General features: G+C 40.6%; 9 protein-coding genes across 16 annotated transcripts; 3 read left to right on the forward strand and 6 right to left on the reverse strand.

Moving 5' to 3' along the window:
* Positions 1–18,980: 18,980 nt before the first annotated feature.
* Positions 18,981–139,542, forward strand: caska (calcium/calmodulin-dependent serine protein kinase a; the record flags this gene model as incomplete). The annotated part of the gene is made up of 27 exons (XM_079254304.1): positions 18,981–19,024; positions 36,093–36,205; positions 52,489–52,594; positions 54,673–54,750; positions 54,822–54,894; positions 85,113–85,215; positions 87,521–87,696; positions 90,600–90,722; positions 91,374–91,457; positions 93,064–93,163; positions 93,487–93,608; positions 102,835–102,912; positions 104,760–104,807; positions 109,291–109,371; positions 116,875–117,063; positions 117,175–117,253; positions 118,075–118,160; positions 120,908–120,976; positions 125,750–125,818; positions 126,473–126,508; positions 129,107–129,303; positions 130,872–130,987; positions 134,551–134,631; positions 134,705–134,785; positions 134,863–135,065; positions 135,218–135,301; positions 138,498–139,542. The coding sequence occupies 27 exons, from the start codon at positions 18,981–18,983 to the stop codon at positions 138,672–138,674; spliced, it is 2,796 nt and encodes a 931-aa protein (XP_079110430.1). The 3' UTR covers positions 138,675–139,542.
* Positions 61,695–74,933, reverse strand: gpr82 (G protein-coupled receptor 82; the record flags this gene model as incomplete). Its single annotated transcript, XM_079254256.1, has 5 exons — positions 61,695–61,996; positions 68,963–69,023; positions 70,771–70,968; positions 72,011–72,142; positions 74,115–74,933. The coding sequence occupies 5 exons, from the start codon at positions 74,931–74,933 to the stop codon at positions 61,695–61,697; spliced, it is 1,512 nt and encodes a 503-aa protein (XP_079110382.1).
* Positions 81,902–83,097, reverse strand: gpr34b (G protein-coupled receptor 34b; the record flags this gene model as incomplete). Its single annotated transcript, XM_079254257.1, has 2 exons — positions 81,902–82,361; positions 82,571–83,097. The coding sequence occupies 2 exons, from the start codon at positions 83,095–83,097 to the stop codon at positions 81,902–81,904; spliced, it is 987 nt and encodes a 328-aa protein (XP_079110383.1).
* Positions 139,543–160,624: 21,082 nt separating the features above from the next.
* On the reverse strand, positions 160,625–171,814 carry nyx (nyctalopin; the record flags this gene model as incomplete). The annotated part of the gene is made up of 4 exons (XM_079254305.1): positions 171,763–171,814; positions 168,804–169,090; positions 167,280–167,584; positions 160,625–161,453 (listed from the first exon to the last, which is right to left on the reverse strand). Exons 1-4 carry the CDS (start codon positions 171,782–171,784, stop codon positions 160,625–160,627), a joined length of 1,443 nt encoding a protein of 480 aa, XP_079110431.1. The 5' UTR covers positions 171,785–171,814.
* Positions 171,815–177,557: 5,743 nt separating this feature from the next.
* ddx3xa (DEAD-box helicase 3 X-linked a) lies at positions 177,558–192,497 on the reverse strand. Of its 8 annotated transcripts, none has more exons than XM_079254369.1 (22): positions 192,185–192,497; positions 190,951–191,002; positions 190,424–190,471; positions 189,030–189,086; positions 188,628–188,720; positions 188,435–188,506; positions 186,478–186,585; positions 185,942–186,077; positions 185,191–185,295; positions 184,995–185,094; positions 184,774–184,909; positions 184,593–184,690; positions 184,410–184,508; positions 184,160–184,320; positions 183,928–184,072; positions 182,943–183,087; positions 182,615–182,665; positions 181,492–181,673; positions 180,659–180,776; positions 180,409–180,562; positions 178,940–179,061; positions 177,558–177,943 (listed from the first exon to the last, which is right to left on the reverse strand). In XM_079254369.1, the coding sequence occupies exons 1-22, from the start codon at positions 192,227–192,229 to the stop codon at positions 177,858–177,860; spliced, it is 2,313 nt and encodes a 770-aa protein (XP_079110495.1). In that variant the 5' UTR covers positions 192,230–192,497; the 3' UTR covers positions 177,558–177,857. The 8 variants fall into 8 exon arrangements, with proteins under 8 accessions (XP_079110495.1, XP_079110494.1, XP_079110496.1 ...); XM_079254368.1 differs by having other exon boundaries at positions 189,030–189,089; XM_079254370.1 differs by lacking the exon at positions 182,615–182,665 and having other exon boundaries at positions 189,030–189,089.
* Positions 192,498–197,353: 4,856 nt separating this feature from the next.
* nup35 (nucleoporin 35) lies at positions 197,354–203,727 on the reverse strand. Its single transcript, XM_079254547.1, has 9 exons — positions 203,526–203,727; positions 200,986–201,153; positions 200,752–200,891; positions 200,379–200,436; positions 200,196–200,304; positions 200,046–200,115; positions 197,813–197,941; positions 197,610–197,738; positions 197,354–197,502 (listed from the first exon to the last, which is right to left on the reverse strand). The coding sequence occupies exons 1-9, from the start codon at positions 203,536–203,538 to the stop codon at positions 197,425–197,427; spliced, it is 894 nt and encodes a 297-aa protein (XP_079110673.1). The 5' UTR covers positions 203,539–203,727; the 3' UTR covers positions 197,354–197,424.
* Positions 203,728–205,866: 2,139 nt separating this feature from the next.
* Positions 205,867–220,548, forward strand: dnajc10 (DnaJ (Hsp40) homolog, subfamily C, member 10). Its single transcript, XM_079253901.1, has 25 exons — positions 205,867–205,986; positions 207,398–207,637; positions 207,710–207,872; positions 207,961–208,011; positions 208,960–209,042; positions 209,224–209,355; positions 211,229–211,322; positions 211,450–211,527; positions 211,746–211,789; positions 212,996–213,061; positions 213,281–213,346; positions 213,420–213,509; positions 213,602–213,712; positions 213,880–213,994; positions 214,101–214,228; positions 216,356–216,472; positions 216,554–216,655; positions 216,764–216,824; positions 217,703–217,797; positions 217,929–218,062; positions 218,286–218,339; positions 219,135–219,282; positions 219,376–219,498; positions 220,002–220,109; positions 220,189–220,548. Exons 2-25 carry the CDS (start codon positions 207,434–207,436, stop codon positions 220,198–220,200), a joined length of 2,379 nt encoding a protein of 792 aa, XP_079110027.1. The 5' UTR covers positions 205,867–205,986; positions 207,398–207,433; the 3' UTR covers positions 220,201–220,548.
* Positions 220,549–230,688: 10,140 nt separating this feature from the next.
* On the reverse strand, positions 230,689–249,456 carry frzb (frizzled related protein). Its single transcript, XM_079253990.1, has 8 exons — positions 249,142–249,456; positions 242,268–242,516; positions 238,558–238,593; positions 235,918–235,977; positions 234,783–234,848; positions 234,083–234,287; positions 233,821–233,884; positions 230,689–233,633 (listed from the first exon to the last, which is right to left on the reverse strand). Exons 1-8 carry the CDS (start codon positions 249,386–249,388, stop codon positions 233,574–233,576), a joined length of 987 nt encoding a protein of 328 aa, XP_079110116.1. The 5' UTR covers positions 249,389–249,456; the 3' UTR covers positions 230,689–233,573.
* A 10,601-nt stretch (positions 249,457–260,057) lies between these two features.
* dusp19a (dual specificity phosphatase 19a) lies at positions 260,058–271,609 on the forward strand (the record flags this gene model as incomplete). The annotated part of the gene is made up of 4 exons (XM_079254391.1): positions 260,058–260,283; positions 262,608–262,654; positions 265,813–265,965; positions 271,403–271,609. Exons 1-4 carry the CDS (start codon positions 260,061–260,063, stop codon positions 271,607–271,609), a joined length of 630 nt encoding a protein of 209 aa, XP_079110517.1. The 5' UTR covers positions 260,058–260,060.
* Positions 271,610–275,317: the final 3,708 nt, after the last annotated feature.

Genomic DNA, 275,317 nt, shown 5'->3' on the forward strand with positions numbered 1-275,317 from the left:
AAGGGAGTCAATCCTCCTTGTTTTTTTCTTTTGTTTATGAGACGTCAGGTCTCTTGGCTGGCTGTAAACACCTCGGATAAGCTGGAATTATTGTCTGGGGAAAGGGAAGTCTGGGTTTCTCCGCGTCATCTGCCACCCTTGCGACCAGATCTCGGATCAGTGGCAGAAGGTGGACGGATAAATGTAAGTTTATCTTTCATATGAATGGAAATCAGGATGTTATTTTGTCTCATTTATCGCTGGATCCTGAATCAAACTGAATTGTATCATATGGTAGCAGAAATTAGGGCTGGACAATAGAAAATTTCCATGGTTTCATTTGAGGCTCTATCGTTTCCGCCATGATAAGGCACTTTGATGCAGTATTTTACGTCAAGATCCACTTTATGGCACGCTCCAATCTATAAACAAACATGGAGGAAAACGGTAGCAGACGTGTTTCAGAGCAGATAATTCACTAAAAGATGAGCACCCAGCCCAAACCAATAAGCCTGTTCCTAAAAGAGGGAAATTTCTGTCTCATGGATGCGTTTTGAAAATAAAAAGACCGACGTGGAACCGACAACAGACTATCTCACAGTCCCAACAACGGACTCCAACACAACTAACTCATTTTATCACCTGCACATGAATCAGGATAAAGAATACAGAATAAAGAAAAGAGTCAACGTGTAAAATCAGCAAAAGCAGCGTAAAGTGGAGGCGAAAGCTCATAATAAACTCCAGGCACAAACGCTGCAGCAGGTATTTACCTGTGGAACGTCATACGGCCATAGTTCCCCCAGATGGAAGGAGATCACTGCTGCTGTTGCCTAGCAACATCTGATACATATCTGATGACTGACACAACATTACACAAACTATTTTATTTCGTTATGGGGATATAAAATGAGTAATTTCGGGATGTGAGGTTTTGGTCATATCGCCCAGCCCTAGCAGGAATTATATCAGCAAACACTGAATCGTTGTCCACTGGATCAACATTGATCATGATTAAACCTGTGATTTAGACCTCTACAGGTCTTCCCATCAGCCAGTTATTAGAACTTGACTGATTCCACGTCCAACCAGTACGTTCCAGGTGACTTCGTGCTGGTTTTTAAACCATCTAAACCACCGTTTAGTGTCATTTTCATTTTCACAGATAAAACACCGGTATAGAAGCTGTGTTGAATTTCTGCAGCTGCAGAAACGGTTGCAGAAGCGTGAATGGACAAGTTTTTCAGGCAGGGTGAGTCATTGCATCAAACATAATGACGGAGACGGCTGTCAGTGTGTTTACTCACCCGGAACACACTCGTCTTTGTGAAATGTGTTTTCTGTGCATTTTCTACCTTCTATGCCTTCAAGGTCTTCCTCAGCCTGAGGGCTTCTAGTCGTAGTTTTAGTGGCTTCAACATAAAACAGACTGGAAGAAGTATAGAGGGTAAGTATAGAGATGCTTTTGCATCCGCGCTGAGAGACGGCGTCTCTCGGTTTAAATACGGTTTAAAGTCCAGATTACAGGATGATATTATTATGTGACATCTGTTAGTTTTACCATTTTTTTTCCATCCCAAAGGGAGTTTTCTCTCTGCAACACTTGCAGTCTTCAAGTTTTGACTGTGACAAAATGAACACAACGTTTCTACGACATAAATCAGTCGCTGTTGATTTATTTTCATTTCGCATCGGCCACGTTCCATTCTTCCTTCCTCCTCTCCTCTTTTTCTAAATCTGTAGCCGTTCTGTTGGTATCTGCTCCTGCTTTGATGAAGCATTTCCTCTTTCTGAGAGGAATAACAAACGCTGGTGGGCGGAAATTACGTTCAGTTTTCCTCCACTTTTCACTCTCGTCTGCTCTCACGCTTCCATTTTATGTCTCCTTGCTTTCTCTTTATAGATGGTGCAGCGAATTAGGTTCAGGACAGCAGTTATCGCCCACAGCAGTGACTACTGACCAGTGAAATGATCCTCATGGCCCAATGATTCATGCACACACACACACACACACATATATAGAGAAATCCCTTGCAGCTCAGTGGAAGTTTGGGAGCGGTGTTACGTAAGCAGGCTTATAGCCGAAGTGTGTGTGAAATTTGAGGAGACAGAGAGGAAAGCTTCTTCCTGGGGACTGGGAGGGTGTTCTGGATGTGGGATAGATGTTCCACATGTGCTCAATTATTCATATAATGGCTGATTTGTGCATGTGTGTTTGCATGTGCTTGCATGCATCTTTGCGTGGCCGGTCTTAGCTCGGCAGGTCATTAACTTTTATAGACTGCGGCCTGAGCGCAGAGGAAATGGCCGAGCCAAATATGCTGACCGCCGTGCAGATCCAGTCCACAGAGGCCGCACAACACGCACACCAACACACACACACCAGTTCGCGCTCCCCTCCACCCGCCTCGACGGGACTGTTGGCCCTGAGAAATAATAACGTACTCGTCACTGGAGAGAGACGGATTTACAGATGCTTTGTTGGTAAATATCCGGCAGCTTTTCTGTAGCGCTTATCTCACCCCCTCATTATCTGAATGCACTGCAGTATTAATCAAAAGTTGGATTGATTTCATTGATTTCTCCTCTGCAGTTTGAGCTGCGTTTTGGAGCTGGCTCGATACGTAAGAGGATGCTGGGGATTTGCTGTCGGTTTCCGCCTCTTATTTCCGAGGGTCTCGGTGCTTTGTGGTCAGCTGAGTGCGTCCAAGTGGTGGACTCCCAGCTGGGATATGTTCAGGTTTGGTGTAATCACAAAGAAATAAAGTTAAGGGGTGAAACTGATATTTTTTTAAGGGATTTCTGAGCAACTGAGTCCTTCTCTCTGACAGCAGTTTTCCCTTCTCTTTGCTTTATATGCAACACGAATCCACAATCAACTCCAGGAGCTTTACAACTAGACCGAATGGAAAAGGCAGATAATCAGCCCCCCTGTTTATGATTTCACAGCATTTAGTTAATGAGGAAGCCTTCCCCTGCATCAGCAGAGTTGATTAGAAAATGAGATCTGTGGGTTTGCTCTTAGAAGGGATGCATTTAACAGTTTTAGGTCCAATTACATATAAATATCATTAGTTTTAATTGTTAATTACCAGACAGATGAGACTGCAAAGTCCTGGATTCATCCTGTGTTTGTGATTTGTTTGTTTTGCTCCTATTAAGAGCTCACTGTTTATATTTAAGGTGTTTCTTCGTTTTGCAGATTCATAGATAAATACTGAAAAATAAAGTCTACATAATGTTAAATAAAAATGATTCCAGCATCAAGTAAGTGTCAAATAAAAGTAAAAAGTCATGTCAACCCATATTTTACTCCTAATAGAACAGAAACGACATGTCAGATGATGAAACCGAGACATTTTACCATTTTGTGGAAAGTATCAGGTCATTTTGTATTTGATCGCAGCAACGCAGCTGTAAAAAACTAGTTCCAGAGTGACGTTTAACATTGTGTTGCATGAAGCGAGGAGACACGCTGCTGGAGTTTCAGGACAGGAATGTTGTCCCATTCTGGACTGATGCAGGAGTCTCGCTGCGGAACAGTCCTGGACTTTCGTTGCTCCAGATGTTTAGTATTGGTGAAAGGTCTGGACTGCCGGCAGACCAGTTCTCCAATGAAGCCATGCTGTTGTCATGGATACGGGATGTAGTTTAGGATTGTCTTGCTGAAATCTGCAAGGTCTGTAGCTTAGCAACGTTGCATTTTAGGCAGAGAACAGACTCACTTTTTAACCTTTTAACCACGGTGAGTGTACTATGTGCTCATTTACTACGCAAGTTAGCAGTGGAGTCCAGCAGGGGGCGCATCAGACAACTCAGACCGGAGGAAGTCGCAGAATTTCTAGGGTGTAAATAGAGAAAGTTGGTTTTAATTTGAAATGATAGAAGGGAATAATAGTGGCGTTGTAGATGGCGTGTAAGGCCCCTTAAACAAAACCTTTTGTCATTTTTATGATTGTCAAATCTCTTTCCTTAAAACTGGTCCCGACACTGCCCCTAGTGGCTCGTATCATATTGCAGCTGTCAATGTATAATGTTAATGTCTAAAGACAGGCACTCAGGCCTTGACCACAAGTAGCAAATATCTCACGAAACGAAGATATTTTTCTCTGATTTGGCTCATCATTCACACAAAAATGCAGATTTATGCAATAAAAACTAGTTCTTTTAAAAACCTCCCACTAAGATTTGCCAACACTCCCTTTGCACGTCTGCATGCGGACATATATAACTGGGGTTTTAGGTTTTTAAACGTCACTGTTTGCGACAGAAAACACTGTGATGTCACGTGTGCGACCTTTGTTTCCAACAGCATGGACGTCATCAAAACTGTGTTGCAGTTATCCATTGTCCAGATGCTGTGTGTGTGTTTTTACACCGTCAGTACTACTCCACGTAGACGACCAACTGCGATTAAGGACAGTTATTTTCCACCACCTAACCAGAACACGTTAGAGGCATGTTTTGTGTTATATGGAAGTGACGTCGTGAGACAGAAGGTTATTCTGATTGGATAAGATTAGGGGGCTCTACCGCCACCTGAATGTTTGATATGTTCATGAATGTCCCTAACAGCATGGTTATGCAGAATGGTGTGAATGGATTTGTTTTTGTTTTTTAGTCTAAACACTTGTAAATGCAAAATAAGTGAGGCAGACATGATAATCACACATAGCGTGATTAAAACTGGATGTTAAAAGTTAATGTCCAAGTTGTGTGCTACAAATAAACCTACATGTTGGGCTATATCTGTCTGGTTTTCAGTCCATCCGCGCTGTTTATAATCCTATCATCTAAAATTAGCACTATTACTGCATCAGTGAAGTAATCTTCTGTCACCCACAGGCAGGAAAGATAACCTTTATTTCAGTAAAGCTGGAATTTGTCCATGTTTGTTGAAGCAACTTGCACCAATAAACGTAAAACGTTGCTGAACATGAACTTTATCAGACTATAAAAGCCACATTGTTTCTTTTTTTTTCTTTTTTTTTTTTATTGTATATTTCTGATATTTTCCCAAAAATTTTCTACTTGGTTTAAAAAATAAAAGGTGCATCTGTGGGAGACGGCAACCATCGCACCATACTCCTCTGTTAAGTCGAGTTAATTCCGTGGCGGCGGCAGCTAACCCCTGACCGCCACTTTCTCTGCTGCAGTCGAAGCTCCACGCTGCAGATCTGTCAGCTTCTGTGTCTGTGATGGATTTAGATCCCGCTCCGAAGCTTACGTCATGTTGTGCCGACTGTAAATACCTGTTTAGTGTCCTCTCTCTGAACTGTAATCCATTACAGCGCTGAAAGGAGCTCCCAAACACCTGCCGGCCTGAAACTGTCAGATTCTGTCTCTGGTTTTAAGGAAAGCAGAACACAAGTCTACAGATAGACTGCGGGCTAGTTTGCAACCCATAATCAGGGAGAGGGATTGGTTTAGACATCCTGACTGTGAGTGAGAACAAACTCTCTCCCTAACATGCAGAAGTCGGCCTGCAGACCGACAAAACCCTTTATGGATGTTTGATCATAGCAGGCTGCTTCTCTCGAGGACCTTAAATGCTTTCTTAATGGGCCCCCTCTGAACTAGCAGCGGCCCCGAAGCTTATCAATGATTTAGCAGAGGGATGATGACAGAGAACTAATGGTCCATCAGACCCATTAATGATGCAGCAGATATACACGTACACAGTGGGATCATGACATCAGGCAGCACTTGGGACGTTTTGGATAATATGTCCTTTTTTCTTTTAAATTAGTAAAACATTGCATTTTCTGTCATTTTTCTAGAACGACTTATGGAAAAACTGAGGTGCACAGAATCTATAGAAATTATGTTTGTTGTATTCGTCTAGATGGAGATGCTTTGAGGTGAAACTGGATTAAAAACTGGGGATTTTTATGTCCAGGAGGGATTTTGAAATGCAATGCTGTTTAAGCCTTGTACAAAAATTAACTTAGCTCCTCTTCTACGTTTAAGTTTCTGGCAAGGACCATGAGGTAAATAAAGGCCAGTGTAGCTCGTCTTTATCCAGATATTTCTCACGTTGGTTCTGAATTTATACTCACCGGCCACTTTATCAGGTATAGCATTTAAATTACTTGTCAATACGAACATCTAATCAGCCAGTCACATTCTGCAACTCTGCACGTTTAGTGACATAGATGTGGTAAGGATGACTTGCTGAAGTTCAAATTGGTCAGAGGAAAATGGACAGACTGGTTATAGATGATAGAATGACAACAGAAAGCCCAGTAAGCACTGGTTCCAACCAAGACATGCAGAATAAAACACGTCCAGCCTGGAAGCAGATGGTCTCCAGCAGCAGTAGACCACACCGGGTTCCCTCCTGTCAGTAAGAACAGGAAACTGAGGCTATAATTCACACAGACTCACCAGAACTGGACAATAGAAGATGAAGAAACGTTGCTGGTCTGATGAGTCTCCAGTTCAGCTCCACATTCACATGGTAGGATCAGACTAGATCATGATGAGGTGGAACGGGAGATTCTCATGCTGATGAGGTGGAACGGGAGATTCTCATGCTGATGAGGTGGAACGGGAGATTCTCATGCTGATGAGGTGGAACGGGAGATTCTCATGGTGATGTGCAGCGGCTGCGTGATGTTCTCATATGTAACCATACATGATTTCTTGTGTAGAAGCCAAAACAAACTTCATTCCAGGAGCTTCACAGCCACAACCCTTGGTTTGGTTTGATTTTTCTCTTCGTTTCCTCTTGCAGATAAAAAGTCGTTTTCTACGAGATTTCGCTGTGTTAGGAACAAAAGGTGGAGTTTAGACTAAACAGCAGCAGCCCTGTTTACTTAAAGGCAACAAATCAGCCAGTTAATCCAGAAAGTCTCTCCTCTTGCTGCCTGCAGGCTGGATGGAAACAGCAACAAATCTCACACTTGGCTCCCGACCGAAGAGACTCAGAGGATTCGACAGGAGAGTTTTCTTTCCCCTGATTTGTTTTTTGTGTTTTGTTTTGTTTTATAGGATTGTTTTTCTCCCACATCCTCACTGTCTCCTCTGTGTCTATTTCTGTTGTTTAGCTGTCAATTCTCCTGCTTCCCTCACATTGGCTTTTTCTGATGTTTGTCTGAGATGTTCACGCTCATTTCAACAGATTACCTGAACATCTGGTTGCTGCAGATGTGCTGCAGTTTGCTTCTTTTTGTACAAAATGGAAATTATAGTGATTTTTAGAGAAAGTAGTATTAATTTTAATTTCAGCAAAAAACATTTTCTGTTCTTTTTGTCTGGAAAATTCACTCAGAAATCCACAAGTTGGTTTGAATTATGCAGATTAATCAGGGGATGATTGAACGAATCGCTTCTCAGATCTATCTAGTGGTCGTGTTGGTTCACGGTCAGGAATCAGGTGGAGACGGGATGGAGAGAGGGTATCTTCGCTCCTAACAACCTGGCAACTCGCTGCTCATTCATTCATCCATGCTACGTGGGAAGAAGCGAGAAAGAAGCCCTCAACTGCTCAGAGCTGTCGGTCTTCATGCCTTTCCTCCTCATCAACAGTAGCTGTCCTCAACACACTCCAGATTTACCAGAAAAACAGAAGGATCAGGGCTTTCCTTTCAGTTTTTCACTTTCTCCATCCTTTCTACAGTCTGGCAGCCATCAGAAATGGCCTAATCGTGCATTTATCGTGTTTTCTCATCAAGATTTTCTTAACTGATTAAACCTGATTCTTCTAGGAAATAATGACAGACAGTCAGAGCAGCAGATAGACGGGTTAGTTGGTTTGTACATGAGCTGTTCTGTCAGAAAACTAGTATAAAACTAAAGACTTCTTGCTACCCGGCGAGGCTTCTGGATACTGGACATCAGGATAACAGAATCCATCTTTCCTGGTTTCAAGCCATTAATTTTTAGCTCAAGTTTTTCCATTTAAAAAAGACCAAAGAGAAAAAAACAGCAATTAAGGAGAAAATCTTTTAATTTTAACAAAGAAAATTTTTACATAACGATGTGAGTTTGTACTTCACGTCTGATCACAAGATCAGTTGCTTTTACTTCTTTAGAATGAAATTAGCACAGTTTGCAATCAGCAGATAAAATTTATTCTAAAGCTTATGTTTTATTTTTGGTTTTGTTTTTTGCCCAGTACGAGCAGATCTGTTGGTTTTTATTTTTTTTCCTCAAAGACCAAGTGTAATACATGCTTTATTCCCACTTTCTGACGGCGCTATGCAGCTAGTTTATTCAAACGAAGTCCCAGATGATAATATCCCATAAAAAATCAGATTTGTTTGAGATCTGGATTGAAACGTTGCTACTTTTCAAAGTTAACTTTTGCAGATTTCATTAAACAGAACAGATAAATTCAAGAAACCAGTTTAGAGCCTGACAAATCCCAGTCTAGATTAACGACACTGATTAATTTATAGTGTAAAATTAAAGAAATGTTCTTTTTCATGTGTGTAACTGTGCGTTTATCAGGATTTAATGGCAATATGACCGTAAGGCCTGACAGTAAATCCATATCAGAATGACTAAAAAGGAAAAGAATCAAGGGTTTGACTTGAAAGTCCAGAACTCAGCCTGGTTTAAGTGGTCTGGTGGGACCATCAGGGACCTCTACAGACCTGAAGAAGACCTGATGTAAATACTTGTAATTGTTGCGAAGTCAATTTTCCTTTTTCTTCACAAGCAGATGCTTCGTTTTACTCTGAAAGACTTTCTTTATGTTCATTCTGGCAGAAAAACTTCTCTCAGGTCACATAAAATCGGAGTTTGCAGAATCTGTAAGAAGCAGCCTGCGGTCTTCATGATGCAGGTTGTTGGAAGATGGTGTGTCTGGTGTGCAGGAAGCAGCTTGTGATCATGTCAAGCCTCTGTTTGCAACATATGCTGCAGAAATGTTTGTAAACTGTGAGGAAAACCCAACCCAAAGTAAAGTATTTCAGAGCTCCTGATTTTTTAATCTATAAGTTGTTTTTTTTTTAAGAAAAAACAGTTTTTTTGTGATTTTTCTTTTCACTATGAGACATTTCTTCTTCTCAAACAGGACTAAAACTCACTTCGTCCCACTCAGTTTTCTGTTATTACCAGTAAAACATTGACAGTTTATGACAAGCTCATCTGAGCTAATGATGCTTTCACAAGACTGAAACTACCCACAAGTCCTCCTGCTTCGTATCACGTTCTGGATTTCCCAGAGAAAGAGCTTCATCCTGTTTAACCCTCACATGACCAGAGTGTTGTCAGAAAGTTCCCCTCCACCTCTTTCCACCCTTTTTTTCTTCTTCATCTTCCGTTTTCTCCGCTCTGGTTCCCAGCATGAGGCACTCCTGGCCATTTTCCAATCAGCCAATCAGCTTCAGGCTCAGTCAGGAAAAGCCAAGATCTTCTCACTGTGGTCTGGATTTTTTATTTTTATTTTTTTTAGCTTTTTTTTTTTTCTGGCTGCCGTGTCGTGCCACACAAATCTGCTTTGCCAAGAGGAGCTTTAGGGATATAAGGCTCCTCTTTATACTAAACAAATGTTTTTTATGTATATAATTTTTTTTATGTATAAATTTTATTGATGAATTTACATGTAAAGTTGGATGTGATGGGGGGGAACCAAAGAAAGGAGAGTAAACAGAAGAGAGTGACAACTGGAAAAAACAACTTTTTCCATCTCAGGTACCTCACGATTCAATTCGATTATGATTCAGGATGCTGCGATTTGATTATTAAACAATTGTGCATCTTTTTTCCAAGAGACAAAGTTGCAGTCCCCCTCTCAGCCTCTAGGGGCTCCCTAAGGGAATCGGTCCCCATAGACTCCCATATTAAAGGCCAACTTTACGGAGAAAATAAACATGTTTACAGCTTCCTACAAATAATAACAATAAAAAACATTTGAGGTTCGACAGGTCATGTTTTCCTTTCAATTGTGACGCGGCGGGGATTTATAACTCATCCGTTTAGACATTTTTAATCTTGATACAGCTCACCTTAGCTTAGCCCACTTAGCTCCATTAGCTGGCTAGCTGTGGTTAGCTCGGTTAGCTCTTAGCTATAGGTAGTTCAGAAAAAAGAGACAACAAGCTGTGTTTATTGTAAGAAACAATAAACACAGCAGGCAATCATAAGGAGCACCTGCAGGAAGACAAACTGAACAACAAGGAGTATTTATGAATGAAATTAAATGAAAAATATTTTACTATTCGTATGATAATTATTAGTACAATACATTTTTATTATACTTTTATTATTACTTTATTCTTTATTTATTATTATTATTATTTATCATTTATATGTCCATGTGAACTTTTTAGTGCCACTGTTAGGTGATCGTACAAATAAAATCAGATGACATGCCCTGCGCTAGTAGACAGCCCACCACAGGACAGACCACACACCCACCAGAAAGCAGGCAGAAAGCTTCCCTGCTGTGGCTGGAATCTTAGCAAAACACAAAAACAGGACAAATAGAGGGAAGCAGATAACGTCCTGACTCATTTCTTGCCTCCTCAGTGTTTCTGTTGATGAAACACCGCTTCACTGAATCACTGTTTTGTGTATTCCTAAGAGAAGAGTCTGAAAATGTCTCAACACAAAGATGCTAGAGTGGAAGAACGCCCACTCTCCTCTGTGTTGGTTGACACGGCAGTGATTCAGGCAGACTTCTAATGTACGTTTTCATCCCCTCCCTTCCCCCCCGTTTTATCTGCATCCTCTGTGATCCCACATTAACACATCAGAGCTGAGTTTCATACACTTCTCCGTCTCAACCCACCCAAGGACCTGGGGATTAATGATTGGCGCCCAGAGATGACTGTGACAACAGTGGTTTGAAACCTGCATACAGACCCTGGAGGCTTTGCAAATGTGGGATTTTTACATTATTATCCTGTTGACATTCATTAGAGGAGCTTTTATTTCTACCTTTATTTATTTTAAACGCTTTTTTAGCTAATTTGAGGAACCCAGCAGTTCAGCTCCTGCACCTGATGCTGCAGTACTTCACCCCAGAGCGGCAGCTTCTCAGTTAATTAACAGGAGTGGAGTAAAATCTTAATGAAATGGGAGGATTGGCATGTTACTGAGAGCTGAATTGGAATTGCAGATAAATGATCCCTTTGAGAGGAAAAAGAAAGGGGAGAGTAGGCGAAGAAGAGTTACAGCATGAGGGAAGTGATTTTCACTCCTTTTGTTTTGCTGCTCTGATGTTTTTTTTTTCTTTCTGTTAAAATGAAAACTCGCTGGCACAAGTTGGATTTGTTTTCATCTCTCCTCGCTTGTGCACAGTTTGTCATGTTATTTGTTGAATCAGCCTGGGAGCGAATCCTCCCAACATGGTCCCTTAACAGCTTATATGTTCCTGTGTTTTCTGCCTTTTCTGTGCATCTCAGTGGATCTGTGGATTTATATTTTAGAGGAGTGACATGTCTTTTTCTCTGAACCAACAGCTGTCAGCCAAGCAAACAGCTCTGTTCGCCAGATATGAAGAGAAGAACATGACATGGCAATTTTTATTGAGGTTTAAGAATAGAAATGTACATCACAGCCCAGAATAAGCTGATTAAGAAATGATAGCCTGTATTAGAAAGGTGAGAGGATGCTGATGAGAGGGAGGCTAATGGCAGAGAAATTATGCTTTTTCTCACTGTCTAAACGGGCAGAAAGCTGCAAAGATGTTCTCACCATTGGTAAAGTCTATCCTCTGATGGACATGCAGCCAGTCTAAAGACCTCAGAACTGGACTGATGTGGTCCACTTTCTTGGTCTTAGTGAGGACTCGAGCAGCAGAGTTCTGATAGATTATTTGAGGAAGACCCATGAAGACACTTTTACATTACATATAAGGTGGAAAACCTTTTGTAAGGTTTTAAATTCTACTTTCACAAGGTGTAAAAATGCATCTAAATGGTTCCAGAGGTTCTCTGAGGATTATGGGGAACTTTGCAAGGGACTGTAAACTTTTATGGCTTCTTACTGTTCGGGTTTGCATTGTTGATGACATTAAAAGTTGTGCCACAAAGTTTGATAAACCCCAGCGGTGACTGTCGGCTAGGGCTGGGCGACAAGACCAAAATCTTATATCCCGATATCGCTCATTTTACATCCCCATAACGATATACATAACAACATAAACCTGTATAATGTGTCAGTCATCAGTTATGTGTCAGATGTTGCTAGGCAACAGCAGCAGGGATCTCCTTCCATCTGGGGGAACTATGGCCGTATGACGTTCCACAGGTAAATACCTGCTGCAGCGTTTGGTCTGGAGTTTATTATGAGCTTTCGTCTCCACTTGACGCTGCTTTTGCTGCTTTTACACGTTGACTCTCTTCTTTATTCTGTATTCTTTATCCTGATTCCTGCGCAGGTGATAAAATGAGTTGTGTTGGAGTCCGTTGTTGGGACTGTGAGCTAGTCTGTTGTCGGTTCCACGTCGGTCTTTTTATATCTAAACTGCATTCGTGTAGAGCTGCAACTATTGAGTGCATTTATGGAATCAGGTACTCTGTCGATTATTTCTACGAATAATCAAGTCCTCGAACGATTGTATTTTTTTTAATATAATTTGTAAAACAAATACTAGAAACTCCACAAAAGTACATTTGTTTTTGTGAAGCTGTTGCATGTGTTGTTACTACCTAATGCATGAGGAAATTGTTTTAAAATGTGATACTTTGGTGCAACCAATGTGTTTGTGCACGTGCTCAATGTGTGGAGAAAAAATTCTCAATCGATCGCAAATTTCTGCCTTTTAAAAGATTTAAAAGATGAGACAGAAATTTCCCCTCTTTTAGGAACAAGCTCCTCAGGTTGGGTTGGCTGCTCATCTTTTAGTGAATTATCTGCTCTGAAACACGTCTGCTACCGTCTTCCTACATGTATGTTTATATATTACAGCGTGCATGCTGTAAAGCGCATCATGACGTAAAATACTGCAGTTAAGCACCTTATTGTGGCGTAAATGAGAGCCTCATATAATACAATAGATATTTTCTATTGTCCAGAGGATATATATCATCATATCGCCCAGCCCTACTGTCAGCTGTAAGGTTTTATTTGTGTTCATTTCATACATATATGTCTATAATCTAACACAGGGGTGCCCAAGTCCGGTCCTGGAGATCTAGCATCCTGCTGTTTTTAGGTGCAACCCTTCTCCAACACACCTGAATCAAATAAGTGTCTGGTTAGCAGGCCTCTGCAGAGCTGGATGACATGCAGAGAAGGAATTCAGCTATTTGACTCAGCTGTGCTGGACAGGTGTTGCATCTAAAGGTTGCAGGATGGTAGATCCCGAGGACTGGACTTGGGCACCCCTGATCTAACATGTTTCTGACTTAACTGAAACTCAAACAGTTTAATAAAACAAATATGCAAATGTGGCAGCGTTGCAACGGATAAACACTCCTAGCTTCAGGAGTTCGCTTCAGCAGCGTCAACGTGACACTAATCACAACTTTCTTCATTTGGAAGTGTTTCTATACTCCAACAAGTTGCCTTAAACTGTGCTCCTAAAAAGGCTGAAATATTAAAGTGATCCTTTGATGCACGGGGCTCTGCTTCTTGTTTCAGATGCATTTTATGTGTCTAAGCCCAGTGGCCTACTACTCCTACCACTGAGAGAGTACATCAAAGTATATCTTACACTTTGGCTGGCTCCTCTGCGAGGGGGGTTTTAGGGAAAGCCTGTCAACAGTGCTGCAGTGGTGTGTATGTGTGTGTATTTGTGGACTGTCAGTGAGCCTTGCAGGTGCTGGCATGTCCAGGCTTCTGCTTAATCCTCATGGGAGCGTAAATAAGCTTCCTCGCTCTGCCTCCTTACATAACCGCTGTGCCTGAGAGGAGGGAGAGAGGGCGGTATGAATACAGACATGGCCGGATGCAGAGAGGATGGCTGATGAGAAAATAAAAGTGGTGCAATTAACTGTTAAAGGAAGGTGTGGATGTATGGAGGCATTTTCTGCATCACCACCTTCCCTTCTTTTATTCCCTCTCTGGTGTTGCTGATTGAAAACATTTAAATACCTGTCTCTGCCTTCCACATATAGTCACACTTCTTCTGGCTGTACTTTAGCTGAAGCTCTCCAGGTTATCGTTGGGAAACGACGTGGAATCCGTTAGTAGCGTAGATATCCACACACAGGTCTCACTTGCTGAGATATCAGTGAGTGTTTTTGCTTCCTGAGCATACCGAGCCGGGCTGTTTATTAAGCTGCGTTGCTGCTGGGGTTTATATAAGAGCAGAGTCGCCTCCAGACAGATTCTACTACATGAGGATTTCTGTCCTGGTCAGTTGATGAGAAGGGTTTTTATTCTGCCGGTTTTTATTGTATTTTTCTTCTTCTTGGTCAGTGCGCATTCTGGAAAAACCTCGTCCGTAGCAAGCAGTTGGAACTGTGTGGTGTTGTTCGGCTGGTTTGGTTTGCTTGAGTAAAGTGCCAAGTGAAACCAAAACCTCATGTTGGTTCATTATTTTTTCTGGATTTTCCTGCCCAGTTAAACCCGGATCATCCTGGAGCAAATGCACCATAAAGACCCATTAAAGCTCCCTTACGTACGTAGACGTGGACGTCTACGTTTTTACATGTCACCGCTCTCATATGTCCACGGGTCTTTACGTTGCCATAGTTGTCAGTTCAGCCGCGGTTGGTAGCAGTAATTTACCGCTGCAAGACCGCTTACAACCTTCGCAAACACCAGAAGAAGTAAAGGAATGTTTATTGCTGTGATTTTTAGGGTACTTTTAAATCTGCATTTCTGTAGCTGCATTTCCATTACATTTTTTTTTTTTTTTTTTGCAAAATAAAAGCAATATTTCTAAGTTTTGACAAACAACAATTGTAATTTGCAGGTGTTTCCATTGAACAGTGGTTAGCTCATTAGCCTTGTCGTGGCTTATGCAAGGTAGCCACGTAGCATTATTTTAGTGTATTCAAAGCTTCTCTCCCTCATTTTCTTTTCTAAAACTTTGAAATTTGCTTTGTTTTGCCATATTTATGAACTGGTCACAACTCCCTTTGTCATGTCCAGGGACACGTAAATATGAAAAATAATAAAATATTTTAAGTTTCGACAAACAAAAATTGCAATTTGAGGGTGTTTCCATTGAACAGTGTTTAGCGTGTTAGCCTGAAGTCTCGTAAAATCTTGTTACTCTCAAAAGACTTACGAAAATTGCGGTTTATGCAAAGTATGCACGTAGCGTTTTTTGGGTTTTATTTTACTTCCTGCGGAGAATTTGCAACGAATTTTCAAAGCTTATCTCCCTCTTTCTTTTTTTTTCTGAAACTCTGAAATTCACTGTTTGTTCCACACTGCGCCATCTTTACCAGAAATGAACTGGACATGACACCCCCTGTCACATCTGGGGGGGTAATTGTGAAAAAAGTGTTTCCATGACACTTTTCCAACATATCGCTATATTGAAACGTTTGAACAACCACCTCATGAGAGTGTAAAACCTTTTTAGGTACATTTGATTTTTTTGAAAAAAATGTAGATGTTTCCATTAGAATTTTTTTTATTGCAATATTTAGATTTTGTACAATTCTAGGTGTAATGGAAACGCACTTTGTGTTGCTTCTTCCTGTTCCTCTTTTTCTTTGGTTTGTTCATTTCACCTGTTAGGTGTCAGCTGTTCAATTCAACACTTCCCTCACAGTTTCTTGTGGTATTGCTCTGTGTTCTGTGTCAAGTGACAAATAGCTACATCCCATAAAAAAATTAACCAAATTAGGTGCGTAACCGACACAGGAGCATAAATGTAGATCTTTTTTTAGAGCCAGATGAGTCAGAAATGTTTTGACAACCGCAGTTTTCTGTTAGTGTGACGTGACCCAATGGTTCACCTCTCACGCTGAAGGTCAGAACCACACAAATGCTTCATTCTGTTTGAATAATGTATTTCCCTCCCTGCCTGAGGGGGCGCCGCAATCAGAATTACCGAAAGAGACGATGAAACGACCAAGAAAACATGAAAACTCACTGATCAGTTGGTAAATGCAGAGCGACTGTTTCACTCACTTAAGTTGTAGTCTGCTTCCTGCATTTGGTTCACTTAAAGCGGTCAGAGACCTACGTTTTTACGTGAATTCACATCTGTTTTTGGCGAATCATTACAAACTAGAAGGAACGTCTGCAGAAACCGAGATTAAAGATCAGACTGAGAGATAAGACTTAATTAAACCCACTTAATGTGTTTTTCAGCTGCTCATGGAGGCTAAAACATAATAATCAACTAAAAGTACTGATACAGCACTGCAGCATAAATATTCCCTGATTGATATGTTGAACTTTTACACCCCTACCACGTGATCAGACAGTCTCCCATGAAAGAAGTAGGTCACATAGTGAAATACAAAATTCAGAGGAAAACAGGATTTGGGGAAATCAAATCAAATCCATCACAGGACCAACGCAGATGGATGGGCACGGACTTAGTCCTGGGAAGAGTTTAGAAACACCAATTAACCAAACGTATATGTTTGTGGACTGTAGAAAGCTTGAGCACCTGGAGAGAACTCAGACATGCGTGGAGAGAACATGCAAACCTTATGAGTTATAACAACCAAAAAACAAGCACTACAACGTTATAATTTCCCTTCTGGGATAAATAAGTTGTTTTTGTGTTAATTTTCATCATTTTGTGCATAAAAATATAATTAATCTGTGACAGATTTTGGGGTGATGGGGGTGAAGCAGTTCCAGCTGATATTAATCTGTTTTGCCACACCAGACTCATCCAAGCATAAAGACTATATGTCCTTAAATATAAGCCAAGTAAACAAAGTCCAAACCCTTTCCATCTCTAAACTCTGGAGTCTATAACTGTGCAGACTTCTTATGGAAACGCTACCAGTGGCTCTCGGGACTGTTGGGACCACATTAGACCACCATGTTTAAAGTAGCAGTGTGTCCGACGTTCAGCCCAGGATCCATCTGGTTCACAGGATGGATTTGGTAAACTCATAATTTATCCATGTGAATGTTTAAATTGTAATATAAAACATTTACAAAGAGAAAACTTCTTTTATATCATGAGGAGAGTCAGTTCAGGTGGTCAGGATTGCAACACACGTGAAAATCTACATGCATGTATATTTAAAACCTTCCCAAGTGACTCTGATTATAAAATTCCAGTTTTGAGATACTAGTGATTAAATGTTTGTTGTGATAAGATTGATTGTTTATTGTAAAAGAGATAATTAAGCAAAATATTGTTGAAACAGCAGTGAAGAGATTTGGAGTTTTGTGTTTTATGAATAGCTTGAGTTAAATGTAAGCGTCTTGATTTTTTAAACTTGATCTTAAACACAAGGAAAGTTTAGAATTTTAGTTATTTTTCTGTTAATTTAATGGGCTGAATTTCCCCTCTATGTAGCCCCTGAGCTAGAACGAGTTTGACGTCGACGATGAATATGTTCCTGAATCTGAATCTTCACGTCGAGCTGGAAGGATTCGGTTGTAAAATAAAACTTGTCATATAAGCTGTTATCTGTACGGGATATGATCAGCTGGCAAAGAAACCATCTGAGCTCTAGGTTTGATGGTTTCATTATGTTGAACAACATGCTCAGTTTTAAGTGCAGCTTTGTCATGAACACCTTCTGATGAAGAGTTGGAGCTCCCTTTAAAAGCTCGGGTCGTCCCTGATTGTGCTTTTTTATCCTCCAACTTTCTTTTTCCTTTTGCATCTTTTTAACTCTGGTTCAGACTAAGAGGTTTCCTTTTTATTGTTTGCTGCTGCTTTGTTCACTTCCTAAACTGCAAACTCATGAATTTTCATTGCACACCGCCCGTCTTCTCTGCATGTGCAGGACTATATTTGTTTTAGATGTAGAATTGTGTCCAGAGTTTGTCACGTCTTTGTTTGTTTCATCGGAGAGGAAAAGCTCGGGCGCCTGTTGAGTGCAGACTGATTGAGGTTTCACTGTCAGCAGTTGAATCAATTTGTGTCTTCTACATGAGCAAGAAAAGGACGAATGAGGCTCAGAAAGTCAGAGATGTCCAAGAGCTGTCAATTAGAAGCTGTTTGGCAATTCCTCCAGCATCAAAGCCGACTGCTCCGGCTTCTTCAGAGAGCGAGGATGGCGAGATCATTTAGCTGTCCAGTCAGCCTGTTATCCCACACAGTCATCCAGCGCCAGATCTCAGTGCTTGTTAACCAGATTGCCAAGAAATCTGCGTGCAGATCTGTATTAATTTCACCTGGCGTTAGATTTGTCTGTTAGCCGACTGCTTTCAGGCAGATTTCCATCCTCAGAGACTATTTCTGCAAAGCTTGTTCATGGACGCTTCATGCGCATCACAATTAGAAATCAAGTGAAAATTATTATCTCATCGTTAATTCAAGCTCCGAAGCAAATTCAGTGTTTTATTAGATTTAATGATCTCCCAGTGACCTGTGTTTGTGTAAAACCAGAAGGAGGTTTTAAAATAGCTCATTATTTACCGGAACTGGGACAGATCCGATCCGATAACGGCATCTTGCTCCGATACAGACTTGATTTATAGATCTGATATCCTACTGAATTACTGCCTCAGATTTTTTTTATCAATGTCCCATATTTACAGATAAGTATTATGCAGGTTTAAATGTGCTTTAACATATACCTGCACACGTGCACTGGGGAATGAGCCATCTTTGCTAATTGAACATGTCACTACGGGGGATTATTTTAATGCATCGAGATGCGGATGTGGACGATTCTGCATCGCTTCGGCAACAAAACATAGTGGATTAAAATGCAGGCCATCCTCGGTTTATGAACAAGTTACGTTCCTACCGCTGCAATGTAACCCAAAATTTCTTGTAAATTGGATTTTTATCCGTAAATACCCCACACTGCCCCCTTGATCACTAAATACGCATATGTCATATTAACAAAAAAACTGTATGTGCAATTAAAATACGCACTGATGCGTCGTCTCAGCCTCCGTGTCACGGATTGCAAGACATTATATGAACCCTTGTAACTTCGAAATTTGGTGTTTTTTTTAATTAAAATTTATTTAATGAGTGTTGTAAAGTCGAAATGACGCAAATCGAGAACCGCGTAACCCAAGGACCGCCTCTAATGTAATGTATATATTCTGCTGCTTCTTGCTTCTCGCGATCTAGCTGCTGCAACAGATCGTCAGATACTTAATGGTGCACTCCAGTTTTCCGCCGTCTGAATTTTGGGAGATTTTGGCCGATAATGACAGTTATCTCAAAATTCCGAGCTGGGAACGTGTTATTTGCAGAGGATCCCCAAGACTCCGAACTTAAAGATGACTTAAAGTACATTGTTGTCTTTATAATTTCTTATAATATATTTTGTGTCCATTAAGTTTCTAGGTTGAGAACAGCAATGAGTTATCGATGTTTACGATGTTGCCGTTGGATCAGTAAGTGTGTTTTATTCACCATAATCACCTAAGAAGGCTGATGCTAATTTAACTGGTTGTTTTGGAGGCGTCAATTTTTTCCTGGTAATGATCCCACCTACTCTCAGGCACTTGAAATTCCGAGACAACTGGAATATACCATAAGTTTCCCAAGAGTCTGTCAAGGAAAATTCTGGAAAAGTCTTCCAGCTGTAAACTGGTCTCGTTTACATAATTTAAAAAAAAAAAAAAAAAGGAATAAAAGTGACATCCGTTTTTAAAGAGATAAAAAAAAAAAAGACCATGTAGACACATAATTCTAAATGAAAAGGATCATTCCAAATTAAACCTAATCCTGAAGAGGCTGGGTAATTCCCATTTAAAATCCGAATTAATCCCTGTACCATGTTTATTCCACAAAAATAGTTCTTATTATGTGGTTTTCCATAAAGAAGCAGAAAATGGTGTTTAATTCCAATAGATGTAAGTGTGACAATTTCACTCCCTGACCAATCAGAACCCCTTCACAACCTTCAGATCTAAAGTGGAATTAAGTAAAGGTTGTTTTTTTTTGGTTTTTTTTTAAAAAACGTGTTTTCCATGTAAACCTCAATTCAGAATGACTATTTCCATGTGAACACAATGAGGAATACTTTGGCTTATAATTATTTAACACAGAATTATGAACAGAATTAAAACACATCATGTAACCGTAGCCAATGCGATTCACGTACAGAAGGTGAAGGAAGGCGTGGAAATCCCCATCATGGGTAGTTTGGCTCATAGCTGCAGCTTAGTTTAGCATGACAAGCTAATTTAACACTGCAGTGTTAGCAGCACCTATTAGTGCACGTTAACCTGTGGAGCATTTTAAACACGTGCAGCTAGTACAGCTAGTGGCGACAAGAGGTGAACGCCAAACTCTGCCATCTAGTGGATATGTTGAGTCGCTGCAGCATGAGCTTTCTGCAGTGTTCTAGTGTTGAATCCTCATCAGACATAGTAGCAGCACCGTTTTTTATCACCTAAATGCATCTTTAAGTTTACTAGCATGCTCTACATTTGGTTTCCATGGCGACAGAAACGATTGGTTTCAGAGAGTCTTTTCTACTTGGAAATTTTAGTGACGTCTCGGAGGCGGAACTCAGTGATTGGGCATCTTCTCTGGGTTGTGCATGTTAAAAGAAAGCCACGCCCACCTTCACTGCTCATTATAACCACTCATAGCAGTTGACCAATCAGACGCAGCCCTCAGGCAGAGGGCGGAGCTTTCTCTGTTGGCTTGTTTCTAGCAGAGGCTGATCTGAGAGGATCAATACAACATGATAAAGAGGTTTGTGAAAAATGCTGGATTATTTCTTGCCCTTCTGGACTTGCATATTAAAATAAATTAGACTGAAATGTGCAGAATAGAGTCATATTAAAACCGAGGAGTAGATTTACCTCAAAGGGAGCATGCATGAGGCTCAAGACGTGCTTTCCGTATAAAGACGGCTCATTCTGCAGCTGAACTGAGCTGAAACTCAGAAGGTTGTAACCTCAAACAATAATCAGGATTAATCTGGAGTTGTCCCCCACAGCAACCACCGCGAGACCGCATGTCAGCATGTGTTGGTTGTGTTTCTTCCACTCTGTGGAATCCCACTTCCTCTGCTCCTCCTTCTCACTTACCTCTCTGGCTTCCTTTTCTCGTCAGGCTCCCTGCGAGGTGTAAACATTAATGATCATTTAGTGACAGTTCTCTGTAATGACTCCCCCAGGCTGAAGGTTCATTATCCGTCTTGATAACATTAAGGCTGATTCAGACCTGAGCTCTGTCTCACTGAGCGGCACAATTACATTCACATTATATTTAATCTTCGTTGGAATATTTTTTCCCCCTGAAAAGATACTATTCTCAGTTGTTTTGTATTTACACTGAACAGAGCTGACATGCTGGAAATGGCATCCCGTTAAAGTAATTAAAAGAGCGTGGCGTCATCTTTAGGTGTGAAGCGGCTTATTCGACCTCCCTGACTGACGTGCATATGTGCTGCTCTTTGAGTTACACTGTGTGTTAGAAGGCCAGTGGCATCTACAGAATGAGACGCGGGGTGATTGATGCCCTGCGAAGCCGTGAAGGAGTTCGGCCTGCAAATCACCTTTTACTACAGCAACACACACACAGTGGTGCAGATGGATACCACGCGATACGGGACACCCCATCTTTTTCATGCTGCTGTAAATTCTTAGTGCTCATCCTGACGTGGAATGCGGAAAATGTTTTCAGCTTTTCACATCTCCTCCTCCTGCGGTGCTGCTCATTGTGTCAGCAGAGTAAGCATCCAGAGGTTGGCAGCACCTCCTACCTGAGCGGCTGGCTGCCCTGCAGAGAGTAAAGGTCATGATCGCGTGTTCATTATGTGCTTATTGCTACGAAATGTGAGAGTAAAGTCACGCATTTATGTTCTTTATTTGCCTTCTCACATGACGTACCTGTGCACACACCTTAGCTCAGTGCTTCAGCTGCATTCAGCTCACACTCATAAACACTAATTACCTCATTTGACCCCATTTAGTTAGACAGGATTAGTCAAAATGTCGGTACAACAAAGCCGGTTATGAACTCGGTAGATAAAAAGGGTGGCGTTTGTAGCATCTGACCAATGGAAGACATGGATAAATCAGGCAGAGCAGCTACTTTACAGAGGAGCACATGATTATTCTTCAGAAATATAGAGTTTAACACGTCATCCAGGCATAATGCAACAATCAGGAAGGACTGCTGGCAGAATACAGCCTATAGTGCAGATTATAGATAATAATTCATCGTCCAATATTAACAGAAACTTTGTTACAGCTGATTCAGACATAGTTTCCCCACATCCCCCCACTCACCTCTGTTATGTGAGATGCAGCCCCACTGGAGCTAAACGAATGAAGAACAAGTATATAAACATGGTAAAAACAGTCAGTGATGAGGGTTTATTTCTTCAGCAATTGCATCTATCTATCTCATAGACTGTATGTAAAAAGATGGACGGAACCTCCGCGACGTCACCCGTAGGTTTCTGAAGAGTTGAATTAAAGCTCGGTGGGCGGTTCCTACCATCGCCTGAGAGGGGGGCTGTGAGCGTCATGGTGGATGATTTACATCGAGCGACCTTCGAGCTTTCTGTAGGTAAGAGGTAACTGAGCTAACACAGAGCTAACCAGCTAACGAAGGTAAGCGGGCTAAAGCTAAGTTATGTTGTTAACCTGCTAAAAACCACGGTTGTTCTACGTTGTTATTTGAAGCGGGAGATTGGTACCTGTCAATCAAAAGGACACGCCCCTAAATATGCAGAATTTCGAGATTAAGTTACTTTTAAACGGGCGAGTTAGAAAAAAATTCACTCCCCCCACAGTTGTCATGAAGGTAAACTTGACCTATTAAACCTAAATTGTTTTTTGAACTAGGCTGTAGACATGTTTATTTCTGTTGTGAATTTGATCTTTTTAACATGAAACTCTTTAGGGATTCGTTGTGTTTTGGAGCCCCTAGCAGATGAAGGGGGAACTGCTTTTTTTTTTTTTGCACTTCTGCCTGGGCTTCACTTTTAACTGCCGGAGGTTGCCGCTCGATCTATCTCCAGAGACACACTCACACACACTCTTTCTCTCTCTCTCATGATTCATGCACCAACATCGACAGATGGGCGGCCATTTTCCACAAAAACTGATTGATGAGGAGGCGGTGCTTTCATATTCAACCTCTTATCCAGACCATAACCTGCTACAGAGTGTGTTAGCCGTTTAGTCTACATTATGGTGATTTACCCCGGTGAGAGGTGAACCTGCTTCAAAAGATGGAAAACCCAAAGTTAACCACAATGTTACCTTGATAAGAGCTTCGTTTTACAGGCCTTGAGTGTTTAGGGAAGCTGAAGATGCTAAGGAAGGGGAATTGAATTGAATTAAACTTTATTATCTCACCAGGGGAAATTTGTAGTTGGCACATAGTGCAGATTCAGCTGCAGACACCATACATTAACACATTAGTATACACAAGACATCGAGGTGGGAAGAAAAGAGAGCTTTAAGCGGTTGTACTTGCATTTGCTCGCTCTATAGTGCCTCCCTAAAGGCAGCAGGTTGTACTACGAGAATGGATTGTGAGAAGGGTCAGCCGAGATTTTCGAGGCTTCACTGACCACAACCTCCTCATATAAAAGCTGAAAAGGTTGCGAGTCTGATTTCTCCCCTAGCTTTAGTGCTATTGCTACCATTCTGTGTAGCTTGGTCTTACTCTGGACTATATCTTACAATGCTCGCAAAGACTGCACTGTAAAATATGGCCCTGATCTCTGCGCGCACCAAACAGACGTAGTCTTCTGAGAAGGTGCCGTCTTTGGGCTCAGGCTGTTAGACACCATCAAGACCAAGTATTTACATGAAGACACTTGTTCTATGAGCGTGTTGTTGATGGTTACAGGGTCACAGATCATTTATATTGTTTGTATTTAACAACAGATAATGATCATTACACCAAGCTTTAAAAGTGTCTTATCTCCCTGAAGTACATGTCGGGGTCAGCTTTTGCGTTTAACAGGTAGAGAATGAAGGTGTCATCAGAGATTTTGATTATATGATTGCAGGGGTTGGTGCTCCTGCACTCATTTGTGTACAGTGTAATAAGAATTGGAGAGCTAACAGCCCTGTGGGACACCTGTATTCCTCTGTTTGGGAGTGGAGAGTGAACCATTTACCAGGACTTGTTGACAACTAGCTAAGCTAAGCACTTTAGGCAGCACTTTTTTTTTTTTTTCTTTTCAGAGACATCTTCAAAATGTTAACAAAGCCTCTAGACATACCTGCCTAAGTGAGACTTGACCCCTACATAGTACCTGCAAGTCCTCATTCTGAGCACCACTGTTATCTATTGATCACAAATAAGTGATTACATCATAAAAACAACACGCTGTGACCTTGAGAAACCCCGTTTGTGTAATTACTAAGTAATGATGAGATCATTTATCTTAATGAAAAGGAAAAAAACTGCCTGGACTGTAATGAGATGAGCGCATATTTTTGAGCAACATTGCTGAAGTCGTCCTCCATGTTTGTCAGATAAGTGGTGTCTCATGCAGTTAATAAATCCATGTGCAGGGAGCTACAGCAGATTTATTTAACCATGTGCCACTGAGGTTTCTGGCTCTAAGTGAGAATAAACTTTCCAATTCCTCTTCCTGTCCATGATTCTCCTTCTTTTTTATTTTCCTTTCACTCTCCTCTTCGCCTCCCTCTTCCTGTTATTTCAACAAGGACGGCTGAAATCATCAGAAGGGCTCGTGTGCAGCAGCTGACTGCTATTCAGAGCTTGAATGGCTGCTGCTGCGTGCAGCTGAGGCCCATTCAAAGGCAAAATGCCTCCTTCGTCTACAGATTTAAGTTCTAACACACCCAGTTCCGCTTCTTCAGCCGTCAGCACCACAAAACCCCTCCACTACGCTCTAATAAGGATCTATTTTTCTCTTTCTGATGGATTTCTGACCGTTTTTTTTCTACTTTGGCAGTTTGGTGCATCCACTGTACACATGCGACACATTATTTTTATAATTAACATAGTTCTTATTGAATTGTCACCTCTAAACCCCACACTAACCCACTCAACCTTGTTACGCCCTCCACCAGAAGCTTCATCTGCAGCAGTAGGAGTCGCAACTTTATGTGCAATGAACCCTCTTATTTAATATTTAACGAGAAAATATGTCTGCGGCAGAGCGGGTTTGCAAACGCGGCTGTGTTTTAATGCAACGTTATAAAAATATTTTGTACTTTCTCACCTCCACCTTTCATCAAAACAATCGTTTTACCTGCATCAGTAAAGGTGCGGAAGCAGCAACGTTCTGCTCCATGTTAACCACGCCCACCTCAAATAACTGACCAATGACACAATACTTCACAGTCCCAAGAGAAAAAAAGTTTTCCCAGCCTGAGGTGTCGAACTGTCTTTAACCAGGTTTTGCGAGAACAAAATGGCGTCAACTTTTTGTCAGGGCCTCGTGCACAAGACAATTGTTCTTGTTTCTCATGGAATACGTAGCAGGCTTCACGCTGAATGGTGATTTATTTCTTTAGATTTTTTATGCACTGTTTTTACGTTTTGGGTCACATCGATCATCCTTTAGTGCTTTGCACGGACTGGACGTAGTTTTGAGCTGCCCTCGCTGACGTCTGAAGTTTCAGCTGTTGAAGCCATCAGTACGTGCATTTCCATTACAACTAGAATTGTGCAAAAACTAAATATCGCTATAAAATAGAATGTTAATGGAAACGCCTACATTTAGAAAAAAAAGTCTTAAATATTGCATATAAGGTTTTTACGCTCTCATGAGGTGGATTTTCAGACGTTTCAATATAGAAACATATCGCAAAAGTGTAATAAAGCACTTTTTTCATGTTTACGTGTGCCCAGATGTGACGTGGGCGCGTCATGACCAGTTCATTTCCGGGAAAGATGGGGCGCTGCGGAACAAACAGCGAGTTTTAGAAAAGAAAATATGGGAGAAAAGCTTTGAAAATCCGCAGTAAGTAGAAAATCCCCCAAAAAAACGCTACGTGCCTACTTTGTATAAACCGCAATTTTCATAAAATCTTGGGAGAGGAACGAGATTTTACAAGACTTGAGGCTAATGCGCTAAACACTGTTCAATGCAAACACCATCAAATCACAATTGTTGTTTGTCGAAACTTATTAAAATTTCGCTTTTATTTAGCGAAAAACTGTAATGGAAACGCAGCAAGAGTCTGCTTTCCTTTAATTGGCAGACACTAGCTGTTTCAGCTGGGCCCTGACTCAGATCGGAAGTTTATTTGGAGTAGTGTTTTACTCTCATTCAGGATTTACTGCGGAACAAAGACGCCAACCATGAAAAATCAGGGGATCTCTGTTCGCTTGCAGGTGAACCGTGCTGCGCTTCACTTGTCAAACTCTGGTACTAGAAGGTTTAGTGTTTGCTCCAAGACCAGATTAAAGGTTGTGGTCAAGTTCTGCTCAAAGATCAATACATTTCAGTCAGTCTGAAGGCAAATGGATCGTGCAGTGCGCCACAGAGAAGTGACGTAGCGCGACATGTTTGATAGCTTCCTGCGTCTCTTGCTGGACAGATTCTGGTGAAAACTGTTACCTTTGAACACCAAAGTAGAAACAGAAGCACCAGAAGTGCGTCAGCTTGGCGTTCATTGGTTACTTGCGGTATAAACAGGCTGAAGGTGAAGGATTTCTGATTTTTGTTTACATTTTTACATCTTTTTTGATTAGTCCATTGTCATTCAGAGAAACGCCACCTGAAGTTGTTGGACCTGCGTGAGGTTGTCCAGGCAGAAAGTAGAGAATTGATAATATGAGCACATTTATAATGAACTGGATTAAAATAGAGTTAAATGGATTCACTTTGGTGTATAAATTTAGCATCATACTAAAACTGAATTGAACTTTTCATCCCTCTTGGTTTCCTTTCGGTGTTTTCGTTGACTTTCCCATTGCAGCCCTGAGTATGGGTTTTTTCCACTTCAGCCTCCATCTCCCCTCCGTCTGCTCTCTTCTCCATCTGTTTGTCGCCGCTCCTGTCTTGTCTTTGTAAAGAGCTCAGCCTCGAGGGAGGCTTGACATTTGCAGTGAAAAAGGTTCACAGGTGAAGCGAGTGGACCGTAGTGTGGAGGACAGAAGAGAACCTGCATGAGTTTCTTTTGACCCGACGTACCTGTTCCAGCGAAGGTTAGGTTGAAACGTCTGGAGATACAACAGACACAAGTTTTTAACTTGCATTTAAAACTACTGCAACAGCATGGATTGTGCTTATTGACTTTTTTTTGTTTTAATTCATAAAACTGGTTTCTATTTTCAGACTTGCAGAATCAATAAGTACTTGTAGATTTCATTTGTCATTACAAATATGAAAATACAAGTGTCAGACCTCTTGTCCCTGTCCTAGCTCCACAGAACACATTCCTGCTTGCAGTAAGGGTACATTCACATCAATCTTTTTTTATTTGCATCCTCGTCCGTTTCCTCAGAAAGTCCGCTTCGTTTGGGGAAATTTGAACGCACCAAACAAATTCTGATTCGGAAGAAAGAAGCGGACTCGGTCCACCAACAAGCAGAAGTCTCAGTGTGGGTAAATCCATAGCGATGGCGTTTAGGGTCCTCTGCCTTGTCTGGTGTTCATACTGCGTCCGTTGTTGCAGTGTATTTCTGCGGTATACTTGCATAAGACACAATAAAAACCCAAAAAAGCCATAGTTTTCTTCTTCACGTGGGTCTTGTCCTCTCTTCTGCTAAATACTAGTGCAGCGCCTCCTCTGGTGGGAATGGGGACATATTATTCTACTGGTTTGGCTGGTTTGATCAAAGTGTAGCATGAACATGATCTCAATTGGCATGGATACACCCTCCTACAACTGAGCCGAGTTCCCAATCGGACCGAGTCTTCGACTGTCCTGATGAAAAAGCACTTTAAGTTACAAAGATTTCTCATGTGACTCTGAGTGCTGACATCTTGCATTTCTATCTGGTGATCTTCCACTGGAAGAGGCTGATTCCCTCCATGAAGCTGCCGGAAAACCAAGCAAAGCTTTTCTTCCTTCTGCTGCTCCTTTCTTTGCAGGAACAACGTTGACACTAAACATCAAGATGTAAAGTTTAATGCCACCAGTTTAATGATGAGTCCCTGGAGTCGTCTCTGGAGAAGTGAATGGTTGTTGGGAGTCCGTGTGGAATTTCTCACCCACATTCAGAAACAGGCTGTAAAGTCAACACCGGATGGTGAAATGGAGATATCTGAACCTTTCTGCAGCCTCCTGAAGTCAGAGAGTGCTTTTTTGTGCACGTGTCACGGTGATGTCAAATGCAGCAGGAAGAACCATAAAAGCATTTTTCATGACTTTGTGTGAATAATTCGTCATTATGACGCTGAAATGCTGGAAGATAGAGGTGTGAAAGAGCGGAGATGAAAATGATGGATGATGAGACAGTATTATCCACATCGTCTGGGGTCAAAAGGCCACATGTTGATGCGTCGGTGCGTACGGGAATGAAAGTGTGAGTTTGGACTGTGTGAAGTCCTACCTTACGCTTTTGGCTGTAAGCGGCTTTAGCTTGATCACCATCTGTTCAACCGGGTTGTGTTTGTGTACATAGACTCGCACTCATTACCCGCCGCTGCACACACACTTTCAGCAGCACTGCTGGTTAGGATGTGGCCTGCTGCAGCCAGACACGGCGATCTGCTTAGCTGTGAAAGTGTGTGTGTGTTGTGGGGGCTTTCACACCACCGTGAAGGCTGTGCTGAGTATAATTTGCTGTGGGACCTGTAGTTCACAGAAGGTTGCAGGTAGAATTGAATGTGTTTGCTTGAGAGTTATTGTGTCTCCGTCTCCGGTGAAGCCGGCTAACTGCTGCGTTTCCCAGCCCACCCACAGGACGTTGGCGAAAAGACCCGTTTCCCGCCGTGAAAATGGCTTCATCGGTCATTTATGATGGGATTGTTGGGGAATTGAGACATGATGGCAATGTGTTCTCTTTCAATGTGTGCAGGGAAAGACTACATGAGTCCAGTGTTGGGTAATCACCAGGTGGGCGTCTCCAAAAAAGGAAGTTATAAGGGGCATTTGTAAATTACAGACTGAATTAGGAACTTCTGTATATGAATGCAGCAAAAATGGAGCTCTGAGGTCTTCAACAGGTGGAGAAACAGTCTTCTGTAGGACTGACGAACTTAATAGACCCTGAGCTGTCAAAGCTGCCACTTATTTGGTGAAATTCTCTTTTTATTCCACATCTGAGCGTAAAGTTAGCATTGTTTTTTACTTCTGGATGCGTTGGTTTGGCTGGATAAGTTCATTAAAGCTGAAAAGGGCAATAAAACCGATACTTTGGTTCCATTGTGTTTCATGTTATCCATGTTGTCCTTTCCAGTAGGGCTGTGACGATATGCTTTTGTTCGATTCGATTCCGATATTTTTGGGTGTCGATTTGATTTTAATTGCGATTCTCACAATTCTTCAATATTACCGATTTTTGTAGATTAAAAACAAAACAAAATGTATAAAACTTTGTTTTTTGCTCGTCATTTTTCTTGATTTTAATTAGGAAAAAAATCATGCTAGAATGCCCATGAAGACAAGTAAAAAGATCAATTAAAAACAATAAAAATGACAAAAGAATTTAAATGGATTACTTTTATCGTTTTGAACATTTTTTTCATTTTTATTTTAGAATCGATTTTAAAATTGTGAAGCAAAAAATCCTTACCTAAAAAAACTCACCTATTTTAAAAAACTACAAAAGCACTTGCACAGCGCAGACTGACACCAAGCAGCCGATTTCCACCCACACAGTGATTTCCAGCCTGTTTTACTTCATTTTTTAAAAAATGGATCCGCTATCAGATTCCAGATCCATGATAATGAATCCACAGTGTCATAGCATTGTGGTGTTTGTTGCACTGACAAAAAGTTGTTCCTGTTCAGAATGCTAGTATCCAAAATGGAGCCGGGATCCACAACTATCTTTGATATCTTGGAAAACCTTTTGGGAACTTCTGGACTTTCTCACCATTTACTGTGGAGTTATATGCAAATATTCAGGTTGTAACGATACGCTTTGATTCCAATTTTTTTGGGTGCCGATTTGATTTTTTTTTTTTTTTTTTTTTTTAAACAAAGTTTTATTCATATTTCAAGCTTTACAATATATACAATCTTTACATATTCGCAATGTAGAAAGCTACATATTTTTTTAGCAAACAAAACACAAAAAATAATCGTAAACAATCGTCTCTGCAAGCTGGTACCTCAAATCAGTGTACTGTTACAAGGAAGGAAATGTCTAAATTTTTTTTCTATCTGCCTATAATTATTTTAATTTTGTAACGATACACTTTGATTCCAATTTTTTGGGTGCCGATTCGATTTAAATTGAAATTCTCGCAATTCTTTGATATTGCTGTTTTTGAAGAGACTTAAAAAATGTGTTTTGCTCATCAATTTTCTTAATTTCTTAATTTAAATGAGGAAAAAACACAGTAATCAGACAATCATCCTGCTGCTACAATGCCCAATAATACAAGTAAAAAGAACAATAAAAATACTAAAAATGACATGTATAAATTTTATTTTTATTTGGAAAAAAAAGTTTTTGTTTTTGTTTTTGTTTTTTTTACAGGAAATTGAATTAAAAATTGTAAAGCAAAAGAATTCCGATATTTGATTTTTTCGAACCCCAAGCATTTATACTGAAAATGGTGGAATCATGGAATCTTAGACCAAGACCCGTTCTAAGAAAAGAAATACCTAAAATTCCGTCTAGTTGTTTTCACGTAAAGTTGCTCAACCTCAGTTTTTCACACGTTTTGTTCAGCAGGAGGCTGTACAGAAGAAGATCTGGAAGAGAACAATGTTTATTTTTGTTATTTGTTCTAGATAAAGTATGGATAGTCGCTGGATAGTCATGGCTTGTTGAGCAGACGGCTCGAATACAAGGCCTCTTTCTCCAACCCCTTGTCAAACAGCTGTCCAATAGACCTAAACTTTATATTCCCACCACATGATTAGACACATTCCTCTGGAAAACTATAAGATTGTGTAATAAAACGTGGAGATGAAACGTATTTCGAAGGGCCTTTTATTGTGACAACAACACTGTCATTTCTTTCATTAACCGTAGTTGAATGGAATGTTTTGACTTTGTTTGGCTAAAATTACATGACTAAACTAGTAAACAATGTTGTCATTGAAGGTTGCAAACTTGTGATTATGCTTTATCACTATATTGAAAGTCATGAGATGCAAATCCTTCCAATTTATCTAAATTCTGCAGTCGTTTGGCAGATGCTTTTATACAAAGCGGCCTACACGTGAGAAGTGATCAATTAAACATAGAAATTGACCTAACATGTATGTATTGTGGGTAGAAGGAATCTGGAGAACTGAAGGGAGCCCACAAATACGTGCAAACTCGAACCAGCTACCTTATGGCTGTGAGGCTGCAGTGTTTACCACCACACCACCGTGCCATCCAAAGCATTAAGCCTGATCCGAAGCATCATCTCATCAATGATGTGTAAAAACCAGCATAAACCCAGACGTCATGTTCCCTTTATTTATCAATCAGTAGTGTCCGAAGTGGGTCCTGCAGGTTTTCCCATGTATCCTCTGACTTCCAATAAATGGATCCAACAGTTCTGCACAATGACTGATTTATTTGAGTCAGATGTGTTGGAGCAGGGATACATGGAAAACCTGCAGGACTGTGGCCATCCAGGACCAGAGTTGGACACCCCTGTTTTAGGTATTTGCTTCCCTTTGACGATTGTATCCTGAAAATGTGGACCAATCAGAGCTTCGGGCTGCTCTTGGATGTGTTGGCGCTTCAATGTTGCTTGTTTTATAGTTGTTTTCAGACCGCTGCTAGCCATGCTGCTAAAACCCGAGAAACACAAACATTATTTTCATCCTCCATGACAGATTTCCATAATGATGAAAATGGCCGGCCTGCAGGACATCAGGAAGTAAAAATGCTTCTCTTGCCATTAATTGTGTTTTTCGTGCTTTCCTGTTCGTGTTGTTTCTGTCAGTGGATGGTTGGATAAACTCCTGGAATAAGCAGCTATAGGACGAAGATGGATGGGATTATGTGCACGTTGCTGCTACACTTAGCCTGCATGTCTATTTTTATACACAATCAAGTGCTTCATTTATCACTTAATGCACACTCACACTCTTTCTGGTACACATGTACCGACACACATTAATCCAGAGTGTGTACAGGGGTCATTTTGCGTTTTTTACCCTTGGTGTTGTGGATTCAGCTGCAGCCGAAGCTTTATGTAGGAGATGTATTTCTGTACTTTGACCCTGACCTGCTGACTTGTTAATTATAACGCACAGCCGTGAACATACTTGAGCTTATCCCTTTGACTTAATGGGATGATGCTCTCACTCTGCAGAGGGGTTGGTTCATTATGAGAAGTGTCCAAAGTCAGCAGTGAGACTGGATCATAGACTGTATATAAAAAGATGGGCGGAGCCTCTGTGACGTCACCCGTAGGTTTCTGAAGAGCTGAATTGAAGCTTGGTGGGCGGTTCCTACCATCGCCATCTTGGCAGCATCATGCGCATAATCTCGCCCGGAAAATACAAATATGGGCAAAGAGGTGGAGCTGAGAGGGGGGCTGTGAGCGTCATGGTGGATGATTGACATCGAGCGAACTCCAAGCTTTCTGTAGCTAAGAGCTAACCAAGCTAACCTGGAGATAACAGGAGCTAACCAGCTAACGTAGGTAAGCAGGCTAAAGCTAAGTCATGTTGTTAACCAGCTAAAAACCGCGGTTGTTCTACGTTCTTCTGACTTGAAGCGGGAGATCAGGTACCTGTCAATCAAAAGGACACGCCCCTAAATATACCAAATTTAGAGATTAAATTCACTCCCCCCACAGTTGTCATGAAGGTAAACCTGACCTATTAAACTGAAAATGGATTTTTGAACCAGGCTGTAAACATGTTCATTTCTGCTGTAAACATGTTTATTTCTGCTGTGAAGTTGGTCTTTTTTTTTTTTTTTTTTTTTTCTTTTTTTTTTTGTCTTGTCCAGCATTTAGGCAAGCAGAATGATGGTCTGGATGCTGTGTTCTGCTGAGCAAATTTTCTCTGCCAAGGGAAGCTTTATAGATATAATGATCCCCTTGACTTTCTGATTTTTTATTTTATTTCTATGTTTATTTTGTATTGTTGTTTGAATTGTAGAGTTTGTACTGCTGGACCAGAGAGGACAGACAAAAGACAGAAAGAGAAAGGAGAAGAAACACCTCATAATAAAAGGGAAAGAGATAAAGGGAGATAAAGGGAGAGAAAAAAAACAACTAAAAAATAACCCAAAAACAAAAAGAAAGAAAACAACCTACAGATGTATACATATACACACATACATACACACACATACGTATACACACACATACACACGCATACATACACATACATATACACACACGTATACACACATAAAATATATATATATACACATATATATACATATGTACACATATACATATACACATACATACATATACACACACACCTCTATGCACACACATACACACACACCTCTATGCACACACATACACACACATACATACGTACAAACATATACGCACTTGCCAGTATTAACACATATACATACACATACAAGCCAACTTTAGATCATAGTAACTAAACTATGAATCTAAAAAGTTAAATATAAATGAGAAACAAACAGAAATGAGAAAACTAGCTGCTGTTAGTGAATAAAACTGCGTGACGACTCGGTGACTGTGTCACATGCAGAACATGCAGAGTGGAACGTGTTCCGGAAAAGGTGATCATGCCAGTGTGACCCTTCCCACACAAAGGCAAGAGGCACGCCAGGAGTACCCCCGAGACCAGGGCCATCGGCAGCCATCCCCAGGCGCAGACCCCAACCGCCCCACCCCGGAGCCAGCCATGCACCGACCCAGGAGGAGGCAGAGGGGGGTCCCAGCCAGAGTCCCCCGCAGTCAGGGGGAACAGGCCCCAGCAGGCCCGGACCAGCGAGGACCGGCCCCGCCGGGCACTGGCCACCCAGGGCAGACAGAGCGCGGGCCCCACGGCCCCAAGAGCCCAGAAGCAACCCCCCACCCCCGCAGGCAGAGGGCCCAGCCCCCACCGACGGAGGGCCGGGATCCCCAGACCGCCACCGAGCGGCAGCCAGGCCGCACCCCAGTGCACCAGCAGCGCTCCCCGAGCACCAAGACCCTCCACGCACCCACGCACACAAACACACACACACATACGCACACACGCACACACATGTGCACACACACACACACACGCGCACACACACACACACACACACACACACACACACACACACATGCACCCACCCACCTACCCCCACCCACACCCACACGCATCCACACTTCCTCCTTAAACACACCCTATACACCCATTCTCTTACACACGCTCAAACTCACACTCTCCTACCCCCGTTCTTTATACACACACACCCCCTCACACACACATCCCTGCTCCCTCTATAATCACCCATTCTTCCATACACGCATACCCCACTCTACACACACACACCTCCCTACACCCCTCTATCCACATTCACAGTCCTCATTGTACACCCACCCCATCACTTCCCTTTACCACCAACATAACCCCACATACGCACCCCCACCCATCTGCATACACCCCCCCTTCCTCCTATCCCAGCGGCCATCCACTTTCCTAAATTCTTTCACCCTGATCCCCCCACCCCCCCTCTACCCTAACATTCAGTCACCACTTCATCCATTGGCTCATGCACGCCCTCACCTTTCTTTCCCAACGTGTCCCCTGTGAGATACCCCCAGGGGAGCAGGGGATAGGAGGGCCCCGATCAGGGCCCCACAACTACCCCCCACCACTCCACACATGCAGCCGATCCAGCACCACCCAGGGCCAGCAGTTGGTCTTTTTAACATGGGAGTCAATGGGGGTTCGCTCTGTTTTGGAGCCCTTAGTGGATGAAGGGGGAACTGCAATTCTTAGCACTTCTACATAGGCTTCACAGTTAGCCGCTGGAGGTTGCCGCTTGGACTGGATGCAGCCCTGGTTTCTCTGCATGTGTTGATCAGCTGCAGCCCATGCTCCTGTAACTTGGGACGCCAGACCGGAGTGCTCTATGTATTCCATACAGAGTGACTCAGTCTGGAGTTCCTCCCCTTCATGGAGACTCACATCGGTCTGAAACAAACCGGCCTCTCTGATTGGTTGATCTGAGGAGACTCTTGCCTCTTGCCGTGCGTCACCACGTATTCTTTAAAACATTCAAGAATGCACATAGACGTAGCGGGAGTTTTTTTTTTGTTTTTTTTTTTGTTTTTTTTTTTATTAAATTAAAAAATCAACAGCGAGTTGCCAATCACGCCATGTAGCCGCAGGTTTTTACAGAAAAAACAACACAGGTCATTTATGTCTTCTGTTCTGCATGTCATGCCTATTTTCTTCTGTTGTGTTCGCTCTACTGAACACTTCCGTACATGGTCGGCTGACGCTTTCCTGATGTCAGATCCACCATTTTTCTGATTGGTTTACTCCACGCTTGTTTGTCCCGACCTGGAAATCCGTTGATGTGAGCGAGTCCCCAAACTCTACGCTGGTACCGCGAGAGAGTCTGGCTTACCAGGCTAATGCTCCTGTTGGGTCGGGAACAAGCGTGAACTGCACTCAGCATCTCTGCTTTTCTATTTCCAAAACCTGCTTGCTCAGCATTTTATCGTTTTTTATGTGTAAAGTAATAAAAGGAGGGAACGAGGAATTTTGAATTGATCTACCTCAGTTTGGAGGAAATTCAATGCTGCATTGGACTTATTTTCATTTTTTAAACCCTTTTCACTGGTATTTTGAACAGGCAGTGAATGTTACACATTTATACCCTTTTTTAAAAATATTTTGCGACATTTATAAATAAGGAAAAAAAAACATTTTATCGTATTTTAATGTCCTTGTTTAAGTCATTTCCCACTTCAATCTGCAGCAAATGATAGCAAGTCTTTAAACGGCCACAGTTCCTTAATGTACTCTCAGAAAACAGGAAATAATTTCAGAAATTGAAATAAAGTATAAGGAAAAAACTGGTTATCTCTGTTTCCTGTCTGACACATGTAATTTCAGGTCTTCCTGCTTTTTTGATGGTTTCTACTGAAGCCTTTCGATGCTTTTATATAAAACAAACATCTTTGCCCTCTTGTTTTTGTCAGGGGTCCTTTCAGCGTGGTGAGGAGATGCATCAACAGAGAGACAGGGCAGCAGTTTGCTGTCAAAATCGTGGACGTGGCCCAGTTCACGTCCAGTCCTGGACTCAGCACAGAAGGTAAGGAGTCCCCTTCTGTTGTCTGAAGAAGAAACAAAAACAACCTCTTTTCCTTGCCCATTCCTCTCTGTAGAAAATGAATTTATTCCTGGTAAAAATTTACAATTTACCTTTTTTCAACAACTATAAGAGATTTAAACATATTTAAATTTAATATTTAATATTTAATATAACATATTTAATTTAAATTTAATTTAAATTGGATTTATAAGGGATCAATTTATCGTTGATTTTACTGATGTTTTAATTGAGCATTTGACAGCAATGATCTACTGGATGGATTCCACACGTACACAAATACATACCTGCATACTGAGGTGTCAATCCCAAGTTTGATCACAATGTGATGTCATATTGATGTTGTGTTTTCTGAAATTGTAATATGATAATATTTTAATTCAGGAGTCAGTAATCAGTATGAAATCATCACATGCCGAGTTTATTAAATCACTTCCATGCAGATCGACTTACAAAAAGCAGCTGGAATATTAAAATATGTTTACAGTAACTTTCCAGTAAGGAAGAGAGCTTTGTAGTTTTGTCTAAAATTGAAATTTACCACTGAAACGTTGGCGGTACGCAACACTCTGTAGCTGTTTTTATCTTTATGAAATATACAAATACTATTGAAGTAATTCAGCTGATGTTTTTTCTTTATTTACGCAACAACAGATACATTTATAACAATGGTTTAACATACCATGCAGGAGAGAGTGAAAAGAGGAAACTGGTGTTAGAAAGCCAAATTACCACAAACAAACCAATGTTTTTGTTTACTTCATATCACAAACACTCTCAGTTTATAAATGTTTTTCGTATTTTCCGGACTAAAAGTCACACTTTTGGTTATAGGTTAGCTGTTTCTGCGACTTTTACTCCGGAGTGACTTATACATGAAAATATATATATAATTTCACAGACAGCTACAAGAGGGCACTCTAGACTTACGCACCGATATCTCCTACTTCTAAACAATTAAGAATTTATCAGCTTAGTTTGGAGTAAGAGAGAAACTTGTTAGATACTGGCGTAAAGCGGAGGCTTCTTTTACTGTGATGAAGAAAACAACAAAGCTAATTGCGGGCTCAAAGCTCGATGGCCACAGTTAGAGGAACGAGTTCGCCAGTGGGTGCTTCAACGACGTGCTGCGGAGAGAGGCTTGTCAATGGTGGAGTTACGTCTCAATGCGGAGTTGGCAGAGTTATTCAAAAGTGACACAGAGGACGGAGAATTCTAGGATTTAGTGATGTGGAGTGAGACTACGTGTTATTAATTACAGTAAAAGTACACTTGTTTTGTTCTTTAGGCTATAGTTGCAACTGTTTGTTACATAAACACTGGACACCTTTTCTGTTCATGTTTATGTTTTTGTGTAGCTGAATAAGCTTCATAGTTAAATGCTAGGTGCATAATTTACATCTATTCAGCCTGTTCTCTATTCCTTCATTAATGTTATAACTTGCCTTCTAAGATTATTTAATGTCTGTTTTTGGTCAAAATAAATTACCCGCAAAAAATGCAACTTATACTCCAGTTCGACTTGTGTTTTTTCCTGCCTAATTATGTATATTTGGCCTAGTGCGACTTTTTCCTCCGGAGCGACTTATAGTCCGGAAAATACAATAAATAAAATTATTAGAAGTTTTTTTTAAAACAGCCAATTATAGATACACTCATTAAAGCTGTGGTAGGTAATGTTGGGGAGCTAGCCAGATGTGAAAGTGGCGCCCTGTCTTGGCTCCTCCCCCTCTGGTTTTGCTCCAAGGCTTTTTTTTATGCCCAGTGACAATTTTCTCTGTCTCTGCTGCTTTGGGAAACAAACCAAGCCAGGTCAGGAAATCCTTCCTGCATTTTCTCAGCCTTGTTTACCTTCCGAGTTTCTTCTTCACTACTTTGTATTTTCATCCCAACACGCTGTTAATATGCAGGGTGTGGCTATCAGGTATGCGCTGCTGGAGGGGGAGGAGGGGAGCCGGGAGAAGAAACTACGAAATATAAGAAATTAACAACTTCAATTTAGTCCGAATGTTTGGATTGGTCAGAGTTTTTACAGATTTACAGTAAACTGAGGGTCTAACTATGTTTCTTGTTCATGATGACAGAATGTATAGATTACTATCAGGATGAAGAACCGCTTCACCCAGAGGAACATGTCTCTGAGCAACGTTACCTAGGATAGCTTTAATGATAGAGCAAGAAAGTTCCAGAAGGAAGAGCCTTTAAATCTGAGCGTGTTTTGACTGGAACCACCGTTCATTTAACCAGTCTGGTCTTTTCCAGACCTTTCTACGCAGGTGTAGTGGATTGCTGATGCTGAAGGCTGCTGAGTGTCGTCCAGACAAAACACGCTGATGTCTTATCAGAAGAAGGCAAAAGGAGTGATGCGGGAGAGATTAATTTACAGATATCTAACAGGAGGAGTCAGGAGTGATAAGGCAGAAACTGTGAAGAGAGGCTGGGAGGAATGCAGGTGGAGCAAGGCGACGTGTCCAGTCTGTTAAGAAGGTTGACCTCAACTCATGCGAAACACATTTAAAAGCAATAAATGCATTTAGGTCACTGTTTTTACAGCATATGTCCAGTAAATCGGCAGGCTAAATGAGATTTATTAGCAGAGGTTTATCATCAGTATCAGCTTGTTTTAATTTTTTTTTTTTTTTTAATAATTATTATTCATAACAAAATAATTATTATTTATAATAGAATAATAATTACAATTTTACAATTGAAAATAAAATTATTATTTTTTTTAAATAAATTTTATTTAGCCTTTTTTTTTTTATTCTTGCACATGAACACAGTAAGCAGTGGACTGCTCCTTTAACAGGCATCCGTAGCAACCAAACAGCCAGTAACTTGATGGTTTTCATTGTAATAATGTCAACAAGGTAAAACGCTGATAATGTTATTGGCTGGTTACTACGATGTAGGCCTAGTAGGAGGAAAAAAAACTGTGCAAATTTTGGATTTTTCACAGAATATTTATTCAGAATATTATTTAATTTGATATGTAAATCGGTGTGTGAAGGAATTATCTGATTTTATTGATTTTATAACTGACGTGTGTTTGCTCGGTAGATGACTTGGTGGAATCCAGGCAAAGAATGGAGGTCATGTGACCTGCACGCAACACACCCACACTGTCTTGTTTTCTTCCAGAACCACATGTAGAAATGTTGCACACAGATAGGGTGATATTTTCCTCATGCAGCGACCACGTGTCACCACTAAATGATGATATCAGCTTACACATAACCAGCGTTCTTCCTGAATCGTGATACTTTCTACTAAGTGATTTATCTACCACATCCTCTTCACAGTAGATTCTCTTTTATGTTTTTATCTTATTTGTAGGGTTAAACAAATCTACTTTTGTTCTTTTGCTTATTAATAGCCGATACAGGCGGTCGTTAGTTTACGAACGAGTTCTGTTCCTATTCCGTGGATTAATCCGAAATTCTGTGCAAGTCAGATTTTTACCCTTTATTACCGCCTAAATCACTAAACTATCTAAATACACTTATTATACAGGATCTTCTGGAGACGCTGATGCTGAAGGCACAAACACAGACCATCCAAACTGTGGCGCGACACGAGACAAAGTGGCCGACTCAGGACGACCACACTTTTTTTTTACATACATATCCAATATTTAATGAGTGTCGTCAAGTCAAAACGAGCTAAGTGGAGAACCGCGTAAACCCGAGGATCACCTGTACTGACCCGATCTATATCCATATTCAGAATGGGTCATCCTGCAGCCGTCCTCTTAAGGGTAAGGCTGGAAAACTGACCGGATTTTCAGAAATAAACAGGATAAAGTAGTTTTTGGTTGATTCACTTCATTGATGTGACCAAACGTATTCATTCCCAGAATAAGGCTCTTTCACTGATATATTACGTTTTTAAAAATAGAGTTAAAAAAAACGTCCAATCAGACAAAATAAAGTTCTAATATTTGATGATTGGAAGGACTCTGCATCTGATTTGCTTATTTTATTTAACTGTACTAAAACTGCCAAAAACAAGGAAAAACAAATCAAGAAATGGTCCTATTTATGTATTATTATTTGCACTTGTCAAAGTATTTTTACATGCTGGAAATGTAATGACCAGCCAATAAAGTAATAAACCAGAATACATTACATTATTGGTTTATTACATTTATTGCTGTAAATTAAAATGCCATGAATAATTATCCTCAGTATCAGTGCTTCAGTAGATTTCTTTAAAATTCAGCAGTTTTGATACTGTTATCCTCATCATTTTCTCCATCAGAGTGATGAAGGTGCGGCTCTATCTGTTTTCTGGTTTATTTCACTCCATCCTCAGTCTCAGCTCATTGTTTCCTGTCGCCACTGAAACCTCTTTATTTTACATCGTGTTTCTTCCTTTCAAGCAGGAAAAAAAACAGCTGAATACTTCTGGCTCAGCAGCAGACAACTCTGACACAATCAGAGAGCAGCTGGTGGACATAGTGGAGAGTTTAGCAGCCAGAAACCAGATCATTCCCTCAGGAGCTGTTGTAAAAGGGAAAAAAGTCTTTTTTAAATTTATTTTCATTTTAACACTTTGTCTCAAATCCGATTTTTTTTATTTCCAGTTACAACAGAATAAAACAACAGAAATACCCTTGACTCCCACGGAGAAATGTCCTTTTTTGCCTTAAAAGAATTAAAGTCACATAAAGAGTTTTGTATTAATTCAGCGATTGATAAGAACAGATAAAAACCCTTCTTTTAGCTCAGACTTGGCCAAACTACTACCACCTAACATCTGAAAACTGGGTTAGCGTGATTGGATCTTTTGATTTTGTGGGAAACAACAGCAAAGAAAATTAAACCAAAATGGAAAAACCTGCCAAACCTCTCAAGATAATTTGTACATAGAAGCTGCTTGCATTGAACCTTACATGTGCATATTATGCATGCATGACATTTCCAGGTTTAGGGCATTTATGTGTGCCTGATACTGACATTAAGAGGTGGAGAATCGGAGACATCTTGCTGAGAGACCATGCTGACATGCTGCGAACTGAAGATAAAGTTCCTCAGAGGGGCTTTAGCTGCCACATCGGTCCTCTTTACCTTCTCTAACTCTCCCTCACTGATCGCTGCTTCATAATCCAGCAGGACGGACACGTAAGAGCATCTCTTCAGTTTCCTGAAGCCTCCATTCAGCAGTCAAAACCGGCAGTGTTCCCCCCACAAAAAAACAGAGACGGTCCTCACTCTGCAGAGCGAGACTTTGAATGTCCACGGAAATCTGTAGGTCCTGTTTCTTCATGGTGGGAGGTCTGAGTGAACCAGAAAACGCTGCTTAATTTGAGCCGGAGTGGCTTTGTCTGCCTTTGTGATCTAACAAGAAATAAGAGGTTGTACAGAAAGCAGTAAGGGTCATTATACTAAAACTTTTACATGCCTGAGTTGGCTTTTGGCTGGGAGGCTGTATCTCAGGAGGAAGAGCAGTCGTCTATCACCTGACTGTGTCCCTGGATAAGACTATGAACCCTGCATTGCCTCCCGATGTGCCTATCAGGGTATCAGTGTGAACAGGTGACTGACATGAAGTGTAAAGCGCTTTGAGTGGTTGGCATGACTTGAAAAGCATTATAAGTACAAGTAGTAAATAAAGGTCTGTTTCTGCTCATTACGTATGTAAACGTGGTTGTCAGTTTCAGATGTTGTCCTATGTCTCTGCTAGGGCTGCAACTAACGATTATTTTTAATAGTCGACTAATCTGTAAATAATTGTTTCGATAAGTCACGATTATTTCTGTCTCGCCCACCATCTGTGCTTGCAGTTGACGCAGCTCTTTTTACAGCCTCCAGTATGTTTTACCCCACTCTCTTCATCTGCATTATAGGAATGTCCCCCTGATTCCCAGTCAGTCACAACGTAATGTCCTTTAGTAAGTTAAAAGAACGACTCCTGAACCAGTTGGATATTAAATTTAAGCTTAACAGCTTACTACTAATTTATTTTGAAACATTCAAACTTGGCTATAGTGTCATATCCAAGCTGTACAGAATTTGCCTCAAAGGAAAACAAAATAAATAAAATATTTTAACATTTTATTTTTGTAGAATTGCATTGAAATGATTGTTTACATCTTGAAAAAGCCTGTTTTGTAGGTAAACAAGGGCCAGAATCCTTTAAAACATTCCTGAATCTAAACTGTGATCCGGATCACCACCAAAATTAAGTCACATCTTCCTTTTCACATTTCCAAAAACTTCTGAAGATTTCATGAAAATCTATCCATAACTTTCTGAGTTATCTTGAACACAAACAGATAAACGGCGGTAAAAACAGAAGCTCTTTGGCAGAGGTAACGACAGCACATCGCTACTCGCTAATGCTAACTTTGCCATCCGGGACGCTGGAAACCATGACTCCGGGGTGCTTTCCTTCCAGATGCTCATGCATGACTGTCGTGCTGCCGTGGTTACGCCAACTCTGCGTAGCAGACGACACATTTCACCTGTTTGACACTTTTAGTGTGAAATATCCCCAAACTTTGGAAACAGGTTGCGCCGCCGTCAGTTTCTTCTTCGTTGTTTAAACAAAGATGCCGCACAAAATGACAATACTACCCACTGCGCTTCATGTGGTGCTTTGCCTCATTTGCTTGGTGTTTAGAGCTCTTATACTGTCTGAAAAGCCGTGGTTGGTAAATGGCGTTAAGTTGCCTGGAGCAGCGTTTTATTAGCAAAGCCGTTACAAACGTTTGTAACACGACACGTCGACTATGAAATTTTACGTCGATGAATTTTCATTGTCGACAAACCGTTGCAGCCTTAGTCTCCACCATCATACATCCATGTGCTGCCACAGTTAAGTCAGTTCATCCACTACACATATTTGCAGCATTTTGGGTTGCCGACCCCTGCTCCAAGGGCACATTCACATCAGCCTTTTGATTGGAATCCGAGTCTGGGGAATCCGACTTTGGGGAAATGTGAATGCACCAAACAAATTTTGATTCGGACCAGAGAAGTGAACTCGGTCTGCCTACAAAAGCGGACCAAATACAGGAAGCAGACTACAAAAAGTCACTTCTTGCATATGGCGTAGCATTGCATTGTGGGTAAATCCATAGCGATGGCCTTAAGGGTCCTCTGCCTCGTCTGTTATTCATACTGTGTCCATTGTTGCAGTGTATTTCTGCAGTATACTTGCATAAAACACAATAAAAACCCAGAACGATAGTTTCGTCTCCATGTTTAACTCGCAGGTGGAGGAAACAGTTTTCTTCTTCACGCGGGTCTTGTCCTCTCTTCTGCTAAATACTAGTGCAGTGCCTCCTCTGGTGGGAATGGGGATATATCAGTCTAATATTATTCTAACTTTAGCTATTATTCTAGTTGACTAAAGTGCAGCGTGAACACGATCTCTGTCCGCATGGATACACCTCCCTACAACTGATCCAAGTCCCCAATCGGACCAAGTCTAGCGGACTGTCCTGATGTAAATGTACCCTAATTTAACAATAAACTTTATCCGTGGGTTTAAGGGGCGGGCTGTGCGTGCCACGTGTCTGATGCATCGAGAACAAGCTGCACATGTCCTCAGTCACGTTAAATGACGTCATTTTGTTCTCGCAGCCTCGAGAACAAGAAAGAAGTTGTGAAGTCCGAATGTTGTGTAACTTGGTTTGCATCTCCTGCTTTGATTTGCAGATATTTTTCCAACATAATTATTCTGGAAAGTTCCTGCTTTAAGGCATCTTTGTGCTGACCTCTCTGGCTGGGTTCTTGTTCTTTTTTTACCCCAAACTCAAAGTCATATACCAAGAATATCAAGATAAGAACTAATGGAAGTGGAAAAGAGTCAACTCTTCGCCTCTGACTGCCTGGAGATTCTTCTCGATTGATGTGTTTGTTCTACAAACTGACCTGGAGCTGAAGTTTGCTTTCAAACTGGAAAAAATGAGGAGAAATGATGACCAGCTAATCAAAATGAAGCAAAGCATCAACGCTGTTCTGTTTGTGCGACGTATTCGTCATCCTGAAAGCTCCAGCTGAGAGCTCAACGCGATGAGCTGCATCTGATGCAGAGACGTCGCCCAAAGCATGACCAGTAACGCTGCTTTTGTTGTCGGAGCATCGGCATTCAGAAGAGAAACATAAACGCATCTCTTAAAAGATAACGTCTGTCTGATCATCAAGCAAACCTGATGACTTTAAATGTCAACTTGGCTCAAAGTAAAGATGCAAAAGTTATGTAACAAGTGCAGAAAGTTGGAGCATGTTCCCCGTTTCATCCGTTTTTAGGGATTTAGAGGATTTTTCTGATCTAAGCTGAAGTGCAGAAACCATTTTTACTCTCCTTTATCCCCAAAAGAACCACCTAACAACCCTTGAAACCTTGAAAACTTTGTCTCAGAAGTGCTGGAAATCTTTCATCTGGGTGCATTCATGCACTCGTCCCGTTGCTGAACGCTCGGCTTTCACCCCAGTCATTTCAGTCCAGTCAGCGCCCCCCCCCCCCCGGCTCTGAATCCATCAAACTACGCTTCTCTCCAGACGCCAGCCGGCTCTTCTCACCGTTGATTTGTTTTTATTTTCCTCGTTTTGATGTCGGTGGAAATCAGAGCAGTTTCACTTCAGTGGATAGCGGCAACACCAGCAAGACACACACACACACACACACACACACACACACACACCACAGGAAGTAGGTCAAATGGTTCATGTCTTGGCAATGGATTGGTCAGCAGAGGTCTTATGCAAACACACACACACACACACACACACACCAGCTTATTGCTCTTCAGTCTGTCCGGAGGTCTGTCTGATGAATAGGTCAGCTCTCTGAGGGGAAGAGACAGAAAGCCGGACGGAAAACGAACAAAATTCATCATGTGCCATCGCCGACTCACCTCCCTCCACCTCCCTTCACCTCCTCTTCCTTCTCTCTCATCATTCCCACCGTCTTTCTCCACATCTCTCCACCCTTTAATACCTTTTTCATCCTTCATCTTCCTCCTGTATCGGCTTTATTCTCTCTGTTTTCTGTCGTAACGCTGATGCGGTCTCACACAACACACACCTACGGCTGCGTTAGTCGGGCTCTCGGGCCCTGCAGGAGTAACAGGATCACTGTAGAGTTTACATCTGCTCATCACCTCCTCAATCTGTTTTTCTACTGTCTTTTAGTTCCTTCCACTTCTAACCATCTTGCTGACTCTTGTTTTTCCTTTAAACAATCCACTAAAACCTAATTCCAAACGTCTTCGTGCTTCTGTGCTAAATGGAACTTATGCTAAATCCTGACATGAGCTCCCAGCGGGGAGGCTACAGTGTGATGCAAAAGTGTTGAGCCAGCCCTTATTTCTTCCAGGCTTTTTTAAGTGGTCCTGATAGATGGTTCTGCAGGGTTTTTGAAGTTTACTTTTGGCTGCTGTTTCACTCTTTATGTCCAGCTCTTCTGCCTGGACATTTTCAGAGGAATGTTCCTCACAAGCTGCTGGATGAAAACTCAGCTTGGTGTGCAGAAACTGGACAAGCTGAAGACAAGAGAAGAAATGTCAGGACTTTATCTGAAGCACATAAGCAGGATGTAACAGTAATGAAATGCTTGTATGTTTTCATGTATCTGTCTTTGCTAAAACTTCTGTTAAAACAAGCGAGAGGAGATGATGTGTGTGTGCAGATTTCACATGAAGAAGCACTGAAAAATGAAGTATCTTCGAGCTTCGCTCCCCACCCTGACGTCTTTATTAATACACAACTAGCGGGCACCAAAGGAGCCGAGAACATGCTGTTGCTTTCGTTTAATGTCACAGCATGACGTCACAGCTGGTGCTAACCCCGACGCAGCGTGTGCAATAAACACCTTTCAGTGTATTCTTTTTTTAATGAATAAAAAAGATTGTTTTCCTGCTGAACATTAGATCCGCGCAGGGCTCCAGATGAGCTGTTCCAATAATAGAGCTGCTGCTTCCAGCTTTGTCGGTTTGCAGCAGCTCATGATGATGTTGGAAGGAAAAGAGAGAAAATGATCCTAAAAACACGGCGGGTGTTGCAGCACAAACACTTCTGATAAAACAAACCCACGTATCGTAATGTGGAACAATTTTGCATGTAGTTTGTGCATTATTTACTTTAATTTGAGATGTTTTGAATACATTTCAGTGGGCAGAAACGGTGAGAAATTCCTCATCTGACATCTTCTACCACATCTTTAATCACTAAAGTATTCAGAATGAACAGAGAAGTTAAGATGAACTGATAAAGAAATAAGAAATAGCCTAAAGATGTTATCACTGGATCAAATAAAATGCACCAAAGGTATGTTGCTGGCCTGATTTCACAGCTTAAAGCTGGTTGATGAAGATGTTACTGCAACGTAAATCCGCTTGGCATACGAGCCAAAAGATTATTGTTTGGGAGGTAGAAATGTATGCAACACAAGCAAGAGGGCATTATGAAGATTTTAGAGATAAGTCTGTAAATTATACTTGAAGTACAGCCGTAGCACTACAAATCATTCCCACAACGTAAAACATTTGTGATATTCTTTGGTGTGTTTGAGTTGCGACCTTTCATTCGCTTTCACCTTTTAATTTAGCAACTAGTTGTTTCCATCAGATTACAGAAGAAACAAACTGCCGCTGATGGACAGCTTGGTGTAGCAGCGTCGCATGGTGTAATAATCCCTTCAGTTTCATCCTTTTTCCTTCTTTAAAAGTTACGTTTTGTCATCAGTTCTCTGTTGATTAAACTTCAGCTCCATGATCAATAGGTTCCTTCTGGTTTTGATCGCTCCAACAAACGCATACACAAAAAGGCAATTTAAAAGCAATGAAAACGACTGGCCTGCGGCGCTCTGGGTCTCAGGGAGGATGCTTTGGTAATTTGCTTCTCGTTTGATAATGTATCACTCCAGCAGGAGTTACAGTGACGGCCACAAGCAGGAAGCTCACCACATGACATTAAAAAGCGGCGGGCTACAATCCCCCCCCCCCCCCCCCCCCCCCCCCCCCGGGAAACTGTTTATCTCGGCTTTAGCTGCATTAGCATCGTATCGTAGAGCTAACCCTCACGCTTGTCCTCGGAGAATTCGCTTAATGTTAGCGCTGAGGCTCGCAGCGGCACATGTGGCTCAATTAAATGTCACCACATACGAGGCAAAGCAACACAAAGTGTTCCCCAGCATCCACAGCAGTGGATTTGTGTGTGTGTGTGTGTGTGTGTGTGTGGCGGGGGGGGGGATGTTTGCTACCTCATTACATCTTTGCAGTAATACCAACTTAGCGCCAACAGCCCCTCCATGCACATAAATCACCTCCAGGAGCTGCAGCCAGAGAAATGCCTGCCTGCTAATGTGGAATATTCCTTCTTTATTCTGCATATTGAGCCGGCATTGTGCAGCTGTGATGCCATTTCTGTTGGTGAGACAGTTAATACAGCTAAGTGCACTTGGCGATACATTTTGAGTAAATTGAATGAGGCTGTTATCACGCAGAAAGGTTTTGTGTATGATGCGAACGTCTCCAGTCGGATTCAGCCTTAAGAAGCTCTCTGAGCCGCTGCCAAGCCTGAATGAATAGATGAAAGGATTGAGAGATTGAATGGAGGGATGACAGGCAGATAGGTCGGAAAGATGTTCACAATGAAGGCAGATCCCCGCCATTTGTCAATCAATGTTAAAACCTGCAACAGCGGGAGCAAGTTGTGACCTTTTCGGCTGATATCAGCAAATACCACATCCTGCCGGATGCAGCAACACGTTTCTTTTAGAGTCGATCTGATGAATGCTGGTCGGGCTGCCATGCATGAGGCTTTATAATTGAGCTGTCATTCATTACTCGAATTAGTCGGTTATGAATTAATTAAAAAGAAATCGCTCTAAAGTGAAACTCTTTTCCTTGTCTTATGCTCTGCTTCATGTCTTCCTGTTTTAATTTAAACACTGATATTAAAGTAAATTCTGTATGTGTGTGTAAAACTTGTTATAAAGTACACCAACATTCATTATTCACGTTCCTGGAGCTGAAACTGCCCCGCAGCATCCAGCACAGTGACTCCGCCGTACTTTATAGTATTGCATCAACACACCAGCAGCTTTATAACAAACTTTTGTCATCATGTCTGAAAAGAAAAAGGAGAAAAATCCCAAGATGCTGCTGCTGGTGGTTGGAAGGAAATGGAGACAAAGTGTACGGTCATATGTAGCAAATAAACACCCGGATGGTAAAAATGTTCTAGAGACAAAACAGATTATTCTGTAGGAAAGAGAAGACGGTCAGCGTTGATAAACAGCTGGATCTAACTTCCAGCAGCGACATCCAAGCTTCACTAAGAAGCTTTTTACCATCAACAACAGAATGTAAAGTTCTCCCAGGTCTCCCAGTAAGAAACTCCTCCGTTCATTCATTTCCAGTAGACTGGATTTACTGGAATGGTCTTTTAACAGGATTTCATTAAAAAAAAAAAAAAAAGAGCATTATCTGCAGCTCATCCAGGTGCTGCTGCTGAAGCTTTAACAAGGACTAAGAGATCTGAACAGATCACTAGAAGAAACTTCCTGTAGCCCTGAATGTTACATTTTTGCAAAAAGCTCCAACAATAAATGTCAGTTATAGTTATTAAAGCCAATAATAGGTACATTATAGGATCTATTATAGGTATATTATTATGTCTAATAGGTCAATTATAGTACATTAAAGGGTCTATGTCTGTTATGTCTTACAGGTCTATTACAGGAGTTATAGGTTTATTATGTACATCATAGGGTCTATTTTATGTCTATTACAAGTCTATAGGTCTATTACAGTTCAGTTATATGTCTATTATAGGTCTATTATAGGCAAGTTATAGGTTTATTATGTACATTATAGGGTCTATTTTATGTCTATTACAAGTCTATAGGTCTATTACAGGTCAGTTATGTCTATTATAGGTCTATTACAGGTAAGTTATAGGTCTATTACAGGTCAGTTATGTCTATTATAGGTCTATTACAGGCAAGTTATAGGTTTATTATGTACATTATAGGGTCTATTTTATGTCTATTACAAGTCTATTATAGGTCTATAACAGGTCAGTTATAGGTCTCATAGTACATTATAGGGGCTATTTTGTGTCTATTACAAGTCTATTATAGGTCTATTACAGGTATGTTATAGGTCTATTATAGTACATTATCGGGTCTACTTTATGTCTACTACAAGTCTATTATAGAGGTCAGTTATAGGTTTATTATAGGTCAGTTATAGATCTATTACAGGTCATTCATAGGTCTATTACTGATCTGTGACATGTCAGTTATAGGTCTATTACAGGTATTTTACACATCTCTTATAGGTCCATTACAGGTAAGGTACAGGTCTATTATACATCTATTACCTGTAAGTTATAGGTCTATAACAGGTCTGTTAAGTCTATTACATGTCTATTACTAGTCTATTATAGGTTTATTACAATTCTGTTATAGGTTTATTACAGCTCTTATCGTTTATTATATGTCTGTTACAGGTCTTTTACAGGCATCTTTATACTGTAGATATAAGCTTCAGTATAAACAGCTGTTAACAATTCCAGCCTTTATTCCCAGCGAGAAACCGTTGGATGTTTTCTCTGACAATAAAGCCACAGCTCGCCTTTCTTGGGACTCTGCTCGCAGCTAGAGGAGCTGTAATTCAATTCAATTCAACTTTATTTATATAATGTCAAATCACAGCAATGCCATCTCAAGACGCTTTACAGACAGGAAAAAAACATAGCACTTATTGTAGCATTTATTGTTGAAGCGTGTAGCAAAAGTGGAACTTTCAGACCTATAGAACGTTTCCTCCAGCGAACGTTTTCTATCCCCATCTCACGCAGACTCACAATGCCTTTGTGTTGTATATAGTTTTATCATTAGTTTTACTTTTGTTATGGCTGTAGACGTGCAGGGATCAGATGGATGTTTGCTTTTACAGCAGGGCTGCTGCACCCCAAAACCATAAGAGGAATTAAAATAAAAACAAATAAGGTACAATGACTAACTAAATGAATACTCGCTCCTCGTCGGATGTTTTCTATGAAGCCTGATATTTATTTCTGTGGAACTTTGTGGGTAGAGTTCAGGTTGGACTGATAATAATGGGATGCAGTTGTCGCAGATGATTGGTTTTGCTGCAGTGCTCGGCTTTACTGTAGCTGTTCAGTCTGGCTCAATTTGATCCTCTGGTGCACTCCACCTCTGAAGATTCCTTAAGCCACCTCTCACTTTATTCAGCCCATTTTACATGACAGATCAATTTTCTATCCGAGACAGGGACAGATTATTGATTTGGCTCCGCTGCCCCCCCCACCCCCCCCCCCCTTCTCTCCGTATACAACTGTCATCACAAATCTGTTTCTATCAGAAAATCTCCAGCTATTTTCCCTATTTTTGTCCTTTAAAAATGAACATTTTCCCTGCTTTCTGTCTCCAGAGACACAGTTTTGTTTGTTTTTTTATTTATTTTTTCCCTTGTCTGTGATTTCTCCCCAGTGATTCCAGTAAACAACCAGCCCTCATTGTGTTTTTCAGCATCAGTACCCCCCTCCATCAACCCTCCTTCTCATTAGGAACCAATTAAAGTGGTCGATATGCGTCGTTTGACTGTAGTAAAAGGGTTGATATAAACTGCACCTGAAGCAAAGGAGAGCTGGGACTTGTTTCCAATTTGCATATGAGACACCCCTCGTGCTGCGCTGTGCATTTTCCGTTTATAATTCCAGACAGACCCTGAGGTGGGCAGGATTGTCTGAGACGCCTCGGTGGAAAGCTGGGAAGTCGACACACCTGACGGTTCAGACAAAGACCACCAGCAGCGCTTCCTGAGCCACCGCTTTCTGACTGGTTTAAAAACAAGTCTCATTACATAAATAATTAAACTGGTTTGATGACTGTTGCTTCTCAACATGAAGCGGCTGGAAGTTTTTCCCACATTGTGTCTGGAAAACAATGCAGATGTAAATGGTCCTACTGCAGCTTGATGCAGGGTTTCCATGAGTGGCCACCCTGAACCGATGTTAGTTTACTGGTTTTAAGACGAGGAAATGACGATACCTGCATTAAAGTGAACCCTATAAAGCCCAACATGACGCATACGTACAGTTTCTGAAACAATTTGCATCGCTTTATGGTAAAAACTGCTCAGTACCCTCTTGTGCACAATCACATACTTGTCTTCTGCCCTTAAGAGATACCAAGAAGCAGAAGATAACACTGTAATGACCCTGACACATGCTAATAAACAATAAACATTCCCTGTTTTTAGTGTACAAATAAAGACTTTATATGGGGAAAAAAAGGACTTTTCACACCATAATTTAATGGGGAAAAAAATAAAAGGAAAATGTGAAATGCCAAGAAAACAAAATGTTTGCTTTTTCATGGGTCGCCTCCTCCAAAGCTCCAAAACCAAAATGAAGTTTTCTTCTAAAAGAGTGTAAAAAGTAACTAATAAGTTAAAGTAAAACATGTTGTAATTTCAGTGCAATATCCTGCAGGATAATTATTATAATTATTTATTTTAAATTATTTGCAAATTTTCACTTTTAAAATCATATTAATTTTTAAATTATTAGTGTGTGTGTGTATGTACAAATGTATGTAGGGGGTTACGTATGTGTATATACATGTATGCATTTATCTCTTTTGTTTTCTCTGTTTTCATCTCTGTTCTCTTTCTGTCTCTATTCTGTCCTTTCCGGTCTGGTCCAGCAGCATGAACTCGATAATACAAACAATTAACCAAAACAAATAAAAATAAAATAAGAAACCAGAAATACAAGAGGATCATTATATCTATAAAAGCTCCTCATGGCAAAATAAATTTGCTCAGCAGAACACAGCATCTAAAACATCAGTCTGCTTGCTTAAATGCTGGACAAGGCAATTAAAAAAAAAAAAAAAAGATAATTATTATTTTGCATATTAAGTAATTAATTAATTTTTATTATTTAGGGAAAATCCGTCATGCCACAACCTGATTCATCTCAGCACAAAACTAGGAAATTAATCAGTTTATTGTTCAGTTTTATGTTTTTCTTGATGCTGCTCCTTGCAGGCCAGATGACACACACTTATCAGAATTAGTTTTAACCCCTTAAGGCCCAAGAAACTTTTTTACATCCATTTTTTTGTTTTCACCGCTTTTTTGTTCCTCTTTAAAAGCATAAAAACAAAGGATTATGTTTTGATTTGTACTTTTAGAGGAAAATGTCCACATATGTGGCCGCTAAGCCCCAAAACGGCGGAAATACTAACATGCTGTTCTCCTTTCTGTGTGTTTACAGACCTGAAGCGGGAGGCCAGTATCTGCCACATGCTGAAGCACCCCCACATCGTAGAGCTGCTGGAGACCTACAGCTCAGAAGGGATGCTCTACATGGTGTTTGAATTGTAAGTCCCGCTAGGTCTCATCAAACGAACGCATGAGGGGGAGGGACGCGTCGTACCTGCAGGTGGATGTTGCAGCGTCTCCAGGACGACAGGTGGAGGGAGTTGTGGTTGGAGAGGACGGCAGCAGGACAGAGAGAGCGAGGCTTGCAGCAGCTTTATGTAATCACTGCTCATATGAAGAAGCTTGTTAGCTGAGGATGAGGACGGGGGTGGGGTGAGTGCGCCGAGAGCGCAGCGCCGCGTATACGAAGGCGGAAAAGATGAGATTAAGATTTCACACTTGCTGCTACCTCCAGCCTTTCTAAAAGCTGCGCCTCTCCCGAATCTCCTCCCGGCCCGCTCCGTATCTTCATCTCTCCTCTTCTTCCAGAACTAATTCCTTTATCGTGTAATTCCGTTATCGCTGAACAGGCGAGCGCTCGGGCAGCGCGCGGCTCCATCACACGGCTCGCCGCAGAGAGAAAAAACTTTCAAGGAAAATGCAAGTGAGCCCCATTTTAAAGGGATTGTCACGCTCACGGAGCTTTTTGAGCACACGTTTGGTGCACGCTCAGCTCTGCACACAGAAGATCAAAATGTTCCCGAAGTGCTGCGGCTATTTCCGACCAGATCGCTGAGCCAACGTGGCAGATGAGCGCAGATGGCTCCAGATGTCAGCTCTTAGTCCGCTGCTGAAATATGAGTGATCAGATGGCAACTGTCCATGTTGTTTTCCCTCCCAGCAGCTTATTGATCTCTTCCCTGTGTACTGAGACACTTGGACACCAATGGCGGCGGTCTGGTCTTAACTGGGCCGGGAAGCTGTCACTGTAATAGCCGTCTATTTAATGTACAGCTCCTGTGGTGGAAATGATTGGAACAGACATGTTAGTTCCAGGAGAGATTGAAAGGAATTCCTCGCTGAGTGAAATCTGTGCAGCATTAACTCACATCAGTCCTCACACGTCCTACACCAAAATGATGAGAAGAAACTCTCCTAAACGATTCTGCAAGTCATCGCCATCCACACAACAAACTCCAAACTTATGGCGTGTAACAACAACAGTTTGCTTTAGCGCTTCTGCTAATTTTAAGCAAACCCCACAAATAAAAGGTCTGTCGCATCGCTTTGCAATGAAAACTGAAAGCTAGCAGCAAGGAGTAGCGAAAGACACATGGCAGAACCATGAAATATGTCCTAACGTTGCTGTTTTCTGGTTTAGACTTGTGTTCCAGTCTGAAAAAAAGTTTAGAAAGTGTTGACTGTACCATGTACAAGCTTCGAGTTTCCTTTTTTTCTGTAAATTTATGAGTTTCTATGATGGATTTGAACCTGAGGCAGGGATCACCAACCCTGTACCTCTTTGGCCAGTTGTCCTGCAGGTTTTAGATGTTTCCCTGCTGCAACACACCCGACACACATCATTAAGAGGCTTGTGCAGAAAGACAGCACACTGTTTGAGAAACATTTGATTTGAGTCGTTTGTGTTACTTCAGAAAAAAAAAACCTTTAAAACCTGAGAGAGACTCGTCCAAGCGGTCCATAGTTGGTCTTTCCTGAAGTAAAAAGGTTGTCTTGATATTTATTTTCCTGTGAAATACACTCTAGAAACACTTTTCCATTAGATTTATTGGGAAAGTGTTTTAATTCAGATTGTGAAAGAGTGGTTTAGGGAACAGGAATCATTGTTTTCACACATGGACTGATACTGAAACGTTTGATTACATACCGTTCTGATGGTTTGGTGAAAAGGGGGCAGATAATCTAAGAATTTACTTCTGCTGCTCCTTATTTCATTCAAATTTAACTTCATTCAAATTTTAAAATATGTTTTGATTTATTGAATGGAATTAATAAATAAATAAATGTTTAAAAAAAAACAAAAAACCGCTGGTGCCTCTGGAGATCCATGTGTTTCTACTCCAACCCCACAGAGGCCGGTTATAATTACAGCTTCTACGCTGACCTGAACCTCCACCTCACCTCCAACAACCAACCCCAGAAAGGCTTTAATAAGATCGACCTTTTCTTTTCACCAGTATTCCTGCCGTGCCCTTTACGCCACACTGAGTGTGTGTGTCTTTCCTGTCTTTGTTAGTATGGACGGAGCAGACCTGTGTTTTGAGATTGTGAAGAGGGCGGATGCTGGCTTCGTCTACAGCGAGGCAGTCGCCAGGTGAGCCTTGGCTTTTCTTCTCTGTTTATGATTTTGTGTTGAAGGTAAAATAAATGTTTTTTCTGCTTTAGTCACTACATGCGACAGATCCTGGAGGCGCTGCGCTACTGCCACGACAACAACGTCATCCACCGAGATGTCAAGGTATCTAACTTTATTCGTTTTCACTTCTTCGTGCGTCTTCACTAACCTGAAGCTACAGTGCGAGAGGAGCACAGAAACTACACAGACACACACTTATAAAGAGTAGACTCTTAACCATCTGCAGATAAAGGTGTAACAGCTGCTGAACACACACCTTACTGTGTTCTACAGGTATAAGTATAAATATATGGTTTAAGTCTTAAAATTAGGTAAATGCAAGTTGGCGTGTTGCACGTCATAGTTTACAAAATGTCCCATAAAAGTGGACATTTAATCAGTTCTGCAGGTTTTTAAGGCAGAAAGGCATCGGCAGGGATCTTCTGTTGTTAAACCATCAGGCTGGGACTTCATAAAGTCCTTTTCAAACTTTCTCGAGTTCATCATCCAACAGAGAGGAAGTTTTTCTGACAAAGAGAAAATGTGAAGTCTTCCGGGACTGGACGTCCCAGCAGGTTCAGGCGCGAGTTAGACTGGCCAACGCTCAGAGGAACTGTAAAAGAGCTTCGTCTCAGGCTCTCCAGGCCTCATTTAGCATGTTGGATATTGAAATTCGTGGCAGCACAATTAGAAAAAGACATTCACATCGGCCTTTTTGAGCCAAATTTGAGTCCGTTTGCTCGGAAAGGCCGCTTTGTTTGGGGAAATGTGAACGCGGCAAACGAATTCTGATTCAGATCAAAGAAGCGGACTCGGTCCGCCTACAAACGCAGGTCTTGGTCCGTTTCAAGTGGACCAAATACATGAAACAGACTACAAAAAAGGTCACTTACTGCATTTAGCTTAGCATTGCATTGTGGGTAAATCCATAGCGATGGCGTTAAGGGTCCTCGGCCTTGTCTGGTGTTCATACTGCGTCCATTGTTGCAGCGGATTTCTGCAGTATACCTGCATAAGACACAACAAAAACCCAAAACAGCCATAGTTACGTGCTCTATATTTAACTCACAACAGAGTTTTCTTCTTCACACGGGTCTTGTCCTCTTTTTTTGCTAAATACTAGTGCAGCGCCACCTCTGGTGGGAATGGGAATATATTCTAACGGTTTGGCTGGTTTGACCAAAGTGCAGCGTGAAAACGATCTCGGTCCGCATGGGTTACACCCCCCTACAACTGTGCCGAGTCCCCAGTCGGACCGAGTCTAGCGGACTGTCCTGATGTGAACGCATCCTAAGATGCTTCTCTTGCATGTTTGCTCAGAATGCACAATAAAATCCCAGCATATCAGCACAAACCAACTACCGCGTGCGGTGGTGGAAGGGTGATTATCTGGGCTTGTTCTGCAGCCACAAAACCTGGACACCTTCAGTCAGTAGTGGAGCATGAACTCCTCTGGGTACTGCAGTATTCGAGAGTCACGTGCTCATGTTTTGCTGATATGAGCAGAATAATGATCTCAAACACAGCAAAGAAATCTGAAGTCCAGACCTGAACCCGCTGAAACGCTGTGGTGCAGAAACCAACAAGCCAAAACGACACTCTACTAAAATTCCTCCAGAAAAATTAGCCTCTGCAGCTGCTCAATCCCACATCGCTGCTGTCTTGTGGTTCAGTTTTTCTTTAATAAATAATGACAGCTGTTATTTGTCATGTTAGACGCAGTTAAGGACCAGATTTTTAATGCTTTCTGGGATTTTGTGCTGAACAATAAACGACACAAATAACAATGTACTGCAAAGTGTCGCTGTTCATCAGAAGTGGAAAAGCTCTTTAACAAACTGATAAATAAACTCTGATGTATTGGGCTGCTTTGTTGCCTGCAAGAAAAACCAAAGAGAGTCTTTGGCTTCACTTTAAGTTGAATGTAGAAACCAGAGTTTGTAAAATTCCTGTCAGCATCTGCGGCTGAACCACAGCTGGTATCATCCTTCCTGTAGGACCCCCCTTCATGTCGGTCTGAGAGGAGACAGAAAAATGAAGGTGTTTATCAGACATCAGCAGACACACCTCCTTAGTATGACCCTGCTCTCCGTCAGACTCGCTGATGGATATGAAGACATGACAGAAAGAGGGTGACATAATGAAGCCATGAGAGTAGCCTGTTGCCTTGGAAACAGAAGATTGACAGCTGGACGGTAGTTACACTAATGTCGACATCTCTGGTTTTCCTGATGTGCGAGTTTGTCAGTTTGTGTTGCGATTGTCTGTCAGGCTGTGGTGTTTTTAATATAAGTAAAAGATTTCTAATTCTATATGATAAACTAGAAAAGCCCTTGGAGAGCACAAACCTATTATTTAATTCAGAATTATTCATTCCGAATTAAAAAGCACCTCGTAACCGTACCCAATGTTATAGAATCCTTTAAAAAGTTCCTGGATCCAAACGGTGATCCGGATCACCACCAAAATTACAACAGTTCTTCCTTTTCACATTTCCAACAAGTGCCAAAAATTGAATAAAAATCTGTCCATAACTTTTTGGGTCATCTTGAACACAAACAGGCAAAAACATAACCAACTAATAACATGACCAATAAAAAACAAAAGGCACAAAAAGCAGCATCTGCACAAAAAAACGTAAACATATTTCCATCACGGCGTAGATCTCAGTTTGCCCTGTTGTCCCGATTCGACCCAGTTGTTCTGTATTTTTGCACGGTCCCTTTAAGAGCTGCAGTTGACAGTAACAGGAAGCGGTCGCACAGGAAGTTGTATTGATCAGGAAGTAAGTGCTTGACACATGGAAGAAGTATGTTCCGTGTAGCAACCATTAGCATCTTCATGCATCTCGCATCCTTTGATAGCATCGTAGATTCACCCTTCCTTGAAACGTCATTAAACGTGTTTACAGCCTGGTTCAAAAAAATTTTTCTAACTCGCCTGTTTAAAAGTAATTTAATCGCAAAACTCGGCATATTTAGGGGCGTGTCCTTTTGATTGACAGGTACCCAATCTCCTGCTTCAAGTAAGAAGAACGTAGAACAACCGCGGTTTTTAGCCAGTTAACAACGTGACTTAGCTTTAGCCCGCTTACCTCCGTTAGCTGGTTAGCTCCTGTTATCTTGGGGTTAGCTCGGTTAGCTCTTAGCTACAGAAAGCTCGGGATGTCAATCATCCACCATGATGCTCACAGTCCCCCTCTCAGCTCCACCTCTTTGCCCATATTTGTATTTTCTGGGCAAGACGACACGCATGCCCCTGCCAAGATGGCGATGGTAGGAACCCCCCACCAAGCTTCAATTCAACTTTTCCTGTTTGTCTGCCATGTTTGTTTACGCTAAAGCCACACTTGACTGTTTGAGATTTGGGAAATTGTGTGTAAACAACCTGATAATCTGCTGAAGAATACTCCGAAGTGCACACCACACACTGTAAGATCAGAAGGTATATCATGTATGGTCTGTCTTTTGATATAATCAGGTGTGTGTTCTCTGAGATTATACAGAAAATAAACATTTAATGTTCATCTGACAGAGATGATAGAATGGAGAGGTCCCCCGCATCTCAGGCGGAGTGAGGGCAGGGATCATGGATGTATTTGGGAAATGAGAATCAAGGCAAGGTTGAGTCATTCTCCTCAAACTGTGGTGTTTATTGATGTGATTTGGTGGATTTACAGTCATTTAAAAGAATCTGACATCTAATCACTTTAAAGCATGTCGTCGTTGTAGGTGGTTGTGACACGGTGTCACAACCTGAAGCAGAGGAAGGAGATGCTCTTCTCCTTCTTCCTGCTGGTTCATCCAATTTTAGACTGATGCACAAGTCAAGTCGAATCTCTCAGAAAGAGGAAGAACCTATACAGTAAGTAAAATAAAGTAGCACTCACTGATAGTTTTAGATGGTAAATGAAGCCACCAGTAGTTGATGTGGAGTGGAAGCGAGTGTGATATCAGAATAGTTAATTTGTTTCTTTTGGTGGTTCCTGTATATGATCCAGCTGGGAGATAAGATCAGATGGAACATTGTTGATTCCTGTGAAATGGCACGATAAACACTGAATAACTGTTATCTGGGGTGCTGATGGATGGATGGATGGAAAGATGGATGGAAAGATGGATAAATGGAAGGAACAATAGAAGGATGGATGGAAAGGATAGATGGAAGGAAGGATGAATGGAATGATGGAAAGAAGAATGGATTAATGATGGATGAAAGGAAGAATGGATGGATGGAAGGAAGGAAGGAAGAATGGAAGGATGGATGGATAAATGGAAGGATTGGATGGATGAATGGAAGAAAGGATGGATGGAAGGAAGGAAGGAAGAATGGAAGGATGGATGGATAAATGGAAGGAAGGAAGAATGGAATGATGGAAAGAAGAATGGATTAATGATGGAAGGAAGGAAGAATGGATGGATGGAAAGAAGAATGGATTAATGATGGAAGGAAGGAAGAATGGATGGATGGAAGGAAAAAATGGAAGGATGGATGGATGAATGGAAGAAAGAATGAATGGAAGGAAGGAAGAATGGAAGGATGGATGGTTGGACTGATGGATGGATGGATGGATGGATAAATGGAAGGAAGAAGGGAAGGATGGATGGAAAGAAGGACATATGGAAGGGATAATGGAAGGATGGGTGGATGGACTGATGGATGGATGGAATGATGGAAGAAAGAATGGATTAATGGATTGATGAAAGGAAGAATGGATAAGTGGAAGGAAGGATGGAGGGAGGGATGGATGGATGGATGGAAGGAAGAATGAATGGATGGATAAATGGAAGGAAGAATGGAAGGATGGATGGATGGACGGAGCATTGGATGAATGGATGGATGGATGAATGGAAGGATGGATGGATGGACGGAGCATTGGATGGAAGGAAGAATGGATGGATGGATAAATGGAAGGATGGATGGATGGATAAATGGAAGGATGGATGGATGGACGGAGCATTGGATGGATGGATGGATGAAGGGAAGGATGGATGGATGGATGGATGAATGGAAGGATGGAAGTCTTAGCAGACGAAGTAGCAGAGAGACAAATAGAGACGAACTGAAGGTCAAACGGTTTTCAAAATGTGGACTTTTTAATAAGTGACAAAGTTTAAAAGAAGTTGTTATGAAATACATATTTTTTTTACCAATAATGACGCAAGTAGACATGTGGACATCTGGGGTTTATTTTAAAAATAAACAACTTATATGATTCTGTCCACACTTTTAACCCTTTGAAGCATTGTGTCCACTGTAGTGGACGCCTATTTAAAGGCTGTTTTCTAGTCTATGCATCAGTGAGGATAGTTTTTTTGCTACTTGAGTGGACATTAGGAGAGTTGCGAACACACTGCCACTCCCTGCAGAATAAACTACTTTAGTATAAAATGTCATATACACACATACATGTAATTACCATGTTTATGTCAGTGATAAACAGGACAAGAAAATACTCATCTGTTTTTGTAGAATATTATTGTTGAATAAATATGACTATATATTATTTTATAAATAACTCTACAGAATACATAAAATAAACTAAATAAAAAGTCAATTAATGTTTAAGACAAAGAAAAGTGTCTGTATATGTCTGTAAAAGTAAAATATTGCATTTAAAATGAATGTGGCATTGTTTTTAAATAATTCATGCACCAGAGGGTTAAAGGTGGTGGTCCTATGCAGTCACTGCCCACTTTGACAGCCACCTATCCAACTTGCTTGTTAACAAAATAATCTAATCAGCCAATCACGTGGCAGCAACTCAGTGCACGTAGACATGAGGAAGACGACCTGCTGACAATCAAACTGAACATCTGAACAAGGAAAAAAGGAGATTTAAGTGGCTTTGAATGTGACGTGTTGTTTTTCTGAGTATTTACTGGGATTTTAACCCACAACCACTGTTTCCAAGAAGAAGGTCTGAAGAAGAGAAAATATCCAGCTGGCAGCAGCTGTCTGGACCAGAATGTCTTGCTGGTGTCAGAGGAAAATGGTCAGACTGGTTGGAGACGATAGAATGACAAGAGGAAGTCCAGTAAGCGCTGGTTCCAACCAAGATAAACAGAATAAAACGTGTCTAACCTGGAAGCAGATGGTTTCCAGCAGCAGAAGACCAGACCGGGTTCCCTCCTGTCAGTAAGAACAGGAAACTGAGGCTACAATTCACACAGACTCACCAGAACTGGACAATAGAAGATGGAGAAACGTTGCTGGTCTGATGAGTCTCCAGTTCAGCTCCACATTCACATGGTAGGATCAGAATCTGCTGGAAACATCATGACAACATGGATCCATCCTGCCGTCAGGATCTGAGTCCTGCTGCTGACCATGTCCATCCCTTTCTGAGCACAGTGTAGCATCTTCTGATGGAAACTTCCAGCAGGATGATGCACCATGTCACAAAGCTCACATCATCTCCACCATGACGATGAGTTCACTGTCCTCAACGGCTCCACAGTCACCAGATCTGGGATGTTTTAGACTCTGTGTGAACTATGTGACGCTTCACGCCAGTATGGATTAGTCAGATGATTTGACCTTCTGGAGTCTTTGCTGCTTCACATTTCACCAGTTCAAGTTCATCTGAATGAACAATTTGACTTGTGTTTTGTTGGTATGAAAGTGTGTATAAAGTGTGTTTGTGTGATCAGTCGGGGTCAGATGCTTTGACATTGGCTCAGGTTGATGTTCTGCACTGTTATCGCTGTTTAACAGTGACGGTGAGAGCTGCTGTCTCCAGCTTATCAGATGTACCGCCTGAGATGTGCGTCCTTTACAGGACACACACGGGGGACGACGCACAAAGCAACACGTACACATGCAGCGCATTTACAAAGCCGTCCTTGTTGAATATGGATCAGCATGCCAGAGCCACGTCTTCCCAAGCATGAAAGTCACTGAAATCATTTAAATCCTGATGTTCAGAAAATCGCCACATTTATCTTCCTACTCCGTTTGCCACAGACCTCCCCGGTGACGGCAGCACCGGCGCGTTCGCATGTTTGTTTTCTGAGGATCTCCCCGCTTGTCTTTGACCCCGTCGTTGCCGCACACAGCGTGCATACAAACGCAGCGCAAACAGACATAATTTGTTTATCTGTCTTAGTCGTAGATGTACACTGTGAAGGTGAACTTTCCAGTGTTTCGCGCTGCAGCCACAGCGTTTTGGAGTCAAAGTCGAGGTGAATGTTGAATCCCGACTCCGCCGAGCCATCCGAGGAATCTAAAAACCACAGCGGAGCTTTGATGGAAACATAAATCACGCTGGCGCAGACCCGCTCCTCACTTATCCGCAGTGCTGTGTCTTTTATCTGCAGCTATACTCAGGTGAGGGAATCTTCTGCCAGATGAGACAGAAAAACTGAATATCTGACAACATACAACGGCAACTCTGCAAAACCGTTCTCTCACAGCGCTTCCTCTCCTCGTGTTCAGCTGAGGTTAACCTGAAGTTCAGGCGACACGCAACACGCCTCTCAAATGGGATTGTAATCAGCATAAAGAGGAAAGTATGTGAGAATCTCTGAACCACGTTTCAGGTCTAAAACAGCTGCTGGTTTGGTGAAACATTTCTGTGAAATTCAGGAAGTGTAAGTGAGAAGATAACACCACATGTGCAACAAATCAGTGCTGCTGTTTGTTTTATTCTCTACAATATACAATAGTTTCTGTTCCCTCCAGCTTACTTTGTGTAGTTGCCAGCACACTGCAGCTCCTCAGATGATTTTATTTGTTGAAAACAACCAGAAAGCTCTGCAGACTTTTGCAGGTAATAACTCAGAGGAATGTTACGTAGAGCTGCATGACCCACTTGTCAATAATCTACATTAATAAACCAGACAGAGGCTGTCTTTTACCCCACCTTTAAAAAGACAGGCGGAGAATTAAGGCAGTGTTCTGGTTCGGGGTGTCCTGCTGCAGGATCAAGTCAGCTGGTTGCATAAAGAATATTTTTGTGGATCGGGTGGACTGGCTCTCATGAATCCTGCATCACTACAGGGGTTTTTTATGGTCTAGCTGCCGTGCTGTACCGAACAAATGTGCTTCTCTAAAGGTGAGCTTCATGGACATAAAGGGAATGAAGCTTTGTGGAAGTAAAACGCCCCTTAGTTTTTTTCATTTATTAGTGGCGGTAAAAAGAGAAGGTTGGTTGGTTTCCTTGTAGAGGCTATTATGAATTGGCTTTCATTATGTTTTTTTCTGTCCGTAAAGCGTCTTGAGATGGCATTGCCGTGATTTGACGCTATATAAATAAAGCTGAATTGAATTGAATTGAAGGAAAAGCCTGAATAACAGGCATGAAAACGTAAATCAGTGGTTAAATCTGCAGGACAGCAGTGACTGTATAAGCCTGCATGTTAGTGAATGAATATGTGTGTTTGTAAAATATCAGTGAGTTGTGCTTAATGCCAAGTATCAGAAGTAGATATGAGTGCCCCGGGATTCTGGATCAGTAAGTTATCACACGTCACCCTGTTTTGTCCTTGAGTGATACACAGGTCGGGTTTTTTCCCACCTGTAGGTCTCTGCATGTATAAAACACTCTTCCCGCCTCATTAATCCCACACAAACAAAGCTATTTTCACAACCCGCTTCTTCCCTCACTGCTCATAAAAACACTCTAAACAAGACTGATTTCATTTAGCCTGAAAAATGTGCATGAGAGCAGACTGGAACCGAAAGCAAATGACGCAAAATCGCAGGTTACAGACGTTGCACTTGCGTATTTAATGACCCGCCCAGTCTGCCCAGCAGTTAAAGTGAAAATATCTTGATCCCAGCCGCGAGGAGCCCGCAGGGGCAACTGGTTATGGTCGGCCCGTGCAACACTAGTGTCCTTTATCATGCCAGTAGCTGAGGGGAAACAAAGAAAGGACAAACTCTGAACAAAGTTCAAACAGTAGTTTAACTCTCAGCCGGGTTCTGCCGGAGGTTTTCTTCCTGTTTAAAAGGGAGTTTTTTCCTTCCCACTGTCACCTCATGCAGCTCAGGATGGGGGACTGGATCAAAGTCAAGCTTCAGTGCAAACAGTTGGTTTCTATTAGCTCGGCTATGTATGAATTGGTTTGAACTGATGTGTATGTAAAGTGCCCTGAGACAACATTGTTGTGAAGTGGCGCTATAAAATTAAAGCTGAAAAAAAAAAGAAACTCATCTGGTTCGGCGCCAATCGAAAGCGACAGCGTCAACATTTTGCGAAATATCTCAGGAACCACATAAAGAAACTGCTATCACAAGCGCACTCTTTGGGTGATCTATTGTGAGCTCGGGACAATTCTAGCCTTATGAGAAGGTTTTCAATCCAACCGTTAAGTGTGGCGTTTCCGAGAACTTCGCATGTGAATTCCACTGCGCTCCGTTCATGATTCATTACATTTTGTGATTAAAAATGTGTCAATTATGTCAGCGGACCTCCATATTGAAACTAGATATAAACATTGATGATTTTCTGTTGGTCTTTTGACCAATCTGATGCTTAGATTTCTTCTTTGGTTTTTATGACAGTGACATCCAATCAGAGCAGCAGAAGATCAGCGTGAGTTTAAATAGTTATCTTCCAGAGTTGAAAACAAAGTAATAATAAAGTTTTTCAAAAAATTACACAAAAACCAGGCAGGTCCAGCAGTTCGTCCCCTGGAAGTGTGAGATGTGTGATGAAGCCTCTGTTTTGTTCCAGACAGAAACTGTTTCCAAGAGTGACTCAAGAAGTGAGAGGAAAAGCTGATGGAAAAGTAATTGTAAATAGTTTTAGTTGTGTTTATGTCAGAATGTTGGGATATTTTTCTCCTGATAGCCAAAGTCTGATGAAACACATTTATAAATGAAAAAGCTCCACATTGTTGATCTGTGTCTTTTTTAAATGAAATTCTGTGACATTCAATTTCTATTTTGTTTTTCTTTTGTTTTTATACTCATATAACTATTAATCCATCCATCTGGCATCATTTTAGAATACATATCATGATTGCTCAGGTTCGGTGAAAAAAGATGTTCATTACTTGACTGTGTGTGAAAGGGTGGAGATTATACATGCATTAATAGACAGAGAGGTCAGGCGGAGCTTTAAGGGTTAACTGCTTGATAGATAGATAGATAGATAGATAGATATTTCTTTATTTCAGAGAAAATAACACAATTTAATCAACAGGTTAAAAAAGTAACAATTATTATAGAGTCCGAAAAGGAGCAGGATGAAGCAAAGCTTATGTATTCCTGCCCCCCTTTACAGTTATCTTTTCTTCCTTGCAGTTGTTAAAATAATTTCTTAGTAGTTTCTTAGTTTTCTCTTCTTTTTTTTTTAATGGAAAAGAAATAACTAAATGCAAAAAATAATAAATATAGACATATACACATACATACTCATGTACACATCTGCATTTATACACACATGCATACACATATACATACCCACACACACTCACAGAGACCAAGCAATGATATGTATACCTTTTTAGGTGGTCATAATTGTTTGTAAAAACTTAGAAAAATCGCGTTTACCTTGTGAAAAAATCGAATGGAAAAGCAGCTTCTTCCTCTGGTAACGTCCTCTCATACTTTTGTTGTTGACTTAGACATGGTTCGGATTAAAAAATAAAAATGGCTGTTAAATTAGCAACGACGAATGTGTGTAATAAACGTCAGCGTGTCATCAGGGTTAGAAAGGCATAGTTTTTAGGTTGGAAAGTCGTGTTTTGTTGCATGTTGTATAGCATTTGTTGACCGCCAGTGTAAGCCTGTAATTTGCCTTTTATTGCTAACCTTTTCATATTTCTGTGTACGATTGAGGACCTTTCGGTCCCACAAAATAGACCTATATCGTCTTTTCTGCCTGAATCAGATATGTTTCTAGTAACTACAGTGGATTTCTGAGCAGAAGTTTGTGCCTTTATTTTGCATCAGTCGAGGTGAAAGTCCACTGCAAGCGGGAATGTTTAGTGTGTCTGCTGCAGAACAAATGCCAAATTCTACGTATGAATAGCTACAAGTGTGATAGATGGATAGAAGATGCCTTTCCTTGTTGAATACTTGAATGTCAGCTGTTTGACAAGTGAAATGGCTTGAGTCCACTCGGGCCTGTGTGTGATGTGCACGGAGGACCATCCACAGCATCATTAGCGCCATTTGTGTGATGATGGGTGGTTGCATGTCGCCGCTAATGGCTTCTGTAATGGTATCCAGTGAGCCTCCAGGTGTCGACCATTAACTTGTCACTGAAGTTTCAGACAAATATGCACGACACATTTTCTGCTGGTTTTCCTGTCTCATATTGTTTCCATGAATTTGCAGGGTGTGTGTGTGTGTGTGTGTGTGTGTGTGTTCAGCATCGCTTTTGTCTTTCTGAAGCTGTCAGGACAGATCAGCACGATCGGTGAGTCCTTGAATAGATAAAAGCGCTGCCTTCCTCCTGCTGAGTCGAGATGGAAAGCTGTTACATAGTCGGCCTGAAGAAGGTCGGAGCAGAACAGAAACAAAAGCGCCCTCACTGAAATAAACACAAAAAAAAAAACACTAGAAAAAAAAGCGCATTTTCAAGGTTTATCGTTTGTTTTGTGTGTTTTTAGCTTATTATATACACCATATGGTAAAAAACACCGTTACATTTAGTTCGAGCAGGGTTCCCAAAGTCATTCCTCGAGAGCTGCTGTCCTGCAGGTATTTCATGTATCCCTGCTCCAACACACATGCATCACATTAAATGGATCCAACAGCTTATAAAGTCCTTCACATTGACTCATTTATTTGAGAAGGTGTGTTGGAGCAGGGAAACGTGGTGGAAACCTGCTAGATTGTGGCCCTTGAGGGCCGGTACTAGACGTTAAGTAAAGGACGGCGATGTATCAGTCTCTAGCGTACAGATGCGGAGCTCAGTCTGTTTCTACGACAGCCACAATCCAGCAGGTTTTCCATGTATCCCTGCTTCAACACATTTGACTGAAATGCCATGGATCTAGCAGTTATCTTCTGCACAATCAAGCACAGGCATGTCCAGCTCCGGTCCTCAAGGGCAAAAAAAATCCCGCAGGTTTTCCATGTATCCCTGCTCCAACACACCCGACCCAAACTAATCACTCATTGTACAGAAGTTCATTGGTTGTTGGGTCCATTTAATGGAAGCCAAGTCTGTGGGAACTGGGATACATTGAAAACTTCCAGGACAGCGGTCCTTGAAGACTGACTCTGGGCACCACTAATGTAGCAAAACAGGACAGGTAGGGGTGTGACGATATGCTTTTGTCCCGATTCGATTCCGATTTTTTTGGGTGCCGATTCAATTTAAATTGCGATTCTCACAATTTTTTGAAATTGCTGATTTTTGTAGATTAAAAAAAAAAAAAAAAAAAGTAAACTTTTTTTTGCTCGTCATATTTCTTTATTTCTGTTAGGAAAAAAACCAACACAGTAGCCAGACCATCATTCTGCTGCTATAATACACAAGGAGACAAGTAAAAACATCAATAAAAACAACAAAAATGACAAAAATTTCATAATGGATTATTATTTGAAAAAAAAAAAATTAAAAAAAAAAAAAAAATCTATTTTTAAAATGTGAAGCAAAATATCCCGATTTTTGATTGTTCCATTTGATTTTCCCACCCCTAATGACAGGTGTATTGTGTTGTAGCAGGGAAACGTGTGAAAACCTGCTGGATTGCAGCTCTGGTAGGACACAGATTGAATAGCCCTGACGTAGAACATAAATGAGCCTCAACACTTCCTAAAACTGAGCTTGTTGTCGATGGATCCGTGAGAATTGAACACTAATGAAACAGAAACTGTGCTAACTGTGCGTCACACCTTCTGGATGTGTCAGCACGGATGTGCCTCTGTCAGCTGGTGGTGTGCTCCAATAAGCAAAAGCAACTCATCCTTTGTTTGTGTTTGTACGATAACAGTAGACAACTACTGGAACTAATGTCGTCTCTGGGGAGATTTCTGTCTATCTCACCAAGAAATGCAAGATTGCACCCAGACAGACAGAGTTTGTAGATACACAAAACACACAGAGGTGCGAGGGACGGACTCCGGCACAGGCTGCCGGCAGCTGTAATGAAGCTGAACGGTTGGAGAAATGATGCAACAGTCACGATCATACAGCTTCAATAAGCCGTTGCTGGTTGTGTTAAACTGGGGGGAACAGGTTTGACTGAAGTCATTTCCTTCTTCCTGCTGATACACTGCACAGATGCTAAACACACACCGAAAAGGTGCCCAACAGGTTGAAACAATCAATAAAAACAACACAAAGCAGTGCCATGTTGATGTCTGACGTCTGGTTTTGTTGCACCAGCATCTGGAAGCGACACCATTAAAGGTCTTTCATCCCATCGACTCATCAATGTTCAGTTCAACGACTTTTCTGATTTTTCATGAATGGAAATGATTGAAATAGTTTCGTATCAAACGCGGCAGAATTTGTGATATCAGAAAATTTTGACATGAAAATGAAATATTTTCTAATGATAAAACTTGTTCTTTAACCATCAGTATCACATAGAAAAGACACTTTCCTGTCTTTTCGTAACCATACGGATGTATGCGTTAAATTTTAACGCATTATTGTTTCTTGTGCGTACTAATTTCCTCTAAAGCTGAAGAGGCTTCTGCTCCACACTCAGCTTCATCTTTACAAATCAGCCACATTGCGAGGGCATCTATTGTTCTCAGCTGCATTCAGGCCACCGCACAGATGTTCTATTAGATTTAGGTCTGGACTCTGGTCTCTCCAAAACCAATATTTTATTCCAAATCTTTCTTTTGTCGATTCAGATGTATGTTTTCGGTCATTGTTGTGCTGAAAGATGAAATTCTTAATATTCAACTTTCTATGAGAAGTCTGGTCCCTGTTGCAGAAACTATGATACTGCTGCCACCATGCTTCGCCATGGTTATAGCGATCTCTTGGCAAGACAAAATGTTGTTTTATTTTAGATTTATGGCCAAAAAACATCATGTTTTTTCTTTACCATTGTTTTTTGTTTATGTTTGAGGTAACTGTAGCTTGGCAGGGTTGTTTATCTTTCTTAGGAAGACGTCTATCTTGCACCCCCATCCCAAAATCCAGACAAATGTAGAGTAACCAGAATATTCCTGCAGGTCCTTCGATGTAGTCGTTGGACTTTATCACCTTGTTTAGGTTCCATCTTGTCTTCTACTCCATTTTTTCTGGTTCTTATCAGCACAGTATCACTTTTTAAATCCATTGTAAGTTTCTGAGTTGTCATTCCTTCGTCCTCTGCTTGTTCCTGCAGCTGCAAGCACGACACAAACCATCAAGCATGAATATCCTTTATTTATAAAACTTTTTCTTTCACGTAAACTTGGCAACTTTCTGTCCCACATCTTGTGAGACCGAACCTTTTACACAGAGATTTTTGTAGTTTCCCTGCAGCCTCGGTGTATTTCCAGGCGCACAGTGTAGCCTAACTCTGCACTTCACTCGCTGTTTTCCCTCCTCCATCCACCGCTTCACTCAGCACGAATCCTTCTCTCCTGCTTTCCTTTTTCTGTACTAAGTTGTTTTTCTCCTCTGGTCTGTGGGTGAGTGTTGAGGGAGCCACTCAGCAAGGTGTCTAACTCTATATACTTGTTAGATGCTGTTCAGGCCCCTGCGGCAACATACATCCACAGGGGCTACACTTTATGAAACACCATCTTCTTGAAAATACTCCCTCACACACCTTCAGCACACAATCGGAAATCCCTCATTTATAATTTAGACACAATTACCGAACAAGGTTAGCGACTTAAATATTTAAAAGTTATTGTTGAAACATGACGGCTGCTGTACAAACATGTTGTAAACATAAAAACCACATGATTATTTCCCCCCCAGTGGACTCTCATTTAAACATGTTGTTTTAAAGGTAATACTAGAAAAAGAAACAAACCAAGAGGTCTGGAAAGCGAACTGATTGGTGCGTTTCATGCCAACATGTTTAGTATTACATTAAATCTACAGCTTGTGATGTTTCAGTTCCACTTCAGCAAACATCTGTGCAGCATCTGTGTAACTCCAAGCTCCAAATACAGACATAAACGCACTCAGAATGGATTCAGGTTTGATGTTTTTAGACAGAAAAAGATTCTTGGTGGAGAATCTGCACTTTGCTTGTGTTTCAGCAGAAACAACATTGTTGTAGCTGAACTTTGGGTCCTGCAGTGTTTCCGTCATTCAGATTGATCAACACCACAGTGCAACTGAAGCGTATGATCTGTGGGAGTGGAATAGAGTTATCTTAAGGATGCATTTATGCTGGATGTTACCACCTTGTGCGAGATGTCCGGTCCCTGTACGACAGGTGTCAGAGCTTGGTTCGTATCGCCGGTAGTAAGTCGGATTAGTTTCCATCAAGGCTGCCCTTTATCACCGATTCTGTTCATAACTTTTATAAATTTAACCTCATTGTTTGTTGAGAGTGGAAATATGAGTTATCACCGAGCCTGAACGCATCGTACATCAAAGACCAAAGTGCTGTTGTCATATGTACAATCCCTTGTGTGTTCGGTAGAGTTGTAGGAATTAAATAAATCCTGAATGAGCATGGTGTGTCCGCTGCAAACAGCTGACTGCATTATGGATCAGAATCTGATACCTGGCAGGGTTTCCAGTCAAACGCCGTGTGCAACATTTTCCGTTGCGGTTTCATCTGTTTCATTTGCTGTTTCCGCTGGACAATCCGCACGTCAAACACTCACGAACACACACACACACACACACACGTGGATGGACATTTTTTGCACAGCGAATTAACTTTTGTTTTTAACCGTGTTTAATTTTTTACAATATCTTTTCCCTTTTTATCCACGGTGCAGAATGACCCTTCAGTGCAATTTCATTGTGACTTGTGTGCAATGACAAAGTCTATTCTTCTTCTGCAGATGAAGGAGTTTGGTTTCTGTGTGTTTTGATTCATAGTTTGGATGTAATTTGGGAGGAAAAGAATGGCGCTTTGTTTGGGAACCACCGATCTACACACTTCCATGGCTTGTTTCTACATTCCCTCCGTCCAGCTGCTCGGTCTTCTGATTGCCAGTTCCTGTAGTCGAACACAAGATCTGTTGCTTTCTGGAGTTCTTCTGGTTGCACCTTAAAAGTTTGAGGGTTTGATGACGGAAGGCCCTGTCCAACAGGAAGTACATCACGGGGTCAGTTGAGGCTCTCAGAGCGGTCAGAAGAAACAGGAAGTTCTTCAGCTAGATGAGGAAAAGGAGGACAGTCATGATGAAATCTGCTGTTGTCCTAAAACAGTAAGGAGTGCCCAAACCTTGAGAGCTACTGTCCTGCAAGAAGCAGCTCATCTTCAACACACCTGAATTAAATTAATGTCTCATTACCTCTGCAGAGCGGGATGACATGGAGATGAAGGAATTCAGCCATTTTATTCAGGTGTGTTTGAGACGAGATGCATCTCAGGCCGTGTACACAGGTAGCTGGGTTTTTTGTAGAACTTGTTTTTACAAAAAAGGTCCATTCGCACCTAACTGCATGAGAGCAACCATCCTGTTTCTGAGTGTAAACCAAGCAGCAACCTCCGGTGTGTCTTTTTGATTCGATTTTAATTGATCTGATATCTGGCAGCAAGAAGGCAGAAAGTAAAACAACCGCGGTTTTTAGCCGGTTAACAGCGTGACTTAGCTTTAGCCTGCTTACCTTCATTAGCTGCTAAGCTCACAAAAGACTGGTCGTAACAATGCGGAACAGCGCCCCGTTTTGTGGGACATGTGAAAAGTAATAGAAATGTGGGACTATCCTGCACAAAGCATGACATCTGGCCACCCTACTCTTAGCTCCACCCCTTTGCCCATTTTTGTATTTTTGGAGAGCGATGGCCCATGTGATGCTGCCAAGATGGCGATGGTAGGAACCGCCAAATGAGCTTCAATTCAGCTCATTAGAAACCTACGAGTGACGTCAAGGAGGCTCCGCCCATCTTTTATATACAGTCTATGGTGTGAACACAGGTTGCAGATACTGTACGACGTCCTCTTTTGTAGTTGCAGGTAGTGACGTTTTAAATGATAAAACCCTGGTTATTTATGGCCTCATGCGGACACATCAGCAGGTTTATTCCCTGAGATTCACAGTAGTAAAGAAATAATTTTTACTACTGTAAATCTGCATTTTTGTGGTTAACGGGCCAAATGGTGAACAAACATCTACATGTGTACAAGGCCTCAGCGTTGCAGGAAGACTCGAGGACTGGATCCGGGCGCCCCTGGAGTAAAGCACTGTTACCTCAACAAAGCTGGAGAGGGGATGACACGTATGCGGGTCAGAGGAAGACAGCATGTGAGGTCGACCATGAGCCAGAGAGCTGAAGATGGGTTTGAAGATGTGATACGGCAGCAGACAGACTGACAAAACAACCTGCACAGAGTTGGTTGAACAGAATGAAGTCTGGATAAATATCTGTGCAACTTTACAGACAGAAATGTGCAAAAGCGTTGACCTGTTAACCATTTTTCCCCATTTTACCTTCAGACCTTTTGGTTATCCTGTAAAGTGGCCTTGAGGAATGGTTTTTTTTTTTTTTGTTTTTTTTTTTACAGCTTTTTAAAAATAATTTCTTTGAACGTTGCTGCTTTTTGTCTCACCTTAAGCTCAGTCCAATTTCCACAGAATTGACGTTTTTTTTTATTCTTTGTCAAGCAACTTAACTGAGTTATACATCATTGAAGCTTAAAAAGTTTGCTAACCAAAGGGGTGAACCAGTGTTGCGTCGACACATAACAGTTGCGTCAACTGTTCTTATCAACAAATTTGTTCATAAAAATGGTCCTTTTTATTTATTTTTTTGCATTTGATTTGTACAGTGCAGGTCAATAAACATCAAGATAAAACAGAATTGGTACAAACATGCTAGATATATCTAGCTAAGCATATCTAGCATGCTAACATGCTATATCTAGCATGTTTGTAACCTAACAAAGATAAAATTCAGCTTTCTTTGTAATATCTAGCATGATAACATTCTAGATGTATCTAGCATGCTAACATGCTAGATATACCTATCTAGCATGCTAAGATGATCGATATATCTAGCATGTTAGCATATTTTAATCTTTGGTCCCAACTTTTCACATGAAAATCGTCAAACTTCCTTCGACCTCTCAGCAACGCTCTTACAAACATTTTAGTGCTGATAAGTTTAAACAAAGTCACTTTAAGGTGTTTTCTGCTGGTCAGTCGTGTTTTTCAAATAACGTTTGGTAATTTACAAAATGCGGCAGACATTTTAATGTCTCCCGAGTTAAACTAAACTCCTTTTCACTTGTTTAACAGCAAATCACAGTCAAGACTGGATTTAATCCTGTTTCTTGTCTTCCTTAAGGTATCAGTGCATCTTTGACAGATCTGTTCCCTCATCTGCACAAATATCACCCAATAACCTCACCTGTGACTCCACCTGCTGAATGTAGTTTTTCCTTATTATTTTCTACAACAGTTGCTTTACATTATTGTAATGATTCGTTTTAATAGGAAATCCTGATGAAGGTGGTTCAGACCTCTTGGTCAATAAGACCGCTGATCAACCTTCAGACTCACCTGCGACTTGTATTTCATTTCACCATTCGCCTCTTCAGTGATTTTCAGTTTAATGGGATGAAACCGCAGGTCGTAATTTACATTACAAACTACTAAAGGTTCGGTATGTAAAGAGATGTGACCCACTTTCCTCTTTAGCCACTTCACCACGACCAGATTTGTCCTGATGTGTTCATGGGACCCGCCTGCAGGCTGCTGTCCAAGTTCAGGAGTAATTAAATGCCGCCTTTGTGCTTTTATCTGACAAGAATATGAAGTGAATCACTTTAAAAACAGTCTGAAAGTCCTTGGAAGTTAACCTGTAAAGTCGGCTGAGACGTAACTGAGAGATTTCTGTTCACTTATCCAACAATCTCACACTCGACAAACTCTGATGGAGGGTTTTTGTAATAAAAATAACTTCAGATTCGTAAGAAGTTATCTGTAAATGAGGTCCTTTGTTACAAGCAACCCCATTTCTTTAGTTGCATCTCTGATAAGCAGCAAAGATCAGACAGTTTCACATGCAGAAAATAGGATTTTTGGAGCAACAAAGTGATTCCTGAAGAGCTGAAAACTCCACATGAAGTGCAGCGTGTCCTTAAAACATTTGATGTAACCTGACAAGCGGAGGACAAAAGAAGAAGAAAAAAGAAGATAGACAGCAGAGTGGGATCATCTGGACAGAGCGGATCAAAGATCAAAAACGTCCTAAAAGCTTTGGGAAGTCCTGAAGGAAGCTTAAAGACAGGAAAAGAACGCTTTTGCACAGTTCTGATGTTTAACAAACGCAGAGCGAATGACTAAGTATTACCAGGATGACCACGATGTTTCTGCACACGCGCGTCAGCAGGCTCTGCGACGTGGTGATGCGCGTGTTGCGACGAGAGCGCCTGACGTGCCTCAGCACCGTCACGTAGGACAGCAGCACCAGCAGGTAGAGCGCAAAGAAGATGGTTATAACCGGCACCACCAGTATGGCCGAAATGGTGCCTCCCACTTCCACCGGCGGGCTGTAGCACACCTGCACCCTGCTGCCTTTCCCCGCGTCTCTATCCTCCCCGCTCGCCATAGCCTCTCTCACAGAGTAGTAAATGGTGAGTGGTATGGTTCCCCCTGCAGACACCGCCCACACTGTGCCGCACATCGTGTTGGCAAAGGACACCTGTGTGAGGCGAGCGAAGAAGCCGTGAGGCAGCAGGGTGGTGCAGACGCTCGGCCGGGAGGCGTGGGTGTTCTTGATGAGGGACGCAAAGCGACTGAGCGCCACCCAGGTCAGGATGAGGATGCTGATGTAGGCGGTGGTGTGCATCACAGGGGTGACACCGTGCAGGACGACCTGACAGGCGGCGCTTCTCAGAGCCCACGTCGACCCCCGGGAGAAGTAGGCGGAGAGGAAGGGCGCGGCGAAGGACAGCAGCAGGTTGGAGATGCTCAGGTGGGACAGGTAGACGTGGGTGGGGGATATGGTTGGGATGCGGCGCTGGAACACCCACAGAGACAGCAGGTTGCCGGGGAGAGCGGTGAGGAAGAGGAGCGTGTAGATGGAGGGGAGGAGGAAGAGCGTTGCAGCAGAGGGACAGAGGGAGAAGGAGGCGTTGTAGGGTGGAGGTGTGGACAACGGGTTCTCCATCAGATCTGTAGGAACACAAACGGGGGTTTTAATGGATTGTTTGCCATCTGGCAAGCGCTTCCGCAGGACGAAGACGAGCAGCTTCTTCCCTACAGCTGTCTCCCTGCTGAACTCTGCCCCCCCACCGACCTATCACCCTACGTCTCATCACCCCAAACCGTCTGAATACTATGTACTCTGGCTGTGACGATATGCTTTTGTCCCGATTCAATTCAACTCCAATTTTTCTTTGACATTGCTGATTTTTGTAGATTAAAAACAAAGAAAAAATGTATCAAGCTTTTTTTTTTTCCACGTCATTTTTCTTGATTTCAATCAGGAAAAAAACAACACAATAAGCCAGACCATCATTCTGCTGCTATAACGCTCAAGAAGACAAGTTAAAAGGTCAATAAAAAATTACAAAATGTCATAATGGATTATATTTATTTATTTGAAAAAAAACTTTTTTTTTAACAAAGAATCTATTTTGAAATTGTGAAGAACAACAATCCCAATTTTTACTTTTTTTTTTTTTATTTATTTTTTTTATTAGATTTTCCCACCCCTATGTACTGAATATCGCACCTTTCTCTCTACTTCACTGTTCACATAGCGAGCCTGCTGCTCATTATTTTTGATACTATTTAAAGTCCATTGCACTTGTGTTTAAGACAGATAGATAGTTAGGACTTTATTCATCCCTAAAAGGGAAATTAAAAAAGTTAAAATAGTTAAAAGTTAAAATATTTTTAAGTTAAAACAAGGCCTGTACATACCATCTGTAATTATGTTAATAGCTTCTGCCAACACTGGATGTATATTTAAGGCACATTCCCATCTGTATTGGATGCTTATATGTTTACTGTGACAATCTCTTTATTCCACAGCCATAAAATAGACACTTGTACATACTGTAGATAATATATACCTTGCACTTGTTGCTTTTTACACTGGTTTGAAGCCAACTGTGTTTCGTTGCATGATGATGGCAGAATGAGTGTCTGGCGGCCGCGTTGCGCTGAACAGTTACTCTGTTGGGAGACTTTTGGATACGAAACTCCTAATTCTTACATTTTATTCTTTTTTATTTATTTATTTATATATTATAAATATAGTTGGGTTTTTTTTTTGTCATTGCAAAAAGAATTCTTACGTCCCGATGAAACATCAACACTACCTCTAATCGGCGCTTTAGTTTCACCCGCTGTGTTGAAAGAAACAGAAACAGTCGCGCTGCTTACAAACGTAACTTCAACAGACGACTTGGAGCGGAGGTCAGCATCTTATCTTATTATATCCTCTGCTTATATCAATAGCATCTCTTCTACAAATGACAGCAAAGGTTTCATTACCAAAAACCACAATGTGGTTTGTCTAGACAGAAAACTTCTGAAAACTCTCATAGCATCTTCAAGCTTAGAGCACCTGTGTTGAGTTGCTTATCTGTTGCAGATGGGAAATAAAACTTTAAAAATGTGACTAAAGGCGGAAGAACAAGAGGAAATATTAAAGACTGAAATATTTTTCAGCTTAAAATGATGGAAAAAGAAGATTGAGGCACATTAAAGGTGACTTTCAGACTTAAATTCTGTTCACGCTGCAGGACTTCATTCTCAGATCTGATCAGTGTGAACAGCCTGAACTGATCCATGTGTGCTGAAGACATTACATCAAACGCAGCATGCTTTCTTTACGAACATGTTAGCATGTAATTATCAATTTTAATGTTATTTTGTCAACAAAGTTATGACACAATGTTTCATCCATTGTTTACATTCAACATTGTTGCCTTCGCGGGCGCAGACGTCCTTTTAATTTAACATCAAAGTCGGCTGAAATGCGACGTAACTGTTCAGACTGAGGTCTTTTTGACAAACATCAGATTTAGTACCTGTGAAAGTAGAAAAAAAAAAGTCAGATTTGTGCTGTAAATGGATCACGCATTCCTCCGTCCAAAGATAGGCTCAGATACTGCTGTAATCCAGCAAATGATACTGTTGCCAGGCAACCGACTGGCTTTATGTCAGTGGTCCACACTAACTTTAAATATATTAAATCAGAAATTAGTTTTGTATGATAATCTGTCATCCAATCAAAAGCCGTCATCAGTCGGATACTTAGACAAAAGCATTAGTTTTTACCAGCGATGGTAAATGTGCAGATTTTAGTTTTAAATGGGGAAATAAGAGCGAATGCGAGTAAAACTCAGACCAAACCCTCAGGTGAGTTCTTACTGTCATTAAATGTCTCGATTTTAAGTCGACACTTGTGCATTTGATGTCTTTACACTTCTGTCAGCTTGTTCCGCTTTATATTTTTATGTCAAAGGCAGTTTTCATGCATCAAGTCTGGTGGTTTTCACTGGATACGGAAGAGTATTAGCGCCACTGAATAAAAAAATAATAAATCTGTGAATTGTGACTTTAATCTCAGAATTCAGACTTTTTTCTCAGAATTCGGAGTAGTCACGCAGCGCAAAATAACGCTGCATGCTACTTTGCATAAGCAGAAATTCAGACAATTCTGAACTGAGGCTTACAGACTTTACACAGCTCAATGGAAACACCTGCAAATCACAATTTGTTTTGTCGGGAAAAAAAAACAAAAAACGGACAAATGTTGTTTCCATTTTGCGAAAGAATGAAATGGGAACACAGTAGGGCTGGGCGATATGACCTTTTAGTAATATCCCGATATTTTTATGGCATGTCACGATATACGATATATATCTCGATATTTACCTCAGCCTTGAATGAATGCTTTGGTGCATACAATCACATCAGTAAGATGATTTTGTGTCTCCATTAAAACATAATTGTTCAAACTGCATTAAGATATGCTGATTTTAAACATTTATGCCAAAAGGATGAAATTGTAACGAAGCAAATTGATCAAAACCGTATTTATTGAACAGTTAAAGCAGTGGCAGAAACATGTAATTTTAAAACAAAATAAAGTGACTTTGCATGATGTAATAAATGCAACGTATGAAAATAGGTGCTCTAGGGGGGACTTTTCAAATGATAAACTATTATAAGGCTTTGCTTTATGGACACGTTTTTGAGTTGTCGTGTATTTTTTTAATCGCAGAGTTTAGCGTAGAAATCAGTCTTATAATCCAGGCAGAATGTCCTCGTATCGTCTCCAATAAACGGCTTCAGCCAGTTTTTAATTCAGGGTTTGATTCCCACTCCTTTCTGTACTTTCTAGAGACATGAGGAGCTAGATAAATATGCTTGTGTCACACACACAGTGGATGAGGTGAGTAAGTGACAGAGGCTGTGAATGTAATCAAATAGAATTAATTATTTTTGCGTGACGTGAAAAACTTTGTAATTTACGTCCCACTCTGTAATCCAGAGCGGGATCAGTGGCGGATTTGGCTGTTCATTGTGACTGTAGGTGGAGTCGTGCAGGTGTCCTCTCTGCTCCTCTGACTGGCTGCAGCTGCAGCCGGAGCGACTGAGTGCTTTAGGACGGGGAGAGACTCTCGTTCTGACAAGAACTTTACAATATGCGCTTTAAAGTCAGTCGCCAAAACACCAGGAAAGTCTCCAATAACTCCTGTAAAAGTCGCTAGATTTGTCGCTTTTCACAAGAAGTCGCCAAATTTAGCGAGAAAGTGGCTCCACGCTGCCTCTCATGACGTAGCACGTAGCTCACGTTATGTACGTAACGAGGTGCGCTTGCTTTAACTCTCTGTGCAAAGCGGTGCAGAGTCGAAGAGGAGGGAGGAAACCCCGCCCACAGCTAAAAACACCTGCGTGACAACAGGATACTCCAATATGAGGAATATAAGCATTTTCTATATCGCACAGGGGACTAGCCACCATATCTCGAGTATACTCGATATATCGCCCAGCCCTAGAACACAGCTACTGAAAAACCAGGCGTTAAACTTGTAGTTAAACTTCTGAGATTAAAGTCAGAATTCTGACTTTTTTCACAGAATGAATTTTTTTTATTCAGTGGCACTAATACTCTTCCATAACTGGAAGATCCAGTTTCATGTGGATTTTATTCCACGGCTCCAGCTGTTGCAAATATTGGACGTTTCTGTTTCTATGAAAGCAGCATAGAACGACTGCATGCAGCAGCAACTCTCACCGGCACACACACTCTGAAGATGAACTTCTCCATTCAGTAGCAAACTACAGACTTGGTTGGACGGAACATAAAATCTCCATAATGAGTTCTTAGTAGGTATTCAGGACAGTGGAAATGTCTGAAACTCAGATCCGAATTCCTCCCGTTTAACAGAAACCAAGTCTCTGGACTGAGGTGTCCTCCAGATGTTTTATTCTTTTTACATATTAAAGTTTTTGTTTCATGAAATCTATAATATTTAGAGAATAAACATGTAATGTACGTACCATTAACAGCAGCTCGGACCTTTTTCACAGCTGAAAGTAGAAACTAAACGGTGGTGGTGATGAGATGCAGAGCTCATGCGCAACTTCTTGTTTATTAAAATAGACTGATGGTAAACATGATGTAAGGAACTTCCTGTTGTTTGTGAGGTGCGTTGTTGTCTGTCTGTTTCACCAGACACCAAACGTGGTTGTTTAGAGGCTGATGGACAAGGTGAGAAGATGAGGCGCTGCTGCTGTTTTTTTGTTTTAACTTAACTGTAAATGTAAAAATTTTGTTTTCATTTTTATAAATATTATAAACTTTACTTAAACTTATAAACTCAAAAGAATTTTATGTATTTCTTTTGCTTTGTTAGCTTAAAATGAACTTAATTCTTTTTGATCAGTTTTTTTTTTTATCTAAATGATCTGTTTATTTACTTAATATTTGCTTTTTCAGCTTATAATCAACTTAACTTTTTCTGACTTTTTTCTATGTAAAAGATGTATCTATTTTTAGTTAAACTATTTTGTGACCATTTTTTTCTTATTTTAAATTTAAAGAATACGTGTGTGTGTGTGTGTGTGTGTGTGTGTATGTATATGTATATATATATATATATATATCATTTAAATTTTTTTATCATTTACATAATTGTATGTATTAGATTTTTTAGACTTATTTTATTTATTCTATTTTTTATTTTAAAAAAACATTTTAGGTAAATGTAACGTTATTAACAGTGTAGTTACTTTAATTTTTCCTTTTTTAAACTGAATTTAGATTTATTAGCTTTCCCTCTTTTTTTTTTATTATTTTTTTTTTTTTACAAAATTTTCTAATTTATTGTTCATTCATTGATTTATTTACAAACAGATCTTGTTTTTTGTTTTTTTTTTTCCTCCTTCCAGCTCTTCCAGCATTGTTTTCTGATAAAAATCAACCTTTTCTCTTCTCTTTCTGACTCTTTCTGGCTCCTGAGAGTCAGTGATCTTCCTCTGATCTGGAAAACTGGGAATTTCTTCACAGTCTGTATTAAACCACCCTGGAGGGGGCGCTGCTTCTCTAGCTGAACAGCAAAGGAGTTGGGTGTGTTGTCACATCCCTCTCATCCCTATAAAATCTGTATTGATCAACACAAAGCGGAATGATTTTTTATTTATTAAAAAAGGTTAATTACATATATAAAATACATATAAATTATAAACTTGGAAGACAAAAAGGTCTCAACGTGTGGCTCAAAGGTTTTCTGTCAGCAGCACAAGACTGCAGATTTACAGACACATCCCGCCACTGTGTTCACTGTTCAGTCTGCTAGTTAACCAGATCAACCCCTGAAGAACGTGAAACGAAGACATAATGGATGTAACGTAATTCATCAAAATGTTCTGGCTAATTAGGACATTGTTTCCAGATGAACTTACAGTTTTCAGTGTTTTAACATCACAGTGGAAGCAGATTTTGTTACGTAGTGTAGGTTTTCCTTTGACATTAGTTCACATATCAACAGTCACCTCCCTTGTTTGTGTTGCATTCACACCGGCATAATTTCACCTTATGTGTCGGGTCCAGTTGAGCTACGGTGCACACTTAGATCATGCTTCACACTCATGTACAGTTACAGCCCTTCACAGGCATGTTTTAAAACTACATACGGTTCTGCCCTTCTGAGTTCTTTTAAATGCAAACAATGATTATTTTCTACATTCCTGGAACTCTCATTTTCCTGAGGCAGCCGGAAGTCTGAGGAATCGCAGGTTTATTGTCCATCCTGGACCTTCAGGTGACAGCTTTATGGCAGCTGGCTGTCAACACTCTGGTCATTTTAACGCACACTAGGGCTGATTGGGCAACAAAACTCGACATGACAATGAATTTGCTAATAATTTGATTATGTGAGAATGGATTAATGCAACTAGTTTTCTCTACCCAATTTTTAATTTTTTTTTCTAACATCTGCTTATGTATAAAAACAAAAGATCTTAAAAACATTGTTTTAAGAACATAAGATCAACGTAGGCGTGGCCATGTTCAGTAAAGATCGGATGTTTTGAAAATAACATGAATATTACGTGACTTCACGTGTTGTATGTCGAAAGAAATCCAATGATATCATGGAAATATTGATTACGTGGGGTTTTTTTTTGTTTTCAATAATCACACACGCGTTTTAGCCAGATCCGATCCAGTCATACATTCGATTACTCATCAGTTACATACTTATTGTATTTTACGATCATGTAAAATGGCTCGTTATGGGAGGAAAACAAAAGCTAAGACGGAGCAAGAGATAATAGTCAACATTCAACTGACTTTTTCTACTTGTAGAGAGCTCAGAGAAGAGACAGGAATCAAGATAGATGTGGAGTTAACTGTCGCTAGCGGGCGCCAACGTGCAAAAATCTGCCAAAGTTCGGTGCTGCAGCTTTAAGTCCGCAGAATTTCTGACATCAACAGACCAGGAGATCTTCTAGAGGAGGAGCAGGAAATGAGTGTTGATAATTCCTCATCATGCGTTTGTTCATCTTGGCCGCCATGCCAAGGTCACTGGAGTGTTTCCCATCACGAGAACTGGTCGCGCCGATTACATTTTTATACTCTAAGTCTCTAAATGCTTCTTATTGGAAGTGTTGCTACCACTGTTGGTGGAAACATCCTGTACATGGAACACTTCGCACCATGCGCAGCATCTCCTTCCTCACTGAGGAGGACAACAGGAAGTACATGATGGGGTCCAGGCAGCTGTTGCAGGCAGAAAATAGCAACGCCACCTCATTGGTTTTGTCTGCCACATTCTGCAAGTGACAGGAGCTCTTTGTGATCTGTGTCGAGATGTAGAATGGTCTCAGTAAGTGATATGGGGTGAAACAGAAGGTGAAGACAAAGAAAATAAAGAAGGACTTCTTGGCGCTACGAACGTAGCGAGACGCGTTGGGCAGATCTGGTCTTTCTTTCGATCTCTTCAAGAGCTTCAAGGCGATCTTCCCGTAAGACATCATCAGAGCTACAAATACCATCCAGAAGATGACCAGCGCCAGGATGTTGAAGTAGGCTTTCCACTCTTCTCCTAGGACCTGCTTGTATTGGAAACACCTGGAAACACCAAAACATTTAAGGTCATTGTCTTATTTAACAGATTTACTTATTCATTCATTGTCCTAACAGCTTAATCCAATGTAGGGTTGCGGGGAAGCTGGAGTACACCCTGGACAGTTCCCAATCCATCGCAGGGCCAGATTTATTTAGTTGTTTTTATTTAAACAAAACAGGAAAAGACAGAAAATGAAAGGTTAGATGTTTACCTGTGAGATAAAGTTTGGATGTTGGACATGTACATCGAGGCCGTGACAACTGAGACGCTGATCCAGACGACGGCACAGATGACTCGGGTGGACTTTGGGGACAATAGCCGTCTCTGAATGCCTACGCTGCTATTGATCTTTAAGTAGCGATCCACGCTGATCAGCCCCAGCAGGATGATGCTGATATACATGTTGGTGTAGAAGAGGCAGCTCACTATTTTACACAGGATGGGATCCATATTCCAGGTGTTATCGTGGAGGTGATAGAAAATCCGAAACGGCAGACAGACGACCAGCAGCAGGTCGGCAAACACGAGGTTGATGAGAAACACACGCACTGAGTTCTCCTTGGCTTTAATGGTGAAGAAGGCCCACAGAGCCACCATGTTTCCAGCGAATCCCAGAATGCATATCACAGAGTAGACCCCCCCTAGCAGATCATGCTGCGAGTCGTCAATACACTGGTCTTTTGAGGTGTTGTTTCCATCTGCAGAATGAGTACTGTAAGTGGTAGCAGAGTCTGACATGTTCGTTCTTCTTATCCTCGGTCCTGCAGACAGAGGAAGAAAAGAGTGAAATGTTGGATAGTGTTGTTATTCTGGTTTCTTTAGAAAGAGTTTGACTTTCAGGTAGTTCCAACCTGTGCTTTGGCTTCACTTTGAAGCAGCTCTACGTAACTTTCTGAGTTTAAATTTCTGAACTCTAGCGGTAATATTTACACTCCTGGAGTTGTTGTTGCCCTGAAGTGTCCTGATTCCAAAAAAACTGCTTTTCGCAACTCCTTGCCTGACATGTCGTGACAACTGTTTTACTTTGTGGCAAAGCCTCAAAAGGATATCATAACGATGGCCACTGTGAATCTGTACCGTGGCTGACCCGGCAAAGTAATGCAACAGGACTTTATTAGAAGAAGAGTAACGCCAAAGAGAGGGACATCAGACTGACTTTTACTGGCTGGTTGGAGCTCCGAGAAGAGACAGGACCCAAGATGGGTGCTCTATTAACTGGTATTAGCATTAAACTGCAAAAAAAAACTGCAGAAGTTCAGGACTGTCGGTTTAAAATATCATTGATCTTCACACATAATTTATGTAGTATTTTCTAAACAAAAAAAAAACTAGACAAAAAAAACCCCCAAAAACATATAAAAACAAAAGAACAGCAATAAAGTTGAGACAAATAAATACATGAAATCAGAAAGCCAAAGCTAAAAGTCCAATAAAAAATGTCATTATACTACAGATGAAGAAAAATATAAATAACAGAAGAAACAGTCTTACTTGTAAAGCACTTTTCCCAACAAAGTTTATCATGATCATGATGATCAGTAGGGCTGTGACGATATGCTTTCGTCCCGATTCAGTTACAATTTTTTGGGCACTGATTCAGTTTAAATTGCGATTCTCACAATTTCTCAATATTGCTGATTTTTGTTAACTAAAAACAAAAAAAATGTATAAAACTTTTTATTTTTGCTCGTTTTTTTTCCTGATTGAAATCAAGAAAAATGACAACACAGCAGCCAGACCGTCATTCTGCTGCTAAAATGCCAAAGAAGACAAGTAAAAAGATCAATAAAAACAATAAAAATCACAAAAATTTTATAATGGATTATTTTTATTTATTTCAAAAAATTATTTAACAAAATAATTTATTTTAAAATTGTAAAGCAAAAAATATTAAATTTTTTTTATCCGATTTTCCCACCTCTAATGATCATGATCTGATCATGTCAGAAAGTCCAACAACACACCTGCTGAGTTTTATTTAGACTTATTTAGAGAGAGATTTTTTTTTTTTTTTTTTTACATTCAACTATCTGAAAAGCAAACACCAGCTGCTCAGTGTGTCAGATAATAAATAATTCTTTTCGTGCTTTCAAATGAAAAAGCATGAATCCATTCCTCACCTTGCTTTAGAAACCAATCGCTGCTCCTCTCTCTGTGGAATGAGAGAAAACTGGCGGTGTTAACGTCTCTTTCAGCATCAGACTCTCCAGGTGTTTGTCTTATGAGACCCAGAAGTCCTGGAGTTATGTTCCTCGTTCGTCTTTTCCTTGAGAAGAGCTCTGCAGACTGCCGAGTCGTAGCTCGTCTCCTCGCAGCCTTTTATCCGCCCTGCTGACCCCACCCAGCCCGTTCTCTGGAAACCAGAAATGCTGAAATGCAGAATGCTGCAATGTTGGAAGTCGGCCTTCGTAGCTTCTTTACTTTCAGTCTTCAGCTGCAGCGCCTCTTGAAATAAAATGTGAGTAAAGACATGAAGAGGAAGTGAAGGATTTCCTGGCTGTGGCAGATGACTCATATTGATTTTATTAAATATCTTTTTATTTTCCTTTTTAATGCATATTTCCTGTGATTTCAGAGAAAACTCAATGAAATTGTCAGAACAGCTGATTGTATGTAAAACATAAAGGTGTGACCGTCCTGCTGTGTGGTTGTTTCTGGGTCATGATCTGGCTGTCTGTCTGGAACTTGTGATTCATTCTTTATGTTTAGGAAGCTGTTTGTTGTCTCATTAATTTCTTGGCTGTCCTCCTCAGCCTCACTGTGTGCTGCTGGCCTCCAAAGAGAACTCCGCTCCGGTCAAGTTGGGTGGATTTGGAGTGGCGATCCAGCTTGGGGAGTCCGGACTGGTGGCCGGAGGTACAGTAAACACCACAACAAACTCCACACACCGTCTACACTCGCATCAGTTATCTGCTTCCAACCACATCAGCATGTAACAAAGAATAATGAAGACACGGCGCAGGAAAGGATTAGAGCTGTGACTGAATGATGAAATGGATGATGATTCCTTCTCTGCTCCGTCTGCCGTGACGTCTGTTTTTCACCTGTGTCGTTTACTGCTGATCTTCTTCCCTGCAGACTCAAGTCTCCTCATGTTTGTTCACGTTGTGTCTTGTTTTGTGTTGGTGATGCACGCAGGGTCCTCATTTCTAGCCATCCCCCCCCTTCCCCACCCTAAAGAACACACTAGAAGTTTGGTCTTCATGCCTCTGCTGCAGGACCAGCCTGAAGCCACGTCCCCGTCTGATTCACCGTCACATGTTCATGTCTGTTAATGACCGGTTTGGACGGAAACATTAAAAGTTAAAGTACTGTAGTACAGTAACATGGAGCTGTTAGTTTAATTACTTAAAATTAAGTATTTTAGATTAAAATTTGTATAATTCAGATTTATAAATTAGATCAATTTCTTTGAGTCCCAGCCTTGATATATACACTACCAGTCAAAAGTTTGGACACACTTTTCCATTTAAACCAATGGGAAAGTGTGTCCAGACTTTTGACTGTATGTTGTTTGTTTGCTTTACATCAACATTTGTTTCAATAAGTTCATGATGTGTCAGGATTTCATTCAACAATAAAATCTTATTAATGATGGGAGAGTCCGATCACATCAGGTCTTCCCAGAGATTCTCTATGTGGTTCAGGTCTGGACTCTGGGGAGGCCAGTCCACATGCTTCCTGTTCCCTGAACCACTGGTTCAACCTGAAACCAGTCCCGAACCTAGACCCGAACCTAGACCTGCACCTAGAACCTGCACCTAGACCTGCACCTAGAACCGCACCTAGAACCTCACCTGGACCCGAACTTAGACTTGGACCTAGACCTGCACCTGGACCCGAACCTGGACCTGCACCTAGAACCTTGACTTACACCCGAACCTAGACCCGGACTTAGGCCTGAGCCTAGAACCTAGACCTGAACATAGACCCGAACTTTGGCCTGAACATAGACCAGCACCTAGGCCTGAACCTAGAACCTAGACCTGGACCTAGAACCTGAACCTAGACCTAAACATAGACCTGCACCTAGGCATGAACCTGAACCTGAACCTGAATCTGAACCACATTTCCACATGTGGAAGACAGTGGTTCCCCACGTTTCCCGTTTGACGCTTCTGAAACCAGTTTTAGCCGTTTCTGCGTCGTCTTAGAGGTTTTCTCTGCTTGATGCCGACCGTTTGATCCCCGTTTCCTGGACGACGTTGCACCAGTTGAGGTTAAATAAATTGTTGCATCTGAAAGATAATCACACATGAAGTAATCATCCAACCGGTTTGCTGGGTTACATGCGGGAAGCCAGGAAATGTATGTGTGTGTGTGTGTGTGTGTGTGTGTGTGTGTGTGTGTGTGTGTGTGTGTGTGTGTTCTTTAAATGTTGCTGCTGATTCCCAGAAATCCAAGAAAACCTAGAAAATGGATTCCAGCCTGAGGTTCGTCTTTTTCTTGGAATCTCTTCCTGCACCGCGCCGCAACAAGTCTGAACAGGAAGGAAGAGCACATCACCGTCTTCAGTTAGACGAGTTGCAGCAATCTAAGCACCTCCTCAGAAATGTTTTATCTCCATACATCAGCAGCTGCTGCAGTGACACTTTCAGCTCTGATGTCCGTCAGGTGTGGAAACACTGGAGGAGGAAACTGGAAAAACTATATTAGTGATCAATGCATGAAGAACATAAACAGTTTCCTCAGTCAGTCTGTCTGTCATCTACACAAAGCAGAGTGACTCTTAACACTTCACATGTGTCTCAAAGACGCCAACAAACTCTTTTCCTTTTATTTTTAGCATCATTTCATTAGTAGAGCCTGAAATTTATGGATCAGTGATCAGAAAATATGAAAGTTTTGTTTAGTAGGAAATTATTTGGAGAATTTCTAGAATAATAGATCTGTAAAATTCAATAAACAGACCGCTCTCATGTTAAAAACGATTAAATAAATATTTAAACACAAATAAAACACAGAAACAATACTACAAAAAACAAGACTATTGATAGGATGATGCTAAAAAAGTGTAAAAAAAAAGTGACATTTGTCTCACAGGAACCAAAACTGCAGATAAGATGTTGATCTGTAAAAACAGAGTTCAGTGATGTAACAGCTCTAGGTTTGTTCTTGCTCTGTGTTGTTCTGTGTTACATGTGTGCTGCTGTAAATGCAGGCCGTGTGGGAACGCCTCACTTCATGGCGCCTGAGGTGGTGAAGAGGGAGCCGTACGGTAAACCTGTGGACGTTTGGGGCTGCGGAGTCATCCTCTTCATCCTCCTGTCGGGGTGTCTCCCTTTCTATGGCACCAAGGAGCGACTGTTTGAAGCCATCTGCAAAGGCAAATACAAGGTCCGGTACTTCTTTCCACAACCAGCAGCAATGCACACACCTGTTGGTTCGCTCGTTTCCACATATTCACTTCATATCAGGAATTGGGGAGGACGTGCGATGGTTGGTTGGTTGGTTTCTATAACAATATATAAGAAAGTCGGCTGTGGAGAAATCTAAATGCGAACAGCACGGACCTTTAAGATGCTGTGAAATTGGCGTAACCCCTGTAGCATTAATGCAGAGAAACACACGGACTGCACCGCTCTCCAATTTGGGAACCACTGGTCTAAATTAAGCTGAAAAAATAAAATAACTTGAATGTTTGTGATCTGCCAGTTTTTATCAGTAACGATGAACCGCTGTTTGACGTAGTCCTTCCAGATATACTTTCTGCTTTCTGTTTTGTCCGTTTGTAGCTAACATTTCTGTTGCCAAGGTTACCATTTTGCGTTGGAGCCGGCGCAATGATTTAGTTATTCGGCTATTTGATGGAACGTTTTTTAACTGGTGTCCATTATCACTTTTTAACGGACACCCTGCAACCAATCAGAATAGAGTATTCACCCAGACCATGGTATAATGTCTGTTAATGACCAGTGTGGACGGAAACATTTAAAAAGTTAAAGACGTTCTGGCTTTTTAGACGCATTATGTAACTTTCTGTCCTTAAAACTCGGCGTCCCAGACGTGACATCTGTCATGTGTATTTCTAGAGCCGCTGCTGCCCAGCAGCGTCCTGAAGCTGAGAAACAGACACGATACAAGGTTTACATCCGGGAAGCGACGAGAAGTTTTGTCTCGCGGTAAAATAACCGGCTGCTTTGAACACGCAACGTCGCTGATTCAGTAAAGAAACACAAGAAGGTTAGAAGAGAGGAAACAAGATGGTCTTCTGCTGGCTGGAGAAAGCTAACAGGTCAGGTAGGATGGATGCCAAGTCAGCCATCGATAGGGGGAGGAGGCTGACGGGAAAATGGGAAAAGTTCTGTCGTCTGTCTTTAAGACCAAAAAGACTCACTTCTGAAAGTCTGAGGAGAAAGTTCTGTTTGATCACGGTTAAAGTTCTGGTTCAGAGCCAGTGATGAAACTGGGTCTCACAAGCTGTTCAGACCAGTAGCTTAGGGTTGTCCCACAGCTGGAAGGTGGATAGACGCAGATTTTCTCAGATCATAAGATGAAGTATGACCCAAAGAAAAGCATCCCATGTTTTGTCCCATCCTGTTTTTACTTGCAGATTTGTACAGCGAAATCGTAAACATCACATCTGAAGGTGCAGTTTAGAACAGGAAAAAAACACACTGATAAAATAAAATATGTTATTTATATACATAAAATACATATTAATCAAAAGGACTTTAAGACCTGCCAGCTTGTGATGAGTTGTATCTTGAAAAGCAGAGCGACATCTTGTCAGAGCTTAACAGCTATGTTTCCATGACCCCCCCCCCCCCCCCCCCCCCCCACCCCCCTCTCCGAACTGCAGCAGACAAGCCCAGACTTCCCATTTTCCCAGCAACTCTTCCAGTTTCTCAAATGTAAAAGAAGCGTTACTTTGCCAGGAACGTTCTGTATGTGGAGGTTTAAAAAGTTCACATTACGACTGAGTGGAGCGTCAACCTGATCCTGTTTACAGACTCGTTTTTTATGATGTTAGTCCAGTCTGACTTCATCACAAGCTGCGTTGCCATTACCCGTAAAGCTGCGCTAAACCTAAATATCACCAAAAAAAAGTCTTTATGCTGTCGAGGGGTTTTTCAGACGTGTCACAATGGAAACATTTTTCATATTTACATATCAGCAGGTGTGATGTACAGTAAGGGTCATCTGACCACTTCAGTTCAAGTTACAATTTAATCTTTTTTCAAGGAAAGAGAAAAATATAAAATCTGTCATTGATAGCAAACAGCCCCCTTATGCGCTAAACACCTGGACTTCGACGAAATTTTAGAAATATTGCTTTTATTTTGTAATAACCTGTGATGCTTATAAGTGAGGGGGCGGGACAAATGGCAGCTGAGTTTGACAGACATATCACCATCCGACCCTTTAGAGCCGGTAAATACGATTGGATGTGTTTTTTCCCTCCTGTCTGTTCCACAGCTGGCTTTATTTTTTGTTTTTGTATTTTAGAGTTTAACTAATCGGCTGCTGTTTTGGTGTGAACGGGATTTAAAGCAACGAAGTACAAAAAAATGTCCAAACCTGCCATGAAGGAAGATGTTGACGTGACAAAGTGTGGCATACAAAAAAAAAAATCAAACATGTAAATCAGTATTAACGGAAGCGTGTGGAAAGCCACAGATGTGCCCAAGCTTCCTGTCTAGTAGGGCTGTGACGATATGCTTTAGACCCAGTTCGATTTGATTCCGACTTTTTCTGGGTGCCGATTTGATTTTTGTAGACTAAAAACAAAAAAATGTACAAAACTTTTTGTTTTGCTTGTCATTTTTCTTGATTTTTCTATTAGAAAAAAAACAACACAGTAGCCAGACCATCATTCTGCTGCTATAACGCCCAAGAAGACAAGTTAAAAGATCAATTAAAACATTAAAAATGACAAAAAGATTTTTTTTTTTTAAAAATCGTTTTTTTTTTGTTTGTTTTTTTTAAACAAAAGAATCTATTTTTAAAATTGTGAAGCAAAAGATCCCAATATTTGACTTTTTAATTTTGATTTCCCCGCCCCTACTATCCAGACTGTGCAGAAAACCTGCGAAAGGACGTAGTTTTGGTTTGGCTCTTTGCTGCCAAAATTTCAGCCATTTTTTCTTCTTCAGAGCCAAAACAAACTTGATTCAAGTGTTTTGAGCAATGTCATTTAAACCAACTAACATCTTTAGGAGCTCGGATATCTTCTTGCTGCTGATTTTAGTAGAAAACTATTATAGACGAAGATGATGGGAGCTTCTGTTTGTGTGCAGATGAATCCTCGCCAGTGGGGTCACATCTCCGAGAGCGCCAAGGATCTGGTGAGGCGCATGCTGATGCTGGACCCAGCTGAGAGGATCACCGTCTACGAGGCTCTCAACCACCCCTGGCTAAAGGTAACACCGCGTCATCTTAGCTAAAAACTTGGATTTCTGATTGACAGACACTGACAGCCGTAACGTGACTCAGCGTTTATTGTGACTTCCTCTGAGGACAGCAATTCGGACGGTAGGCGGAGGAACTCGACACCCTGGCAGCTGTCAGATGTTTGTGGTCAATAATTTAGAGGAATCTCTTTAAAATGCTTCTGATATTAAGAAAAATCTGTGTGCAACAACAGCCTGAAAAGCATCTTTTAATTACACGTCAACATACAAACCCACAGTTTCATTTATCTTCTCATGAACATTAATATGTTAATATTAACAACATAGTGCTTTTATAAACGGGCCGACTTGTCAGAATCTGATGAAGTTCAGAGGAATTCAGAGCTGCAAATCTTTCTTCAGAATATAGTTTCATTGTTAATCATCCACAGGTGATCCTGTTCTACTTTCATTGAGAGAAATTCTGCAGTTTTACTTTGTTTGTCGCCTTTGTTTGTCCTTTCTGCGGTTCATTCAGGCCTCTAACTGTAGAACAGCTACAGAAACACTCCATGTTCAGAGCAACGTGTTACATCTTTCTCCTCGTGACGGTAAAATCTTCTTCTTGTGTGTAAACATCAGTAAAGCCTCACCCTGCTGCTCTCTGTGTTGCTTTCTAAGGAGAGGGACCGGTACGCCTATAAAATCCACCTGCCGGAGACGGTGGAGCAGCTGAGAAAGTTCAACGCCAGGCGGAAACTGAAGGTTCTGATTTCATTCATGTATTTGAGTTTGTACTTTAAAAGAAACAGGAGAACATTGACAGAGAAAAAAGTAAGAGGAAAGGTTCAAATGATGGAGAATACGCGTAAAATAATAATATAAATTACAGTGCTGGGGAGGTTGGAAACCCTATAAGGGCTTATCGAGAACCTCACCATCATCTAAATATAAGAATAAATTAAGTATCTAATTAAACCTGATAAAGGAATACATACAACAAAGCATTAAAAAAACAAACAAGCGGTAAATGCAAAAATATTACAAATAAAATAAATATAACAGTAGAGACAATTTAACATGAACCCACTGCAAATAGATGTTCATTCAAATTCTTTTTGTACACTAATAAAGAAGAGATGTCTAACAAAGTAATGTATTTACTCCATAACTGAATATAATGGAAAACTGACTTCTAGTGTGTTCTAATGTGTTCTGGAATGAATATCTGATGTTGGAAGTACTGTTGGAGTTGAAGAGGAAGTGTGTGACCCAAATACTGGACTTTGTAGAGATAAATACTTGTTTCTACAATGTTTATATTATACAGTTGTGCTAATATGTATTCATCCCCTTTCATTAAAGAAAAGGCTGAATCTACAACAGTCACTCAAATAACTGGAGACTTTAAAAAGGAACAATAACTAAAAATTAGCAGAAATATAATTTGGTAATATAAGACACTGTTTTTTCATTTAATTGAAGTTGAAGAAAGAAAAACAAACAAATGTGTCCTGGACAAATGAGAGACTTTTCTGTTGAACAGTGGGACAAAATACCTGTCAACAGGTGCAGAAGTCTGACTGGGAGGAACAGAAAACACCTGACTGGAGCGGAAACATTAAAGGATTCTTCAACTAAATATTACTTTATGACTGATGGAATATGTAATAAATTATCTTATTTGTTTGCTTTTTAAAAAAAAAAATTTCTTTTGAACCAGAATTAGAAAATAATGTCATGATTTTCATAAAACTTTTATTTATTATTACTTTAGTCAATTTCAGCTTATTTTACAGGCAGCTGTTTTTTTTCCTTCTTTAATGAAAGGATATGAATAAATATGAACACAACTGTAATCTGTCAAGATGTTCAGTTTAGTAAATCAGTTTGGTTGGAACTAGTGGCTTTTCTGATGAAACGTTTCTGAATTAAATACTTTATTTAGGTAAGTGTGATCGGTGCTCGCCCAGATAATGTTATACCCCAGGAGGTATGAATATATATAAGACTATAATATAATGTTAATAAGCCAGATCTATTAAGGTATTTGTACATTTTTCTGAAAATTCCCAGATTATTGGACATTTTTTTAGACATAAAATTGACATATTCTTTCTAAGAGCACTTTTCATCAACATATACCCCCAAGAAACAAGTGGAGGATACTCTCTGTATTTCTGTTCCATCAATTAATATTTTAGCATCATCTCATTTTTTCTTGCCAGCAAAAGTCATAGTTGGTTTTCTTTATATTTAGTGATAATTAATTTAGCTGGAGCCATTTTGAATATTCAAGGAGTCCCAGCCGCCGTTGCTGCGTGCGGCGGAGCGTTATGTCCACATCCTGATGCTCCTTGTGTCGTTTCAGGGCGCCGTTCTGGCTGCGGTGTCCAGTCACAAGTTTAACTCCTTCTACGCAGACCCACCTGAGGAGCTGCACGAGTTCTCCGACGACCCCACCTCCTCAGGTAGGTCTGCTAACCGCCTCATCACGCAGGTTAATAAACACACAGCGGCATTTGTTTTTATTTATCAGCTGTGTTTTAATGTTTTTTTTCCTGTTAATGCTTCGCACCTGCCAGGACTGCTAGCAGCCGAACGTAGGTATCCGTTCATCCCTCTGTGTCGTGCTCGTTTACTTGCAGCACAAATGTCGTCATAGTTTGACTCAGTGTGTCGCATCTGTCTGTGAAAACGTCTCGGCCTTTAAGACGCTTGTGAGCGTGCTCAGTGGAGACATTCAGAAACAGCAGGAAGTGTCTGATGGACACCTGTGTGTGTGTGTTTTCAGGTGCTGTGTCTCAGGTGTTGGACAGTTTGGAGGAAATTCACGCTCTGACAGACTGCAGTGAAAAGGATCTGGACTTCCTCCACAGCGTTTTCCAGGACCAGCATCTACACACGCTGCTCGATGTAAGAGTTCCTTGCTAACGGCGAGCAGATGAGTCCAAACGTTTTGGGTTATAGTTTAAAACGTCCAAACTAAAGAGTTTGGAACCTCTCATCTGTGTTGGAACAGTATTTGCACCAGCGTGCACAGATCCGATGCGCTTCAGGCCCGCTTGTTGCTCAACGCAAATCAATCAATCAAAGTTTATTTATATAGCACTTTTCATACAAAAGTAGCACAAAGTGCTTTACAGAATAAAAAGCAAGAATAAAACAAGGTTAAAAACCTGCACTACATACAAAAATATAGAATTTACCCAAAGTCTTACACATATACTCACTTTTCACACACACTCACATAGATAAAACACTCTCATCAAACCAATCTCAAGGATCCACATTGGCAGACCCAAAAAAAAAAAAAAAAAAGACATTTAAATGAACTAATTAAAAGCTTGATTAAAAAGATGGTTCTTGAGCCGACTTTTAAAAACCTCAACAGTATCCTCATTTGTTCCACAAATGTGGAGCATAAAAACAAAAAGAAGACTCACCGTGAGTCTTTGTTAAAATTTTTGGACTTTGTAAAAGTCGCCTATTAGAGGACCTGAGTGCCCTGGATGGTTCTTAGTACCTGAGTACCTCCAATCAGTAAGAAGGCCCAAGGCCGTTAAGAGTCTTAAAAACCAGTAGTAAAGCTTAAAATCAATCTTAAAGCGAACTGGAAGCCAATGCAGAGACTGTAGGATGGGGGTAATGTGGGCTCTCCCTCTGGTCCCAGTAAGCCGACGTGCAGCAGAGTTCTGCTGCAGCTGCAGAGGTGCTGAAGTTTCCTGGGAGACCAGAAAGAAGAGCATTACAATAATCCATCCTACAGGTGATGAAGGCGTGGGTAAGAGTCTCTGCATCAGCCTGAGTGAGAAACGGTCGAACTCTGGTCATATTTTTCAGATGATAAAAAGAAGTCTTTGTGACATTTTTAATGTGCTTGAGTTCGGAGTCAGATATAACTCTGAGGTTTTTCACATGGTCGAGGGGTTCTAATGCCAGAGTTCTAAGTTTGTCGTTTATTTTCTTCCTCTCTGCCTCAGAGCCCACAACTAGAACTTCAGTCTTGTCCTGGTTTAGCTGGAGAAAGTTGGCGAATATGCAGATGGACGGCCAGTTTTGTTCGTCTTTGCGTTGGTTTTGCACGTAATTTGGTCCATTTTCAATGGGCTTAGCTTCTTGATGAAGAAAACGTAGCAATACCACCGGAAATCACTGGGGTATGGTGTTGACTTGTGTAGCTGACATACAGCCAGAAAAAGGAACAAACCAGAGAAGAAGAACAGGACGAAGACGACACAGAAACCGTTGCATAAAAACCAGAAGACATTGTGGTTTTATTCTTCTTCTTCTGGTATTTTTGAGCAGTTGTAAACGACTTTATAAGGGTGAATTACTGCTGGCAAAATGTGGATGTAAACTCTAAACTCAGCACTGCCCCCTGGTGGATGGACTGAAAGTTTGACAGCGACGTCTGACAGCGTTTTTACTTGGACTGTGGCGATATGCCACAATCAACAGTTTTTAACAAAGTACAGCTGCGATTTCCGGTGTTTAGCACATAAGCTGTGATTCTAATGAAATCTCGACTGTAATGAGATTTTATGAGAATCCTGCCAGGTAGCGTCGTTCCAGGGTTTTCCTCCTGCTGCCGAGGATTTAAAACAACAACGCCATTATACCTCATTTTCTTTCTAATTCCTCTTAAAACTCTTTTATTATATAGAGGATTTCTGTCTCCTCCTCCATCACCACACACCACGCCATCTTTCCCTGAAATAAACTCGTCACATGACCCTCATCTCCATATCACATACAGTGATGTGTAAATCCATTACAGTTTTGCCAAAAACTGCAGTTTCCATAGACTTCCATGTTAAAGCTGGGGTAGGTAATGTTGGGGAGCTAGCAGAATGTGAAAGTGGCGCCCTGTCTTGGCTCCTCCCACCACTCTGGTTTTGCTCCTTGCGTGATCCAAAGCTTTTTTCTTACCTCCCGCCCCAAAGGTGGTGATGTTTTACCAGCATTTATCTGTTTGTGTTCAAGATAACTCAAAAAGTTATGGACGAATTTTTCCATCTATTAATACAGTCTATGGTTATACTTCTGCAGGTGACACGTCTGAAAAACCACCTCATGAAAGCCTTTAGGTGTGTCTATGACCTTTTTTTTGCAATATATGTTTAGCGTAGTTCTGGGGTCATGCAAAAGTTTGACATTTTACAGCATTTGTGAGTGAATTCCTTTCTTTGGTTCACACCAGAGTCAAACGAACTGTACTGTCCGTGGACCAGAAGTTTGTTTTAAGCAGACCAAACAGCAGTCTGAAAGAAAAAAAAAAAGAGGACAAGACCCAGAAGAAGAAAACTCTGTTGTGAGTTAAATATAGAGCATGTAACTATGGCTGTTCTGGGTTTTTATTGTGAAGGTCGATCATCCCAGAGGGGCTGAGAGAAGAGCTGCTGCTCCTCCACATGCCGAGGAGCTAGATGAAATGGTTCTGGCATCTGGAAAAGATGCCTCCTGGACACTTCCTGGAAATGTTGTGTTCATGTCCTACCGGGAGGATTTCCAAGACATCGTGGAGCGACCATGTCTCAGCTGGCCCGGGAATGCTTTTAGATTCCAAGTGAGCTGGAAAAAGTGGCCTGCAAGAGGAAAGCCTGAGCTTTTCTGTTTACATTGTTCCCGCTGCAACCCGACCCGATAAGCAGATCAGTGTGGTTGATCAGGGTTAGCATCAGTCAGTTATTATTGGTTGCATCAAACAACCTCAAGGCTTATCTTTCCGGTTACTTCAGGACATTAGTGCCTGAGGGTACCCGCAAGTATTTACAGTTCTCTCCTTACCGTAACCTCATTCTTGCAGAAGAAACATTTTAAAGCCAGTTTAAATGAATAAAAATCAGTTCATAAAATATGATTTGTCTCCAATTGGGTCACACTTAACAATGGATCCTCTGGATCGTTAACTAAGCTGCTCAATGCTCAGAAGTCGACGACATGACGACGTTCAGGCTTCAAGAGGAGATGTTGAGCTGCTTCCCTCTAAACAATCTGCAGGATGATTGACGTCCGGATTAAAGTCATTTTCTAAACACATAAATGTTAGAAAATAAATAGCAAGTTGTTGTTTTTTTTATCTACTGATATTTCTTCCAGTAATTCATGAGTAGTTCAAATAAAATAAAACTTTTTATGTCACTTCAGGAACTTGAAGGGGGAAATGTTCTCGTGACGGACCGAGTTCCTGTTCTTGTTCCTGGTGCATCGTCTGCAGCAGCTCTGCAGCTTCTAAGCAAGCAGATAAACGCAGCTGATCCCAGCACTGATGAGCTGCTGCAGACTCCGGGTTTCAGCTGGAGCTCATGGGGTTAAATGAAGGTTTAACAGAACTTCTGAGACATACGGCTCAGTTGAAGAGAGATGTGTGTGTTTGAGGTTTCTGGAGGATGAAGAGGTCAAAGCGAGTGGCAGGGTGATGGTACATGTGCAGCAGTGGGAGCCCAGGGCTGCAGATGTCTTCCTTTCAGCCTGTCACACCCCCGCTCTGCTCCAGAGGAGGGGGCAGCAGTCAGAACAGGACGGAGGAGGCGAGCCGGGCCTCAGAGGAAACAATGGCGTCTGTTGTCGGGCCTCGGTGCCACTCGCAGGCGGTGCAGCCTCAGATTTTAGCCTCCGCTGCACTCAGAGATCCTGCAGATGCCGAGCGGATGGCGCGTTAGGAAACCCGTTTGCACGCTGTGACGGATGCGTTTGCAGGGAGAAGGATTGTCAGGAGACGCCTCGAGGTAATCTGAAGTCATCCCGTCACCTCCTGTTTGACACGTTTAAATAATGAAACTCTTCCGGTTTTTCCTTCCTTAGTTTCTTTAAACGCATGAAGGCAGAGAGGGGAGTCCTCCCTGAGGAAGTGATGGCTGCGTTTCCCTGTCAGCGATCAGAAATGATGTGTTATTTCAGAGGAAGTATTCATGTCTATGTGCAACTTTAAACAACGTAATCTGTAAATGTTTTCCCAGTCAGACGTGCAAATTCTCTACATGTCAGGTTGATGTGAAAGCCCTCAGCTCAGTTTGTCATGTTACTCTGCAGTAAGATGTTTGCAGCGCTGTGTGTGTGTGCGTGTGCGTGCGTGCGTGCGTGCACACGCTTGGTGGCATGCTGGACCTCACTTTTACCCTCAGGCTGTTTATTTCTGCAGAAGCACAAATTATAGACAATGTTTTGTCTTTCCCTGGAAGAGTTTAGCTCTGGTGAGCCTGCGCTCTGCAAACCTCGTCATCTGCTCCAGTCTCCAGTCCCAGAAACCGGTTTTGTTTCGCTTGTTGTACCTCCGTCCTGCTTCTAGCTCTGTTTACTGCTGTCACATACGAGCCAGACGTCATAAACACAGAATCTGTGCTGCTCTGCTTTACTTGTATGTCAGTATCAACGATTTGCAAATCATATTTCCACATTTACTTCATGCATCTTCTGTCAGGAATGTGTCCGGCTTCATGAGGAAAAATCTGACTTGTCAGCTTATTATCTGCATCAGGTGGATTGAGGGACTTTTTCTAAATATTCTCAGGAGATTTTCTTATTCCCCTCCATTTTTACTCACTTCTGTTTGTCTTTTTAGTCAGTATCTACATTGGCTAGCTCAGTTAAAGCTGAACTTTTGCTGCATAATTTGTCCTAATTGGGTTTAACGAGAACATTTCTGGTTTTATTTGCGTGAAAGTTCTTTTATTAAAGAAAAAGATTTGATCGGTTTCTAAAAATTGCTACAGAAAATGTGTAAAAGCCTAAATTCGTCCAATCTGTGGGGTTGTTTTAGCTGATGATGGCAGCTGGCGTAACGCTGCTGTTGTTGCTGTGAGACGGCGAACAGAGGAGTGCTGGGTCTCATTGAACTGTCTGGTACAAACCTCCGTTTGTTTGGGATGTTTGTGCATCTTTCTGCGCTCGCTGCTTGTACGTGGGCAGCAGATTGAGCAGAAGTTATGAGCTGCCCATCAAACGTCACATGCTTGTTGTTTGTCATTAATGACGCAGTTTCAGATGTTTGGCTTTCTGCCGCTGTCTGATGTGGTTTGAGTTGCCGCCGCTTTCCTTCAGACTGTTTGTGCTTCTTAAACGCGCCCACACTGACTGTCCAGTCGCTCTCAGTCAGACGTCAAGGAGGGAAAAATAAAACGAATAAAGGAAAGAAGGTGGCTCTGACATTCTGTTGGAGGGAAGTTTGGTCATGCTGCTGGTTTGTTTGCTACGGAAGCGTAGAGCTGTCATCCTCATAAAAAAAAAGTTTGGGCCTTATCACGTTATAACGTGATAGTTTATTGTAAAAACGTGAAACATATCACGTTATAACGTGATAGTTTATTGTAAAAACGTGAAACATATCACGTTATAACGTGATAAGTTTATTGTAAAAACGTGAAACGTATCACGTTATAACGTGATAGTTTATTGTAAAAACGTGAAACATATCACGTTATAACGTGATAAGTTTATTGTAAAAACGTGAAACGTATCACGTTATAACGTGATAGTTTATTGTAAAAACGTGAAACATATCACGTTATAACGTGATAAGTTTATTGTAAAAACGTGAAACGTATCACGTTATAACGTGATAGTTTATTGTAAAAACGTGAAACATATCACGTTATAACGTGATAAGTTTATTGTAAAAACGTGAAACGTATCACGTTATAACGTGATAGTTTATTGTAAAAACGTGAAACATATCACGTTATAACGTGATAAGTTTATTGTAAAAACATGAAACGTATCACGTTATAACGTGATAGTTTATTGTAAAAACGTGAAACATATCACGTTATAACGTGATAAGTTTATTGTAAAAACATGAAACGTATCACGTTATAACGTGATAGTTTATTGTAAAAACGTGAAACATATCACGTTATAACGTGATAGTTTATTGTAAAAACGTGAAACATATCACGTTATAACGTGATAGTTTATTGTAAAAACGTGAAACATATCACGTTATAACGTGATAAGTTTATTGTAAAAACGTGAAACATATCACGTTATAACGTGATAGTTTATTGTAAAAACGTGAAACATATCACGTTATAACGTGATAAGTTTATTGTAAAAACATGAAACGTATCAAGTTATAATGTGATAAGTTTTATTGTAAAAACATGAAACGTATCACGTTATAACGTGATAGTTTATTGTAAAAACGTGAAACATATCACGTTATAACGTGATAAGTTTATTGTAAAAACATGAAACGTATCACGTTATAACGTGATAAGTTTATTGTAAAAACGTGAAACGTATCACGTTATAACGTGATAGTTTATTGTAAAAACGTGAAACATATCACGTTATAACGTGATAAGTTTATTGTAAAAACATGAAACGTATCACGTTATAACGTGATAGTTTATTGTAAAAACGTGAAACATATCACGTTATAACGTGATAGTTTATTGTAAAAACGTGAAACATATCACGTTATAACGTGATAGTTTATTGTAAAAACGTGAAACATATCACGTTATAACGTGATAGTTTATTGTAAAAACGTGAAACATATCACGTTATAACGTGATAGTTTATTGTAAAAACGTGAAACATATCACGTTATAACGTGATAGTTTATTGTAAAAACGTGAAACATATCACGTTATAACGTGATAAGTTTATTGTAAAAACGTGAAACGTATCACGTTATAACGTGATAAGTTTATTGTAAAAACGTGAAACATATCACATTATAACGTGATAAGTTTATTGTAAAAACGTGAAACATACCATGTATCTGAAAACGTGAACTTGGTCATTTTCGACTTTAGACGAGGAAATTGTGTGCAGGGTTGATAGGAGATTACAAATGGCTCATTTACAGGACTTGATAGAGTTTTTCTTCCTACTTGGGTTGAGACATTGTGAAATTATGGTGCTTTGGAACACTTTCGATCCATTGTAATAAATATGCGTAGTTTAGGGACAGTTTTAAAAGGCATGGGTCTGTACAGAAGGATAAATGAGTCCAATCCCCATGACGTGGCATCATTTCTAATTGAAACTTGAGCGGCACGAGAATCGCTATGAATGCAAACATCATTGGTGCATCCAAGTGCCATCTATCCATCCCTCCTCTACCGCTTATCGGGGTTCTGATTGCAGCAGTAACCAGGGAAGCCCCCCTCCCCAGCCACATTCGCCAACTCTGCGGGGGTCCCAAGGCGCTCCCGGGCCAGCTGAGAGATGTAATCCCTCCAGCGTTCAAGTGGTTATACGTTTTTACAATAAAACATATCACGTTATAACGTGATACGTTTCACGTTTTTACAATAAAACTATCACGTTATAACGAAATAAGGCCCAAACTTTTTTTTTTTATGAGGATGACAGCTCTACGCTTCTGTAGTTTGCTTTAAAATTTTTTTTTTGTTCCTCACATTCCTGCTGAAAGAGGACGTTATAAACGGCATAAACACTCTGAACAATCTGCTGCTTCTGCAGAAATGAAAGAAAATCAAACATTTTAGGCTTCCAGGGCCACAAACTTCTGTTTTTTTCTTCTGTAATTCTTGTTTGATTAAAAAAGAAAAAAAACTTGTTCAGGTGAAAATCAGGTTTCAGGACTTCGTTGCTATGGAGACAACTCCATCTGTCATTCGCTGCTTGCTGAAGACGAGCTGTTTGCAGAGCAGAGCGTGTAGTTTAGCTGTTCTGCAAGGAAACAGGAAAAGTTTTTACCTTCACTCAGCGTTATTTACCACATGTGGTTGATGTACTTCTGCAAATACTTCTGGAAACTAAAAAGTTTTCTGGTGTGGACAAATGTTAACACCAGTTGCTGCAAGATTTGTCCCTAAAATCGCATCATAGATATAATAAATAATAAATAATAAAAGAATATAACAGCATGAACAAAGATAAAAATGGAGACTGAGACCAGGAAGGAAACTTGGAGACGGACTTGGTTCTGGTTTTGCTCTGCATTGAACATATTTCTCCACCCAGCCTGGAGCCAAAGCAGAGGACGGATATCCGTTTGGTTGTTGGGTATAAAAATAAATCCAACATATTCATGCAAACCTGGTTTACTTTTGTTAAAACTCGGAGATGGATCATTTGCTGTGATGGAGGGAAAAAACTTATTTTCTGGAGGTACCTGAGACAACTGAGATACTGTAGCCTCTCCTGTATCCGTCCACAGGCGTTTTCTGTCTTTTAACAACACGTTCACCATCTGACGACTCGTGGACTGAAGTATTGATTTTAAATGTCTTTACCAAGCGGCGACCTCCGGCGGTTAAAAGTGAAGCCTATGCAGAAGTGCAAAAAACTGCAGTTCCCCCTTCATCCACTAGGGGCTGCAAAACAGAGCAAATCCCCATAGAGTACCATGTTAAAAAGACCAACTTCACAGCAGAAATAAACATGTTTACAGCAGAAATAAACATGTTTACAGCCTGGTACAAAAATCCATTTTAGGTTTAATAGGTCAGGTTTACCTTCATGACAACTGTGGGGGGACGGATTTTTTTTCCAACTCACCCGTTTTAGAGTCATTTTATCTCAAAATTCGGCATAATTAGGGGCGTGTCCTTTTGATTGACAAGTACCCGATCTCCCGCTTCAAGTAAGAAGATCGTAGAACAACCGCGGTTTTTAGGCGGTCAACAACGCTTTAGCTCGCTTACCTCCGTTAGCTGGTTAGCTACTGTTATCTCGGGGTTAGCTCTGTTAGCTCTTAGCTACAGGCAGCTCGGAGTTCGCTCGATGTCAATCATCCACCATGACGCCCCCCTCTCAGCTCCACCTCTTTGCCCATATTTGTATTTTGCGGGTGAGACGACACGCATGCCCCTGCCAAGATGGCGATGGTAGGAACCGCCCACCGAGCTTCAGTTCAGCTCTTCAGAAACCTACGGGTGACGTTACGGAGGCTCTGCCCATCTTTTTATATACAGTCTGTGGTCTTTACTTTTATATTCACCCAATAAATACATTAAAAGTTTGTACCAGTTGTTGTAAAAAATAAACTAGTAACTTTCTGTCATTTAGACCAAGCTGATCCGATGAGGTTGCACACAAACGATGATTCAAATGAACACAAAACACATGAAGCAGCCGTGATAAACGTACATATGTATAACTGAAAACCACGTTCTCTGCTTTTCATTCACATCGATGACTGACCCACTTCTGTCTTTTATTTCAGCTCTACGATAAGATCAACACCAAGTCGTCCCCTCAGATCCGAAACCCCCCTAGTGATGCAGTGCAGAGAGCCAAAGAGGTGACCAAACACACACACACACACTTTCCCTTTGTCCTCATGATGATGATGATGTGATAACTGTTCTAACTCACACTTCTGCCGGCGCTCGGGCTGCTTTATTCCTGCTGGCCTCTCACCCACTAACTCATCTGCTGACCTGTAAACGGGCTGCTTTCTGTGTGTCGGTGGGGTCCAGGCACAACCAGGGGTCCTCCAGTAAAGACACCCGTTATCGGTCATGAAACCCAGCACCGTTCGGGTGGAGTTCTCACACAGCAGCTTTAATCAAACACATCTCCAACGTGTTTGACCCTCCTCATTACAGACACACCACAACAATGGATCTGCAGACTATTAGCCGGCTTTCTGCAGTCTCCAGGGTCCCACTCGGGCCGTGAAGGACTCGCCACAGTGAGAGTGGGTTTGTGTGTGTGCTGCTGCTTAATAAGGATGGTGACAGAAGAGGGTGGGGGTGCGAGGGAAGTGGGGATCAGTGGTGTGCATTGTGAGTGGGTTTTGTGTACACTCGTGCATTCAGGCAGCTACACACAACGCTGCCATGTTTGTTTGGTGCTTTGTTGAGGGAGCAATTAAAGAGTGTGAAGTGTGAGGGAGTGGGCGAGGGGCTGGCGTCGTAAATCCCAGCGCTGTTAGAAGACAGGGGAAGCCATTTACGCCAGCTGAACTCGGTCTTTATGTGGCTTTGTTCGCGTCGGAGACCTGGCTAATTAACGCAGCTCGCTTTTATACAAAATGTTTAAATCTGCTGTCTGGTTCACGTTTTCCTGCTGAAATCAGACGAGCCACAGCAGATGCTGGTGGTTTTAGATTCATCCTTCAAACATCCACCCAAACAAGAGTCTGTTTGATGCAGCTTTTAAAGTCATGCAGATTGAGTCATTTTGAAGTGTTTTTCAGCGCTTTAAAGCGGAGACAGTAATCCTGTTTGCTCCGGGAGGCGACTACAGCCGCCGCTGGGAAGTCTGATTGAAGAGACGCTGTAACTAAAACTAGACCAAGTCATTGTTTTCATGTAAAGCTAATCTGTAAACAACATGCGGTCAGTGTTTAGTCGTCTCAGATTCATGCAGAGTCAGGGTTTAGGAAGCTTATTGCTTCCTCAAAAAGCTTCATCAGAGATCTGTCGAATTGAAAATCTTTGACCCAGCAGACAGAAAAATCTGTTTTTCTGTCCTTTAGCACCTTCAGCTCTGAGCCGTGCGTTCCAGGATGCAGGAAAAGCTTGTTTTATAGCTCTCATTGAGCTCAACGCAACTTAATTTATGCACTTTTTAAACATCGTTTTTTGGCCTCTGATGGAACTGGAACAAAACTCAACACAACACCAGTTATTAATCTGTGTTATTAATGCGCTAACGTCATAACCTGTCAGACTTTCCCACCCCTAACTTTCATACAAACCGTTCTCCTCAAAGGGAAACTCTTCATGGTGACTTTACGTCGGTCAGGAAGGAAACCGTAGACTGGGACATGTTTGATAAACCAGCCTGGAACTGCTGCAGTGCAGCTTGACCTCAGTGTATCTCATCATTTATTCATGGTTGTGCCTTCAGGATAAACCCCATCCTCCTCCTCCTCTTCCTCACCTCTGTCTGCTTCATTCTGGCTGAGATGCTGTAAATAAATCACCTTGTTGCTTCTGGTGGATCCTTGTTTGTTTCCACCCCAGCAGGGCAGTTTTTAGCTCTTTTTCTAACTACATTACGTCTCCTTTAACCTCCACCTTCGTCTTCTGAGGATGGATCCTCCTTATGAGTAAATTTAGCTTCAGAAACTAATCAGAGCATCTGAAATGTGATGTAAATGCAGAGGTAACGATTCTTCCTGTCTTCCTCCACCTAAAGAGTTCCTCCCAAGACGGAGCACGTGGCGCTTTGAAACATCTGGAATGTGTAAGACCTCATCACACACGATACAGCTGATCTGAGCACGAGGAAGGGTTAGATGCCGTCGCTTTGCAGTGTTTACATGTTGGAGGCTGAGGAGCAGAACTAATAACTAAATGATCACTAGACCACATTATTCAAGAGAAAGGTGAGGAATGGTCAGAGGAGGAACTGGGAGTCTTTCCGACGGATCGCGGTTCAGCATTTGTTTAAGCAGGAATATGATGTGATTATCAACCATATTTTACTGGGGGGGGGGGGGGGGTAGAGTTTTTACTTCAGTGTGTTTTCTTTTTCTTTTTTCTTGGACTTTTCATGATGTAGAGGTGGTGGCATCAAGGACCTGAGGCCCGGATCTGAACCTGGGAGGTGTAGCCTCTGGAGGAGGTGTAGCCAGATCTAACTTATATTCTGAATTAAAGAGGAATTAAACTGATGTAAACGTGGACGTTGTAGTTCTTCGTCGGAACGTAGCAGGTATCTCCCAATACGACGATATTTTAGAAATTATTTCTTCAATCAAAAACGATTCTTTTAAAAACGACCAAACATAAAAAACGGTTGAATACTCACACGTCTGGATGTGGACATAAATAACCAGAGTTTTAGGTCTTGAATCGTCTTCGACAAAAATTAGCATGACGCCATCTTTGTTTCCAACAGCATGGACGTCCTCAAGTTCTGTGTTGGTGTTATCCATCGTCCAGGCGCTTTGTGTTTTTACACCGCCGACAGTTCCGCTCCACGTAGATGACCGAAGGCGAAGGATGAGATTAAAGACAGCTATTTACCACCACCTAACCAGATCACATAAGAGGCATGTTTTGTCGGTTAGGCAGAAGGTCATTCTGATTGTATAGGATCGGAGTGCTACCGCCACCTAAAGGTTGGACATACTTATGGTTGTGCTTAACAACGCGGTTATGTAGATGGATTTGTTTTTTGGAAAGTGAGGTCATGTGGACCTTTTCTTTACTGGCCGGAGGTGGGAAGATATTCGGTTTTATAAAACCCCGGATATGTGAGTACAAGGTCTTACGGTCTGTTCAGACCAAACACGTTTTGAGCATTTTTGACGCTCAAAACGCTGAACCCTCAACGCTGGTCACTAAACTGTCACTTTTGTGTCCAACGCTCCTGACGCTCCTGCCACATTTGCCGCTTGTCTGGAGCGAGCGGCAAACACGGCGAAAAAGAGAGGTGGGAAAGGCGGAGCTTTCCTTCTGGTCAGTTTGAATGATGGCGGTGCAGTAGAGAGATGGCATGGTTTTATTTAATAAATAAACCTAGAGAACGTCGTCGTAGGGCAGTGATAGTTACTGTTAATGCAACAAGAGCCGCCCCCCACCCCAAGGATACGTAGCATTGCCATGCTACGTATCCTGCTACGTTGCCAAATCAGTAACATTCAACTTTTTAGCAAGGAATGGTTATTCTAAATATTGCACAGAGTAACGGCATTCTTATGTAACAGTATATGGTGAAAATACAATAATGCCTCCAGAATGTCGGTGTTTCTTTTTCAATATATATATGGAGCTACCGACGGAGCAGCTCTTTGGCGGAGTTCGGAGCAGCTGAAATCAGCCAAAACTGGCAACTCTGACAGGGTCAGTTAGGGCCGTTAGGACAGCAAAGCTTCTGCAAGCAGCCTGCAGCTCTTGTTTGTGGAGAGAACTGCAGCGTTGAGGATCGTTATGACTTGTTTAGATCGCATTTTCAGAAAGACAGTGGCTGCTTCACGAGCCGCAAGTCAAGAGTCAGGGAGCTGCATGCGATGAGGAACGCTGTCGTAGGGCGTCTCGGCCCCGTGTCTGGGTTCATCAGATAAATCGTAGGCGTACTCCAGGAGCTGCGTGCTGATCACTCTGATTGGTTGACGCCCCTCGTCAAGCGGCAAAAGTTCCAATTTTTCATCTCTGGGTTTTGTGGCATGTTTCGCGCGTAATGCGCGTCAAACACGTAACACTTTTTAAAATTTTGGCGCATGATGCGCATCATGCTGACGCTCAAAATGCGCAGTGAGAAAGCTTGACACTTCCTTGACGTGCCTCCACATAGACTTTACATGTAAACCTGACGCTCAAAACGCGTTTAGTCTGAACACACCGTCAGTGAAGCGCTTTTCTTTTTGTTGTGTTATGATATGCAGTTTGGTGCGTTACTGCCACCTTGTGGTGGTGCAAAGTAAAACATTAGGAGGAACAATACAGGTTAGTATGCTTAAAAAACTTGACTTTACAGGATCCGAGTTGCATGCTTCTCATAAATGTGGTTCCATATAATGAATTAACTAAACAATATTTCATTTCATTTATAAGAATAAGTATGACCGCTTCGCTGTGATCCAGAAGAAAACATAAAACTGGATTATTTTCTTCTGCTTTAATGAGCACATCTGTGCAGGCAGACACCTAAAGATAATGAGCTCCTCGGAGAGAGTATTTATCAGTTCCAGCTGATATTAACTTTGCAACTTTACCTTAATTCTTCACGCCTTTGTCTTTCTGTGACACTGCCATTTAATTTAAATGAGGTTAAGTCATAGATGGAGCGGTATTCAATTCAATTCAACTTTATTTATATAGCGTCAAATCACGGCAATGCCATCTCAAGACGCTTTACAGACAGAGGGGAAAACATAATGAAGGCCAATTGGAGGCTCCAACTCAATCTCCCATCCTGAGCAAGCACACTGGCGACAGTGGGAAGGAAAAAACTCCCTTTTAACAGGAAGGAAACCTCCGGCAGAACCCGGCTCAGGACAGGCAGCCATCTGCCTCTGCTGTGTGGGGGGAAGAGGACAGAAAGACAACAGGAACTGCTACTCCCGGCCAGGGAGACCTGCTGAGACAGGAGACATACATGTTAATGATGCAACACTGTTATGGGGGGGGGGTAAAAGAAAGAGATAAAGAGAAAAAGAAAGAAGCTCAGTGTATCAGGAAATGTCCCTCAGCAGTCTAAACCTATAGCAGCATAACTAAGGGATGCTAACCATCCCTAGCTATAGGACTTATCAAAAAGATAAGTCTTCAGCCTAGTCTTAAAGGTGGGGAGGGTGTCTGCTTCCCTAACACTAACTGGGAGCTTATTCCATAAGAGAGGGGCCTGATAACCAAAGGCTCTGCCTCTTGCTCGGCTCTTTGAGACTCTAGGAACCACAAGTAAGCCTGCAGTCTGCGAACGAAGTACTCTGCTTGGTATATAAGGAACAATGAGGTCTTTGATATATAGTGGTGCCTGGCTGTGGAGGGCTTTATATGTAAGGAGAAGGATTTTAAATTCTATTCTAGATTCAACAGGCAGCCAATGAAGAGAGGCTAAAACTGGAGAAATATGATCTCTCATGCTGGTTCTGGTCAGGACTCCGGCTGCAGAATTCTGGATCAGCTGAAGGGTTTTCAGGGCATATTTAGGACAGCCCAGTAATAGAGAGTTACAGTAATCTAGTCTCGAAGTAACAAAAGCGTGAACCAGTTTTTCTGCATCACTCTGAGACAGAATGTCCCTAATTTTGGCTATATTACGTAAATGAAAGAAGGCTGTTTTAGTAACCTGCTTAATATGTGGACCAAAGGACAGGTCAGGGTCAAATATTACTCCAAGGTTTCTCACTGTAGCACTGGAAGCTAAAGTAATGCCATCCAGGTTCATTACAAAACCGGAAAATTTAGCTTTTCAGATCCATTTAAATTTAGCTTTTTCAGAGTTTTTCAGATCCAACTAGAATTACTTCAGTCTTATCTGAGTTTAAGAGGGGAAAATTTCTAGACATTCAAGTCTTTATGTCTATGAGACAATTTTGTAGCCTATTGGGCTGATTTGTTTCATCTGGTTTAAAGGATAAGTATATCTGAGTATCATCTGCATAACAATAAAAGTTTATTCCATGCTGTCTAATAATTTTGCCTAAAGGGAGCGGTAATGAGTTGAATTACAGAGAAGTTGATGTTCTGCAGCGTGAGGTTCTGATATGTCGGTACCTCTTCCACTGTAACAAGCACATGTGGTTTAGAGATAATGAATACCTGGATGTATACAGCCTGCACCCCCCCCCCCCCCCCACCCCCCCCACCCCCCCCACCCCCCCACCCCACCCCCCCCTTGTGGAGTAGCCAAGCAGCTACTCCACAATGCAGGTTTCAGTCCACACACATCCCTCTCAGAGGCCTCACCTCTACAATACCACATTCACCAGTCAGGCGCAACATAACTGAAGCTGACATCTAACCAAGTCGCGTCAAAAAGGGCAGGAGGGAGGGGCGAAGCATGGTCGGATTCCTTAACTCACTATGTGGTGTCCAGAGTTGTTCTCACACTGGCTATGGAGGAGTAGGAGGAAGTGTCAGGGCGATTCTATGGGGTCACTGGGTCGTTCTCCATACTCTGAAGGTGCAGCAGGTACATTTGGGGGGGGGGGTTTCAGCTGTGGGCGATCTGGGCATGAAGCTGGAAAGGATTAAAGCTTCTCTTTCCATTTCCTCAGGTGCTGGAAGAGATCTCCTGCTACCCAGAAAAACACGAAGCGAAAGAACTCGGACGGATACTGACGCAGCCTCATTTCATGGTAAGTCAAAGAAAACTCGCACATTTCCAGCTAGTAAGAGCTAGCAAACGAGAGCAGGGGGGCCTTTCAGACACATTTCTGTGCTTTACTACTGTCCTGAGTTTTACCTGTTGAGCAGCACTTTGGCTTTGCATGGTATGGTAAACATGCAGCAGCTGATTAAATAGAGATGTGGTTTATTCTGCAACTTCCTCACTGCTCTTATTTCCTCTGCACGAAGAGGAAATAAAATAGTTTCTATATAAGCAGTAAAAGCGGATTAAAAAAACTCGGAACCGTGCATTAGACGGTTATAATGCACGACACAGTCTAGAACACCTCGACGCTAACATTGTTTAAAAATACTGGATAATTGTCTTAAATAATCAAGATCTCAATTTCAGTCAAAAATAATCATGATTATATTTTTTGTCATAAAAGAGCAGCCCTACTTCACATGTCTGATGACATCAAGCAAAACCCTCTGGAACCTTCTCTGCGATACGAAGATGTTGCCGTCGAGCTCGATGTGATTTTCATTTAAGAGATTCTAGAGGGAGGAGTTCTGATGTCTCGCATCTTAAACAGAGTTTAACCTGTTTCAAACTCTGGAAGAAGCAAGTTATTTTCTTCATCTCGAGACAGCAAGAACAAAATTACGTTATTTTGTCCTGGCAAACACGTGGTAAACATGCAGCAGCTGATTAAATAGAAATGTGGTTTATTCTGCAACTTCCTCACTGCTCTTATTTCTTCTGCATGAAGATGCATCAATAAGTTTTAATCTTCTTTCACTTTGCTCATACAAATGGGAGGAAAAATTCCTCCAGGAGCAATTCTGCTGAAAAGAATCAGGGTTCAGGTTGTCAGAATCTGCTCTGCATGTCGTACGTGCCCCTCCAGACCCGCATGCAGCTCCCCCTGCTTATGCCATCACATTAACGCCTCTGATTTCCGCCTCTGATCGATGACCTGCTCGATAGCAGGCGGACAGACCGTCAGAGAGACATTCAGAAAGTTCATCAAACTGCAGCGAGGGAAAGTGAGTAATCCAGATGAATGAGAGGAGAGGAGGTGTGGATGGAGGTCAGTAAGGCGTGTTTGATGCAATGTGCTGTGTCGGGTCAGGGGCCTGGCCGCTTCATGGCGCTATGACAACCTGAGCTGACGTGATCCACATTCCAGAGGGGTCAAATAAAAGCTGAGAGCAGATGAGCTGCAGCAGCTTCAATGTTTAGTTTGTAGCTTCAACATGTTGGAGGGTTTGATTCGTTTTGAGCAACAAATGATGCTGTTCTGCTGCTCAAATTGACCAACAGCACGCAGCGCTACAGTCCAGGCATTCTCTTAGCAAACAGCTCCAGCATTTTATGCCAAGCTGAGCGATTATTGATCTGAAAGATCAAAAAGTCCTTTCATTGTGAGACATTTATTTACCTTCATCTTCCTCATTCAGTAAACATGGATACATAATACATAGTGGTAGTGATTTTAATGATGGTTTTTCCAATGGTTAAATGGTTGGGAGAGATACGGATCAACATCTGGATGCAGGAATGTTGGAAGGGATGATTCCTCATTGTGAGATTGGAACATTTTCAGTCTATCTGCATAAAACTACACAACAAATGGTGAAAAAATCCAGGAGAAGTTCCCAACAGGTTTTCCATTATATCAAAGATAGATGCGGATCCTGGCAACATTCTGGATACTACCATCCAGAACAGTAACAAAGTTCTGGATACTACCATCTAGAATAAGAACAACGTTCTGGATACCACCATCCAAAACAAGAACGATGTTCTGGATACTACCATCCAGACCAGGAACATCGTTCTGGATACTATCATCTAGAACAGGAATATCGTTGTGGATACTGCCATCCAGAACAGGAACAACGCTCTGGATACTACCGTCCAGAACAAGAACGATGTTCTGGATACTACCATCCACAACAGGAACATCGTTTTGGTTACTATCATCCAGAACAGGAACATCGCTCTGGACACTACCATCTAGAACAGTAACAACGTTCTGGATACTACCATCCAGAACAGGAACAACATTCTGGATACTACCATCCAGAACAGGAACAACGTTCTGGATACTACCATCCAGAACAGGAACAACGTTCTGGATACTACCATCCAAAACAAGAACGATGTTCTGAATACTACCATCTGAAACAGGAACAACGTTCTGAATACTACCATCCAGAACAGGAACAACGTTCTGGATACTACCATCCAGAACAGGAACATCGTTCTGGATACTACCATCCAGGACAAAAACATCGTTCTGGATACTACCATCCAGAACAAGAACAATGTTCTGGATACTACCATCCAGAACAATAACATCACTCTGGACACTACCATCTAGAACAGTAACAACGGTCTGGATACTATCATCCAGAACAGGAACAACGTTCTGGATACTACCATCCAGAACAGGAACAACGTTCTGGATACTACCATCCAGAACAAGAACGATGTTCTGGATACTACCATCTAGAACAGGAACAACGTTCTGGATAATACCATCCAGGCAGGAACAACGTTCTGGATACTACCATCTAAAACAAGAACGATGTTCTGGATACTACCATCTAGAACAGGAACAATGTTCTGGATACTGCCATCTAGAACAGGAACAATGTTCTGGATACTACCATCTAGAACAGGAACAATGTTCTGGATACTACCATCCAGAACAGGAACAATGTTCTGGATACTACCATCCAAAACAAGAACGATGTTCTGGATACTACCATCTAGAACAGTAACAATGTTCTGGATACTACCATCCAGAACAGGAACAACGTTCTGAATACTACCATCCAAAACAAGAACAACGTTCTGGATACTACCATCCAGAACAGGAACATCGTTCTGGATACTACCATCCAGAACAAGAACGATGTTCTGGATATTACCATCCAGAACAAGAACGATGCTCTGGATACTACCACCCAGAACAATAACATCACTCTGGACACTACCATCTAGAACAGTAACAACGGTCTGGATACTACCATCCAGAACAAGAACGATGTTCTGGATATTACCATCCAGAACAAGAACGATGCTCTGGATACTACTATCCAGAACAGGAACAACGTTCTGGATAATACCATCCAGAACAGGAACAACGTTCTGGATACTACCATCCAGGACAAGAACATCGTTCTGGATACTACCATCCAGAACAAGAACAATGTTCTGGATACTACCATCCAGAACAATAACATCACTCTGGACACTACCATCTAGAACAGTAACAACGGTCTGGATACTATCATCCAGAACAGGAACAACGTTCTGGATACTACCATCCAGAACAGGAACAACGTTCTGGATACTACCATCCAGAACAGGAACGACGTTCTGGATACTACCATCCAGAACAAGAACGATGTTCTGGATACTACCATCTAGAACAGGAACAACGTTCTGGATAATACCATCCAGGCAGGAACAACGTTCTGGATACTACCATCTAAAACAAGAACGATGTTCTGGATACTACCATCTAGAACAGGAACAATGTTCTGGATACTACCATCCAGAACAGGAACAATGTTCTGGATACTACCATCCAAAACAAGAACGATGTTCTGGATACTACCATCTAGAACAGTAACAATGTTCTGGATACTACCATCCAGAACAGGAACAACGTTGTGAATACTACCATCCAAAACAAGAACGACGTTCTGGATACTACCATCCAGAACAGGAACATCGTTCTGGATACTACCATCCAGAACAAGAACGATGTTCTGGATATTACCATCCAGAACAATAACATCACTCTGGACACTACCATCTAGAACAGTAACAACGGTCTGGATACTACCATCCAGAACAGGAACAACGTTCTGGATAATACCATCTAGAACAGGAACAACGTTCTGGATACTACCATCCAGAACAGGAACGACGTTCTGGATACTACCATACAAAACAAGAACGATATTCTGGATACTACCATCTAGAACAGGAACAACGTTCTGGATACTACCATCCAGAACAGGAACAATGTTCTGGATACTACCATACAAAACAAGAACGATGTTCTGGATACTACCATCTAGAACAGTAACAATGTTCTGGATACTACCATCCAGAACAGGAACAACGTTCTGAATACTACCATCCAAAACAAGAACGACGTTCTGGATACTACCATCCAGAACAGGAACATCGTTCTGGATACTACCATCCAGAACAAGAACGATGTTCTGGATATTACCATCCAGAACAAGAACGATGCTCTGGATACTACCACCCAGAACAATAACATCACTCTGGACACTACCATCTAGAACAGTAACAACGGTCTGGATACTACCATCCAGAACAAGAACGATGTTCTGGATATTACCATCCAGAACAAGAACGATGCTCTGGATACTACCACCCAGAACAATAACATCACTCTGGACACTACCATCTAGAACAGTAACAACGGTCTGGATACTACCATCCAGAACAGGAACAACGTTCTGGATAATACCATCCAGAACAGGAACCACGTTCTGGATACTACCATCCAGGACAAGAACATCGTTCTGGATATTACCATCCAGAACAAGAACGATGCTCTGGATACTACCACCCAGAACAATAACATCACTCTGGACACTACCATCTAGAACAGGAACGACGTTCTGGATACTACCATACAAAACAAGAACGATATTCTGGATACTACCATCTAGAACAGGAACAACGTTCTGGATACTACCATCCAGAACAGGAACAATGTTCTGGATACTACCATACAAAACAAGAACGATGTTCTGGATACTACCATCTAGAACAGTAACAACGTTCTGAATACTACCATCCAAAACAAGAACGACGTTCTGGATACTACCACCCAGAACAATAACATCACTCTGGACACTACCATCTAGAACAGTAACAACGGTCTGGATACTACCATCCAGAACAGGAACAACGTTCTGGATAATACCATCCAGAACAGGAACGACGTTCTGGATACTACCATCCAGAACAAGAACGATGTTCTGGATACTACCATCTAGAACAGGAACAACGTTCTGGATAATACCATCCAGGCAGGAACAACGTTCTGGATACTACCATCTAAAACAAGAACGATGTTCTGGATACTACCATCTAGAACAGGAACAATGTTCTGGATACTATCATCCAGAACAGGAACAATGTTCTGGATACTACCATCCAAAACAAGAACGATGTTCTGGATACTACCATCTAGAACAGTAACAATGTTCTGGATACTACCATCCAGAACAGGAACAACGTTCTGAATACTACCATCCAAAACAAGAACGACGTTCTGGATACTACCATCCAGAACAGGAACATCGTTCTGGATACTACCATCCAGAACAAGAACGATGTTCTGGATATTACCATCCAGAACAATAACATCACTCTGGACACTACCATCTAGAACAGTAACAACGGTCTGGATACTACCATCCAGAACAGGAACAACGTTCTGGATAATACCATCCAGAACAGGAACAACGTTCTGGATACTACCATCCAGAACAGGAACGACGTTCTGGATACTACCATACAAAACAAGAACGATGTTCTGGATACTACCATCTAGAACAGGAACAACGTTCTGGATACTACCATCCAGAACAGGAACAATGTTCTGGATACTACCATACAAAACAAGAACGATGTTCTGGATACTACCATCTAGAACAGTAACAACGTTCTGAATACTACCATCCAAAACAAGAACGACGTTCTGGATACTACCATCCAGAACAGGAACATCGTTCTGGATACTACCATCCAGAACAAGAACGATGTTCTGGATATTACCATCCAGAACAAGAACGATGCTCTGGATACTACCACCCAGAACAATAACATCACTCTGGACACTACCATCTAGAACAGTAACAACGGTCTGGATACTACCATCCAGAACAGGAACAACGTTCTGGATACTACCATCCAGAACAGGAACAACGTTCTGGATACTACTATCCAGAACAGGAACAACGTTCTGGATACTACCATCCAGAACAGGAACGACGTTCTGGATACTACCATCCAGAACAGGAACAACGTTCTGGATACTACCATCCAAAACAAGAACGATGTTCTGGATACTACCATCCAGAACAGGAACAACGTTCTGGATACTACCATCTGGAATCTGACAGTGGATCGATAGAAAATGAATGAAGGACCAGAACATGATGGAAGTCACTGGATGGTGGAAATGAGCTGCTTGGAGGAGGTCTGAGCTCTTCTATTGCACCGCTTGTCGTACACACACCTTAAAGCAGGCTGAGCTTTTAGGCAGGATACTCCTTGACTGACAAGCCGATTATTTATGGAAATAAACTGTGATAAAGTAAACACAAACCGTCTTAGGTAACCAATGTAAGATCTCATTTAAAGAATAAATAAATAACTAAAAAAATAAATAAATAAAAGATCTCATTTCAGTTTAAGGTGAAAGATTACTTTTTAGGTTAACTTAACAGTGGAAAAGGTTCAATAAAGGATATGCTGTTTAGATATTTATGTTTCTATTTTGACCAAAAGTAATTTCTGATATAAACTTTAAATATTAGTTTTCAATTTTTAATAAAATCTGCTTGGGAACATGCTTTGTACAGTTTATCTCCTTATTTTTTCTCATGTTGTTTATGAAATAATTGATTCTTGATGTGAAACGGTGCTGATGCTGCAGGATTTCACTGCTCGATGAGACACCAGACTGTACCTCTTTCCCTGTTGTTCATGTTGCCCCTCGCAGCCTGAAGGCCTCATTTCACCCGCTCACCTTCCTGGATGTCTGAGGACACATGTGATGTGTTTTGACGTGGAAGTCAGAGAAGCTGCCGTCGCCTTCATGTCTCTGCCTCTCTGATCTGCTCTCCTTCCTTGACGTGCTTTTTAAGTGTGTGTTTTTGTGTAACGCTGAAGGGAAACGGTGACGGTTCCCCCCTTTGTTGATGTTTGATCGCTGTCTTCTGAAGCTCAGACTGGTTTGTTAAAGTGCCATTCAAGGGTCTCTGTGGCTGTCGGAGGAGGGAAGTCCAACACTGTGTGATGGGAGTGGCGGGGGTTTGCTGCTACTAGATGTGATTCTTCTAGTAAAACAGGAAGTAATAGCTGCTGTGGAAAAGGTTAAACATCTTCATGTACTGCAGAGCAGCGAGTCGGATAACATTCAGACTCCTGACAGTTTATAAACGAGGGGCTCTATTTAGTTCAGATCATAACCAGGTTTCCGCTCCGGTTTTGCATACGAGTCTAAACACACTCGACTGTTTAGATAAAACGTTGACCTGTCCTCCTCTTCTTATTCCCAAACATCCCAAACAGGGAAAACCGTCCATGTCTGTGAAAATGGTTTGGTATTCAGGAACGATGGACGGATCTGTCTCCTGACTCGTCAAATAAAATCCATTTCTTATCCATGATCTTCTTCTCTCAATCTCCAACTTGATCACTAAGAAGAGAGTAAGAGTGGTTTCTTCTGTGTCCACAGGCGTTGCTGCAGGCCCACGACGTGGTCGCCCACGAGGTTTACAGTGACGAAGCTCTGCGGGTGACCCCTCCCCCCACCTCACCCTACCTGAACGGAGACTCCCCAGAGAGCGCCAACGGAGATATGGACCTGGAGAACGTCACCAGAGTCCGTCTGGTCCAGTTCCAGAAGAACACAGACGAGCCGATGGTACGCCGTCCCTCAGACCGCCATGTGATTCAGCAATGCGGTTCTGAGCGGTCAGATCTGCTGGATTTCAGCACGCCGCTGACTCCGGGTTGTTTGTTTTCATGCACGCAGGGCATCACGCTGAAGATGAACGACACAAACCACTGCATCGTCGCCAGGATAATGCACGGAGGGATGATCCACAGACAAGGTCGGCTTGACTCAACCTGCAGCGCCGAGTCGCCAAACCAACACAAAAGTCTTTGTTTAAAACGCAAAAACAAAGTTTCGCAGAAGGAATGAAATATTTCTTCATGCATATCGCTTTCCTCCACGTGTCACAGCATCATTTAATTATTACAAAAATGAACGTAGTAAGTTGATAAGAATTAGTTATCAGGTTAATCTCCTTCATTTCAACATAAAGTTAATTTTCTATTTATCGCATTTTGAGGAGTATCAACATTTTTAGAGATCGGAGTTAAATATTCACTGATTTGAGACATTTTTCTTATACAAACTGAATTAATTGAATATAATGATGCACTAAATAACATCTCAGTTCATGGATTTTCTCTAAAAGTGGATTTTATCGGACCTCGTCTAACATAAGGCTGAAAAAGATGCACGTCCTTCTGATTCACGTTTCTTTCCATCATCACGCAGGTGGAAATGTGCTAATAATCCCTCTTCCTGTTCAAGTTACAAATTAAACAAATAGGATTGTATTTCCTCTCTGTTGTTTTACTATTCATCTAATTGTCTGAGATGAAGAAGCTTTCAGGTCTTTTTAAATCGCCTCTGAAAGGGGATAAAAAGAAAAGGGCTCCATCTTCACTGAGGACAGAACAACAGGGCGGCAGCACACTTGTTCTGTTGCTTTGTGACGATGGCATCTTGTTAACGAACCTGTTTGATTTATCAGGCGGTAACTAGAAAGTCAAACCAGGATGTCGTTTCCTGCTTTGGTTGTGCCGGGAATGAAATGGCACTGAGAAGGAAAGTTTGTGTTAACTTCTGGTTTCCTTTCAGGAACGTTGCACGTTGGAGATGAGATCAGGGAAATCAACGGCATCAGTGTGGCCAACCAGACTGTTGAGCAGCTGCAGAAGATGCTGGTGAGTCTTTGGCAGGACGCTGAGAGGATTGTAGTGAGAACATTTCAGCGGATAAAAGGGTGAAAATTTAGAAAGCACAATATTTTCACATACATGTTGGATTAGAAATGTTCCAGAAGAACCGATGAACAAAAGCAGGACGTCGGAGAATCAGGTGCATTGTTAAAATAAATCCTTCCTCATGATCCATATTAGAGCTGGGCGATTAATCGGGTTTTAATCTCAATTACGATCTGAGTTTTCAACGATCATAAAAATAAAAGGGTGTGATTATTCTGTCTTCAGCTGCTAATCGAGCGTCTCTGGCGTTGCAGCGCTGTGCTGTAAACTCCTCCCACAGCCGCTTTGCTTTCATTCAGACACTGTTGCCAACTTGGCGACTTTCTCGCTAAATCTGGAGACTTTTTTTGTGAAAAGCGACAAATCTAGCAACTTTTACTGGAGTTATTAGAGACTTTTCTGGTGTTTTGGCGACTGACTTGAAGGCACATATTGTTCTGCAGTTACTGTAAGGAAGGAGCAGCGGGAGCCTCTCCCGTCCTAAAGCACTCCCAGGCGGCCAGTCTCAGTCGGCTCCGGCTGCAGGTCAATGTAGAATAACTGCAGTAGGTTGTGGAAGTTCACCTAAACATAGTTTATACCATTGTCAGTGACAACTGGCTGCATTATTTTCCTATACATAGTTCGGCCAGTTAAACACTGAAATGTCCCTCCGTTACGGGGCGTTACCATAGCAACGCGTTAACCAGCTGGTTCAGATCAGCCGTCTTTTAACAGGTGAATGAGAGAAACGCGCTGCAGCCTGACAGCGGTTGTTTGGTATAAAACGTACATCCAGGCCAACGTAAAATAGTTCCTATATAAGCGGTAAAAGCGGATTAAAAAACTCGGAACCGTGCATTAGACGGTTGTAATGTACAACACAGAGTCTAGAACACCACAATGCGCTGCGTTGTTTAAAAATACTGGATAATTGTGTTAAATAATCGAGATCTCAAGTTCAGTCAAAATAATCGTGATTATAATTTTTGTCATAATCGAGCAGCCCTACTTCATATGTCTGATGGCATCAAGCAAAACCCTCTGGAACCTTCTCTGCGAAACGACGATGTTGCCGTCGAGCTCGATGGGATTTTCATCTAAGAGATTCTAGAGGGAGGAGTTTGGGTTCAGATGTCTCACATCTTAAACAGAGTTTAGCCTGTTACAAACTCTGGAAGAAGCAAAATATTTTCTTCATCTCGAGACAGCAAGAACCAAACTTTATTTTGTCCTTGCATACATGACTGGTGACCACTCGCGGCTTGTTCTCAACACATCGGTCAAGCAGAATGTGATTCTTGTGGGACTGCGAGAGCTGTTGTGTGATTGGTCGGACACTTGAGATGGGCGTGGTTTACACGGAAAAGCGGGAAGCTGACCGTGCTGATGCAGGTTGAACAGATAGTTTTAAGAAAACAGCTGACACCATGAATTTGACACCATGTGGCATGAAATTACCACACAACCTGCCCCTTTGCATACGAAGTCTCTCATTAAATATGACATAACTGGGTTTATTGCACATAAAAGCAAAGGCATCCCCGCCTGTTGCAGATTAACTGACCAGACGAAAAGAACTTTTTTTTTTTTTTGTTATTGCGGCCTTAAACGTTTCTTGTCATAGAGGATGTAACAAGCTTTCGGATAAAGTATTATAACTTGTATTTTCATTAATGAAACTGGAACAACAGGAACAAGGTAGAAAGTAAATCTGCAGGTACAGATTCATTCTAAAAGACAAAAACATTTGTCACGTATTTCACGTCTATTCAACAAACAGATTCCTCTTATTCCTGATTAATGACGGAGAGCAGAGACTTGAGACTGTCTCCACAACCAAACAGTTCCCATACGAGAGCTCATGGAAACCCAATGGTTTCTCGTAAGAGGTGGAAAAATGTGGACATGAAGGCTTATTATTTATCCACAAACCAACATTTGCGTCGGCTTTAGTCAGATCTCGACATGATTAACGGATTGCAGTAATTTCATTGGTTCTCGAGTAGATGTGTAGAATGTAGGACAAATGTTTTGAAATTGTAAAACTTATTTGTTTTTTCATTGTTGCAGAATTAATCCATAATTGTCAAGGCTGGATTATCCAAGTGGCCCAGGGGCCCACGCCCACTTGGGGCCCATGTAGGGCATACAACTGCAGTTTGGACATGAAACAAAACGTACATAAAAGCCACATAGTTACACCACAGTGTCTAGTGTATTGCTACTGGTACCACTGGCTGAGAGATGTTAGAAATGTGGTATTACAATGTATGATTCACAATTTTTACAATGTTGCGGTGGGGAAGGGGGCCCCTGGAACACTCCTGGCCCAGGGGCCTTTGCACTTTTACTCCGGCCCTGATGATTGTTCTTGTTTGTGTTGTTGGTTTCAAACATGAAGAATTATAAAACTTATGTCCCCATGGTTAAAACTTATGGTGATCCTATAAGACTTAATGTTAAGTTTAACGAGAACATAACTAGATCCGTGTGCACACAGATGTGTAAGGAGGAAACCCGTCTGAGGCCAGAAGGTTTTATTCTGGACCGTAAACAGAAAGAGAAAATAAAATCTTTAAAATTCGGCTTCTTTCTAGGAGCCATCATGTGAGTGAAGAAGAGTCAGATGAAGACCGTTTGAACTTGTTCATGACGTCATCACATGTTTCAGAGAAACTAAAACCGTACTGTGTGTTTGTCCACAGAGGGAGATGAGAGGCAGCATCACATTCAAAATAGTCCCGAGTTACCGGACGCAGGGCTCCTCGTGTGAGGTAACACTCCTCCTCCTCCTCCTCCTCCTCCTTCCTCCTCTTCACTGCTGATTGTCAGCTGATCTGGTTACTAACTGCTAGCTTGGTAACAGAGCGTATGTGTGTGTGTTTAACCTAAGTATTGTATGTATGTGTGTGTTTTGCTGGGGCTGAGTCAGATATTCAGCACACCAATTTCACAACCAAGATACCGGAACTTTCCTCCCCCTCCCACCTTTCCTCCTCCTCCGGTCCGGGAATGAGCCTCTCAGCACGTTCCAGTCTTCCTCCTCCCAGAAACCAACCGCTACACCTGCACACACACACACTGATGAACCGGGAGTGGACCGAATACCAGAAACCTTCCAGTTCGGAGCGTCCGGCTCCTGAACGCAGCCACTGTGTATTTATTTTCAGATGGAGGTCAGACAGTCGCCTAGAAGACACATACTTGTTCCGTTTGACAAACGAACCTGTCATGCAGACATCTGTAAAGATCTCTGGATCAGGAGCTGCTGATCAAAGCCGTTCAGGTGGTGACGAGTTAAACATATGAAATCAAACCCCCACCAGTAAACTCTGGGAGATTTTCTTTTGCGCCCCAAATTTACAGCTAATTCAGCAACTGTGTTGCATCCTGTCTCTTCTCTGAGCTCTCTCCGCTCAGTAAAAGTCAGTCTGATGTTGACTCGTTTTAACTCGTCCTCTGCTTCTTTCATTTTGGTTTTACTTCGCTTTGTCCAATAATATCCTCCTGAGTTTTTTTTGTTTTACATAAATCAGCCAAGATACGCGTTCAAAACGACCATTGTGTTAATGTGTAGTCACTAGCGTGTGATGTGGGATAAATCAGGGCGACAACATCTCCAAAACAAGTCAGATGTCTGGAGTTTTAGTCAGAAAGTTACTTAGTGTTGCATTTATAGGATGCTTAAAAGTCATATGTTTAAGTTTTGTATAGATTCAGTGTGTTCGTATTAACGGTTTTTCTGTTCCAGTACAAAGTAAAAATTTTGTCCTAAATGAGGCATTTTTTTCACGATTACAGCAACAGATGGCTGATAACAAATCTGGTCAATATTTCATCAAGCTAACCTGCAAACTACCAAAGCAATGCTGTGTCCAGTTTAGACATAAAAACATGGACGGAGCCTCCGTGACATCACCCGTAGGTTTCTGAAGAGCTGAATTGTTACGCGGCTAAAAACTGCAGTTGTTCTGCGTTCTTCTTATCAGGAGATCGGGTACTTGTCAATCAAAAAGACGCCCGTAAATATGCAGAATTTCGCGATTAAATTACTTTTAAACAGGCGAGTTAGAAAAAAATTCACTCCCTCCACAGTTGTCATGAAGGTAAACCTGACCTATTAAAACCTAAAATGGATTTTTGTACCAGGCTGTAAACATGTTTATTTCTGCTGTAAACGTTTATTTCTGCTGTGAAGTTGGTCTTTTTAACATGGGAGTCTATGGAGATTCTCTTTGTTTTGCAGCCCCTAGTGGATGAAGGGGGAACTGCAGTTTTATGCACTTCCGCATAGACCTCACTTTTAACTGCCGGAGGCTACGTCCATCTTTCATATATGGTCTGTGGTGTTCATATAAATGCGCTGTTTGGACTGAGTTTGCATTATTTCGCTTAATAAAGGTATAAAGAAGTGAGAATAGGATTAGATGTTTTCCATACAAACATATGCAGCAAGGAAATTATGTTACTGATTAATCATTTAGAAATACAAGTAAAGATTTAAAATCAAAAAGTTTTTCAGTGATGCAGTACATTTACAAAGTTATCATACCAGAGTTCATTTTATCATTTCATCACATTAAACCTGTTAAAATGTGAAAATGACTGCTTGTTTTTCCAGGACTCATGACTCGATCAGCTGATCAGAGAGATAAGTCAGATCTGAGCTGCATGTCAGGAAGGTTTACCCTCAGATTAAGACAGTTTGTTGGTCACAGTAATGGCAGACGTGTTTGCTGCACAAAAGACACCAGCTGAACTCAACGTGAAGCTTTTTAACAGCATAATAATCCACTTTAACACATTCACAAGGAGTGGCGAGTCAGGGTTTGACATCATGAGAATCATAAGTAAAACAGCAGCAAAGTTCAGTCGTTTCAGATAAGCTGCAGTATTTCTACAGTACAGCAGCTCTGGAGCCACTTAAAGGGGCAGCGTGCAACAAAATCAAAGCTTAATCAGAAAAAAAATCATATATTATTATTACTAAATGCATTTCTATTTGTATCTAATCCCTATACTAAAAAAAATTGCTGTTATTTTCTCAGAATGAGACATTTACTTGCTGTGGGTCCCTGTACATGCCAGCAGCCAGGTTTGGGTCTCCATTTTTACTACGGTGTCCCTGAATAGACAAACTGCTCTGTGTGTGAAGTGAAAACCCTTTACAATGCAGTCCCGGCTTTGTTTGATAGGAGCTACAAGACCGTTTGGGATAAGTAGCTACCTGTAACAGTCTTTGCTGCACACACCGTACAAGCTACTTATTACTTATTACATTAAGTAGAAACTGAGAACATACAGTTGTTTGCTTGTTTAAAATGAGCCAAAAAGTCAACAGTTTCCATGAGAAATGGTTGTTTTCCGATACGCCTTCTTACTCCGAGTTAAAGGACTGTGATCATGAACACTGAAGGTTGATGGAGACGTTCCTAATGACAGCTCTTTGTGCCTTCGGCTCTTTCTGTCATCAGTCATTTTAAATGTCGTCTCGCAGCACAGCTGCAGCCTTTTGTCAGTCAGTGTTATGACAAGATGATGTCGTTGTTATAGCATCAGGATTTTATCACAGTCTGGAAATGCTTCACACAACATCCAGCAGCATTATCTGAGCGTCTTCGTTCAGCTTTTACAGCTTCAATTTCATGTGTTTAAATGCATTTTTTAAAGGTCCAGTTGTGGCTTAATTAGTTAAAGCATTTTCTTTCCCCCAGTGGATTATAAATCTGCTCATTAGTGAGAAGAAAGAATATTCTACAGGACAAAACGCAAATTTTACTAAACTAAAAACAGAAAAAGGTTTGTAAATGTGTCAGAATGACCAAAAAAAAAGAAAACTCAAAATACAAATATTTTAAATAAAGTAAACAAAACATTCTGCAAAACTCTGCAAAACAGCAAATCCCCATAGACTCCCATGTTAAAAAGACCAACTTCACATCAGAAATAAACATTACAGCCTGGTACAAAAAAGCATTTATGGTTTAATAGGCCAGATTCACCTTCATGCCAACTGTGGGGGGAGTGAATTTATGTCTAACTCGCCCGTTTAAAAGTAATTTAATCTCAAAATTTGGTATATTTAGGGGCGTGTCCTTTTGATTGAAAAGTACTCAATTTCCCGCTTCAAGTCAGAAGAACATAGAACAACCGCGGTTTTTAGCCAGTTAACAACATGACTTAGCTTTAGCCCGATTACCTCCGTTAGCTGGTTAGCTCCTGCTATCTCCGGGTTAGCTTGGTTAGCTCTTAGCTACAGAAAGCTCGGAGTTCACTCGATGTCAATCATCCGCCATGACACTCACAGCCCCCCTCTAAGCTCCACCTCTTTGCCCATATTTGTATTTTCTGGGCTAGACGACACGCATGACGCTGCCAAGATGGCGACGGTAGGAACCGCCCACCGAGCTTCAGTTTAGCGCTTCAGAAACCTACGGGTGACGTTACGGAGGCTCAGTCCTTTTATATACAGTCCATAGGAAATACAGAAGACCTGACATCTAACGCAGAGGCCCTGAGTTTTGCCTGACAGGCAACAGTCATCCTCCACGTACTGCATGCAGATTAGAAGAGAGAAGTCATCAAAAAAATCTGTCTCTGTGTATAAAAGGTTAAACTGATGTAGTCGAAACGTAATTGACAGACGTGGTGAACAATCATTTTGGTGTTTCAAATCTTTAATCACTGCTGATTCTGATCTAATCTCACATGAGCTGTAATGTAGTTTAAACGTCAACATTTAGCTTTTATTCTATCTGAAGATGAAGTCTCTCATCTTCCTCATCACACTGAGCTGCTCTTTGATCATAACAGCAAATTATATTTGGGGTAAATAACACAAAGAGCTCCAAGCAGCAGAAATCCAGATTCATCATGCTGAAGCTGAACAGGATCAGATCCGAAGTAAAAAAAAAAACCTGACCTGATCTGAAAGACCGTTAAAGATTTGGTTTCCGACCGTGATAAACATCACGTTATTAGATCATTTCGGGATGGACTGAAAAAGATGGTGATTAAAAAGCGGCTAAAACTGAAAGAGATGGTTGGAGTTTGTTTTTTGGTTACAACAAAGTCTTTCCTTAACAAACCTGATCCAGTTTTAAACAACCATATGCCAAAGCACGGACAACAACTGAATTTTTTATCACTTGAGATCCAATTCAAAGCTCTTTCTGATTATTTTCAATTATCTCTTTTTTTTTCTTTTTTTTATTCTTTATTTTCAAATCCCAGTGGAAGAATCCGCTCTGAAACTCTAGATTTTGGTCTCCCAGCAGACCTCATGCTCTGCTGCTGAGTATCTCATGTCAGTGTAGCGCCCTCCTGTGGTGATGTTTGGACCTGCAGGCATGCAAGCTGCTACTGCTGCTGCTGTCTCCCATGTTTTGTTGACGCATTTCATTACGTCAACGCTGTGGTGGTTCTCAGTTGTGTTCTACAAATAAACCCTCTCCATCGCCTACAGCCACTGCTCAGAGATGTGTGTGTGTGTGTGTGTGTGTGTGTGTGTGTGTGTGTGCGCTGCTGACCTGTGTGTCTTATTTCAGAAAGAGTCCCCCACCACCTCCAGGCAGTCCCCTTCCAATGGCCACTCCAGCATTAACAGTTCTATCCTGGTAAGGACCCCAACACCCCCCCCCCCCCCCCCCCCCCCCCCCCCAGAAAACCCACCCACCCCACCTTCAGACGGACCCACTGAGTGTCTCATCAGCCCTGCTGTTCATGATGTTCCAACATGTCCGTGTCTCCCATCGCCGTCCATCCATTGGTGTTTATTTCTGTCGTTATTTATTTGAGCTGTGAGATGGGGGTGGGCCATGATGCGGGTCACCTGATTCGGTCCCGTCCCATTCATCTGTTTGAGCCAAAGGCCCCGTGTCCGATATCTCAGTTAACAAATTGGTGTGCCTCAGAAAGCCTGCTGCGTGCTGAGTATCGCCGCTAACACGACACATTGGAACCTCCAGTGGTGACAGGCTTCGAACAGGAACCCCCCCTCCCCCTTTAATAAGACCATTTTGGTTCCACTCCGGGGCTCCAGGCCGACACTGTGGTCGTGCCGATGCTGCTTTGCTTGCTCTGTGCTTGCTTGGTTGCTCCACAGCCAGATTTGCTGGAACAAATGAGAATTACTCCTCTTCTCCGCTGTCCTCCGTTTGTTTCTGTCCAGGTGTTACTACTGTAGCAAACGTTTGTGTTCTCAATATTTCATTTACTGATTCTGTCTTGACAAATTGTGTCTTTCTGTAAAAAATATTTCACCTCTGCAGGACCTGCCATCCACAATCCAGCCCAAGGGTCGACAGGTAATCACGCCGCCTATTCTCTCACTTGTACTTCCTCCTTTACATCTCCTCATTCTCCTCATGCGAAGTTGCCTCCCTAAATATGACTAAATATTTCACTGTGTTAAATGTTCCTCTGAGCTTCACTGCTGTCCAAATACTCATAAAAATGCATTGCACACCTCCTACAACATGTCACCACCTGGATTTAACTAAGCAAACAGGTAAAAACCCTCCTATTGGATGATTACTGCAGGTTGAATGATGCTTCAGCTGCAACAATTTAACCCAAACTAATGAAGTGGGTCTTTTTTTTTTTTCTTAAACAACCTGGTCAGTTATTTCCTGATGAACGGATATATTCCCAGATGACACCACCAGGGCTGTGACCGCATGTCCACACTATTCCCTAACCTACACTACATAGCAGGTTACATAGTGCACTAATTCTGTTGGCGATTCAGACACAAAGCTGGCTAGTTTGTCCTCGCCGCGAATCACGCGACTACCAGCTGTCACCACAGCAACCACCACATGCTGTTTCAAATCCAATCTAAACTCGTGTAAAAAAATGTCTTATATTGTATTTTATTCTTTCTTTCTTTGTTTATTTATTTCTTTGTTTCTTTCAACAAGAAAGGATAGAACAACGAGGAGCCGTGCATTAGACAGTTATAATGCACGACGCGGAGTCTAGAACACCACGACGTGAAACGTTATAACCGTCTAATGCATGGCTCCGAGTTGTTCTATCCTTTCTTGTTGAAACTGTGTGTGTGTAAATATGAAAATAATGGATCACTGACCATGGTATTAATAAGGATATAAAATGAACAATCTTTTGTTTTTTCTCTTCTTTGGCATTAGTCAGTTGTGAGACTTTGAGTTCCTACAGGGCATTGTGGTCTATATTAACCTGTCTAGTGACCATCAATGCTCACTACTTTTTCAAGATATATTTTATCTAGAACCTTTACCTAGAAAAAGACTCGAGCACTATGTAGGGAACGGGGTTGACATTCGGACTGAACTAGATTTAGAAAATAATGTCATGATTTTCATAAAACTTAAGTCAGTTCCTGCACGGTGGCACAGTGGTTAGCACTGTGGCCTCACAGCAAGAAGGTCACTGGTTCGATCCTTGGCTGGGGGGGTTTGGTCAGTGGCCTTTCTGTGTGGAGTCTGCATGTTCTCCCATGTATGCGTGGGTTCTCTCCGGGTACACCGGCTTCCTCCCACCGTCCAAAGACATGCATGTTTGGTTAATTGGTCACTCTAAATTCCCTCTAGGAATGAGTGGTTGTTCATCTCTCTGTGTGGCCCTGCGAGCTGTCCAGGGTGTACCCTGCCTGTCACCCAAAGCCAGCTGGGATAGGCTCCAGCTTCCCCGCGACGCTGAATTGGATTAAGCGGTTCAGAAATGAATGAATGAATAGAATAAAAATAAAACTAAAGCAAATACTGCTTACCGACATACAAACTATTCAGAATCACTAAATTAAACTAAAATAGAAAGTCTGAGACTGAAAAGCAGCATTACTCAGCTAGTTTTTTTAAGCAGGTCCCAGGTCATGTATTTATTATTTCCCTCATAAATTTCACACTCTGATGTCAAATACAAGAGGTCAAAATATAAATTACAGGCCACAGTTTGACTCCAGTTCGGATTAATCAACACATAGCGGAGACTAAAGATCGATGCAGGACTAAAGATCATCTCAGAAATGTTTAACAACCTAAAAGAAAAGATGTGAAAAGGCACAAAATCGATGAAACTGCATGTTTGACGCATTAATCGTGACCAAAGTTGTGTAATCAGCCTAACACTGTTGCACTGTGGCACAGGCATTGTTCAGCCTCGAACCCCCATCAGACATTATTACAGCAAAGCATTTAATATTTGTTTTTACATTCTCAGCATTAACAGTCCCTCAACACCCCCCCTCCTATAAATCCCTCCCAGTGTTGACACGTGTGAACCCTCCTGACCCACATCTCACACATCCCCTGTGATCATACTGTTTTCATGTTATCATATAACGGATCGTCTGAATGGCCAGCAGAGGGCAGTAGACCACCAGAGCTGTGTTGGTTCACACCCCCCCATAATCCCCAGCCTCCCTCCCCTCCACCAAACCCGGCCACCAATGTTTTGTTCAGACAATAAACAGCCGGTTTGCTGCATGATGTGTGTGATGCTTTCAAATCCTAGATTGTTTCCAGACCTCCAATCAAGGACAAAATGTCTGTAAAGGTAAGAGACAACCTTCCTCGAGCGCCCCCCCCCCCCCCCCCCCCCCAAAAGAAAACAGTTGTACACTAGCAGTGTGGTTGAAATGAAACCCACTCCAGCACACTTTAGACTCCTACAATGCCTGTGCCATAATCACCAGTGTGCAGCGAGGCTCAAATAATGACCCTTCTCACTGTCGAAAACCCTCCTTAGAAACCAGTTTTAAAAATCTTCCCCTTCCCTCCCCCCAAAAAAGTCCACTGCTCTTTACTTCAGGCCTATCTGTCAGATATGTTCACCACGTTCCACGCTGTAATTCTTCCAATTAACTACTCGCTACCCCGACCCGTCAGTTTAAGCTTTTTCTTCTTCTTCTACCCCGTCAGATATTTGTGAGGGCCCAGTTTGAGTACGACCCCTCCAAAGATGAACTCATCCCCTGCAAGGAGGCGGGGATTCGTTTCCGTGTGGGCGACATTATCCAGATCATCTCCAAGGACGACCACAACTGGTGGCAGGGCAAGCTGGAGAACACGAAGAACGGCACAGCCGGCCTCATCCCGTCGCCAGAGCTGCAGGAGTGGTGAGCGCCACAAAACACGCTGATGGACCGATGGCGGGAACACAAAGGACACGTGTACACCCGGCGCTGGTTTTAGGGGCAAAACATCTTCCTGTGGCATGTTTATTAATCCAGTTTATGGCTGTGCGTTCAACGCACGATGCAAACGTAAACTCAGTAAGCCTTAAAGTACATTTACACAGTAGAGAGCTCAGACTAGCACACACCTGTAAGGAGAGTACTCGCCTTGCAGTTTTACTCTCATCCGCTGCTATCAAGTCCTCTTTCCGATGCTGAACTGACTCGGGTTGGTAAAACAGCACCATGGACACGAACATGGCGGTCACTTTCCTTTTTTCTTACCTGCATTTCTTCTTCACTTCGATCTTTCCTTTGACCATCACCCATACACCATGATGGTCATGTAGCTGATTGTGAACAACGAGTTGCTTTAAGAAAACGTTGCAGAACACTTAATTGCTTCATTTTTAATTCCATTCTTAAGACCCTCCTATTTTCACTGACATTTTACCCAGAATGAGTTTGTTTTTATTGCTTTTATTTGTTTCGTTGTTTTTATTTGTGTAATTCTTTTAAATTTTATTGTTTTATTTTCTGTTTTAATATGTTATTTATTAGGGCTGTGACGATATGCTTTTATCCTGATTCTATTCAATTCCGATTTTTGTGTGCCGACTCGATTTAAATTGCGATTCTCACAATTCTTCGATATTGCTGATTTTTGTTGATTAAAAGCAAAAAAAATGTATAAAACTTTTTTTTTTTTTTTTTTGCCTGTCATTTTTCTTGATTTCAATTAGGAAAGTAGCCAGACCATCATTCTGCTGCTATAAAGCCCAAGAAGACAAGTAAAAAGATCAATAAAAACAATTTTAAAAATGACCAAAATTTTGTAAATGCTTATATTTTTGTTTGAAAAAAAAAAAGTATTTATTTTTTTGTAAAAAAAAAACAAACCAAAAAAATCGATTTTAAAATTGTGAAGCAATTATTTTTAGCATTTTGTTCAGCAGTAGCTGTCAGAAAGCGCTTTATAAATAAAGTTGGCTTGGCTTTATTTTCTGAACAACTTCTGCAGCATCGAAGTTCGCTCGGCTCATCTGGTGTTTCCTCTTCATTTGGTTCAGTCAGAAATCGGTTGAGGAAACCAATCAACGACCCACATCTGAGCAAATTTTACAATATTTCGTGTTTTACAATTGATTAAAGTTTCATTGTGAAACGTGTTTCCACATTGTAGGAATCATACGGCTCTCCTGAAGCCGGGACAGCAGCAGTCGGGGAAGGAATCTGGATTAATAAAACTTTCTATACGTTAGTTTTTCTTCATCTTGACATGATATGTGACTCGTTCGTGCCGTGGTGTCTAAAGGATAGTTTTGTTAACGACACAACGTGCCAATAAAAAAACCTTATGCATCCCTAACTTTTTATAGGAACTACCTTTTAAACAGGGTTCACTTTAAAACATGAACACGAACTTCTCCTAAAGGTCAAGTCTGTTTGGAAATGTGTGTTGCAGTTTCTCTCTCCAAACCATTAAATCGAACGCTGTGTTTGTGTGGCAGGCGGGTGGCGTGCATCGCCATGGAGAAGACCAAGCAGGAGCAGCAGGCCAGCTGTACCTGGTTTGGCAAGAAGAAGAAACAGTACAAAGACAAGTATTTGGCAAAGCACAACGCAGGTACACCATCCACACTCGTGCACTGAAAACCGCATGCTGCAGACGTCTCGGCGTCAGTCAGTCGCTCCCTTCGTGTGAGTGTGTGTGTGTGTGTTACTCATAATGTTTAGACCAGTTTGAGTGTGTGAGCGTGTGTGTTTCCATCTGTTTGTGTAGGTGGAATCTGAATGTAAGCAGATCTTGTAGCTCCGGTAGCAGAAGCGCAGCCAGGAATGACGGGAAAAGCTGCCAATGAGGCAGAAATCATAGATGGGGGGGTTAGGAAAACGTGCAAGACGGACGAGGTTTCAGCTGGCATCAGTCATGGTTATAAACAGCATCTGATGATGAGTGTGTGTGTTTTGGTGAAGCATTTTACAATTCCTCTCCTGCGGGTGATGTGAACCACAGACGAAGCTTCGGCAGCAGTTCTGTCGAGCTGCGTCTGAATGTCTACCCGGTTATCTCTGCCGCGTGTGACCAGACGGAGGCGCTGTGGCGTAAAAACTCACTTCATTCGACTGTTTCTAATCTACTGATTCTTTAATGAGACGGCCACAAATGAAGCCGGTAGAAAGGTGTGCAGAGGTAAAGGGTTAGACGGATGGCAGGTTGGTGTTTTCTGACCCGATGTGGATAAAAACCGAGGTTCTGCTGAGACAGCACGAGGTTAATGAGTAACCACTGTTGTGATGGTCATGCAGGGTGTGTGTGTGTATGTCAACCCACATAACAACACCCCCCCTCCTCACATGCTGACACAGCGTTTAACATGTTTACAGAACCTAAAGGTCTGTTTCCTCCTGCTCGCCACATATTTTCACCAAAACTTTGTTTTAAACTGAAGCTAACGGCAGCTTCTGATCAGTCTGAGGAAATATTTCTGCATAATTTGACGTCTTTGTCCACCGTTACGCCCAATAAAACCACATTAGACTGTTTTTTTTATGGAAAACTGTGATCAGGAGGAATCAAATTTGTGTAAAAGTGTGTGAAATCTGGTTAGACAGATTTAAGAAGTGAAACTATTCAACAGCATGCTGCTCTGATCAGCGAATGCATGAAATCCAGAAGAATCTGCTTTCATGTGTAAACTGTTATTATAGTGACTTTGCAGTGACTTCATTCATCAAACATGTCTGACAATCCAACATCTGCTTATTTCCTGGGACCAAAATTCATGATCCGTGTTTTATTCCTGGGAAATAATCAGATTTGTCCTTCAGCCCTGAACATCGTCTGTCAGGCTCTGCAGGTCGCCTGACTCCCCACACGTCTGTGGAGATAAACCCTCAAACAGCAACAACAGTGTCTCCTGTTCCCACAGCTGTTGTATTTTGCTGTTTTCATGTGATGTTTTTGTAATTCTGCTGTTGTAACCTTACCATGTTATGACCCTTCCTGTTCATCTCTCTCGCTTTCTCCTCCTGACCGGCCTCTCTGCATGTAAGTAACAACCAGTGGCAGTGACCAGCTCCTCTTCTTCTTTCTTTAATGACTGTAGACGAGAGCAGACGTCACTGCCGGCGTTTCATTTCTGTTTTTGTTGTGCAGCAGCAGAAGAATGAGACAAAACTGAAAGCATGTAGCCTAGCTTGTGATGTTTGTCCTAACATTCTGTTCGGTCTCATTTCCTCACTTATCCAACACACAAATCTGATACAAACACATTCAGTGTGATTTATTATTGAATATTAGGTGAACATTTATTGGCAGTTGCTCAGGGAAGCAGCTGCCTGCTGTACAGCAGAACCCAGTGACTTGTGGGTATTGTATTTCACTGGTCAGCAGCCGGTGATGGAGGCTCATGTTTCAGAGACGAGAACACTCTGTACAGAGATCAGCTCTACTTTAACAGGCGACACACTGTGTACAGACGACCTGTAATTTATCTCATTTATTCTGGTCTCTGTTTACACACCGACAAATGTTTGCACTCCACAAAGTCACAACATTTACATCAAGTACTTCTTCACAGCTGACCTGCAGGTTCATTTATGTCTGTAAGAAGCTGCCTAGCTTGGTTAAATACATTTATTTACAGCGTTTTCTACCAGAAAGCTTTCTAATTCGTTGAGGTTGCCATGGTAATCAGTGCAAGGAAAACACCGATCTAACCTGAAAGTGATGAATTAAAATAAAAATGTTAATTAGCGTCCCAAATCTTAAAACTTTAAATATATCGGCATTCCCACCAGCTGATTTGTTTAATGTTGGGTAAAAACCACTAAAGTAGCGATTAGATGTTCACATCTATCTGTAATGATCATTCTGATCAGCTTTAAGTCCACCAGTTAACCCACTTAAGCTTGTTCCATACTCCTCGAGAGCAAGAACAAGAAAAAAACTTCTTGTTCATCAGGTCCATCCATCCTCCAGCAGAAGCAGGATCACTGCAGGGGGCGATGTCTGCTTTATGAACCCGGTTACCTCCACCAGGTCATGTTTTTCCCTCCGTCTTTGTGCTCAAGATTAATCAAAAGGTTACAGATGGATTTTTATAAACATTTCAAGAGTTGTTGGAAATGTGAAAATGAAGAACTGATTAAATTCTGGTGGTGATCCGGATCACCGTTTGGATCCACGAATGATTCTAAATGATGATAAATGATTCTTTAACATCGTGCTCGGCGGAGGTTAACGCTCTCCGAGAGCTTTTCTAGTTTCATATTTAACGAGCAACTTCGTCCGCGGTGGGGCGGGTCGTGCACGCGGCAGGGTCCGAGTGTTTTAATGTAAAAATGTTGGTACTTTCTCACCACCTCGATCAGCTGTTTTATCAAAACAATCCGTTTTACCTGCAGAGGTAAAAACGTGGAAGCAGCAACTCCGCTTCATGCTTTCTCCATGTTAACCACGCCCACCTCACATGTCCGACCAATCACACGATACTTCTCGGAGCCCCGCAAGAAAAAAGTTCTGCAGCCCGATGTGTTGAGAACTGTCTTCAAACGCGTCCGTGAGAACAAAATGATGTAATTTGTTCTCGGAGCCTCGAGAACAAGAGAAAAGTTCTGGCTTCTTGTGGAGGATGGAACAAGATTTAGTTTGGTTCTTTAAGATTTTTTTGTTTCCCAGCACAGGATCCATTTACGATTTTAGTTTGGTTTATAAAAACAATTTTTTTTTTTGTATCTGAGAATGTAAAATTTGTTCCCAGTTGCCAATAATTGCTCTCCTGAAGGTGTTTTTTATTTAATGATTTATTTGTAATCTAAATATTTATTTGTATTTGCTAATTAGACAGCTGTTTGCAACTTTTGATCCATTTCTGTGTGATAAACACACCATGTTATTAACAGATGCAGAAATAAGCTGCTGATTCAAGAACGTAGCTCATGATTTGATTTTTTTTTTTTTTTTAAATTTGCTACCCGGTTTTACAGTAATCATTAGTTTTACCAAAAAATATCTATTTATTTAGCATCACTTCAAACTCCATCCAGCCACCCCCCCCTTCCCCATCACCTCCACTTGTAAGAATTTAGTCTCCTTTTCACCTCGTAGCCACCAGATGTGACTCCTTAGTTTCCCAGCTCCCTTCTCCCCACATCCTCTAATCATTCATCTTTTCTCACCTCCAGTGTTTGATCAACTAGATCTCGTCACGTACGAGGAGGTTGTGAAGCTTCCTGCTTTCAAGAGGAAAACACTAGTTTTGTTAGGTGAGAGAAGACACTAAACACTCATCCATTCCTCTTTACATGATCTCACTGACTGGAATCTGTCTGTTCCCAGGCGCTCATGGAGTGGGCAGACGACACATTAAGAACACGCTCATAACCAAACACCCGGACAGATTCGCCTACCCAATCCCACGTAAGACGTATCACAGATGTTGTACCTCTGAGCATGTTGGGAAAGTATGAGTCCTCACCTTCCTCTTGGTCCTGCAGACACGACCAGACCTCCAAAGAAGGATGAGGAGAACGGGAAGAACTACTACTTCGTTTCTCACGACCAGATGATGCAGGACATCAGCAACAACGAATACCTGGAGTACGGCAGCCACGAGGACGCCATGTACGGGACGCGGCTGGAAACCATCCGGAAGATCCACCAACAGGGACTGGTTGCCATACTGGACGTCGAACCTCAGGTGTGTGTGTGTGTGTGTGTGTGTGTGTGTGTGTGTGTGTGTGTGTGTGTGTGTGTGTGTGTGTGTGTGTGTGTGTGTGTGTGTGTGTGTGAGGAGGGTGTTTTCAGTACACTGTGAAGCCATTCTCACCAGTTACACCTGTTATCCATCAGGCCCTGAAGGTCCTCCGGACAGCCGAGTTTGCTCCCTACGTCGTCTTCATCGCTGCACCAACCATCACGCCAGGCATCAACGAGGTAGGAAGACACTTCCAATCCAAAGATAACTCGTTCAGCTCCACCACATATTTACACTTTAACAGAAACAAAATAGTTAACAGTACTTGTGTAGCGCTTTACCATCCATCGAGTCTTTCTCAGTTCAGGTTCTGCACACTTCCAAGTGCGGATTTGTCGGCTGCAAAAGTCATCGTGGCACGCCAAGTGGTGTCTAAATTCAAAGTCTCCTTCCAGTCCTCCCTCCCAGTATGCACTTTGTTTGGCTCCAGATTAGCTTAAAACGAAGGATACAAGAGATGTATTCTATTCACCCTCTCCTATCCCAGAATTCATTGTGCCTGATAGAAAAGAATGTGTAAGTACCACACCAGCCAGACCGTTTATTTATTTTTGTGTATATACACACATATTTGTCCCAGCAGACAAGCTGGGAGGACAGCAGCATTGTGTCAAATAACCACATATAAATTTCATTCCAGTCGTCCTCAGATCTTCGTCCCCTTTCATTAAAGAAAAGGCTGAATTTATTACAGTTACTCAATTGGAGACTAAAATAAGGAACAATAATTAAAAACGTACTAAATGACACTGTCATTTGTCAAACAAATAAATTGGTCCTGGACTGATTAGAGCATTTTTCTGATGAACGGTGGGACAAAATACCTGTCAACAGGTGCAGAAATCTGACTGAGAGGAACAGAAAACACCTGACTGTAGCGGAAACATTAAAGGATTTTTTTTAACAAAATATTTGTGAGTGATGTAACATATATTATTTTATCATATTTGTTTGCTTTTTAAAAAATCTTTCTACTGAACCAGAATTAGAAAATAATCTCATGATTTTCATAAAACTTAAGTCAGTTCCTGCACGGTGGCACAGTGGTTAGCACTGTGGCCTCACAGCAAGAAGGTCACTGGTTCGATCCTTTCTGTGTATATTTCTCCCCTGTGTATGCGTGGGTTCTCTCCGGGTACTCCGGCTTCCTCCCACCATCCAAAGACATGCATGTTAGGTTAATTGGTTACTCTAAATTGCCCCTAGGAATGAGTGTGAGTGGCCCTGCGATGGTGTACCCTGCCTGTCGCCCAAAGCCAGCTGGGATAGGCTCCAGCTTCCCCGCGACCCTGAATTGGATTAAGCGGTTCAGAAAATGAATGAATGAGTTCCTGCTTATTTGCCAGGCAGCAGTGTTTCTCCTTCTTTAACGGGAGGGTATGAATACATATGAGGACGACTGTACATGTTTAACAAGGATTATTTGTCACTGAAGTTAACGTCAGCTTGACAGAATGAGCTGTCAGCCAGAGGAGAGCTCGTCTAAACCGCTTCCTCATCATGTTTGTCATTTAATCACAAAGAAATATGAAAATAAATCAAATGTAAATTACTTGAACTATTTTCTGTCATTTTAAAAATATTTTTGTGGCAGAATGGGATCAGTAATTAGATAAACTTGGCATATGTGGTTGCTAGGCAACGGAGGACTGGAGAACTATGGGTAATTCTCGTCCACTAAAGAGTCTCTCATTTTACTGACGGTAAGCGCACTTCGTTGTGTGCGAACGACGTAGAACACTTCGTTGCCTACGCAATCTGTGCACTTAGAGGTGTGCAGACCTTGAATTGAGAAACACCCATTGTCTCATTCACCCATTCAAGTAACAGTCTGCACACTAGTAGTAGTTCCCAACATCCCTTTTCACTGGTGGTGAATAAACCCCACTGGGAGCTACTACTTGTGTGCTAACCTTTACTTCATGACCTGAATTTCCCAATGGTCCACTGCCTAGTTTAAACTTTTTTTTACTTTCATACACACTCGCATCCCAGTTGACACATCGGGAGGCAAAGCTGTCTTCATTGTCTTGCCAAAGGACACTTATGCCTCGTTTCCACCAACACATGTGGGTCGGGATGGGACAGGTCGAGTGCAGATATGGTCTATAAACTCGTTACGTTTCCACAGCCAGCCAGATAACATGGTACCATCGCATCGCTTTCCTTAAAATAGAAGGTTGTTTACGTACTTTAACCCCAGATTCTATGAGTATAGGCACAGCCCTTGAAGGCTATCGCTGGCAGGTTTATCCCTCCGCTAGTGACAGTCTCCAAGGGCTGCGGCTATACGAAATAAAAACAAAGATTAATAATGTGTTGTTCTTCCTTCTCAGACGTCAATGGAGCTGTGCTTCATGATGCCATTTTTAATGAAGCAAAAAGAAAATCTGTAGCTGTAAACCAGAAGCCGTTCTTCCTTTTATGTCTGGTTCCAAACCAACTGTAGTTTGTTTTTTTGTTTTTTTTAACCAAACTATACAGTGTGTTGAGCTCGACTTCCCAGTTTTTGCGTGTAAAAACATAAACAAATGCATCTCGACCAGCATCTGTTGGTGGAAACGAGGCAATCCTTGGGTAAGACACTGACCTTCCGGTTGGTAGACAACCGCTCTTCCTCCTGAGCTACAGCAATCTGCATAGTCTAGTTAGTAAATAAAGAAAAGAAAACCAGAGAAATAGAATTAAAAGTGATTAATCAAGGAGTTGTGACATTATATCCTCATTAGAATAAGATATTTCAAACAGGGAAAAAAAATTGTCCATTTTTTCCAAAAAATCTTACAGCAGGTGATATTTTATTTAACAATCATCTAAATACATGTCAACCTTCCGCCTCCTGCATGTCTTATTCCTCTCTGCACTTATTTTTGCATGCTGCATGTTTTTTATTGGCTTTCCTCTCAGACACCCAGGTGGTGTCGGACGCTGCCAGTAAGTAAAAGCTCTTGAACACGGCCTGTAGGGTTAGTTTGTCTACTTTTCCATTAAACCTTCAATGTTTCTATTAGTTAGCAGGTCTGTGTTTCCTTCCTCTGTCCACTAGTGGAGCTTTAATACACTGGAAGAAGTTAAACTCTGCTACATGTGTTCTTATCAGCCTTTTACACCAGAGACAAAAAACAATGGATAGTTAAACTGGCTGCAAATTGTTATGGCAACCAATGAATTGGACAGAAACTGGTCGATTATATATCTGTGAATATGAAGAAAAATCTGCCTCAGTTTGAAAAAGATAAAACTCTGAACTTTGACACTGATTTGGGTGAATTATTCAGACTAAATATTTGTAATAATGTGTTCACAGTTTTTCCCAAAGTTTTCTGAACTTGGATGTTCATCTCTAACCTTCCTCACCATCTCTTCCTCCCCCAGGACGAGTCACTCCAGCGGCTGCAGAAAGAGTCTGAGATCCTCCAGAAGACCTACGCCCACTACTTCGACATGACCATCATCAACAACGAGATCGACGACACCATCAGGCACCTGGAGGAGTCCATGGAGGTGGTGTGCACCACCAGCCAGTGGGTCCCCGTGTCCTGGGTGTACTGACCAGCTACAGCACCATGGCCAAACTCTTACTACACCCCCTTCAAAATAAACTCTTCAGACCACACAGTGGGACAACACCCTCGTCGTTGTGTGAAAGCAACCACCTGAACTCCTCGTTTACGCTGCACACAACCCGAAACAGCTCTGTGTCGGACTCTGGCCCCCCCGCAGACGACTTAGTCATAGTGTTGTATAAAATCAGAGTAAACAAAAAATGAATATTGTCATGTCTGTGCTAGCTAGGAGGCAACATTTTTGTAGATGTTTGTTTTAAAGAGACAGTACTGTGTCCCGTCCTTCCATGTTTGGTGCACTGCTTGGTCTCCGAGTCGCCGCCCTTCGTCACACTGTAGTCCTGTTGGCTGTTTATAAAACCACCTTTACTAAGACGCTGTCAGTGGATTTTTTTTTAGGTGAAAGCACACAAACACTGCAATGTCTTCTCATCTGTAGATCCTGCCAGCATCCCTCATGCATCCGTTATCCCTCGGTACAGTCGCAGTATTTCCACACATGCACCTACCAAGTACTGTCTCTTCTAAATGAATCCATAAATGTTTTGTAGATTTGAATGAGGTTATCATGCATGTGGACATTTGCGAGCTTCCATGCTGTCAGTCAGTCAGTGTTCCCTGTTGTCCTTCTGTAAACCTCCAAGAAAAAGAAAATATTCATTTAAAAAAAAAAAAAACATTCCAGTTTGGAAAAAATGAATGAACTCAACCAAGTAAAATAATCTAATGATGATGAAGCTGGACGTTGATTCAACGCCTCTGCACATCCCTCCTTGAGCATCGGGTGACATTTCTAAACCAGATTTATAGCAAGATTGACCATGTGAGATGTGTTTGTAAGAAAAAAAATCTAATAAAAGTATTGATTTTGGGTTTTTTCCTTCTTTGATTTGTCATGAATTTTTTTTTTTTTTTTTTTTTTTTGTCTTGTCCAGCATTTAAGCAAGCAGACTGATGTTCTGGATGCTGTGTTCTGCTGAGCAAATTTATTTTGCCAAGGGGAACTTTTGTAGATGTAATGATCCCCTTGTATTTCTTGATTCTTATTTTATTTTTCAATTTGTTTTGGATAATAGCTTGTATTACAGAGTTTATGCTGCTGGACCTGACCGGAAAGGACAGGAAAGGGGCAGAAAGAGAACAGAAAAGAGAACAGAAAAAAACAAAAAAAAAAAACAAAAGAAAGAGATCAATGCATACATGTATATGCACATACATACCCACCTACATATATATGTATATACACTCGCACATACATTATATATATACATATATACATACATACATACATATACACATACATGCATACATAAAGATAGATATACATACATACATATACACATACATGCACACACACATATATATATATATATATACATATATACACATATACATACTCACATACATATACACATACACACACATACACATACACACACATACACTCACACATATGCATACATATATACATATCCATACACATACATACACATACACATAAGTACACACACATACCCACCCACACACATAAATATATACACCCACACAAGCCAACTCTAGATTCGTGGAGAACAAAACCGTTGACAATCATGAGGACCAGAAACTAGCAAGTTAAGTCAAAAAGACAGAAAGAGAGCTACCTGCTGTTAGTGAATAAACTTGCTGGATGACTCGGTGACTGTGACACATGCAGAACATTCAGAGTGGAACGTGTTTAGAGAAGAGTGATCATGCCAATGTGACCCCGCCGGCCTACAGCTAGAGGAAGGCCAGGAGAACCCAGAGACCCGGGTAACCGACAGTCACCCCCAGGTACAGATCCCAACCCCCCCACTCCAGAGCCAGCCATGCATCTGCCCAGGAGGTGGCGAAGGAGGTCCCCAACCAGAGTCCCCCGCAGTCAGGGGGAACAGGCCCCAGCAGGCCCAGGCCGGCAAGGGCCGATCCCGCCGGGCACCGGCCACCTAGGGCAGACCCCCCCCCCCCCCCCCCCACACACACACACACACACACACACACGCTCACACCCCGCCACCCCATCCCTCTACTTCTACCCAACCACACATGCCCCACCAAATACCCCTCCACCACCCATAGCCCCCCTCCAAACTTCACCCTCACTCACACATCCCATTCCGCATATACACCCCCCCCTATACACACACACACACACACACACACACACACACACATACCCTCACTCCTCCAACACAGGCACACCCCAATACAACCCACGCGCCAACATACCCCTCCACACACACATCTACTCATCCTCACACATCCCTATCCCCTACCCACCTATATCCCCAACCCTAATCCCCCCCCAGCCATCCCACCATCCATCTGTAACCCCATACACCCACTCCCACACATCCTCACCTCACCCCTCCATCATGTCCCATGTGAGATGCCTCAGAGGGGGCAGAGGACAGGATGGCCCCGATCAGGGCCCCCATAATTACCGCCCACCACTCCCAGCGTCCCCCCCACCACCCCACAGATGCAGCCGACCCAGCACCCCCCCAGGGCCGGCGACAACCCTCCTACAGCCAGGCCAGCCCAGACTTAGGCCTAATGGACGGCACTCTTCCCCCACCCGTACCCCCCCCAGTAAAGCCCCGAGAGCAGGGGCATGAGAAGACCCTATCGTCCCTGCCTCCCCCCCGCTTATGACTGATTGTGAAGTATGTATTAGTTGCAATTAAAACTGAGGGAAGTGCCACGCGGTGTTGGGAGAGGGACCACCTAAGCAGCCCCGCCCACCATACACCGCATGCTCTTCCCCCTGATCATGTGAGTCGTCAGTGTTTTGGTGTTTGGTGTCTAAGTGTAATTAAAACTGGGAGGTGAGCCGAGGCTGGGTGCAGCGATCAAGACCACCTTGATGGCCTTTCTCACCACCCAGCGCCACGTGCACACCTCCCAATACCCTGCCTGTGTGTGATGGGGAGCGGGGAGGAAGAGGGGTTGAGGGATTTAAGTCTGGAGGAAAGTGAGCTTTCCTCCAGAAGGTGAGCCGCCCGCGGCACTAGGCATGCCCCCTACTCCCAGGGCCCCCCAAGGACCAGGACAAGCCGGGGACAGCCATCCCCGTAACCAGAGCCTTCGGCGACTCTAACCAGAGAGTCATCACCGACCCAAGAGGGGACCAACTCACCACATGCAGAAGGGGGGCATGAGGACAAAGAGGAGGCGGGGCGGCAGAAGGGGAATCCCAGACCGATTGTCCACCGCCCCCTCACTCACAGAGGACACCCCCACCTGGGGACATGAAGTCCCCCCTTGTCCACACATCGGCACTTCACACTGTCTCAGCACACACCTACAGCCACACACACACACACTTCCGGACACATTCAGGTCCACCCAGCCACCCGTTCAGCCCACCCTTAAAACCATCCTCCTGACCCCCACGTCACATCCAAATCTCCCCCACTCCCATCCATCATATCTACACTTATCCACCAACCTACCACACACATGCACCACCCACTCCCCCATACATACACCCCTGCCCCCCCCCCCCACACACACAGACAGCACGTCCCCCCTCCCCCCTCCTCCCCCCCCACACACACACCCGTATACATGCACCACCGCCACTCCCCACATACACGCATCACCCCACTCCCCTACACACACGGCACTACCCCCCCCCACAGACACCACGACACCCCCCCCACACACGCATCATCACACTTCCCCACCCACACACATCCACATACCTATGTACCGCCACCAGTCCTCAACGCACACCCCCTACACACATCCCTCCATACACACTCACATCCCATCCACACTATCAAACACCCCCCACTCAACAAGTCCCAGGGTCGCAACCAGGCACCAGAGCACGTACCTGCCCGCCGCCGCAGCGGCAGGTCCAGGTCAGCCCAGCCCCCCCCCGGCACAAGCCGACCCCCCACCCCCAAGAGACAGGGGACAACCCCGGGCACCGGAGCCCGGGACCCCGCCCAGCCCACCCCACGGCGGCACAGGCGCCCGTTACGGAGTCACGCCCGCCAACCCATCCCCCGCCAGCGACCTCGCCCCGCCGCTGCGCGGCAACTCCAGCCGCTGGCCCATCCAGGTCCACAGTAGGGCTAGAAACCTAGCCACTCCAGCAATGGAGCAGTCAAAATCCCCCCCCCAGGAGCCCACCACAGACCCACAGCCCCCAGAGAACCCCAACCGGCCACCAACCCCGAGCGCAATAAGGTCACATTCTCCCCCCATACTAAGTGATGGAGCTGATCACAGGGGACCAGAGGGAATAAAGTTCAGCTGACTGATCTCTTGAGGAGGCAGACATCATCTCCATACTGATGTGATCTAATAAGAGATTTCTGAACTGCTGGATACACAGACTTTGTTTGCTTTTCCAGTTTAGAAGGATAGTTTTCTTTGCGATACATAAACTGGTGAGGATTAAGTTTGCAGAATTAAATTCTATGTTAATTTCACCCAAGTAACCCAGTAGGCCCAGTTTGGGGTTTGTAGGGATGTTACATTTGAAGCAATTTGACAGATCTTTACATACCTGAAACCAGAATTCCTGGACAGGTGGGCAAGACCACAAAGCATGGTAGTAGCTGTCAATTGTGTTGCCAGTGCAGTGTGGACAGATGTTTGATTGTGACAGACCCATCCTGAACATCCTGTGTCCTGTATAATGAGTTCTATGCAGAATTTTAAATTGTATTAGTTGCATGTTTGAATTCCAAGTCATTGTAAATGTATTTGAACAGATTTGTGACCATTCATTTTGGTCAAAGTTACTGGATAAGTCTGCTTCCCATTTAGAAGTTGGGAGACATATGGAATCGTCTAGCTTTGATAGTAATCTATATATTTTGGATAACAGTTTTGGGGCATTGAGATTTAAGAATTCTGCAGCCCTGATAGGTAGCTGCAAGTTTAATTGATCAGGGGTGTATTTCTTACCTATAATAGATTTAAGTTGGTGGTATTCTAAGAATTTTGTGCTGCTGATTTCATATCGTGAAGTAATTATATCAAAAGGGAGAAAGTTCCCATTTTCTATTAAATGTTCTAACTGTTTTATTCCTTTATTCTTCCACTGAGGGAAGTTTATCATTTTCCGGTTTTGCTGGATGTCGGGATTGTTCCAAATAGGTGTAAGTTTGCATGGAATAAGCAAGGATTTGGTTAGTTTAAGAAATTCCCACCAGGCCATTAGTGAGGAGCTGATATGAATGCTTTTAAAGCATTTTTGGCGTTTGACAGCTGTGCTGATAAATGGCAGGTCTGAAATTGCCATATCCTCACACATAGCTTCTTCTATATTAAGCCATGGTTCATCTAGATAGCTAGGTTTAAGCCATTTAGAGATGTATTGTAGTCTATTGCTTATAAAGTAATTTTTGAAATTAGGCAAGTCTAAGCCACCGCTATCTTTAGTCTTCTGGAGTGTTTTTAGACTAATCCGTGGTGGTTTGTCTTTCCAGAGAAATCTAGTAACATTAGAGTCCAGCGATTTAAACCAGGTCGATGGAGGTTTAATGGGGATCATTGAAAACAGATAATTGATTTTAGGTAGAATCATCATTTTTATAGTTGCAACTCTTCCCATTAGTGATATGGGTAAAGATTTCCACCGTGTGAGATCGTCCTCAATTGTTTTTAGTAGGGGGACATAATTTAGCTTTATAAGGTCTGACAGTCTGGGTGAGATGTTTATTTGTCATGAATTTAAAGAAAAATGCTTGATCTTTCATTTGCCAGTTCAGTACTGGTTTAAAAATCCAGATTTGGATTCTGTAACTCTACTTCCATTTGAAGGACTGGAAGAGACTGATGAACCAATATGTGCTAAACAACAACAGACTGATAAACTGCACTGTGTATAAGTGGCTCTGCGATGATGGAGTTCTTCAGTATGACATTTTTTAAAATACATTTCCCCTCATGTGTTGGGAAAAAAAAAAAAAAAAAAAAACATACCTTGAAGTGTGTCTTCCTTTTCTCTTGTCCCGTCTGCGCGAAGAGAATATCAGAAATCCAGCTTTCTCAGGCCAAAGAGTTCAGATCTCCTGCTGTGAGATTAAAAATAAAAACAGTAAATCTGTTTAGTTTCTGTATAAAATGTATGAATTAAATCAAAGCGTGCCATTGATCTGGTTATATGGTTTAGTGTAGTTTTTAGCCTGATCACTGATAAAATTCAAAGTGATCAAGAGATGATTAATTTGATTCAGTTTTATAACATATAGCACCAATTAACAACAGTCATTTTAAGGCACTTTAGAGACCGACTCAAACTAGGGCTGGGCGATATGATGATATATATATATATATATATATATACATATATATATATATATATACATATATATATATATATATACATATATATATATATATATATATATATATATATACATATATATATATACATATATATATATATATATACATATATATATATATATATATATATATATATATATATATATATATATATATATATATATATATATATATATATATATACATACGTATATATATACATATATATATACATATATATATGTATATATATACATGTATATATATACATATATATATATACATATATACATGTATATATATACATGTATATATATACATATATATATATACATATATACATGTATATATATACATATATATATATATATATACATATATATATATATATACATATATATATATATATATACATATATATACATATATATATATATATATATATATATATATATATATATATATATATATATATTATATATATATATATATATATATATATATATATATACACACTATTCACAAAAAGTTAGGGATATTCAGCTTTTGGGTGAAATTTCACAACAAGCCTAAAATGCATTCAAACCTGTACAGGTGAACTTAATGTGATCTTCTCTAAGCTTTTAAATGCACATGTCCAACTGTTAAATGTTTCAATAAATTTTGCACAAGTTGCTGTTCTCTAACAAGGAGCTTAACGGCAAAAATCACGGCAGGTGTGTGATCCTTGAATTGACCAATAAATGTCCTGGTTCAATTAGAGCTGGTGTTTAAACAGTTGTCCTCATCATGCTGTTCACATTTTGACATCATGAGACCAAGACGACACCTAACAATGGAACAACAGTCCCTTGCCATTGCGATGCTTCAAACAGGACGTTCTCAGACAGAAGTGGCCACTGAGCTTGGAGTGTCACAGAGTGTCATCAGCAGGTTGCAACAGAGATATGGAGAGACTGGAAGAGTCACAGAAAGGCCTAGAAGTGGACGTCCTTTGGCCACATCCCGTGCTGATGACCGCTACATTGTGAACACTGCCCTGAGAAACCGGATGATGATGCCACTCAACTCCAGGCACGTTTAAGAGAGGTGAGAGGCACCCAAGTGTCACGTCAGACCATTCGAAACCGTTTCCATCAGCGTGGTCTGCGTGCTAGACGACCTGCACGGGTACCTGACCACACCACCAGGCACAGGCATCATCGTCTTGCATGGGCCAGGGAGCATTTACGCTGGACGAGGAACCAGTGGGCCTCAGTGCTGTTCTCTGATGAAAGTCGATTCACACTGAGCAGAAATGATGGCCGGCAACGATGCTGGAGACGTCAGGGAGAGCGCTATGCATCAGCCACTGTTGTCACCAGGCCAGCTTTTGGTGGTGGCGGTGTTACAGTGTGGGCAGGGGTGTCCACTTGGTACAGAACTGCCCTACACTTTGTGAATGGTACAGTGACAAGCCCATACTACCTGAATAACATCATTAATCCAGTGATTGTGCCCCTACATGAACAGCACAGGCCTAATTTCATCTTCATGGACAACAATGCTCCTGCTCATCGAGGCCGCATCATCAGGGAACGGCTGTTGGAGACTGGTGTACCTCAAATGGAATGGCCTGCACTCTCTCCAGACCTGAATCCCATTGAAAACCTGTGGGATCAGCTGAGCCGTCGTGTAGAGGCTCGAGACCCTGCACCCCAGAACCTCAATGACCTGAGGGCTGCCCTTCAAGAAGAGTGGGATGCCATGCCTCAGCAGGCAATAAGTTGCCTTGTGAACAGCATGAGACTTCGTTGTCAAGCTGTAATTGATGCTCAAGGGCACATGACCAGATATTGAGACGTTCAAATTTTTTGTTGTGGTGTAACTACCATTGTTGTTACCTTTTGTGTTGAATGAACTTTTTGAGATGAGGAAATCAGTAGTGCATCCTTCTACTTAAATGTCTTACTTTTATGATATTATATCACTGTAGCATGAACATATAGCATTTTCCATCAATTTCACCTGAAAGCCAAATATCCCTAACTTTTTGTGAGTAGTGTATGTATATATATATATATATATATATATATATATATATATATATATATATATATATATATATATATATATGTACATTTTTCATACAGCGCGGGCAACACCCCTTTGGGAAAATAATTTCACAAAGGAATCTCATATTTCTTCTCCAGTGTTTTGAACCAGCTGTATCTTCCATTCTCGACATGACTTCCTCTTATCAGTCTAAAGCTCGTTACATCCTCCACGAGAAGCTTCGTCTGAAGCCAGGAAGGATCAATGCGGGCAGCGATGTCTGATTTTTGTGCAATGAAGCAGCTTATTTCATATTTCACAAGCAACTTTGTCTTGGGCAGCGCAGGGTTGGTGTATTTTAACGCCATATGTTGTAAAAATGTATTTTTTTACCACCTCGATCGGCTGTTTAATCAAAACAATCAGTTTATCCTGCAACAGGAAAAATGCGAAAGCAGCATCCTACCGCTTCGTGCTTTTCCGTGTTAACCACGCCCACCTTAAATGTCCAACCAAACCAACTATACTTAACTGGTTGCTGGTAAAAGGTGTGTGCGCTTGGTATTTAGGCAGCTTATTGAAGCCTTAACCATACGTTCGTCCCCTGGTGGTTGGCAGACTGCTGGTTGAGAACCTGAGTAATCAGAGACGCATGCAGCAGAGCTCACGTTTTGAATGTAAATATTGTTGCCGATCAGGTTTATTTAATTATGGCCACCAAAATCGTAATCCGATTAATCATGCACCCCTAATTGTAATATTTTGGTCATATCGCACAGCCCTAAGTCAAACCAATACACTGTTGTCCAATTATACTCCTTAATAATTGTAGAGTATTGATCCCCTAGATAAGAAAGTGAAGAGATGGCAGTGAATCTTCTCTTCAATCCCCCCACCTGAGCAAGCAGGACACAGGGAGAGACGGTGGAACAGGAAAAAAAAAAAAAACATCCCAACAAGAAAGAAAACCTCCAGGAGAGAAAATTATGTGAAATAAAACAATGTTTTCTCTTATCAGGGCAACGTTGTGATTTTGTCAGATAAAGAAATATTGGCATTAAAGCACTGATGTCCAACGTGAAAAGCAAAGTAACGGAACTCACAAAATAAGATGTTAAACGTTGTGATTTTGTCAGATAAAGAAATATTGGCATTAAAGCACTGATGTCCACTGATGTCCAACGTGAAAAGCAAAGTAACGGAACTCACCAAATAAGATGTTAAAGGCATCAGTAAAGGTTGAGCATTGGCTAATGTCGTCAGTCCAGCTACCAGCAGCAGATGCAGGTTATCAGGACTCGCCTCCAAAGCAATGCAGTGGCATAAATAGAAGGAAAGGGATAACTTAAGGTCACCCCAGTTTCCAGCCTGATCCTAAGAAGGTGTCTGCTTCCACAGATGATAACCGAAAGTTCTTCCTCCCATTATACTTTAGGAACCTCTAGGAATTTGTTATTCCTGCTGATTGAGCCATTTAGGAAGTACAATTTTTACAACACACAAGAGCGATAAAGACACGGACACAATCATGTGCACATTAAGCCCAGTCTTCTACAGACAAGCTTTCTTATGAAGTAGAACTGGGACATATCTAACTTTGTTCCTGCCTCCTGGAGATCCAAATAAAGGTTTTTGTTCCTAAGAAGCTTTATTACAAGCAAACGCTGTATTCTAAAATTGTACCATATTTTCGCAACTATAAGGCGCACTTAAAAATCTTTTATTTTCTCCAAAATAGACAGAGCGCCTTATAATGCGGTGCGCCTCATGTGTGTACTGAGATAGATAAAAGGCGGATGTAACAGAGGGCAGCATGAGAATGTTAAAGGGGGAAGTGTGGGCGTGAAAGAAGACACTAAAGGCATATAGTGCCAGTATGTGCATTATGCAAAACAACAACGGTGTGGCTAATGAAACCTTATTAAAATGACACCTGCGAAGAGACGCTTACGAAGCACCGTCCAAACTGCAAGCTATCAGCTACGCAGACAAACATGGGAATCGAGCAGCCAGGAGAGAATTCAAGATCAATGAATCCATTGGATCGCAAGTGGAGGAAGTAGGAGAACGAGATTTGCCAAGTCAAGAAAAACAAAGCTGAGTTTCCATGGAAACAAGGCAAGGCAGACCACCTCGAGTCGATTCAGGCTTGACGAAGGAACTCCAACCCCAATGACATCGGTATAAACAGGACATTCAAAGTGAAGTTGCAAACGGCGTGGGCGCGATGGATGACAGATGGCGAACACAGTTTTGAGGAAGCGCCAGGCAAGTTACGCCACAGTTTGTGAATGGATTGCGGATGCTTGGCTAACATGTCTACTTGCACTGTTGTTTGAGCTTTCGCAAAAGCCAGCATCATTTATGAGGAGCCCTACGACAACGAGACTGACTGACAATGACGAGCAGGAACCCGGCATGTTCGATGGAGAACTAGCCCCGCTGTTCATTTCGGATACAGAAGATGAGGACTTTGATGGATTTGTGAATGAGGATTGATCAACAAACAACATGAAAAAATTGCTAAATTCTTCAATAAAGTACAACTGAACTCAGTTTTTCTTCTGCTGCCTTTTTTTAAAATACACCCAAGCATGTTTTAAGCTTGAGTACCGGTATGTTTTACCATGATCGCGCCCAAAAATTCAGTGCACCGTTGTGTTAAATACAGAAACAGCACCCGTAACTGAGACTGCGCCTTTTAATATGGTGTGCCTTATGGTTGTCAAAATGCGGTACACGCACCCAGGTCCAAATACAGGATGTCAACTCATCCTTAATTCCACAATTAATCCAAAATATTCATTAATGTCGTCACTTTCATTAAAATATCACGTCTGTCTCAACAGCAAATCTGAGCAACTTGTGCACAAAACAGAAAGTTACATAACCTGTTGAATGAGTAAAGGCTCATCTATCTTCCACACAGAAGACAGACATACAGTTTCATTCATGTCCTGTGCTGCTTATGTGTGTAATTTGGTTTATTTTCAGGAGCGTAGCTATTTGTCGCTTGACAGAAAAAACAGCAAATCACCAGAAATCACAGGGGCAGTGTTGGGTTGGATAGCCCAGTGGTTCTTTATCCTGGTCCTTGGGGCCCACTGCTCTGCTCATGTTATAGGTAACCCCACGTCAACACACCTGACTCTAATCAATGGCTCATTATCAGGTTTTCATAGAACTTGGTGAGCAGTTAAGTTAATCTTGTGTTATGCTGGAGTTGATAGGAACCAAAACATGCAGGGCCGTGGCCCCCGTAGACCAGGATTAAAAAACACTGTTGCACCCATAGACTGTATACAAAAAGATGGGCGGAGCCTCCGTGACGTCACCCGTAGGTTTCTGAAGAGCTAAGTTGAAGCTCAGTGGGCGGTTCCTACCATTGCCATCTTGGCAGGGGCATGCATGTCGTCAGAATTTCGAGATTAATTTACTTTTAAACGGGCGACTTATAAAAATTACTCCCCCCACAGTTGTCATGAAGGTAAACCTGACCTATTAAACCTAAAATGGATTTTTGTACCAGGCTGTAAACATGTTTATTTCTGCTATAAAGTTGGTCTTTTTAACATGGGAGTCTATGGGGATTTGCTGTTTTGCAGCCCCTACTGGATAAAGGGGAAACTGCAGTTTTATGCACCTCTGCAGAGGCTTCACTTTTCACCACCGGAGGTTGTTGCTTTGGTATATCCCACATGCAACCGACGAGAGGAACAAACCAGAGAAGAAAAGGAACATGAAGAAGGCGAAGCAGAAAGCACTCAACAATGACACAGAAAAACTGAGAACAGCAAATAACCTTGTGGTTGTTCTGGTGTTTGTGGACAGTTGTAATGTAAACGACTTTTTAGCGGCGCATTACTAGCTACGTTTCTATTACATTTTTTCACAAAACGAAAACGATATTTCTAAGTTTCGACAAACAACAATTGTGATTTGCAGGTGTTGCCATTGAACAATGTACATTGCATTCGCCTCAAGTCTCATAAAATCTCGCGAGAGGAATGAGATTTTAAGAAAATTGCAGCTTATGCTAGGTAGCCATGTAGCGTTATTTTGGGGTTATGAAAAGCTTTCTTTTCTAAAACTCTGATATTCGCTGTTGTTGTTTCACACCGCGCCACCTTTACAGGAAATGAACCGGTCATGACTTCTGACGCGACATTCAGGGGCACATAAATGTGAAAAAAGTGTTTCCGTTCTACTTTAGCAATATATTTCTATGTCAAAATGTCTAAAAAAAAACACATCATGAGAGCTTAAAAACTTTTTAGTAATATTTGAGACGTTTTTTTTAAATGTAGACGTTTCCATTCGCAAATTTTATTGCGATATTTAGTTTTTGTGCAGTTCTACGTCCAATGGAAATGCACCTAACTGCAGTCAAAACGCAGAAGTAAACTCAGCACTGTCCACTGGTGGATGAACTGACTTAACCAAGGCAGTGTAAGACATATGGAAGTATGAGGGTAGCAACGTTGGACAACGCTTGAATCATTCGTCACCCTTAATGTATGTATGGGAGCATAAATGTGCCTTAATGTTGCAGCCATTTTCTCAGTGTATGGCCAGAAAACCATCAGACTCTGTTTACCGTTTCTTTCATCAAGATAATGCTTGAGATAATTCTACTTTATCTCAAGTTGTTTAATTTGTTTTTCTGTTGTTTATTACAAAAAAAAACCCAACATTTTTATTCCACAACATTGCATTGCTGTAGTCATTTTGACAGCCCTAATTAAAACTTAAAGACCTATAATGGCTGTTCATGTGATTCTTTTACGTTTAAAGTGTTAGGAAATTAATTGTTGTTGCGATGGACTGGAAACCTGTCCAAGAGATGTCCAAATCTGGTCCTCGAGCACTATTGTCCTGCAAGAATTAAATGTCTCCCTACAACACCTGATTTAAATAAAAATGGATCTCCAACAGCTTGTTGTCAAGTTTTGTACAAATCTGTTTGAATTAGGTGTGTTGCTGCAGGGACACATCCAACACCTGCAGGACACCGGACCTTGAGATTCCTGGTGTACCTGGTTCTTCACTTGCTAATTGTTGGGATAGGCTCCAGCTTCAACATAACTCTGAATTACACTAAGTGGCAAAGAAAATTAATAATTAATAACTGTGGTAATTTTAAATTTGTGATAATTTCTTTGACAGTAATCATACAAAGAGAATCTGTGAAAATAAAATAAAGTAAAATAAAAAATCAACTGGAAAAGGTTGTAAATGTAAATTAAACAATTACAACAGACCCGCTGAGTCCAGCCGGTGACCCAGTCCTGTGGCTTACATATTTCAGGTGAATGCGCACTCAGCTAACCGCTCCCTGAAAAGCTGCATTTTGGGATTTCAATCAATGCAAGTGAGTGATTAGAATGAACTAGAGCCTGAACACTGCGTTTCACCGTTACTACATAATCCCACACCATTAATACGAGGAGAAAAGGGGAGGTAGTATTGACAGAGGACAGCTGAAACCTCAGAGTAAACATAGATGTCACTATAGCCAACAAGCCGATGTTTTGGTCAAGTATTGTGCAAATGTAAAAGATATTTATGCTCTGCATCTCATATCCTAAAATGAGTCACACGAGAGCTCAGAAAAGACATCTTCAACATGGGACAATAGATGAGTTTCCATTACACCAAAACTAAATATCACAATAAAAAATGCGAATGGAAACGCCTCCATACCAAAAAACGTCTCAAATATCGCTAAGAAGTTTTTACGCTCTCATGAGGTGGTTTTTCAGATGTTTCGATTTAGAAACTGGGGCTGCAACGATTACTCGGGTAACTCGAGTAACCAGACTACAAAAATTGATCGAGGCAAATAATTTGCCTCGAGGCTCCGTTTAATTAATATCACGTGGTGATATATTTTAATTTATGCATCATCGCGGCATTCTCAGACAACTGTGCTGTTCGGAGGGACTAAATCACTGTTTCAGTAAACATATAAAATATCTAAACATTTATAAAATATATAAAAACAGAATCTGTCACCTACGGTATGTCCATACAGTATGACTGTTTCACCCAGACTGATGACGGACATTTCAAACAGCAGCGGCGAGCGGTTTGCTTTCTGTCTGAAGATTCTCGTTGCTTTTATCTACTCTAATGGTAGAGAATTAAGAAGAGGGGAGGAAAAGACCGAAAAAGTCGCAAGTGTGGGACCATTTCACACTGAAAAGGGCAGAAAACCTAGTGCAGTGTGTGTGCTCTAAAGCACGTCTCAATGTGCCCCATGGCTTCTTTAAATCTTTTAAAAGGCAGGAATTCGCGATCGGTTGAGAATTTTTTCTCCACACATTAAGCGTGTGCACAAACACGCCAGCTGCACCAAAGTATCACATTTTGAAAGATAATTGTTAGAGTACTTGATTACTCGTAGAAATAATCGACAGAGTATATTATTCTAAAAGTACTCGATAGTTGCAGCTTTAATAGAAACATATCGTAAAAGTGTAATGGAAACATTCATTTTGCATTTACGTGTCCCCGAACATGATGTGGGGGTCGTGACCAGTTCATTTCCAGTAAAGATGGCGCGGTGTGGAACAAACAGCAAATTTCCAAGTTTTAGAAAAGAAAAAGCTTTGAAAAGCCGTATCAAATTGTCCTCAGCAAATATAAACCCCCAAAATAATGCTACGTGGCATAGGCTAGCATAAGCTGCAATTTTTCTAAAATCTCATTCCTCTCGCAAGATTTTACAAGACTTAAGGTGAATGCACTAAACGCTGTTCAATGGAAACACCTGAAAATCGCAATTCTTCTTTGTCGAAACTTAGAAATATCACTTTTATTTTGTAAAAAAAATGCAACGAAAACACTGCTACTGTCTTGTTTTTTCAGTTTTTCAAGAAATATTCCAGATTCACACAATTTTTTTCTTCTTTTGCCTGTAAGCATCTTATTTTAATAGAAATCAGGCAGATTGATGCAGCAAAATCCTGTTAATACACAGAAACTAAATAAAGAAAACAACCACTTTTACAGAGAACCAAGCTGATCATGTTAAACAACGATGAAGATGATAACTTTAAGAACTTTAAATGGTTTCTTTTAAGACAGCCTACTAAAGTTCAGTATCTAAAAACACAAATAATCACGCCCATGTTAGGCTGTAAATCATCTGTTCACTGTGTTTTTTTGCCAACAGACAAACCAAGAAACCTCCTGTGTGGAGTTAATGGTGTGAACTCAGAGGTGATTTACCAAAACAGTCTAAAATTGAAAGAATCAAGACATTTTCATGCAGAGAAGCATGTTACAGCCACCTTACGGAAAGAAGAACTGGACCTTATAACTGTTTAACGGTTTGTCCGCACTGATATCTAAACAGCCAATCACATGGAAGCAACTCAACACATGGTGAAGACGACTTGCTGAAGTTCAGACTGAACATCTTTCGCACAAAAACTGAAAGTACATTATTCTGCACAACTCCAACGCTTAAGAATTTACTTTTTCATGAGAAATTAAGAATAAATCTGTGTTTAATCGGCAAAACTTAACGACGTGATCTGTTTGTGTGACCAACTCATATAACTTCCATTCACCGATATCTGTATAAGAAAACATCAAGGTGGCATCAGGTTTTCTTTATGATATCATGTCAACTTTCAGAAGATTTATCACAAATCACTTGTTCTCCTGATACAAAGTGAAGACCTAATTTGGACAAATGCCAAAGCTAAAGGCTTGGAAAGTCCTAAAGACATATCCACATCAGTATTTTTGATTCGAATCAGAGTGCGCTTCGACTGCAGAGCTGTGAACGTGCCAAACGAATGCTGATTCAGACCAAAAAAACGGACAACGCAGGTCTCGGCTCGTTTCAAACGGACCAAATGCAGGAAGCAGACTACAAAAAAGTTACTTCCTGCATGTGACGTAGCATTGCATTGTGGGTAAATCCATAGCGATGGCATTAAGGGTCCTCTGCCTCGTCTGGTGTTCATACTGCGTCCATTGCTGCAGTGTGTTTCTGCAGTATACTTACATAAGACACAATAAAAACCCTAAACAGCCATAGTTTTGTCTCCATTTTTAACTCGCAACAGTTTTCTTCTTCACATGCATCTTGTCCTCTCTTGCTAAATACCAGTGCAGCGCCACCTCTGGTGGGAATGGGAATATATTATTCTAATGGTTTGGCTGGTTTGACCAAAGTGCAGCGTGAACGTGATCCCTTTCTGCATGGATACACCCCCCTGCAACTGAGCCGAGTCCCCAATCGGACCGAGTCTAGCGGACTACCCTGATGTGAATGCATCCTAAGACGCCTAGAGAACAATTCTTTAAGAGTAAAAGAACAAGAAATCTTGTCTAAGATGGTTTGGGATGTTAGCGTAAAGCAGCTTAGACCAAATACTGAATCTGAAGCTCCTCAGAACTGGACAAACTCAGGTGTTTGTATGTGTTTTAATAAATCGCTGAATATGCTGTTTCCTGCAAGATGGTTGAAAAACTTTGCACAGTTCTGTACGTAAATTTCCACTACCATCTGTAACATCACCCCCTCTACATATTAGTGTAATTTTATATTGTATCTACTTTTTTATTTTAACAATCCACAGCCATCTGCATACAAATCTTACACACGCTTATTATAGGGAGTGAATGTAAATATTTATAGTAAATTAAATAAGTATGTTGTGATGTGCAGCAACACAGAATATAAAACTAGTTGAGCAGAAAGGAACACCAAATAAGTGTACACTTCTTCCCACTCCTTATTTTCAAACTCCTTTTCTTTACTGAATTTATTTAATCATTGAATTAATGAGGAATTATGATTATTGTTATCATTAATAAAATTCATATTATTTTCTTCCTTAGTATGTATAAATAAGTGTGTGTATGTACACATATGTACAAAAAGAAAAAATATATATGTACATGTACATATATTTTTTCTTTTCTTATCTTCTTTTATACGTTTGTTTGAAAATAAGAACATTTAAAGTGAAACTGACCTTAGGTGATGCAGGAGGAGAGGTGATTGTTGTTGGAGCCGAAGAGAAACGACTGCAAAGCTTCATCCTACATACCTGAAACCACCAACCAGGCCAGAAATCTGGGTGTCAGGATGGACTCAGACTTTTATTTTGAAAGACACATTATGGAATAACAAAGTCAGCTTATTATCACCTTTAGAATATGTCAAGGATAAAACATTTGAAGTCACACCTGGAAAAACTAGTCCGTGCTTTCATCTTTAGTTGACTTGATTACTGTAGCAGTGTGTTTATGGGTTGTAATAAAAAAAAATATTATACATCTGCAGCTAATTCAGAACTCTGCTGCTCAAGTCCTCACTAAGACCCAGAAAGTGGACCACATCAGTCCAGTTCTGAGGTCTTTCCACAGGCTGCCTGTCCGCCAGAGGATAGACCTTAACGTTCTGCTGCTGGTCTATAAAGCTCTGAATGGTTTAGGACCAAAGTACATCAGAAACCTCCTAACCCAGTATGAACCTGCCAGACCCCTCAGGTCATCTGCATTTGTTTTTTATTATCACTTCCTAGAGTCAAAATGAAACATGGAAAAGCTGCATTCAGCTTCTATGCTCCTTATGTCTGGAACAAACTCCCCAAAAGCCTCAGATCAGCTGAAACACTCAGTTTATTTAAAGATCCACCTGTTTTCAGCTGTATTTCAGTAGTTTTTATTCAAAGTTATTTTGAGTTTATTTCAATTCCAATTCTGCATGTTTCTTTACTTAATGTTATTTTTTTCCCCCCTTTTCTTTTGACTGTGTAAAGCAGTGTTTTTCAACCACTGTGAGAGATTATCAGGTGCGCTCTGAGGAATTACCCAATTTGACCTATTTGGTCTAAAAAGCAGCTCTGTGTTCACCCAAACAGGCCCCAGTGAAAGATAATAAAGTTCCTTCTTCTTGAGTTTATCTTATTTCTATTCAAGAGGCTTTGACGAGATGGACTTTAAATGAATAATATGGACTTTGAAAAAAATTTTAAAAAAAACCATTAAAAAAAAAAAAACATTTTCTTTGTGGTGTGCCTTGTCATTTTTCCGTGAAAACGGTGTGCCTTGGCTCAAAAATGGTTGAAAAACACTGGTTTAAAGCACTTTGAATCACCCTGTTGTTGAAGTGTGTTATATAAATAAACTTACCTTGCCTATTATCTTTAGTTACATTTTTCCTGGGACTTTGTTATTTTTGTCATCACTATACTATAATATTTGTTGCTGTAATTGAATTATTTCCAAGGCGGCTTTCTATGTATTTTAATCAATAGTAAGTATTCTTAATCAGAAAGACGTTCAGGTAGGAGGGTCAGAATACGATAGGTCACAAAATCAACTGCAACACCTAGCTAAACTAGTGAAGCTAAACTTTTAACCAATGTTTGTACTTATAACTTTCACTAAGATAATTCCACAAATACTGTAAACACCCATGGTGTAAATTAAAACTAGTAGGAACGTTTAAGTTTCTGCTAGGGGGCTGAAAATAATTATAAAAATAAAAAATCGCATTGTGAAAGGTCCTGACCGCTAAGCTAACCGCTGGTTCACTCAAAAGCAATACAATAAACACTTTAAACACAAAGGGTTTAGTAAAATAAATAACTTACCGTTTTTATAGACTTTCAATGTGTTTTCTTCTACTCCAATATCTCTTTTAATCAGCTGGATGTAAAAAATCCTTTTCACCTCCTTTAGCTGCAGATGCTAACAGTTAGCTAGCTAGCAGTCCGGTCGCCATTTTGGATTACGTTGGAAATGAGTCGCTTAGAAAATTTTCGATTTTCTTTATTTATTTTTGTTGTCTCTGTTTTATTGTCATTTGTTTCGTTGTGTGCTTCATTTAATTTATAAGTTTTTAGCCCGTTTATTATGTTTTCATTAATTTTATTAGTCAGTTTTACACTTTACTTATTCCCTTTATGTACAGTACCATAGACATTATATACATGTCTATGTACAGTGGTCAACCATCGTTGTTTGTGTTTATAAACTAGCCATTATACATTTTTTTCTGGTTTATAAAACTTAAGGGGAAAAAGGTTTTTTGGTAAACATTTTTTTTTATTTATTAGGAATAACTTTTTATCAATCCATTTATTGGTCATGTTTCATCTAGATGTTTTAATTGATTTTTTGTTTGTTTGTTTTATTGTTATACGTTTTCTCACAGTAATTAGCCCAAAGATGATGTTATCCAGAAGATATATACATAGGTTTATCTGTGGGTAAAACAATGTTTTTGCTTTATACAAACTGTTATTCATTGCTCATTTTAATTATTTGTTTTATACATTTAACTTATTTTAACATACATTTATGGAACATAATTCATTCAGTTGTTTTTTAAATTGTATTTCTATATCTAGTGTCTTGATGTTCAGCATGAAATCTGGTTAATAAAATGCTAAATTCTTTCCTGTGTGAGCAGTTGGTCTTTAAATTGTAAACTATACGGCTAGCACTGAAAATGTTAGGTTCTTTAGATCATTTTTTGCCACTTTAAAAGAGAGAAAAAAAGTTAAATAAAATCATTATTAAAATCCTGGAGATGACATTTACAACTTCTGATTTGCAGATTAACAATTTCAGCCTTTTACGCTCTGTAAAAATGACTAAATCAACATTTCTAACATGCAGAGACACTAAATGACCACAATTAAACAAAAAAATTCCTCTCTTAGTGTCAAATGGGCTTCTGTTCTTTTGCATATTCATACATTTCCTTTAAAAACATGATCCTCACTATTGTCATAGTTGTGCAAATTATTTAAGTGGAGTATACGATGGTGCAAACGCTGAATGTGCATGCACATAGGTCTTATGCTTCTGTAAACCCAGCAATGTTTAAAGTAGGGTTGGACAGGGCTACCATCGATGACAAGGCTGATATTGGTATTGATCAATAACAGTGTGGTTATATTGATAATTTTCCCACAGAAAGCTTTGGGGGTAAAGAGTCAGATGATGCGAATGAGAACCAAGAAATAGCAAGTTTTCCTTTGTTTAGCTAATTTGCATTGTTGACTATTTTTCTCAGTTGTGTGTGATCAAAAAGGAAAACAGCTCTTTTAGAAACCTTTAGCATTGTTTACAAATTTAAATTTCTCATGTATGTCATTCAGTTTGTCAATAAAACATGTTTTATTTGCTGAAAATCTTTTCAATTTTTTTTTATTTTGACCATAATCATGATAAATTTTTAAATAAATGTGCAATTTGAAGCAAATAACAGTATTGGTGATATTTGCCCTGGATTTACCTGCTTGGATCGTTACTCAAATTTGCAGTATCGTCTATTTTCAAGAAGCAAAATGAAAGTGATTTGCAGAAACAGTATAAGGACAAATAAAAGTGATATCCTTAATCTAACATACACATCAGGTCTGTAAAAAAAAAAAAATTGGATAACATTTAAAGACTTTCAAACCTTTTTTTTTTTTTAAATTGACACCAACTTCTAATGACTAAGATTACAACATCACACACATCTCCATCATCTGCACCGTGACCCAGATACAGGAAAGAGCGTCTGGGCACTCATGTTCTCTGTTACATTTCAGCAATGTTCCAGATAAAAACAACAACATGAGAGCGATGCTAAATGACAGGGATGAGGTGAAGCATCCAGCCTCCCCAGTTGTCTAAGTCCCAGCCTAATCCCACATTAACGGACCAACACGCAGGCCGGCCGGCAGATTAACTGGAGTTCACCTCCGAAACAGGTCAACTCCCCAACTGAGGCTGAAAGGAGTCACCGAGCAGGCACGTCGGCAGTTCAACAGCAGTCTTTTTATTTAGAAAAATATATCATGCGACAGAGCGTTGTGTCTAAAAAGAACAGAGAACTGGAAAAATGGCTGAATGAGCAAACTACTGATTCACCAGGGTAAAAAAAAAGAAAGCTGTGACTGGTGTTTAACAGGGATATCCTTTCACTTTGTTTGCTACAAAGCAGTATGAACATACTCAAAGTATAAAAATATAGAAACATTGCAGAATTATCTCTCTCCGTATACATATCTATCTAAAACACCTCAACACTTTTTTATTCCAGAGATTTCAACACTTTTCCAGCCTGATAAACAACCAGACATATGGCAATCACTCCAACACGCTCCGAAACAGTCCATCCATAGGAGGTGAAAGCAATGAGAGTGTCCCTCCATCACGTTGTAGGATACACAAGCAGCAACGACACTGAGCTGCATGCGGTAAGAAGATTAATGCGTTTATGGAAAAGCTGCAGAGCCTACATTTAGAGCAGAATGAATAGAAATGAGCAGAGAGGACATCTGCTTAGGAGATAACTACAGGAGCTCTTATCTCCTTCAACTTTACACACAGATGTGAATGAAAATACAAAAAAAAAAGCACTGGTAGAAGACTATGCTATAAATATTACATAATATTAATTAAAATAGAGCTTTATGCAACAAAAGAAGAAAAAATGGCTGTTCATGTATATTTTCATCCCCCTGGAGATGGCCTTGCCTAAATAAACCCTGCAGCTGTACATGTTTCATCCATTTATCTCATGGGCAACTTAAAAACTCTACTCCATGTTGCTGTGTGCAGCTCTCATGTCATATAAAGATACAAACAAGTATCTGATTGGTCAAATAAACTGAAGATGAGCCACACTGCAGCAAAGCAGAGCAGGGATTGGCTCGCCGAGGCTTGTTGCCCTCGGACCCCTGCAGAGAGCTGCCCCTCCTCCGACTCCTGCAGGGTCCCGTTGCGGAGGCTCTCTGTCCCGTTCCCCATCTCCTCCCTGAGCTCCTGCTGGAGCAGCTTGGAAATGAGGCTGTTGAAGCGGTTCTCCGTGGTGGGGACGATCTCCGAGGAGGCCGTGGTCAGGTTGAGCTCCGAAGGGTCCACGCATGTGCCGTTGATGCTGTTGAAGACGACCTCGCTGAGATCCAGCCCCGCCACGGAGGACGGCGAGGTACAGGGGATGTCCCGCACCAGCTTGTAACTTTCCATCCACTGCTTCAGCCACTCCAACGAGCAGTCGCACTCCCAGGGGTTTCTGAAGAGGTACAGGTGACCCAGGAAGTAGACGGGCTGGAAAACGCTGAAGGGGAGGCTGGTCAGGTTGTTGCTGTTCAGGTGGAGGGTGATCAAGCTGGTCAGGTTCTCAAACGTGCCCTCCTCGATGTTTAGCAGCTGGTTCCTGTCCAGGTACAGAACCTCCAGCTCCACCAGGTCACTGAACCAGGTCTTGGATATGTTGATGAGCTGGTTGCCCCCCAGGTTGAGCATCTTGAGGCGGCTGTTCCCTCTGAAGGCGAACCTGGGCAGATCGGACAGGAGGTTGTCGTTGAGGTAGAAGTTCTCCAGTCGCACCAGGTCCTGGAAGGCATTGTCATGGATTGTCATGATGCGGTTCTCTTGGAGGTTCAGGTACCTGAGACAATTGGAGATATTTAGACATATTTATTTATTTATTTCAAACTAAGTAAAAAGGACTTTTAAAAGAACAAATATTGGTTACAACAAATAAGATAAGCTTCTTAAGTTTGAAAGAGGGTTTTGGAAGAGGTTGGGCACTTATCTAGTCCAAAACCCCCTTATCAATGACACCGTAACATTTTCACAGCATGAAAAATACAGTTATACACATTAAATTCCATTACAATGAAACTTAAACAGCATACAGTCGTAATACACACAATAAATCATAGAGTTCAACATACATTGCTTTCAAAAATAACCTTATTTGTCTCATAACTTTTATTTATCTCATGTTTTATCATTTGTTTAAATTTTCCTACTGATTGACATGAGCTGAACTCCTCTTGTAGAAACAACAGAGTTTAGAATTTGTTCTCACAGCTGTTTTTTTTTAAATAGATGTTCCTCTCTGGCCAAATTTAAATAATTAAAACAAAGAATTCGGCCCCTTGTAATCCCTCCTTTTTATGGACCAACTACTTAACCGGACCCTTCCTGATGAAACAGGAATGTTTTTGTTTCAGGATTGTACAATATTCTACTGAAGCTGCATTTCCACTAGAATTACGCAAAACCTAAAGATCGCAATAAAAAACCTTGTAATAGAGACAATTAAACTTGAAAAACTTCTCAAATGTTGCTAAAAAAAATAAGTTGTTATGCTCTCATGAGGTGTTTTTCAGACATTTCGAAGTATATCGCAAAAGTGTCACCGTATGTGACATGGGGGTCAAATGAATGAAAGAGACGGAAATCTTTTTACACATAATTATAGACAAAATATAACCATGAAAGCAAACAACATTCAGAGTTTTACATGTTGTTTGAAACATAAACTGCATAAAAAATGGGTGGAGCCTCCATAATGTTAGCTGTAGGTTTCTGAAGGGCTGTAATGAAGCACGGTGGACGGATTCCACTGTCGCCATCTTGGCAGCGTCACACATGTTGTCGCTCTCAGAAATGACAAAAATGAGCAAAGAGGTGGAGCTAAGAGGGGGTTTGTGAGCGTGGATGATTGATGTTTAACAAACTCTGAGCTACCTGTAGCCAAGCACTAACCAAGCTAACCCAAAGCTAACAGGAGCTAACCAGGGGAAAGCAGGCAAAAGCTAAGGCGAGCCGCCTCCCTGGACTTTGTGTGTCTTGTTTGAGTTTGGACTTAAGTGTATGAGGTTTTTTTCTCTGTCTCCTCGGACTGCGCCATCTAGTGGCGTGGCCCGGAATTACATTACCTTTTTTTCCCTCGAGCTACCATGATCCCAATGTATCTCTGTTCTTATACGTTATAAGGCGGCACCGGTGATAAACTGGCTGCGTGGCCTAAGTTTCAGCTTGGTTCTGTATTATTCTTTTGTCATTAATGTTACGTGTCTGTATGTCTAACCTTGGACGAGCTGGCTTAAACTTTGAATTTCCCCTCGGGGATGAATAAAGTATCTTTGATTTGATTTGATTGATTTGAAATGCCTAAAAGAACGTTTGAAGCCCCTAGTGGAGGAGGGAGGAACTGCAACTTTTGGCACTTCTGCGTAGGCTTCACTTCTAACCACAAGAAGTTATCGCTGTTGGAAAGGGAAATAACGGAGAAGAGCTTTGAGAAACTGTGGCTAATCCTCCGCAGCAAGTGGAAAGCTCTGAAACAACATGACCTTGTTTATAAGCTAAACACCACTCAGTGGAAACGCCTGAAAATAACAATTGATTTAGTCAAAAATTTAGTAATATTGCTTTTATTTTATGGAAAAAGTCTCATGGAAATGCAGCTAGTATGGCTTCTGAGACAAACTGGATTGGTAACTGGTCAGAAACCAGTGTTTACTGAATCTACAGTTGTGACTGTAGCCTTTACATCTCAGGACTTGTAGCTTTTCCAACAAAGTGGAGATGCTTGGAAGGTAGAATAAGTGCAGTTGTACATGTTGTTCTGTCTTTCCTGTCCTCTCCACCCCAACCAGTCGAGGCAGATGGCTGCCCTCCCTGAGCCGGGTTCTGCCGGAGGTTTTCTTCCTGTTAAAGGGGAGTTTTTCCCTTCCCACCGTCGCCACATGCATACTCAGGAGGGGGGATTGGATCAAAGTCATGACTCGATGCAATCAGTTGGTTTCTATTTAAGGACATGTATGAATTGGCTTAAAATGATGTTTATGTAAAGTGTCCTGTGACAACATTGTTGTGAAGTGGCGCTATACAAATAAAGTTGAATTGAAAAAAGTTTAATAGAATGGGAAAAATACATATTTACTTCTCACATCTTGGTGCCAACGGAATAAAGCAAAGCTCTCATTTCCCAGTCATGATAAAAAAAAAGACAATCTATCACTGAAGTCTTAAATGTTACTTTCACACAGGGGTGTTGCGTTGCTTTTAGCACCCTCAGAGTCAAAGTAGCAATACTGCACCAAGCAACTGATAAAAAAAGCCAATAACCCAAACCTGCTGTCATTTTATACCACAAGATGACAGACATATAGGGGGAAAGGGTGTTTATAAAAAGCTGAAGAGAAAAGCTGAGTTTGAAAGGCACAAAAAACTTCTCTCTGTTAATGAAGAAATTTCTCAGCTATTCCCCGTTCGGTATGCAAAAGAGATCATAGCGTTCCACCATAAATTCAGGTTCAAATCCAACATTTATCTCATTCTATGCATGCTTTTTTTTTTTTTATTTATCTCTGACCACTTCCAAGCTGCAGCCTTTTGAATTCTTGATTGTAAAATGAAACATTTTCTTTGAAAAACCTAAAGTTAACACACGTTATCTGAAACTGAAGACAAAATAGTTGTTAAAAATAGACATTTGGGGTATTAACATGTCTATTTACTCTGCCGTAATAAAACCAGATGACACTTAAGATAATCTAACAAGAGACTCTGAAGCAGCAGATAATCTGCGGTCCACATTTTGCCCTGAGTTTGCACATTTTTGCACAACATACTAAGGGGAAACAAGTTCACCAGCAGTTTTTTTTTTACTGGGAGCTCATAGATAAAATAAAGTTTTCACTGTTTCTGTTGTAGGCTGTGTGATATTGTATCTATCAACTGTAATAAATGTATTATCTGATTATATTTCTGTTGTCATATATACAATGCACAAAAGGTTATGGATACCTGGTTCTTTGTATTGAGTTAGAATAAACAGAAAATGCACAATAACCAAGATGATTACCAGAAAAACACAAACAGAAAACAAACCGAGACGACACCTGACACATGGCAAGTTGTGTTGTGTTGTACTCATTTTTCTTTAAAAATGATTTTAAGTGAAGAAATTACCATCACTTGATTTTACTTAAACTCATGATAGCTCACCAGTGTTGCAGAGACTTTTTATGTTGGTTTTTTTTTTTTTTTTGTAATTTCCATCCCAAAGTGTAAAATCCCTAACTTTTTTATTTCCAGTTTCTTGTCTGGAGAGGGGAGAGTAAGCTCCAAGATCTTATAACCCCTAGCTTTTAAAAAGGTACAGAATGAGAAATAATAGATGAATTGTGTGAAACATTGTTCGTGTGATGGCAGCATGAGCTGCCACACAGTAAAGGTCTGGTAACTTTCTTTCTTACATACAATATATCATTTTTCATATTTTTATTAGCTGGGTTGACAGGGGGTAACTAACTGGGTGCACACATTTAGTTAACTTGTTTTGTCACCTTGTTAATTTGGTTTATTTTGTCAACATGTCAATTTGCATTGCTTTCAATTAATATACTTTCCTTTTGAGTTGCCAGTTCCTGTTTGGAGCTCCCAAGCCTGCCAGAGAAAAGAGTCCTGGCTGCACTGGAGCTCCTTAAATCAGGCTGAGGCCTAATTGGGCAATACCATCTTTTTTTTAGGAGGGAAGTGTAAGAGGGGTTTAGGTTCCTCTATTGATTTGTCAGTTGTGTTTTGCATTATTTAGGAATCTCAGATTGTTTAGTTTATTGTTTTAACAGGTTACATGTAACACTATACTGGTTAGTTAAGTTTATGTTATAGTTGGTATAGAGTAGTGTATTGTGTCCCCCCCCTTGTGTGTCAAAATGGCCTGATCAGCCAGTGTATATATGTGTCCCTTGTGTGTCTGTTAGGAAAGTCAGTTAGTGTTTGAGTTCCTCATGTTAATGCCTATGTTGAAGTTTGTTTCTTTGACCTCTTTTATGGGCCCAAAGTTATTGCACTAAATGACTTATTTTGTTATTTTTTGTTAAATAAATGTAGACATTATACTTTTCTAAAAAAATTCCTTGTGCTTCTCTGGTTTTTTCGGCTCGGTCCCTCACAAGTCAGCTTCAATTTTAAACACAGCTTTAATGAGGTTGTTGGACAAAGAAATTAACACTGATTGTGACTTTTGGGGACTCTTACCATTTTTTTTCTTTACAGAAACACATTTATGAATGGGAAGGTTCCACATCAAGGCTTGAGCAACATAGAAAAGTGACTTCATTGAGTTTACATGTCTGCAGAACGGCTGCTGCTCTGTCATTTAGTCTGTACTTGCCTGACTTTTGTTGTCCAGTCAGAAACAATAAAATCTTAAAGTCACGCTGATCAGAAACGCAGCCCGCAGGGAGGTTGTGATACTGGTCTGGTTCTGAATGCATCTGACGCACCACCGCTCTGAGAGCAAACATACTTCTACTAACTGAAAGCTTTTCATTACAAGGTCCATGTTTAGAGAAAAATTATTACAGAAAACCTTTTTTTTTTCTGTGCTTGAAAGCAAATATTTAGATAATTAAAGATAATTATTATTATATTATATTATTATATTTAGATAATTAAATATATTTAATTTATATAAATATTATGTATATATTAATATTATATTAAATATTATATTTAGATAATTAAAGATAATTAAATTAATTAGATAATTAAAGCCAAGTTCACCAGCAGGTGATTATATTTTGCCATTTGCTATGAAGATCTGAAAATATGTCACGAGTTTAGATTTTTTCTGAGACAAAAGTTAGTTTTTCATCTGTATTTCTGCGTAACTTCAATTTCACATGATGCTACATTCAAAGTCCTCTAACAGTGGGAAAAGTAAATCTTACTTTTTGCTTGGTGATAAACATAAAATCTCATGATTAGTCATGTAAAAATATAAACACAAAAAATAAATTATTTAATAATGACCCACCTGTACTTTGTTTAATATGACATTTTCTGAGAAGTAATTTGAGTTTTACTAGCTTGAAGTTGAAATTTACTTATTTTTTATTCATCCCTGAATGCATCATTAGCATACAGAGCAGTTAATGAGCAAAAATAACCAAAATACTCAATGTGTAGTTCATAGAGTTCATAAACTCAAAGATACAAAAAAAAAAAAAACAGGAGATAATTTGTGCCATCTACTGTAACAACTGTTTGTAAAATTAAATATAGCAAATTAATTTACTCTGTTATGATCATTTATTTTGTTGAGCTGAGCAAAAGCTACTATTACCATGAATATATTGGCCTTTTAATGACTTAAAACAGTTAAAGAGTTATTTTAAAAAAAAAACATGAACTGCATGCAAAACGTGGATGTAAATGTTTATTTAAAAATTAAAAACCAAAGCAGAAGCCACGGTTTTTTAGCCAGGAGCGACGGCACACGTTAACCTGCTAAGATGGCAGAAACCTATAAATTCAGCTTTTCAGAAACCTACAAGTGAAGTCACAGAAGTTCCACCCATCTTTTATAGATACATATCACATATTTTCTACATATACAGTATGTGATACAGAACTAGAAGGGAATTTATATCCATAGTGAAGGAACTGTGAGCCGTTTGGGACTTACTTGAGGCTCCCCAGGCCCAGCAGGGAGTTATAAGCCACCGCCTCTATCTTGTTCCTCTCCAGGTAAATATGCGTCAGATTTTCCATGCCTCTGATGGCTCCCGGGATCCTCCTGAAGTTGTTTTGGAAGCACAGCAGCTCCTTCAGGGCCGTCTGCTCTATGAAGATGCGGTCGGGAATGCTGAAGAGGTTACAGTCGGACAAGTCCAGTCGCACCAGCTTCTTCAGGCCTGTGAACGTCCGTGTGTGAAGGTAGCTGATGTACTCATTGTGCGCCATTTTCAGCTCCACAAGGTTGGCGAGGCCCTGCAAGTCAGAGGTCAAACTGTGCATTAGGATTCAGAGGTAAATCTGCAGTTTCTCCACACATACCACCACACTGGACATTTGGTTTGACTGGGTTGGACTTTTGAAGAATACAACACGTGAATTCAGATTTAATTGTATTTTTAGATGATTATGCTCGTACATGTTTACCTACAAGATCAGATAATTTGACATAACTATATATAATATATCATGTCTGTCAAGTGTCAGCTTTGTTCTTTTTCTTTTTTTACATTTTTAGCCTGAGCAGGTCAGGAATATATCGGTACATAAACTAATCTGGAAGAATAGATTTGGTTTTTTTAAGACAGTGTCCAAAGTCGGTCCTCGAGGGCCGCAGTCCTGCATGTTTTTGACACATCCCTTGATTCTAACACACCTGGCTTTCATTAAATAGAGCCAACAGCAGATGACGTTCTGCACAATGTCTGATTCCTTTGAGTCAGGTGTCTAGAAGCAGGGATACATGGAAAACCTGCAGGTTTGCGGTCCTTTAGGACCAGAACAGGACACCCCTGTTCTAATTTATCCTACTTTTGGTTGGAAATTGTCCACGGTGTCGCAGTAAAATTGGACATAGCCAATCAGAGGAAGAAAGCATGACAAAGCACTGAGCATATATATCAAAGCACTCCAGTTTTATCTTACCAAATCCTCCTCATATAAGATAAACTTGTGTCTGGTCCAGCTTCTGCAAGGCCAGTGGGAAATCTGTTCATAGGGGAGGCAGGGCCGGCCTATGCCTTCAAGCGGCCCTAAGCAGAATTTGATTCGTGCCCCCCCCCCTCAGCACTTAATACAATGTAAATGTAACACACCCTTTAATTTGCATTGTTTTTAGTTGGTTTACATCGTACCTGTGTCATTCTGGCTGTGGCTTTTAACATTACGGGGGTTAAAAATCTAGAAAAATGTTTGTAGAGTTTTATACATATTTGTGTGACCTTCTGAACTCATGTTTGAACCTGCGCTGCATGGTAGAGGCAACAGGAATTCATCAAACCAGTCTTTTTGAGATAAAAGGAAATCATTATGGTTGTCACACAGCCATGAATACAGTATAAAAATCTAGTTTTTTTAAAATATATATTATCATTTTATTGGGAAAGAGAGGCTGCTTTTTCCTTGGGATGTATTCTGTCCTAAAAATCCTAATGACACCTTTAATTATTTCTGCTAAAGAAGTCGGCAAGCAGACCTTGAAGGCTCCTGGGGTGATAAATGAGATGTTGTTGTGATCCAGAGAGAGAGACTTGAGGGAGGGCAGGGTACCGAAGGCCCTTTCCGACAGGAACTTGAGCCTGTTCTTCTCTAGGTTGATGGCGGAGGCCTCGCAGGGAAACTCTTTGGGCAGCTCAGCCATGCTGGAGCGGTCGCAGAGCACGCTGCAGCTCCTCTCCTGTGTGCACGTGCAGGACGCCGGACAGGCCCGAACACAGGCCCATCGTGCCAAGACCGCCTGAGGCAGCAGGCACAGCACAGAGACTGATGGGAGGACAGGAGGGGGTGAAGGTCAGAACGTTAAATGAAGAAAGAAAACACAAATATTTAACTCAAACATCAGCTCTCAGGTTTTATGTTGAGCAGAATTAAATGTTGGAATTATCCAGATTGATGTAAATACAAGTAACTGAGAGAAAGTTGAACTATTTGTTATAAAAAAAAGAAACGGGTTTAAGTGTGTTTAGATTGCATTTGGTTTAATGAAGTTTATTTCAGCTGAAACACAGTTTAACATTTAAAACTCAAAACCATTTCTTACTTCTCTTCTGCCTGTTTTTTATGTTAAAATGCATCTAAAAGCTGAACCCTTTCTAATCCCAGTAAACATCCAGGCATCATGATTTCAGACCACCCCCAGTTGTCAGATTATGAGGCTAAAATTATGAATAAATATAGCGGCATGAAGGTCAACCAAAACAGAATTACTAACAGTACTTGGTAGAAATACCACACAGGTCATTCTCTCACGTCTTGGCTTTCAGGAGAAAAAATATTATATAATAATAAACTGTTTATATATTTACACTTTTTCCTCATTTATATTAATTTATTTTCCTGCTATCCTCACAAAACTAACTAACTCAACTCCATCAGAAGCGTCTTCTTGGCTTTACCCCACACATAGAGGACCAGATTTTTTACTTTATCTTTCCAAAATATCAATTTAATCCTATTTTTATATAACAGCTTGTGTCTGTTGAGTTTCAGGTCACACACAAATGTCTTTAGTAAGACATTATTCTTCTATTATTGGTGGTAAACCATCGTTGTCACATGAAATGTGTTCTAACCATCATCATATGACCACCACGCTTCACAGATGAGACAACGTTATGCTGTAGAGGAGCAAAACTCTTGTTCGCTGATATTGGGCGTCTATTACAAGAGAATTAAATAAGGAGAGATAATATTCCAAAAGCCTTAATAATGACTTAAAAACAAACAGTAATACCTTCCAATCAATGTTATTCTCAATCGAGATCAATCTAAAGAGCCTAAAACAGGAAAAACCAAAGCTTGCTTGAGTGTGTTTGTCAGATATTTGTCAATAATTTAATTAACATAAGGATAATTTTGTGACAAGAATAATTTCCTTCACTTGTAAAATTGAGTCCTGTTTATCTTCTTTATGACTACTGTGGACATTTGGCGCCATTTCTGGTCATTTACTAATTTAAAAGTTGCTTTTACTCAAGCTAAGCTAAGCTACGCTAACTGAATGCAAACAATCATATTTCTAAAAAACATTTAACTTTAACTTAACCATTCCAAACCACTCCCTTTAACTTGTACATTAAAGGGAGATGGGACTTTTAACAGACAGATACGCAGTTTAAATATGATATTTGCCATGAAGTTAGCAGCTAATATGCTAAATATGCTAAAGATGAGTATGCTAGCATTGTCACTGTGGATATTAGCAGATATGTTGCAAATGATTACTTTGAACAAACCTAAATTAATTTTATAGATCAGAAAACCAGTGAGGTTTGCTCACTGACTGGGTTAGGATCACCTGCGACTAAAAACTGCAAACATTGGACATTATCATTAGTGCTAATAAATGTGTGCTTCAGAATTTAAGACACAAATTCATAAAGTAGCCAAGTTTTATATCAAGCTCGGAAAGATTTTTTTTTAGATGTATAGCTGAAATTTTACACTGGGAACTCTTGAAATTTCCAACTTACCCTTTAAATGGAAGCTTGTTAGCTTCACCAACCCTTAAACTGCCTTCTCTGCTGTTTGGTGGAGTACAATATCAAGTGACTCTTATGAATCTGATTAAAAACCTTTGGAAGCAAATCTATCTAGCAATGTAAAACCAAATGTAAGGGTATGTTATCCCATTACACCTTCAAGTTTTATCATTAAGTCATTGTAACTATAAATATTCAGTTTTCTTAACCATTTGTTCATAACATTGATATTTTTTATTATTATTATCCAATAAAAGTAGTTCAAACCTTAAAGAAGAAGCCATACAGTCCATGAAATATGTCTTATACACATGTTTTACTTCATTTTTTGTTGTTAAAAGAAATAAATGTTTGCAGATTTTTTTTTAAATTGAAGCACAGAGACATAAATCAAAATGGTTTAAATATGAGAAACAAATATGGATTTGAACTAACCTGTTAAATTATACCACATTTGGTGCATTTTATTGGTAAAGAAATTCATTTAAATGTATTGTTTAAGCCTTTTGTCTCATATGTCATTAAATTCTTTGTTTAAATCCCTTCAGCTCTGTTCCTTTTTAAAAAAAAAAAAAAAATCAGATGGAGTATTTGGATATTGGCATCCTGTTATCTGCCAGGTTGAAGGTTAAACTGCCTTTTTGCCAGATGTTGGTGAAACGGCAATGTGATTAAAAATAAGAACAGTTTACATCAGAGATTAGTCTCACAACGCCTGGCATTTTAGCCTCAGTCTGGTTCCCCTTAGCTCAACTTCAGGTACATTTTTTAGGTTGATCAACCAGTCTCTGTGGAAGATAAATCTCATATGAGGCCTAAAATTAATTTATTCACATCTATATATTAAGAAAAGCATCTGTATAAATGATTTGAGTCTAAAAGTAAGCCATTATGGTGTGGAATATCATTTTCAGAACATAAAAAGCAGTACAAGTCTGAAAAATATGAACTGACCAGTGAAAGTGATGACAGTCATTACTGTAGTCTCTCATCTGGGACATGCCAGGATTAACGCAGGTCTGAAACGCCACAAAAAGAGCACTTAATGATGAAGTGTTACGACTTATGTAAATATATCGTTACATATTTACTGGATGTCTGTAAAGACTCCAGTAACATAGACAAGATGATGTAGTTTTAATGGAAAACAAGACGAGTTCACATTTCTTATGCTTGCAGATGCAACAGTTAGAGAAATGGTGCAACATACCTGAAGCTCTTCCCAGAAAGTTGCATCCATGTGTGTTAAAACTCATTAATGCATGTTTCCATCCTGTCCATCCCATATCAGTCCACACACTGCACCTTCCCCGGCATAACTGCACCTTCCTCGTCGCAGTTCTCCAGCTCAACGTGTATGTGGTCGTGTTTTCAAGCTTCCTCCACCCTGCTTCCCCACATGTGTGTGTGCTTCGGCTGGGACACACAAAACACAGCAAAAAAAGCCATCTCTTAATGGCAGTCAAATCCCCTGGATGGAGTGATGGAAGGAGGGATGGGGATGGGATGGAGATGGGCGGTTGGCAGGATTACAGAAGTAAAACGAGGCTGAGATCACACCACACAGGAATAGACGTAACTTACAAACACGAAGATTACACGCAACAGACACACACACACACACACACACACACGGAGCTTGAAGTTGGACGTGAAACTTGTCAGGAGTGCAAACGTTGAAATGGATTAGGGGATCAGCAGACCATCAGCAGGGTGATCTGGGAAAAGAGGCGATCAATACAATTTGTTAAATAAGATTATTATGCTATATGAGCTGTATGGACCTCCATCTTTCACTATGGCTGGATTCTTCTGACTTTAACCGTACAACAACCTTATTTTCACATAATGACGCAGACATTATACAACATACCCTTAATGAGTGTCACTGATTCTGTGGTTATGAAACCTACTCAGCACACAAGAGACCAGATGACCTCTCAAACTCCCAAAATCTGGGGTAAAGCATGTTAATGAATGTAAACCCTGCATTTTGTCTTTTCACTACCCGCAGATGCCCAAAGTGGAGCCCATCTGTAGAGATGTAACACAGGTCAGGGTCCTTGTTCAGCACAAAGTTCTGCAGACACATTCCCATGTACGCCTGGTTAGTGTCACAGCAACCTGCTGGATTTGGGTCAAAAGCGAGTTTCAGCTCTCTGACACCCAAACTATAAACCCATTAGAGAGCTGAAGGGAAACAACTTGTTTTGTTCCAGAAGGAAGGAAATGTCATTAAAAGTCCAGCTGGAATCATCAGTAATCATGCTGAAAGCTGACAGTCCTGTCTTAGAACGGCCTTTCTCAGCTGCGTCTTCATTTTGTGGATGTTAGAAAAACATGAAATTATTTGTAATTATTGCGTTCTTGTTTTTCTCAGCTGCTAAAAAAAAAAAAAAAAAAAAAAGACATTGTCACATGGAAGCTTCCAGAACTTCCAAACTAGCTTTATTGTTCTTATGGTCCTTTTGGATGATGTTATAACACTTTAACTGCATTTTAACTGTTTTACAGTCATTTTATGTGCTGTTTTCAGCACTTTGTTTGATCTTTTGCTGTAAAGCTGAGTATATGAAGCTAGCACGTGGCTACTTTGCTGTGCTGTCATTTCTGTTGCATAGACATGTAAACATCTGATAACATATTACAGTATATTGTTACTGGCCTTAGTAACACGTGATGAAATAAATTGTTCTTTTAGTGTTTCAAATCGAGCCTTTTCTAGCATCATAGCAAACAGTCATGTCCTTCCCTCCATGTTGTGCTGACTAAATAATCTTTTAGTGACGCTTCATGTTGGAAAAGGGAGACGAGACTAATGTGGAGGAAATTTCACAGTTTATCTTCTTTCCTACCTATAACCTGTCTTTACTGGTATCTCTCCTTGAACATACTCAGCATTATTATTCTTGTGCATCAGCATGTGACTTCTGGTTGTGCTATCAGAGTTGCTCGTCTGGGGCAGGCTGGCCGCAGGACAGGAACTGGACAGTAACGTGTAAAAACCATATCTCATGTTGTCACAAGGATGGAGACACTTTCTATAATCATGCCGGAGTCCGCCTTTCCAAGGACAAAAACAAACTCTTCTCTGACCTTGTAGTTAGAAATCCTTCAGATCTCCGTTGCATACACTATTTTATTCACTTGTCTTCTAAAAAACATTTTCCCAGCTCATCCAAAACCTTTTAATTTTTCCTACATAAAAACAGATCCACTTCCACAGATCACAGTTTGCACGAACCTGTATGTAAATAAAATGGAACTTTTGCATTCAAAAGTTGAAAGTCAAATAAATCTTCATTCCACCACAGCTTTAAAGTGGCAAAGGTTTAATGTGATTTGAAAAAAAGAACTAATTTTATTATGCCATTAAACACTATGCAAGAGGTAATTAACAGTTAGCATTCTGCTACTTCATGCTGTAGTTAGTTTTAATTTAACTTGACAAGTTTTTGCTTAAATCTGTTGGGTACATACTTAATGCTCCCACCAGATTAAATTGAACAAATCAAAATATGTAACTAAAATTACCAGGATTGAGTATTTTATCACTCATTAGAATTATGAACTACTAAATCAATATGCAACATGGTCGGGGCGGAAATTGAATAGGAAAATCGAACATCGGGATTATTTGCTTCACAATATTAAAATCTTTTTTTGAAATAAAAAAAAAAAAAAAACAAAACCCATCCATTCTAGAAATGTCATTTTTATTGATCTAGTCTTCTTGGGCATTATAAATTATAGCTAAATATTAATTTATTGATTATAAACTATAATGCCCAAGATGGGGCATTATGTTTTTTTTCCCCCCTAATTAAAATGAGGAAAATTGACAAGCTAAAAATGTTTTGCACTTTTTTAGATTTCTTTTGTTTTGTTAAACTATCAAAGAATTGCAATTTAAATCAAATCTGCACCCAAAAAAAAAAAAAAAAACACCCCAAAAAACTTAATCAAATCAGGACAAAAGCGTATCATCCCAGCCCGACAACATGGCTTCTGTTTTAAAAAGGTCACAATCCAGCAAAACATTTGGACAAATTCACACAACACAGTTTGATTTACAAAGAAAATCTTTTATGCATTTTTCAAAATAAACAAAGCTCATCCAATCCATCAGAAATTGAATTTGCCACCCGTCTGCCTCAAAACCACACGAGGCACCAGGCTGCTTTGCTACAAGTTTTCTCTGCTTATCTACAGTAAACAGGTAACGGTGAAACATGCTTGATTTTCCCCCACATACTTCCAAACTTTTATTTTGGTAAAATCATACAACTTGCACAGCTGAGTACTTCTCATGCAGTGCAGGAGCCTAGAAGCTAATACAGAAAAAAAGCAAAGTCTACATCTAAAGAGCTCTGGGGTTCTCCAGAGATGGTGGAACAAGTCTCCGGTTCTTCGCAGAACCTCCTATTCGTTTCCAAACAGCAGTGTGGAAAAGAATGAAAAAGCTACAGACCTGCTCCACGCTCGAGGACAACTCGAGAGGCGTCATATATGTAAATACAACAATGAGAATAAACCACATGTTTCTTTAAAGGATTGCCATGTGCCAGACACTGACTGGAGAAAACGATCAGGTCAAATTAGGCTAAAGAACCAATAATGCACACAGTTGGAGAACCTGAACACTTCTGCACTGATATGCTTAGGAAATTTGCTCTCTTTTTTTTTTTTTGACAGCTTTAGTCCAAACCTTGGCATGTTTGTTCAATTACACTTCAAATTTTGATGTCGAATTGGTATCTTCTAATAGAGATGACGGGCCAACGAGGAGGCCCTGAAACAGCTGTGGATATTTACCGAGTCCAATGTATCTTAAACATTAAAAAGCTCACACTACCCCGAAATATATAAATTTCACGCATACAGGTGACATTCAACATTCAAGTGCCAGTGTTTTTTGTACTGTCTTTTGGTCAAGTTTCTGAAACTTTCAAAGAATCACTTTGAGGCTTACAAAAATAAATATTTGTCAAAAATGCTTAATAAATTACACAAAACTAGCAGCAAAAGTAGAGTCTAGAAATCTGTGCAAATGGCTAAATTCCCCCCCCGACTGCTAAATCCCCTGGTCCCAAATAATTCCTGGGTTTTAAATGTTGAGAACCCTTCCCCTTTGTAAACAAGCTGCGTTTTTTATTTCTTCTTTATCCCCCCTGAAATCTCTGCCGCACACATATTTGGAAGCTTAAGGACACATATCCAAGACATCTATATAAAACTCTAGATGTGCAATAAAACAACTTTTTGTAAAACTTTATGGGCACGACATACAAGGGCCGAACACGCCTAAATCAAGTAGCACCATTCAATCTCAAGTTCTCAACGCCGTCAGTGCATCCGCTTTTAGATCTTTTTCTTTAAGAAAAACATAAAGGTTTCAAGGCACAACACACCTGATGAGAGTTTGGGAGCATTTCTGCGGACGCCCCCCCCCGCCTCTCTGCCCCTCCATGGCCGCTCCTCTTTAAGAGGAAAAGCCGCAGATTTCATTATTCGTTTATTTTTCCTGTAAATATCTGAGCAGAACTCCCAGAAGCCCCTGACAGTACTTGGATGTTCCAGAAAGGAGGTGTGGACACCCCCCCTTCATCTTTGGCCGCCTACCGAAGCCACTGCCAGCGGCGGTGCACTGAAAAATATCACGCCCCGTGAATGTCCCACCCCCTGCTGTAAATCCTGGTGGTCGGAATGCAGCTCTACCCCGCTCATCGCTGGGTAATTGAAACCCTCAGCGATCGCCGTCTCTTAAAGATGAGCCTCCAACGCAGCTTGAAAAGAGAAAACGTTTTTTAGTAAAGTTAAGCCTGCGACTCTGTTCACGTGTCCTTCCTCCTTGACCAAAAAACAAAACACTTGCAAGCGTAGAATACCATCCGGGCCCCGTGGCTGCAGGTCGATTACGCCAACGTCCACCACGCTCAGCCCTCCCGATGCTGTGGTCCTTTATGCATCGCTTATGATTTACATTTGTAGAGAAACAATTATAAAAAGAAAATTTGCAAAAAAAAAAGAAAAAAAAAACCCAAAAAACGCCTGCACTGAAAATGTCAAGTAAAAACCCAAAAAACACCACCCACTTAATGTAGCTAGCACTTGGTAACATACTAGCTGCCATAACACTGTCAAGTCAATCGAAAAGTGGAGTAACGAGTTCCAGCATTTTGTTTTTACCTCAGCGATCGTTGGCACTGAGCTTAACGACTTCCGTGTTTCTTAAGATTACGACAGGAATGGCTGTTTGCAAGACGACCATGTCCATAAAAAAGGAGCCTGTCCAGGATAGAGTGAGCAAAAAACAAAGGAAAACAAACGTAACTTTGTCCCTTAGGATTAAAACGCAGTTGCTTCACAGAGTGGCCCAGTTGTTCCAGATACACCAATGGCTCCATTAGCTGTTTGACAATAGAAAAGAAAAAAAAAAAGCTACATGATGTTTCCTGCAAAATATTTGAGGTTCAAATGGAGTCATGACTGGAGAGTCACAACACCCAAGTGTTTGCCAAGGTTTGATCAAGTCCAAGCTTATTTTACCGTTCTAGGATTTTTCACCAAACTAAATAGTAAAAACAAATTTAGAGCTCTTGGCCATGTTCGTCTGGTGAAATGAAAAACATAGAAATTTCCTGTTTAAATTCAAAAGGCACAGTACATTAACATACAAATGATCCTCAGGTTACTCTGCTGGGTACCCCCACCCCTCCCCCTGCCCCCAGCCCAGCCCGCCCCTCCCCCACAAAAAGAACAAAAATACTTTGAACAATGAAAGTCCAACGTTGCTGTCAGACAACGCACGTCAGCATCCATGCCCACTCTGAGGTGTGTGAATCTCTGCCGTGTCCGGTGCGTCGCACATGCTGGTGATTTCCGGCGCCTCGTGCTGCACCTCCTTTACGAGCCAAGCGAATGGCAGAGAACCAGGGTTGGTAATGTACTGTGTGTCAGTGAAGCTACACAGGGAAGGTTGTTATGGTCTGGCTTAAGTTAACATGTGGTTTCCACTGGGTTGGCATGGCAACCTATTCCTATGTTGACTAGTTCCCCCACCAATCCACACTACCAGAGTGGCTGTAGTTTCCTCCGTAGCCGTCATTGCTGTAGAAGTTGCCACCAAAGCCACCTGTGGAGACAATTTTAGGGGTTAAGTTGCAGAAAAAACTGTGTTTACAAAAATGTGGGGGGGGGGGGGGGGGGGGGGGGCAGTTGCAGCACGCAAACCCAGGAACATGAGTGAATTGGAGACCTTTGTCCGTGACGGATGGGTTTGAGAGTCCACGTCTGGCTATACATCACGTTGGAGAGGGTCATAAAAGCAGAAGGGTGCTCTGCTGAGGACTGAATCAGACTGCAGTGCTCACAAAAAGCATTTTCTGTTTAATCTGAAGAAACCACTTGTGATAACAGTGGCGTTGAGCAATTTAAGTGCTTCTTGTTTGATGCAAACCGCTGCTAATTTGTACATTTTGCAGTCAGGGTTTAATACAGTTGTGCTCATATGTATTCATCCTATTTCATTAAAGAAAAGGCTGAATTTACAACAGTCACTCAAATAACTGGAGACTTTAAAAAATTTTTTTTGCAAAAAATATAATTTAGCAATACAAGACACCGTTTTTTCATTTAATTGAGTTAAAGAAAACAAAAAAACAAACAAACAAATGTGTCCTGGACAAATTAGAGCACTTTTCTGTTGAACAGTGGGACAAAATACCTGTCAACAGGTGCAGAAGTCTGACTGAGAGGAACAGAAAACACCTGACTGGAGCGGAAACATTAAAGGATTCTTCAACTAAATATTACTTTATGACTGATGGAATATGTAATAAATTATCTTATTTGTTTGCTTTTTAAAAAATATTTCTATTGAACCAGAATTAGAAAATAATGTCATGATTTTCATAAAAATTTTATTTCTCATTACTTTTGTTAATTTCAGCTTATTTTACAGGCAGCTGTTTATTTTCCTCCTTTAATAAAAGGGTATGAATAAATATGAGCACAACAACCGTGTGTTGTGTATAAATCAACCCATCTGTGGTGGAAATGCAGCTGTTGGGGGTCCAGGACAAGGATCTACAAGTCTAAACATGAAAATGAAGCCCAATAGTTTGCTTACCTCCACCAAAGCCGCGGTTTCCTCCGTGGCTCCCAGTGTTGCGTCCTGAACGGTTGCTGTTGAAGCCTCCAGAGCCTCCAGACGACTGACGGTAATCTCGAGCTCCGAAACCGCCAGAGAACCTGAACAAGATAACATTTATTTAGAGCTTGTTATTAAATAAGATAAATCACTATTAGCACCATTATTATTTGCTCATTCATGGGCTCGACACACGGGTGACATTTATGTTATTCCTGTTCATGTGGACGTGCACACGATGAGCACGAAGAAAGCTGAAAAATGTTCAACTTTTGCCGCTGTTGCACGACGCTGCAACCAATCAGTGAGTTTCATTGACTGTTCAAAGTTTAACATGATTTTTTTAGACTGGTCCTGAGATCTGACACGACCTTCACCAGGATGGTAACTTATTAGGTTTTTTTTTTATTTTTTAATCCTTTTGTAAAGTAGAGTTATATGTGTCATACTGCAGTAAAAGAAAAAAAAAAAAAAACAACCCAAAATTCCTTCTGATTATCACGAACAATCAAATTTCTTGGAGACAAGAGATCGTAGTGACGGGTGACACTGCTGCTTAGGGAAATTGAATCGAAAAAAAAGTTTAATATCTGGATCTTTTGATTCACAGTTTTTAAATTAATTTTTTGTTAAAATAAGTTTTTCCCCAAAATAAATAAAAATAATCCATTACAAAATTTATCTAACTTCTATTGTTTTTATTGATCTTTTTATACTAGTCTTCTCGGGCATCATAGCAGAAGAACGATGGCCTGGCTGCTGTTCTTTCCTAATTGAAATGAAAATGAAGAAAACATATTTTGTTAATTTATTTGTTTTTATTCAACAAAAATCAGCAATATCAAAGAATCGTGAGAATTGCAATTTAAATCGAATTGCCACCTAAAACAAATAAATAAAATAAAAAATCGTATTCAAATCAAACAAAAGTACATTGTCACATCGCGTGTGTTGAGCCCATTATTTTTGGTTTGGACTGGTAATTGTGGTGTTTTGTTGGGGGGGTGGGGGGGTGGGGGGGATGGAAAGACGTGGGAATCAGTTCTGCTATTTAACGGTGATGTTTCATTGTATTTGTTATTTTATTTTAAATTCCTCTTTTTACACTATTGGATGTGAAAAAAACAGGGCTTGCCATTTTTAGGCATCTTACAGGTTTGCAGGAATATTTTCACATAAAGTCTGAGCTGCAAACATTTTGCTGCATCTACAAACAAACAAGTGTGTGTCGGGTGAAACCGCAGTAAATTACTCCATTATTAATAAACTGTACGAGAGCTTTAAGAGAAAAACAAACTTTTTTGCCATTTTTAAAATGTTTTTGGGGGAATTAAAAAAAAAAAAAAATTATTTCAAGCATCAAAATGTACCAATAATGAGTTGTAGCTTTGTAACCAGTGTTCCTTTTACCAAAAAGTTTGTGGCATTATGCAGAGTAGCATCGTTACCTTTTGGAGCGTCCTCTGTTGCTGCTCTTGTGCTGGTGCTCGTAGGCCAGGCTTTCAAGCCAGGAGGGAACCTCCTGCTTGGCCTCAACCAGGATGTCCAGCAAATCTTTGGTTATGTTGCTGTTTTTGTCGTTAAAGAACGACGTGGCCAGTCCTGAAGACAATGTTAGAGATAAATGATGACATGGCAGGTCCTGAAATGCAGATGTTACACCAGGCTTTTATGAAAAAAAAGGAAGCAGGCTCTTACCAAGGTTCCCCACACGTCCCGTACGGCCAATACGGTGAACGTATTCCTCTATGTCACTGGGCAAATCAAAGTTAATGACGTGCTTCACATTGCAAATGTCCAGACCTCGAGCCGCCACCTGAACAGCAGAGAGGAGGGGAAAAACATCTGGTAAGAGCACAAAGAAACACGGTTGAGATTTTCCTCTCATTTGCATCGCAATACGGAAAAACTGATTTGCCAGTTCAGCCAAGGCCGCAAGACTCCTCACTGACCCAGTTGGCTCAGTTTCCCTCCAGGAATTCATCCAAACAAACTTTCTGTGCAGAGATGCTTTTAGACAGTTTTGATCAAATTTGGCACAACTCAAGTGGAAAAAATAAGTTCAAATCAGTCACACAGATGTGTGAAACCATGAAGCCGATCTTTAAAAGCAGCAGATAAAAAGACAAACATGCAGTTTTCTTCCTGAATGAACAGCAGCTCAGGACAAACTAAATAAAATATTCTACTCTTTGGATGTTTAGTTCCTGTAACTTAAACTAGACGAGAGTTTCACAACCAAGACGTGATTGGTCTGATACGGAGATCAGCACATTTCAGAGTAACTGGAAATCTGAGCAGCCTAAACATGCTTTAAAGACGTAGATCAAATCCTAAAGTGAGCTACTGCTGAGAGGTTTTTGGTGATAACGAGATGTTTAGAGCCGGAAGACCTTTAACAAAGAGAAAACGTAGAAAATCTGCTTTAAAAAGATGAAAAATGACCATGTAACCACCTAATTCTGAAGGAAAACAAACAAAAAAAAAAAGTCTCTTAACTCTTGGGTCTAGCAGAATGTAGGAAAACTCACAGCTGTCGCCACCAGGATGGGGCAGCGCCCAGACCGGAACTGATGCAGCGCTTCCTCTCGGTCTCTCTGGGATCGATCTCCGTGGATGCTGGTGCAGGCGTAACCCTCGCGGTAAAGGAAGTCTTCCAAAGCATCCGCGCCTTTCTTTGTTTCAACAAACACCAAAGTCAGGGAATCTTTACCTGCGTGACCAGAAAATGAGAAAAAACATCATCAATAAGAACAGATTTGTTTGTGTAACTAATGAGGAAAAAGTAACTTAAAAGTGTCTCATGAAGAGGCAACCCTAAGATCAAGGCAGAAAAAAAAACAAAAATGGCAACTTATAAATGAAGACGAGGGTTGCATAAAAAGCTTTACGTTTACTGACAACCATTAACCCTCCACTGTTTATTTAATGGGAGCACTTAAAAATAAACAATAACCGAACCATTTAACAGTTTGATCAACAAATTAACCCACATATCTGGCATTAATGGCTATCAGGAAAAAAAAGAAAGCTTCATAAATGAGGGGCGATAGGGGAGGTCAGGCCATTCTGGGTCCCAGCAGACGCTGATAAACCCTTTTGCCAATGCACTCTGGCTAGAGCCAGGAGAAATAAGCCGCTTCCACCACAAAACTCCAGACTGACGACCTTAAAGTCCAAACTGCAGCTTCTCTCATGACAGGAATCTCATTTTTTTTGTGGTAGCCTTGAAAATTAAGGAAATGGCACAAAAAGTATTGAAACCACAAGGCTCCTTCACCAGGGTGCAGTGAAGGTAAAATAAAAACCACAGTAACGTCCCATTTTAGTTGTCTTGTTACCAGTTCTGTTAAACATATCAACCACCTGAGTCTGGGAGAAAACAGGCCAGATTGATGCCGAGTCAGCTGACTGTGGTGCCAGAGATGCAACACTAAGTGGGAATTCTCCTTCATTACAGAGATTTAGAATGCAAACAGTGCAAGGCAAAAAAAAAAAATGCTGTTGGTCCAGCAAACTCACTGGAAATGAAAGAAACAAAACAAACTGAGGCAGCATGGGAGCTGGGGGGAGGAGGAGGGACAGGATGAGCTGTGGGATGTAATGTTTCTGGCTTGTGGCTCAGAGTGAAGTTGTGACTTTGTTTACACTTACCCGGCTTCTCTGGGGTCTCTGTCACATTTTCCTGAACCTCACTGGGAATAACTGAGATAAAACCAAACCAGCCAGTAAACGCAAGGCTGCTCAGTACACAATTTAAACATCATCATGAGACGGAAACCCGGCATGTGTCTTAACCCCCTGAATGATAAACCAACCCCACTAAACGGCCTCACCATCATGAAAGTTTGTTAGCAGAGATACAGCAAAATCAATATTATTAGCTTGTTATGGAGCCGACTGAGATACAGGACCATGTTAGCTTCAGACGGAGGGAATAAGTAAAGCTGTGTGTTTGTGTGTGTGTGTGTGTGTTTCCTACCTGTGGCATTGAGCAGGTCCAGGAGGAAAGACCTCTTATCAGTTTCTTCCACCCAAACCACCTTCTGTGTGATGTTTTCTGAGGTGGAACCAACACGCCCCACTGCCAGGAAGATGTAGTCTTCCAGGAAGTCACGAGCCAGAATCTGAAAATATTTATTATTACTGCAAAGATCCACAAGTGTATTTAAATATTATAGATCACTATAATGTCACTGCCATCATTTTTACTGTCATCAGTACGATTTAATGCTGCACAGCTACATTTATTGTGTGTAAGGTGACACTGATTCTGTGTATTATATAGGGCCCTATAAAATCTGTTATTTTTTCTCAAATTCCATTTTATTTTTTCCTAAATTTTGTTTTTTCCAATTTATATTTTGGGAATTCCATTATTTGGGAATCCCCCCCCCCCCCCTTTTTTTTTTAAAAACTTTTTATTCCTATTTTATTTCCAAAAACAATGTTTTTTTATTTAAATAACTAATGTACACAAATGAAATAAAAATGTACTTTAAATTTGAGGTGACAGACAAGACATGTCCTCAATACAGTACATTAAAGTGCATCAAAAACAAGCACTAATTTATGGAGTTGTAATGTTTGAGAAACTGTTGAGCTGTTGCATCTATCCAAGTATTGGTGTTTAACTCCTGTGATAAAAAGATGAAAACATTTACACATGTAATTCTAAATGTGTTTTATTGATGTTTAATAATAATAATAATTATATAATTAATTGTATGGCTGTTCAGGTGATTTTTTTTTTTTTTAAATTATAAACTTGATTTTGAACAAATTAAGTAAACTTCTGTAATGTCCCGCATTAAAAAATATATTCCGTTTTAATCTGCCAATTCCGCGATTCCGTGATCGCAGAAAGTGCAGCGCCCTATAAATAATTCATTACAATATAATTATATGATGAGTACGATAATAAAAGTCTGCGGACCACAAGCCTGTTTGCTCATCAGCCAACGTACCTGGATCTCTTTGGGGAAAGTGGCGCTGAACATCATAGTTTGACGGATGCCTTTCGGTGGCATTGTATCTTGTTCCACAATGCGCCTGATCTGTGGCTCGAAGCCCATGTCCAACATGCGGTCAGCTTCATCCAGAACCAAGTAACTGTGGAAACGTTTCGTGTTTAGTTACCATTAAACACCTACATGACCTTTTAGTTTAGTTTTTTTTTTATTCTGAAGCTTTACTGACTTGCAGTAGTCCAGGCCGATCTTGCCCCTCTCCATCATATCAACCAGACGTCCGGGTGTGGCCACCAGCAGGTGACAGCCTCTCTCCAAATCTCTGATCTGCTGACCAATATCTGCACCGCCGTAAACCACGCAGGGACGCACACGAGAGCGGTAGGCAAACTGGAAACCAGGAAAATAAAGAAGCGCTGTGATTTGACATTTAATGGGAAACATGATGCCAGAAGGAGGTATTTAAGCTTTAAGCCCACCTTCCTCGCCTCATCATAGATCTGCAAGGCCAGTTCTCTGGTCGGAGCCAGGACGAGGGAGATTGGGTACTGCTTACGGCGGCCGTACCTTCCATTTTCCTAAAAACATAAATAATACGAGGATTAGGACGAGTCAAACAGTCACGTTGGGCATGTTCAGGTATTGTGAAGTTTCTCCACTACCTGTCCGCTGTTCTTAGCAGCCTGCAGAGCATCTCCTGGTCCATCAGTGTAGATCTGACTCAACACTGGCAGCAAGAAAGCAGCTGTCTTACCGGAGCCTGAAACACAGCAGGGATTAAGCTCCATCACATGGAATAACATTAAGTTTTCAGTTTTTCAGACACTAAACGGGAAAACTAACCGGTCTGGGCACAGGCCATCAGGTCTCTCTTAGACTTGATGATTGGGATGGCATGCTTCTGAACCGGGGTGGGACGAGTGTATCTGGTCAGGGTGATGTTCCCCATGATAATCTCCCCCATGTCCACATCATGGAACTAAAGGAGAATCAGACGGGCCAAAGATGAAGACAAAATTCTTCTTTTATTAAATAAAAAGAACAAAAAAAAGGGACAGACTTACGCTCTCGATGTGGGGTGGGCTGTTTGTTCCAGTAGCCTCCACAGGAATATCATCATACTTCTCAAAATTTATCCCTGTGTTGCTTCCAGAGAAAAGCTCACTGGAAGATGGGAAAGAAAACTTTGGTTTAGTTTGAGTACAGATAATGAGGTCGAGACTGTGTGTGTGTGTGTGGGGGGGTGGGGATTGGACTCACTGTTCCAGACGCTCGTTGGGAGCAGTGGGTTTGGACCAGTCGTCCTCTCTGGCATCCTCCACCCAGCGGCTGTTTCCTCCACCAGCAAAGCCCCCACGCTCATATCTGGACATTTAGACACACACAATTTAAAAAAAAAAAAAAAAAAGTACTTCAAGTTTCAACAGAAAAGTCACTTGTTTCTTATCTCTTTAGATCGTTTTGTTTTAGACTAAATTCAAGCTTAAATTTAAGTATCAAAACTGCAGTTTCCCCCCTCATCCACTAGGGGCTTTAAAAGGGAGTCATGTTAAAAGGGCCAAATTCACAGCAGAAATAAACCTAAAATGTGTTTATATACCAGGCTGTAAAATGTTTAATGGGTCAGGTTTACCTTCATGACAACTATGAGGGAAGTCATCCATTTAGATGTTATTTAATTTTGAAGTTCAGCATAATTTGGGGGGGGGGGGGGGGGGGGGGGGGGGGTCGTTTTGATTGACAGGTATCTAATATCCTTCAGCATTTTTAGCTGGCTAACAGCGTACCTTAGCTTTAGCCTGACTACCTCTGTTAGCTGGTTAGCTCCCATTAGCATGGCTAGCTTTTAGCTACAGGCAGCTCAGAGTTTGATAGGTGGCAATCATGCCAAGATGGGTACAGTGGGAACCAGTTCAGCTTTTCAAAAATCTACAGGGTTACGTCCATCCTTTTTATGTACAGTCTATGAACAGAAAGCAAAGAGATAACCGATGAAACAGCAGGTACACACCTTCCTCTTGAGCCGGCCCCACGGTCATTGAAGAAGGCAGACTTGGACCTGTCATTACGTCCTCCAAAGCTGTTGTAGGCTGCATCTCTTGGAGGTCCTCCCCAGCCACCATCTTTGTTTTCAAAACCCCCAAACCCTAAAGGGAAGGTGGGAAAAACCAAAAGCCTGTCACTAATATTCTTTTAGATATATTTGGCAAATCAGCTGCCAGGACATCATGAGATGAAGCCAGTTTCTTACCAGCATACCCGTGTTTCCCTTAAAGCAAAATGCTGTTAGACGGTTCAAATTCTTCGAACTGTAGCGCTAACGTTGCTAGTTAAGAGCTTTTCTTTTACAAAGAAAAAAAAGAAGACAAATGCGTAGTAATTTGATTAATATAAAAACTGAATAAAAAAATTGTTGGGGGGGAGGGTGGAGTTTTACATCTACGGCTACAGTTTGACGCTTTAAAGAACAGATGCCCCCACCTGCATTTTGTAATGGTTGATTAAACGAGCCTCCACCCCTGTTACCACGGTAGGCGCCACGCCCACCTCTATCGTTGCGAGGGGGTCCACGGCCTCCGAACCCCCCGTTTGAGCGGTTGTCATGGTAACCGTTCACAAATCCATTGGCGCGTCCGGCATCCCATCCAGGCGAATCTTCATTGGAATACAGAGAAGGAGAAAAGTGACATGAAGCTGATGTTTAAGCAAATAAAATAAAAAATAAAAAAACGATACTGAACTAAAATGGTCAATTTAAGCAGAAATATAATCTCAAAAAAGTTTGTCTCAGCTGTTGCTCCACACAAACTAGCAAAAATGTGTTTTTTTTATGCAGTCATACAAAAGCATTTATAAAAGACAATCTGCTGACTAATTAAACAAACCCAATCAACGGGAATCGTCTGTACCAAATGTCCAACTACACTGTTTCTGCCTGAGTGGGACATTTACCACTACGATCTGGCTGTGGCATCTTTCCCCATCGGTGGCCACACCAATCAGTACAGAATGAGGAAGAAGCTGGTTATAAGGGGACAGTTAGCACTGCCTTGTAACGGTATCTGAGGCAATAGAAGCGCCAGGAGGCTGACCAACCACACAGATCTAATCACTTTTTAACTGCTTAAAAGGGAGCTGATTATATATCTGTGGTGAATGTCTTTGCTTAAACCGGTGAGCCGACAGGTAAATGCATCCATCACAAAGCTCCATTTACGTCTGCACACAAAAGCCTTCTGGCAACTCACACAAGCAAATTGCAAAATTGCCGTCTCAAATACTGATCTGAGTATCCACCATGCAGGTAGGGGCTTTAATGGTGAATCCATATTTCTATGAGACTATTTTTAACTAACAGGACCGTTTTGTTCAACAGATTATTTTAATTAGAAAAATAAAATGCAGATTACACCCCTAGATACACACCTGCTTTCAGGGAGCACAACTGCAGGTTTTTGGGAAGGTGGATTCTCCTTTTTATACACCCTTGAGCTCTACTTTTAAACTTTGTGGCAGAATTTAGTCATGCAGACTAGTATGAGACAAAAGTGCACACCATGCAGTAAAGATGGAGCTTAATTCTGCAAGACAGCGCTATGTCAAACAAAAACAGATTATAATTTCAACATGACTAATTCAACTTGAATGGATACGCCCAAACAGCCCCAAATTTATCTACCCATTTTAATCTTGATGTTTGGCACACAGCTTCCAGAGTTCAACACATTTCAGATAAGCTCGTCCAGCAAGCTTATCTGAGTTTAATTAAGACTCAGATAAGCTTAGTTTAGTTAAAGTTTGTAACATGCCAGGCTGAAGTAAAATGATTGGCTTACTCAGATGATTTCTCTGATTCAAAGCAAAAAATAGCTGGACCCAACTGTCCTTGTTTAATCAAAGTGCCAAAGAAAAGGCCAAGAAGGACAACCTATAATCACACAATTTTGAAGAAATTCAGTGATGCTCCAACTAATATTGCAGGTTTCTGTCTCAGAAAACCTTAAAAGAGGAGCGATTACAGAAATTCCCCCGAGTGGTGAGTTGCTGGCACAAAAGCCTGCAAAGGACAAAGGCACTCTGCACAGCAATCAATAAGCCTACTCAATACTTAACAGCACGCCAAGAGGCAGAGACAAAGATTCAAAGCGCACAAACCAAAAAGAGACTCCGGATTTGAAGTGAATGAATACAACTCAAGCTATAGAAGAGTTAAATGATTGGCGATTGGATAACAAAGCAAGTTTTCCCCAAGTGAAGTCGTCTCAATCAATCATTAGTCAGCCACACAAGTGATGCAGTGCAGTCCTTAAGGCACCATCATCATGCACCAGAAGCAATTTCATTTGCAAGCGATGACAAAGCAGTGTTAGGCCCAGATTTCTGCTGCTTTCATCAAGTGACCATGACAAAGCAAGAGCACGGTACAAGTGCCCCATTGTTTAGCTATATATACACTATGCCAACAGTTAGGTGGCATGGCATGCAGGTGGAGGTCAAGGTATACCACATCTGTTTCGCCAACCGCCACTGTAGGCATGGTAAAAGGCAAGCTCTTGAGAGGCCAGTCTTGGGTAACCTGAGCAAAAGTAGGGAAGGAGTCTATAAAAAGATTCACCCAGGAGTACTGGCTCATGCAGGGTTTTTTTTGTTTTGTTTTTTGTTTTTTTTGTCGTTTGGGTTTGACATTAAATAATTACCAATCTGACAGTCATCCCATCCTGAAGCATAGTTATTTCTTTGTCTTTGCTGAATCTCAGCCTGCCATGGTTGTGGGCACTGCTTCAAGGAAACTTTAGGGGACATTGCAGGTGAAATATGGGCATGAGTGTAGTATTAAATATATTCTGCTTTAAAAGTTTAACTGAGAAACTAAAAAAAATATTCAACAAGCTTATGCTCACATCAAATAGTTTTAATTGTGATTGCAAGCATTTCAGCAGAGTGAAGCACAACAATTAACAACCTGACGTCTTGTTACATGTACAGCTGTAACATAACCGTCTCTCTTTTTCATTGGCTTTGCTGGTGTGAAAAAAAGGCTATTTCATGCATCTGAAAATGCAAGTTGCCCTCAGCAAAAGCAGACAGAAGGGACTTACAGAAATTTACTGGTGCCACTGAATAACCGCACTGTCTACCAGCGGAATAAGCATTTCCTGCTGTGGAAAAAGAAAACAGTAAGATGAGAAAAAAAGGTCAAGTGAGCAATGATAGTACCATGATGCCAAGTTTGTTTTAAAAGTAAAATGATCTGGCAGCATATGGCAGGCACAATCTGTGCCAACTCAAAGCCTTTGAGGGGAAAAAAAAAAAAAAAAATCTAAGGTGACCAATTTCCTGACTTTAACACAGATAAACCAACCCACCCACCACAACTCCCTTATCAGAGCAGCCAACAGCTAGCACTCGTCTTGTTCACATGTGAGACGTTTCACCAGCCAAAGAACGAGTTTATGGATAAACCACTCAGGGAAATGGTTAAACAATTTGAATAAGCCCCATTCGAGCAGTCTGAGGTGAAGCCAACATGTGGTACCGCTTGCCCTACGTGAACCTTATGCCACATTGCACAGACATGAAACCCATCTGACATGGCTTTTATCTCCTCAATCTGTGCACCAATGTCATGACCTCTATGCCACAGCTAAAGTACCAAATTTTTTTTTTCTTAAATTTCTTTGGTTTTCTTGACCGGTAAAGATTAATGTTATGAAATGTTTCAGAGCCTCACCAAATTTCTTCTCAAACGTGCTTGCTTTTACCATGCTCTGATGGGCTTTTACCAAAAAAAAGAGAAGGTTTTATTGGGGTTGTGTGTTGTCCTTTTGTGTGCTCAGTCTTATATGCAGTTGACAAAAGCTACTCAGGAAGCCACAACAACTTTTTTGGCAACTAAAAATTAATTATCTGACTGCTATGTTAGCAGTTTCCCTGTTGTCCAAACGTACCAAAATTACCTTCACATCTTTCATTCAGCATTTATTTAAAAAAAAAAAAAAAAAAGACAGTAAGAGCCTGATGAGCTGCAGAACATTGCAGTAAACATCTGTATTTCGCGGTTTAAAGGGCTAAATGCTGCTAGTCAAAGCTGAATCGGCTACAGACCAAAGTTAATGAGACTCCCTAATCATTTTGCAAAAAAGGAGACGGTTTAGTTTTTTTCCATTTTATGGCAGTGTCATGTGGCCTGAGAGAAGTTGCAGGTTTGGCGCCCCTAGTGGTCAAAATTTATGTGGTATCCCTTTAATTACACACAATTCTTTCGTCTGCTTGTGACCCCCATTAGAGTAACTTTTAGCTGTGGCTCACCTGTTTAAAAAAAAAAACAAAAAAAAAAACTGACTGGTGTCTACTACAAGGAAGACAATGACAACATCTAAAGAACAACACACACCCTAACTTTAGTATAAAAGACAAAAGTGTCAAATAAAATCCCATTAACATCAAGAAAACAAAACTTGCATTTGTTGTCTCAGATTATTATTAAACTCACCATTTTTGGCAGCATCTTTGTTCCTCAAGTGAGGTGGAATGTAACGCCCTGTAGAGAGAAACTCCTGTTAAAATACTCAACCCCACACATTCAGCCACGTAATAAAGAAATCGTCCTCTTTCGCTAGAAAACAGTCACACATTCTTTACTAGGAAACTTCAATTAAGTCTTTGATAAAGCACCATAAAACCAGACCAACAGTGGATGATATTTTACTCTGAAAGAAGAAATTAGATGCAAGATAAATCAATGGCTATCAAGTGTTAAAAGATAAACAAAAAGTTAAATATGATAAATATTTAATTACTAGTTTAAAAAAATGGGCCAAATTTTTTAATTAATTTGACAAATCCAATTTTGATTGCAAAGATGATGGCCTTATTTCAAGAAATTAGAAAGTAAAACACCACTCAAATATGCATCTATGTTTATATCCTGAGCTACAAAGGAGCTTAAGGAGTATAGGGCAGAAACTTTCAAAAGTTGTTTATTGTTACATTGGTACCTAATCCTGATTTATTACTTACTGCCAGTTCCTCCGCCTTGTCCGTCAGCAGAGTTCAAGTCTAGGGCAGCAAGCTGTAAAAAGAGAAAAGGAAAATGTTGAGAAATGTAATTTAGATCCAAACAGACAACTAAAATGAACTGACTTGTTTAAAAAAAAAAAAAAAAGGACCGAAAATTCATGACAATTTTACCCATTAAAGCTTCATTTTACAGAATAAAAGTGTGTACACTGCTGTTGTTGGACAACAGCCATCATGACGTGTAGCTACATAAATATAAAATAGACCATTAAGGAGCAGCCAACCAGTGTAGGGAATAACTCGTAAAAAAGGTAAATCACTTACTGTTGGGTGTTTATTATGAGAATATTAAAAGGATTTTTAACCCTTAAATAGGAGTTTTAGAACATTTGTTAATACGTTAAGAGCTTATTAACTTTTAGATTGTCAAAGACATTTAACATGATCGTTCAAAGCGGAATACTTGTAAAATTTAAGTTAAAAAATCTTCACAAGCTTTCATTTAAAAAAAAGTGAAAAACTTTCCTTTAATGATATTTTAATATCACGCTTCAAAAAGTGTATTTGACTGGGTTATCCGGTCCTTAACTAAATTAAATAGTTAAAAAGGGAAGAAAAGAACGTCAGACGCATTAATGGTCGCTGCCAACACTTTCTTTTTTTCCTGCGCCACGTTTCAGGCTCTGGAGGCCTCATCAGCCGGGCTGCTTTGATAGGAAGCCGGCCGGGTGCAACGTATTAGCCAACCCTGTAATCTTCCATTAACTGTGACAACTTCTTTTTTTTTCCCCTTATCGACGTTGGAAACGCGTTAGCCAGGGTTTTGTTTGTAGTTAAGCATGTTTAAAGGGTAAACATTGAACAGAGTCGATAACAGAGTGCGCTGGCTCGACGTAATAAGTTCCGCCATCACAATCCACTGCAGCGAGATATCCTCCATTTTAGCAACCATGTTAGTTTAGCTACCGGTTTAGCTACCGGCTAAGCTAACGAAGCTCCCTACCCCCCCTGCCATTTTAGCAACCACCATGTTAGCTTAGCTAGCGCATAAGCTACCGGCTAGTGGCTAAGCTAACGAAGCTCCCTACCCCACTGCCATTTTAGCAACCACCATGTTAGCTTAGCTACCGGCTAAGCTAACGAAGCTCCCAGCCTCTCTGTCAAAACTATGTGTGCGTCACGGAAAATCACAAACTTCACAAGTCAAAAAAACAATGAAAATAAAACCACGTACCTGCTGATCTAGACCGTGTGGATTATCAACGACCACATGACTCATAACTAAAGAGAGTAGTGGGGATTATTTCCGAAGAGAAAGGATTTTCTTTGTTAGCACCACCGGCTGATCTCAAATTTAAACTTAGCTTTCCTTAAATACAAATTAATGTCTTCAACGACGTTTACCCGTAAAGTAAGCTACACCGATACGTTAACTTTAAATAAATAAAAGACACGGTTTGTTTTTATAAGTATAAACTCGGATAGACTTTCTAAATTATATGATTACTGCGAAGCTGTTGAGCTGAAACCCCCTCCCAGCAGGCTCGACCGTGGTGGAATGAGATACCGGGTGTTCAAGTAGCGCGAGATATGTAACCTCAGACTTGTGAAATGTTACACAAGTATCGCGATACTTTGATTCACCTCCATCTCGGATCGTAAACCTAATAGTTGAAAAGCAGATAATAAAATCCCCCATTAGATCATTTCCTGGAACAAAGCGATTAACCATTATGGCTGCTAAATGTAATAAAAAACTTTGGTAAAAGTTTAGACATTTTAAAGCGTAAACCACAAGATTTTGGATCAAGTCAACTTAGTCTGCCTATTTAATTAATAAAGATTTTCTTTGTCCTCAAATCAATCAATCATCAATTAAAGTTTATTTAATTAGCACTTTTAATACAAAAGTAGCAGAAAGTGATTTACAAAATAAAAAGCAAGAATAAAACGAGGTTTAAAACCTGCCTTCACATACAAAAATAAAGAATTTACCCAAAGTCTTACACGTATACTCACTTTTTACACACACTCACATAGATAAAACACATAAAACATTCACATCAAACCAATCTTAAGGATCCACATTGGCACACACACACACACACACACACACACACACACACACACACACACAAAGAGCTGGGGTTCATGATAGGCATCTCTTTCTTTCTTTTTTTTTTTTTTTGTATTACTTATTAAATTATGTTCTTACTTTTAATACCTCCAAGAATTTAAAATGTATTCTACAAATTTTCTTGGTACAAAATAGCATTATATCCATGTCTGTCTTGTTTTATATTTCCTTATTTTGCAACAGCACATGGGCAAAAGAGTAGATCCATGTCCTCGCTTAAAAAAATTGTTTTTTAAAAATCTTTCACACTCTTTTTAGTCACAGTTGGATTAATTATACTCTTTAATATTACCACAGTTGTAGAAAGGCTCAAACAAATGCTTAGTTTTCATTTTATGAACACAAATGTTGGATATAATTTACTCAGTATTGAACAGAATTTGATGAAAATAGATCTCAATGATAAATGGATAATCGAGGTCAGGACTGCATCTCATTATGTCCTCTACTCTCAAGTTTTTTAGGTAGTCTCTGAAAAACCTCACTCCACGGGGGCCAGCACTAACATCTTAGAGAAGGGGTGCCCAGGTCCGGTCCTCAAGATCGACCTTCCTGCAACTTATTGATGCAACCCTTCCCCAACACACCGGAATCAATGGGCAGAATTTCCTCTTCTGCATGTAATCCAGTTCTGCAGAGGCCTCGCACCGAGACATCAGTCCTAAGCAGGAGATATGGGATAACGGCTGGGTTTAGAATTTCATCTCCAGTTATCTTTGCGTTGCGATGACTTCCAGTGAGGTAGATGCCACCCCACACCATCACACAGTGTCCACTGAAAGGCTGACACCCTGTCGGTGCAGCGATCAGCAAAGCATTTTATGTATCTTCTTTTTATTTTTACCCTATAATCCCAATTAGCCAAAGTAGCAAGGTCCACGCTCAACAGTGTCTCATTGTCCACACCTGGACCAAAAACTCAAAAAGTCTGCAGCAGAATCAGTTTTTTTGGCATGGCAGAGAAGATTAGGCCCATTTTTCATGGAGACAACCCACAAACTCATCTCCTCTGCCCAGTCAACATCCGCATTTCCAGTTTAAATGTTGCTCCATTTAAAAAGAGAAATAAGCAGGCTTTCCAAGTTTTAAAAAATTATTGCTAGTATTTTCACAACAAAGAAATACTCCATTGAAAACATACTTTTTGTATTCTGTACATATCAGAACACAAATATAAGACCCAACAGCACTAAAATCCTACGTATAGACCAGCAGTTCTCACCCTAGTACCCCCTAACCAGAGCAAAGTACTTCTGGTTCAGAAAAAAAAAAACACGAAATACAGCATTTTATTCTATACAGCACATCTCTACTATACGCTTCAACCAGGACTCCTTTATGTTTTGTTGTCAAGGCAACAGTGGGGTTCAATTCACGTCGAAATGTGGGATTTTGGGAGGAATAAAATGGTGTAAATCTAAACATAAATTCAGTTTATGAATGTACACTTACATTTATTGGAACATATTAAATATTTCTATGATATTACATTTATATTATTTTATTTGAAGACGTTTTAGAGAAAACATAAAAAAATAAATAAATAAATAAAAAACTCCAAGTACCCCCTGGAATGCCTTGAAGTGTCCCCAGGGGTACACGTACCACCATTTGAGAAACAGTGGTATAGGTGAATGAGACGGAGAAAAATAAACAAAATTTAGATACAAAATAATAAAAAGAAAAGAAAGCCAGGCATTTTTGTTTGTTCTGCAAATTTTGAACATTAATCGAATTTTGGATTAACAGGATATCAAAAATGTAAGTTTACTGCAAACAAAAGAAGAAACAATGGACTCAGGAAAATGATAGAGGCGGCAGAGAGTTGGTTTTCTCATCATCTGCCGTCTCTTTTAAGGCGAAGCAGAGTCAAACATAAGCTCAGCCAAAGCCCTCCCTCACATCATCCTCCATGTCTTCTTCCCTCCACCCCCTCCTGCCTGCATCAGTGTCTCAGGCAGTGTGCCTAATGTGCAGAATACAGGGCAGGCTGTGCGGCCTGCTCTTGTCATTTATCCCTCGCAGTGTGCTGTGCCAGTAAAACGAGTAGGCCAGAAGAGACCATATGTCGCTGGGATGAGGCACAGCAAAGGTAATTGGCTTTGGGGTAAAAGGTCGATTGATTGAATCCTCGCATGATGGGTGGTGAAGTGAAACTGATGAACAGGAAATCACAGTTTCTACCATCTTCGACACGTCATTGCTCACCCCAGTAGTTGTTGATAGACTAAAAACCAGCTTCTGTGTGTTTATATAAACACACGTCACTTTGGTAAAGGTTGAGTCTACTCTCACCATGTTTTAACTGCTGGAGGACAGCTTGACAGATGTAATGATACATGCCCATGCAAAATGGATGTGTTGCAGTATTTCATAAACAGCTATTAAAGTGTAATCTGAATTATCTTAATTTGTTTGCCTCATTATACAATCCAAGAACACTAAAATTTATTTTAAAACTCCCTTATCTTTATTTCTTGCAGGTAAAATTTTGTAAATGTACTCTGTCTTGGATGAAATGATCAATGCAACAGAAGAGGGAGCATACATAGCAATTCAAATTAACTTTACTGGTTGCAACTACATGAAAATCTAATTCTTATGGGGGGAATTCTGCATAAAAATACTAATACTTGTAGTATGTTACTTCAACTTGTACTGCAATGAGACATTTGGGAACTTGTGCAACTTGCTCTTTAAGCTGCAGCTCCAGTGTGTTATCATCATGTATTAGTCATTTGTTGGCATAGTGTGAGTGCATGAATTGGTGAAAAACAAAAGAGCACCAGCCCATTTGTAAAAAAAAAAAAAAAAAAAAAAAAAGTGCTCCAGCTTGACAGAAAACTGCGAGAGGTTTTGAAGTGTCAACATTACATTTCCCTTTAAGTTATCTTAAAGTCAAAATTTGTTGACGAGTCTTTGCTTCTGTGACCCTGCTCGCTTATCTTTTAAACTCAAAATTGAAGTCATCTTCTTGTCAAATTTACAGTACATTCTGTCCTAGTTGACATTTCTGTGGTGAAAACTGTGGCGCCATCTGCTGGACGAATTAATACTCCACATTTACACCCTCCGCATGGGAATTCTACTTTATCGAAGTTTTATTTGTTTGTTTGAATTAACAAAATATTTGTTATTATTATTTAAAGTATTATAAAAATGTCTTTGTTACGGTCCAGAGCTGCATCCGCTGATACAAAACGTCAACACTTTATTTTATTGTAAACGTCGCGCTTCAGTGCTTGGCTGCAATTGGCTTCTCACCCTGTCAATCACTAAGCAACCTGCCTTCTTTGACATCTGATTGGCCCGTGTTTAGAACTTTTGACCAATCAAAAAAGCCGTTGTCAAGCTTCGTTTTCAAGCTGCCACCTTCTTTTGCTGTACAACTTGTCACCTGATAACTACAATAAACAACTATTTGAGGTGTAACAGCAGGTATAATTTAGCTTTGGTTTACTTGTTGGAGACAGGGCCAGGGTTCCGTTTAATAACACTGAGTTAAAATGTAGCGATTACATGCTATAACTTCAAGAAGACAGGAAAAGTATGTTTTTTTTGTCTCTATCTTGTCAAACCTCTGTTTGACAGTCTCAAAAGCTCAAAATTGGTTTTAATGTTTGATTTCAGTAGCAGCACTTGCTCATTTTTCCTGGTTGTAACTTTTCTTCACTGATAAGCACTTGCCATCAATCTCAGCTTCCAACATGCCTTTCTCATATTTCCTGCACAACTGTATCACAACATCCAAATCTTTCACTTCATAACCAACTATTCCAGCCATGAAACCCCTTTTCTCCAACATTCTTGTGGGCTTTTTAGCAGAAATCTTTAGGTATGTTTAAGAAAACAATTCATGAGTTAAGGAATGCATGCTAGATGTTAGTGAACACTAGACTGAAAGAACATGAACTAAAATCTGTGATTGGTCCAGCAACCTTTATGCATCAGTATGTAGATGCATCCATTTAAAAAAACAACTTAACAGCTTTTTTTTGGGCAGATATCAGCTCACAAGTGGCATTTCTCATTGATCTGATGGTGACTTTTCCTGATTTCCGTCTTATTTATGCGGCATTTCAATCATCTGCAAAAGAAACATCAAAGATCGAACTATTAGTTAAGTAAAGCTGTTATAAGTTAGTGAAAACAGCTCTGAATAGAGCTCCCACAAATTAAAATAAAAAAAACTTTATTGAGACACATTATAAAATATGGATTATAAAAGCAGACAGAAAGATCCTTCATCCTCACACACACACACACACACACACACACACGCATACAAACACTGTAGTGAATCTGTTAATCTATCTGCTCATCATTCACTCCCGTCTTCACCAGCCAAACATGTACTCCATCGCCTTGGAAACAAAGCCGTCGTCCTTTCTGGGCGTCTGTCTGTCTGCTACAACCTTCAGTTGGACACAGATTCAGAAGTTCAGTCAGCATCTTTCTGGTTTTAGTTTCCTCCAGATAAGTGTACAAGCAGAACGGGGATGAAGCAATGGTCTGAGGTCACCTGGTAGTCGCTGCTGGAACTCCTGAAGGAGGTGCTGAGCGGCCTCATGGCGGAGCGAGGAGTGGAGGGCAGCATGGAGAAGGGAGACGAGAGGGGAGGCGAGGTGGCTTCGGTGCTGTCCATCACACTCTGACAGAAACAGAAGGATCATCATTACTACTGAAAACTCCCCTGGTGTGGACGGCCAATCAGCAGGAACTCACCTTGTCTATGCAGGGTTTGACTCCCACCATGATGGCGTCCCCAAACACCTTCCCATCCTTGGACAGGGCTTTCCTGGCCTGCAGTCTGGACTGATACTGGAGGTGCATCCAGTTGCCAGGAGATGCCATCTGTCAAATCAACGTCGATAAATCGATTGTTACGCATCAGCGCAACCTGAACACCTGGCTGCTGCAGAAGTAGTCCCACCGGTGTCCTGCAGGTTTTCCAAGCATCACTGCTGGAAAACGCCTGACTCAGACGAGCTCTGCAAATGTCTGATAAATACACATGGATGTGAATCAGGTGTGTTGCAGCAGGGACACTTGGAAAACCCGCTGGACACTGGGACTCGAGGACCAGGATCGAGGATCCCTGCCTTAAAGAGTCGGCACTGGTGCAGGAGGACAGGAAGCAGTCTGCTCTCTGATTGGACTATTCGATTTGCCATCATCCAATCAGATCAAACTGCTAAGACAAACAGAAATCTGAGTCTTGCACGTCTTTTTGTTTTTATAACGTTGCATTTGTGAACTTCTATTTGGGTCTATCGATCTACTATCATGTCCTGGTCTCAGTAGACGGCTCTGGTGGATAAGAGCTGCATTGTTATCCAGGATATCTAGATCTGATTGCACAATAATCCACATCATGATCCACTTCAATCATTTGTCTTATTTTATTCTCAGTGCATCCTTCTGTCTGGATCTTAAGACCTGTTGCACAACTGGCATTTGTTTTCATTTCCACGGGTGAAAAGCTGGTCGTGACAACCGAAAATCCACTGACTGGTCAAATATTTCATCATTTCCTCGACAATGACAACAAAAACAAGGAAGAACACAAACTGCTGAATGTCGACTGTTCTCCTGCTTCGTTTAAATGTCGAGTTAAAGAAGCGACATCATCGAACCATGACGATGCTGCGTGATTAAGCAGCTGATGCATCAATCGCCATCTGGCCTGAACCGCTGTCTAACAGGTAAAGATACAGTTTGTTGTGGAAATAAATCAGAAATGAGGATTTAATGAAACCAAACCGTCCCGTACAAACCTGGACCTGACCTTAGGGCTGCTCGATTACGACAAAAATTATAATCACGATTATTTGACTGAAACTGAGATCTGGATTATTTAACACAATTATCCAGTATTTATAAACAACGCTGCGCGTCGTGGTGTTCTAGACTCCGTGTTGTGCATTATAACCGTCTAATGGACGGTTCCGAGTTGTTTAACCGCTTATATAGGAACTATTTTACGTTGGCCTGGATGTACGTTTTATACCAAACAACCGCTGTCAGGCTGCAGCGCGTTTCTCTCATTCACCTGTTAAAAGACGGCTGATCTGAACCAGCTGGTTAACGCGTTGCTATGGTAACGCCCCGTAACGGAGGGACATTTCAGTGTTTAACTGGCCGAACTATGTATAGGAAAATAATGCAGCCAGTTGTCACTGACAATGCTATGTTTAGGTGAACTTCCACAACCTACTGCAGTTATTCTACATCGACCTGCAGCCGGAGCCGACTGAGACTGGCCGCCTGGGAGTGCTTTAGGACGGGAGAGGCTCCCGGTGCTCCTTCCTTACAGTAACTGCAGAACAATATGTGCCTTCAAGTCAGTCGCCAAAACACCAGAAAAGTCTCTAATAACTCCAGTAAAAGCTGCTAGATTTGTTGCTTTTAACAAAAAAAGTCTCCAGATTTAGCGAGAAAGTCTCCAAGTTGGCAACAGTGTCTGAATGAAAGCAAAGCGGCTGTGGGAGGAGTTTACAGCACAGCGCTGCAACGCCAGAGACGCTCGATTGGCAGCTGAAGACAGCAGGAGAGGAAACTGCAGAGAGAAAAATAATCACACCCTTTTATTTTTATGATTGTTGAAAACCCAGATCGTAATTGAGATTAAAATCCGATTAATCGCCCAGACCTACCTGCCGGTAGAAACGTGGCTTTCGTCAGCTGGTAACTGAACAAGTTCTTAGCCAATCATGGGGCACCAGAAAAAAACAACAAGGAGCCTTCTGACGCTGAATGAACCAGTAAGTAACATGCAGCCTTCTAATGCTGAATGAACTGGTTCCCAGCATAAAATGGTCCTAATGTGTGATTCTGAATGAAGGATATCACTCCAGTATGTCGGACTCAGGCTCAATGTTTCCCCTGAAACTATTCTGTGTCATAAAATGATAAAAAAAACCAAAAAAAAAAAACAACGAGTGTGTGTGTGTCTAACCTTGTGTTTGAGGATGTTTCCATACTGAGCAAACTGCAGCAGGATGTATGAAGCCGAAGCTGGTGGAAAACTAAAGAAAACACACACTTCACGTTTATTTCTAAAGGACAGAAACGTGACAGCTGTGTATGAACCGAGATGCATAAATACCCAAACACAGTGACCCAGGTCTGGTCAAGCTGGTCTTCAGATGACAGAGACTCTCCCTGACTGTAGAAGGGATCCACCTGAGCTGGAGACAGACACACCTGCTGCACGCCTGGAGAGGAAACAGCCCGATTAGTTAGGAGTTTCCGAGCCTGCTGCAGAACAGGTGGTGGTATCAGCGCGTACCTGTTCCTGGTGTTGAAGCCTGGCGTGCAGAGAGGGGCGATTGCATGACTGGAAAAGACTGAACAGACAAGCAGAGGGAAGCATTCTTAAAATGTTTAAACTTCTTCATGTCTTCATAATATTTGACAGATAAAGTCTGTAAGACGTCTTCCTCATTACATCTGTCTAACTTTCATCAACTCTTGTTGAGGCACCACCCGTTTACAATCAATCTACTTGTCTGCATGTGTTCCTGAAGTCACATCTGTGAGTGTGAAAACACAAACAGACTATAAAAACATCAGATACAAACCACAGAAAGAAAATAATCAAATCCAAACCTAAAAATCTGTTTTTATTGACTTTAAATCAGATTTAGCTTCAGCATACGAACCTGTCTCTGTGCGCTGAGGGGCGTCCCAACTGTGACCAGGTCGTCACGGATGCTGCGAACAGGTGGAGCTCCACTCTTATCTTTGGGAGTGGGAACGACCGGCTGCAGGCCAGAGGCTCCGCCACTTCCTCCTCCTCCTCCTAAAAACATCATTTCAGGATCAACACTGAGAAATTTAACTGCATTTACTGTCAGCAGCAAAGCAGCTGAAGTGCGGGTCGTCTTCCTGCTGACCTCGATGTGTGCTGGTGCTCTCGATGATGGGCGTGGCCAAGCTGAAGGGGCGGGGCTGTGGGCTGGCTGGAGCTGGAAGGTCCCCCATCAGGAAACCAGGCAGAAACTGAGCTCCGGAGGTCGGTTTAGGAGATGTGGGGGAACCCAGGCTCATCGGTTCAGAGCCCACTGAAAGACAGGAACAGCCCACTTATATACCTCATAGTTTATACTGGTTTAAATCAAAGGGTGAGGACTCGGTGTCTGGAGAGAGCTTGATGGATAAAACAGCTGCTGGCCTCAGAGGAACTCCACTGACCCTTTCTTAAAACACAATTTTTTTTATAAAATCATACACAAGGGGTGTCCAGAATTGGTCCTAAAGGGGGTGCTGCCCTGCAGGTTTTGGGTGTTTCCTGCAGCAGCAGAGACACTTAAAATGAATCTAGCGTGTTAGATCAAAGACCTATCTTGGATTGTCACCAATACATTACAGAGAAATCTCTGTGTCAACTTCCCCCCCCCCAAAAAATACAATTTACAAACCTAAACATGCGCAAATCTGAAAATTTACTCATGTATTTGATATATCAGTACAATGGTTAAACCACACATTAATGACTAAACAAACCATATTTCTAAGGAGATGGAAAATCCATACCTTTTCATACCGTTATATCACATTATCTTTTAAGATTTTTTCCCAAATGTCAATAATTTACACTGTCATATAGGTCTGTGACGATATGCTCTTGTCCCAATTCGATTCGATTCAGAGTTTTTTGGTACCGATTCTATTTAAATTGCAATTCTCACAAGTCTTTGATATTGTTCATTTTTGTAGAATAAAAACAAACAAAAAAATGTATAAAACTTATTTTTACTCGTCATTTTTCTTGATTTCTATTTGGAAAAAACAATACAGTAGCCAGACCATCATTCTGCTGCTATAATGCCCAACATGACAAGTAAAAAGATCAATAAAAACAATAAAAAATACATAGTAGATTCCCTTTTTTCAACAGAAAAAAAGAATAGATTTTTTAACAAAAAAATCTATTTTAAAAGTGTGAAGCAAAAAAAAATCCAGATTTTCGATTCAATTTTCCCACCCCTACTGTCATATGTGCAGAATAAATGGATTTTTCTTGAATGTACCAAGCAGCAATACTGTGACAGCAAACTTCCAGAACATGCTGAATCAGAAAAAACAAAAAGGACTTTACGGAGAAGCACTAAATTAGAGAAAGTCGCTAAATGGATTGTTAAGGTCTAAAGTTTAGCCTGAGATGTAGCTGAAAGGATTAGAAAGATAAATATGTTGTCATTTTAAATGAAAAAGAATAGACATACAGATCAACAGAGGTAATAATTCACGATGAGTGTTTGGTTAAACTAGAAGTAGGCAGATTTGTTCCTAGAGAGGCACAATCCTTGAGGTTTTGGATGTTTCCTTGTTTCAACACAACTGATTTAAACAAATAAGTCCCGAAGCAGAAACTAATCATCCAGGTGTTTAAGAGAAAGAAAACACCTAAAACCAGCAGGACAGCGGCTCTCTAGGACTGGATAGGTTTCCCCTGGGTTTAACGATGGTTTGTTGTGACAATTGACATTTTAAAAATATCTGGTCCAATAACAACTTAAAAAATGTTGCACATGATTTCTTCTAAATGTAGAAGTAATTATTCATTAACAGAGTAGTTATTTATAATAAATCAACTAACCACAGGTGTTGTTATTCATAAAACACAAATTTAATCAGGGAAAGGTGTTTGAACATACTTTAAATTATGTACAAAGTAAAAAATGATAAATTACTCAGCAGCATCTAAAAGCTTTTCCAGTTAAGAAAGAACATATTTGGCCCGAGAGGAACATCCATTAAAAAAAACAAAACAAAACAAACAAAAATAAAAACAGCTGTGAGAACAGATGCTAAACTCCATTGTTTCCACAAGAGGAGTTCAGCTCAGGAACAGCTGCTGTAAAGAAATAAAATCATGTCAATCAATCAGAAAATTTAAACAAATGATAAAAGATGAGATGATTAAATTTAAAAAAAAAAGCAATATATGTTGTATAACGACCGTATACTGCTAAAGTTTCATTGTAATGGAATTTAATGTGTTTCACTACAACGTTCATGCTGTGAAAATTTTAGTGTTATTGATAAGGAGGTTTTGGACTAGATAAACTTCTTCCAAAACCCTTTTTCCAACTTAAGAAGCTTATTTTATTTGTTGTTGTTTGTTGTAACCAGTATTTGTTCTTTTAAAAGTCCTTTTCTTAGATCGAAATAAAATATAATGATGATAAAAAAAAACATGTGGCTGATCAATGAATGAAATGATGACTTAGAGAAATAAACATTGCTGTTAGCAAATAAAATGCTAACATGCTTTGAGATGAGAAAAATCACTACTGAATATGCAAATGGCAACAAATAAAACTCAGAAACAGATGAATAAACAGATGAATTATTGAGAAACTTGATCTACCTGGATAAAACTCAGAAACAGATGAATAAACAGATGAATTATTTTAAAAAATTGAATTACCTGGAAAGTCCATTTTCAAAAGCCGGAAGTGACGACAGGCTAAGTGCTAACTGTAGCAAAGCTAACTTTTCCCTCTCCACAACCTACTAATACTGTTACACACACGTGTATGGTGATAAGTTATCTTATAGAATCCGATAGCAATGAGTTCGTCGGCTTAACGAAATATTTCAACCTGCTGCAGCTTGTTGAGCTCAGGAAAGCCGGTGGGTTGATGCTACGCTGGAAGCGCGGCGGCGGCTCACTTCCGGCGCATTTTCATGTCGTAAGTGAAAAAGGTGCGTTCAGGTGAATTGTGTAATTTACAGTACAATCTTATCCTGCTGTTAGCCAAGTTTTATATCCATAAATGCAAAGTTACTAAGACTATACCCTCATATATCAGCTTAATGAAAGAAGTGAAACTAACAGTAGCATGCAATGAGAATACTCCTGAAAATCCCAGCAGTTCCAGTCAGATGTTTGTGAGCAATAACATCAGATCTTGTGCTGTTGTTGTCAGACATAGTTATGCATTCATCTGCAGAGCTCTGAAACTGTGGAATGATATTAATGTACAAGCTCTGGTGTGTCCTAGGATAAGCTTTGTCAGGTTTACATCTAATGTCAATGAAAAACTTGCACTCCCGTGTCTATATTTGTAATTCTTCTTGCATTGCACTTCTTCTTTTGTTATACCTACCATTTTTTTCACCATTTTATTTTATTTTTCCGTTTCTATGGACCTGGATTCTGTGTCCTTAATAAAGCTTGAATTTAATTAAATATATATTGGCACTCTATCTTCTTCTTCCAACAGTAAAGCCCTGAAAACAATGTCTTTGCTCTAAATTTAATATTTTCTTATAAATTATATGCTTCCAAATATTTGTAATTTTCCTGTTGCATATACAACCCCTGGTATCAGCTAAATGTTTCCATTATGTCTCATAATGCTGTTTGTTATTTGTTACACCACAGAAATGACAAGAATAAAGATTTGTTAAGAAAAAAAAAAGTGTACTATACAGAGTTTCTAACATTTATGTAATTATTGAGACATTTATTCATCGCTGTTTAATTAATCACTGTTTAAATTTTTAGGATATTTATAGAGCTATAAAAAGCTTGAATAATAAACTAAAAAACAAAAACAAATTCAGGTTTAATCCCGTTTTCAATGCCGAGCCCCTTTTAAAAGTTTATTAACCCCATGTGATATCAACCATATGACCAAAATCTGTTTTTTAAAAAACGTCTAGCCTTGTAGATGAAGGTTTTGACTAGTTGATGACTCTTACTTTGATGTCAAATTAATAAATCGTGCTCCAACTTTTTAGTTATTTGCAAACTCAGTCAGCAGTCACAATTCCAACTAAACAGTCCATTCTATTCTAAATAGAATAGAAAAATCAAAATAGGAAAAAACTTTTCTAACTGCACATATAAAAGAAAATATTTTAGTCACACCGATTTTGCATCTAATGACACATTTCAGAGAACAAGGAGGCAGAATGATTGTAACTATCATAACTATGTAATTAAAATTAAGCTTATTCTCAGTCTAAACTCAGAAATAGTTCAGGTTGTAATAAAAACACATACTGATCTGATTTGTATTTAGATAATTGTGTTTGCTTGTGGATGTTTGCTTTGCTTTCACATTTTTTGAAGAAGCTTTGGTTCTTCAGTGTAGCTGTGTGCAGATTTTATTTGCAGCCACCTTGTTGCTCAGAAGTATTAATCTAAAATATCAAACATTGCAAACATGGTTTAGTATTCATATTACATAAACATTATGAAATAACCTACCTCAACAATGACATAGAATAATCCAATATAGCCTAATTCAGTCAGATATCACAGATTAAAACTATTGCAGGCAGTAATAACTGAAAGAGCGGACTTTAAACTGATCACTTGATTTGACCAATATGTTGAATAAATTATTTTTGCATCAGAAGCTAAAGAGTGTTTAGACGTGAATGCACCAATCTTTGCGTCATCAAAATGTAGTGATGAGTCTCATATGTTTTATTATATGGCATGGTAAAAGTACCAAAAACTTTAAGCACATTCCGACGAATGGAACACTTCCGTTGTCAAAATAAAATAGTAAAGTTATCCGCTGTTTTAGTGTTTTAGTATGTGTCTGATCATAATATAATTACATCAGCCAGCACAACTCTGATATATTCTAACTTAAATTAGTTAATTTAGTATATAAAAAAGTACTACAAATGGTTTTCTTAATACATATCTTTATTTTTTGGGACAATCATCAGCCTTTGTTTTCGGCAAACGTTTTATTGTGAAAGGCAGTAACCGGAAACAGGCGGTGTTTTTCCGGCTAGGGTGACACCGGCGTGAGCCGGACTCTGATGCGGATCTTCATCTCCCGAGTTGTAGAAGTTGAGACATCTCAAACATAAGGACACCGCGTTTTTCCCCTCACTGGAAGTTCTGTAAACGCCAGATTAATGTGAGTTTTATTTTCATGCTCATAATAGAAATAGCTGAGTGTAACGAGCTAATTAGCTTAGCATAGTTATAATGTTATTGATGCGGCTGCTGTTAGCTTAGCTTAGCTTCCACTGATGTTTAATGGTGTTTAAAGTGATGAAATTTCAGTGTAATTAACCAGAAGTGATCACATTATTAATATTAACTGTGTTAACACTTCTGATTATAGATATGTAGCCAAAGTCTTATGTGTATTTATTGCTTGTTACATAAAAAAAGAAAGTGGTCATGATTTCTCTATTTCTACATAAAATGCTTAAAACAAAACACACATGCAGAATAGAAATACTTTTATTCATTATTTCAGTTGTTTTGTGGCTGGATACACAATTACAGCGTTTTACAACATCATTAACTGGAAAGTCACTGGTTAGTTTTGGTTAATGTTGCATCTTTTATGGGTAAAAAGGAAGAAAATAAGGTACAGCCTCATTAAAGTTAGAATAAAATAACTTTTTGGTTTTCAGAGTATTTATAAAAAGATCAAACAGTTATTTATTATACTATTTTTGTTCTTTTTATTTTAACGACCATGTCTATAAAGTATGACATATTTTATATGCCATTCCTAAAAGCCAGAATCTTAATAGACGATGGATTTAACCTATGTGACTTTAAACTATAGGATCTTAAAAGTATGTGTTTCCTACTTGTTTCAATGGCACACTGCCATTCACTTTGTACATTCCTGGAGCTGTTGTTGCCCTGCAGCTTTCCGAGGCTGAGAAACTGCATTTCACAGCAACAGCATTTCACTTTACAGCACCACATCACACACCTTCAGATCAACACGCAGCCTGGTTTGAAGTACAAGAAGACATTACTGGGCAAAGGACAGAAAAGAAAGAGAGAAAGTGACAATGCAAGGGGGAAAAAAAGAGTCAATTAACTTTTACTGCCTGGAGAGTGCTCAGAGTAAAAGTAGGATGCAAGATGAGTTTTATGGAAGAAAGATTGTAAGGAAGCAATGGTTGCATGGATTTATTGTTTAAAATAAAACTCTAACTTTAAACCACAATAATTATAGAACAAAATCTGGCTAGTTTTTACCACATAAAGAGAATAAACTATAAAAAGTTTATAAAATAATTATTACAGCTGGATATTTTAAGGTGCAGGAAGGTTTCAGGTTTGAGTCTCATCTGGGGCCTCCAGGTTTGTACGCGCTCTTTGCATTATCCCTGCTTCTGGGGACTATTCTGCGTGGTTGCTGACTTTATGTCTGTGACAGACTGGTGACATTGATTCCAGCTGGAATAGTCTCCCGCCACCTTGCAACCCTGAACTGAAATAAATGTTTTGCCTTGTGATAAAAGTAGAAAGCTGGGGGAGTTTAACAGTAATACAAAGCTATGTATTTTCTCCTTTAGTTCCAGGTTGGTCTGGTCGTCCTGGGAGGTGTGGAGATGGGCCACAGGAGAGCCGTCAAAGCGAAGGAGCCTTCCTGGCTCATGATGCCGCTGCTGCTCCTCCTCCTCCTGCTGGCGGTGGTTTGGGCTGAGAGCTCAGACTACTACGACCTGCTGGGGATCAGCAGAGAGGCAACGACCAGAGAGATACGACAGGCTTTTAAAAAGCTGGCGCTCACCATGCACCCCGACAAAAATCCTGTGAGTCACTCTACGTCCCTCCCCCTTTCTACCATTAAAAAAAAAATTAAACCCAACGATAATCTGTTTTAGGGCGACTCTTTAGCTCACGAGAAGTTCCTGAAAGTGAATCGGGCTTATGAAGTTTTGAAAGATGAAGATCTGAGGAAGAAATATGATAAGTATGGAGAAAAGGGATTGGACGAGCAGCAGGGTGGACGCTATGAGAGCTGGAATTACTACCGCTACGACTTTGGTAAGTCTCTGCCACGACGCTGCAGCTGGACAACTTCAACACTTTTCTTTTAGAAAGTGTCTGAAACTGTTTTAACGTCTTGCTACAGGTATCTACGATGATGATTTGGAGATCATCACATTAGACAGCGGAGACTTTGGTAAGATTTCTTTTTAACATGTATTGATGTGTATCTGCTGGAAGTGTCTGGTTAGTGAACAAACTGAAACATTTGTGCCAAATGAATGTTTTAAATTGTCCTCATGTATGTTATTTATTCTGTTTTTTGTTTTTTAATCCCCACACAATGTGGTGCTTTGGTCAACATTGTTGTTTTTAAAGTGCGTTATAAATAAAGTTGTATTGTATTGTAAAAATGAATTGGATCAACAGCTGAAGAGGGAAGAATAACAGATAAAATGGTGAAAATCGCCTTTATTCTCGTCTAACTTCACTGGTCACCGGTTTAGCACTGCATCCACTACCAAACCCTCCTCCTCACGTACAAAACTCCACCATCCAGCCTTCATTTAGCCTCCAAGACCCACTCCTGCTCCATGCAGAAGACGGCTGGACAGTTTGCGTTGGTTATGTGCATCAGGGCTCAGCTATCCGTCATTTGGCACAGAAATGAAGCAATACCACCAGAAATCGTCTGACTTAGTAACCATGGCAACATGAGGAAGTATAAGGAGGCATAACAGGTTTTTACAACATCCTTACAAGAACACCACCCCTTCCACACCTTCAGATTAATATGTGCTGGACTGATAACCATCCCCACATCACACCGCAGTACCATGGGCACCCAGACTATAGACCTCCCTCCCCCGACACAGACTCCATCACAGCATTTAAAACCCACCTGTTCAAAGTGGCACGCTCCCTCCGACTGGACTCTGTGCACTGCACTTGATTGTAAGAGGATGCTGTTATGTTCTAATTATCTGTAAGGTGACCCTGGGGGATTTAAAAGGCGCCAGCAAATAAAATATTTTTATTATGTCGACACTTTATGGTCGTTAAAGATGTCAGATTCAGCGAAATATAAATATTCAGAGTGGAAAAAATGCTGCTTTGCTTATTCATCGCTGTGTTTGTGTCTCAGAGGCGGCAGTGAATTCTGGAGAAATCTGGTTTGTCAACTTCTATTTCCCACGATGCTCGCACTGTCACCAGCTGGCTCCAACGGTAATAAAACCGCTGACACCGAAAACACACGCTGATGCAGCTGATAGGTTTCTTTTAATGGTTTTAGGACACATTAAATACTCCAAAAAGTGTGTTCCTGATGCCTTTTTACTTGTTCTGCAAGTGGGGTTTTGTTTAATCTAACATCTGTATTGTTATAATGTGTGTTTGTTTGTCGCAGTGGAGGGAATTCGCCAAAGACATGGATGGAGTGATCAGGATTGGAGCAGTGAACTGTGGAGACAACAACCATCTCTGCAGGAGGAAAGGCATCAACAGCTACCCCAGCCTGTATATATACAGAGCTGGACAGGTCTGGCTGCTCTTTACTCATCGTCTGAACACATCAAATGAGTCCAACCAGGTTTTAGAGTGTGTGTGTGTTGCAGGGATATGTGTGTCTCTGAAACCGTCGCTGCTCAGCAGTGTCCCGAGAACCTGCAGCTGTTTACTGTTGCTGGGTCACATGCTGGCAAGTGGATATAAATGCGATGCGGCTGATTCAGCAAAGAAATACGTTATCGGAAGAAGACAGGAAATGAAAGAGAGAAAGAAAGAGCAAGACTGTGTGTTACTGTCTAGAGAGAGCTCACAGTACGGATGCTAAATTAGGCCTGTTTATGTTCCCTTATGTGTGTAAATGGAGACGTCCGTTTCAAACGTTGTCATATGTTACTGTCTTCATACTTACACACGTTTTATATGTTGCCATCAAGCGGCAACCTCCGGCGGTTAAAAGTGAAGCCTATGCGGGAGTGCATAAAACTGCAGTTCCCCCTTCATCCACTAGGGGTTGCAAAGCAGAGCAAATTCCCATAGACTCCCATGTTACAAAGACCAACTTCACAGCAGAAATAAACATGTTTACAGCCTGGTACAAAAATCCATTTTAGGTTTAATAGGTCAGGTTTACCTTCATGACAACTGTGTGGGGAGGGAACTTTTGTCTAACTTGCCCGTTTAAAAGTAATTTAATCTCGAAAATCGGCATTATTAGGGGCGTGTCCTTTTGATTGACAGGTACCCGATCTCCCGCTTCAAGAAGGAAGAACGTAGAACAACCGCGGTTTTTAGCCGGTTAACAACGTGACTTAGCTTTAGCCCGCTTACCTCCGTTAGCTGGTTAGCTTCTGTCATTTCTGGGGTTAGTTCAGTTAGCTCTTAGCTACAGAAAGCTCGGAGTTCGCTCAATGTCAATCATCCACCATGACGCTCACAGCCCCCCTCTCAGCTCCACCTCTTTGCCCATATTTGTATTTTCCGGGTGAGGTGACATGCATGCCCCTGCCAAGATGGTGATGGTAGGAATCGCCCACCGAGCTTCAATTCAGCTCTTCAGAAACCTACGGGTGACGTTACGGAGACTCCGCCCATCTCTTTATATACAGTCTATGGTTGCCATGGCTGTTAAGTCAGTTGGTCCACTAGGGGGCAGTGCTAAGTTCAGAGTCAATATCCATGTTGGTGGCAGAAATGCACCGCCATCACATTAAGTACAGCTGTCCAAAAACACAAGAAGAAGTAGGGGAAATAAAACTACTAGGTGATTTCTGTATCTTCTTCTTCTCTGGTAATGTGTCAGCTACATAACTCAACACTGCCTCTGGGATTTCTGGTGGTATTGCTCCGTATTCTGCACCAAGTGACAGATAGCTAAACCTCCTGAATTAGGACTGAGTTACGTGTTTCTGCCTTTACGTCCTCTGCGTCAAGCATAAATGGACTTTGAGCCATTGTTAGGCGGCGCCAACATGTCAACATCTGGTTCAGTAGTCCTGCTTCTAACTCTGCTATTTGTGCATGGATCAACCACACTGTAGCTCGAGAACCAATGGGAATGAGGAGAAAGATCAGGGGAGGAAAAAAGGAGCAAATTTGATCAATAAAATGCAACTTTTTGTTTGTTCAATGCTGATTACGTTCTACAACAAAAGCATGAAGACGCCACATTGCAGACTCGTATGACTGAAGTTGTAGTGTTGTTCATAAGCTGTTATTTAGATCTGCTCCTGGAAAGACAAGAACTTTGTCGTATTGCTCTTTTTTGATGAGAAGCTGTTTGAAGGATGTGGTTAAAAGTTACTATTAATCTTGACTCATGGTAAGAAGACACAGCTCAGTGATTACGACGAGCTATAAAGTTTTCTGAAAATGAAGCCTGATAGCTTCTGTTTGTGTTTCTGCAGAGACCAGAGAAGTTTAATGGGGAGCGCACCAAAGACGACCTGGTTCGCTTCGCCATGCAGTTCATCACGACAACCGTCACTCAGCTCTGGCAAGGTGCATTTCATCTGGGTTCATGTACAAATAAGTGTGTGGAGGTTATGATGTGCCTTGTGTGATTATTGTTTCATATCATCCCATGTGGTCCTACCTTTGGGTACGGTTGTGTTTTTTCTTTTATCAGGTAACGCCTTCAGCGAGATAGAAAGTGCCTTTTCATCGGGACTCGGATGGCTGATCACCTTCTGCTCTGACACTGGAGGTAAAACATGTCAGACATGCTTATCATGACACGAAACCATCAGCTTCTGTGCACATACAGGTGTTCAGGTATTTACAACGGATTCAGTTTTGCCTGCACGAGAAATCACTGCTGAAATCACAAGCTCAGACATCTGCATGTCTATACATGCTCTATACATGACCTATACACGGTGTTTACAGCTTTTGTCAGGTGTGTCGTATGTGTCTGTCCCGCAGATTGTCTGGAGCCCAGAACAAGACAGAAGTTGGCAGGAATGTTGGTGAGAACACAAAGAAAGGATCTCTTATGATTTTAGATAAATACACGTAAAAGCAGGAAAAACGGGGAGATCTGAATGTTTTTGGCATGAATGAAAATGCTTGAAAATTTATTTAGTTAAATAAATTTTCATTTGAATTCTGATTAATTTCAGGGCTTGTAAATAACGGGGTTGTAATGTTAGGGGAAACACTGAGTTGTTTTGTGTCAATTAACTCTTATATAACTGTATTTCGTAATTATCTATGGTGCTTAATATAAAAGGTACCCTTTCATGCATAGTGACCATATAGTGGACGCCTATTTAAGAGCTTTTTTTCTTGCATATTCATGAATGAGGATGTTATTTTTGTAAATAAACCACTTCAGTGGATGTTTGTGAGTCATCCAATACGTTTCCACTCACTGCAGAATAAATAAATATATAATATTTTATATATATATATATATATATATATATATATATATATATATATATATATATATATATATATATATATATATATATTATGTGTATATATATATATATATATATATATAATATATATATATATATATATATATATATATATTATGTATATATATGTATGTGTATATATATATATATATATATATATATATATATATATATATATATATATATATATAATAAATATATAATGAAATTACGCCAGTTTACCTTTGCGATAAATAGGAAAAGAAAAAGATACAGCTATATTTCATTAAAGATTTACATAATATTATATATTATCTTATAATTACATTAAAATAAATCATAAATCATGATAAATTCTAAATATTCCAATAAAAAAGTATCATTGCATATGAATATAGAGGTAAAAAACTGTATTTAATACAATACTGCATTGTTTTTTATTCATTCATGCATGAAAGGGTTAAAAGTTTTGATAGTTGCCATTAAAAACTCTGATCTGGCATTATAATAATGTAATAAAGAGGTGGAATTAATTTAATAAGCAATATTCAGTGTCCATTAAAGCTCTCGGTGGGGTATGCTTTATGTGTATGAATGTGTGACAGACTATTAACGATTAGGTGTGTATTTTTAATTTGTTTAGGTTATATATTCGGTTCATATGAAGGCTTATTTTTTGTTTGATCTTAAAATGATTTTTTATTATTACTTACAGCGCTTTGTGCGGCTCTTTGCTATGAATAGTGCTATATAACTAAAATGTGTGTGTAGGACGGCCTGGTTAAGGTGGGGTGGATGGACTGCACCATACAGCAACATCTCTGTGACAGTTTCCAGGTAAAACTCACATCTTATGAAGGAATCTCGCTCTTTTTGTTTATTATCACAGTCTAGTTGCTGTTCTCATCCTTTACTAACTGGGAAGATAAACCAGGGTGTCATCTGCAAAGAGGCGAATCATGTATTTAGTTTGTAAAAAACACAACCTGCTCTGAACTGTTTGGTATTTTTTTTTTTTTATTAACCTGTAGCTGAACTTGATTTCTCTTGATTCAGGTGACCAGTGGAGCAACAGCTTTGTTCCCTCCTGGAAGTGCTTTGGATAAACAGGGCAGTGTTCTGGTAAGACCAAGTACTGTCTGCAGTAAAGCATCTGCAGTTCTTTAGTACTTATTTTTGTGTTTGTGTCCTTCAGTGGCTAAAGACTTTGGACAGCAGAGAGGTCTACAATCAGGTCATCAACCATCTGCCGGATCTTGAACTGCTGACAAGAGACAGTTTTAAGGTTTTTCCCCCACAGCAAACTTGCCTATATGTTGCACAACAGCTGTCAGGTGCAGAAAAACCCCATAATTTGTGTGAAAATGTAATTTTCAGGAGAAACTGGCACACCATCGCTGGTTGGTGAGTTTTACATTCGGTGACAGAGCCTCCGTCTACAATGAGTACAAGAAGCTGCAAGCTTTTCTACGAAATGACCACATACAGGTAGCCGTGCTTCTGTCTGCATGTGGACCCGCTTCCACCAACGGGTCTGGATCGGGACAGCTTGGTTTAGTCTCAGCTGGGTCTCGCCGTACGAACCCATTGGTGGAAACGGGACTTTAGATTCTACCTGCCTGTACGTCTGTCTTATTCTCCGGTTTTCTCTCCAGGTTGGCAGAGTTGACTGTTTAGCAGACTCTGAGCTGTGCCAGTCCCTCTACATCCATAAACCTTGCATTGCGGTCTTTAAAGGAATGGGAATCAACGACTTTGAGATCCACCACGGTCAGTGCTGCACTGGGACGTCTCATCTTTAGCTCTGGTTTCGCTCCATTTCCTGACCAGAATGATTGTTCTCATGTGTTGATCGATCCTCTCTGTGTCTACGTAGGTAAAGATGTTTTGTACAACATCGTGGGTTTTGCGAGGGACAGCGTTCGCGCTCATGTGACCACTCTTAGACCGGACAACTTTCCTTCCAACAGGAAGGAGCCCTGGCTGGTCGATTTCTTCGCTCCTGTTAGTACCTCACCATTAATACGCCTTTGACTGTTGTAGCCTGCTATGAGAGTTACACGAACGTGCTTCCTTCATTACATTTTGACATGGCGTGAGGAGATCACGGCAGCCGGTTTAGTTCTGGTAAAGACCCTTTCCTGTGAATATCGAGTCAGCGATCCCGTCTGCCTCCAGGAAACAATACGGACTCGATGTAACGGGCAGGGAACGGACCCAAAACCAGAGATTTACTCGACTGAAAAGTTGCAAGCAGCACAAGAGATCCAGGCTTTATTAGAATCCCAGGCTTAGTATTAGAGTTGAACTCTGGTTTCCAGCGTGCCCAGCAGAGTAAAACCCTCCACGCCAACTGAGCAGGCAGGGAAGATTGGTGTTAGGGAAGTAAAGTACTGACTCACAGGTGCTGGTCCTCCTGGACAGAAATCCAGAGGGCTGATGGGTGCAGATTCTAAGGGCAAGGCAAAAGGTGGTGTTTGGGGGGCAGATCAGGTCGGTAGCAGGCAGGCAGCTCAGGAAAGAGCGCTGGAAGGTCAGGCATGAAGGCAGCGACAATCTGGGAACGAGTGAGTGGTGGAGGCTGCATATGTACTGGTTAAACTGATGATGAACAGGTGGCAGGTGAGGGCAGTGAAATGATGAGGGGTGTTGCTTAGCAGCAAAGCAGAAAGAAGCAGGACTAACTGACACCCGAAACAAAGTTTGTCTACATCATCATCATTCCAACATATAGATTGTTCCCTTGTTAATTTTATTTTATTTAGTTTGATTTGTCATTTTATGTCCATGTTTGAGTTATAATCTAATTACTGCTGGAAATAAATAGAACTGTAAATGTCAGCAAGATGAAGCCTCTGGTTCCTGTTTCACTGCAGCGTTAAATTAAACCAATTTTTCCACTTGTTTTTGTACCGCAAAGAGTTAAAGAGGATGAGTTTGTAGAAGGATAGCTACACATCTGGTCTGAGGTTATTGGTGAATAGTCGGTGTGTGTGTGTGTGAGACGTGACGATTAATGCTGGTAAGGTTTGGATTCTTTTCAGCCTTACTACACAACAGATAATAACAACTCGTCCATGTCTTTCAGCTGAAAATGCCACATCAGCTCAGCCTCATGTTGTTTTATATTTTACGCCTCACTGTTTGATGATCCAGCCCATCCAGCCTGTTCCTGTTTGTCTTGCGGGCTGATGCTGCACCTGCAACACAAACACCAAGTGGCGTGCTTTAATTTGTCCTAACATACTGACATCTTTGATCAAAGGCCACTTTATCATGTCCACCTTGCAAGAACCGGCTTGGACAGGTTGTCATAGATACGACAAGGTGTTGGAAACATTTCTCACAGATTTTGCTCCATATTGACATGAAGCATCACACAGTTGCTGCAAGTTACGTCCATTTCTACTACATTAACACTTGTCTGGCATCCGGAAACCATGCCACATTCTACGCTCAGTTAGAACTTCACCAAGTCATCTTGACCACGTCTGCGTGACTGAATGCTTTAAAATGCTGCCATGTGATCGACTGATAAGATATTTATGATATTCAGAAGGTGGAACTAATAATGAGAGTAAAGAAGGGAAAATGTTGCATAAAAGTGTGTCTGAATGGTTTAAAATGTTAAAATTAAATTGGTATAGCTTCGAGATATACTAAACCACATACTGCTGAAGAAATGAAGCAGATTTATATCGTCGCACTCAGCAAACCCTGAACAGAAGCATTGGTGGATTTCTCCAAGGTGCATTCAATGACCATGCGGAAACTCAGATTTAAGATTCCCAACTAGTAAAAACTCACCCAGAGGAGAAAACCCAAAGGAAGCGTGGTTTCGTCTGGATGCAGCATTGCGCTGCAGATACGTGGAAGAAGGTCCAGGGTGTTTGGAAATGACACGTTTTTAAAAGCTCATTAGAAACCAGGAGACGTGACAGAAACATGTTGATTCTGTGTCGCTACAGATTGGTCATCACAAAGCCATGATATTTACCTCTGCTCAGTTGCAACCTGCAGCTATTCCTCTGTGTCTAGACATTCATATAGATCCTCGCCATACACAAAGACATAAGCACTGATAATAACTCTGGCTGGATACAGAGTTGATAAATCCACTCCTGTGTGCAGTGGTGTCCTCCATGTCGAGCTTTGCTGCCTGAACTACGGAAAGCTTCAATCCAGCTGGCTGGACAGATGAAGTTCGGCACTCTTGACTGCACCATCCACCACAACCTCTGCTCCATGGTAGGATCCATCGTCTCCAGACGGCTCTGAGGCGTATCAGCTGCACACGCATGATCATTTCTGCTTCTCTTTGTGTCTCAGTATAACATTCAGGCCTATCCCACTACGGTCATCTTCAACGGTTCCTCTGTTCATGAATATGAAGGACATCACTCAGCTGACGGCATCCTGGAGTTCATACAGGTATCGCTTTGAAGGGGACATATTTCGCAGCTCTTCTCTGGCCTTCGCAGTGCTTTTAGATGGACTGAAAGAGGGTGTGAAGAGATGTCGTTTTGTTTGTCTCTGCAGGATCTGGTTAATCCGTCGGTGGTGGTCCTCGATCCCTCCAGCTTCGCAGAGAGAGTGAAAGGTGGAACCCGTCCTGAAGATTAAACAGAAAACCGCAGATTTGTTGTCACTTCTCCACCATTCTTTGCTTTTCCAAGAAAAACAAAATGTTTTCGGATGAAAAGATGAAGATTGAAAGTGTCTAGTCAGAGCATGCGCTGTAAGAACGCAACCTGACAACTTTCTACTTCGTTGCAAATTATTCAGACTAAAGAGTCTGTGTGAAAAATCCTCAACAGATAAAACAAGAGTCAACATATTGACTGACTTTTACTGGCTGGAGAGGGCTCAGAAAAGAGAGAGGATGCAAGACAGCTGCTGAATCAGCCATTCAAAGTGTGAAAATGTGTCAAAGTCGACTCCAAAATGGAACAACACAAAATCCTGTGTGGTTAAAATAACCACATTCGCTGTTCTAGGCTTGTCCAACATGCATTTTCTGTAGTTTACATAAAAATGCTTGCAGTTCTATAGAAGGACTTCACATATATAACGCTGGATTTCACCTCTTTTTAACATTTTTAAGTAAAAGATAAGAACAAAAGTTTTTAAAACAATGTGGAGCAGCAGTGAAACAATTACAATGTGGCCAAGAGTTGATTAAGTGTCAGAATGAGATAACAGACATACGAGGATGTAACTCAGATTAGGTTGTTGCACACAACATGTGGATGACTTCAAGTCTTACAGCCTCTGCGTTAACTTTGCAGATCTATCTCAGCCTAGATATGCTAAACTGTGCAGACTAAATGGAGTGTGTGTGTGAGTGTGTGTGTGTGTGTGTGTAGAAATAAACCACATAAATAAGAGAAGGAGCCAAAGTAAAAACTATTCATGTAGAATGAGAAAGATCCAATTAAAGATGGATGTTTAGATGTTTTGGTTTGGTTTCTGTTGCAGGTCGAGCTGAGGGTGAGACGTGGGCGGTGGACTTCTACGCTCCCTGGTGCGGCCCCTGTCAGGCTCTGATGCCAGAGTGGAGGCGCATGGCCCGGGTATGACGCGCATCACACGCCGCATGAAGGAAAAATCTGCAGAGAAACCGTGCCTGAAGCAGAAAGCAGCAGATCTAAGCTCCGCCCCCCCCCGCCTAACCCCGACTCTGTGTGTTTCTGTGACCTCGCAGCTGCTGTCGGGTCAGATTCAGGCGGGTTCTGTCGACTGTCAGCGCTTTCAGACGTTCTGTCAGAGCCAGGGTGTCAGAGCGTACCCCGAAATCCGCCTGTACCCCGGCAACCCCCGGCAACCAGACCGATACATGTACGTATGTCACAGAACACACACACGTGATTACAGGTCTCCATGGCAACAGAAACTAGACTTTGAAAGACCGAACTAAAAGCTAAAAACCGACTTAGACAGATGTGATATTCCAGATGTTCGGGACAATGACTCGCTGGGATTGAGTCTCGCTGAGGTCTGAATGTTCCCGTTGGACCTCGAACGCATCGTTCCGACGCTAACGTGATGTTTGTGTCTGCAGGACGTACAGCGGCTGGCACAGAGATGCTCATTCGCTGAGAGCGTGGGCTCTCAGGTCAGATACTACTCCTTTATTCCTTCCTTTTCTCCGTCATTCCCTCTCTCCTACTCTTCCCTGCCTTCATTGTTCTTTCCTTTCTTCCTTTACTTTCCATTCAGACTTTCTTTTCTACGATTCCTGTTTTTCTGTTTTCTTTCCTTCTTCCTTGTATTTATTCTTTCTGTTTTGTCTCCATCTGACTTTCCTCTCTTGCTTTTTATTGTTTTCCTTCTTTTTCTTCCCTCTCTCATCTATCTTTCTCTCTGTTCCTCAGTTTCTCTTTTCATTCCTTCTTCACTTCCTTGCCTTCATTTCTTCCTTATTTATCTTTCTCTGCTTCTTTGTTTATTTATTTTTTTTAGTATTTTATTTTATTTTTCTTGCTTTTCTTTCCTCCTTCATTCTTTTTTTTTTCTTCACGTTTTAATTTTTTTTACGTTTTTGTTTTTACTTTTTTCTTGTTTCTTTTCTTTTTACTTTCCACCTTCTTTTCCATCTTTCTTCCTTCCTTATTTAATTTTTTCTATTTTTTTCCCTTATTTCTCTTTTTTTCCTTTTATTCTTTTGTTTCTTTTCTGCCTTTTTCCCAAAGACAGCTGGGATAGGCTCCAGCTTCCCTGCCACCCTAAACTGGATTAAGCTCTTAGGAAAATGAATGAATGAATGAATGTTTCTTTCCTCCCTTTTTCCTTTATTCCACTCCTTTTTCTCCATCTTCTTTCATTCTTTCCTCCTTCCTCCACCGCCTGAACGAGTCAGCGATTGCAGGTCGGACGTGACAGCAGTGGATTAAATGTTTTCTGTCTGCAGTTCTTTACCCAGAGTCTCAGTGGATCTGACTCCAGAGACCTTCAGGTCTCAGGTTCTGTCCGGTCGGGATCACTGGGTTCTGGATTTCTACGCCCCGTGGTGTGGACCATGTCAACACTTCGCCCCAGAGTTCGAGGTCCTGGCTCGGGTGGGAACATTGCATTTTTCTAAACTTTTGGTGTTTTTAACGTCTTCCTGACGTCACGGCTCTTAAACACGTCGTTCTCTGTGTGACGGACAGATGCTAAAAGGGGAAGTTCGAGCTGGGAAGGTCGACTGCCAGGCTCATCACCAGACCTGTCAGGCAGCTGGAATCACCGCCTACCCCACTGTCAGGTTTTACCCAAATCTGGGAACAAAGCGGGTGAGAATACACACAGTCAGAAGCAACACATCAGGATGAGTTTACAAGCGCTTCATGCCTGTACATCATCAACAGCGTGACTGACGAGACAACATAACTGTCAGCCACTGTGTTTACTGTCGACCTCGTATTCATGCTGTTGTTCGCATGGGCGCCTTTAGCGTTCATGTGAACAACAGAAGACAATAAAACAAAAGACAGGAAATAAAAAGACAGAATCTTTTCAGTTGAAGCAACATTTCGCTTCCTTCACTGCATTCTTCACAATAAAATCCTAAAAAATCAAGACTTCCTATTCAGAGTGAAATTAAGCGGGATCACAAATTGAACAAATTTTAATCAAATCAAGTTGAACAAGTTGAACTTTCACTGCTTTTTAGTAAACACTTCCTCATTGATTAAACTGTTTGACTTATATTAACATAACATTTTTGTTATTAATGTTTTATTCTGGAAGATTTTCCTGACGGTTTGTTGAATCTTCTTTCTTTTTGCTGCAACAGTATGAACACAGCGGGGAATACATCAATAGCCGGGACGCCAACACCATCGCTGACATCGTCAGGCAGCGGCTGCAACGGCTGTCGCCACGGTTACACAGCAAACCAAAGGTAACTGTCCTTTTAAGCTGGAATTTAGACATCAAAGCGGACGCTGAACTCTGACTGGTTTTAACTTCTTGTTTTTCAGGATGAGCTCTGATGAAGGAGGATGCTGTGAGGAAGACCAGCAGTCTGACTGGTCAGAGATGGGATCTATGGATTTGATCAGTCAGTCATTTCTCCTGGATGGAACGACAACTGCGACGCAGACAGACTGACTGACTGTTACCGGCTGTGTTCCTGAATGTACCGAACACTCCTGCCTTGAATTTATCTGGATTGAACTTGTCTCCATTGTTTGTATTTACTCTATGAAGTAAAACTGTGGGACGCTGTGTATGTTACTGACACACACACACTGCACACACACTACACACTAATGACTCAGCTCTGTATTTTATTGTTAATGTAGAAACTGTTTTGGAATAAAACTGTTTCTGTTTAAGTTTCCAAACGTATTTTATTCTACGTTTGCTCCAAACAAGTCAGACATTTTGAGACTTTAACACCAGAAAATTGTGGTAAATATTTTTTAATAAGTATCAAGTTGCCACCTTTATAAGTGTGATGAATCGCTGCTATTCCGTCTTTTATAACACACTCTGATTATAACATTTCAGGTAGCTTGGTTTGACAGGACATTGTATGGAATTATTGGATTAAATAAATACTTAAATATACATAGAAGCAAAGAATACAGGAATAACATTTATAGAATAATTCAATCATTTAAAAAAATATATCTTTCCCCCCAATTGACTTGCACTCCTCTCCTGCAGTGATTGTGATGTTTAAGTACAAGTAGCTTCAAAGATATTCTTTATTTATTCATAATAATCACTAAAATGTAACTGACATGTAGCGATATGTAGTTATTGTTCTAAACATTTCATGTAATAACACTGAGATCTGATATATTTATACATAAACAGTCTATTGTGCAGTGATTTGCAGTCCATTGGACACTGCATGAAGGGATTTATGCTGCCTATATATAATGAATATGACGTCTCATTTGCAAATATTTTGCAGAATGTTTGGAAAGTAAAGTTGTGTTTATTAATGATGTAAATGTGATGGTGCAGCAGTGGTGTGGCAGAAGAAAAAGAAGAGTGTTTTAATCAAATAAAACAAAAAAGGGAATGAGATTGCAACAAGACACGACGAGAAATGACAAAAAACTGACATGAAAGAACTGAAACCAAGCGGTGAAAATAGACTGAGGAAAAAAATCAAACCTGGAGAACTGATGCTGGGAAGCAGAAAGCAAAACAAAATGCACAACCTGCTAAATAAGACAAAACAAAACCCCGAAACTTCAACACAAATACCACATAAATGAGCATAAAGTAAAAACTTTCCACATTTTAGAAACTAGAAGTCTTAATCCTTTATCTTCTTCCTAGATTTTCAAATACTTTCTAGTGATTATAATTATTATTGATCTTATTATTTCCACAGAATAATTGCTGCTACCTGCTTTAGGTATGTTTATGTCTGTTTTCCTAATTTCTTTTTACTGTTTGATTGTTTAATTATCATTTTATTATTAACAGTTATTTACACCCTTTGTTAAAACATTATTAAAATGCAAATATAACTTTTTGATTTGGTAATTTCATGTGTTGTTCACAAATCCACCAGCAGGGGTCACTGTTTACTACAAAAAATTGTCATTTTTCAATATTATTATTATTATTATTATTATTATTAATAATAATAATAATAACAACAACAACAACAATAATAATTATTATTGTATTTATTATTATTATTATTATTATTATTATTGTTTCTTTGTTTTTTTTTAAGAGAACAGGACCAAAACCAAAAAGGATTTGTGCAGTAGAATAAATACTGATGTTATAATAATTTTTAAAGGGGCTAAAGACTTCTTTTGGTTTAGATAAACTGGCAACATGAATATAATAAAGGGTGTGTCGCACTCCAAATGGGGAGTGCTTATTTTTGATGGGTGAATGAACTTTCTGAAGTGTGTTTTTTGGTGAAAATTGCTTGATCAATTTTTTTTTCTGTATGTGAACGATACATTAGTCTACATATGTTTTTCTGTCAACATCTCCAGTACAATCAGGACATGCTGCTATTCGTCCTCTCTGTAGTTTCTCCTTGGCAGAAACATCACGCAAGGGACAGGAACAGTTTGTAACACAAAAAACCTGCATCATGAAATAACAGTGGGAAACAAGGGACTTTCATGTGTATTATTAAGTGGGTTATACTGAAGGCCTGCATGTGGTCTGGACTGGAGAGTTCCATGCCCTCTAAGGAATGACAAAAACTGATTCCCAGCGCATGATGTGTAAAAAAGTAACAGCTATGATATGTAAGTGCATGCAAAATTTTGTGTCACTTAATGGGTTTTGCATAAACTCTAAATAATTATGTTGTATATTTTTCTGCCAATGTTCATAATCCACTGCTGTATTTTTAAAAAAAAATTGTTTCTTTTGCTATCATTGCCAAGTAGACTGTACCCAGGACTGGGTAAAGTTAGACTGTCCAAGGTAATAAACAGCTGCAAAACAACCCCAGTTATTGTGTCCTGTGAGGTAACGTCTTGCCCGGGCTACATCATAATGAAGTCTGTACGGGAGGAGAAAGTCTGTTTCCACCTGTCTCGATGTTGAAAGAGGTCAAAACACAAAGATAAAAATATGTAGACATGTGATCTGGACAGGAACAATGCACAAGTTCAGTATGTGGTTGTTCCTATGGGTTGTTCATGTTGCCTTTAACATAAACTGTAAACGAGTAAAGGTCCAGCCGTACAGTATAAAACTGGCTGAGTTAACGTCCTGAACTGATTGGGTCATTAGTTGGACATTTTTCAGTGTTCTGCAGCTAAAATCTAAAAACAATTTGCTGATAAATTTGTTCTAGAACTAAAACCTGCAAAGAAATTATGGTTACACAAGAGAGAACAATAATGGCTTTTATTAGAAGTTGTCACATAGCTGTGCCTCGATAAAGTTTCGATACATTAGTCATCAAGTCAGATAAGTGTTACTAAAAAATATGACTAAAAAATCTTAGAAATGGGGACTTAGGTAAGCAGTTTCTATGTACACTTGGGTTCTGCTTTTGATTTATTGATGGACAAAAATATGAAACATTAAGTGGTCCACATGTAAATTTGGACTGGGGGCAACAAGCAGTGTTGCAAGCTAACATGGTTGCTTTCTTGTATTAACTTTTCACAAGTGTGTGGTTTAGATGGCTGTTTAAAACACTACTTTGAGCTAAAGGCAGTTGTTATCATGATTACTTCAAAATCTAAGCCTACCATGCAAACATTAGCTATTACCAATCCATCTGTTGCCACTGTAGTTTACTAACTGCATTGGCTCATGGCATTCAGGCATCACCACCTCGGTATCTATTTCTTTTTTTAAAAATTAGAAATAACCAAATTTAAATGAGAGTGGAGTAAGAAATACTTGGAGAAAAAATGCCAATGAAACTCAAAGCACAGAGGCCCTTTAATGTCTGGTTGTGCTCCACAGTAAAGACAGATACAAAGCTTTTGGTCTGTCTTCTGCATCCTTCACATCGTGGAATTTGGTCTGTTTACAGGATGCATTCTCTAATGTAGTAAACAGAGTCATACTTCTGGAAACTGCAGGAGAGATGTTGAGCACCCTAGCTAATAGCTGACCCAGGAAAGGAATAAAGAAGATATGATGTATTTAAAGGTACCATGAAACTTTTGGTCACTTGTGGCGCTAAACCTGTAACATCCCACAGGCCACAGTCTCCATCTGTGGCAATAATAAAAAAGAAAACAACCAAAACTATTAATTAAAATTTTGAGTATGAAATAAAGCAGTAACTCTGACACAATTTATGTCAGTAAAGTTATTATTATGAAAACGTTAGCATTAGCCGTTAGCTTACATCACAGTAGTACAGCTTGCTATTAAACAGTATATGAAACCCACAAAACTAAACCAGGCAAGTTGCTAATCTTCTGATACTTATTTGGTATTTTTACATGAATAATAGGAAATGCATTTACTGCATGCAAACCAGCCCAATTTGCGCAAAAGATTCTTGGGGTGGTCCGTTAGCTGTGGTCTGTAGCCGATTAGCTTAAAATAATAGCTGTAGTAACTGCACTTTACACTAAATCGCACACAACATAATTTGTTATTCTGATTTTACATGATGATGTTCTAGAGATAGAAAAAAAAAGTGGGTACCCTTACTTTTAAGTGGAAGTGTACCCACTCATTTCATCCCTTTTTAAGAAAATTAACCTAAATGATTATCAGCTCAACATTTAGAGCACTTTGAGAGGAAGCTAAATGACACTTAGCCTACTAGTGTATCATTTCATCTCCATGTTGCCTTCTGTATACAGCAAAGCTGTATATACAGAATAATATTCAGACTGAAATGATTAAACAGAATCTCACAAAGTTAATATGCTTACTGGAAAGACCAATGCTTATAACATTCTTGTGTACTGTAATTAACTAAATGACCTTGGGTACTTTCCACTTGAGTATTATTAGAGCAGGACTTCTCCCTGTGTTTTGTGGGCAGTTGGAGGTCAGCATTGACGCAGCACTCCTCCATAAACCACTGGAACCACTTACTGTGCGCGTTCCATTGTTTCATGATGTGAAATGGAGCAGCGAGTTGGACAAACGCAGGCTGAGGCTGTGTGGGAACCAACCTGTTGGTCCTGTGTTTGTTTGGACGATGATGTCAGAATAAATCTCCCTCTCTGCGTTGGACGGTTGGAGATTTGGCTGGTTGTTTTCAGGTTGGGGAGCAGTGCGTGTGTACGGTTGACGACAATGATCTTTGCTTATTTCTGCACTAAATGGAAGGATTAGATAAGCTTTTTGATTGTTTTGTTTGGTCTTATTAAATCTGATGCATCTGATAATCATGAACATATAGATAATAAACTAAATAGCAGAAACATTATGGACTGTTGGCCCAAACTTAATTAAATTTGGTGTAAAAAAAATGCAATGATGGCACCAGTGAATGCTAGACTGGACAACTTCTAAATATCAGGAAATTGAAAAAGATACTGGAACCAATTACAGATAGAATCGGGATTAAGCTACAACACCAACAAACCCAAACAGATAATGAATTACGCTAAAGAGAAGACAAATGAGTTGCAACTGTGAGACTCAACCAGAAAAAAAGCATATTTAATGATTTCCTTCAACATATTCAAGGCAAACCTTAAGTAAGTGTGGGATACAAAAACAAAACAACAACAAAAAACAAACAAACAAAAAAAGATTAGTTTTTTTGCTTCCTGGCATCCATTCAGGGACAAGAAACATGTATCAAAGTTTTGATGCAAAATGTCTCAACGAGTGTTTGTATAGAATACAATATGTTTGGCTTTGTTGGGTTAAAACAAACTAATACGTGTAATTTCTGTCATTTAAAACCAGGGACATAAAACATGCAAACATGCAAGTGGATAAAAACAAGTCTTAATAACCAAATTCTTATCAAAACGCATCAAAATGGAAAGGCTAAAGTACCATTAAAGACTGGACTAAAGGTCTCGAATGACACATTTACAATCTGACCGGTTGCCAATCCCAAGTAAACAATCAGATTCTTAAAAGTATTTTACATAAACTGGCCTTTATTCTCATAAACCTCAAATGCAAGCAAATGCAGCATTTATATACCTCTATATGTTGTTCTTCATCATCAGCTGGAAATCACTTTACTGGTAAAATTGAGCTGAGAGATCTGCACTCTCTGTGTGCTTTTCTAGTTTTCTTATGTTTTATGTGAATTTTTTGTATAATTTATCTGTATACTTGCTGAGGGATGTATGTAAACACCACAGGGATGCTGGATGAAAAGGCTGCTTGACAACATGCAGAATCAGAACCTAAATTACGTATCATTGTGCAGACCATCCATGTATGTGGATATCACTTGCTAGGAAGATAAATATGAGAACATATTGTTTTATTAATGTTTTTGTTGCAGCTGCAATGGTTTTCTAACGTGTCTATGTTTGATTTAAAATCCAGCAGCATTTTTATAACATTTTTGTAAATAACGAAAGGAAAGAATAAACTTGCTTCTGTCTGACCCGGCTCAAGACGACTGGGACTGGATGATTATAAACAACAGGAGGCACATGTAGGCCACGGCTTCAGTTGGTAAACACTGCGGCTGCAACAATTTTTATGCAAGAGATAAAAAAAATACTTTAAAATAAAAAGTAAATAAGATTAAAAATGAAGAAAAGTATCACGGCACATGCCTGTAGGAGTAAATAAATGTGGCATCAGAGGGTTAAAAACCACAGCCGAAGTGACACCAGTATGATGTAAGCCAGACACTAACACTGCAAATAAATGTGCGACTTAAGTTTACTGTGTATAAAATGATAAAATAAGTCTGGCAGGGGTTGAGCCTGCTCGGGGCCCCGTAGCCAGTCCTGGCCTGAAACACCAACACACATTATCCCTTAAATATCAGAAAAAATGAGATGATTAGATGGTGGAAAAAAGAGCTAAAACACCAGCAAAGAATTGGACCAAACAGGGCTAAATCATCAGAAACTGTGCAGTAAATACTGGACCAAAGTAGGACTGTAACAGAGCAGGCCGAGCTTATTTTCCTTCTTTTCTTTGTGTAATTGTTGATTTTTTTTCCTGCTTTCTGCCCTTTGGTGTTGAAAAATAATTTAAATCGGCTTTAACTGCTTTCCCGGGGTCAGTGGGTATGAAAATACTCAGTGTGTGACTGTTTGCTGTGTCAGCACGCAGGAACATGAATAGAGCCACTCAGCTTCCAGAAACAGGCTTCACCTTATCCCAGCGCCAGGTGTGTTTTCAGTCAGCTGAAGGAGTGGAGGAGGATAAGGAGGTGTAAGAGCAGAAAATCCATGAAAACATTTTCTCTTCCCTCTCATGGAAACTGCAGCTGAGAAAACACTGCTGGAAATTAGTAGGCAGGAAACACTGGAAGCCTGCCTACACACACACACACACACACATCGCAGGGCGGCTACATTTCATGCTGCTGCTCTGCTTTGTTAAACAAACTTTACTCCCATTAGTGAGATGAACTCCTCTCAAAGTTTAAGACTCACTGATCCATTTGAACTTTTATTAATTAACGGCATAATTAGTCAGTGAACGTATCAATTTGCACGTTTACATATCTTTTTTTTTAAAAACTGAAGCCGTGCATTTAGTCATGTTCATGAAAGTAAAGCAAACAGAAGGCTTTGGAATCACAGAAAGCGGGAGCAGCTGTGTTCGTAAAGCTGTCAGGAGACCGAATCTATTGATTTGTGTTCTGGAACTTTGTCTTTTTTATGTTTTCTGTGTTTATGTGAACATGAAATTACTGCATATGGGAAAACACTCATGACCTTTTGTGAAACAAGAAGGGATTACCTTTTCTTTTTCTTTTTACAGGCAGGAAAAATCCCATATTTCAACCCAGTCTGAAGGAAAATATGTTGCAATTTGACATGAAAACATTTCTATTTTTATATGGATTTGTGTCCATGAGTCGTATGCTCCTATTTGACACTTTTCTTACGGTCTTGGGACACGTGGATGAACAACTTTGGGGTCAAAAGATTCTGGAAAATATGTTTATAGCTCATGTTTTTACCATTTCTTTTAGGCAGAATTAGTCTTTTCCCAACTTTTACTATAACAATGTAACTATTTCAAACTATGATAACGTCCTTTAGTTGTTGAACTTTGTAAATTAAAATGCATTAATCTGGTGCACATCTCAACATCTCAATATCCAGCTATTTATTCATACAAGTACCTGGTTAATGTCTGGATAAACCGTGCTGTAATAGTTTATTGACCAGAAAATAAGCGGTACACACAGTGTGCCTAGAAAAGCACGTGACAGTGATGTAAACACACTTTCTGGCGCAACCTTTCCCAGTCGTACCTCTCAGGACCGATTTTTCTGCTTGTTTTCTGCTCCTGAAGCCTGGTCTTGCCTTAATCCTTTGTGCCAAGTATGGAGAAGGAAAACATGTAAAAGTTCTCAACCCTGGTCCAAGCCCACCGTTTCCCTGCATGCTTCAGGTTTTTCACAAGTCCAGCATGGCGGTCCAGATTAATTTAAATATCCATCAAGTTCTTTACAAGCCTGCTGAACCATTCATTTTAATCAGGGTGGAAACATCTAAAACATGCAGGGCAGCAGGTCCCGAAGAGCCAGGATTGAATCTAAAAGATGCACGGATGTGGGTCCAGTTGGTCGAAACAGCTTCCATGCTGCATGTTAAAGCAAACAAACACGTGAAACCTGCAGGACTGAGACTTCCTGGGATCAGAGTTGGAGATTCCTGCTGTGATTCCTTCACCAAGATTTTCTTACATTTGCTTTTAAATTGTTTCATAGGTCTTTGGAAAGATAAATGGATGTATTATTCTATTTATTCAGATAAATAGATTAAATTAAAGATTAATATTTAACAGTCTAATTGCTGCTGGAATGAAGGACCTCCTGAACCTCTCAGTCCTGCATCGAAGAGAGATCAGTCTCTCACAGCTGCTTTACAGCAATGTTGATGAAACTTTTACTAATTGTTCATTTTGATCAGTGATATAAACAATTTTTTTTATCTTATCTTATCTTATCTTATCTTATCACTTAAAACTTAGTTGCTTCTCACAGAAAAAGTGGTAAAAGATGCAATAATATTGTTTTTAGCACTAATTTCTGCATTAAAAGGCATCGACTGAAACTATAATGGAGATATGAGTTCCTTTCCATCTCGGTGTTTACTCCCTGTTCGGTCAGGTCTGGATATTTGAAGCTGTTTGGTTTGGGTTACGAAAACATGGTGGCTTGCTTTAAAGTGGAACATCCACCACATGAACTTCACCCCACCTCCACAAAAATAAAGTCCTGTACTGGAATACCTTCACGGGAAGAGTTTGCATGGAAAAAAAAATCTTTTTAAATCTTTATTTTGCCTATTTTTAAGTTTCACCCTGAGGCTGGGTTGTGGGTCAAAGCCCGCCTTCTTATTGACACAGAACTGAATCATCAGGCGGGAAAACCCAACCGAGGACGGCTGTAAAACAGTCCAGAGAGGCTTCTTAAGGTGAACAAAGTTACTGTCTTCAGAAATCAGGAGGAAGATTCTGCTTTTAAAGCTGCAGTAAAGTGAAAACAGACTTCCTTTTTAACTGAGGGCATGTTGGCGATGGAGCCGTTTGGATACGAGACTCAGATCATCTGCGGTTTTGGGTGTTGGCTCGGTGAAGTGTCACGGCTTACTGACACCGTTGATTGGAGCAGAACCACTTCCTGCGGTGAGGTTTTATTTGAACGTTGCAGTTTGTGGCAGAAGAGTCCGTTTCACCAGATGCTTCGTTATTTTAGAAAGGCGTTGCAGAACTTTTGCAGATTTTCTCAGTGAGCCGCCCGCTGTCGAAGGCTGATTCAGCATCTCGCTTCCTGTCTGTGAGGCCTCTCCAGCCAGTAAAAGACACACTTACTGTATCTTTGCTCTTGTTTTTATCTCTGTCTCTTTCTCTCCTTCTTTTCATTTCTTCCTCAGATGTCTCCTTGCTGAATTATACTGTTTTCATATTGGCCAATGTGATGATATCCTTTCGCTAGGATGTCACACGGTGTGTTGTTTTGTATGCTTTCCTAACCCTAAAGATGCTGCAAAGCAGCAACAGCTCCAGAAATACACATAATAGATGTCACTGGCATAAAAAAAGTCTGGATTTTAAGGTTGGAAAGTTTTGTCTTGTCTTTAAGAGCTTAAATAAATTCATTGAACTTCTTTTATTGGTTCTTGGTGATGTCTCACCTCTAATGTTCACTAAACCAACCATTTCATCCATCCTCTCTCATCTAAATGTACATAATTTGCTCAGTTTTAAGGGCTTTTGCTGAGCACACCTGGATGGAACAAACCAAATAGTACCGTCTGAAACCATGCAGCCTGGGTTTTGTAGTATAGTCGAAGTACAACCTGCAATAAGAAGAAGAAGAAGCTGCGCTGTATTTTATGGCTGCAGAACCAACTCCATCTACTACGCTGCATCTTTTTTATTATTATTATATTATATATTTTAGCTTTATATTAGGGAATGGAGTTTATGAAAAATGGATTTGCATAGACAGCCTCTGTCAGTCTGTTAGAACAACCAACACTAAAGCAACTCTGAACTAAAATAATCTCTTTAATGAGTTTTTATCATCCTTTCCTTTGTTTTAACTGACGTTTGCTTTGTTAGGGAGATGTTTCTTGTCATTATTGAGGTTTTGTCTTCGCTGGAGACTGTTTTGCAAATATATTCGAGTAGATATTTAAGAATTGCAAATCACAGTGATCCCATAAATGTTTCCACACCACAAACAAAATACATTCAGACAGCTGAATGAGTGTTCAGTTTGAATTTTCTGCTAATTTCTGAGTCCATGTCTTTTTAGTGAGTGATTAAAACTAACAGAGGTGTTTGCTCCAGATGTAAAACAGTGAAATGCAACGGGACCCTTTGGCCCAGTGGGTCAGTAGCTATACCCAGAAACAGACACACAACAGTTTCAGGTTGTGGTTATGTTTGGCATCTGTTTAATGTTTAACTGAGAGAACAAGTTAATGTCACACACTTACAGTCCATGTTGTTAAAAAAAACACATTCAACAGTCACCGAAACAGGAAACATGCTGGAACTCATCTGTTGAGGGGAGATGCAATGAATACATGTTCATCTGTGTATTCAAATGGTACATTTACACTTTCCTGCCCCCATTAAATCCCAGTTCAACCTCCTGTCTGAACAGGAAACGTTTCATAAGGCAGGATTCGCCTAGAATGAGACGTGCTGCTGCTTAAATGAGGCTGATGAGGTGATCATCATCAACATCACTGTAAACACAACTTGAACTGGTGGCACATGAGATGCTGCTTGAAAAGTTGAACAAAGAAGCATCAAAACAACCCAGTTGTCCACATCAAGACATTTAAAGTCAAAAGGCACCATGACTGTGTGTGAATCCTGCCTAAATACTTGTTTTCTTTCACATCAGCTCATGAGAAATCACAACAATGCATGCTACAATAAACATAAACATACTGAAAAGGGATCAATGAAAGTTCTTATGCATTAAAACTGTGCAAAATTTTGTTCATTCTTCAGTGGTGAATAAAAAGCTGTAAGTTAAAGAGTAATTATTAAAAAGAAAGGCTTAAAATCAGCTGAAGTTCAACTTTTTGCCTTTGCATAGTCACCTACTCAACCTGCTGTACACTGTGTGTAACATCCAAACTGTATAAAAAAAGATGCTGTTCATTGGTTTGTGGAGGCTTTAAGTTCTGCTAATATCTTTGTTTATAAAAAAAAAATCATAAACAAAGATTGATTGTCTGCCAAAAACACAGCTCCGCCTTATGCCCTTATTTTAATCTAAATGGGACCAAAATGAACTACATAGAGTTGTGTCAGGAATAACTTGTTCAAAACATAGTTTTCTTACTCATTATGTTTTCATATTATTTTGTATAAAAAAATGACAAAGACCAAAATATTGACCGATCTGAAAACTAGCCCTTTAAAATACATAAAAACACTGAAGTCCAGCTGAATCCTAAAAATTCATTTTCTCACAGCGACACTGACAGAACTAGCATTAGCTGTTGGGATAGTATTGATACGTCATGACTCGGGTTAAACGAGACATTTGAGCGCGCTCCAGTTACCTTCCCAAACTTTAATTAGGAAGGTCTAACGGGTTTGAAACATAAGGATTAAAGCAGATCTTATGTCTATCATAGCATCACTGAAAGTAGCCGAGTTAGACAGACTTTGGTTGGTAAATTAAATCCCAGTGGTCCAGTTTAAAGGCCCAGTTGAGCTAACTGTAGAACTTTAGCCGTATTGGAGGAGTCGCCCCCTGGTGGCTTTTAGACAGATTACATGTTTAAAAGGAATTTTTCAGATGTACATTTTTAATATAAATCTTGTGGATAAACCTCAGATAAACCACATTTCCATTCCCGAATACAGATTTTTGTCAGATGAATGAAAAATGACAACAGATCCATGGATGTTGTGAAACAAGAAGACCGTTTTGCAATATTTTCATGTCTTTCTTCCATCTGATGTGTTCGGCATGAGCATCTTCCGACACTTTGGTCTCTTAAATCTTTACGTTTTGCATGACTGTCTTACTTTACTCTCTCTTCACACATATTTGGTGTCACTGCTGCACTTTTTTTTGTTATTTTGTGTGACTGCGAGTGATCTGTGACTATCATGTCTTCACTCACCTCTTTGGTAGCTGAATTATTGCTTCACGTCACTTTGAGTGTGTTATGATCTTTTGTATCCTGTTATTTCATGTGTTTTTGTTATGAATTTATAGCTGTTTGAATCCCTGCAAGTTGTGAGTCTATTTTTGTGTTGTTGTTTTCTACTTATTTGTCATATTATCAGTCTTTGTGGTCATTTTGAGCTTTTGGTGGTGGAGTTTGTGTTTTGCGTAGCTGGTTATATTGTTTTCTGTCTTTAAAAACTGATTTTTTTTTTGCCAATTTGTACGTCTTTATGTTGTGCTTTTGTGTTTCTTGACAATCAATCTGTGTTTTTGTATTTATAAAGTGTATCTGCAGTGTATCTGATTTTGTGTCCGTTTTTTAGCTTTATAATTTTCCTTTTGATGCTTATTTTGCACCTGTTTATAGTTATATGCTACTTTGATAAGCTTTGTGCTTCTGAAGACATTTTCTAAGCTTTGGGAGTTGTTTTGTTGCATTTTTTAGTTTATATAAAGTTGTGAACCTCTGACGCTTTGGGTCCCTGGATCTCTGTCATCCATCTGATCACAGCCAAATCTCTTGTCTTTTCCTGCTATTGTTGCTCTTTTAGCATCTCCTGCAGAGGTCCTTAAAGTCAGGTCATGGCTACAGATCCATCATATCAAAGTCCACATGGCTTTTGTTTATTTCTTATGTCTTCCATCCCATCATCGCATCAAACCACCATTCAGGGTTATTAAAAACCAGAACGACAGCGAGGAGCAGTGCGGCCAACATCGACGCCACAGAAAAATAGAATTAGCTTCTAAAATAAAATTTTTAAAAAATTCCCAGGCACCGACTCTTTGACTGTGCATAGGTTCAGGACAACAGCTTTAAAGCTCAACCCCCCCTGCTTTAGGTGTATGCACAGACACACACTGACAAAAAAAACCACACTAAATTGTTTGTGCAAAGAAAAAAAAAGAAAAAAAAATTATTTCAAACAGTCTGACAGATGAAGAGATGAACTACATTCAGCTACAACAGCCGGATAGTGCAATATCTACACAAACACACACTCACTCATCCTCTCTCTCTCTCACACACACACACACACACACACACACACACACACACACACACACACACACACACACACACACACACACACACACACACACACACACACACCAGATCAGATCTCAGTGGCGACTTCGGTGGGAAGATGCTCGGCTCCTCTCCTGCAGGATATGATCCCATCTCTGAACAGAAGCACAGACAGGAATAAATATTATTTCATGCTGATGAGAAACGTAGAAATAAAACAAAATGAGTGAAAAACATCTTCAGCTTCACGGCAGCGAGCGCAGGAGAAAATAATCTGCTGTTTGTTACGGTTACATACTTGCTGCTGTTGGTAAATCAGAAATGTGGGTCATTTGTTCGCACCTTCACTTTCTTGCCCATTCTGTCCTTCCACTTTTGCGCAATGGAGCCATCAATCAGAAGCAACCTGCGAACAAAAACCATGTTGGTTTTCCCAGAATCCAATGCAGACTAAGGCTGGGTGAGCTGACACGTCGTTGCAATAACCGAGTGCCAGTACTTGCATGTCAGTACTCGCTGATAACGAAGCGACAAGGCCCAGAAATCAGCCAAAGTAGGATTTTTAATGTGCCATCCTCCTCCCTCCCGTCGACCCTGCCCGTACCTGGACGTCTCCTCATTTTCGTAGCCCATAATAAGGTACTCCTGCCCAGGAGCCAGAGGAGGACACAGACAGGAGGACGAATAGTAGAGCGTGTGCGTCTCCTTAGGAATGTTGACCAGAGAGGACTTGAGCACCTCCTTCACATCCACCACCGCCGTGGGCTCCAGACCACGGTTCCTCACCTCCCTCACCCTCGCCCGGATCACTGCGGGGAGGATTAGTTGGCAGATGCAGAAATTTTGACTTTTAATGGACGTATTTTCTCTGTACAGACACTCAAAGTCATTAACCATCATGAGCAGATAATTAGCTTAGCATCTGACATCAAGCTAGCTACGTGCTTAACAAAATATCATTGCAGTTAAATCATCTGTGTACTCCATCTTTCTAACATCTAGTGACAATAAAACCATTTTTACTTCTTATTATTTTTAAACTTTTATGAAATCAGTGTTTGATTATTTAATAGGAAGTTCTTCTGGGCAGCTGTCCTTGGTGCTGAATAAAAACTATTTTTTGAGAGCGACTATGACCAAGCGCAAAGACGCTCCTTCTCTTTTTCTGACCTCTTTTCTGATGAGCAACGTTGAAATAAAGGCCCCCAGTGCCCTCCCACCAACCTTTTCAACTCTGACCCATTAACAATATCTGGGTCAGATGCAATGACTTCGAGTGTAAATGATAAAAAACGATAACTCACCATAGTTGTAGTTGTTCTTCAGGTAGGTTTTCAGACCCATTCGGACTGTTTTACACTTACAGCGATCTACAAACACACACACAAACACACACAGAGTGGATAATTATTTGATATTAAATTCAAAGCTTCAAAGAGAAACCATGGTTAACTTCTATATCTTTAAAAAGGTCAAACAACACTAAATGATTATTTCTGTGTTGTGTAAGAGGGGAACGATTCATACAAGCTTGTCGAGTAAGTTTTAAGAAAAGAAAAAAAAAAAAGTTCTTTGAGTTCAAACCAGGCATCCAAATATGATTTCTGTCTCAGATACTTCCAAATTTCAAAATGTTTTCTTGGTTTTGAAAAGCCGTGCTAGTAAGCACAAACATTTGTCATTTACTACAGAAAAAGCTTTAGTATAATAATTTAATTAATTAATTAATTAATTCATTTTCTAAACAGCTTAATCCAATTCAGGGTCGCGGGGAAGCTGGAGCCTATCCCAGCTGGCTTTGGGCGAAAGGCAGGGTACACCCTGGACAGCCCGCCAGTCCATCGCAGGGCCACACAGAGACACACAACCACTCACACTCATTCTTATGGGCAATTTAGAGTAACCAACTGACCTAACATGCATGTCTTTGGATGGTGGGAGGAAGCCGGAGTACGGGAATGCCATCTCAAAACGCTTTACAGACAGATAAAACATGATGAAAGCCATTCATAACAGCCTACATAAGGAAACCAACAGATTGAGTTGGAGGCTACAATTCAATCTCCCATCCTGAGCAAGCACACTGGCAACAGTGGGAAGGAAAAAACTCCCTTTTAACAGGAAGGAAACCTCCGGCAGAACCCGGCTCAAGGACAGGCATCCATCTGCCTCTGCTGTGTGGGGGGAAGAGGACAGAAAGACAACAGACAACAGGAACTGCTACTCCTGACCAAGGAGACAAATGTGAGCATATAAAGCAAGATGCTTGACCACTCTCTGTTGCTGTAAAACTAATCTCAGTTTGAAACCTTTAGAAGGCTTAACAAATAGGTTTATGACCTCTGGGCATGAAATAAATGTTTGGCTTAAGTATCTTAATACCACAACCTTCCCTGGTGAAAAGGCCTGAACTGGACAGATACAGATAGACAACCTCACCTCCATGTGGTCCCCTGCAGTTGAGGTTGTTGGAGTCCATTGGAAAGTCAGGATTGGATTCTGTCAGGAAAAACCCAGAGATGATCAGTTTAGGGTAAATGGACTCTTTTCATCATCATCATCATCATGTAGCAGAAGTACGCTGGATACACATAAATGTCTAAAGATTAATTTTGTTACACTGGCTGTTTTCATGCTTTGGATGCTTCATCATCAAGATTCATTGGGGTTTATGGTGCTGTTTAAAACTTTCCCATACCATCACACTCCCGCCTTCGTGCTTAACTGTCATAATCCAGGTCAGGTTCATGACAATCACACTGGACTGAATCAGCTAAATGAAAGTGTGATGGTTGAGATAACACAGGCTTACCTTTCTACCCATAACCAAAGTCTAAGAATGAATTCATAATGGGATTTAATTTTAAAATGGATAAAATGGTTGAATAAAAGCAACAAGGTTTGTTATGAATAGTAAAATACAATTCAGTTGAGAGTTAGATATAGCTAAAATTGTTGATTAAAATTTTGTTATCTGCTTCAACATGATCCATTCTGCTCTGGGATCGATTGGTTTGCCTACCACTTGGGGATCACATGCTGTATCCTCATTGCAATAAACCCACTGCATGAGGGAAGCAGTAATAATCACTCGTGTGATTCTTTCCACCTTAATTCAGGTAATGGTGAATAAACAAATTTTTTGATGGTTAGTTTGGTGAATTCAAATTGAGGTTTTATGCTATTTTGAGATGTAATGGTTTCGCCTCAATACGCGCATTGCTATGGGAAATATAGCAGTTGTCTACTGTTTGTTTATGACTTCTTTTGCATTTATTATATAAAATATGCATTTTGCATTGCAATAAACCCACTGCATGAGGAGCGGTAATAACCACTTGTGTGATTCCTTCCACCCTAATTCATGGGTATAACAAATGCATCATCTGAAAAGACTGAAGATTGCTACCAAAATATTCAGCTGCATCCTTTTTAAAAGTCGGTTACATCCAAGCAAATTTAATTTCTCAGGTTTTTTATATAATATTGATGCAGCTAAAGCAGAAGGTGTAAAGGTCCGGCCTTAGAAATACCACAATCCTGCAGGATTTAGACGTCTCTCTGATCCAACACACCTGATTCAAATTAAATTACTCTTCTTAACAACTTTGTTAATTTCAACCCAAGCCTGTTGATGCATTCATTTTGATTAAGTTTTGTGGAGCATTAAATATGTAAAACCTGTGGGACAGCAGCCCTCGAGGACCAGCTTTTGACATCCTTGAGCTAGACGTTATCATTGTTGCCTGATCTGTCACAGAAACTCAGACCCCCATACCAGATCTGTAGCAACCTTGTGTTGGTTTGTCGGTTAGTTTGTGCTATTAAGACAAACCCCATGGCATTATGGGTCAACAGCAAGATCACTTTACTAATACCTGAAGGTAGATTTGTTGCTTGTGCCATCATTTTGTATTTTTTTTTTGTCTTGTCTAGCACTGAAGCAGGCAGAATGATTTTCTGTATGCTGCGTTCTAATGGGCAAATTTACTTTGCCAAGATATTCTGGATTCTTACTTTATTTTTCTATTTATTTTCCATAATTGTTTATATTAAAAAGTTTGCATTGCAGGACCGGAGAGGATGGAAGAGGGACAGAAGGAGAATCGAGAAGAAAAGAAAACAGAAAAACACCATGTAGAGAGAAAAAGAGAAAGAGAAACAGAAAAAGAAAGATTGGGAGAGAGAACAACTTACATACATATGCATGTACATAAGCACACATACACACCTGCTTATATATATATATATATATATATATATATATATATATATATATATATATATATATATATATATATATATATATATATATATATATATATATGTGTGTGTGTGTGTGTGTGTGTGTGTGTGTGTGTGTGTGTGTGTGTGTGTGTGTGTGTATATATACATATATATACACACACACACACACACACACACACACACACACACACACACATATATATACATACAACTATACACACTGGATTCATGTTCCCCCTGCAGGAGAACCAGAAATTAACAAGGTAAATCAGACACACAGAAAGAAAACCAGCTATTGTTAGTAAATAAACCTGCAGATGACTCAGCGACTGTGTCATATGCAGAACATACAGAGTGGAACGTGTTCAGAGAAGAGTGATCATGCCAATGTGACCCCGCCCACACAAAGGCAAGAGGCAGACCAGGAGACCCCGAGATCCGGGCAACTGGCAGCCACCCCCAAGCATAGACCCCAACCGCCCCACTCTGGAGCCAGCCATGCATCCACCCAGTGCTTCACCATCTGAACAAACGACCTGGTAGAATTTTACTCGGTGGTCTCCCGTTTGTGGAAACTTTGAGGTTACGTCTGTTTCCAATGATACGCCAAACTTCATCAACCTTATTTCGAGTTCTGTACATTTGTTTCAGGCTTGATTCCTTAGTAATACATCAGGGTGGAATCTGACTGGCCCAAAAAGAATTATTCTTAGTTTAATTATAATGTAAAAGTTCTGCATGGTCCTGAAGATAAACCGGCGAAAAACAAAGAGACTATCTCCTGAGGGGCACTGGTCACAGTTCAGGGAAGATGGAAGGACAGAAACTTACCTGGGTTACACCTGGATGGGTCTTGGTAGTAGGGATCTGTAGACACACAAACAGATTCAGTCACAGTTTGAATAAAGAGAAAACACATTTTGTTGGAGCCTAGACTGTAAATAAAACCAATTCTGTTTAAGAAGAAACAATAAACAAAAAAAGACAGTTTTTTATTCTTTCATTTTCACAACATCAAAAAAAAGGAAAAAAAAAAAGAAAGAAAATAACTTGAAGCCACTGCGATGGACTGGTGACCCGTCCATGGTATACCCTGCCTCTAACCCAAAGACTGCTGGGATAGGCTCCAGCTTCCCCGCAACCCTTCATCGGACTAAGCGGTTCGGAAAATGAATGAATGAACTAAAAGCTATGGAGAACATTCACAGCTGAGCTTGTACACAGTGATAACAACAGGGCGATACACTGAGTTCAAGTTCAACAGAGTAGACATTACAGTGCCGGAGAAGTAAACATTAAGGTCAATGAAACCTTGGAGACTTTCTCCTCTACTAAAATAACATGAGTTTCTCATATTTCAGTGTATCTAACTCATTTTGATGGCACTCATTATGCACATTCCTGGAGCGTTCATCATGTGACTGCTGCATTTCACTTTACAGCAACTGGATAAACACACTGGCCATTTTAAATACTGTAGCTTATTCATCAAAGAAATATCATATAAGAAATATCAATATCAGACCGACTTTTACTGATTATTGAGAGCTCGGAGAAGAGACGGGATGAATTAGCCGTTAGTAAGGGGTGTGAAATCTGAATGTTCAGTAGTGCTGCATTAAAGATAAAAAACAGAAGAAAAACATCTTCAAGGTGGAATATATAATCCTTATATTCAAGTCCTGTCATCTTCAGCAGAAACAACACTTAAAGTGGAACTATTATGTGCATTTCAGGCTAATTTATTTTTATTTCTGAGACCAGAAGGGCTGGGATTGATCGAGTTATTGTCACAAATCGCTTTATTTACTTCAGACCGACCCTCTCCGTAGGCTGTCAGATCAGCCTGTGGGCAAAACGAGTGGATTGAGACTCTTCCGCATTAAGCCCCGCCTCCCGCCACTGCACTACATCGGGAGCGCGCACCGCAACTGCTTACGCCGTCATTGTAACATCTCATAAACAGAAGGATTAGGCTAATATGAACTCAATAAAAAAACAAAATACCATGTCAGCACATAGCATACAGCCCTACATGTTGGAACCTGAATCAGACCCTGAAAACGAAGTGGAAATACTGTAACACCGTAGAAAGCTCAGAGAACTTGAAATACCATAACAGCATCCCTTTAACTTAATTTTAAGTGTGAAAATTTAAATCAAAGCTACATATGAACTTCATTTAAAGTTTTAAACAGGATTCTCAACACTTATTTAGCTTTTGTATTATCAATCTAATCCCAGACAAATGGTAAATAAACTCAACGGAATAAGTTTTTTTTTTTTCACTTGAGATTAACTTTTCACCACTGTTAATTTTCTCCTTTTGTTCCAAGAAAGTGACAAACTCATTTTGAACAAACTGTCTGCTGCTTGGATTTCTTTTCCAACATGGAGACAAACTTCTGAGCAGCAACATTAACATCAACGTCCCACAAAAAGTCACTCTAATGACCTAAACGATCCCCCCCCCCCCCCCACCCCAACTTAACCTCAACATATCAACAAATCACACCGAGGGAAAATCCCCGAGCCCGAGCCAACGCAGCGCAGAGATACATGGGCGTATTGCTATGGAGGTCAAGAGTGTTGAGATTATGTTTTTTTTTTGTTGTTTTTCCAGAACTTGCTGATCCTGGGCCTGTTTGGAGAAGCAGAGGACAGTGAGGTTTTTATTGAGTGTAAAATGAGTGGGCTGCTCGTATCAAGGAGCTCTTTGAGAAAACGTCAGTGGGAGTGAAATCAGAGGGGAAATGACTCACGCTATCTGTTTGTTAGGAAAGTAAGAACATGGTTGAAAACACTGATAGGGCTCAACTGCGATGAGAAAACTTAGTATGTCTGGAGTTTAAATGCACAAATATCCTTCAGGCATCATCAAATGTTATGTTAACAAGGCTTGAGATTTTGCAAAGCAACAGAAAGTTTACTGTCCAGGTGAAACTGTAAATGGAAAAGGACATTTCTTTTTCTTTTTTTTTTATGTTTACAGAAGAGTTAAAGGCAAATTAAACCACAATAGAATACCAATCCCCATTTCTGTCAAGCTGTGTAGCTGAAACAAATCTTTACAGACCAAAGAGTCAAAGATTAAAAGAGGGAACCAGCTGGACAGATGCAAGCTATAGTGACTTTAATGGGTAAACAGCTGGAAAGCATTTTCCCCCTTGTTTCCTGCATCTCAGTGCAAAATAAATATGCATATCTTATAAAGGCACAGCAGGTCCAAATGAACATCTGTACTTGACTTTCGTCTGAAGGCTGTCACAGTATTCTCAATTATACATCATACACATTTTAGTTAAGTGTATTCTACTGTACATAAGTCCTTCAACAGTATAACATAATTATTTTCATGATATAACTTATTTCTGTTCTTCTTGTTGACTTAAAGCTCCGGCACAAAAATCTTGTGCAAGCAAGCAACTATAACAATCCATCGACTTAAAAAATTTGAAATATGATGATGCAAGAGTCAACTTCACATGTACTTGATCTGTCCAGACTCTCCAGTTGGCTCCCTAAGAATGGGGCTAATCCTGCTACAGGTGCTCATGTGAACAAGAGCATGAACCATACAACATTACATTTGGATTGAAAATTTCACTGGTTCAGGTTCCAAGTTCTGCATACTGTCCCTGACCGGTGACCTCTAGTATTGAAAGTTTTGGCTGCACCAGACTTGCGTTATTTGATGCAAGTATAGATGTAGCTAAAAGCTGTGTATGCCAACCCTAATGCAGCGTCTGTATGATGTCTGATTAAGTACATTAGTGGGCAGAAATGCTTGCAATCCAAATCCATACCTTGCAAAGAAAAACAAAAGGGGCAACATTTCCATCTTAAATGGGCACCTGTATTGAAAATCCTATAGACATTAACTGCCATAATGCAACTTAGGAACATAGGGAGTACAAATACCTGCCTTAGTTCCAAGCATTCCAAGCAAAAACATTCTACAGAAGGAATCACAAATTTTGGACCACTTGGGCCAGTGTCTTACAGGTTTTAGATGCTTTCCCACTCCAACACACCTGATTAAAATAAAAGGGGTCTTCAAGAGCTTGTTGGCTAGTTCTGCACAAGTTTTTAATGGCCCATTTAGTCTAATCAAGGTGTGTTGCAGCCAGAGGTGGCAATTCCTGGTTCAGAAAGTAAAAGTCCTGTCCAGCAGCTGTTCCCACCAGTCACCAAACGAGCTGAATTTAATGAGCACAGTTTATTTGCCAGGTAAACAAGCCTGTTAGTGAAAACACCTGTTCCAAATGTACAGCTAAATCCAAAAACATGGCAGGACTTTTACTTTCTGGACCAGGAATTGCCACCTCTGGTTGCAGCAGAGGAAGTGGACTTCACTGGAACAAGAGGCCTGGAGCTGGTGATCCCTGTTCATCAAAAAAACTCAATGGGACTGTTTTTATAAATCTGCAATTTTGTCTAGTTAGAAATTGACCCTAAAAACAACACTGTAATCATCGGCTGCCTGAAGACAAAGTAACAGCTAATAATAACAATAAGAAAATGGAAAATGATAAATATACCTGGCCCCTCTGCCTTGACGATGGCCTCAGGCGAAATGCAGACTCCACGATCGTATAGAGGCATCTCGCTGCAGGCCAGGCTGTCAGGCCAGCTGTGATTGTAACGCTTCATTACTGGCTCACAGCCGTATTTTGCCCGCTCGCACACCGCTTTGCAGGGTTTGATGGGCTCATGTTGGAAGTCGATGGTGCAGATTGGAGCGTACATGGCACACAGGAAGAAGAGTAAATCCGGACTGCAGCCAGTACCTTAACAGGCAGGAAAACAAGATGTCACAAAGTGAGACCTTTTTTGTTCATCTTCTTTTTAGGTCAATCCGTAATATCCTTATTCAATTCAAACTATGATGCTTTAACAACAGTATTATCAACATTTCCCCTTCAAAATGTTTTAAATGAATTGGAAAAATAACTGGTAGTAACCATGCAAAACGTTTGCAGGAAATGCCTTGTCCACCACAATGGAATTCTAGAAGATACATTTGCTCAGAATAAGAACAGGCAGGCAGGCAGAACACAGTCAAGTAAGTCAGATTGGTCAGATTAACCCATAGGTTACACCTGGTTTATATAGACATTATTTACTAATGTGAAGCCTGAATGAAAAAGTACAATTTCCAAAAACCAAGCTAAGCTTGATAAAATTAGTTGTCACAATGTAAACAAACATGGGCAAAAATTTATTTGGGAGGTTCTCTAGAATTACAAAACATGGCAAATTTCTGGAATTACCTGAAATTATATAGCTTTAAAAAAATACAATTTATTCAAAATATTAAAAATTTTGGTTGGCCATAAGTGTTCTGCTCACAAAATATCAGCTAGCAAGTTAAGCTAACTTATTAACAAGCAAGTTAAACAAACTTATTAGCTAGCAAGTTGAGCTTACTTAATAGCTAGCAAGTTAAATAAACTAAATAGCTTGAAAGTTAAGCTAACTTATTTGCTAGCAAGTTAAGCAAACTTAATAGCTAGCAAGTAAACAAACTTATTAGCTAGCAAGTTAACACATTAGCTTGAAAGTTAAGCTAACTTATTTGCTAGCAAGTTAAAGAAACTTATTAGCCAAGAAGTTAAGCTAACTTGTTGGCTTCCCCTTCTACATAGAACTTGAACCCATTTAGTCAAGCTTGGAAATACAAACACTGACAGTGATTTAAGTTACAGCTTATTTGGCCTTTTATATGCCATAGATGAAGACCAGGCAGAGTCACTGCAGAAAATTTATTTACTGATTGTAGAAATAAATATAGGCTACACAGATTTCATTAACACATTAAATACATCCTCCTTAACTTAATGACATTGAGAGAGATCTCCCTGACAAAGTACAAAGAACCAAACCTTGCCCTTAACAACAAGCTCACAGCCACAATATTCCACCACAGTGAGGTTCTCACATCTGTTAAACTTTGTGTGAAAACATTTACAAGGATGCTTATTCAGTCTCAGCTCAGTTCATTTGAACTCAAGTTGTTGTTTTTTCCCCAGCAAGACTCACTTCTCTTCCATCAGTTAAGGCATGTTGCATTCGGGATCCTCTGGCTGACCACACAGTGGATGTGCAGCAGGATGGTTGATGCAACTGCCAAACCGCTTCATGTTTCACACAGGATGAGACCAGAAAGACTTCAATAGTGGTTAGAAGAGGAATCAGCTTTTTAAATTTTTTTTTTATTGCAGATCAGGGCTGAGGTTTTGGTTTGGCTGTGGAGCTTCCCAATGAAGTCACAGAAATATTTTGAACTTGTGACCTGGATCGGCTTCCTGGTTTTTGGCTTGCACATCTTTCATTAAGCCTTTTTTTTTTTTTTTTGGTTAAAGTCAACAGCAATCTCTCAATTTCTTTTTCCACCCCTCCAACCTCAGCTGTACTTCAAGTTCAGCCAATCCCTAAACGTACACATGTAAATCATGAAACATCCCAGCAGTTCATAAAAGCTGCTCTTCATGTCTTTAAGTTTAAGATCGCTTTACAGTTAAGGATGTTTTGAAGAAAACATAAATCTCAGAAACTCCAAATGGGGCAGAACACAGACAGTGACTCCAAACTTTAAACTTTTATATCCCCATTTAATTTAAAGAACTAGGTGGCTGTTTATATTAGGGTGAAAAGTATCTTTAGCTGTTAATTGGTAAAATAAAAGGCTTCAATTCAGCCTGATTTGGGCCACTCAGTGAACAAGATGTGGTCGCGAGCTAAAAAACAGGGGCTAACCTGGGTTAAGATGTGTTTGAGATGTGCCTAAGAATTGATTTTGGAAATCAAATCTACATTTACTGTAAGCTTTTGCCCTCATAACACTTATGCTAACCCATGCCAAAGCACGCTTGAACCATTTAAGCAACATCTGGCCCGAACAAAACATCCCATAACTCAAGTCATGAGTGAGATGAAATGTTTCTACGTTGCAGAAAAATAAATATACCAAAAAAGCAATAAAAACAACAGAAAATGCATGTATATAAACAAATAAAAATACAACTCAAAATGTGTTAAAATCCAGAAACAGGTGAGTTTTGAGAAGAGATTTTAAAAACAGACAAGGAGGTCTGTGGTGTGGAGAGGCAAGCTGTTCCACATTGTTCTGGGCTCAGTGAAAAGCAGCTCATCTGAGGGGACATGCAGATGTTTAACTCTTAAAATCAAAAATGGATTTTCCATCTTTAGTCTCTTTTCTTTGTTGTTGTAAAGTAAAAATGCATGTAGAGCACAGTTGCTTATTTCAGTCCTAAAGAGCTGCAATCCAGCAGGTTTTCAGTGTATTCCTCTTTCAACACACCTGGATCAAATCAAATGGAACTAACAGCATGTCATGTGCTGCAAAATGACTAAATAATGTGAGTCAGGTGTGCTGGAGCAGGAAAACCTGGAAAAGCTGACAGATTGCGGCTTTTGTAGGACCAGACTGAGTAACAAGGACAAGCAGAGTCAACATTAGCCTCATTTCCACCAACATAAGCTCCACTTTCACCGACAGGCACAGGTCTGGTCGGGACTTATTTTTTCACGTTTCCACACACGAAAACTGGGCTGAGTACCCCAAAATCCAACCTGACCTGTCCTACTTTTTTGTTACCCTTCTGTTGGTGTACCAATCTAACCAATCTAACCTGAAAAGGTGGAGCTTGCCATTGCAATTTGTTGATTTGTTAAAAAAAGACACTTCCTGTACTACCTGGCATATGAACAAAGCAGGAAGGCCTCGTGATTTAGAGCAACACATTTTTAGTTTGCTTCTTAAATCTCCGTTAAAAATGGCATCACGAAGCACCTTTCCGCTTACATCCAAGGAGGAAGAAGAAAGAACAGAGACTGTTGGATGATCGCCATTCTGCTCTGTTTCTGAGTTGTGTTTTGGTTCTTATTTAGGTTAAGCTGTCAGATTATCAGGCTGAAATTATGTAAAATGAACGTATCAACAGATATAACAGCAAAAGACCAACTAAAGCAAGAAGACAGATTTTATGACTAACAGTTCTTTGTAGAAATAACACACAGATCAACAGCGACCAAACCTTTTGCCAGCTGCATCATTCTCTGGAGTCTTGTCTTTCAGGAGAAAAAAATACCTGCATTTAAACAAACACAATGCAGAAACTATTTTTATATTTGCACTTTTTGCTACAAACAGTTAGCAGTTCAATTCAGATGTAATAACTTTGCAAGCCGGAAGGTGTCTGAAACACCTCGGTTTTTACAATCAATCCTGCGCTTTAAAATTCGTCCAATAGCTGCCAAGAAATATCTTTCTTAGCCCCAAATGCCAGCTCTGTAGCGGGAAGAATGCTAGTTTAATATCAAGCTAACACACAGACGGAGCTGAGAAATATAAGACATGAGACATTAAGTTTTGTTAGATTTGACCACTGGGCAGTTTATGATATTCAGTTCATCCAGTATATTAATAAAATCCTGCCGAATGTGCTGCTTAAAGCAACCGCCAACTCGTTCAACAAGTCCCTGAAGTTGTCAGAGATATCTACAGCCTCTAAATCAAATCAGATCTTAAGTCAAACGTGCTTCTACCTGCTATCAACATCCGCACCTGGACTAAACACAAGTATGCAGTGTTTGCCATCCTCAGGGAGATACGTCACGGCAGAAGCAGTAAAAACAGTGTTTCAGTGTTTACAGACCTACAAGCTGTATGTACCGAGTGTGCAGATTCACAGAGCAGCACTTTCAGCTCAAACAGCTCAGATTGTGATGTTTGGTATCAGCAGGCAAATCGGTACATTCCAGTCTCCAGGCAGAGTTATCACTTCAACGTCGCCAAATGTGAAAATGAAACTGGACGGTGTTTATGCAACATGGCGCCACTTAAACTGAATCATCTGTGTATAAGCTGCAAAGCCGGCTGTTGTCTTAGAGACGTGGAGAAAAGTTGCAAAGCACTTCCTGTTCAGTTTTAAGGTATTTTCAACTGTTACAGTGAAAATGAAACACAACGTTGTGCAAAAAACCTTCTGCTACCATCATTTCTGCGTATGATCCCAGGAAAACAGGAATTAAGCTCCTTCAATTCGTGTGTGATGAGTTGAAGAGTCAGTATTGGGAGGGGATCACTGATTCTTTAGTTTTAAGTCCTTGTGGAATCGAGTTTGAGGATTATTTGATCTCACATTATATGTCATTATGCACCAATGTTTGACCCAATGAAGAAGATAAAAAAAAGGTGTTCTTCATGGTGTTTTTTCATTTCACAATCTTCTTGATTCCCCTTGCATGTGGGGGAAATACTGGTTTAGTATTAAATGAAATGCCTTTTTAAACATAACATTTTTAGTAAAACTAATGCAGGATGGTTGGTAGTGTTTGGTCAGGCCACTGCGGCTGGCCAATCAGAGCAGACTTCTATTTTTTTGTTGGAGGTTCATGGGATGCCTTAAATTTTTAACATTTTAATTTCACTTTTCTTTTTATTTGCTTTTTTTTTTTTTAATGAACTTAATGTGATTTCAACTGTTAAATTTGTCCATCAGCATAAAATGTTTCTATTCAATCACATTCAATCACAAGACTAAGCAGTTTTTTTTTTCTTTTCTGCTAAACAATATGACTTGCTCCATAAATGGACTGAAGACTGGACAATCCAGGACAAACCTTTGAGGGTTGCAACATTAAAAAGTTCCCTCTCAACCTGACTGGTCCACGATGAAAACATGCAACCAACGGTCATTTAGATGCATTTTTAAAGCTTTGGGGTTACTACTTTTCTGTCATTAAAATAATGTGACAAATGGTCAGGATTGGGGTTAAAGGTCATGGCAGTGTGCCTAACACATTTTATGAGTAGCCTACTGGGTTACAGGGGCTTTAAGATGTTGCGTTTAAAACACATTTCCATACTGTTCAACTAAACTTCTGAAACAAACAAAAAAGAAAAATGTTGAACTTGCAACGGAAAACTTTCTTTCCTAAAAGGAAAAATCTACCTGAGGAATTAGAACTCGTAAGCAGTTCTTGTTTTTTGCCTGAAACAGATTTTTATGGATAACAGACTTGTGATGGGGCAACTATTTTACAGGACTACTTTGTTGGACCTTTGCAACCGGAGTGCATTTGTTGTAGTATTATCTGCTACTAGAATCCAGTATGACTTCAAAGATAAACTGCATCTGAGACTGGTTAGAAATGTGTGTTTATGATATTATTATGTAGCCTGGAATGGTTTACATCATTCACATCTCAAGCTTCTTTGCTTTCTAATCCTGTACAAAATGAATATATATTAAAACGTAAAATACATATTTATTTGTCCCGTCAAACCTACGGGACGTGAGGAAAAACAACAAGTTAAATCTGAGAACGTTTACATGGTTGGAAAGGTGGGGCTCACTGATAAATAGTAGAATTTGTTTTTTTTTTTATTATAACAGATTGACTTTTGTTCAACTCTGAGTGTAAAATGGTGAAAACTAAACAGTCTGATGTTCTTTTCTGGACAAATTCTTCTTTTTTTGTACTTTTTTCCCATATATATATATATATATATATATATATATATATATATATATATATATATATATATATATATATATATATATATATATATATATATATATATATCTTTTCAGCGGCAAAGAAGAAAAAAGGTACAGGAATAAAAGAGATGCTCACTTGTCAGTAAGTTGTACATATTGTTGTATTTAACTGACCTATGAAATGTCACACAAAAAAGTGGAAGTCAAAAATCTCTCTTTTTTAAATTTATTTTCAAGGCTTTAAAAATTTTTTTTTAAAGTATATTTCTTAAGTTTTCTAAACAACAGTCAATTCCTGGAGCTAATTGCTTTGGTTATTTGTTCTTTAATCAAGGAACTCGAAAACATTTAGAGCCTATATGATGCAGAAAAAGGTGAGAAAATAAACAATAGGTGCCCCTGGAGCCAAGATGTTTTTATTTGCCTTTGAGATTACAAGCTTTTTAAATATTTATTTTTTACAGGAGCCCAAGAATATTCGCAAATATGACCTTTTTCTTTAAATCCTTAAAATAATGGCAAATGGTTGCCAAGTAGATAAATGTAAAGTAAATTACATTAAATTAAACTTTTCTTGTATTCCACTGACTATACATGCCAATAAATCTTCCAATAAAACCTTTATTTATTTTTTTTAAAAAAAATGTTTAAAAAAGTAAATAAATTAGGATTATTTGCAACAAAACTATGTTGTGCAAAGTGCATTTGGGGAATATTCTAAAGAAGCTCCAGGATGCCTTGAGACCTGCAGGTCATGATCTTCAATGCAGGGTCGGTATAAGAGCGAGATCCCCAGTCCCCCCAGTCTCCCCAGTCTCCCCAGTCTGTCAGCTAATTAAGCTTTAAGTCTATTAAAGAACCATGAAATGAGTTTATTGCTGCTCACCCAGAAGCCCCTCGAACTGCTCGATGGCCAGCACCGCGTTGTCCTGCGTGCTGTGGTGGAGGTGGTTGGGCATCTTGGTCATGTTCCACGGCATGGACCGGCACAGCGGGATCCGGACCGGCTCGCAGGACGCCGCGCGGACCGCAGGCGGCCACAGCGCGCACGAGACGGCCAGAAGAGCCACGGAGAGTCCCGGGGACAGCATGATGGAAGCCAGGCAGTGCAGTCGGAGCTCCGACTCGATCATTCACAGAAAGTTTAATCCAAATCAGGGCTCGTTTTTTTCCCTTCTCTCCTGCTGATTCTTGCTTTTTCTGCTGCGGTCCGGTCGAGGGTGGAGCTGCTTTCTTATGCAGACTTCCACATCCTCCTCTTCCTCAATCCCTCCTTCTCTCACAACTCCCCTCCTTTACTCTCCTCACCTCTCCTCCTCCCTTTCTCCTTCCCTTCCCAAAAGACAGATTCCTTTTAGATGAAAAGTCAACACAAGCAAAGCCAGAAAAAGCTCATGTTTAATGTCTTATTGAATAAATGGCAACTACTCACATCATTTAACAACACATGTGAGGATAATCCTGTGCAAGTAGCCATGGAGTCATGCCTTTAAATTATATGAAAATGACAAATGAAGAAAAGTACAGCAGTATAAATACTCCTGGATCATCCTGGATGAACCCAGACTAAGGCTTTGGCTCCCTCCCCATCACAGGGTCATCATAGGATAAACCCAGGGCTGGTATAAAAGTGCAAAGGCGCCTGGGCCCAGAGTGTTCCAGGGGCCCCCTTCCCCACAGCAACATTGTGAAAATTGTGAATTATACACTGTGAAATGACATTTCTAACATCTCTCAGCCAGTTGTACCAATAAAAACACACTGGACACTGTGGTGTAACTATCTGGCTTTTTATTTACATTTAGTTTTATGTCCAGACTGCTGGTGTTTTCATTATGGGCCCCACATGGGCCCCAAGTGACCCCTGGGCCAGTGCCCTTGGATAAACCTAAGGAGATGAGAGGAAAATTGGAGCTCTGATACAAAAAAACCCACCCTCTTGTTGTTCAGCTTGTTTCAAATATTTAGTTCTCCATGAAATGAAACGTTATGACGGCAGAAGGTTAGACGCAGAACCGGAACTACCTCCATTTCAAACTGGTTTAAAGTTAATTTTTTTTAGATCCGTGTTGAAGGACACTTGAGGCACACAGAAGCCAGCTTGTGTCATTAACCTGTTTTCTCCCCACAGTGATGGGGAGTTCAGCTCTTTTCAAAGATTCGTTGCTTTTAACTCGACTCCTGTAGAAGAGTCGACTCTTCGTTTAAGCCTGATACATACTCCACGAGAAGTGAGAACTTTTTTCTTGTTCTCGAGGCTCCGAGAAGAAAATGACGTCATTTTGTTCTCGCGGACGTGTTTGAGGACAGTTCTTGACACACCGGGCTGCAGAACTTTTTTCTTGCGGGGCTGCGAGAACTATCGTGTGATTGGTCGAACATGTGAGGTGGGCGTGGTTAACACAGAGAAAGCATGAAGCGGAGTTGCTACTTCCGCGTTTTTACTGTTGCAGGTAAAACGGATTGTTTTGATAAAGCAGCTGATCGAGGTGGTGAGAAAGTACGAACATTTTTACATGTGGCAATAAAACACTCGGACCCAGTCGCGTGCACGCCCCGCCCTGCCGCGGACGAAGCTGCTTGTTAAATATGAAACTAGAAAAACAGAGCGGAGAGCGGAAACCTCCACCAAGCACAATGTTAAAGAATCCTTTTAAAAAGTTCCTGGATACAAACGGTGATCCGGATCACCACCAAAATTTAATCAGTTCTTCATTTTTACATTTGCAACAGCTCTTGAAATGTTTATAAAAATCCATCAGTAACCTTTTAAGTTATCTTGAGCAAAAAGACACCGGGGAAAACAACCTCCTCGGCGGAGGTAACAACCGGGTTCATCACGCATAAAAGCAGACATCGCCCCCCTGCAGTGATCCCTCCCCGCTGCAGACCTGCTTCTCCTGGAGGATGTATGGACCTGCCGAACAAGACGTTTTTTCTTGTTCTTGCAGCCTCGAGAACAAGAACTCAGTTCTTGGGTCTCGTGGAGTATGGAACAGGCTCACTCACTGCTTCCATTCAAAACTAATTTAGTATTTTCATTCATTCATTCATTTTCTTAGTCCAATGAAGGGTTGCGGGGAAGCTGGAGTCCATCCCAGCAGTCTTTGGGTGGAAGGCAGGGTACACCCTGGACAGCTCGACAGTCCATCGCAGTAATTTAGTATTTATGCAACTTTGTTACATCTGCCAAGGAGGTTATGTTTTACCCGGCGTTTATCTGTTTGTGTTTAAGATAATTCAAAAGGTTATGGAGGGATTTTTATGAAATTTTCAGGAGTTGTTGGGAATGTGAAAAGGAAGAACTGATTTAATTTTTGTGTTGACCCAGATCACCGTTTGGCTCGAGGAATTTTTTAACTGTGGTCTTAGGTTTTTGCTCGCTGAGCGCTTTTCTAGTTTATTTCTTTGGTCATAAGAGCCTTATTTTGGTGCATTTTTGTTTTAAATAAAAAAAGAATTATGTTTCTTATGTTATTCAAACCTTTAAAGGAACAACTGAACACAGAAACACACCAAGTAAATCATGTAAAGACTGAAGTCTGAACAGTATGGCATTTTAAATTGTCTAATTTCTTATTTTTCTGACAAACTAGTAATTTAAATCTGGCTTCTAGCTCCCCATGTGCACCAGGTTTTACCACTACGCTGCCAGTCTTCTAACAGCTGCTTTATCCTCGTCCAACGTCTGCATTAAGTGTGTTTATATCCATCAGCAACCTCCAGTGGTTAAAAGTGAAGCCAATGCTCAAGTGCCAAAAATTTCAATAACCCCGGCTGCAGCCTGGAGAATGGGGCGTGGCTGGAAATTGGGCGGGGTTGGACATCCAATGGGCGTGGTTGGATGTCAAATGGGCGTGGGGTTAGGGGTAGATTTTGGGTTGGGGTTAATCCAATCAAAACGTTGAGGGGGCGGGGTTAGACGTCCAACCCAGCCCAATATCCAGCCCCGCCTCATTCTCCAGGCTGCAGCCAAGACCTTCTCAAAAATTTGGACGTGTCCTTTTGAATGACAGGTATCCGATATCCTGCTGCAAGAAGGCAGACTGGTTTCTAAATAACACTAACAGTGTGATTTAGTTTTAGCCCGCCCACCTCCATTAGCTGGTTTGTTCCTGTTAGCTCAGTTACTTCCTAGCTAAAGTCAGGTCAGAGTTTCATAGACGTTAACCATCCACCCCTACCCTCACAGCCCCCTTCTCAGATCCACCTCTTTGCCTATTTTTGTATTTTCCGGGAGAGACTACGAGTGTGACGCTGCCGAGATGGCGAAGGTAGGAAATGTACAAATTTGAAAATTGTAACAGACGAAGAAGCAATTTCTCACTTTGATCACGCAACAGCGTGTCGTTTATTAGAGGCTTAACACTGAACAGAGAGCGACAAAAAAGCTCCTCTTATCCCCAAAACCCCCGGCAACCCCGTCTTTAAAGGGTCCTCTGTAGACCAAAAGCTGGCTTGAGGTTCTTGAGTAACTGAGAACATACTTTTAATTACTACATGGTGAATTATGCATGAGTATAGGTAAGAGTCACTACACAATGAACTTTAATTCCAGTCTTCAGAAACTTGATGTCCTGGAGGCTCCGCCCATCTTCCATATACAGTCTAGGGCCGCGGTCCTGCAAGTGTTTGAAGCGTTCTGCTGTAATGCATTGTGATTCCTATCAGACCTAATTAGCAGACTTGTGCAGAGCTTAAAGTCAAACTCTGCACAAGTCTGCTAATTAGCCACTGATTTGAGTCAAGTGTGTTGCAGCAGGGAAACTCTAGGGCTGCTATCTGCCAGTAAATTCCACAGTTATTGTTTTTAATCACGATGACCCCACACTGCTTCAGTAAGCTAAAGATCCAGGGTGATGGGGGAGGATCCATCCCTCCATCAGACCTGCTGCTACTGATTATCAGTTTTCATGTGTCATGTGACATATTTCAGCCTCTTCTCCCCGCTTCCCTTCCTTAAGAATGACCTCTTGACAGCCATGTTTCCATAGAAACCAATTCTGATGAGGCTCTGGGCAACAGTAAATGGATCAACTGAAGGTCCAGATGCATCTCTCAGGTCTTTTCTGGATTTGTGCTTATTTCTTAAAGGGATCATTTTCAGCTGATGGACTGGAGACCTGTCCAGGGTGTACCTGCGTCTCGCCCAATGATTGCTGGGATGGACTTCAGCTTCCCCGCAATCCTGAATTGAGCTGAGCAGTGAAGAAAATGACTGACAGATAACTTTCAGATCCTGGTTATCTGCTGTAGATAGTTTTGATTTTAGGTCTGAATCGTCTTCTTGTGTCTTCTACTTGTCCAGTTTCTGCACATCATGTTGACACACACCAAGTTTTCAGCTAAAAGCTCTTTGAGAATTCCCCCGTTGCTGCAAAAAGTCCTGTTTTCTGTCAAACGGCGACGTCTTTCGGGTTTTATTCTATAAAGTAAACTAAAGAAATGTGAAAGGATGCTAGTAACAACAACTTCACTGATTCATCCTTTTAGTTAGAAGCCTTTTATGATTTATGAATGATTCATGGGTCATCTTTAAGTGGTTCAAGAAAAAAACCCCAAAACAAACTCCACATTCCTGCAAAATGGAAGACATGTGAGAACAGGACTGAAAATGAATAAAACCCAGGAAATGTCCAAAGAAAAGAGCTGTAGAAGTATTGATCATGAACACTTAGACCTGCTGGAAGTGCCTCTGTCTCTCGGTTTCATACCTAAACCTGAAGATGTTGCGGCTGCACGGCCGGCTTGCAGGTTCAGCCAGCAGGATTGTTACTTGGTCGATGTTTGTGTGAAAGACTGGAAATCCAGATCCCTCGTTCCCTGAAGCAGGTTCTCGACCAGACCTGAGAGGAACCTGTGACTGACTGACAGGCTGGTTCTGACCTCTGACCTCTGCAGGTTTGTTCCATTAACAGCTCTGTTATTGCTCCATTAAAGCTGAGTATGACGCAGCAAACCCCAGCACTTGTGTGTGTGTGTGTGATAGCAGTAATGGTTGTCAGATGTTGGAGGAGCTTCCCATGTAAGGGTTGAGTTACAGCCAACACACACACACACACACACACACACGGCCTCTCTGGGTTTTCTGACTCATGGATCAACATGCAGAGAACTGAATCAGCACTTTTCCTTCCATCCATCCTTCTCCTCTTTCTTGCCTCCCTCTTTTTTGACTCCGCTTTTCTTTCTTTCGTTGGTTCTCATGATTCCATCTCTGTAAATTCGTCTTTTCTGACGTAAAAGCCTCTCGCAGTTGGCAGTAAAACCTTATCAGAGGAGCAAACACACACATTTATGAAGGTAATCACGCACACACAGTGAACACACATTCAGCTGCTGCAGAAAACCTGGAACCCTCCTCTTGCTTTCTCCTTGCTTCTCATTTTCTCTCTTTGTCTCTTTTTTTTTGTCTCCATTTCTTTGTCCCGCTGTCCCTCCTTTTTATTTATTTATTTAATTTTTATCTCCTCTCTGTCGTTGTCTGCATGTCCTCACCTTGTTTCCTGTCCTGTAACTTTCCGGCTTCAGCTCAGAACCAGTTCTGGGTGTTGGGCAGTGCATCCCGTCCGGCAGAGATAACCACACAACATGTGTGCTGTGGGAACAAAAAGGTTCAGTTTCATTCCAGAGAGAAAACTGTTCCTCTTGTGGAAATATTCTTGGAAACTACCCGAATCTTTTCCAATATAAATAAGACTGCAGCTGTACACACACTCACACACACACGGTATTGCACAGGACTGAAAGCGATCTGCAACGATCACTGATTTTGCTGCAGAGCCCCGAAGTGCGGCTAAAAATGTGTTTGGCCCCGAGGATGGGGCATCAGAGGGAACTGATCTGGCTTCGCTTTCCATCTGCATCCTTTAGATTTATTTAGTTTGGAAAAGTATTAATCCTTTTTACTGTTTTACTTGTTTTTTCTTTTAAAAACCTGAGGTGTTTTATTGGTGTTTAGTACACTGATAAATAAATTACAATTGTTCAATGCCTAAATGTTCAGGTTGGATTCTTTGACATAGCAGTAAGGCGCGAGACTGATCAGTATATCGTAGGTTTCAGTGGATATGTTAATAATTCCTGTACATGCTAGTTGTTGTCATTTATTCAGGCCAGACACAACAAACTGAATAAACTGTACAGATCACAACAGGGCTACTTTACCTCTGAGTCTGTTTTTAAAGTAAATCTGACCTTAAAACTCCCAAATGTTGTCATCCGCCGCAGCCCTCATACTTCCATGCATCTTGCAACGACCAAGGCAGGAATAGAACATGTGACGGACGATAAATAGAAGAGAAGGAAGTGTTTCATTCTTTTATACTTATATTTGGAATGATATGTGGAGTTGTTGTCAAATTTGCACAAAGATTGTGTATCTGGGCTGCATGGTGACCTCACAGCAAGAGAAGGTTTGAACTGTGAGCTTTTCTGTGTGGAGTTTGCATTTGTCTCTGTGCTGACCCTGTGATGGACTGGCGACCGGTACAGGGTGTACCTGCTTCTCGCCCAGTTATTGCTGGGATAGACTCCAGCTTCACTGCGACCCTTAACTGGAGTTAGGAAAACGGATGGATGGGTTTGTGTATCCTGCAGATGGAGCAGGACCCATCTGCTAGGCTAGAAATAGAAGTTTTGAACCATGCAGGAAAATTATGAAAGGAAAATTAAGATTTTTTTTTTTTTTTTTTTTTTTTTTTTTTTAACATATAAACCTAATTAGTTAAAAACCAAAAGGCAACTGAACAATTAAAACATTCTCAGGCCTCAGTGATGAAGCTGTGTGTTGCAAATGGACTGACATCCAGGGGTTTTGGGATTGTGATGAGATGAGGACAGACGAAAAGTAAAATATTTCACCAGGCAGGCTGCAAAAAGTCTGAATAATTCAACATACAGAAACTCCAGAGTTTATTTAAGTGAAACTCCAATAATCATACAGAGAAAGAGATGAAGTAAAGTGATTTTTTACTGAACAAGCTGCTAAATGAACGTTTATGGCTGAAACACGTGATCATTCATCAGTTCCGCAGCTTAACGTGGGAATGTGGCGCCCTCTAATGGAGCTTTCAGGAACATCATCCTCCACGCAGAAATGATCAATTTCATAGTAAATATGCTGATTTTTTTTTCATTGTAATAATTATTATTTAATTAAGTCAATAAAATGTTAACATGATGTTTTGTTCTCTTTTTTTGTGCACCAGATTAAAGCATAAAACTAAGCAGACCAGACTGTCCACACGTCATAATTTATGAAAGAATTTCCATGTAACAGAGTGGGATGTTTGATATGTCGTATTTCTATGTACGGATGTGTTTCATGGTTCTTGGAAAACTCAGACAGGCAGCAGGTGTCATGTTACACAGCAGCAGATCACCTCCAGCAGAGTCGGACCAGTTGAACACCGATGGGAGAGGCAGACTCCACACTCAAAGCTGCTACAACTGGACCTGTTCTGGACCTGGTCTGACCTGGACCAGTCTTGGTCAGCTGTAGGCCCCTGAAGCAGAGTGAACGTCTGCTGGAGGAGAGGATGATGAGGGCAGAAATGTGTTTGTCATCAACAAACTGAGCTGGAGCTTCTCTATTTGTGGTTTAGACGGTTTAAAGTGGATTTTCTGTCATCGGTGGAACAAGTCTGAACTGAGCTGGACTAGAGCTGACATCTGAAGAAACAGGTACACTTCTGGTCTTTAAGAGCTATTATTGTGTTAACAGTGTTCTCCCAGGTGATTTATGGATACTTTGACTTGTTATTCAGACTTCACCATACAAAAAATGGACTCAGAGATGCTTTAAGCCACTTAACACCGACCTTAGAACCAGTAAATCTAACAGGTAGCTATTAGTGGGGATGGACCAGTGTTGTGTCAACATGTAGAGGAAACTTAGCAAATAACTCATTTTAAGCAGAATATTTTTTAGCATCCTGTCACAAAGACACATTATTTGTTTGCAATTTGCTTGTTGAATTTATTAAAAATGTCATAAATTGCACTGTAGTCAGGTAAAAATTGTATTTTTTTTAGTTTATAGTTGCAAACGTGGCAATTCTTCAGAGATTAGACAAAGCACAAAAGAAGAAACACTGGGACTAAAACATTACAGCAGATGAACAAGATGCCCGTTAGAGCTGGGGTTAAAAAACTCAGCAAAGACCTGAGAGATGCATCTGGACTTCCAGCTGATCTGTCCACTGCTGGCTGAAGCCTCATCAGAGATGGTCTCTGTGGGAGGATGGATGTCTAAAAGGGAAACTGGGTGAAAAGGTTGAAGTAGGAGAACTGGACTGATAATCAGTAGCAGGTCTGATGGAAGGATGGGTCCTCCCCAGAGCCTGGAGGGTGGGATCATACTGATGAGGAATGGAGCAAACAGCTGCAAACATCTGTCAAGAAGCCTGAAGAACTATTTCTGAAGAATAATTCTAAAAATAAACAGGAAAGCGAGTTTCAGAGACTTCCGACTGCGTTGAAGAGTCAGTTTTCATCAGGCCAAATGTTGACATTAATTGTTATGAAGCGCTTTGAGAAACTGGTGTGTAAGCTCCGTCACACACCAGGAGCTGACCGCCAGTCCATCACAGGGCCAACACGGAGACCCAGACAACCACTCATACCAACACCAGGTCCTAAGGAGCATTTAATGAGCCATTAATACCCGGAGAGAAGCCATGCATAGATGAGGATAACATAAAACCTCGACACAGAACGGCTCACTGTGTCCAAGTCAAGCAGAAACAGGACTAGCATAAGAGCTTATGGAAGACCTGGTTAAACTGTCAAAACAACTCTAAAAAAGGAGGAACACAACACTTTCCAGGCAGGTCCAGCTGAGTGGTTAGTTGTGTAATTTCCGGGTTATAAGCCGCTACTTTTCTCCTACTGAATGTTAAACAGCATCATTTTGTGCTTCTTGCACACATCATAGAAAACATGTGAAGAAACAGATATGATGCAGTTTTTAGGTTAAAGGCGATCGATGCTGAAGAAGGAAACCAGCTGCTGTGGGTCGGTCAGGGTGCAGCTTATGTTCAGGTCTTACGTTGGGATTTCCTGAAAGAAGTGAAGAGTTTCATGTTTTTTATGGACAAAGTTTGATTGCAGCACAAATCCAAACATCACTTAGTATCATGCTGGAAAGCTGCCAGTCAGAAACGTTGTTTCCCTTTCGGCCTGGAGTCGCCACAGCGGTTGAATTGGTACATTTTACACCGGATGTCCTTCCTGATGCAGCCTTCTGAGTTCATCCACACGCTCAAAAATAGAGGCACAAGATAAGGACATTTCTGTACCTATAGGTACATTTTAAAGAAATGCTCTCTCAAAAGTACAATACTGGTCTTTAAGAGACCAGAAGCACACCTTCAGAGTACGAAAAAGGGTTCAAAGTGACATAAAGTACAAATTTGTACCATTTTAACCACAAGGGTACCTGCAGCATTGAAAAATGTTTGTCGTGACAAAAACTATTGTTAGCAGTAATTCTAATGCTAACAGCTACATAATTATGTCTAAAGCAATTTGAACATTACAGTATATAATATATATAATTGTTTGTTTCAATTTTATAAATATATATTTATTCATTTATTCATTTGTTAGTGGCTAATGTCATATTCTCTATTTTATTAACTTGTATTATTTTTTACATGGGTTATAAACACATCCTGTTTGAAGCAGGCTCGCAGAGAACAGTTGTGTCCCGCTTTGCTGCTGCAGCAGTGTTGGGATGCAGGACTTCACAAGTTGTAAAAGACCAGATGAGAAAACACACTGCAAAAACTCCGCCTTAAAAAAACAAGAAGAAAATATACAAAAATGAGGTAAATGTTGCTTCAAATAAGATAAATTATCTGCCAACAGAACAAGAAAATGTGGCTTGTCAAGACTTCCCAAATCAAGTAAAAATACTCTTAAAACAAGAGGAATTCTCTGGCATAAAAACTAAGAATTATCTTTCCTTTAAAAACAGAAGCATATGTGTGCTCAGTTTAAGATTTTTAATCTTACTTAGATTTCAGTTTTTGCAAAGTGGTCTGGCATCTCTGGACCTTTCTGAGCTCCTGCAGCATCATTAGAGCTCTTAGATCAGAAGACCAGATGCTTCTAGTGATCCCGAGGACTCAACTCGGGACCACTAGTAGTCTCCGTCTCCGTCTTTCTGTGAGGTCTGCGGGGACTTTAAGTGGTTTTAAATCTCTTTTGAAAACTCATCTTTTTCTGTTGGCTTTTAACTCCGGAGAGCAGGACCACCAGGTCTTTTCTGTCTTTATTTTAGTGCTTTTAATGTTGATTTATTTTATTTTACCTGTACAGCACTTTGGTTACTTTGAGGTATGTGAAAGTGCTCTATAAATAAAGTTTTGATTGAAAGTTAAAAGTGTGGCTTGAGATTATTAGACTTTAATAAATGTGATTTGTCAGCAATAAACTGAACAGGAAGCAGTTTGCAGACTGGTTTCTTTCCAGTATAATTCCAGTACACTGCAAAAACTGAAATCTATGTCAGATTAAAAATTTTAAACTGAGCACACATATGCTTCTTTTTTTTAAAGGAAAGATAATTCTTAGTTTTTATGCCAGAGAATTCCTCTTGTTTTAAGAGTATTTTTACTTGTTTTGGGAAGTCTTGACAAGCCACGTTTTCTTGTTCTGTTGGCAGATAATTTATCTTATTTGAAGCAACATTTACCTCATTTTTGTATATTTTCTTCTTGTTTTTTAAGGCGGAGTTTTTGCAGTGTATGAGGTGAAACCTGCTTCTCGTTTAACTCCCAGGTTGAGTCCAGTTTAATCATGCAGTCTTTGACTGAAGAGATCCAGAGTTTTTCTCGGACACGGCTGAGGAAGCAGTGCACCCGTGTGACGTCCCTGAGCGGCCGCCGCATCATCGAGACGTGGAAGGGCTCAACGATCACCGTGGTGGAAGAGCCGGTCCCCCCAGAGAAGATGGTGGGATACATTCCTGACACGTCCTGGGACCTGCAGGTCGGCGTCGTCAGACCATTCCTGCTGCTGGGTGAGTCCCACCAACACCTAGACGTGTCAGAGCCAATCCTTCAGGTCTTCTCTGCTCTGGATGTGTCTGCTTGCAGAACAGAGAACACTGAACTGTGGCTGGTTCCAGGAGCTCCCAGCATGAGGTCAAACTGGGGAAGGTGCAATCGGATAAAAGTCCACAAATCAATAAGAAGACCTAAAACAAAGACAGAAGCCTTCTGCACCAGTAAATCTCACCACTTCCTCCCAGTATCTGTGTATGATCAGCTTCAACACAACAGATTTCAGTGTGACATTTGATGCGGAGACTTTCTGAGACATTTAACATCTTTTTCAGTTCAGTTCAGATTCAGATTTATTTATGTGGCACATTTAAAAACAGATGCTTCACAAAAGCAGAAAACACAAAATGATCCCAAATATGATAAAAATAAAACTTAAGATCTTAAAACAACAAAACCTACTAATAAAATAGCAGTAAAATAAAATGCAAGTAAAAATAATAAAACAATACAACGTATGAAACAGTATAAAACAGTATAAACAGCCAAGGCGTACCCCAGAAAGTTACTTTAAATGAAAAAAGAAGAAAGATGAGTTTTCAGTCTGGACTTAAACTGATCTACAGACTGAGAAGATCCGATATTTTATGTAAAAACTGCTAAAAATCCCGAGGAACACGTGATGATTGTCTTCTGCCACCTAACAGACACCAGAAAGCAGAACACACTGTTGTAGTTTCCACATTTCAAGTAGTAATAAATCCATAAAAAATGTGTTGTTTCCTTTTAATCACATTTTGTTAAAGTGCAGAATAAATACGTTATATAAAAAAATGAGACTTTTCCTGCCATTTTCTCATAAAGAGTTGAAACATTTCAGCCTCTTCTTGGATTTAGACTCATGTTCTGCAACCTTAAAACAATTAGTTTCCTATTGCGCTTTAATTGCTTTATATTTACCTATAATAGCTTTTAATATTTTATTATTTTTGCAGTAAAAGTTACTGGAAAATTTGTTCACTTTTTTTTTTAAACAATATGTCGTCTTTTGTAGGTTATTTTTAGAAAACAAATTAATTCTAATGTCTCTACCACATTCAACAGTCCATTTATTTCACAATAATATGCAGTGAGCATTATTAGTCATTATAATTTATGTTAAAGATCTGTTTTGATATTAAAATCTGATCAGAAATTTGTCTTTTTTTTAGCTCAGACAGTAAACAAACAAGTTAAAATTCATGCTCTGTTCCGATAAAAACCACAAAAAATCAGTGTTTGACAATCAAAACAGACCCAAACCATGATACTACCAAGGACTACAATGGATTTTATTGTTGGGTCCAATGGTTTATTTTTTTATTATAACCATAAAGTTCTATGTTAGTGCTACATGTCGGGAAAATTCATATTTTAACAACATCGTGCCAAATCTGCTGGATCACTTTGAACAGCAGCTCGCTCTCTGCAGCCCAGCTGTGGATGTTATTCAGTTGTTCTGCTGAGGATTATTTTATTTATTTATTTTATTTGATTTTTAAAAAAAAAAAATTTCATTAAAATTATTTATTTATTTATTTTTTAATTTGTTTTTTTAAATTTTTTTTTATTTTTTATTTTCTAATTAAAAAAAAAAGTATATTTATATTTTTGTATGTATATGTATATTTTTTATCTGCTGAGGATTGGTGTTTAAGTTCATATTGACGTAAAAATAAAAAAAAAATCACTCATGTCCATTCAGCACTGTGAAACTATGAAGAAGCTCCAAGTGGAGACTTTTTAAATCTTTCTGGACGGATGATGGGGACAGAAAAGCTTTTGTCTCTTATCTGTAAAACCTTTGCTGTTCATTTAAAGTTCTGGATAGAAAATGAAGAACAACTTAAACTCTGTTTATTACAGAGTAATAAACAGGTTTTTCTAGCTGTTTCATTTATTCTCCATCAACATGTCAAGCAGAGTGACGGAGAACTACCTTTTTCTGACACTTTCTGCTTTTTCTGACATCAAGACTGAAGCATGGTCCTGATAAATCTGCACAGTGTGTGTATCCGGGTCCACCTCCTCCCGGTCCTGTCCTGGATGTCACCTTCAGTCCACCACCACGGCCTCCCAGCTTGTAACTCGAGCCCAGACGTGAGGGGAGGCACTCGGGGAGACATGACCCATCAGGGAGAACCTGAATGACCTTGTGACCTGCAGGACATACGGCTCCTGCACTGAGCTCGGTCTGGACTGATCCTGGTTTGACCCCGGACGCGGTCAAACCAGCTCAAAGACAAGTCCTGCTTCACATGTCGGATTAACTCATAATGTGTGTGTGTGTGTGTTTGCACAGGTTCTCAGGATGCTGCGCATGACTTCAGCACGCTGAGAAAACACAAGGTGAGCATCTTTTCCTCATCCGGTCATCGCTCCATTTTCTGCAGACGGATTGTAAATAACAAGTTGTTAATAAAAACATGTAGGTGGGATTTTAAGTATGTTATGAAATCTTCGGACTACTTCCTTCAGGTTGGAGGTTTAGATGTAAAAATGGAACAACATTTAGTGTTTTTGTCATCTAGGTTGTTTATTTAAATTTACAGAAACTTCATGTTCTTATCTCTCATTTCTTCACAAGGTCAAGAAGGCATTTCTGTTTCCAGCATGAATACTTTTGCCATTTCCTGATGTCTGGAAACACTGCCATGGGCCAGCAGCCTGTCCAGGGTGCTCCCTGCTTCTTGCCTTGTGGCTGTGGGGGTATCTGGCGGGGGAATATGTCAGGGTGCGTGGTGCGGGACCCGGGTGCAGGCTAACCAAGCAGGAGGCAGACGGGAGGCAGGGGGAAATACCTGAAAGGAAATCTAAGGAAGAAACTGAAGAAGCTTTGCCTTAAATGTCTGGGCTGTAACAAAGTAATCAGAGTACTGTCCACTCATATTGTCCGATAAATTAATATTATATAAGCTGCAGAATTGACATAACAGAGTTGACTATGTTCTGCCAGCATTCCTTCCTGGCTGTTGCTTTTGGTCTGAATGATGTGTTTAAGTTCGTCATGTATTCAATCCAACTTTATTTATGGAGCGCTTTTAGAACAACACAGTTGACCGATGCGCTGTACATAATCCCAGGCTCAACAAGCAATAACATTACTAGTGACAGTAACACACCAGAACAACACAACAGGATCAAAAAAACATTTTAAAAAAAGAAGTCAACAACTCAAGTTGTGTTAAAAGCCACATTTCTTCATATTTCTGGATGTCCTCCATGGTGAAGGAGCTGCTGGGTTTCTTCTTGTTTTGTAATTGGTCAGATGCACCTGGCACCTGCGGATGGATGGATGGATAGATGGATGGATGGATGGATGAATAGATGGATGGATGGATGAATAGATGGATGGATGGATAGATAGATGGAGGGATGGATGAATAGATGGATGGATGGATGAATAGATGGAGGGATGGATGGATGAAGGATGGATAGATGGATGGATGGATGGATGGATGGATAGATGGATAGATGACAGATGGATAGGTAGATGGATAGATGAATGGATGGATGATGGATGGATGGATGGATGGATAGATGGATGGACAGATGGATAGGTAGATGGATAGATGGATGGATAGATGGATGATGGATGGGTGGATAGATGGATGGATGATGGATGGGTGGATAGATGGATAGATGGATGGATAGATGGATAGATGGATAGATGGATGGATAAATGGATAGATGGATGGATAAATGGATAGATGGACAGATGGATAGATGACAGATGGATAGATAGATGGATGATGGATGGGTGGATAGATGATAGATGGATGATAGATGGATGGATGGATAGATAGATGGATAGATGGATAGATAGATGGATAGATGGATGGGTGGATAGATGATAGATGGATGATAGATGGATGGATGGATAGATAGATGGATAGATGGATAGATGGATAGATGACAGATGGATAGATAGATGGATGATGGATGGGTGGATAGATGGATAGATGGATAGATGGACAGATAGATGGATAGATGGATAGATGACAGATGGATAGATAGATGGATGATGGATGGGTGGATAGATGGATAGATGGACAGATAGATGGATAGATGGATAGATGACAGATGGATGATAGATGGATGATAGATGGATAGATGGATAGATGGATAGATGGATGATAGATGGATGGATAGATGGATAGATGGATGGATAGATGGATGATAGATGGATGGATGGATGGATAGATGGATAGATGGACAGATGGACAGATAGATGGATAGATGGACAGATGGACAGATAGATGGATAGGACTTTATCCATCTCTAAAAGGGAAATTTGAATTGTCCAACGACGCAATAAAAACACTCTTCCACCACCATCTGGGGTTTCTCGCTTATTCCAGGACTCAGAACTAAACATGACACAAGAAGCGGTTATGGAAAATGGAACATCAGAGTTACATGAACTGACAGATTTATTTTTCGTCAAGCTGTGACCTGACATGTTATCCTGCTGAATGATCAATAGTGGAACGTCTTGCTTTTATTACCTTCGCCAAGAAAATGACAAAGTTTTTCTGGTGGTTTTCTGTCATGTCTGTTTGTTTACAACATTAAGCAAAAACAACTGGTCGGATTTTCATGATTCTTTTCTTTTTCTGAGGAAGAGTCCCTTTCTAATGTGATCCAGACTACAATCTGGATTGAGGAATGTTTGGAAAGATTCTTCCTCATTGTGAGATTGAACCACTTTCAGTATATCTGCATATAACTCCACATAAAATGGTGAAAAAATCCAGGAGGAGTTCCCAACAGGTTTTCCAAGATATCAAAGATAGATGTGGATCCTCGCAACATTATAGATGCTACCATCCAGAACAGGAACAACATTCTGGATACTTTCATCTAGATGAACCTGGAGAAAGCAGAAAATTGTCGTGAAGCAGTGGTGGATATGTGGACTCAAACGCAGGATGTGAAAGGCACAACAAAAAGTTGATAGTTGTATTTTAATAGTCCGAGCAACAACAGGGATGAAACTCAGACAACAAACTGGCAATTAAATACTGAAACCAAGTGGTATAAATACACAGAAAACACAACAAGACAGGTGGAATGGATAAACTAAGTGAAACCAGGTGAACTAATGAACAGGAAACAAGGTTAGACACAAAAAAACAGGAAAAACTACAAAATAAAACAGGAAATAAGATCTTAAGACTACACACAAAAACCTGCATCATGACAAAAATAGCAAACAAACAAACAAAAGCAAAAAAACACACATTTGCAGCTGTTCTCCTGCAGTGTTTATAAGGGAAAAGTCTTAGAGGATGAGACTATTGTGTTTGAATTTGCTCTACTACCTGTGTTGCACTTAATACTCCATCACCCGTCTCAGAAAACTTGGGATTGCCAAGAGTTTCATTACAGGCCAACCCTTCCAATACCTGGAAATGGGACTTCAGACATGTTGAAGGATTACTGATACTGAAAACTAAATAAATGCTAAACTTCTCCATAAAGAAAATGTTCCTCCTCTTCCTCAGGTGTCTCATATCCTGAATGTGGCCTTTGGAGTGGAGAACGTTTTCCCGGACCTGTTCATCTACAAGACCGTCAGCATTCTGGATCTCCCCGACACCGATCTGCTGCCTCACATCCAGGAATGCTGCGACTTCATCCAGCAGGCTCACAGTGAGGTAACGTCACCCTGCATCAGCGTAAATCTATCTGTAAAATGCTGCAGGAATGAAGTGTTACACAGCACGACAATACAGGGATAAAGGGTTGGGCTGCATGGCAGCGTACAGCAAGAAGGTTGTTGGTTCAAGTCCTGGCTGGAGGGAGGTTTGAACAAAGGACCTTCAGTGTGGAGTTTGCATATGTACGTGTTGTATGTATGTGTTCTGTCCGGGTAGTCTGACTTCCTCCCATCGCTGTAAAGACGTGTGTGTGTTGGGCTGGATCAGTGTTTCTCAGCTCCGGTCCTCAGGACCCCCTGCCCTGCATGTTTTATAGGCAGCACACCTAAATGAAATAAAGGGTTCGTTAACAGGCTGCAAAGAACTTAATGAGAGAGTTTAATGATCTGACTGGTACTTTGGAGGAGGAACACGTCAAAAACATGCAGGGTAGGCGTTCCTGAGGAGTGGGATGGAAAAACACTGGGTTAGATGCAAGTAAAATGACTATAGAAAAGTCTGGACTTTGACTGGATCACATCATCACCTTGACTCTTTCCTTTTTCAGTCATATATATATATATATATATATATATATATCCTTCTTTCACTTCGACAGAACATTGTTTCGCTGTCTGTTGAGAGTGATCCGGCTGTCATACAGCCAATTAACAGGCTTTATTTCATCCCACGTTTGCAAAAGTGATAACATCGTCGTCCTATCAAGTGGCCAGACGGTGACACAACAGCAGCTGCAGCACCACACAAAGATCCCTCACAATCTTTACTGCTCGTCGTCTCCGTTAACTCAGAAACACGAGCCTCACATTAACAAGCCGCTAGACAAAGACTCACAGGGGAAAAGTGAACTTCTGACATCAGTTTGTTGGTTAGATTTTAATTAGCTGCTCAGCCAAAGAGAGAGAATATTAAATAATAGGCCAGTTTTATTTATAGGACTTCACGTAAACCTAAACTAATCTACACTGTAAATATTTACATGAAAAGCTTTTATTAAATCAGATTTCCCATCTTTCCCTCCCTTCATTTTCTACCTAAACAACGGTGGAATGATGACAGTGTGAACATTGACAGCTAAGTGTTGTGAGAGGGCTCTGGCTTGTAAATGTTTAGATGGACAGGGTGGCGTTTGGAGGATAGTTATGCCAGTTGTGTGTACGAAACGTCCAAACCATTAGCAGCGGTAGCAGAATCACCTAAACGCACCCTGCGTGACGGCCTACGTCACCATGTGATCAGGTCTGGATGAAACAGAGCTTATATATTTTAGAAACTTGATGATAAACTACATGTTGTGTTTTATTACGGCATGGTTCTGTAGCTGAACCGAGCTGCCAGCGGTCCAAACCTGCCATCCAATCACAACAGAGAAACCAAAAATCAACAAAACGGCGCTAAGGCTACGTTCAGACTGCAGGGCTTGCTGCTCACATCGGATGTTTTTGTGAAATCCGAATTTTTTTAAAAGTCTGTTGAAATTTTCGATCAAATATGACTTGTATGTGATCTCCTGTATGAACCTCATGCGCACCAGAAGCGTCCCGCATGCGTAGAAGACACAGCGACGTGCAGTGAGCGTGCGTGTGACGTCTTTGTGTTTGCAGAAGTAAATATGGACGACAGCAGAGCATTTGCTATTTTAGACGTTTAGTCCAACCGTAGCCACAACGTTGTGAATGGGTTCGTTTTAAGGAGACGTTGACGGAAGAGGAAAGGAAAAGTTTTGGTCGAGGACTTTAGTGGAGCTGTGGCAGCAACAACTGTAGAGAGAAACGTTTGGGTACGGAGTCGCAGTCTGGATTGGTGGGAGAGTGAAGTGAGCGCATTTACCGATAAAGAGTTCATGAACAACAAACGCAGAATAACGACGTTTGTCGCATGTTGGTTTAATGCAACCTGACCGTTCAGACTGAAGTCGCGTGGCAAAAGACCAGATACATATCGGATTTAGGACCACATATCCAGGTGGCCTGGGTCGCATTCAAAAATATCAGATGTGTGTCATTCAGACTGTTAAGAAAAGATCGGTTACAGGTCGCATAGGGGCAAAAACACCGGATTTAAAGTGGAACTATTATGTGCATTTCAGGCTAATTTATTTTTATTTCTGAGCCCAGAAGGGCTGGGATTGATCGAGTTATTGTCACAAACGGCTTTATTTACTTCAGACCGACCCTCTCCGTAGGCTGTCAGATCAGCCTGCGGGCAAAACGAGTGGATTGAGACTCTTCCGCATTAAGCCCCGCCTCCCGCCACTGCACTACATCGGGAGCGCGCACCGCCCCTGCTTTCGCCGTCATTGTAACATCTCATAAACAGAAGGATTAGGCTAATATGAACTCAATAAGAAAACAAAATACAATGTCAACACATAGCATCCAGCCCTACATGTTGGAACCTGAATCAGACCCTGAAAATGAAGTGGAAAACAGCAACCCACAGCAACGAATGCAGCAGGATGTCTCTCTTTGGTAAACTCACCGCCATCGTTGGAAATAACTTTATCCCACGTTTTCCACCCGCCTGATGTATTTGTACATGCCCTTGTTAACCAGTAGAAGGTAACCAATCACCGAACCTTATCCCCCGGGACGTCACAAGGATTTCCAAGTAGAAAAAACTCTCTAAAACGACACGTTTTTTGTCGCCATGGAAACCAAACGGAGAGAGTGCTGGAACTCGAACTCGAACTCAAACATGCGTTTAGGTGATAAAAAACAGTGTCGTTCACATGCCTGATGACGATTCAACACTGTAACACTGTAGAAAGCTCAGAAAACTCCAGATACCAGAATAACACCCCTTTAAGTCACTTCAGCCTGTAGTGTGAACGTAGCCTTAGATGTTGCTTTCACATCCCGTCAATCCCAATAAGTTTAAATTAGTATTTGGTTGTTGTTTCTGCTTTTGTTTACGTTTCACACAGCAGTAAAAACTCAGTGTGTGTTGCACAATGTGACATGATTAAACTGGAAAAAAAAGAAACTAACAGTTGATAAGTTCGGGTTAAACCAAATGAGTTGAGCAAGTCAAGTCTCTAGAAGCACGCCACGAGGCAGCTGGAAGGTCACTCTGATGCAGAACACGTCCAGACATCATCGGTCCTTGCTTCCTCCCCTCGTCTCCTCTCCTCTTCCTCTGTCCTGAATAACTGATGCTTAGTTTTGTTCATGTTTTATTAAAATGCACTCAGATCAGATCTCAGTGTCATACAAGCTTTTAGCAGCGCAGCCTGGGGCTCACCTTAACGTGACACCACACACACACAGTGATTAGGCAGTCATTAGAGGGGTATGATTACAGGAAGTGTGTGTGTGTGTGTGTGATCATTATTATGTCCGGCTACTCTTTGTGTGTGAGCACGTGTGTATTTGGTAATTCCAGCCCTGATAATCAAACTGCTGCTTTCGGTTTGAAATGCAGGCTCAAATTACCCAGCAGGCCATCTGGCTGATGATGACTGTGAGATATTGAGGTTGTCATGACAACAGCACAGATAAATAAACTGGCCCTTCAATATTCAGATTATTCATCATTCATTTTATTTCTTTTAATAAAAAACAAACAAAATAAATACTTGAAAAAGGCTTTGCTTCATTTCTTTTAAATACTTTGATTTATTTTAACTTTAAATAATATATATTTTTTTATATATGAAAAGAATATATGAAAAAATGCATTTCTTTAAGTGGACAACAGTAGGTTATGCTTTTGTTTTGTAGTTAAAAATCTTTTTGAAGTTTTAATAGTTTTGGTGCAACCAAACCCTCTGATAAAGTCATTAAATAGACATGCATATTTTTAAAAATGAGAAACCCTCGGGCTCACTTTTTTCCTCTTGGGAAAATGATTAGGAAACAAACTGCAGGAATTTTGCAGGTTGGGAGTGTTTGTAGTGACGTCAGCTCTGCTTAATTGGGACACGGCTTGTGGTGTACAGCTCTCACAGGAAGGAAAATACAGGCTGTAATGGAGAAGCTAATGAGTTTCCAGAGACATTAACAAATAAGCTGTCTATCCACTAATCAGCTGGTCTCTAGCTACCACTTGTTCCCGATGGCAGAAACTAGTCCCAACAGACATAAACTAAACTTTACTTAGAATAACAAAGAGCAACATCAGTGTTGTGCAAGTCCATTTTTTCTCATTACTAGTTCAGTTGAATTTTTACAAATTAAAATGAATAATTCATGTTCATAGTTTATCATTTGAGTTGTGAACTACAGTTAAAAGTTTAGTTTATTTTTTTGGTTAGAGCAAAAGACTGCTTAAGAAAGAATAAAATAAAGTGTTGTGTCTTGCAATGGAACACCTCACCAAGGAGGTCCAGGAGGCATCCTGACCAGATGCCCTACCCACCTCAAATGGTTCCTCTCAATGCGGAGGAGCAGCGGCTCTACTCTGATCTCCTCCCGGATGACCGAGCACCTCACCCTATCTCTAAGGGAGAGCCCGGCCACCCTGCAGAGGAAACTCATTTCAGCCGCCTGTATACGAGATCTCCTTTCAGTCACGACCCACAGCTCATGACCATAGGTAAGGGTAGGAACGTAGATCGACTGGTAAATCCAGAGCTTCGCCTTCTGATTTAGATTCTTCTTCACCACGACAGACCGGTGCAGAGTCCGCATTACTGCAGACGCCGCACCGAGCCGTCTGTCGATCTCGTGCTCCCTCCTTCCCTCACTCGTTAACAAGACCCCGATATATTTAAACTCCACCAGTTGAGGCAGGACCTGACTCCCGACCTGGAGAGGACAATCTACCCTATTCCAGTTGAGGACCATGGTCTCAGATTTCTGAAGACCAAGATTTCTGAAAGTTATTTTTTTGGAACCAGATATTCAGCTTACCTTTTCTTTAAATTTAAAGCATGAAAAAAGTGCAGTAAATGTAGAAATATGAAATATGTGGACAAATGCTTCAACTCCACCTTTCAGAACAGAAGTTGATGAAGTTAATAAGGTTTTACTTTGTCGACATAAATGTTCTGTTTCATTTTCAGAGCGTAACATTCCACAAATAATCACAAGCAGAAGAGGCGTCCGATGTGAATGCTGCATCTATAACAACTCTTTCCTTCTGAACTTTCTGTTCAGGACTGCGTTGCCATGGAGAATTCCTGGTTTGTTTTGCTTTAGTGGCATCATGGGTAGATGTAGCGCTGTTACAGGACCTCAAATTATCCAAAATGAGTTCTTTATTAGCAGATACGTTCTTTTCAGTTCAATATTGACAAAATAAAAGTAGATGTTAACACAGTGGGTGAAAAGTAACGCATTGTTTTTGCTGGAAACATCCGTGGTAATTAGCAGCTACCGCTAGCTAGCGCACATTAAAACTTTGTTTTTAATCTTTATAATGGTGATTTTCTGTGTCCATGTGGTCAAACTCGGTCAATTCTCTTTAATATTTAAATGTGTTTGTATTTCAGAAAGGTGTTGTGTTGGTCCACTGCAACGCTGGAGTGTCCCGTGCACCAGCCGTCGTCATTGGCTACCTGATGTCATGTGATGGCCAGTCCTTTGACGAGGCCCTCTCATTGGTCAAAAAAGCTCGGCCCGCCTCTTCTCCCAACCCCGGCTTCCAGGAACAGCTGAGGAGCTACAAATCCCTGATGCTGAACGGTTCCAGTCACTGAAGGAGCAAGAGAAAATGTTTAGGGTGGTAAAGCAGTTTAATACGCGTGTTTGATTGTAATGAAAGAATTTTAACGTCATTCCAAAATCTGAATTATAATTAACAGCAAACAGAACAAGTGATGAACAAATTTAAAGGTTATCTGTAAAGAAAATTTTCATCCAGCACATTTTCTGGCATTTACCTGGCGGTAATAGTTTTTACATGTTTGGTGAGAAAATGGCATAAATTCTTCCCCTGTGTGTGCTACAAAAGACATCTCTTATTCTGTTTGAGTTTTTCTTTTCTGTAATATGATTGCATAATACGAATGCAGCCATAAACTCACTATTTATTAACATAAAATACTATAAATGACAGAAAAAAAAATCTGTAATTGCTGCTTTGACCAATAAAACAAAGAAACAACAAAACAAAAATGTTTTAATGCAGCTATAAAGTCAAAAGCAATGAGTTTAAATTTTAATCGTTTGAAAACTTAACATTTATATTTGAAAGAAAATAAGTTATCAAATGATAAAGCTGAGAATAACAGACCATTTACCAACGAGATGGTCCCACCAATAATGGAAAACAAATAAAAGACTCCTATTGCAAATTTTAGACAAGCATGGAACACTGATCCAGAGGAGGACCCAAAATATTGTTATACAAACAATACAGCTAAATAATACACAACCCTCTTATTTTTCCCTGACAGGACAGCAAAACAGATTTAGATGAGGCTCTAGTTCAGGGGTGTCCAAAGTCAGTCCTCGAGGGCCGCTGTCCTGCAGGTTTCCCATGTATTCCTGTTCCAACACATCTAGCTTCCACTAAATGGATCAAACAGCCAATGACGTGCACAACTGATTAAGCTCTACTACTAATTAATTTGAATCAGGTGTGTCTGAGCAGGGATACATAGAAAACCTGCAGGATTCTGGCCCTCGAGGACCGGAGCTGGACACCTCTGCTCTAGTTGAACTTAATGTGAAGGAGTTCCACCTTTTCAGGCTGTGGAAGTTAAGCATTTCAGGATCTTGACCCTCCATCTAGAAATACCGTGTATAGAAGGCTGAAGTCCAGATATACAATTCAATTCAACTTTATTTGTATAGCGCCACTTCACAACAATGTTGTCACAGGGCACTTTACATACATGAATCAACATACACATCATTTCAAGCCAATTCATACATATCCTATAATAGAAACATACTGATTGCATCGAGTCAAGACTTGGATGCAATCCCCCATCCTGAGCTGCACGTGGCGACAGTGGGAAGGAAAAAACTCCGCTTTAACAGGAAGAAAAGCTCTGGCAGAACCCGGCTCAGGGAGCGCAGCCATCTGCCTTGACTATACAGAGAACAAGAACCAATCAGTCGCTGAAGCAGTAAAGATTAAAGCTGTGAGCTTGCTTCAAATGAAGGGACCTGCAGGTGAAGAGGCAGGCACATTAGAAACCGACAGTTTATTAAAGAAAACAGCAACAAAAGCTCGCTGCATACGCAAGATGACTTAATGAGTAACAGAAGGCAGTAAAAAGAAGGAACCTAAAACTCAGAAACAGACGAGAATGTGAGGGCTAACCACTGGAATAACAATGACAAAGATCTGCCAGTGACCAAAGGAAATGTGCTATCACTGTTTAGGTTGTATAGAAAACTGGTGTTATCATTGCATTATGAGAGGAATGTTGTATTGACTCCAGGAAGAATAGCTGTATTGCAATAGCTAATGGAGATCAAAATAAATACAAATACAATCCAAGGTGTATATATGCACTGAAGACCACCTGCTTAATGACGACCAGCTGTCGCAATCAAGAAGAGGAAGTAACGAGAACACAACACAGAATAAAAAACAAGATTTAAAGACAAGCAATGAAATAAAAGACCAAAACTCAAACAGAAGTAAAATACAGAAGCAAGAAGCCATAAACCATGACACATATACAGAATCCAGTTAGCATGGATAGCTACTTAGCAACATGCTACTTCCTGAATGAAAGCAATGTTCACCAGGATCCTCTAAATGTCCAGAAAAACACACAGCTGACCATCTGAGGGGCTTTTGTATTTGTGCGAGATAGATAGGAAGATCATCTTTAATAGTGACTTTGCACAACTTTAAGCGCAACATTTTGTGCTTTGTTTTGCTTTAACATCTAATCTGGTTGTGAAAAAACCATCCAGTAAATTCTTGAACTCAACGCTTTGCACCTTTAATCAGGGCAGATCACCGGTCTCGGTGCTACTGCTAAGGAGCAGCTCTCAGACATCCAGGATCGAATGGGAAAACCATTCAATAGAACAACATTCAGGGTCTGCAGAGCAGCATGAAGCAGCGGCAGCAGCCTTGTCCTCTCCTTTCAGACAGGCAGTCAGGAAACAGTCGGTGAGCTCCCTCAGCTTGTTTAATGAAGCAGCAGTGAAAATGACATTTAAAAAGACATTTTCTGCTTCATCGTGAGGTTCAAGAGGAACGTGAGAGGTTAACAGGCTCAGCTGCTCTTCAGTTGAGCGTTAATCTTCAGAAGAAGTGATGCGAGGTGCAGCTTGTGGGGGTCACTGCCGTCCCAACAGTCTCAGATCCTCAATTCGGTGTTTTTTGCTTCAAGCATGTCCAGGAAATGCAAACAAAGCTGTGAAGGCTTGTGTGTCATCAGCATCACAGACTAGTCAGTTTCTGGGATGGTTTTGATCACATGTGAGACCACCTGAAGACAGAGTCCCACTGCTGATGCTACTGTTGAGGTAGGTCTACCCCCCCCCTCATATCCACTGTGTCAGAATAATTGAGATCTGTCCCTCTCCCTGAGCAGAGATATCTCAGCCCATCTCCTGATGCCTGCTGGCTTCCAGGAACAGACACGAGGGGTAAAACATTCCCTCAGCTGTTCCTTCTCTCCATCCCAGCCACATCACGACTGCATGAGAGAATCAGCAGGAAATACTTTACACAAAAGAAGAAACTGCTTGTTGGACTGAATACAAATACTTTATGCACACGAGCCTTAACTACTCAGTTCCTTTTCTTTTCAGCCAATGGGAGGAAGAGGAGTTTGCTGGATGGTGGGGAAAGCATTTTCTGGTGGGAAGAGATCTGGTGGTTTTGTTGTAGGTAAAGTGTAACAGTGTCCATTGGAGGGACGGAGCAGAGTCAAGCAGATGGACTGGGGCGTAACTTTGGGAAGAACCAGGATACAAGCAGAAGTTGTTTCAGAAATCATTTTAATGCGCCGTTATCTACTGAAACTAAACAAAAGCCACACATCACCATCATTTATGAAGTTACAACGTTTTGCTTCACACATCTCTGAGTGGATGAAGCCAGGCGGGGACCTGCAGCTGTGGCCCCGGGATCCATGAGAACTGTAGGGAGATAATTTTAAATTAAAAAGAGAGTTGAACTACTTTAAATCAGGGTTGCACAGGTCTGGTCCTCTAGATCTATCATCCTGCAACTTTAACAGGATCTTTAAAACTTATTTTAAGAGCCATTTTTATTCCTTCTGCTTTTAACCCAGTGTGAGTCTGCTTCTGGTCAGTGTGCTGTAGTTTGGTTTTAATCTTGGATTTACTATTTATTTTGTTTTATTATTATTATTTAGTTTTTATTCCTTGTATTATCTATTGTTTTATTTGTCTATCTCTTAATTGTGTTACTCTCTGGTTGGTTTTGGCAGATGTACAGCACTTTGTCCAAACTTTGGTTGTTTTAA

This window comes from Telmatherina bonti (assembly GCF_933228915.1).
Source record: "Telmatherina bonti genome assembly, chromosome: 15".
NCBI lineage: Eukaryota > Metazoa > Chordata > Actinopteri > Atheriniformes > Telmatherinidae > Telmatherina > Telmatherina bonti.

Bases quoted from the DNA above. Each gene is read 5' to 3' on its own strand.
- ddx3xa (XM_079254368.1), bottom strand. From the start codon at position 192,229: ATGAGTCATGTGGTCGTTGATAATCCACACGGTCTAGATCAGCAG. The intron at 185,095-185,190 runs GTGAGTCCAATC...CCCATCTTCCAG, and splicing joins CCCAACGAGCGTCTGGAACA to TGAGCTTTTCTCTGGAAGCA. The intron at 180,777-181,491 runs GTGAGTTTTCCT...TCTGCTGTTCAG, and splicing joins CCATCCTGGTGGCGACAGCT to GTGGCGGCTCGAGGTCTGGA.
- nup35 (XM_079254547.1), bottom strand. The intron at 200,305-200,378 runs GTACGCGCTGAT...TTTCCTCTCCAG, and splicing joins GGCTTCAACACCAGGAACAG to GCGTGCAGCAGGTGTGTCTG. The intron at 197,503-197,609 runs GTGACCTCAGAC...GTCCAACTGAAG, and splicing joins GTTCCAGCAGCGACTACCAG to GTTGTAGCAGACAGACAGAC.
- dnajc10 (XM_079253901.1), top strand. From the start codon at position 207,434: ATGGGCCACAGGAGAGCCGTCAAAGCGAAGGAGCCTTCCTGGCTCATG. The intron at 211,528-211,745 runs GTAAAACATGTC...TCTGTCCCGCAG, and splicing joins CTTCTGCTCTGACACTGGAG to ATTGTCTGGAGCCCAGAACA. The intron at 213,062-213,280 runs GTAAAACTCACA...CTCTTGATTCAG, and splicing joins ATCTCTGTGACAGTTTCCAG to GTGACCAGTGGAGCAACAGC.
- frzb (XM_079253990.1), bottom strand. From the start codon at position 249,388: ATGATCGAGTCGGAGCTCCGACTGCACTGCCTGGCTTCCATCATGCTG. The intron at 238,594-242,267 runs GTATATTTATCA...GTGTGTCTACAG, and splicing joins CGTCAAGGCAGAGGGGCCAG to ATCCCTACTACCAAGACCCA. The intron at 234,849-235,917 runs GTGAGGTTGTCT...GTGTGTTTGTAG, and splicing joins CTGCAGGGGACCACATGGAG to ATCGCTGTAAGTGTAAAACA.